The following is a 219,172-nucleotide window of genomic DNA, read 5'->3' on the forward strand; positions in this document are numbered from 1 at the left end:
CACAAGTCCATTCAGCTCTGCCACCTGAATTGTTTCCCTAGAATACATTTACTTACATTAACAACAGCATCCAAGTTTTTAAAAATTCTTCAGTTACTAGCCTACAAAGCTTTATAAGCTGGATGTGAACCTGATTTTTTAGCCTCATCTCCAACCAGCCGAATCTTACTTTTACTTGAATGAATGCACCATGATGTTTTTGTGATGCGACTTCTTGTATCTAGAATATTCTGTCTCCAAAGCCTCCTCACCCCTGTATCCTCCTCTCCTGTCAAGCTTTTATGTAGTCTCCAGGATCCAAATTAAACACCCCTCCTATATTTAGCTTTCTCTTACTCCTTTTTCCATAGTGGAGTTGATTGAATCCTCTGTGAGGCATTAATAAACATGTGTGTGTGATATATCATACTAGACACTGAGGGTACAAACGTTTATAACAAGACAAGTTCTTCCCCTCAGTGAGCAGACTAGTAAAGACTAGAATCCTGTAAAGAAATAAATGCAACTTTTGTGAGTTCTATGACAGAAACCAGGACCCAGTGCAGTGGAGCACAAATAACAGAATGATCAATTCTAGCAGAGAGGAGAGGAAATGGATCAACAAAGGCACCAGAGGGGAAATCGTCTTTGAGCTGAATCTTGAAAGAACACTAGATCCACAACAGAGAATAAATAATGATTGAAGAAGTAGGAAGAGTCTATTCACTCATTCAGGTATTCATTCGACCAACATTTATTGAGTGACCACATGTCAGGCACTGGACTAGGTACTAAAAAACGTGAAGATAAAATACATTCTTTACCTAATAAAAGATAAACAGGTAAATAAGCAATTATATTACAAAGGGTATAGTAGACTGCCTCTAAAATAGCCCCCTGGGTTAAGGAGAATAACTCCAACTTCATTTTTGATATTCAACCCCTGACAGGTTTCATGCCCCAACTTCCCCTTTCCCTTTTGCTCTATATCAAGGTAAGAATATAAGAAGCCTTGGCTCTACCAGTTAATGCTCATGGAAAAGTTCAAACCTCCCTAAATCCATTCCTGTGGGAACCCTCACTAAAGTCCCACTTTCCACCACAATATAAAAACCAAAGCCACTGCCTTCTCTCTTCTCTCAAGACTTTCCAGACTGGTTTTTGTACCTGCCCTACTTTCTTCAGAAAGACCCATTATGTGAGTAATAAATATTTATAAACCATCTTGATGCATGTGTGGTGTCATCTGTCTTAACATGTGAACCGATTATGAGCGGGGGTTTATTGCCCTCCACAGGGCAACCGTAGAACACCCTCAATGATCCCAGCACCCTGGTGTTTATGTTCTTGTATAATCCCCTCCATTGAGAGTGGGCCGAGCATAACAAATAGAATATACCAAAAGTGATGCAACCTATCACTTTTAAGTAATAGGAGTAAAGTAATCCTGTGCATTTAGATTGCAAAGACTTTGGTTTCTCTCTTGCTCGTGCTGTACTGCTGTCTTCCTCACTCTGATGGTAACCAGCTAGCATGTTGTGAGGTACACTACGAAGTGAGTACTGAGGGAGGCCTATGGTCAATGGTCAATGAGGAATGGAGACCCTCAGGATATCAGCCTACATGAAACTGAACCTACCAACAGCAATGTCAGTGAGGTCTGAAGTGGACTGTCTCACAGTTGAACCTTCATATGAGGCCACTGCTTTGATTCGCATCTGAAGTGTAACCTTGTAAAAGACACTGAAATAAAGGACCCTGTTAAGCCATGCCTGGATTTCTTCTGACCCTCAGAAAGTGTGATTCAATAAATGTTTATCATCTTAAGGCACTGGTTTTCAGGGTAATTTGTTAAACATCAATAGATATCTCATATAAAGGAGTATGGCAGTGATAAAAATATCCCAAGATAGGATGATACTTCGGGGTGGTGGTGAGGCATGGGTGGCTAACTTAATGTGAACATCACGGTAAAGCATGGAGACATGAGAAGTCTGACAAATCCATGAAATGTGGGTGCTTAAAATAACTTAGTATGGCTGAACTAGAAAGTCGGAGCATGTTCTGTCTCTGGCTGAGCCTGGAAAGATGCACTGAAGCAGGATATGCAAATACCTTGTAAGGCCATATTAAGAGGCAAAAAGAAGTCATTAAAAAATTCTAAATAACACAACAACAGGATCATATTTATGTAACCTGAACCTGTGCTGTTTTCACCCTCTGATTCAGACATGTCTGGGCAGGTTTTAAGGGCTAGTGGCCTGGGCCCTCAGTAATCTGATTGCATGAGTAGTCTAGAAATATCCTGGAAAATAAGTCAATAAGAAGCAAGGGTTCCTAGGACTCTTCGAGTCAGTAAGAGAAGAGGAGTTCTAATTGTAGCAGTGCAGTATCTGCCACTCAGATTATCCTTCATTCCAGCCTCTATGGATTGATGCCTGAGCCCCAAAAAGAAAAAACTGCAGTCACAAGCAGAAAATCTAAAAGGACTATTTCACAAGTTTCCCATGAGACTCAGATCCCAAAACAATACCATCAAATCAACAGCAGTGTAGTCAGTAGATTTGGCAGGAAGAAAGGTACTGGCTGCTTTGCAAGGACATTGGCATCTTAAATATTAGACACCAGCACTGGTGTCAGTGCCCTGGTAAGGACTCCAGATCTTCCAGAAGGCATTATTCTCTTCTTTTAGGAGCTAGAACAAGAGAGAAGAAAAATAGTGGACAACAAAAAAACAACCCCAAAAACAAAACAAAACAAAACAAAAAACTAGAGCATACATGAAACATCACTGGTCCCCTGGTTCCCATATCTGGAGAAGAATTTGAGGAAACTAGAGTTTCTTTGATAGGGACATTGGGGGGGGGGGTAAAAAAAAGAAGAGGAATGCTACTTTTTATTAAATTTTATTCTTTATTTTTTATTTTTTTTTAAATTTTATTCTTTAAGACAGTTTAGATTTACAGAAAAATTGAGCAGATAGTACAGTTTCCAGATCCTTACCCCTTGCAGTTTCCTTGATTACTGACATTTTACATTAGTATGGTACATCTGCTTACAATTAATGAAACAATATTGATATGTGATTATTAACTAACAACTATAGTTTATTCAGATATCCTTAGTATTTATCTAGTGTCCTTTTTCTACTGCAGAATTCCACTTAGGAGACCACATCACATTTAGGTTGTTATGGGTCCTTAGGCTTCTCTTGGCTGTGACAGTTCTTTAAATTTCCCTTATTTTCAATGACCTTGACAGTTTTAAGGAGGATTGGCCAAGTATATTGTAGGATTCCCCTCCACTGGAATACTATGGGTTTTTTCTTATGATGGGACTGCATTACAAGTTTGGGGGAGGAGAAATTTATTTTGATATTGAAGTTATGGCCATTTTTATCTCCATACTGCTTTGGCCTGGGAAATGTATAATGTGTTATATTTGTATTTTGGAAAGATCACTAACGTAGAAGAAAGAGGGAGTGTGGGCAATAAACTAAGTGGTGGCATGACCTACTTGGAGGCTATTGCAATGATTCAGATAAGATATAATAAAGATCTGAGCTAAGGCAACTGTGGTCTGAAAAATGGAAGGGAAAGATACAAGATATGCTAAGACCTTAGAAAACGCAGAATTCTAAAACCAATTCTATATGGATGTGAGGAATCTGCAAAAGTGACTGAGAAGAAATGGCTCAAAATGTGGAAGAAGAGCCGAAAAAGCAGATTACCAAAGCCAAAGGGAAAAACATCTCAGGAATGCTTGTAGTCCAATAAATGAGGGCCAACATGATCTTTGGACTTGGAAACTAATAGGGTTATTAGTCAGGGACAGCAGCATGAGCAGAAAGTCTGGAAAGTGAATTGAATGAAAGGAAATAAAAAATAGTGAATGCCAATATTTCTGATTCTAATTATAAAGAAAAGAAGAATCATCTGGGTAGATGTTCAAGAGATATTGAGAATTAGGATGTTTAATGATATGTAAGACATGAGCATATATTTGTAGGCCACATGATATGGAAGAAACCAGTAAAAAAAAAAAGATTGAAAATATGGCAAAATGAAAAACTGGTCTGAGAGCAGATAAAAAGATGAGATCATTAATTATAATAAGCTACACACAGTATTTACCTATCCATTTTGGGGGGTGGGATCGGGCTTTGATGCACTCTTTGCAATAACCTTAAAAACACTCCTAGGTGGTTAAGTGTTGCGATTATCCTCATTTTATAGATGAAGAAACTAAAGCATAGAACAGTGTGAGTCAAGATTTGAACCCAGGTAGATTGACTCCACTTGTTTAATTACTACTATATATTGCTTCTGCAAAGCGTGGGTGGTAGCCTGAAACAGCAGAAGAGGTAATCTGCAATATGGAGGGAAAGCAACAAATGTGGGTGGCTTGGGTTGGTTGCATAATAAATATTTGTAGGATGAATGAAAGAATAACAGAGTGCAGATATAGATATGTAGCTATAGGGGCAGGAAGTTGATGGAGGGCACACTTTACAATACTGTTTACATCACCATCTATGAATGTGTAACACTTCATACATGCATGGTATAGCACTTGTTTCATTACATTACAATTCTGCATTTCACCTCTGTTTCCTCGCTTACCTAAATCCCACTTCCTCAGCCAGGAGAGAGGCTGGGACTGACTTGTCCCTTGGATTCCTTAGGCCAGAACTGGAAAAGGCTTCAGAAGGTGTCACAGGCAAGGAAGGAGCAAAGCTCAATGAAAAGCTGAAATTCAAAAAGCTGAAAATCAAAGTTCCCCATAAAGATGGAGGCAGCAGAAGCAGGGTTGGAATCCAAGAGAATAGAGGCAAGGATTTGAAATCCTGGCAGTCGAGAACCAGAGAGAGGCCTGGGAAAATGAGCTCAATGGGTTGTCACATTCTGAGTCTGACTTTCAGCTGCCAGGCATAGTGATCGATGGCCAAGCTGGCAAGTTTAAACGGTCTTGAGGAGTCAGTACCTCTAGGTAGTGAACATCTTAGGGGCAGAAGATTTGTCTTTTTTACCGACAGTTAAATTCTTAGCATCTGACACAGTGCCTCTCTATACTAGATAGAGAATGTGTTAAAAACACTGAATAGGCCAGAACACTAATCATCTATAGGTCTAAAATGTTTAGAGTGATTACTGTCTAAATTATAACATCTGAATTTGAACTTGAGAATTATACTATAATGTCATTTGAATTTGCAATATGTCCCTGGTTTATTATTGGACGTTACTTACCCATATAATATATAGTCCTATTTAAGATGATAAATGATTACCCTTCAAAGGGAACAATAATAGAAACACGATTCATAAATTTATTAATCATTCTTTCTAATTACAGAGAGTCATAGAATCCCCAAACATTTTTACCGGATACATGTGCAACCCAGCTGCCTCTCTCTAGTCTTCACATTTCCCCAAGTTTGTCAGTTAAATTTGATCAGGGAAATAGAAACACTATTAATAATTGTAATCAGTAATTTATCATGGAGATTAGACCTTATGAAATTTGGGGAGCTAATGAAAAAGCTATAGAAGACCATTATTTCTGCCTCTGGTGGTGGGCCCGGAGTCACTGTAGGTCAAGATTCTAGTGGTCTGAACATGAAGAGATGTCTGAGGACAAACTGGTACCTGAAAGGACAAAATGAAAGCCATGTATACAAACTAGACCCCACATCTGTCTCTTACCATCTTAAAATTCGAGACGCAAATGACCCGAAGAAGGGATGGATCCCCTTCTCCACAGAGCTGTACACCTGCCTGGCCCAGGACTCTAAAGAAGCTGAAGGAATACATGGGGGAGCGGTTAATCTGCTGGCCCTATTTGGGAGTCAAATGATTTATTATTTGTATTAATTTGCTAAATTAGAAAAACAATAAATCGTTTGACTCCCAGATAGGGCCAGCAGGTTGGCCACAACAGACGTTAAGGTTCACCAGTGCCTGGAACTCTTCACCAACCTTCAGATCGTAGTTGCTGCTGCTTTTCTTATGTCTCCCAAATCTCACATAGATTTGTACTTTGTCGATTGTAACCGAGAACCGTATAGAAAAAGGAATTCTGGGAAATGTCGTTTTAGATTAGCTGGGTGGGTACAATATAAAATAACCATAAGTAACACTTACGTGGGCTGCAAATTTGTGTTTGCCCCTCCTTCAGCATCTCCCCTGCTGCAAAGCCTTGCAGAATGTTTCCAGGTTGTTGGCAAAGTCCTCACATTATCTTGTTTCCACTTGAGGGTAGGCACAGCTGAGTCTCTGATGAAACTGTAGATTCCTGAGAGCAGGGGAAGTATGACACAGAACTAGAAGTGACCCAGCCAGTGCACTTCCTTTTACTTCCATCTACCAATAGGAAACACTAGATGTCAATGTCACCTTCAGTTCCTAGAACAGCCACCCACAGTACTAGAGAAAGGAGGAAGATTTCAAATGCCTATGTCTAGATAGCTCCACTTCCAGCTTCCATATCTGCCTACACCTGCTCCTCCCTCAAAGTCAACAAAAAATAAATGACATTTAATATAATATTCTCTTTACATACTTAGCATATAATAACTACTCAGTAAATAGAAGCTATTATATATTATTCATAGCAATCCACATGCGTGTGCACAAACATATATGTGTGTGTATGAATACACATCCTTATATATTATCTGTTACTTATATCAGAAGAAAATAATTGCTCTTTCCATATTGAGCACATATGCGAAAGAAAGAAAGAAATTCATCTACATAGAAATGGGAAATGGAGTGCAAGAGGCAAAGAGGTATTGAGTGAGGAAAAGTGCAGTGAGGTAAAACAGACACTCTCATTAAATTAACTGTTGCAAAATCTCGTCCATATTCCAATTTTGAATCTACCAACAGATATGCTTGAAAAGTCTCTATGATGTCAAGTAAACTGAAATCAACCACCCTTGACCTTAGTTTTTAGTATAAAAATAATACTAGAGCATCTGAGGACAGTGAGTTCTAACAAGATTCCAGGGTTTCTCATAAGAACAGATGGTTGTGTACTAATTTTTCACCTTGTTTTAAGCTGCTAAATCATAACATGTGTTTATTATGCTTAAATCCACAAAGTCGAAACAATGTTAATTTCTTCCTGGCATTTCATATGCTTCAAATGTTTTTTATTGTTTTCCTAAATAAGGCTATTTCAGTCGTATGGCAGGGAAATCTCTGTATTTACCATGTTTTTCTAATTTAGCAAATTAATACAAATAATGAATCATTTGACTCACATTGCTAATGAATTCCCTAATGTGTGCATTACTCACCAAATAATTATTGAGATCCCACTGTGTGCCAAGTATTGTTCTAGACTCTGGCAAAAAGAGAAATAAGTGTCAGTTTCTAACAGATTTATTAAATCTACTACCAGGGTAGACATACATTTTTTCAATCACTACACAATGTGATCAGAAGTAAATACAAAATACTGTATGGTAAGAAAGGAAGTAATAAATATTCTGTAGGAACAGAAAGAAAGAAATAATGGTATTGCGGAGGTGATATTTTAATTGGGTATTAAAAAGAGCGGCTCAGACAGAAATAGTCAAAGAGAATTTTAAGCAGAGAAAAAATGGTGAGCAGTGTCAGGGAGAGCTGAAAGATCCTGAGACATGCCGGTTTAAGGCAAATGATGCCCCAGGGTGGAAGCATTAGCAACAGAAGCAAACAAACACAGCAGGTATATTTGGAAAGGCATTTGGAAGAATTTGGAGTTTGTCCTGTCAGAACAGAACCCTTTAAGGATTTATTTTCAAAATATTGACTTGGCTCAGGTATTCAAAAATGAAAATCAAATAAAATGGTATAGAAGTAATATTTTCCTGAGTATCTCTTCTTCAGTTTTAGCCTGGGCACCACAATATTATACTAGGTTTCCAAACAATTTGGAATCTATTTAAAAAGTCTGCTAATGAACTATGTAACAATGGTACAAAGTAAAGACATTGTGGCTGATACAAGTCTGGGAGTAAGCTCAGAATAGAATGCTGCTTCCAGGTGAAGTTCCTCTCTCTGCCAATTTACTGTGGAAAGATTTATACCTTAAGGATTCAGGAATCTTTTCCTTCCAGGTTACCCATCATTAGTAATCGTATGCTATCTGTAAAACAATGTTTTTAATGATTCAGCCCTATAAAAATGTAAATAAATACTTAAAGATGTATAAGAGCAACATATTTCTTTGGCATGAGATGGGGGCGGGGGGCATCTGCATAGAAAAGATGGAAGAAATAAGGAGTCATGATTTCAAAGAGGCCAGGGACTGATTTATTAGAACACAGCGGAAGAAAGTTTGTATGTGGAAGTTTATGTTGGGATGCAACATCTTTGAATAAATAACAAATAATCCCAAATAATATTTGAAACAACCCTAGAAGCTCACATTCTCAAAAAAGAAGCAAGAGAATTGATAGAAGGAAGTCTAAAACAGATTGATATTCAGAATGCTACCAGGTCAGAGAGGAAAGGAGCAAAAGAGAGATTACTATAATGTATTCTAATTAGGATCTCCAGTCAGACCAATGATGTGAAAAGGAATTTCTACCATCTCCAAACCAAAAACCACTGCCATCCATAATCTAATTGAATTACATCTAAAAGGACACTAACCCAGGAATTAGGAGACCATATTTTAGTCCCAGTTATACCGTTAATTTCCCAAGTAGCTTGCTGGGAACTATTTTACCTCCTTCAGACCTTCAGACTTCGTTTTCCCAACTATAAAATGAAATGGTTTTAAGGAAGATCCAAATATCTAGATATCTGGATACCATTCATTCCTTGATTCATTTATTTACTTGTTTATTTATCCATTCAACTGACATTTACTATTATTTATATTTATTTTTATGATATTTATATTTATTTATCCTATCTGTGTCAGATGGTAGAGATACAGCCCCCTGGGATACAGTAGTGGACAAGATCATCAGAAGCCCCTACTCTCTTGCCATTTACATACATATTTGTCATAGGAGACAAATAATAAACCAAAAAGTAATGAAATAATTTCAGATAGTTATAAATGCCGGTAATATAATTAAGAATACCTAATGAGAAACAAAGATTTGGTTTTGGTACATGTGTACAAATGGATGCAGAATGTGCTTTGACCCACCGTGCTTCATATTTGAGGGATGTTTCTTGCAATTAAATTACCCACTGGTATAAATAGCAAAAATATGATGCTACAGACATTTCACATCTAGTTCTTTATAGATTAGCTGCTCAATTTCGGCAAAAACCCTTTTAAAATACAATTGTAATCTGAAACATATAACATAGAAGTAAAAAGATATTAAAGTGAAATGGAAATGAGAAAGGGGTCATTTAGTTGTCCCCTCTTGGGACACCATGACAGATCAGAAGGTGAGTAATATTTGCCATGTCTGGAAGGGCAACACAAAGGTAGAATCAAGAAGACTGTGTATCTCAGTTTTCCTTATATAATTGCCCTGGGTTATGGACAACTACATTTCCATTGTTTTCTCTCATTAAATAACAAAGGCTTGGCTACACATCTCAGAGCTGAAGAAGGCTCCACCTCACACCTGGTCCTGTATAGATGCTGGAGACCTCTGAATCAAACTGATGAGGAAGAGAGGAAATAGCCAACAAAGAATAAAGACAATAAACTGCTTCCTTTCAAGACCACAAATCAAGACTTCATACTTTAACTAAACATGAAATGCTTTCTCCTTCATTTCTTTTATTCTGAAACTGGCCTGGAAAGATAACACTCTCATCCACATTTCTTGGACCATTGCTAGAGTGGATTGGGGGAAGCCTCTGGAAATTAGCCTTTTATTTCAGGCTAAGAGAAAATCTAACTGTGCCTCTAAGTTTTCATAAGCCAACTAAAAGATCTCATTGGTTGATTCCCTTGAATTTACACTGTCAAGTTTGAATAAACCTACTGAAGGAGGTTTTCATGATTCAGGATGCATGCCTTTGGGCAGGTCCCTGCCATCCTAGTTAGGGATAAATGTAAGCGAGGCTCAGCTCAGGAACTTTCTAAGTCCAGAAATTGTAGAATCCACTGCTAAAGGACTAGCTGCACCATAAAAATCCTTAGACTCTGGCCAAAGTTCTTGATAATAGAATAGCCTTTGATTATCTTTTAGTGGAAAAGCAGGAGGAAGTCAGTTATGGCTAACACCATCTACTGTATCTGGATTAACACTTCTGGAGAAGCTGAAACTCAGTTGCATAAAATCACTAAGAAGGCTTGAAAGGGAAACTCCTTCAATGGGATCTTTCTTTGACTGGTTTGGGTCTTGGAGACTATGGCTCTAACGTGCATTAAAAACTTTGGGAATGGGATGCCTGGGTGGCTCAGTGGTTGAGAATCTGCCTTTGGCTCAGGGCATGATCCTGGGGTTCCAGGATCGAGTCCCACATCAGGCTCCTTGCATGAAGCCTACTTTTCCTCCCTCTGCCTCTGTCTCTGTCTCTCATGAATTTAAAAACAACAACAACTTTGGGAATTATCTTGCTTATAGTTATCATAATAATGTTCCCCGTGTGTTGTATCCTCTCAAAAGTTTTAAATGCAGATTCGAAGCCACTAACTACCAAGCTGATGATCTCCCTAAGACTGGAACAGAGGATAAGTAAGAAGAACGGCTGACAGGATTGTGGCCTTGAGTTGTGGCCTGTGGGTATCACAGGGACTCAACACAAAAATATTCCTGGCCTGTGACTACCCAATAAAAGCTATGAGAACTAGAGAGCGAGAGCTGATAGTGGCCCTAATGCCTTACATTTTTATTACTCCTTTCAGTGAAGCTGAGAATCTGATCTAAAGGGGGGAATTGTCAAAAACAAAACAAAACAAAATCACAGGCCTCAAATGGCATTGCTTAGCCCAAGCCACCAAACCATGACTTAACACCTAACCTAATTGCAGTTTCAGCTTCCCCCAGAAATATGTCTTAGTTGGTCAGCCAGAAATATTCTGATCAGCACCAATGAGGTATCTGTCATACGGGCCCCTTCCATCCCTCAAAGGAACATGAGGTAATCCACCTGATAAAACTCTCTGCCCTTCCACCTAAGAGAAGATGACCTTGACTGGGACAATTCTGTATTTTCTTTTGCTAATAACTTTCTTATTCCACCCTGTTGCCTATAAAAAACCTTCCCTTTTATACAACTCTGCTGAGCTCCCTTCTACTTGCTAGAGAGGATGCTCCCCTATTTATGAATCACTTAAAAAGGCAACTTAGATCTTAAAAGAAGAAGGTGAAGGAGGAGGGGGAGGGAAGGGAGAACAGAAAAAGATGACGGCTCGGAATGATTTCTCCTGGAGTATGGACATCTATATTTCCACTTTTTCCATTAAATGTAGAACTATTTGTCCCTTTTTATTTCATATAAAGGACATAAAAACAAATTTATAATTTCCTCAAATTTGACACACTATTTGCTGCGATGTGCATATAGAGTTTAGAGAAGGTGTATTATCACTAAAATGATCTGCATATGCAAGAGCAGTCAAGCAGAGCTTTGTTAGAATGAATTTTGCAAGCATATGTAAAGTCACTATAGAGTGATTGTCATTTTTTAAGTGAACATCTAGTGTATATTTTAAATCATAAAGTCAGGATATCCTTAAAGTCATGTTTTTATCTCAGCTGATTTGCTGAACAAGTACTATATCTTCCAAACACCTCACCTATAAGGTACTTCAAAAAATAATACACCAAATGGAGTGGAATTTAAAATAGCTCAAATTATAGGTGATGGAGGATGTCTACTTCATTTGTTCACATAAGAGTAAACAATGTTAAATATGCCTCATACTCCCAGAATTCCAGAGAGGATTGGAGGAGGATCTTCCCTTTACAAAGACATCACATCAAATATAAAAAGTTTTTTTTTTCTTTATAGGCCAAATTGTATCTCCTTTAAAACATGGATCACTTGGCCCCAGAATGCTCATCACACCAGCTTACAGCAGAACAGCTGCCACCTCATCAAGGGGCTCTGGGCAGTGTAGTAAAATGGATGGAATAAGTTGGCCTTCGCCAGACTCTAACAATGCAACTGCAGAGAAAAATTCACCCAAAGTAAAAAAGTAACAAAATACTCTGAGAAAGTGCTTCAAGTTCAAAGCTAAAGATGCTACCGGAATTTATTTAGATCTACAAATTCTCTCTTATAAAATACAGAATTAAAGTATGCATATTTAAACCGTTTTAGATAAAACTGGTTTATTTATGCAGAACACTTTTTATTTCACGACAATATCTATTTTCCAATCTTTCAAAGTAGTAAACATTTTTCAATGTTTCAAAGTAGTAAAGTGAGCCACTTAACACTCAAGGAACAACTAAGTAATTTTTATTTTTATTTATTTATTTATTTATTTATTTATTTATTTGTCAACTAAGTAATTTTTAAAACAATTATTTGATCATTGTAAATCCTCTGAAAAGAAAATTTCTTTTAAGATAAAAGTTTCTGAAAAAAAAAAAAAAAGATAAAAGTTTCTGGTCATACTACGTATCCTGTGATATAGAAGGAAAACTTATTCCAACTTTAAGAAAAAATACGACAGCAGAAGTGGCTCTCTGGCTGTTATAAGGAACACAGAGCATTGTTGCGTGTGCCATTGTCCACATGCAACATGACATGACAGGTTTGGTGTAACTGTTTATAATCCCCAAGCTTTATAAAACAGTATATTTGTTAGCAAGTCGGTTCTCTCTCTTTTCTTTCAGTCTTTTGCTCTTTGCTTGAGGTACACAGGCATAGCTGTCATGGCACGAACAGGAGGAAATGGCCAGGATAACTTTTAAACTGGCTGTGCTATTGCCAAAAATTGCAAAGGGCTGTCCAGCCACAGAAATTTTATGAATCAACTATGATTTGTTTACCCCCTGGATCCAGAGTAAATTTGTACCTTAGCTTTTAGATTAAATATGAGGCATGGATTTATTCAGTGGACACTATTCAGTTTTGCTTTCCATTTGAAAGAATGCATCTTGTTCTAGTTGTTGTAAGACCTGCCAAATTGATGTGAATGGTTATAATTCTGTGTATGGCAATTATCCTCAATATGTGGGAGTAAGAGGCTACACTGTATTCTTCCCAATTTGGAAGTAAAATAAATTAATAAGATGTCCTCCTAATCTTAAAATAACATCCTGTTTTGTTGGCATGGTTCCAGGATAATAGCAGAGACCCGCCCTTTACCACTGCACTAAATCTGCAGAGCAAACATACACTTAAAGTATTTCTAAAGTACAAGAAAAAAAATTTATTTTAACTCTCAGGGTATAACCACATATTAGTTGATGGTTGACATAGTGCATCTTTACTTACTCCTATCTCTTTTGATCTACTTTTACAATCATTTCCCCACTTCTCCATTATCAGCTTCTTCTTCTTCTTCTTCTTTTTTTTTTTTTTATCAGCTTCTGAATTATTCTAAACTGCCCACAAGGATCTAATACTAGCTCAGTTTATCCCAGGCATGAAAGCTTCCTAAACACAGCATTGTTGCTTTTAACTCATAGGCATCCTCATTACTTTTAACTTTGATTGTTGCTGTTGGTCGATAAATATGAGCTGGTAACAGCTTACAAATGTTTATGTCCTTAAAATATTTTTGTTTTTTAAAACACAAAATCACCAGTGGAAAACGAAAGAGTGAGTAAGCCCATGTACTTCAGTGAAGAATGTCAGCTTGCCTGATGGCTGCTTCGACACCTGTTACAGAAATGATGTGAAGGCTAATGGAATAGCAGCCCACACATGTCACCAATCTGGGGTGGGAGACAAATTGGGGTCGCCCTATCTAGCTCTTACTACTTTGATTCTGTTGTTTGTGATGCTGCTGCTGTATGTACTTACAGAAAAGGAGTCATTTGGTGCTAGTTAGTTTTAAAAGAATCAAAGTACGGGGGAGCAAGGAGTGTGTATATAGTATATATATACTATATATGTACAATATATAATTATAATATTTTGTGATTCAACATATAAAGTGTAAAAAAATCTCTATAGGAATAAAATGTGCATTTTTTCTCTAAATATCCCATTAATGTAGGTATTCTGGATTTCAGCCTTCAGTCCTCATTAATTCTCAACCTCATACTCTTCATGGGAAGTAGCTTCTCTTTTCATGATTCCAGTTGTATCAACAGATGTATGATCTCCCAATCTATATTATCAACCCAGTCTTCTCACTTAAGCTCCAGACCCATATGTGTACTAAATCTCCCACATATGTCCTACTTAACACCTCCATATCAGAATGAATCCTGCTTCCCATATGCTTTTCCTTCAGTGTACTCTGTCTAGCGAATGTCACCACCATCCACCCAGTTACCAAGAGCAAAACTGGAGATCCTAGCTTCCTCCTCATCCTTCACCATCTCTGATATCATCAATTCTGGACCTCTCATTCTTTTCCTATCTCGATCTCAAGAGTGACTATCTCACTAGATACCTCCTTGAATACATGTACTATAGTAGCCTTAGATCCCAGGATAGTAAAAGGTAGCGACACAGAGTACACTTTCAAAAATATTTCTTCACTGCTTGATCACCTGATTCATCAATGTACTTAATAGAGCTAACGTGTTTTTAACATTTCATATGTCATTTATATAGCAAACTTTCTTTCATACCCATGAGTCCATATTTTTTATAAGACACTTGCCGTGTTATAGAACGACATTGATCTAATCTACAGTAAATACTTTTGCTCTGTTTACTTTAAGTCAGAGATGTATTTTATCAGATGGTTCCTTTGGCCATGGATTTCAGCTTCTTCTGGTTTCTCTAGCTGAGCAAAAAATAACTACAGAGTGCAAGAAATAAAAGGTGATGGACAGAAGAGGGTGTCTGGGTATGTTTACTTCAGTTTTCCAGCTTCCTAAAGTCAGATTTATCTACTACATTCAGTAGAATTTTAGATCTGCCAGTTGGCACACAATCTTGAGAAAACAGAAAAAAGCTGTTAATGCCAACAAACTTGGTTCTATATCTACTAAACTTTATCTTGTTAGAATGGGCTCTTCATGTGCTATCTACTTCTTCAACATTCAGAATGTAGGTAATATGCATCTCATGTTAGCATTGATATAATTCTAGAGTTGTTACTTCTACATTTTTATCAAACTTTCATTGTCCATAATAGATATGTCCAAAGCTAACCCAAGATATTGAGCCTATCTGCAGTCATAGCCAACGGCCTTTTTCTTTGGACTGTCCTTTACCTTTAACTTTGCTAGTGGTGGGGGAGCACCAGGGGAGAATTACATGGGTGGGAATAGATCACCCCCACATTCTTCAGAGTTAGTCCCAAAAGAAAGTGATACTTATACATACTTCAAACAGATAAACTGGCTTCTAAGGCCTACAAGAGGTAAGGGTAACTTGATTAAAAGTACTAAATTTATTGTAACTCAGAGTGGTCTGTGAACCCCCTGTACTGACCTAACTGGGAGCTTGTTAGAAATGTGGAATCTAGAAGTGCCTGGGTGGCTTAGTGGTTAAATATCTGCTTTCAGCTCAGGGCGTGATCTTGGAGTCCCGGGATTAAGTTCCACATTGGGCTCCCCACAGAGTTCCTGCTTTTCCCTCTGCCTATGTCTCTGTCTCTGTCTCTGTGTCTCTCATGAATAAATAAATAAAATCTTCTTAAAAATGCAGAATCTAGAGCTCTAACATAGGCATACTGCATTGCACTTTGTATTATAACAATATCCCTCAGTGATCCTGCCACCTTTTGAAGTTTGAGAAGCACTATATTAAATTATACTAAGCAAAAAAGAAAAAAAAAAGAATCTATCAAACTGAAGGAAGACTGTCAATCATGAAGTATTTTAAAAATGAAAGTCTCAGAAGAAAGTGAGCAGAGTCTATCTCAATATAGTTTAAGGGAAAGGAAGTCAGGCTTAAAATATTTGCATTGACAAAACATCCTTACTGGACTCCATCCTATAGGAATCTATGCTTGTCATCCAACCTGTCCTAAAGAGGTACAATAATGAGAAATCATAAACTCATTTATGACCAAAAGACACTTATGGACCAGATAAATGTACCCTCTAACAATTATTAGGACTCATAAATTCTCTACTCACTCTATATGATTATTCTTATTTTAGAAGAACTCCTATTTCAGTCCTTTTATCCTTATGGATTCAGGAGAGTCTTGTTTGATAATCTAATGAAACTTCATTTCAATTCTGAGCTCCTTTATTAGTTTGGATAAATCTTATATGGCTCTATCTGCCTGTTGAACTTGTCATCTTGGCTATATAACAGGCTGGGAAAAATTCAAGCCTTGTAGTATTCAGACTTTCAGTGGCTTGGTCTCTCACTCTCTTCTTCTTTCTTAGGTCATTGTCCTTCATTCTTCCTTCCTTTTTCGTCTTTCCTTCCTTCCTTTTTCATCTTTCCTTCCTTCCTTCCTTCCTTCCTTCCTTCCTTCCTTCCTTCCTTCCTTCCTTCCTTCCTTTTCTTCCTTCCTTCTTTCCTTCTAATTACTTCTAAACCATTAATATAGTATCCCATAAATATCTCTTTGTTGAAACCATTGTGCAATCTACGTACTTAGGAAGTATAATATAAGAAATTCCCTTGTGCATTCTTCAAAATTGGCAACTTATATCCTCAGAAAGCGTGACTGCAATTCTCCTTGTAGCTGATGGGATGAGCTGGGATTAAGGAATGCCAAAGGGTTAGTACCAAGGGGTAAAATACCCATTGGCCGAAATCACTGTAGGAGTTTCAAATAGAGCAAATCTTTGTGTTGGACCCAGTGTCCATTCATAAGTAACAGTAGACCTTCTCTTTGATGATCTAATGGTGGAAATTCCCTGCATCCTAGCCAGCAGTGAAGAAATGTTGCTTCAAGCAAGATTACTGATGCCTTTCAATTATATTAAAGAACTAGCTCAAACAACACTAAGTAAATAAATAAATGAATAAATGAATGAATGAATTAAATAAATAAATAAATAAATAAATAAGTAAATAAACGAATATGTGTCTTGAGAGCAAGTAGTGTGTGACAGAAAGAGCATTAAGTTGGGAAATCTGAGAGCTAGTCCTGGGCTCTGCCACTATGTAGCAATAATAGGTGAGTTACTTCATGTCTTAGACCCTCATTTCTTCAACTATGAAATGAGAATATTGGATTAGATGATCTTTAATATCCCATCCAACTCAAACATCCTTTGTTCTATAATTCATCATGGAAAGGACTTCAAAGAAAAAAATAAAAGTGGGGTTTAAACAAAATAAATGAAGAGAAAAAGGAGATACATAAAGGAGAAAGAGGTGAGGAGTGGGATGAAACATTTTCAAACTGCTTGTCTGAATAAATATAGCTGCTTCTTTAGGAACAAATGAGATCGATTTAAGGGACGAATTTCTGTTGGGCTTGTAGTCTATGAGGATTCTAAGTGAGGCAGTATTTTCTCACCGGCAGAAGAGAAACTCGTCTAGTAACCAGACTGAATTTCAGTGATGAGCTTGGGACTCCATAGAATAGAAAGTGTGTATTTTCAGGGGATAATGTGGACACCCAGGAGACCTCACTAGAGAGGCAAGAGTTCTCTGCTCTGTTTCACAGAAGCTGCTTGGCAGCAAATCCCACAAGCATGCTACTTGTCTTTTCTCATACTTTCTACATGAATGAGAGGAGCCAAGAAAATAGAAAGTATCAGCAAGGGCTCTGTTAATAACTCCAAACTAGATGCTTACAGTTTGATAGAAAAATTAAGGTTTTAATTTTATAATCACATTCTTTGAGTCTCAAGAGAATGAGAATTGAATGGGAGGGATGTCCCTCCTCCCTTTTTTCTCTTTCAGTGTAATTATTTTAGAAAAATTATTTCACAGTGCTGATTTTAAAACTTTCCCATTTAACTGCTCTTTCATTTCTGGAGAGCCTGAGCAACTCCCAAAGTTCAAAGATCACAGTTCTTTACAAGGCACTCAGTATAACATGATTCTGTTCACACAGAGCAATGAACTACAGTATTTCATGTTCTTTCAGATGGTAACTGTTGGCAGGGAAAACTATTGGTAATCCTTTCCACAGCTGCAAAAAAAGCCTCTGTGTATCATATCACTAGATCTAATGGCAACCAAAATGCAGAGTACCTTAACAAATCTCCAAATCTACTCAAAAATTCAAGATGACGAAAGCTTCACATGCTAACATTAAATGATCTTATTTACAGAATGTGCATATTAAAGTTGTTTGCAACCTTGCATGAAATATGCACTAAATTTAACCAATTTCATCTGACAATAGTTTATTTGGCTAGGACGCACAGTATTATGTATTGCCAGGAAGATTGCTGTTTAATAAGCGGAAAAAAATGGAGCTCATAAATGTTTGTGGAGGACTGGAATGTTCTACACTGACTAAATTTCAGTAATGTATTATTTAAAAATTATAACAACACTTTGGAATTTGAAGTGTCTGATGTACAGTGTACCAATAAAACTGTATACAAATACCCTCTGTTTTGAGACAAATCCAGTAGCTTCAGTCTGTCCATTGCCACGCAGAGGAGTTAAAAAACAACAAACAGGGAAAATTTCTCCAGAGTCAGCATTAAAAGGAAATTATTCTGCTACAGAGTTTCTTCAGGATTAGATGTATTTCCAAATACAAACTATCAGCCAAAAAATAACAACAAAAAATTTGTCAGGGAAAATTTCAAGTGACTCAGAGATTCTCAACTGGAAATCAAAGTCAGTAAATATGCTGAGGGTGGGAGGTAGGGTTTCAGGTAGCAGCAGTAACCGGGTTTTTCTTGGTGTAGGGCAGGAAACAGAGCATCTTTAAGCGTGTCCCATTACTTAAATACAGAAAAGTACTGACTGAAACAGCTGAGTTTTTTCAAAGCTTTTACCCTTCAGTTAGTCTGGATAAAGTAACTTGTTCTAAAGTTAATTGTAGGCTTCTTTTAAATACAGTGTGAGGGGCTCCAATTTATGATTCTCTTTTTCGTTTATTGCAAAGATAAAAGTGGTGTGTGTGTCTATGTGTGTGTCTGTGTGTTTCAGTTGAAAGGCTTTTTTTTTAAGTTCATGTTCTGAGCCTATACTCTTGGTCTTCTTAGCAGAGATATATTTTTGTTTTATTGATATGTTTCTGAGTAATTCTTCATTAAATGCTTAAAACCACATTATCTCAGTATGTGTTTTAAGCATTTTCACTCTTTGAAGCAATCTTCCACAGAACTTAAACAGAAAGCATGGGTAATCTGCCCAACACTTTTATAGTCTAATAAAAATGTTTTTATATAAAAAAAGGCATTAGAGTCACTGCAAGGCCAGTGGAAGATAGAGATGCAAATGTTATGGTTCTTACCTCCCAGGAGGCTTACAATTTAATGCACAGGATAAACAATTAGTATAACTATTGGGGAGTAATATATATATATATATATTTTTTTTTTAGAAGAGGAAAGTCAAATTAAATATTTGTAGCATCAAGTTCTATTTCATTTTCCAAGGAAAATACATTTTATTTTCACTTAGTGTAGAACAATAGGGAATGTCCATCCATATTGGCTTTTTTAAATAACTATATTAAGATATAAATGAAGTAGATAAACTTCATATGTTTAAAGTTTATAATTTGATCAGTTTTGACATAAGTGTACACCTGTGAACCCTCACCACAATCAAGAAAAAGAATATTTCCATCACCTCCAAAAGTATCCACTTGCCTCTTTGGGATCCATCCCTCCCTCCATTCTGTCTTGAGGCAATCATCGAGTTCTCTGTCCCTACAGAAAGGTTTGCATTATTGAGGACTGTATACAAATAGACTCATGGACTATGTATCCTTAATATCCAGCTTGTTTTACTCAGCCTGATGATTCTGTAATTCACTGGTGTGGTTGTGTGGATTCATATGTTCTTCTTACTGCTGAGTAGCATCCATTGTTTAGTATACAACAATTTGTTGATCCATTCTTTTGATGAGTATTTAGGTTGTTTCCAGTTTGGGACATTTACAGATAAAGCTGCTACGAATCATCATGGAAAAGTTTTTATGTGAACATATACTTCCTTTTTTTATTGAGTGTCATCTTAGGCATGAAAAGATCAGTTCATATGGCATGTTTATGTTCATTTAAGGAAAGTGCCAAGTCGTTCCAGTGGTTTTACCATTTTCCATCCTCTGCAGCAGTAGATGAGAATCTCCTTTGATACACATCCTCACCAACACTTAATATGGTTGGTTTTTAAAATATTAGACATTCGAATATGTGGGTTGTGGTATGTCATTATGGTTTTATTTTTTTTGTCATTATGCTTTTAATTTGCATTTCTGTAATGACTAATAACTTCAAGTACTCTTTCAGCTTTAATTAGGCTGTTCCTCTCATTATTTACTTGTGAAAGTTCTTTGTATATGCTGATAACAATTCTTGTCTGATATGTGTTGCAATCATTTCTACCAGTTTGTAGCTTGCCTTTTGATTTTCTTCATTGTGTGTTTTGAAGAACAAAGTTTTGAATTTTGATTAAATTCAATTTATCAAATTTTTTTCTTTTATGGCTCATGTTCTTGTGTTCTTTTTTTAAAAATATTTTATTTATTTATTATTGAGAGACAGAGAGAGAGAGGCAGAGACACAGGCAGAGGGAGAAACAGGCTCCATGCAGGGAGCCTGACATGGGACTCGATCCCGGGTCTCCAGGATCACACCCTGGGCCTACGGCAGGCGCTAAACCGCTGAGCCACCCAGGCTGCCCTTGTGTTCTTGTGTTCTAATTAAGAAGAAATGCCTCACCCACATTTCCTCCTATTTTCTTCTAGAAATTTTATCATTTTAGATTTTGTATTTAGATTATTTTTGAACTAATGTTTATGTATACTGCATAGTAAAGTTGATTATACTTTCCCCTTCAGACAATCCAGCACCATTACTTGAAAAGGCTTTCCCCATTGAATTGCCTTGGCACCGTTTTCATAAATCCACTGGTTGTGTACGTATATCTGTGTTTCTAGATACCTTGTTTAGTTTTACTGATCTGTTCATTTTATCTCCAATGGCAAACAATAGTAACTCTTAAAATTTAGTAGGATAAATTTTCCAACTTTGTTCTTTTATTTATTATTATTATTGCTTTGTTTACACCAGATCTTTGTGCTTCCATGGAAGCTTAAAGAAAAGTCTGTCAGTTTCTACTAAACAGCATATTGGAATGTGGATTGCATTGATTGTACCAGTCAATATCCTAAAAGAATATTGGCCATCTGAAGAGTGCTGAATCTTCATTATATCTACATTTGTGTAGTATTTCTTTATTTCTCTCAGAAATGTTTGTAGTTTTCAATGTAGATGCCTTGGACATTTTCTCTTACATTTATTCCCAGTTTTTTTTAAATTAATTTTTATTGGTGTTCAATTTACCAACATACAGAAAAACACCCAGTGCTCATCCTGTCAAGTGTCCACCTCAGTGCCCGTCACCCATTCCCCTCCAACACCCGCCCTCCTCCCCTTCCACCACCCCTAGTTCGTTTCCCAGGGTTAGGAGTCTTTATGTTCTGTCTCCCTTCCTGATATTTCCCAACATTTCTTTTCCCTTCCTTTATATTCCCTTTCACTATTATTTATATTCCCCAAATGAATGAGAACATACACTGTTTGACCTTCTCCGATTGACTTATTTCACTCAGCATAATACCCTCCAGTTCCATCCACGTCGTTTCTAATTGCCGAGTAATATTCCATTGTATACATAAATATTCCCAGATTTTTAAGTTTTAGAGAGGTGGACTTGGGTGTTACTCAGAATAGATTTTTTAAAATTTTGTTTTTCTTTTTCTTTTTTAAAAGATTTTATTTATTTATTCATGAGAGACACAGAGAGAGAGAGGGAGGCAGAGACACAGGCAGAAGGAGAAGCAGGCTCCACACAGGGAGCCCGACGTGGGACTCCATCCCGGGTCTCCAGGATCTGGCCCTGGGCTGAAGGCGGCGCTAAACTACTGAGCCACCCGGGCTGCCCTAAATTTTGTTTTTCAATTGTTTGCCGCAAGTTTGCAAAATTCCACAGACTTTTGCTGTATTCTGTGACGTTGCTAAAAAATTCATTTGTTACCTCTAGTAAACATTCTGTACATTTTCTTGGACTTTATACATAAATAATCAAAGAAAGCATCAATAAATAGGGACAATTTTACATTTTCTTTTCTGCTTTTTATGCCTTTCAATTTTTTATTCTGACTTTTATCAATGACTAGCACCTTAGTTCAATATTGAATAGATTGGTAAAGGCAAGCAATTTGCTCCTAGTGCCAGGAAAAACAATCCAACTTTTCACCATTAAATAGTAGCTGTAGGGTTTTTTTGTTGATACTCTTTATCCATTTGAGAAAGCTCTCTACCATTCCTACTTTGCTGATACTATCATGAATATATGTTGAATATTGTCAAAGGCCTCTCTTTTTTTTGTCAAAGGTCTCTTGTGCATGTATTGAAAGGATCATATTTTTTTCCTCTTTTTCCATTAATATGGTGAATTTTATTGATTTATTTTTCAATGTTAGTTGACCTTGCATTCATAGGAAAAGTTCTATTTGATCATGATGTCTTATCCTTTTTGTATTGTCGGACTTAATTTACTAACATTTTGTTAAGGATTTTTGTGTGTCTATTCATGAAAGACTTAATGTCTCCGCAGTTTTATCTTTTCCAGAATGTCATATAGCTAGAATCATAAGGTATATAATCTTTTCAGATTGGGTTCTTTCACTTAGTAGTATGCATTTATGCTTCCTCCATGTTTTTCATGATGTAATAAATCATTTCTTTTTGCATTTAATAAAATTCCATTGTTTTGATGTAGCACAGTTTATCTATTCTCCTACTGAAGAACATCTCAATTGCTTCCAAGTTCTGGAAATTATGAGTAAAGCTGCCATAAACATCCACATGCATATTTTGCTGCATAAGTTTTAACTCCTTTAGGTAAATACCAAAAAGCACAATTGCTGGATTGCATGGTAAGGATGTTTAGGATTATAAGAAACTGCCAAACTATCTTCAAAAGTAGGATTGTTTTATATCCCCACTAGAAGTGAATGAGTGTTCCTGTTGTTCTACATTCTTGTCAGCAATTGGTGATGTCAGTGTGTTGGATGTTGACCATTCTAATAGATGTATAGTGGTATCTCATTCTTGTTTTAATTATAATTCCCAAATGACATATGATGTTGAAGATCCTTTCAAATGCTTACTTTCCATTTACATATCTTCTTTGGTAATATCTATTCAGGTCTCTTGTCTGTTTTTAAATTGGGTTGTTTTTTTATTGTTGAGTTTTAGGAGTTCTTTGTATATTTTGAATAACAGTCCTTTCTTTATGAGATGTGTCTTTTGCAAATATATTCTCCTAGTCTGTGGCCTATCTTATAATTCTCTTGATATTGTCTTTTCAAGAGCTGAAGTTTTTAATTTTAACAAAATACAGCTTATCAGTTTTTTCTTTCATGAATCTTTGGTGTTGTATCTAAAAAGGCATTACCATATCCAAGGTCATCTAGATTTTCTCCTATTTTATATTCTACGAGATTTATAGTTTTGTATTTTACATTTAGATTTATGATCTATTTGAGCTAGTTTTTGTGAAGGGTACAAGGTCTGTGTCTACATTCATTTTTTCCATGTGGATGTCCCGTTATTCCAGGAGCATTTGTTGAAAAGACTATCCTTGCCCCAGGGAGTCCCACGTGGACTCAATCCCGGGTCTCCAGGATCACACCCCGGGTTGCCAGTGGTGCTAAACCCCTGCGCCACCAGGGCTGCCCTATTTATTTATTTATTTACTTATTTATTTATAGAGACAGTGTGAGCAGGAGAATAGGGGCAGATTGAGAGGGAGAGAGAGAAAATCTTAAATGGACTCTATGCTGAGCATGGAGCCTGACGTGGGGCTTGATCTCATGACCCTGAGGTCATAACCTGAGCCTAAATCAAGAGTCAGATTTAACTGACTGAGCCACCCAGGTATCCCAGCTGTAGATTTCTTATAGATATTCCTTTTCAGGTAGAGGAAGTTCCCTTCTATATCTATTTTGCTAACAATGTTTATCATGAGCCATTGTTCCATTTTGCTAAATTCTTTTTCTACATCTACTCATATAATCATGTGATTTTACCTTTTTAATTTGTTGGTATGACAGATTCAATTAATCTATTTTCAAATGTTGAACAATCCTATCATACCTGGGATAAATTCCACTTGCCTGTGGTATATAATCCTTTTTACATATAATTGGGTTCAATCTGCAAATATGTTGTTGAGGATTTTTGCACCTATGTTTGTGAGAGATATTGGTCTGTAGTTTTCTTCTCTTATAATGTCCTTGTCTATTTTGGTATTAGGGTAATCCAGGCCTCATAGAATGAGTTAGGAAGTACTCCTTCCACTTCTATCCTCTGAATATAGAGACCTAGCATAATTTCTTCCTTAAATGTTTGGTAGAAATTCACTAGTGAACCTATTGGCCTGGTGCTTTCTCTTTTGGAAGGCCATCAATTATTGATTTGATTTCTTTAATAGATACAGGCCCTATTCATATTGTCTATTTTTTCTTGTGTGAATTTTGGCAGATTTCATCTTTCAAAAAATTGGTCTGTTTTGAGTAGGTTATTGATTTTGTGGGCATAGAACTATTCTTATCCTTTTAATGCCCATAAGCATTATAGTGATGTCCCTTCTTCGACTTCTGATATTAGTAACTGTGTCCCCTCTTTTTTTTTTTCTTAGTCTAGCAAGAGGCTTATCAATATTATCAATCTATTTTAAAGAACCAGCTTTTGGTTTCATTGATTTCTCTGTTGATTTCATGTTTTCAGTTTCATTGATTTCTTCTCTAATTCTTTATTTCTTCTCTTCTGCTTACTTTGGGTTTACTTTGCTCTTCTTTTTCTAGTCTCCTAAGGTAGAAACTAGATTATTGATTTTAGATCATTTTTTTCCTAATGTACGCATTTGAAGCTATAAATTTCCCTCTGAGCACAGCTTTCACAAATTTTGACAGGTTGTGTTTTCATTTTCATTTAGTTCAAAATGTTATTTTTAAATTTCTCTTCAGATTTTTCTCTTTGGCCCATGTGTGTTTTAGAAGTGTGTCATTTAATCGCCAAGTATTTGAGGTTTTTCCTATATTTCTGTTTTTGACTTCTTTGTCAACTTCATTGAAGTCTAAGAGCAGAAATTGCATGGTTTTTATTCTTTTAAATTTGTTAAGTGTTTTTAATGGCCCAGAATACGGTTTCTCTTGGTGAATGTTTCATGTGGGCTTGTAAAGAATGTATATTCTGCTATTATTGAATTAAGTAGTCTATAGATGTTGGTAATATTCAGTTGATTGTACTGTCGAGTTCACTATGTCTTTGCTGATTTTCTGTCTGGGGCAGGGGCATGTCCATGTCTGAGAGAGAAGTGTTAAAGTCTCCAACTATAGTAGTGGATTCATCTATTTCTCCTTGCAGTTCTATCAATTTTTGCCTAATGTATTTTGATGCTCTGTTGTTAAGTACATGCATTTCAAGGACTGTTGTGTATTCGTGAAGACTTGGTCTCTTAATTATTATGTAATTCTCCTCTTTATCCCTGATAACTTTTCTTGCTTTGAAGTTCGCTGTCTGAAATTAATATAATGACTCTCACTTTCCTTGACTGATGGCATATCTTTCTCCATTCTTTACTTTTTTTCCATTATTTACTTTTAATCTATATGTGTCTTTATTTAAAGAGGGTTTCTTGCAGACACATATAGCTGGGTTATGTTTTTTAATCCACTCTGATAATCTCTGTCAGAGATCTCTTAATTGGTACCTTTAGACAATTGGTGTATAAAGTGATTACTGGCAAATTCTAAATTTTTATTCAGCTCAAGTATGCCTTTCTTTCCTTATAAAACAGTTATAATAGCTGCTTAAGATCTTTGTCTAATAATTCCAATATCTTACCATCTGCTAATTTTTTCCCTTGATAATTGTCCACATTTTTTGTTAAATACTGAATAGTTTTCCATTGTATACTGGACATTGTAAATGTTGTTAGACTCTAGTTCCTGTTATAATCCTCTGGTACATGCTGATTTTTATTTAGCAGGCAATCAACCTGGTTAGGTTTAGACTATAAATTCTGTCTTGCTTTTTGTAGATGGTGGTTCAAATCTCAATTCAATTCTAAAAACACTTTCTCTGCTTGTTTCAGATTATTCCCAGGAGGAAAAAAAAAGAAGAAAAAAGGGATTCTGAGACATCTGTAGGCTTATACACTAAATTAAGGGATCCTCTTTCCTGGCTCTCTTTGCTCTGAGAATCTCTCTTCACTATTCAGCCAAGAGGCTCCTTTGCTGGTTTCTCTGCTAGAAGAGATGAGCTTCCTATTGATGTTTCAGTCCTTCCTGTATCCCCTGCTGACATGTTGCTCTGTGACTTGGGCCTATGCTTGGGCAAAGTGCAGAGGAAATAATGGAAAATATACACTGTATTCACTTTTAACTCTCTTCCTCCAACTTTTGTTTACTTTTCAGAGTCTTCAGGTCATTTTTATATGTATACATATACATAATTTGTAATTAGTAAGAAATATGGGCTATAGTCAGCCTGCACCACCATGCTAGACCCGTACTATTTAAATCAATGTTTCCCAAACTGTGGGCTTGACCACTTGTGGGTCATAGCATTAAATCAGTGGAAACAATCAACAAAACTAAAAGGCAGCCTACTGAATGGGAGAAGATATTTGCAAATGACGTATATGATAAAGGGTTAGTATCTAAAATCTATAAAGAACTTATCAAACTCAACACCCCCCACCAAAAAAAACAAATAATGCAGTTAAGAAATGGGCAGAAGACATGAATAGATATTTTTCCAAAGAAGATATCCAGATGGCTAACAGACATATGAAAAGATGCTAAACATCACTCATCATCAGGAAATAAAAATCAAAATGATGATAAGATACCACCTTACAGTTGTCAGAATGGTTAATATTAACAACACAGGAAACAACAGACATTGGTGAGAATGTGGAGAAAGGGGAACACTCTTATACTGTTGGTGGAAGTGCAAACTGGTGCAGCCACTGTGGAAAACAGGATGAAGTTTCCTCAAAATTTAAAAATAGAACTACCCTACCATCCAGGAATTGCACTTTTAGGTATTTACCCAAAGGATACAAAAATGCAGCCTCAGAGTGGTGCATGTACCCCGATATTTATAGCAGCATTATTAACTATAATCAAACTATGGAAAGAGCCCAAGTACCCATTGACTGATATACAGATAAAAAAGATGTAGTATACATATACAGTGGAATATTACTCAGCCATCAAAAAGAATGAAATCTTGCCATTTGCAAGAATGTGGCTGAGCTAAAGTTTATTATGCTAAGCAAAATAAGTCAGTCAGATAAAGATAAATACTATATGATTTCACTCATTTGTGGAATTTAGGAAACAAAATAAATGAACATGTGGGGAGGTGGAAAAAAAGAAGAGAGGGAAGCAAACCATAAAAGACTCTTAACAGAGAACAAACTGAGGGTTGATGGAGGGAGGTGGGTGTGGTATGGGTTAAATGGCTGGTGGGTATTAAAGAGGGCACTTGTTATGATGAGGACTGGTTGTTGTATAAGTGATATACCACTAAATTCTACTCCTGAAACCAATATTGCACTATATGTCATGTTAACTAACTAGAATTTAAATAAAAATTTGTTTTTAAAAGGTGGATTGGGTGCAGCCCTGGTGGCTCAGTGGTCTAGCACCGCCTTCAGCCCAGGGCGTGATCCTAGAGACCTGGGATCAAGTCCCACGTCAGGCTCCCTGCATGGAGCCTGCTTCTCCCTCTGCCTGTGTCTCTGCCTCTCTCTGTCTCTGTGTCTCTCATGAATAAATAAATAGAATCTTAAAAAAAATAATAAAGGAGTTACCTTTAAAAAAAAGGTACATTGGAGGAAAGATTTTTAATTTAGTAGTGTATATTATACTAAAATATACAATTTAGTACTATATCGTATGTCAGACAAATAATAGGGAAAAAAAAGATTCTCATACCTGTCTAGTCCTGTGTGGATGGATTCTGTGGGGACTATGGGAAAGTGTGACCTCCTCAAATTTACCAGTACACTGACATCCATGTGATAATAACTGTACCATATCAGAAGAAACAGAAATCTAAATTTCCTAGGCAATGATCAGTAGCAACATGAATGGGAGACCATATCAGAACTAAGAGCAAGCAAGGAAGTGACTACAGTGTGGGTTTCTCCCAGAACTTGCATAAATAAATGCAAATACACCACATCATTGAGTGGAAAGCTAGAATAACTGTTGTTAAAAATTCTTCTACCACTCCACAATGAAGAATTGTCTGCTGACCACATTTATCTTTAAGCTGCAGGCCCCCCTGATATGGTACCCAGGTCTCTCTTCCCACGATCCCATATTCTCTTTTCTGGTACCCCCATCATCACATTCCTATTTATTTCTTTTACAGGACGGTGTCAATTTTCCTGTCTTCAACTTCTCATTTTCAACTTCTTACCCCAGAGCTGACAGTACATAAATGTCAAAATCCATTCCATACCATCTATCACTCTACTTCCCTTAGCTAGAAAGGCTACTTTTCCTTTGCATTTAGGGTCAGGTCAAATTTGGGGTCTTGAAAGGCTATTGAGAACCTTATTTTGACCCCTGCACTTGGCAAAGGAATAGAGCAAGGCCCTGTTTTCTTCATGTCCAGTATCCTCCAGGAGTGGAGGCAGGAGATATGAGGGTGTGTTTCTCACTTCAAATGCCTCTGGCAACTTAGCCAGTTGGATAGCCAGTGTCTATGTGGATCAGAGAATTAAATATAATCATATATGCTTTTTTCCTCTTCTAAATTTTGTTGCAAATATGCTTATTTCTAGTAGAAATGTTACTCACCTATTTCTGATATGGTGCTAATATTTGAGATGGAAGTACACAGTACAGCTTCCCATTCTAAATACATAGCAGAAATCATTAACTGAATCGCTCCCTGTAACCCACTTCCTCCACTCAAAATGTTTCTCAACACAGCCCTAAGGCAGCCACTGTCAATCAATCTATATTGAAACAGGAGATGAATTATATTTGCACTCTCTATTTTTGGTCATGGCAAATACTTTCTCAGAAAGTTGTGTTTTTCACAGTTTTCACAAATAAATTTGCATTCCTATAAGATAACTGCGGACTGAAAAAGCAATGCCCAATCTAATTCTTTCAAGTTTCTGTAGGCATCATTTTCAGCCAGAGAAAGAATTAACTAAACATATGTAGCTAGAGAAACTGTACATTTAGACAAACACAAAGATTCTTTTTAAAGAACAAATATTTCTTTCTAGTCTGCTTCTTTAAAAAAAGGTACAGATCTGGAAGCAATTTAGTAAATTTACTGCATGTAAATTATAATTAACTTTAGACAGAAATCATTTGTTTTCTTAAAATGAGGTAGATAAACTCAAGGGCAGGGAGATCAGGTTCAAATCTTAATCCCAGAATTAAGTGAGGCAGAAAGAGACCCATTTTGCAACGCCAACTATAAATATATGCTTGGCTGCTTGAATTGTTGTCACTGTCCTCAATGCTACAGCACTATTTTGCAGTAATAAAATCTTACGTGTATATGGCTTTGACTACACAGAGACTTTATGAATGTGATTATTTTAATTCAATCTGTTCAGCATATTTTTATAAGAGGAATTAGAATTTATATACCACAAGTTCCAAGTCTGAAAATGTAATATCAAATTCAGTTAAAGTTTATTAATATGAGTATTAATGAAATTCCTTTATCAAAAATAACACCAATAACTGAAGCAGGAATTAAAATTCTGCTTTTAAAAGAATCAAAACCGTGCTTTCGAGAGTCCATTCCATTTAGATTCCCTTCTGAGAGGATCTTCTGCTCACAGCTTTTGCTGAGTGAACAGAAGACCCTATGCTTCTCCTCCCTACCCCATAGATTGCCAAACAGGGGGCGGCAATTAATTCTAAGGTAACACATAATTAAGTCCACTGGAAATCTGTATCATGACTTGGTATAAAGACTCTGAACAGAAAGAGGATAGCCAAGCCAATCAAGCTCATCTTGGAAAGCTAAAAATAATAAGTATGGAAGAAAATCCAGTTGGTGGTGAGCTGTGCAGCTGGAAGGTCAGGTGGACCCAAAGGTTAGAACAGCCATTTTGGACCATGAGTAAGATAAGTAACCAAAAGAAAATTTGGAAGAGATAGAGAACACAGAGAAAAGTAGGTAACTGAGCAGTACCTAAAATTTAAAGAGTAGTTGCATCTCTCTGCCTATTGAGGAGTCTGAGATTATTGACTTTTCTGGGGACATCTCTTAAGGATGAGGTTTTGAAAATTATGTCTCTGCAAAAACAGACCTGTGCTGGGCAGTAGATCAGGCTCAAGGCATTTGTTACCATGGAAAACTACAATGGCCACACCAGTCAGGGTGCTCAATGTCCAGTACTCCAAGGAGATGGCCACAGCCATCCATGGAAACATCATTCTGGCCAAGCTTTTCATTGTCTCCTTTTCTATCATGCTTTTAGAATTATCCATCTCATAAATATAGAACTTGTCCAGAAGAAGTCAAAAGTAAAATTCCTTTCTCCTATTCTGGGCCCCAGTCTCCTCATGTCCCCTTAGACATTGCCTTATCAGATAACATATCTCCCCACTCACTTTTTCACTCAGCCCAAATACATGGTTAAATCTCTCCCATCTAGGGTCATCTGGGCGGCTTGAACATCTGTCTGCCTTTGGCGCAGGGTGTGATCTGGAAGTTCTGGGATGGAGTTCCACATTGGGCTCCCTGCGAGGAGCCTGCTTCTCCCTCTGCCTATGTCTCTGCCTTCTCTCTGTGTCTCTCATGAACAAATAAATAAAATGTTTAAAAAGAAAAATAAATAAATAAATAAATAAATAAATAAATAAATAAATAAATAAAAAATACAGCTCTCCCATCTTAAGTCTTACAGCACTGCATCTTGCTGTAGGTAAGATATTTTTCCTTCCCTTCTCAGCTAAAGCATTTGGAAAGCCTGTAGATGTATCTATACTTCACATCTCTCAGATAAGTGAATGAATATGTAAGCTGATGACTATCAAATCCTAAACTCTACTCCTCATCTCTCCCTGACCTACTTAACATATATTTCTTACTCTCTACTAAACATTTCTATTTGGAGGTCTCACAAGCATCTCAACTCTACAAGTGCAAAACTAGATTACTTCTCTTTATCTCCAAATCTTTGTTTTCATATCCCCTATCTTATCTTATTTAAGACCAAGCAATACAGTTTGGAAATCTAGGACTCATACTAAACAACCACCTAATTCCACACTCTGCTTGCTAAATCTCGTCAATGCCACCATGTTAATCAAATTCCACCAACTCTTCCCACACCTCGTTTTCTACCTGCTACAGTCTTCATTAATGCCCTCTGGCCTCTCACCTGACTAGCACATTGTTTTCTAACCTGGATCTCTCTGGTTCCTGCTTTACTCCTTTCCAATCTATCCTTGAAACAGCCTTCAGGGTGTCCTTGTTTGTCACTTTTCTACCAAAAATGATTCAGTGCTTCTCATTTGCATGACCCTCTGGATAGGCTTCCTTTCTAACTCTCAAGATTTTCATCTTTTGTTTCCAATATGCAGTTCACACTAAACAGCTTAACATTACTCAAAATAACTCTTATTTTTCCCTCTGCTAGAATTTGCTTTCCGATTTTATATTCTATATCTTAACCAAGATTTAACCTAAAACTTATCTCCTCACTAATGTTTTTCCTCATTCTTTTTACCTCCGTCTCATTTCTTGTCTTAGCTAACACTTAATAAATTACAATTATCCTTGAGCATATTGTGTTGTAATTAGTCACTATTCAAATTACATACTATTTAAATTAGTTAACTATTTAAATTAGTTGTTATTTGAATTACAATTAGGACAATAACCCTGAACACTGTGTTCTAATAGTTACTATTTATCTAATAGTTACTATTTATCTGTCTCATGCAAAAGACTGTAAGAACCTTCAAGATATATCTTTACTTAGTTAAGTGAATTGATTTTTCAATTTGTACTATTCTTATCCGAGGTTGACATTGATATTGTGTTGTGGATTGAATTGTGTCCCCTAAAATTCATACGTTGAAGTTCTAATTCCCAGTACTTCAGAATGCGACCTCATTGGAGACTTTGTCTTTACAAATGTAATCAAATTAAAATGAGGTCATGTGGGTGGGTCCTAATCCAGAAACCCAGTGTCCTCATAAAAAGAGGAAATTTGGCCATAGAGACACAGATAAAGGAAAGATAATTTAAAGGGATTAGGGGGAAAAAATTTAAAAAAATAAAGGGATTAGGGAGAAGATAGCCATCTATAACCAAGGAGAGAGGCCTAGAACAGCTCCTTCCCTCACAGCCCTCAGAAGGAACCAATCCTGCCAATGCCTAGATTTTAGATTTCTAGCCTCTAGAACTGTGACATAATAAATTTCTGTTGTTTAAGCCACTTAGTTGTGGTACTTGGTCTTGACAACCCTAGCAAATTAATACATATTACAGTTCAGCAATTACTTTTTATACATTTGTTTGCTTGTTTTTAATTTGCCATTTTCATTAAATCTTTACTTAAATCCCTCACCTGCACTCTGGGCAGCTTCCACTGGGCCTGGTGCTGCAATATTTTCATTATTAAATATCTTCCTCTGAATATCTTTCCAATTCAGTAAAATACAAATACTTGTGTACTCTTGTTATAGTTCTCCTACAAAACTTCCATTGGATCTTGGAAATACTTCATTAAATTTAAATTTATAACTATGTTATTTGAGGCTTACTTTGCATTTTTTCTGGTTCTACTACTTTTTTTCACCATAATTACTTTCCTCTTAGATATTTCCTCTCTAATTAAGTTAATCAATCAGTATACCCTACATAACTTCTTCTCTCTGGACTTATAAACTTTATAATTAATTCATTTTTCAAACACTGAAAACCTATAGGATTCAACAAATTTGTCCAGGTGCTGAGGGCAGTAAAATTAGAGAGCCATCAAATAAATTTAGTCCTTGACCACAAGAAGCATGAAATCAAGCATAAGGGACAAAATGAGTATAGTAGTTCTTGAAATTATGACACATATGTCCAAACATGTTTATAATCCTCAAATACCAGTATATCATTTCGTCAGCGATCTCACTGCTAAAATGGATAATATAATAATACAAGCATTGCAGGGTTGTTTTGACAATTAAATGAAATAAGGTATCACAAAAAGCAGCACTGTTGCATGAGGTTATGTATTTGTCTAGACTTTCTTACCTGTCTATGACTCACATCCACACACTAGCCTTAAAGCACTCACAACTCAAAATGATATCTCAGCAAATACCATATGCCATGGAGTTTTAAGGCTTCTTGAAAATCCTCAGAAGCTGAGAGTTTACCCTCCACAAATGGTTTCCATTTAAGTAGGAAGGAGGGGTTCAGAGGAAGTAGAAGTCACATTTACTTGAGTTAGAAAACATCTGATTAAACACATTAAATAGCTTGTTTATACTGGAATTTCAGAACTTTTAATATGTGAATGTAAATTGTGAATATTTAAGAAGGGTTATAATATTACAGAATTTTCCCAATTTATATGATCACAAAGACCTTTTTTCATGGATTGATGGGAACAATATATTGTTCATATAACTAAGCCTGGGAATTCCGTTTTGCAAAACAAATTCTGAACTACTGAGGACAAAAACCTTCACATCTTCCTTTTTTTTTTTTTTTTTTTTTTTTAAGTAAGCTATATGCCCAGCATGGAGCTCAAAGCAGGGCTGGAACATACAACCCTGAGATCAAGACCTGAGCTGAGATCAGGAAACAAATGAGGAAACAAATGGTTAAACAACTGAGCCACCGAGGTACCCCTTAATTATCATCACCCTAGGTTACAAGCTGCCCTGCATTTCCATAGCTTCACACTTTTTGTCCACGATGTTCAACTTATTTGGTGTATCCTTTCCTCCCTCCCCACCTTTTCAACCATTCGCAGCTCAAAACAAACTGCATCTCATCACTTCATCATTCAATATACTGGAAACACACCATTCTTTTTTCTCTGAAGACTTCGTCTAATCTCCAGATTTATCTCTTATTTCTTCCTCTATACTTTAATTGAACTTTGAACCCGTCTACATTCTAGTACATTCCATGGGTAGAAAATTATTGGTTTGTGGCTATATTCCTTACTAGTTTGTCACCTTCTCAGAGGCAAGAACTGAATCTAATTCCCCTTTTAATAACTACCACTCAGTCCAGTTGCTGGCCCACATCTTATCTTCTCAATCCACACCAACTAAATAATGAATAGTATAATTAAAGTTAAACAGTACAAATATATAGATTTAGGCTTTGACTATGAATAACTGACATCTGATCCAATGGGCAAGGGATATTAGAAAAGTTGTGACTGTCTCACCGAATAGCTGGCCAAAGGAAGCAGGCTGCAAAGAGAAAGAAGCAACGAAAGAGATGATGAAATTAAGGGAAGTCCAGATTTACGGATCAATCAAAGCAGGTGCAGTAGGTCTCAATATTAGAAAGATAAGGCACTTAGAGGTCAGAAACATTATTTTTAAGAGCTTAAGATTTAGAAGTGAAGGTAGGAATGTAAAAGACTTGTATAAAGATTTGGAGAAGCTTCAGAAACTAATCAGTGAGAATTACAGAGAGGCAAATTCCAGCTTAATCCAAACTAGAATTATTCAGGCTATATGTAGCTGGATAGGAAAAATGGACATGTGAATCACTGGAGTTGGTGAGATCACAATGTAAGAGAAGACTATACATACTCTGTGAACATGAGTAGATTGGAAAAGAATAGTACATTGTGATCTAAATGCTTAAATCACTATTTAAGGAAAGACATGGCCCTAGAAATCAATAGTGTTGCTGATTAAGAGCAAGACTATAATATAAGGAAACAGTATAAACCTCAAAAAAGGAGAAGTATCTTATGACTTTAGTGAATTCATTTATCAGTTCTATTAGTTTTTTGGTGGAGTCCTTAGGATTTTCTATAGATAGTACCATGTCATTTGTAACTAGTGGAAGTTTTACTTCTTTCTTTCCAATTTGGATGCCTTTTATTTATTTTCGTTGTCTGATTGCTGTTATTATGTTGAATAAAACTGGTGTACTTATTGATGGTAACAAGGAGAATGCTGATTTCTTTTTCAGATCTGGTGAATTAGATGGAAAGAGAAAATAATTCATTTTGAAAACCGTCTCACTCAAGAGGACAAGAAGTTTAATTAGTGAAGTTTCTTTGATGAGGTGAGAAGAGAGGCAGTGGAAAGAGTATGTGCAAGGACACACAGTAAAATATTAGCAGGTTTGTGTGAGGGACAATGGCAGATTTACTTAGAAGAAGTTGAAAATAATTCATTATTCTGTATCAGAACAAAAGACTCACAGGTTAATATTTTTTGCCTATAAAAGTATGGTGCAGAATATCAGAGAAAGTATTCACTGGTTAATAATATTTATAAGTCACTTAAATTTTATAAGGTTTTTAAAGCTGAGATACTTGGATCCCTTCAAATACCTGACCTTAAAAAGATCAGTTATAAAAAGCATTTACCACTAAAAGTAGAAATATCATATGATCCAATATACACTACTGGATATTTATCCAAAGAAACAAAAAACACTTATTCAAAAAAGATATATATGAACACATATGTTTATTGTAGCATTATTTATAATAGCCAAGATACAGAGGCAGCCCATGTTCATCCATTAAAGAATGGAAAAGGAAGATGTGGTATACACACATATGTGCCACACACACACACACAACCACACAGGAATATTACACAGCTATAAAAAGGATGATTTGAGGCCATTTGAGACAACCTGGACTGACCTGGAGGGTATTTTGCTAAGTGAAAATAAGTCAGACTGAGAAAGACAAATACTATATGATTTCACTCATATGCGGCATCTAAAAAACAAAGCAAATGAATGAGGAAATAAAAAGTAGAATCAAACTTATTAATACATAGAACAAACCGATGGTTGCCAGAGGGAAGAGAGTGGGAGGTTGTGCAAAGTGGATGAAGGGGAGAAAGAGATAAAGGCTTCAAGATATGGAAGGAATACATCATGCAAAGAGACTCACAGCATAAGTAATATAGTCAATGATACTGTAATAGTGCTGCATGGTGACAGGTGGCAACTACACTTGTGGTGAGATAGCATAATGGGATAGAGGGGTTAAATCACTATGTCGTACACCTGAAATTAATGTAACATTGTGTGTCAACTCTACTCAAAAAAATTTTTTTAAATGCACTTACCATAAATTTAGGAGGGACACTGACAAACTGGGAAATGTTCCTGGCAAATGTGACTAGAGTTGAAGAGAACCAGGGAATCCATGTAATAAATATGAAAAATGGTTTTAAAGTATGTATGCTTAATGTAGAAAAGTCTTAAGAGAGGCATAAAAATTCTATATATTTAATTTTTCAGGGAGAGAAATTAGAATTCTGCAGACTTCCAGAAGGTAGAACAAGAATTGATCTGTGGTAGCCTCACTCCTACGGGCAAATCATGACTTGATATAAAGAAAATCTTTTCACAAGTAGCACTGACTAACAAGTTGGCTGCCTTTTGAGGTAGCTGGCTCCCCAAAAAGAAAATTTTCTAACAAAAGTGCCAAAATATGAGTATTACATTATTATTTATGATTCCTACATTGGGAGATGTTTGAATTAGATGACTGCTAAGGTCCTTTCAAACTCAAGTTCTAGGCTCAATAGTAGTGCATGTTCAGAAATCTGCTTCACATTTTAAATAAAATTAAGTCAAGCGCTTTAAGGAGGAAAGTCGGTATTTCATAAACTCCATTTTATTTCAGCGAAATCTTTAAGAGGGTTGATATATCAGTAAGTTTTTTTAAAAAACATATCTGGTTTTTAAAACAATGGGTTTTTATATTATTATTATTCCTGGTTCCTAAAAGAATGAAAAATATTAGTGACTGAGGTTTGGTAAGTGGATTTGGAGGAATCAACTTATGATTCATTTAAATTAATTCAGAGGAGGTTGACTAATATTTTCATACTTTATGTCTAGACTAGAAGCTTAAAAAGCACACCTGTGACTCCCTAAGCCTCTGAGAAATCATGTCTGGTAAGACGGTTCTGTATGAAGAATTAAAAAAAAACAAAAAAACAAAAAAAAACCCCTCATCACTCACAATACCCACAACTATGCATCTGGAGACTGGGGATGCTGAAAGCCATCATTGTGTTGGCAACCCAAGTGCTATTTACATATGAGTCCAGCAGATCTCCCAAAGAGCTTCAGCCTGTGTGCCAGTTCAGAATGTATATTCCAGAAGTAGCTCAGGGAGGGCTGATTGTGGGAAGGGGGGGAAAAAAAAAAACTGTGAACCATCTGTTAGTTTCCACTCCATAAAATCTCACCACCCTTCTTCATAAATCAATTCCAGGGCCCCAATTCTCTTCTCCCCAGCCACTCCTCAGCGTTCGAGGTCCTGTCACTCTCCCAGCTTAACATTTGAGAAGGACAGATATTCCAGAAGTAATGCTGAGTGTATTTGTTGTGTTTTAAGCTAAAATGAAATCGAATTCTTTTCATTTATCTCACTGGGTACATACAGATTTATTAATTGACTGGAAAATTGTTCATCCCAAGCTTGCTACAATATAGAAATTAATACAATAATTCCTTCAACAATTAAAATGTTGGTAGTAATCTTTGAACCCTGGTTTTTTTTTTTAGCAGTTTAACAGCTTCTTAATATAAAATAAATTGTTTAGTTCTCCTCAATATATAACACAAAAGCTGAGCACTCTGGTTAAAATAGCAGTAAGGGGTCTGAACTCCACCTACTTCACCTCCCCAGAGCCCTGTCTTTGAATGGCCCATTCGTTCCAGAGGCAGCTCTGTGACTTAATAAATGAGAAAGACATGGAAATAACTAAATTGGCACAAGGCAGAAATTGGGAATATAGACAGATGAAAGATTAAAACCTATTAGGAAAAAAATTAAAAAAAAATAAAACCCACTATGAGTATTTGGACAGACACTGCAGAAGAATGTACCATTTGTACTGTACATTGAAAAGCAAGCAGAAAAAAAAGAGAGAAGCAAGCAGGGTTTTGACAGAAAATATGAAAAGAAAAAGAGAGGAAGAATGTAAGTGAAGGAAGAATTGGATCTTAGAAGCAGAAGTGTGTTTTAAGAACAAATCACAAAAGGCAGACTATTGGTTTTGGTGTCTGTCCCAACAGGTCTCCCTCGCTCTAGAATGATTGTTTGGCTGGGAATGTTGTGGCATTGCACAGAGTAGGTTTACGGGCCTTACCTCTGCGCTAAATAAGCTTGCTATTGAGAGAGGAAGATGAGACAAGTGTGTTAAATACAGGCAATGTTAATACAAGTCCACAAGCATTTATTACTGAATTGCAAGAGTCATTCAGAGGTAATTATCTTAGGCTCCCCAGTTTGCTTTGCTCATTCTTCTTCTACCATTTCTACTCTCATAGTGGCTGAAATTTCCCCAAAATTGATGAATCCAAGAGAATTAAAGATGTTACTAGATCACAAACCACTCTGGAGCTTGTTGCCTTTCTTGTAAAACGAAGAGGTTGGATTAGAAGGTCACAAATGTCCTCTCAAGTAATAACACTGATCTATATGTACAAATAGAGTCAGCATATATTCTCTCTCTCTTTCCCTCTCCCTCTCATCCTCTCGCCTTTCCCCCATCCCTTTTGTTCTCTCTCCCTCCTACATTCACAATAAAAATGACATATGCATTTTTAACAATAATTTTAAAACAATAATAATTTTAATGGTGCCTGGGTGGCTCAGTCGGTTAAGTGTCTGGGTTAGGCTTGGGTTATGATCCTAAAGTCCCAGGACTGAGTCCCACTGGGCTCTGCACTCTGCGGGGAGCTTACTTCTCCCTCTCCCGGTGCTCCTCCCCCTCCTTCTCTCTCAAGCACTCTGTCTCAAATAAATAAATCTCTAAAAAATAATTTTAAAAACTGCTTAATTCTTAGGCTAATCTAACATTTTTATCCAGACAGAGGCATTTTATTTCTTTTTTTTTTTTTAAATCTTTATTTATTTATGATAGTCACAGAGAGAGAGAGAGAGAGGCAGAGACATAGGCAGAGGGAGAAGCAGGCTCCATGCACCAGGAGCCCGATGTGGGATTCGATCCCGGGTCTCCAGGATCGCGCCCTGGGCCAAAGGCAGGCGCCAAACCGCTGCGCCACCCAGGGATCCCGAGGCATTTTATTTCTAAGTGAATATTCTTACACTATGTGTTCATAGTCTACTAACATAAAAATATGTCATGTATGTATTATTATACACATATGATGTGGCTATAAAGAGTGTATATATAAAATGATTGATGTCAAATATGAGCCAACATAACTATTAAACCTGGGATGAATATCAGAGATTGCTCTGATAAAGTAAGGTCCAATAGGTTAGTTATTTCACAGTGGCCTTTCTAAGGCTCATCAGAACTCTCATTGCCTCCAGGGTTCAGGTTCAGAGCAATGGTTAGGTCAAGTCTAAGAATTTTGTTCGACTGGACACTGGCCACACTTCCTCAGTCCTCACCAAAAAAAAAAAAAAAAGAGGTAAATTCTCACCTCCCTTGAAGAAGTTCATCTGTGGTAATCGTGAAAGTGCATGAGGGACTTGGAACCCTTCAGGACTAGTATTAACCCAGGTCCTAATAGACCAGTTCCACTCAGAACTATACCAGTCCAAGTACTCACTCTCCTGGTAGACTAGACGCCATGCACGCACAAAAGTTTCTGTTACATGCTGCTTCCTAATTGTGAACATTTGGAAGGAAGGTGAAAGCTGAACTCTGCAGAAATGTGTGGACATGCTGATCTAGATGATCCATTTAATTCAGCTGAATTAGAAAAGTCCTGAAAGGTTGGCGAAGCATAGGGAATAATCAGGTAAACCATCCATACAAACTGAATTCCAAACAATCTTGTATTTCATACATGTAAGGACACTTATGTTGTCTCAAACATGTTAAGTGTTATAACTCATTAAAATTATTTGGATAATATCACAATGGAAATAATAAATAAATAAATTTATATAATTAATAACAGTTGACCAGACTGTTATATGAGGACAAGAAAACACAAGATAATCTGCTTATAGAAGATTTCAAAAACTTCAGAAAAGCCTTATTGAGTAATGTCTGTACCAGTGTAGAAGAGAAGAGATCACATGAAAATCTGCATTCAGCAAATCTGAGTAGTCAAAATACTTGTGGATATCTTAAGTTTTCTGACTCTGGGGATTTTAACAAACTTTGCCATACATTCTGACATTTGTACATTGGTAATAATATATATTCCTGGGAGAGATAGTTAAAGTGCACTAGGGCAAAACAAAGAGAGCCTTTCTAATCAAACAAACCACACTATAAACACACTCTTGAAATTAAGCTAAGTAAATTTTATAGAATTGTTGGATTAAACTAGCCTCTAATTATACCAGAACCAATAGTTATGCAATGATTATATCATGGGTTTGTCAGCATTTCCTTTTACCTCCTTACATTTAGTAATTAATAACGTGATCAAGAAATTTTACTTTCAGCTAAGGCTTGATATGGCATGGCCATAATTTATTATGAAAGCAGTAACAACCACCTCAACTAAAACACAGAAAGCAAAATAGATTTTGTAGGAATTCAGTTATTAAACCTTTTTTAATAGTATCCATTTCAGCTTTGTATTGGATAATTGTAGGTTGTTAGCACCTGATACAGTTGGTGCTCATGTGTTATTCCTACAACATCAAGTTTCTAAATTTCTAAATAACATAAGATTTTTCTAAGTTGCCTTTACCATTTTGTGTACAGAAATGGTAAGTTAGTCACAGAGTGAAAATGTATCACATAGACAGCGATTTTAAAGAAAAACAGATGATCAATTTCTTATTTCAAAGTCACAACCAATGTGATGTCTATGTGATGAAGAAATTGGCTTTGAAGCTTTTGTTGAGAAAACAACAACAACACAATCATTTGAAGAAGTCAACACGATATTTGAAACAGATTACTCATGTTGAAAACAGAACCAATCTTAGACTGTAAATAACAGAACTCTTTCAAACTGTTGTGGCTTTCCAGGAAATCGATTTTTTAATTGCTTGTGAATATATGAATAAATTACATATTCTCTCAGGGAACAATTAGAGTGAAGTAGTAACTACATGTTTTAAACTGGCTTTAATAAGAATAAGATTAAATATTGAATAATAAAAGAATGGAACTCTGTCCTAAGGCAAGGGAAATTATTTTCAGCTTCTCTCCTTTATTGCCACCATGACAGAGGATGTCTTACAGTATGCTGCTACACACTGCCTTACAGAAATATGAACCGTCTTGCAATCATATTTATACTGTCCTACAGTGACATTTAGATAGTGACTTAAATATCTCGATCTTATCAAGTTTTTTGGTTAAATTTTAAACATGGCTGCCCTACGGTCTGAAAACCATAGAGTTAATTCAGACAATTGAGTGAACTTCCCCCAAATCATTCACTGACTGTCCCTGGCATGTGGAAATGAGATACAGTTTGTGCTCTCTTCCCAAGGTTTGTCCAGTGTTTCTTGATCATGGAGTTCAATTACTTCCCAATTTGGGGGATTAATTAAAGACGGTAAAGCGAAAGCCCCAGGAAGATATTGTAAAATATCCCATGCTAAAAAGATTATGTGGTTTAGGCTTGACAAATGTGAAGTGACATCTGCTGGGCCCTTTTGTAGAAACAGATAAAGGAACTGGCTCATCAAGAAAAAAAAGAATCCTTACCAGGAACCAGTGAGAGGAACATCGTCTACAAAGAAGCAGGGCTAAGCAAAGGATTCACACATATTGCTCTCGGGAGATGAAAGGGAGTGGTTTTTAATTCATTTTATGTAGACCATAGATAAGAAATCTTCTAGATCAAAGCCTAGCAACATAATGGAAACTAGTTGAATACAACTAGGTCTAAAAACATCTGTCAAGGGTTTAATGTGCAAAAATGAAATACTGTGGTTGTACTAGATGATCTTTAAAGATCCTTTCAGCTCTATTGTATAATACTATATTATAAAATAAGAACTTAAAAGATCCTTGATGTGTCCTTTGGTGTTGGTACTTTATAATGGTAGAAAAAAAAGTGTGCCTTACCTCACCATGAAAAACTGGGTCATGGCAAGTGGTTGAAATACAAATTTTTAAAATTATATGAGAATTTCAAATGCTGTCTCATTTTCAGGAAAGATTTCCTAGACTTTAATGTTTAAATGTTCTAACTATTGGAGAAATATTGGCTATTTTAATAGTAATTGAGTCATTGAGTATTTTCAAGTTTATTAACTAAATTTTGGCTCCTAGGCTCTTATGTTTGTAATATGCTCCTTACCGCATTGCAATTGCCCTTTTACACATGTTGCAAGGAACCCCCCTAGGGGCATTACCCATCAGAGGATAAGCTGGTAACTTCATTTTGTAAAGACTCACTTGAGTGGTCTCCCATAGTAATGAAAGTGTCAAGTCCATGGGCCCCATTATTCTAGTCAAAAGACAAATAACCTTAAAGAGATAGATCTTCCTGATCCTGTGGAGAATCATGTACAATATCTCCCTTAGGTATATAAATGTTCACCTGGCAGTGTCCTGGTCCTGTCTGGAGCATATACTTAAAAGCCATTTGGTTTTAAAGGATTTTTTTTAAAAAACTGTCCTGCTCAAGTGTGGAACAGCTAGTTACCTGCAAGGAAGCCCCCCAGGATAGTTTTACAACTAGAGGACCCTAGAACTCTACTAGGGAGGAACTGGATGGAGCCTTGATCAGCAGATGAATTAAAACTTTGGACTTGCTACTTAAAAGGGCTTAAATGCTGCAATATGGGAACAGTCTGGAGAATAGCATTTATAGCACGTGAAGGGCAGAGTAAGTGTTACAAACCCAGAAGCTTTTGGATACTAGACGAGTATATTACTTTACTAATGGACACTGAGGACTTTCTCATATAACCAGGGCAGCTGCTTATTTTTGCCACAGGGAAGTGCTTCCACCTAGAATTGCCAGGCTTTCTGATTTTTTTTCCAGGAACACCTAGAAATTTTAATGTGAAAACTCTATTTTTAAAGAAGCCAATGAATTTAAGATTTTTAAAAACACTATGAAGGCCATACAAAGCAAATCTATAGGGGTAGATTCAGCTCAGAGGGTTTTGTACACAGCCTCTAGTGTAAAGCACATTTTGGTCACACATGGACTGTCTCCATAACTAGATTGTGAGCTCCTAGAGAAAAGGACCTTGTCTTCAATATCCTGCCCCCCCCCAATGCCCAGTACCATAGCAAGTGCTTAACATGGAGTTTCAATCCACACAAAAGTATGTTCGTATACATTGACACCACTAAGCAGTTCACTTGTAGGGAGTTACAGAAGAGTGTTTGGCTGAAAGAACCCTCTGGTTTCCTGATTTTCAAAGCCCTTGGGGGCCAGTGTTTTGCTTCCTTATTTGGAGTCTTAGACCTAGACTCAAGTCTGCTCCCACAGCCAAACTTTCTCACCCCATCTCTATTCTAACCTTATCATCATTCACACTCTCCCTACAGTTGTGGGAGGTGATGGGTTGTGGAGTAGACAGACAACAAATTAGGAGTCTGCGGGGGAGGAGGGGAATGCCGCCTGCATTGGGTGAGCCCTTCCTTAGCTTCAGTTGGATTAGAAATTGAAATAAAAATTCTTTTCCACAAGCTACTCCAGCAATCTATACAGTTCATGCTTATAAGTCTGATATCAACTGTTAAGATCACCTGGCCTAGGGTCAGCCAGAGAAAGGATGGAAAATGCCTAGAGATCTTGTCTGGCTCCAAAGGAGGTAAAGCCCAAACGACCATTATTGGAAATCTTTTGTTTTCTAGATCCTTGAAATGGACTCCACCCTTTAATATGTAAATCTGTTGATCAAATTTTCACACATATTTCCATATTAAGTCAGTCAGAATGTCTGTAAAGGCTACTGTGCATTAAAAGTTTTGGCTGCACTGAGAGTTTCCTGTTAGAAGAGGCTACATTAAAATAAAAAGAAGAAATCCATTAGCTTGAGGTACATTGATATTTCTTATCATCTTGGAAATCTGTCTTTGGTGTTTTGGTTTTGTTTTTTGTTTTTTTTTTTACCTCTCATACCATGCAACTCTCCCTAAGTAATATTATTTACTCCTGTGGCTTTGGTTACATCTATATGCTCATGCCAAGTATTTGAACCTCTGTCCTATAGACCAAACCACCTACTAGATCACTCTTGACCCACACATACTTACATGGCTTGCTTTTGTTCATTGGTCAGAATGCAGTTTAGTAGCACTTTCTCTGATGAACCTTCTCTGACTTTCTTAGACTAGTTTTGATATCTTCCCTATATATATATCATTTATTCATTCCTATTGCAGAATTTCTCCCATTAATGTGTTCATCAATCAATAATTATTAAATGCTAGGTTCTTAGAAATATAAAGATAAGTAAATACAAATACATGCTGTACAAAGAAATAGTCTGGTGTAGAAGAAAGATAGATAAGCACCACAAAAAGGAAAAATTACAGTTAGAATAGCCACTACAAAAGAGAGGCATATTGTGCTATGAGAGAATAAAATATGGGTATTTGAACTAGTCAGGGAAGTCAGGGATTAGAATTCGACACATACAAGCTAACTGAGCAACAAGGGAAGAAATAGTATTCTTAGTGGGTGGACAAATGTGTTGTGTTCTTAATAAGTGCCATTTTATCTGCTAGTCTCTCCCATTACACTGGAAACTACTAGGGAGAAGGGACAGTATCTTATTCATAATTATATTGCCAATGTTTATAAAAGCGTCTGGCATATAGTAGATATTCAATAAATATTTGTTACTTCTAGGCCAACACCAATATCCAAGTGAGTGCTGGCTGATGAGTGAGTCCCCCAACAGAATTCTACAATAGTACTCTGGGCAAGAATTTACAGAAGTGTATCCACAAATGACCTTCTGAGCTCTACCCCAGATCTACTGAAACAGAATTTCAGTGGGTAAAGCATGAAGATATGTATTTTTATTTTTATTTTTTGAAAATATGTATTTTTAGAAGCACTTCCTCAAGTGGTGTTAATACTTATCAACTTGCTTTTTTGATATTTACTGATACTTATTAGTCTAGGCCAAGAAAATGATCATACCAGGAATCAAATTTAAATAAGGACCTTCTCCAATAGCTGAGAATCCAGACAAAAGGCTGAATTTCCTTGCAAAGGTTGAGCAGGATATCAACAGAGTCCCAACCATGTGGGCTGCAGACTCACAACAGAATTCAATATCAAACAATGAAATGACAAGCCATGACCCTATTCATTAATAACATGCATTTATGGAGGACATGCAATTTAATACTCAAGATCTATGCTGAATGATTTGTATGAACTATGTGCTCTTAAACCTCACAGCAACCCTCTAACGTAGCATTTTATTATCCCCAAATAACAGATAAGGAAATGGGCACAGAAATTTTCACTAACTTGCCCAAGATCACACAATTAGAGTGCTACAAAGTCAGGCAATTGTCTGCAATCCAGTAGCTGCAAACATAGAGAATCCTCCAACTATAGATTCAGCTTTGCTTGGCAAAGCAGGAACTCACAAGAGAGGAGACCACCCTGAATCAGTAGAATCTCCTAATTATACTTGCATTACCAGAGGGGAGCCTACGCTAGCTCAGCTTGCAGAATAGAGGAAGGTAGAACAGTGTCTAAAGGGCCTGGTTTCTCCAACCCTTACATGACAGCCCAACAGCCCTTACTATTGAACAGTTCTCTGAAGCAGGAAATCAGCTCCATTTGTCCCTCTTCCTTCATTCCCCATCCCCTACCAAAGGAAGCCTGTCTGTAGCTTCTTGCAGCTGAAACTCTTGATCCAGGGGAGAGATCCACAATACAAGCCAACACTAGATCTTTTCTGTGAGCAACTTGTATACACTTGCCAGACCAATAACTGAGAGTGAGGATCTCATGCCCCTGCAAGCCTTAGGTCTCTTCAAGTCTCCCTTTCCCTGCTCAGGTATTTTATTTTTTTTATTTTTTATTTATTTATTTATTTATTTATTTATTTATTTATTTATTTATTGCTCAGGTATTTTAGATGCAAATCAGCAGAACTGCTGATAAGCCAATTTACAACTGAGGGGAAAGGTTCCAGTCTCCCCTTCTTGCTGCATCCATAACCTTTTGTAAGCAATTAAGTCCCAACATTCCTTGATACTGAGGGCTGGAAATAGCTCCTTCCTCTCAGTTTCCCTTCATAGATATCACTCTCCCCAAAAGACTAATGACCCCTGTTCTCTCTTTGGCATATTTGTGTTTGATCTCCTAGAAGAGGAAGTGAAAGTGGTTATTGGTGCTAGGGTCAGCTGTCTAATTTAGTAAGTAAGACCTGCAGGAAAGTGGCTAAACTCAACTTCTGGAAGCTCCCTGAATATAGGACATAGGGATTTTAGGATTCTTTCTTCTTAGCTTTTGACCTTAGCAAAAATTTAAGAAAAGCAGGAAAAAATCTCATTTGACATCCTGTTATAAGAGCCTCTCCATCTTATTATATTCCATTCTTTGTCACTTCAAGGGAGTCTAGAACTTTATGGTGATAAGGTAAAATGTATAAATTGATACTTTATATTCCCATAATTATTTTTCCTCCATTTCCTAAATGCCAACCCAACTAAGATAATAGATATGTATTATTGGAGAAAAGTGGTACCAAATCTATAATTGCCAGTAAAGAGCTCCAATTCACACCTGCCATAAGTTTAAATAATAGGCCACTTGCTTGGATTATTTTCACTCTCAATAAACGGGGGGGAAAGCTCAAATGAAATCAAGTCAAAGTAAGTAAGAACAAAGCCACTGGGAGTACGGCCTAAAACAGCCCTCTGTAGGTAGAATGCCTTGGCTTGATAAAATTGCCTCCTCTGCACTTACTTCTCCTTCAAAAGTCAGTCCACATTTGGTGATTAATTGATATGGAGTACAAACTCCTTGCTCGAACTCAGGACCACCCTAGATCCAAACCTCACCAAAGGTTGCCTGAGGCCTTCATTTGGATCACGTCACAGCTCAACTTTTTTCTCTGTTCAAATCCTATTCTTGTCACATCCTTTCTTCAGTGCTGATCCCAAGAATACTCTCTAATAAATATCCTACATATTAATCTCTTCTGAGTTTCTGGCAAATCCAACCTGAGATATGGGTAAAGGTCAGAATTATAAAATTTTGTAAGTTTCATAGGTACTTTTGTTTAAATTCTTCAGAAAATATTATTTAAGGAAATATTTTAGAACATAAATTAAGATGACAATTTTAGACTTTAGGGTCTAAAGAGTATTTGGCTTAGATTTAAATAATCTCAAAAGAAATTATGGGAAATGGAACAATTAGATTATTTTTAATGATAGTGTTCTCTATGATTTATATAATGTTTCATTTTTTATATAATTTGTATGATTTAAAAAAAAGACATTGTATGGGTGGATTCCATCAAATAAATTAGAGGATTATTTATCGATGGAAAAATTGGAAGAACAGTTAATGCTGACTTAGAAGTAAGAGCAGACCTGGTAAACAGTAGCAACTTTATGCTGAGACCAAAATCCATTACAAAAAAAAAAACCATAGAAATATCACTATCTTTCTCTCTGATTTGAAAAAACACAGTTAGGAAAACATGCAAGTACATTGGAATGACTTCTTTTTCTAGCAACATTTTGCAGGAGATATATAGGAAATAAAATATGCTGTATTTAAAGATGTTTCTTCTTACCCATTACAAGCTTTTATTAACTCTGGCCAAATAGATCCAATAAAGCTATTTCAACGGCACAATGAAAAAAAATATTTCTATATAGAGGCATTAGTACAACAACTTATATAGGTTGAATTTTCAGAAGATATGTTTTAAATTTGCCATTATACCATATTTGTCCAATATCCCAAGAAAAGGGAAAAGTTTACCTACCCTACTTGTGTACTTCTAATCTTTTGTAATTTTACAAATACACATAATTGTATAAGCTTATAATTGTACATAGTTCTTGGATTTATGTTTAATTAGAATTATAAGAAAAGTTGATAATTAAAGAACTTAAATATAGTCTCCTGAAATAGTTTAAGTTTATTCTTACATCCTGGCAGTTGAATGGCTTTTGGGGTCAGATGGCATTTTCTTTAGGCACTGCCTAAAATTCCTTTCTTTGTAAGGAATTGAATCTATCTATTAATTGTGTCATTTAAATTTATTTCTCTATTTTTGAAAACAACTTCCAAATGTTTTAAATGATTGTCACCTTCATCTCCTAGAAATACATAGCTTCTTATAAATGTGAAACTCTGACTGCAATACACATTCTAAAATGCAAAAAAACTAAAATTATGACTGCATTATCAATTTCGTATTAATTTTAGTGCCCAATTGTACATTCATTCTCCTAATTAAAATAATTTTATTAAAATACATTCTAAAAATATACTCTTATACTTTGGTTTAGAGCAGTAAAGCCTTGGCTTTATTAAAATACGATGAGCAGATTGAACTCTACTTGCACTATTTACACATTTGTAATAATTACAAATGTTTAATTTCATTTCTAAAAGATTTTATTTATTCATGAGAGAGAGAGAACAATCAGAGAGAGGAGCAAACGGAAAGGGAGAAGCAGTCTCCCTGTGAGCAGGGAGCCCAGGCTCAGGGCTCAATCCCAGGACCCTGGGATTATGACCTGAGCCAAAGACAGGTGCTTTACCTACTGAGCCACCCAGGTGCCCCAGTAAGTATTTAATTTCAAGTAGGATTGAAGGATTGGCTCTTTAACTTAAAAGATAGATAATACCAAAACAATAACAAAAAAGAATCCAAACTGGAGTTTATTATAACATCTGATACACCATCCCTTAAAAGAGAAGAGAACCAGTATGTCATGGAAAAAAATTGGGGTTTCACTACTTAACAGCTCTCTGAACATGGACGATTTTCTAAGTTGTAAACCTCAAATCCGCTAAACAGGGGAGTAGCACACAATGTTATGGTGAGATTAGTCGAGGTAATGTAAGTAAAACATTTAGCACATATAAAATCCCTGGTACATAATTAAGATTTTTAAAAATTTAACTATGATCAATATCTGCATTAAAAACACCTCAATTCCTGTTTCTATTATTAGCTGCAAGTCCTAGGGAAGTCTTCAAAGTCTTCTGGTTTGTATTTTCTTCATAAGTGATATGGGGCATTTATAACACCTGAATAGTCTTCTCTTCAGGTTTATTTCAGAGATTAAATGAGATCATACATGTGAAAGTGCAATGTTAGTCATAATGACCCTATGTGTTCACATGTGGAAACTGAAAGCTAAAGGCTGGACACAAACTGTCCAAGGTCACGTTGCTAGCAGGTAGTAGGGCCAGGATTTGAAACCAAACCTTCAGCTCCTGAACCCAGGATTTGGTTCATTTTATCACATAGCTGCCTCTCATAAAGTTTTTAAGAATTTACTTAGCATAGGCCAAGGTTAGTCCCAGAGCCTGGGATAGGATTAAACCAAAAACAGAAGTGAAGGATCCTCAGCTGCTAGGGTGAAAGGGCACAGGAGTGCAGGTTTAGGACAGTTAATATGCCAACCATTCCTTTTCTAATAATAGTCCTCCCAGTCTACTGAATTCAATGCTCTGAAATCAATCTTTGGCTTTCCCTTCATCACTCGCAGTTGTGTTTCCAAATCCCCCCATTGCTTTCTTTAAAATGATTCCATCATCCTCACTCCTTCCCATTCCCACTGCTACCACTCCTGCATACTCCCTCTCTGGATCCCAGAAACAACTTTGGCTATTTAATTACTGTGAGCTGAATCTTACAGAAACATCACTTTTAAAATTCAAGAGAGCTGGGATCATCCTGTGGTGTGCAGGAGCTAGCTCGCACCAGCTAGCAAGAGCAGATTGTGAGCCTATCTCTTCTCAACTCTGAATCCCCCCATGCCACATTAATAACTTGAAATTGGCTCTGGCAGGTGTCTTTATATTACAGATCCCAGTGAATGCTATGAATCAGGACTTATTTTTCCCCCAGTGAGCCAGTTGTTCAGGATTTAGCAGCATTGATTATATCTGACATATTCATTCCTTATAATACCTAAAAAGGTACTACAGATGGTGTCTGGCATATAGTTGTGCCCAATATAAATCTCCTAAAGAAACTAAGTAAAGTCACTCTCCTCCTCAAAAATCTATACATGTTGTCCACCACAATTAATAGTCTAACTCTGCTGTCTAATTTTCTAGACCTCCCTAATTTGGTCCCTCTCTACAAAGTCGAAATTGTTTTCACTTTTCCATCCCATAGGACCCTTTCCACTTAAGCTAGTAAATCTGCCACTGGCATTGGCATGCTCTATGATTAATCTGTGCCTCAGCTCTTTTCTTCCTCCCACCTAGAAAGTCTCTCTCTCTTTCTTTCTACTACTAGTCCTTTATGGCCCAAGGTCAAATATCACATCTTCCCTCAGACTTCAGACCATTCTAAAATCTTCTGATCTCTATATAGTTAGTCCATTCATTGGGCATTTAATTCCTTTGTATTCTTTAATTACGGTTAGTTTTATTTCTGAAGATATATCACAAACCTCTTTAAAATCCACGTCTTTTTTTTTTTTTATTTGTATTCCCCCAAATCAGGTAATATGCAGTAGAACTCAAAAAGCTTATCTAGCCCAGTGGTTTCCAAATACTTTCCTGTGGTCTAGTATTGTTCTGATCCAAAACATTTTCTCAGATAAATTTTGGACTTCTCCTTTCGAAGCAGGTGCTGCCCACCCCCCACCTCCACCAAGCTCACAGTTCCCAGTGCGAGAACCCTTGAGCACCCTTCATGCAGCCCTCATTGACCAGTCATCCCAACTGTAGCCAAAACTATGGGGGAAATCATTGCTCAGACTTCCTCAGTTTTCCCAGACATTTCAAATAATTTTTTTTTCTATTTTGCTTGACATTTCTATGTGAAATAGTATTTTTTATATTCATCTGTGAGGAAATAATATAGTATTGGAAAAAGTTATGGATGAGTAAGATCTACTTAGTGGTATATAACAGAATATAGATTCCCAAACTGGCAATTGTTTATGGAAATAATTATGCTATAAGGTTTTATGCTATAAATGTACATTTTAATAATATTTCCACTCCCTGCATGTGCATGTGTGTGTGTATAAATCTCTTTTCATGGTAAAAACATTCTCATTCTGCAATTAAATCCTTCCTCCCACTTTTTTCACTGTTAAAATGGTTGTTTTTTTTATGAAATGATGAAGATAGTAGAATATAGTTGTTAATGGCTTAGCTTGCAAAATGTGAAAGTTGATAATTTAATAATTTTTCTCCTATACTCACCCTACCAAAACTTTAAATATGTGTGTGTGTATATATATATATTTATGTATTTGCATATGTATATGTGTATATCTATGTGCAGTAAAGGTTAACTCAGGCCTGATTTGTCCAAATGCTACACATTCCAAGAGTCCTCCTTTGGCTCCTGGGAAATAACCTGTAAGCCCTGGGAATATCCTGCCTAACCAAGTGATTTTGCCTACCTGGGCCTTGGGCCATGTCAGATACTTTCTGCTAAAAATGCGACTAATGATAAATGCCTATTTTCATTTGCCTAGGACCCTCAGCCACGCTGTGTGAGTTTGACTTCTGGAGTGGACTAGAGACTGAGTACCTAAGGTCAGTCCGTGGAAAACTCCATGACTATTTGACTAACCCCCAATATCAACCATGGACACAAAGATCCGGTGTGCTTCCTGGTTGGCGACATGTATTGTCACATGTCACTGCTGGGAGCACTAAGCGCTGCCGGGTGTGTGGAACTCCAGTGGGAGAACACAATGGAAAGCTTGAATTTTGTTTCTCCCAGTCTCTGCCTTCTGCAACTTTTTCTGCTGCTGATTTTAATCTGAGTTGTGAGTCCCAGCAAATCAATCCCCGATACAATATATGTGTGCCTGAATGTATGTATATACACACATTTCACCAGTTGTGAAATTCCAATGCTTGATAAACACCGATCTCAGTTCATCCTCCTTCATCCCCACCTTCACACCCCCTTGACTCTACCCTAGCTCATGTACCTCATCTTCTGGTTCCCTGTCTCCATTTATAAATGAGGAAACATAGGACCAGGGAGATTAAATAATTGTCAATATATTTAACTATGTAATATAATTATTATATTTATAATAATTTTAAATATAGTTAACATTTATTGTATCCATACTAAGAGTTAGGCACTATTCTAAACACTTTTCTTACTTTAACTCATTTAGTCTCCACAAAAATCCTAGGAGCTAGGAACCAAAATTTCCATTTATAAGTGAAGAACTCTGAAGCATTGAATGACAGATTTGCCAGAGGTACATATATTCTGGTTATTCTGAATCTAGACCTCAGTCCTTAACCAGTATGTTACAGTGTCTCAGAAAATTACTCACTGCAATTGCCTCTATCACACGTTCTGTTCACTTCTTTGGGGTTACTAGCACGTATTGTCTACACCAACGCAGTCAGGAAGTCGTTCATAATTAATGACCCAGACCAAAGAATGTTGGCTTGTACAGCAGGGCCAATGTATTTGGCCACATGAGCTGTGCAATCTGCCACATGTCCTATGTGAGTGGCACCTTCTGGAGATGTTCAATATAGTGGTCTTACACTGAATCTGATTGGTGGGTAACTAGGCAATCTGAGAAGTTAAAGGCCTAATGCAGGGCAATACAAGGTTTGTGACAAGGGACCATTAATTTATCTGCAAATAACATTGCATTTAGAGTATAATGGTTAAATGCTCATGGTGTGTTTGGCTAAGAAACTCAGAGGATGCAAAGAATGTGTCTGCCCTTAATACCATCTAATAAGAAAAATACACCAGTGAGTTATACACGAATTGTAAAACAAAGAACTCACTATAAATACAGATTCCCCAGGCCATCATTTTTTACTTACAAAAAATACAATAAACTCATCATCATTTACTGGGATGCCACACAACTAAGCAGTGAATAACACAGATTGGAATTTTTGAATCCCAGCTCCATTCTAGAGGCTTTGTGACCTTGGCCATGTTTCTCAACCTCTCAGTTTCCTCCTATGTAAAATGTGAATAATAGTAACAACAGTATCTATCTCGTATGAGTGTTAGAAGGCACAAAATGAGTAAACATTTGGAAATGTTCGGCACAAGTTCTGATATGTGGTAAGTGCAAGATAAGGGTCTATTAAGTAAGTATCGTGGTGCTTAGAGATTGTTTTTCATTCTGAATGGTATACCTGTCTTAACATATTTCATATGTCAGGAGACTTTAGTCAGTTTATGTTAGGGCTCACTTGGGGATAGGATGAAGGAGTAATAGAGAAGGAGAGATCATCTATATTTATCTCATTTCTGTTCCTCACCATCAGTAAAATAAAATCTCCTCAGGATGGGGAATTTCTGGTTCCAAGGAAACTAAACACACTGAACATGCCTCACTTCACAGAAGCAGCCACATGCAAAACATTTTATAAACTCTTAAAGGTAAGGTGGGAAAATTCTCCAATTACAATCTAAATTCAAATTGCCTCAACTGAATTAGATGACTTAAGACAAAAACTAGAAACTTCAGGGACTCACAAACATCAATTCAGTTTCAGTTTACTTCATAATTATCTTCTGCAGTCCAAGCAATCTGACAGTAATCAAAATTCTAATATGCAGTGACATTTAGAATCCTGGCTTAGATAGGTACAAATAGCTTTAGAAATTTTCCTAGAGTCTAGTAGGAAAATGCACTGGAACAAAAGAAAGACTTCTACATTTGTGGCATTGCCCTTAAACCAACTATTTAACAGAAAAAATAAGAACTGAGATACACAAAAACTGAGATATACTACCTATTCACCTCTAAAGTATTTAAAGGAGCAGTTGACCTTTACATTGTTGAGGTAGTTATATGCTTGTTATTCCATAATTATTTACTTTGAAAATAATATAGTAGCTATTTTAACTTATTTTTTAAATCTTTTACCTTATTCATTTACCTTTTTCCTATAAAAGGAACTCAGATTTTTAAAAAATTTTATTTATTTATTCATGACAGACAGAGAGAGAGAGAGAGAGAGAGAGAGAGACAGGCAGAGGGAGAAGCAGGCTCTGTGCTGGGAGCCGGACATGGGACTCAATCCCGAGTCTCCAGGATCACACCCCAGGCTAAAGGCGGCGCTAAAGCACTGGGCCACCAGGGCTGCCCAGGAACTCAGATCTTAATGATTCATTGACAATACCAAATTTAATCATAATCTCCTCTCAGCTTTAATATAAATCAAAGTTGAAATATGCATATTTTACTGTTGTCAGGACTCTCTACTTGTTTTGAAGTGATCTTTCTGAAATGTGATCCAAATGACAACCTTCACTGATTTCACCGGAAAGCAACAGAAAATTCTGTGATAAATTATCCAAATAATTTTTCAGACACTCTGAGCATAATAGCTTTATTTTTACAATATCTGTTTAAAAATATAAGGTCAAGAAAAAGTGGTTGCAAGAGACTACACAAATTATTAAATGAATAAAATGCCTCATTCTTCTTCTTCCTATACACTTGGACTTTAAAAAAATGGAATGATAGAAATAACTTGATTAACCCCAAAGAAAAAAGGAAAGGAGAGGAAAAGGGAAAACACGAGGAAATTTTTGAAAGATTTAAGCTAAATAGATCAATAATTATCTTAATGTAGAAAAACTAAGTACTTGAATTAAAACTCAGAGATTATTAGGATAGATTATATTTAACAACTATATGTTTACAAGACACACATTAAGATATAAAGGCCCCAAAAGTTTTTTTTTCTTTTAAGTAGAAGAGATATACCAGCCAAACAATAACTATAAGAAGACAATATATTTATATATTTATATTTCTAAGTCTATATCATACAGAATAAACTTTAAGGCAGAAGCATTACCAAATACAAGGAGAGACATTTCATTATATATCAGTGTCAGTCCACCCAAAAGAGGTAAAATTCTAATCTGTATGCACATAGTAATATAGCCTCAAATGTATAAAGCAAAATTTGAAAAAAACTAAAATTTGATAAACATACAAATAGGTAATTAGGATGGAAGATTTTAACACTCTTCTCTCAGCAACTGACAGAACAAGAAAACACACACACACACACACATACACACACACACACAGTGAGGAGACAGACAATTTGAATAACACAATTATCAACACTGACCTAACTGACATATGTAAAACTTTGCACCCTAAACTTCAGGATACACATTGTTTTTAAGTATACATAATATATTTACCAAAATTAACAAGTAACAAAGCAAAGTAATAAAGTAATAAAGCAAATCTCAACAAATATAAAAATATTGAGTTCATAAAAGTTTTATAAAAAACCTCAAATATTTTGAAACTGGTTTTAAAAACTTTAAGTATTTTGAAACTTAGGAAAATACTTTTTAAATAGCTCATGGGTTAAAGAAAAATATATAAATTCTAAAATATTTTAAGCCAACTAATAATGAAAACATAGTATTTCAAAACCTGTGGGATGTAAAATGGAACTGTGCTTAAAGCAAAATTTATGTCTTTAAAAAGAATGCTTGTTATATCAGAAAAAATAAAGACTGAAAATAGGTCATCTCGGTATTAATTTTAGAAAATTAGAAAAAAAATAACAAATTAAATCCAAAGAAAACAGAAGAACAAAAATACTAAGGAGCAGAAATCAGTGAAATATAAACAAATCATAATAGAAAAAAATCAACAAAGCCAAAAGTTTGTTCTTTGAAAAGACTAATAAAATTTATAAATGTCTGAAAATACTGACCAAGAAAAAAGTAAAAAATATACAAATTACCAATATCAGGAATGATTTCTATTTCCTACCAATATTTGAAGATAATAAAAATTACTGAAAAAGTTATGCCAATTAATTTCAAATTGACACATTTCTAGAAAAACACAACTTATCAACACAGAAAAAATAGAAGCTTTGAATAGTCCTATGTTTGTAAAATACATATTTCTGTATCTATTAAATGAATTGAATAATAATAAAAATCCTGCCACAAAGAAAAATCTAGTCACTGGTGGCTATTGATGAATTTTAGCAAACATTTAAGAATCAATATTAGTCTTACTCAAACTCTTCCCCAGAATAAGAAATAGAAAATAGTTCCCAACTGAATGAAATTTTTTTTTTGAATGAAATTTTATAAGGAAAAATAATAATGGAAGTAGATTTTTAAAATGGTTTGTTTCCATCATCAATAAACTTTAGACACAAATACAATTTTGTACCTCTTAGAAATTCTTTTTATCTTGTCCTGATTTTGAACTTTAAACAGAATTCAAAGAAGGAGCTGCTTCTTTGTGTAACTACATTTGTACTAAAAAGATAAAGGAATTCATGTATTTAATAAGTCTTTATTGATCACCTCTGTTCTCCCTTCTTTTTACCTTCTCTCCTGACATTGGGCTTTTCCCTACTACATACAAACATGCTCAATTGCCTCTTTTCCTCAAAACTTCCCCCCTTAGCCATGCAATTTCCTCTGTTACCATACTGCCTTTCTTAACCATCCAGACTTGAAAAAATTTAACCCTGATCTAATTTTCACTTCCCCTTTTGTCTATCAGTCTCAACAATCTGATTTTCAAGCATTTCACTCAAACTACTTTTAGAAAGGTTACCCATGAACTCCAAATTGCCAAATGCAATGTAAACTTTCCAGCCTTTATTTTACTGGAGCTTCTCCTGCATTGACACTGTTAACATGTACTGATTCTCAAAACTACTCCCTTGACAACCTTGACAATAATCTCTTCTGGCTTTCTAATCATTATGTTTCTGCCTCTTTGGATCCTTCCTCTTCTGATCGCCTCACATCTTTCCTTCCTGGACCCAAGGCGTGTCCAGACTGTTTGAAGTACAGTTTCAAAACAGCCTTTCAGAAAAAGTTAAAGGAATGCAAATTCAGTGCTTATGTATATGAGGTAGAACTGCTTCAATATATTTCTAAACAGACACTAGACAATTTTTTAACATAGGCAGTATTTTTATTTAGCAAAATTTTTGCATATCCATAATTGCCATGCTAAACCTTTAAAGAAACATTTTACTTTTGCTTATTACCAAAAGCTTAAAGTCTAAAATATAAAATGTAATATATGTTAGCATGTTATCAGAAATTCTGATTTATTAATTTGCTTTAATCTGGATTAAAATTGCTTCCAACTCCACCTTCCATTGAAACATGTTAAATGACTTGAAATGCATAAGGAGTTGTATTACTATACTTAAAATAAATAGCAATATTCAATAGAAGAAATACCTACAAGTTTAATTTCTGTCTTACTTATCTTTTGAAAATTTGGGATCACTTTTTTGCTTCCAAGATAAATCAGAATTTTCAGAGTTTAAAATATAAGTGAAAAGGTTGATAAGACATATATTATTCTCTCTCAAACCCTTCAGAGTTAAACCAGCTAATCACCAGGGTTTCAATTTCATATACAGCACAGAACCTGCGATATGTTCTTCCTGAAGCACTTCACAATTAGCCCTTTCAACAAGTCAAATAAGAATTTGATTATCATCTTCATCTAATAGCCCAAGGCCTTTTCCTGGTAGTCACTTTGCTCTAAATTAAACTACCCATGAATATGCAAGTCAATAATTATAGAGGAAGTATATAATATTAACCACGAGAGTTCTACTGAAATGTTAGAAAATTATGACTTTTCTGAGTACCAGGAAAATATTTAAATTAGCTTGCCTTTTGAGAAAAAAAAAAGTTGTGGAACAGTTTTTGCATTTGTCAAACACTTGTTTTGGATCAGCAGAACAGGTGCTCTTCACCTCACTGTACACTGCTACTACATTTTAAAGTCCAAATATGTCCTCAGATTAAGAAGCAAATGTTATATGGAAATAACCACCTGTAAACTCAATATATAGATTCTGGTCAATTTCCTGAAAGCAGTATTTATAATCAAGCTGGGAAATTTTATAAAATGGTAAAATGTATGTTAAATTCATACAGGCAAATCATTTCAGCTATTTGTCTACAGATTACAGTCTCACATGGGCAGTTGGTGGCTCATCTCATAATTTATAGCCTACTGATTAATAATCTAGTCCATCACAAAAGTGGAGAAAACCAACCATGAAAATTTAGGATATTTATTTTAAATTTCCAAGTCTTTCTAAAAATATTTTAAAAACATTGTCTGACAAAGACTATATTCTTTAGTTTATCTCTAGTGCTTATGTAATCCTCTCATCTAATAAATATGAGTCATTAAGGATTGAAAATTTTCTAAGTAGGAAAAACTTGGTGAATGAGGAAGAGCTTGCGTGGAAAGGCTATTCTACTTGGAAAGGGATAGCTCAGGCTTTTAAATAAATGTTCATGTTTAAAGGATATGAAGTTATTAAATGGAAATAGACCCTGTAAGTCCTTCATTGTATTTCAATTCATTCACCAAACATGTGGTCATTCTTATAAATTCTCTCTTCCTATATAAAATGCCCGGCTGCCCTTTGGGTCACTCCGAAGGGGTCTGTGAAAGGTAAATATGTGCCCTGGCATGTAACTCGATCTTAAGAAGGAGCTCACTAATTTCTATTTAGATAACTCTTCGTAGAATGAAACATGTTGTAAAAATGCTGGTGACTTCTTTGAAAGGGCCTGCATACTCATAGTATAAAGACAGAATAAAGGAGGTCATAATAGTGTGTATGATGTCTGATGTCTGATTGAGGTAAATTTGAGCATTTACAAGAGGTGTTTGGACTGTCTGTTTCCCATTAATGATAGAACAAAGCACAAGTGGCAGCTACTGCCTCTGCCTCCCCACCCACCTCAGTTCACCCCTGTCAATCTTAACCGCAACAGATTGTTCTCTTAACTGACACGAACAGAAGTGCTCCACCATGAAACCCTATCTTTTGACAACGACTCTCCTAGCAGAACCAGAGTAAGATGAATGAGGCAGAAAAGAACACTGAATCAGAGTATCGTCTTACTAAGCCTCATCTTGCCTTACTTCCAACCCAGGTTTCTTCTCTGCTCCTCAGCACAGAAGATAATGGGCTAAATTTGTCCAGGGTTCCTTTTCATACCCTTTCAACTCCCACACCCTTCTCCCTCCCATCTTCCCAGTCACAGCTCCATAACCCTCTTCAAGGGAAATCTCTGTTTCCTATTAAAGTGGACTTTCTCAGTTCTTAACCGCCAACAAACTCCAGTTCTTCCAAAATGGCTACACTGAAATAACAACTGTAATAAATTAACCCATTCTAATGGGGATGGATAGAAAAGCCTGAAACCACCCTCCACCCCACCCCTCCAAATGAATACATTCTGGCAATATTTTAGAATAGTAAAAGATATTTTCGGGCCAAATAAAAAAGGGGGGCAACTGGGGGTTGGGTGAAACCTAATCTTCTCCTCTCTTTTTCTCCTCTTATAAAACAGTTTCTATCTTATCGGGTAACTCCTAAATTAGACATGCTGTCATTGAAAAAGTCAAGTACCAGAGTTTGAGACCCTCTCTGCAAGTTGCTAGCTGTATTTCCTAGAGCAAGTCATTAAACTCTAAGCCTTAGGCCCATCAATTGTAAATGAAGTTTGTAAAAATATCAAAGACTTGTATGGATCAGAATGGCTTTTATATAAACCTGTAAAGCATTATAAAAATGAAAACTTTGCTTTTGCTATGTAATAGTCCTGTCACAAACCCTACCGATTGCATTGTGTGACTCTTAACTTACCAGTCATTACGATATTTTTTCTAGTTTTAATCAATAAACAATCAGATTCTTCACTGCTGCATTTTAAAAGTTATTACTGCTTTAGCTCATTATAATTGATAACATTTTTCTAATGAATTATATGTGGTACATTCTTTGTGAAAAATAACCAGGCAAAAATAACTAAAGGTAAGACCTTGGTGTATGGCCAAGCTGTCATCACTGAAGATGGGCTTGGCTTGTGTGAAGATGGTTGAATTACCAGATAGTCCAGGACAGAAATATACTGTCTGTGTGCCAGGTAGGTAAGCAAAGAAATTAAAGCTCAGTGATATAACTAAGCATAGCTGTGGGAAACAAGGAAGAGGTAGACCAGATCCACCAGTTTCCAGGAAAGCTATTACAAAAGAGGAGATTAACATTAAAGAAAGGGTTAGAGGGGCCTCCTGGGCGGATCAGTGTATGAGCGGCTGCCTTTGGCTCAGTTCATGATCCCGGGGTCCTGGAATTGAGTCCCTTATCAGCCTCCCCATAGGGAGCCTGCTTCTCCCTCTGCGTATGTCTCTGCCTCTCTCTGTGTGTCTCTCATGAATAAATAAATAAAATCTTAAAAAAAAAAAGAAAGAAAGAAAAGAAAGGGTTAGAGAGTCATGAGTGAGAAGGTAAAAATCACAATGTGGCCACATCGCTAAGTAGTGAAAATAGTGATCAATGGTTAAAATCTTGACCTATAGCTGTTATGAAAAGACAGATGGTCACAAGTTGACCTATACTTCCAACACTTACCAACAAAGTATACATTTTATTCTAAAGCTTCCCAGAATCTTTTTCTCACTGAAATTAATCTGAATTTCTTTGGCAGTAAGAAAATACAATGACTGGCTAGTTCAAGGTCACGCAGTCCTAGGAAAACCTAAGTAACAGATTTTTTATAATCATTTTTGATGTTTCTAAAAGAGATGAAGATAACTTTATCTCTTTCAAACATCTCTCTTCTTTTGAACACATTCTTCACATTAATTTAAACATCTGTAATCATGCTATATGTTGGCTTCTATCTTTTAAAAAAATCTATTATCAGAAAAATGTTCCATTTAAATGTCAAAGTAGATGAAAATGTATTTTTGAAATAGGATCTCCTGTACTATTTTCCTTATTTCCATGATAAAATCACTTATCTTGAAGGGTCATGAACTCTTTTTATAAGAAAATAGTTCATGAGGACTCATGTCATCATCTGTGACCCATTATCTTTCTGAAAACATGCTATAAATGGAATAATACACTGACAACATTGCTTTGACTATAATGGATCATTTCAACTATTTTAAAAGGACATAAGGTATAGTATTATATTAATGAAAAGTGTGCATGTGAATGAACTTCTTATAGATTTTTAAAATAAAAATTAGCTCATTGTTTAAACAAAATAAATTTATTTTTATATCTTCTATCCAACAATTTCAATGTTAAAAATTATTGGTTTGATTTTCTCTTTATTGCAGATTTCAGGTTGATCCTTCTTTTAACTGAGATCCAAGGGTCTCCTCTGTGTTTACTTTTGCTCTTTGAGCTGTATATACTATCGTTTTTACCATGGAAAATGGTCATGTTCTTTAATTGCAGAAGTTTTTTTTTTAAGATTTTATTTATTCATTCATGAGAGAGAGAGAGAGAGGCAGAGACACAGGCACAGGGAGAAGCAGGCTCCATGCAGGGAGCCCGATGTGGGACTCAGTCCCGGGACTCCAGGATCACATCCTGGGCTAAAGGCAGGTGCTAAACCACTGAGCCACCCAGGTGTCCGGAAGTTTAGACTAATGGTTCAAAATTACATTAACAAACTAATGATTTACCAAAAATAGTGATTTTCTCCCATAAGTAAAAAATGCATCTCCTTAGATCTTGAAAATACATAATAAATTTATAGATGTTCAGGGAGAGAATGGAGCTGATCCAGGGAATGAAAATGTAGAACACCTGTGAGATATGAATATGATGAATATGACAGAGTTTTTTTTTTTTTTAAATGGAATTAAGAATGAAGAAAATCAGTCATGATACCAAATAGAGTAAATATGTATTATTCAAGAATTCCCAGGATATTAGAAGAGTGGAAATGTGGCCAGATGAAAAGGATGTTAGGATGTAGAAAATTTCTTGTCCTCTTATGAGGTACAGATTTTAAAATACATCTAAGGCCAAAGAGAAAAGAAAAATCACAAATTACAATTACACTATACATTGTTAAAATCCAGCATATTTGAGATATGTCCTTTCCTTTGTGATGCTGATATAGAAAATTGTCAATAAAATGTGGCAGAGCAGATCAGATGCAGAAATGTCTAAAGATATTTTAATAGTAGTTATTTCACAATAATGATATTATACTATCTTTTTATTTTTCTAAGTTTTTCCTAAAATTCCTATATGATTTTCCATAACATATACCCTTTTAAGTATAAGAATGGAGAGTTGTCCTGGGCAAAAGGTTGGTAGTACATAACTTACTTTTTTACAAATCAGTTCCTTTTCTAAACTTGTTTTGATATCTGAGAGCTAATATAACATTTTTCTCTATTAGATATAGCACTGAAAATGACTGTATAGACAGCCAATTTAAACATTTATTCAGTTTATTCAGTAAATATTTGCTGAACATCTACTATGTGCCAAGTATTATTCTATGTGCTAGGATGCAAAAATGAACAAATCAATAGAGATTATATAATGGTGACAGGAAAGAGCTTCTGAACAAATGAGCAAGTCAAGTGCAGACAAGTGCTATGGAGAAAAGTAAATAGAATGACATTGTAAAAAATATTTCACAGTAAAGAATAAGATACAATGAACAAATATATGCATATAAACTACCCTGCTACATGACACAGATGAAGCAAATGGGGAAAGTATGCAAAAGACAGTAACATTTGAAAATTGGCCAACAAAATAGAAAAAAATGCTTTTCCTCACATAAAACACACAAGTAGTCTCTAATAGAGTCAAGATATATTAATAATCTGAAATAGTATATAGAGTTGTGGGAAAAGATCTTCTTTCATGCACTTTTCAATAGCACACATCTGTACAGAAGGATATCTGTACCAGGGTGTAGTTTATAATAATAAAAAATTAGAAATAATTTAAACATGGCATAGGTAAGGGGATAGATAAAATGTGGTACATATTTAAGATGAATGATATAATAAATATACATATATATACATACTATATATAACTACATTAATATATTTTATTCCAAAAACATTTTGAATAAAAAGGAGACAAGTTGCAAAATGACCAGAATAGCTTGTTAACATTTTGTGATTTACATGCACACACCAAGCAAACAAACAAAACAATGCCATATGTGCCATACATTTTCTATAGATATATCTAGACAGAGGTAAAAGTTTCGTGCAAGTACTAGAATAACAAACTAAACATGGTAGTGACCTTTGGGGAATGTAAGGTGGACCAGAATTGGGAAACAGAGGTCAAATGGAATTTTAACTTTATCTGTAACATCCTACATTCCAATTTAAATAGACTATATATTCACATATGTGGTAAGCTGAAAATGTCTCCAAAGATATCAGAACCTATAAACACCACCTTATAGGACAAAGACTGTGCAGATGTATTTGAATTAAGGATTCTGAGATGAGAAGATTATCCTGGATTATCTGGATGAATCCCAAAATAATCACAAATTTTCTTACGAGAGAGGTTGAGGGAGATATCACAGAGGACAGAGCAATGTGAAGGTGGAGCAGAGAGATTTGAAAATGCTGCCCTTGAAGACTGGAGTGATGCAGCCATATGCCAAGGAATGCCAGAAGCCACCAGAAACTAGAAGCCAAGGATGCCTGGGTGACTCAGTTGGGTAAGTGTCTGCCTTCGAGTCAGGTCATGATCCCAGGGTCCTGGGATCAAGCCCTGAATCAGGCACTCTGCTCTGCAGGGAGCCTGCTTCTCCCTCTCCTGCTCCCCCTGCTTGTGCTTGCTCTCTCTCTCCCTCTCTCAAATAAATAAATAAAATCTTGAAAGAAAGAAAGAAACTGGAAGCCAAGAAATGGATCCTTCCAAGGAGTGTCCCTGCCAATGTCATGGCCCAATGAAATTGATTTCTAACTTAGACCCTCTAGAACTAGGAGAGGATAAATTTCTGTTGTTTTAAGTCACCCAGTTTGTGGCAATTTGTTACAGCATCTACAGAAAACTAATACTATCTGCACTTATATAATCTTTTTCAAGAGTACACATGGGGAAAAGGTTGCTAATAACTATTATTTCTGGGTCATGGGTTGTAGGCAATTACTACTTTCTTCCTTTTCTGAATTTTTCAAATTTAAAATAAAGGAAAAGGACAACAATAAATATCAGGAGAAGGAGAATGAAAAAGAGAGACATTCTGAGAAACCAAGAATTGGAGCACTTACGCAGTTTTACTTTTAGAGCTAAAATTTCTCGATTAGGGTGTTAATTACAGCATATTAGTTTAAAGATTATATACTTCTCTAAAATGAACTAATGTCACTAAAGCAAATGGCCATTCCCTTTAATTTGGTTCATACACAATTTCAAAGCCTTTGGTGTATCTTGGAGAAAATCTAGGTTGTCTGGAATACTCTTAGATCTCTTGATTGTTTTTAACACCTTGGAATTAGCATTACACCATTAACCCAGCTTGGCCTAGGGGCTTCCAAATCACAGCAAGTCCTTAGCTTCTATCTAATACAGAACCTAGAACCTTGTGTGAATAACCACAAAGAAATGACCAGTGACTATCCACATTTAATCCATATTAGTAGTCTTAAGGCTGGCTTATGCTTATCTGCAAGTATACAGTACCTACACCGGTGCCTGCTGCCACCCCTTAGTTTGCAGCTGCATCACTCTACTATTCATTGATAGTTTGAAATTAATTAATTTTCATAATGATTCAAAAATGTCCCAAGACTGCCTGATAAAGAGGCAAGCTTTCCTTTCCCACATCTCCTTTCATAATAGCCATTTGCCCTCTAACAAGGAAAGCCATAATCTCTTCCCTCCTGAATCCTACTATGATATTTCCTCAGGAAATACCATAGCATTAAAAAAAAAAAAAGAAATACTATAGCATAAATAATCACCCAAGGACATGTAAACTAATTAGGGGAAATAGCCCTATATGCATCTCATTAAGAAATATATTACCAGTTAGGTTTATTTTTCTATTTACTATTCATTTATCATTTGTATATTCATAATAATCATGATGGTAATTTAATTCAGAAATGTTTTAGACTTACAGTTATATGGTCATAGGACATAAAAAGCTGAATCCCAATTTATATACATATTCTTATGACAAATAGGTGTGAGAGAATGCTTGTCTTAGTCTAGGTCTACAGTAAGCAAGGCGCCTGGAGTGAAATCTCAGACTTTAATGAGGAGTATAAACCCTGGTCATCTGAACTAGGGAAAATAACATAAAGGTAGAGAAGGGAGGAAACAAACATAAAGGAGGGACAGATTTGTTATACCCAGTACCAAGGAGACACAAGACTTGGAAGGAAAGTTATTTAACCCAACAACCTTGGCCATATCAAAGCAAAGGTTTATGTGTACTGGCAAGTACATACATTGAATCTTTCCGGAGCCAAGAGGTCTTAGACCTGAGACTTTAGCCATTTACCTCAATTTTATGTTATTTAAAACCACAAATCTCTGCTTTTTTTTTATTTTATGTGTTTTGCTATTCTAAAAAGAAACTATAGGAAAGAAAACTCTAGTTTTACTCTTGCAAAACAATTCAGCTTCTTTACTTTACATTTTGATACCACAACCAAACTTCTCTGCCTTTAAAAGAACAAACAAACAAAATGTATAGCCTTTTAGGTGTTTAATTTAAAGATTTTGGAATACCAACTGTTTCATTAATCCTAAATTTTCCATTCAAGCATCCAAACATCTTGAATTATGAAGGGCATTTTCAACAGGAAGACAAATAATTACATTACCTTTAGCTTGGGCATCTGATCAAGGAGTTTCCTGTCCCATTTGGGCAAGAATTTCTATTTAGATTACCAGTCAGATAGATGACCCATTATCTTTTTAATCAAGCTAACAACTCTTCAATCATGGTTACAATGAAATCAAAAGAAATACAGAAACATACATTTTATAGGTGAGAAAGATGCAGGTCACAACACAGTAGAATTCACTGCTCTTTGTGAAAAGCTTCTCATTGCTTCTTTAACAACATAAAGTAAGTTAAAAACCACACTAAAATTTGCTTCAAATAACTTTCAGACCTACAGCAGTACAGTGCCAGTCTATAATTTAATTCACAACCTACATTAGATATAAGGATCCTTAAATACCCTCAAATGTATATTAAAGGATACCTCCCCACCTTTCTTTGGTTGCACTGATTCTTTTTTTTTTTCTGAGACACTACATCTAGGACATTTTATATTTGTTATGAGATTATATAAATTGTGTCTCTCTAGCAGTCCTAGTTAGAATATAAGTACTCTTTTAGTTCATACATTGCTAGACCAAGAAAATAACTATAAGAAAGTTCTTCCCCTTTTGAAGATTGTCCCCCTAGCCCTACAGAAGCTGAACTGGGAATTTGATAAGGAGTAGCCTGCAGATCAATAAGATGGTAGAATGAAACTGTTTGGGTGATTCTCTAAATGTTTCAACACTCTAGTGTCAAGAGATAAGCCAAGAGGCTATTTCTCTACCTCTTAGCCCTTAACTAATTCTTTATGCCAAGGATCCTGTGTCCTGGTTTTCATTGAAAGGTTGTTTAAAAATCCAGAGATGACTGTTTTCTTTTCTAGATGAAATGCTTTAAATTGTTATTTAAATAAATATTGTTATTATCCAAGTAAAATAGTCATTCAGGTAATTCTTATCTTTGAAAAAGGATTTATCAAGGACAAAAGTTCCCTCTTTTTTGTTGAAAAGCTGAACAATTTTCTACTGTGTTTCCTTTTAAGTGGAGGCCTCTCAGTAATGTCCAACCCTCAATAATAAAACTCTGGGGTGGACCCATCAGCTCTGGGTACATCATTATTTTTCAGGATGATTGGTGATTAACAAATGCATTATATCATCAACTTGCATTTAGTAAGTGCCCAAATGAACATAACATTATGCTGCATTCTGTATGAGGCAAGTTAAACCGACACAATCCCTACCCTTTAGGAGGAAATTATTCATATTTATCAGATAGCAGCATGATGTAATCCATGGAGCATTGAATAAGAGCACATTTTATTCATGAGAATCACTAACTGATACATATCTTTAGGTATCCCCTAGAAAAGCAAAATCAAGAACTGGAGGAGTTACTTGTTACTTTTGCCTATGTATTCAGATAATGACTCTAAATCTCTGCTTCATGTCACTAAGGAGTAATCTAGCCACCATAAAATAAATTTTAGGGAAATTTCTATTTCATCCAGTTAATCATTAAGCTGGTTATTGCAGAGATTCTCAAAGAGTAGCAAACTTATAATTGCCTAAAAATAAGTTTAGGTGGTACATGAAAGAAAATTTTAATAGTAACATATTTATAGGAATGTATATTAGAAGTAATTTATATATCACTCCATAAATTTTTATTTAAAATTTTGATATAAAATATCCTTTTAGATATTTTAGTTTTATATTAAAATATATTAAAAGTGTACAGAAATGGAAATAGTCATTAAGTTAGAAAGGAAGAAAATGAGCTTTGGGAAACATTAAGTTAGAGTATGAGCTTAGTATGCAAATAGAAGGATTTCTTTCTATTTTTATAAATGTAAAATACCAAAATGGTCTGGTTGGCTTTTCACATAAAATTCTAGTTTTCAGTTGTGATGTCCTAGTTTTTTTGTAGAATCAGAATAGAATTAAAATACTATGTAAGAGACTATAAACACATCAACAAAACCTATCAAAACTATTCATCAATTAATTTAAAACTTACATGCTAATAAAACAGAAATCATTCTAGTTACAGTAAATAAAATATAATAAATAATTAGGAATAAATTTGGCAAAAGAAGTGGGCTGTGTGCTGAAAACTAAAACTAGAAAACATCACTGAGACAAATTAAAAACCTAAACCATAAAAAGATAGTTCATGGGTTGGAACCCTTAATATTGTTAAGATGTAGTACTCTCCAAACTGACCTACAGAATCAATGCAATTCTTAGGAAAATCTCAACTGATCCTATTGAATAAGTGGATGAGCTGATTTTAAAATTCATATGGAAATGTAAGAAACCCAGGATAATCAAAATAATCTTGGAAAAGAACTTAGAGAACGCACACTTCCTGATTTTAAAACACATACAAATCTATAATAATCAAGGTGCCTGACTACTGGCCCTCCCCACTAACAAAAGCCTCTCAGGGGACAAGACACAGAGCACTCTGCTGGTCAGTACCACTGCAGCCCCAGCGAATGCACTGTAGGTTGGCATCTGGTCTGACGGTTGATACTGCTCAGCTACAAGCTCATGACAGCCCCAGAATGGCCTCTTAACAGCACAGGAACCAAAATCAGCCCACAACAAGCAAAGTGGGCCACTGCAGCCAAATGGACTGAAGGCAAATGAGGTTCAGCCACAACAGTAGGGGGTATGCATACACATAAGAGGCACCCTTGAATTGCCTGGTTCTGGTGAACAGATGACATTGTGCTACTTGATACACAGGATCTCTTCTTCATTAGGTCACTACTTTCAAGAGAAGAAGCTGTAGCCAATTTTCCTAACACATAAAAACAAACAAAAAGAGTTAGAGAAAATGAGGAGACAAACGCATATGTTCCAAATGAAAGAATAAAAGCCATAGTGAAAGAGCTAAATGACACAGAGATAAGCATCATAAAGAATTTCATAGTAATGGTCATAAAGATACTTACTGGACTTAAGAAAAAAGAGTGGAGGATCTCAGTGAGAGTTTCAACAAAGAAAAATATAAAAAAGAATCAATCAAAGATGAACTCAATAACTGAAATTAAAAATGCAGTAAAAAGAATCAACAGTAGATTAGAGGAAGCAAAAGAACAGAGCAGTGAGCTGGAAGATAGAGTACTGGAATACGACCAAGCTGAACAATAGAAAGAAAAAAGAATTTAAAAATATTAGAATAGGTTAACAAAACTCAATGACAACATCAAGCATAACATTCACACTATAGGGACCCCAGCTGGAGAAGAAAGATAAGAGGGGGAGGAAATTTTATTTGAAGAAATAATAGCTGAAAACTTCCCTAATCTGGGGAAAGAAACAGAAATCCAGATCAAGAAAGCAGAGAGCCCACAACAAAATTAACCTGAGGTCCACACCAAGACACATACTAATTAAAATGCCAAAAAGTAGAGATAGTGTTTAAAAGTAGCAAGAGAAAAAAAATTGCATACAAGAGAAACTCGATATGGCTACAAGATGATTTTTCAGCAGAAAATTTGCAGGCCAGAAGAGAATGGTATGATATATTCAAAGTACTGAAAGGAAAAAACTTGCAACCAAGAATACAATTCTCAGGAAGGCTATCACACAAATAGAGAGATAAAGAGTTTCCCAGACAAACAAGTTAAAGGAGTTCATCACTGCTAAACCAGCCTTGTAAGAAATGTTAAAGGGAATTCTTTAAGTGGGAAGAAAAGGCCATTATCAGGAGCAAGAAAATTACAAAAGGAAAAATTTTCAGATACATATATGAAAATAATTCACCTTCTGCTAGAATGGATAAACTTTAGACAAATAATATAAATACTGTTTTGCTGACAATGCTCTAAAATAATTAGCATCCATCATTGGCAAGGGGCACTGTGAGCAATAATGCATAGTGGCTAAGATATTGGATTGGGAGCCTGATTGCCTAGATCGAAATCCACCTCTCACTCACCACCTGTATGATCTTTGGCAAGTTACTTAATCTCTCTAAGTCTTAGTTTCTACATTTATAAAACAGGACTAATACAACCTCATAAGATTATTGTAAGGTGAGGATTAAATAATAATGTCAAGTGATTTGAGCAGCATCTGATGCATAGTGAGTATCCAGTAAATGCTATTATTATTTCCTGACCCTACCCAATGATTTATATGCCACTGTATTGATCTACTAACTCACAATAAATACTTGGGCTTATTTCCCATGCCTTATATACACCAGTATAACACATACTTAATTGCATAATGCACATTAATATAATGGACGTTACTGAAGTCTTATATTAACATAAAAAAATAAGGTAAATTCTCTGGTCATTAGTCTTCTTTTGAAAATTTTCCTGGCTATTTTAGCATGATTTTTTTCCTAAATGCAGTTTAAAAATCCCTTTTTTATCTTCAAATTCCAAAGCACAATGCTCTGAAAATAAAGCTTAAAATTGTACTTAACTATAGATGAATATGGACAGAAATGACATCCTGAAAGTACTGAGTCTTCCTATCTATGCATATGCTATTTCCTTTTATTTATTTTACCTTTTTATCCTCTCACATAAATAAATATAACCACAATAATCGAATTTTGTACTTTTATTCACACAGATCATGGAAGAGATAAAACTTTATCTGTGTGCACACATGTACATGTGTATTTGTGTATGTATGCATATATTCACATGTATGTATTCACGTATATGCACAAACACAATGAATTTACAAAAGAAATTCCATAGGAAATTCTTAAAATACATATTACAATAATGTATTAATAAACACATCACTTCCAAAAATGACTCCATTAAAGGGGGGAAAGATTATTTAAAACATATTTATGAGGGGATCCCTGGGTGGCTCAGTGGTTTGGCACCTGCCTTCGGCCCAGGGCATAATCCTGGAGTCCTGGGATCGAGTCCCACATCAGGCTCCTGCATGGAGCCTGCTTCTCCCTCTGCCTGGGTCCCTGCCTCTCTGTGTGCGTGTGTCTCTCATGAATAAATAAATAAAATCTTTAAAATAAAATAAAATAAAATATACTTATGAGTGTGTTCAACTAAAAATTAATCTCAATACTTTATAATTAAACTATGTATATTAATAACTTACAATGTGTGAAGAAATTACAAAAAAGACTTGCCTGCTAAACTGACAAATTATCATATACGTGTATCATATACACACACAAACACATCCAACTTTGTACTTTCTAATTGAGCTTATGAGGAGTTCACAAAAGTTATATGTGCCTTAGAGTTGTTAGATTTCACGGCATTGGGATTTCTACTTGAAATACTTTGTTCACATTGGATAATCAATATGTACAGGGTGAATGGACACTATTTAACATGTTTCTTTACAAGATGAATGTTCATCATTAATCATTTCCCTTCCAGAAAGTCACTTTCTGATCTCTTGTTAGAGAGAAAACAAAAGGACAGCTTCTATGTTCCAGCACGTGGACTGAAACCAGCTCCACAGAAATAGTCTGAAGCCAGAGTCATACTGCCCAACTTCTATTCCATGATATAACAAATACAATGCTTAGCCCTAGAAAGTCCAGTAAGTCAAAATGGGGGATCAGGTGAAGTATAACACAAATCAATGGCAAAAACCCAAAAAGTACATCTGAAACAATACTGTAGACCAACCAGAGGCACACTAACAAGGAAGCTAAAGAAGATGTGGATCCTCTTATGCGCACAGGCCAACTCTAAAAGGCCAAAATGGGCCATATCAACATGATCACATGGTCATTTGTTTTATGGTTGTAAAGATATTTTGTACTCTGATTCTTTAAGAAGCACCCTTCCCATATTACATAAAGCACAGGCTCCAAAAAACCTCAGTCAGCTCCAGCTCTTCACTCTTCTAAATATACTTTTTATGGTTCTTTTTGGAGGTGAGGGAAGCTATATTTTCTACTAAATGTAAAGGAAATGCTATCTCTTAGCTTTGTCAGCACATTGCTCTTGGATATCTCCATCCTGTCCTGTCACCCTGATAAAGCAAAGGAAAGATGAAGAAACGGATGAATAAATTCTAACTAGTTTAAACTTCTAATTGAAAAGAGAAAAGAATAGTTTGTGAAGAAGGCTAATTTTATTTCACAGGATGCTACTGGCCAACAAATAATATTTGTGCACTCCAAAACACATACTGACATTATAAACTCCTGGCTATGGAGAAAAAGATCAAGAAAGTCCTCATCGTATCATCATCCCCCTTTGTACTAAAACAGCTTCTTCCAGAAGCAAAGAAAGGAAAGGAGTGGGCAGTAGATGCCTCAGACTGTCCCCAAAGTTTTATTTTGGTTATGATTTCACATAGCAGGACTGATGAGAAAAATTCTAAGATTAGTGAGGAAGCATAACTATTTAATAAAATGACATCTGGGGATCCCTGGGTGGCGCAGCGGTTTGGTGCCGGCCTTTGGCCCAGGGCGCGATCCTGGAGACCCCGGATGGAGTCCCACATCGGGCTCCCGGTGCATGGAGCCTGCCTTCTCCCTCTGCCTGTGTCTCTGCCTCTCTCTATCTCTCTCTGTGACTATCATAAATAAATAAAAATAAAAAAAAAATAAAAAATAAAATAAAATGACATCTGCTTGAAAGTCACCTTCAAGAATTCAACCTTTTCAAGTGTAAAAGCACTAAAAAACCTCAAAGCTTTCCTTCATAAGGTATAAACTGAGCAGAGTGTTTCTGGGGCGGGGGAAGAGCATAGCACATTTCTCATATCTTGCAAATGCAGGTGCAAAACGGGGTGAAAATTGTGGGAAACAAATGATACAAATAATGAAGCAAAAGATCACCAAACCTGAATCATTCTTGAATTGATACTCCTTAAACTTACATAGAACATAAGTTTCTGAACATTGCTTCTTCATTTTAAATTTATTTACGCACAACATGAACATATTAAAGAAATGAAATATCTAACATTGTTACATTCAGTAATTATTATAGAGGTTTATACGGCCACATGTTTATGCATTTCTATTCTCTTTTGTGCTAGCACAACTAGCTAGTCCCAAATGTCTGTTATATGATGCTCATCAGGATTTCTAGGTCATCTACTTTGTCTCAATCAAGTGCAATGTTCTCTTCTTTATTTTAGCCACATTTAAAGCAATAATGTAGGAGTAGTGAAATGCCACTTCACTAAGGAGCTTTATTTTAATCTCAGATACTTTAGAGCAATTCATGTTCTTTATACTTGACCTGGTTTAATAGACAATTAGAAGTTATTACTAATGTTATACCCTTACTATTTACTTATTGTTTCTATGCCTTATTTCAAGTATATCTCAATTGTAAAGCTGACTAGATGCATAGTAGGTTATAATATGTAAACACATTGTGATTTTTATATTAAAAATTTATATGACTAGTATTCTTCAATGACTAATCAAAGTAATTAAATACTTCAATCTGTTTTCAGAGCTTCCTTAACCCAAAAGAACTCACATATGGTGGTGGAGAATCCTTACTACCCTTCAACCATCCTCTCCCTCTTCCATAATTAAGGAACTTCTGACATTTTAGTCAGACTTAAGGATGCACGGAAAATGAACTACATTTCTAGTCTCCCTTGTACCTTAAAGTGGCATATGACTAAATTCTAGCTAATAACATGTAAGCAAAACCATTCTTTAAAAATAGCTGCTTCTTCTCTCTCCAAAAAGAGCTGGCTCACACCATTTAGTCCTTTTTACACCCATTTTTTCCTTCCTGCTTTTCAGAATGTGGATGGAGCAGCCAATTTGGACCATGAGTAGACTTTGGGAATAGAAATCTATGTATTATAGAAAAAGATAGAAGGAATATGGTTCCTGAGGGATTTGTGGAACAGATTCTCCCTGTAGCATTGCACTGCCCATTTTGGAATTTTATTGATATGTAAATAAATTGTTCTCTTTTTGGAAACACTGTTATTTTGGGTTTCTATTACTGGCAACTGAATATTATCATGTCTAATACATGATATTGCACCAGCTAATTTCCCTGGTCTTCAGTGCTAAATACTAAGATACTTCTCTATCATGTACATCCTCTTTAAGAGTCTCAGTATAGGAAAACATTTTTGTACACCACTTACAAGCTTTACAATGGCAATGAATTGCTATTTATGTCTGATATAAAATAATGCATATCTAAATTTACTGCAGCTAGCTACAGAAAAAGTGGAAAACAAAGCTAATTAAAAAGTCCCTTGGACCTTTTATGGGAAGCTAAACTCTGCATGTGACACTCTAATCAAGTATAAGTTCTTAAGATCTCTTTGTTATCAACTGGCCAATAATTTATCTACATCATAACTTTTGAGGAAAGGAATCAGACAGGAGCCTGTTATGGAACTTCAGATACCCTTGGCTGAATGACACCTTCAGAAAATAAAGAATAATAAGGCAAGTTTTCATATATAGATCCAAACTCCAGATATGTTGGACTTCCTTGAGCTAATTTATGACCATGATAGAGTTTTATCAGTATAAATAAATGAAATAATTAGGCCCAAATTATGTCATGAAAAAAATAGTATGATTAGTTGAACCATTCATTCATTTATTCAATGAACATTTATTAAACTTCTTCTTTGTATAATTTCCCATGTTGATTTCTTCCTACATACAAATAAAATAACCCTCTGCCAGAACATCGTATATTTATATGTAAAGAGAAGCACTTGCTTCATCATTGTACTGAAAATTGTTATAACTTGCATTTTTTAATTGATAACTAAAAATAAATCAGTTTTAACAAGAGCTGTTAAGCCTAAGGTAATAGTATAGTGAGACTATTTAAACCATTCTGATTCATTTATCAAATAAAAATTGCAATAGCTGTACTACTGTTTCATAATTGTAGATAATTTAATGTATTAACTCATTTAGCAAGTATGGGGTTTTTTTTTTTTTGGTTTTTTGTTGTTGTTGTTTTTTTAGCAAGTATGTTGACATGTGTACACACACTTCTGATTGACTACTCGGTGTTACATTTTATTAAGTTACAAGGAACATGTATTGAGTAAGACAATATTACTTCCCTCATACATAATGTGCAAATTGGAGAATGACTGACCAGGGTATTTCTCTAGAATTAGATTGAAATAAAAAAGGACAGAGGCTGCAGGAGCAGAATGAAGAATTCAACTATAAAAGGGTAAATGTTAAGGCTGGACTAAAGGAGATCGAAGTAGGTAAAGATCCAAGTTAATAAAATCAACAAAGGCAGGCTGGAGTTGGCAAGTACCTTGGACCCTAATTAAAAACCAGGTAGATAGGCATCAGGGAGGACTTGAAACTATACTAGAAGACTGAGACGACCAATGAAAGATTCTGAGTAACACAACAGCAGAAACTCCAGCCAAAGAGCTTAGCAGCAAGGGCTCAGGTTCTTACTAGGAGACTAAGAGCAATAGGCATAAGCAATCAACAGTAAAAATGGGGTTTATTGTTGAGTTGAGGAATCTGTGAGCCTAGAGCCCCCTGTATGTTCAGATCAGGGCTAGAATTTGTCTCATTGCAAGAGTATGGTGTGAAACTTCAGAAACACTTGGTTGAATGATACCTTGAGAGAATAAAAAATAATAAGGCAATTCTTTATATAGAGATCCAAACTCTAGATATGTTAGGCTTCCTTGAGCTAATTTATAAGCGTGATAGAGTTTTATCAGTACAAACTGATACTGATATCATTAAAGTTGCCAAATTGTGATCCCTTAAAATCAAGAGGTAGGATAACCTGGTGGAGACCCTGATACAATATTCTTACTTTGGTAGAATTAAGTATTACTGATTAGTCTTGCATCTTCCCAAGGAAAATGCATAATTTACATTATTTTTTTTTAATTTTTATTTATTTACGATAGTCGCACAGAGAGAGAGAGAGAGAGAGAGAGAGAGAGAGAGGCAGAGACATAGGCAGAGGGAGAAGCAGGAGCTTCTCCCATGCACCAGGAGCCCAACGTGGGATTCGATCCCAGGTCTCCAGGATCGCACTCTGAGCCAAAGGCAGGCACTAAGCCGCTGCGCCACCCAGGGATCCCATAATTTACATTATTATTTGGAATCTGAAATAAGACATTTGGTTTCAAATGTGAGAATATGAAGTTTGCCCTTTAGGCCCTACATCTGATAGCCAAACCCTGAGAGGGAAAACCCAAGAGGTTGAGTCACCTTAAATCAAAACAGCCACTGTCGATGCTGCTATGAGAAAAAAGCAATCAGAACACAGAGATAGGCAGTATCTTAAGCTCCCTACATCAACATAGAGAGGGGCTCAGGTCTTTTATGGACACCAAAAATTTGTGCCAAAATCTGTTTATTTAGCTTGATATAGGACTGTAGCCTACTGAGTTTTCATAGAAATTTCTATCTTACCCAAATTTTACCTTCTCCTGAAATTCTACCATCTTTCAAACAAAATAGAATCCTGGTTTTTTTATTTAGATTGATAAAAAAAAAAAAAAGAAGCAGAGGTAGGGGTGTTTTTCAATCCACATATAGTTTAATATGTGAACTTTCATTAATGATATATGTGTGATTATCAACAGGTAAATCGTTCTGCTATCATGAGCATAAAAAATAGTAAACTTTGAACAAACAATAGATAAAGAGATAATGCCATGTGAAAATCAAAGAGCAAGATTTCTAAAAGAAAGAAAGGAAGAAATCTAAAATAAAGGGGTAAAATTACAAATGGGCTTTCAGACAAGCTGTAAGTACTCCAGGCCATGAAGGATGATTGAAGACTTGAATTAAAAACAGATTCAACCAACAAGAAACATATTTTGTAAGGAAGGACAGATGTAATGGCTTGAGGGGAAGAAAAGAAGTAAGCGATGGAGCAGGGAACATGAAAGAGTGACTCAGCTATGCAGTCACAGAAAGGTGATCAAGAGAAGATGAGGTTGAAAAGTACAAAACGAATAGAGACTGACTTTGCAAGTCAAGCAGGAAATTTCAAATTAATTTCAGGGTTCACTTAGACATTGTGAAATGGTAGCTGATACATAATTAACCCTCTCCTCTTCTTAAAATTCTTGAGATAGGAAGAGGGAAAGTTTGCAGGGAAATGAACAGGGAGAAACTCAAAGAAATTAACAGCTGTCTACACATAAGAAAGCACTAGTAGGAAAAAAATTCAAGATGAGACAATTCATCAGTCACCAAATTTAGTACCATCAGTATGCAAAGTACTGTGCTATGGAAGAATGACCTTAGTTCCACCTCTTAAAATATCATCTCATGCAAGCTCTCGGCTTCTTTGAGCAAAAGGATCTTTATCCAAAAAGTGAGGATAACAACATATATTTAACAGAATATTATCAGGACTAAATCCAATAAATTGTGGTAAATTGCTATGTAAATGATATGCATCATTGTTGAAAAAAATAGTAGCAGACATTTGTTTCAGAGTATTTTTAATCAGAAGAGAAAAAATAAATAATCTGAAGAGGAAACTACTTAGACCAGTGGTCTTGTGTCCCAAGGGAAACAGTGAGGGAGCAGGAAGTCACTCAAAGCAATCCAGCTAGAGTTCATGATTCTAAAATACTTGGGTATACTGCGTTAGCCCCTGATTTCAGGGAATTTGTAATCTAGTTTAGGGGAAAAGGAAAACATGTGGAATATTGAATAATAAGATAACAAAAAGGCATTATCATAAAGGAACCCATGATCCCATATTAGATGAATTTTAGAGACAGGGAGATTTGTGCTGGAATGTTCCTAGAACACCTCCTAGAAAAGACTTGGGTTATGCCTATAAGGATGACTGGAATTGGATAATCAGGATGAGGAATAAGAATAGAAGAAAACAGAAAAATAATGAGGCTAAAAATTTAAAGCACAGATATTCAGAGTACTGAGTCTGTTTATATTAAATAAAGAGCTAAAAATGTAATATAAATTTTAAATGCTACTTACATTGCATTGAAATGGAAGAAACTGGCCACAAATGATGAAACTGTTCCACCACAGAGGATGTAACTCTGAAAACAATTCATTACATTATTATTTGAGGGATGGCTAAAGTAAATGACTATGTGATACACTTATCAGAGACCAAAAATCAATGGAAGAAAATAAAAGCCAAAATAAACACAATAATAATTTTGTTAAAGGAATTATTTTCTATTTAGACAAAACAATACTATCAGGAAATAACCTAGTTTAAACATATTACTCCCTATTTTTATACTTACTTCAGATTTAAGCAAAAGTATGTTGTTTAAAAACTGCTTGTTTTCATTGGCCTTGAAATAAGTTAGGAAAAGAAAAATTTAATATTAAGAATTTTTAATGCTTTTTGAGAAACTCCTAGACCTTATCACAACCTGGTCTTACGAAGTATAAAAACTGCAATTGTACCATCTCTACTTATTTTGTGGGAGCTTTGAAAACACTAAATTGAAACTCAGAGTGGAATCACAAATATAAACATGCAAGAGAAAAGGAATCTGTGTTTAAATTAAAATTAAGCTGACAAAAGTTGCTTTCAGGGAACACAGATCTAGAACAAATTCTCACTCTCTTCATCTCTCTCATTCCTCTTCTTTAGTCTTCCAGCTCCTGCCAGAAGTGCCAAATGTGAATGCTATGTCTGTTGAGTTAGAAGCATGAGAATATTGTTCAGGTAACTTTTGGTAAGACCCTACCACATCATTACCAAAACTTTTCTTCCATTGAAGCATTTCTTATGAAAATACAAATAGTATCTGGCAGGAGTAATGCATTCCACTATTAAAACCATGATTAACATTTCATTACCAGCTTAGCTACCTATTTTCCTAGTAGGACTTATCTCCCTGGATGACTTACTTGAGAGAATGGGAAATTAGGGAAGACTTTTTGGCATGGCTTATATATTATTTAGGATTCTTTAGTAACAAGCAACAGAAACCAAACCTGGCTAGCATAAGTCAAAAGAAAACATAAAGATATGAGCAGCTTACATGCCATAAAGGAGAGCTGAAGAACAGGCTGGAAGAAGTGGAGCTAGGCGACTCCAGAAGATCTTTCCAACTCCATGTGTCCACAAGTGCTCAGATATAAACAACAGTCACTACTTCACACAAGAGTCAATTCCCACAAGAGTAATTGATTTGCCTTATTTGAGTAGCTTACCTTACTCTTGACAACACTGGGGAAGGTCAGAGGAAGCATTTGGCAGGAAGAATTTCTTTGGTTTCTGTAGGAGAAAATCAAAGATTTGGATTTCCATCATGTCAGTACTGCACACAACTAAAAAGTTTATTTGAAAAGAACAAATCAGAGTACTACTAGGAAAGGGAATAGAATCTGGGCAGCCAAAGAAATCAAATATCAAGTAGCTACAATACAAAGTCTTTATGAATGGTTCCCAAGTGAAGCAGCTCTGGACACCAAAAGTCAGTGTCCTAGAAAGAAATAACAGCTTTATTTTTTTTTTAAGATTTATTTATTTATTTATGATAGACATAGAGAGAAAGAGAGGCAGAGACACAGGAGGAGGGAGAAGCAGGCTCCATGCCGGGAGCCTGACGTGGGATTCAATCCCGGGACTCCAGGATCGTGCCCTGGGCCAAAGGCAGGCGCCAAACTGCTAAGCCACCCAGGGATCCCCAAAATAACAGCTTTAAATGCATATTTATTCAACACATAAAACATAAATTATTGAAACAATTCATTAGTTATTGTTTGAGCAATAGCAAAAATGACTGAATATAGAACGTATTAACTAGACACCAAAAACCAGTAAAAATGTTATACCAAATAAAAATAACAGCATTAAAAAGAAATTTAATGGATACACTAAAAATATACAACTAGGTAAGAGCACAGGCCCTGGAGTGACCCTGAATAAGCTACTCAATCTCAAATAATTCATGTAACTATGTGTGTCACAAACACTGCTTTCATCCCAGAGACAAGCCAAAATTCTTAACAGTGGCATATGTAACACTTACAAGTCCCTGCATAAACCTGAGGTACACATGAGGTCACTTCTCTTTTAGGTTTCTAATTAATTGTTTAATATCATACTGTCTTTTTAGTAGGAAGCTTAGGATTTCCCTTTGGGCTCTTTGTTTCCCCGTTCCAAAATCCTTCTCTACGCAGTGGAAAAGAGGCTCATTCTGTCTTCTCCACTGAAGCAGAGAGGAAACTGATTCTGCCATTGTTTCTTTTTGTTATACAGTATTACTGTTGAAAGCTAGTTCAAGAGACTGTCAGACTGTGCATGTCCACTGGTGACATGCATCCCTGCTCAGGCAACCTCAGGTCATGAAGAGAGGATGAGCTCACTCATCCAGGGATAAACTCCACGGAGGTTGCCCCACACTTGGTTCCCAAGCTTACACAGAGCTGTTTCCATTCTTTACCACATTAAAGACTAAAGACCTAGAATTACTGACCTTTTTTCCTCAGGATCTGAGAGTGTTTTGCTTTTATATTCTACGAACTCAAAAACTCAGATTACATCATCTTCCCCCTGACAAGGAGCATTCTCAAAAATTGTCCTAAGAAATGAAATCCTCAGTCTCTCCTAGGCATGACCACCCCTTTTCCCCCCCACACACTTCTGAAGGAGTCTACATTCAGTGTCTCTCCAATATGGTTCACTGGGCTATGGGAAACTCTCCAGCTGATTGTCAAATAATCACTTTTGACTTCTCTGTTCTTTGAAATCAAGTTTAAGCACAATTTTCTTATTCTATGTATAATGCCAAGTAATCCTCTTTTGTGAGCACATGTTAAATCAGTTATATGAATTCTCTATTTGCTTCGCAATGCATGCAGAAAAAAGTCCATGGCCTGTAAGGCTGGCCGTACATGATCTGGCTCACACTGTTCTGAAGCTTATCTCATACCATACATCCATTGCCCCAGTGACACTAGCCTTCACTTTCTTCCTTGAAGATGCTACATTCATGTCCTGCTCATTGCCTTGGACTTGGCACTCCCTTTTGAAGGCTTTCCCATAACTCTTCAAATGGCTGGTCTAACTTCACGTCTTGGCTTCAGTGTCACCACCTCAGAGTCCTTCCCTGAATTCCTTCATCATAGTCACTCCCTAATTGCATCACTCAATTTTATTTCATCTGTAATCTTATGATTTATCTTTTTTATTGTTCAGTTTGCCATCTCCTACTAGAAGTGTCCTTCTTCTTGTTCATTGCTGTTTGCAACTCCTAGAAGTTGCTGAAACTAGTAGGTAATCAATAAATATTTCTTAAATAAAATGAACTAATCTATATGAAGCATTGCTTTTTGTTGTTGTTGTTGTTGTTGTTGTTAGTATCTGTTTCTCTGTCTGTAAAGATGAAGATAACATCTGTGCTCTGGGAGGATCAAATAAGAAAAGAGGTTATGAGAGCCCTCTGATACGATACTATCACAAACGTGTAATTATAGCTGTTCATAAGATATTAGAAATAGAGAATTGATAAGCACTTACCTACAGGCTCTGAGCTCCAGGGCAGGAAGTGTATCTATTCCCCTTATCACCATGTATTCCATGCTTAGCATAGGGTTGTCTGCCGTGTAAATGAATATTTGTTGAATGAATGGATGAATCAATAAATAAGCACAAATAATAACTCTTTGCCTCCAGAAAGACTTCCATCTAAAAAGAATAAATTTAATTGTAGTCCTTAATGAAGAATTACATCAGTATTTTTGTGTTCTTTTTTTAAGATTTTTATTTATTCATGAGAGACACAGAGAGAGGCGGAGACATAGGCAGAGGAAGCAGGCTCCCTGTAGGGACCCCCAATGTGGGACTCAATCCTAGGACCTCGGGATCACAACCTGAGCCAAAGGCAGATGCTGAACCACTGAGCCACCCAGGTGCCCCAATATTTTTGTGTTCTATTCTTCATTTATTCATTCATAAGAATTATTGGGTGCCTACTATGTGCCAGACACTGTGCCAAATGCCAAGGATACAATGATAAAAACTAGCAAATCAACCAACCAACCAATAATGTCCCTGTCCTCATGGATCTCAAAGTATGGTGAGAGATATTAGTCAATTACTTACAAAATTATTATGCATAACTATTTAAGCTAGATGTTCTCAGACAGAACATATATTTTGGGTATTAAAGAAAATAACTTTTGTTAAGAGAGAACTGGATCCAGGAATATACAAAATAAATTGATATTTTTGGCTCATCCACATAGAGGTATTAAATTAACTACAGAATAATTCACATCTATAATTTGTTTTCAGGGGAAATTTCCTCTAACTCTCTTTATGCTTCATACTTCATCCATTTCTCTCCACTTCACCACCCCCTGTCCCTGGCAACCACCAATCTGTTTTCTATATCTATGAACTTGATTTTTTTCTTTTTGATTTCACATATAAAAGACATGCTGTGATTTTTTTGTCTTTCTCTGACTTAAATTCACTTAGCATAATGCCCTTAAGATCCATCTATGTTGTTGAAAATGGCAAGATTTCATTACTTTTATTGAATAATATTCCATTGTATATTTATATACCACAATGTCTTTATTCCTCTATTAGTGGACACTTAGATTGTTTCCATTTTTTGGTTATTGTAAATAATGTTGCAATAAACATGAGGGTGCATCTATCTTTTCAAATTAATGTCCTCATTTTCCCCAGAAAAATACCCAGAATTTAGATTGCATGATCATATGATAGTTCTACTTTAATTTTTTGAGGAAACTCTATACTGTTATCCATAGTGGCTACACTCATGTACTTTCCCATAAAGAGTGGGCAAGGGTTTCCTTTTCTCCATATCTTAGGCAACATTGTTATTTCTTGTCTTTTTCATAATAACCATTCTAACAAATGAAAAGTGATATTTCATTGTGGTTTTGCTCTGCATTTCCCTGAATGAATGTTGACTATGTTCTCATGTACCTCTTGGCAATCTGTATGTCTTCTTTGGAAAAAATGTCTATTCAGATCTTCTGTTCATTTTTAAAAGCAGATTTTGTTTTACTATTGAGTCTATGAGTTCTTCATATCTTTTAGATATTAGTTTCTTATCAGATACATTATTTGCAAATATTTTCTCCCATTTAGTAGGCTGCCTTTTCATTTTGTTGATGGTTTCCATTGCTGTGCAGAAGGTTTTGAGTATGATGTAGTTCCACTTATTTTTGCTTTTGGCATCAGATTCAAAATATAATCACCAAGACCTTTGTCAAGGAGCTTACCACCCATGTTTTTTTTAGTTTTATGGTTTCAGGTTTTTAATCCACTTTAACTTTTGTGTATCATGTAGGATAGTGGTTGAGCTTCATTCTTTCATGTGGCATTTAAGGTTTCCAAATATCATTTACTGAAGACGCTTTGTTTTCCTCTTTGTATATTCTTGGTTCCATTGTCATAAGTTAATTATGTATGCATGGGTTTATTTCTGGGCTATTTCATTCCATCAATCTGTAGGTCTGTTTTTATGCCAATACCATACTGTCTTAATTACTATAGCTTTGCAATATAGTTTGAAATCAGGGACTATGATGCTTCCAGCTTTGTTTTCTCAAGATCACTTTGTTGTTTTTGTGGTTTCATACAAATATTAGGATTATTTGTTTTATTTCTTTGAAAACTGGCATTTGAAATTTGATAGTGATAGCTTGAATCTGTAGATTGCTTTGGATAGTGTAGACATAACAAAGTTGATCCTTCCATCAGCACGATACATCTTTCCATTTATCTGTGTCTTCTTCCATTTCTTTCATTAACATTGTGTAATCTCAATATACAGGTCCTTCTCATCTTTAGTTAAATTTATTCCTAGGTATTTCACTCTTTTTAATGCAATTGTAAATGAGATTCTTTATTTCTTCTTGTGATAGTTCATTAGTGTATAGAAACAGATTTTTGCATATTAATTTTGTATCCTACAATAACTTTACTGAACTCATTGATTAGTTCAAAACGTTTTTTGAGTCTTTAGGGTTTTCCATGTATATTGTTTGCAAATAGTGAAAGTTTTACTTCTTCCTCACCAATTTGGATGGCTTTTATTTCTTTTTGCTGTCTGCTATGGCTAGGATTTTCAGTACTATATTGAGTAACAGTGGTGGGAGTAGACATTCTTGTTTCTGATCTTACGGAAGCTTTCTGCTTTTCACTATTGAGTATGGTTGGCTGTGGGTTTGTAGCAAATGGCCCTTATTATTTTGAGGCACGTTACCTCTATACCCATCTCGCTGAGTGTGGTATATGTGTTATATACCATTAATGTGGTACACCACATTAACTGACTTGTGGATGTTGAACTATCCTTATCACTGGAATAAATCCCACTTGATCATGGTACATAATCCTTTTAATGTATCATTGAATTTGGTTTGCTAATACTTTGTTGAGGATTTTTGCATCTAAGTTCATCAGGGAAATTTTTTTTTTCTTGTAGCAATCCTCACCTGGTTTTCATATTAAGAATACAAACTTTCTTTTTTTTAAAGATTTTATTTATTCACGAGAGACACACAGAGAGAGATAGAGGCAGAGACACAGGCAGAGGGAGAAGCAGGCTCCATGCAGGGAGCCTGATGTGGGACTCGATCCCGAGTCTCCAGGGTCACATCCTGGGCCAAAGGTGGCGCTAAACCGCTGAGCCACCAGGGCTACCCAAATTTTCCTTTCTTTAATGTGTTTTGCCTTGAATTCTTCCTAATCTGATCATGCCTTCTGCTTTCTGTTTACATTTGCCTTTGTTCACAACCCTATATCCAAACATTAAATACTTGTGTTTTAGGTGAGCCTGTTGAATCCAACATAAAGACATAAATCCAATAAACTTTCTGGAAAAAAAAAACTTTTCTGGAATTATGTCAATATAACTGTATTAATGTGACATATATTTAGTATCATTTCTATCACAGATTTTTTTTTGAGTTTTTGCCAAAGCCAACATGGAGTTAGACATGGAATAGATTTACTGAAGGTAATGCCTGTGAAAGAAAAAGGCGAGAGGGAGCAGAAAAAAAAAAACAAAACAAACTTCAAACCAGAAGACAAATCTGAACCTTGAGAAACAGGGCAAAATAAGGACAGTTGGGTAGGAAGAACCTCAGACTATAGTGCTCCGAAAACACTGTGGCTTGTCCTAAAGGGAGAGCTCTAGACAAAATCTCCCATTAAGAGAGTATCTCATTGGGCAGCAGTGGCCAGCTCTAATACTCAGGCCTTGTTAAGTCACTGGCTGGAGCTGCAGAAGAGAACATGTCCTTAGCCCAGGTGCTGTAGCACATCCCCAAAGTGTTACAGCTTGAGGCTATCGGTTAGCTGCGTACCTCAAGGCAGGGTCACTCCTGAATGAGTATCTGAGTAAAAGAGCTCCATGGCTGCCACACAGATCTTATATTTTATTCAAGTAAAATCTACATGCAGTGAAATGTATAAATCTTCAGTGTACACAGTTTAACAAGTTTTGACAAATTGCAAATTCATTTACCCAATCCCAAAGAAGACAGAGTATTTCCTTCACATAGAAAAATTTCCTCAAGCCCTTGGATCCAACCCTCCTTACTTCTAATCTCTGCTACCCACCTCCCTGACACATACACTATTGTAACCACTGTCCTGATGTATATTACTATAGTTTATTTTGCCTGCTTTGAACTTCATATAAATGGAATCACAGTACATTCTTTTGTTTTTTGCTTCTCTCACACAGTACGTTTTTAATATGTACACATGTTGTTGCATGTACCTTAAATTTTTATTCCATTTTATGAATATACCATTTCGTCACCCACTTTTCTTTTATAGACATTTGGGTTGTTTGCAATTGACTATAATAAACAAAGTTACTGTGAATGTTTTTGTATAACATTTTGTAATTTTTTGTGGACATGTTTGCATCAATATTTAATATATACTTAGGAGTGGAATTGCTGAGGCGTATAGTAGGGTACATTTAAATTTATGAGAAACTGCCAATTTTCCAAAGTATTTATACCATTTTTCTGTGTTTTGATTGGCACTTAATATAATCTACATACCAATTTGGGATGAGCTGACATCTTAACAATATTGTCTTCCAGTCAAATGAACATCATGTCTCTCTCCATCTTCTTAGGTTTTTTTTTCTTTCAGAACTGTTTCATTGTTAATGACATAGAAGACGCATAAGACTTTGTTAAATGTTTGAAAATATTTCATGTTTTTATGCTACTGTAAATAGTATTGTTTAGAACTTTTCGTTGTTCAATTATTCATTGTTATTACATAGAAACAAATTTGACTTTTGTACATTGACCTTGTATTCTGTGAATGGATAAAACCATTTTTTAGTTCTACTGTTTGTTTTACTTACCTGGTAGATAACTTTGTATTTTCTATGTACACTATCACAATTTTATTCTCCTTTTCTGTATCAATTTTATTCTTATTGTACTTTTCTGTCTACTGTTTTTGGCGCCTCAGTTTCATCTTCATTTCTCTGATGGTTTTGCTTTTGTCTTCTGCCTCTTTCTTGAAATCTGCTATTTCAGATTTCCTCTCCTCCTTTTGTCTAGTATTTGTTTCCTTTCTTCTTCCATTTCTTTTTTTATAGCCTTCCTTCAAAGAAATGATTGCTTTACGAAAGAAAAAATCGTGTGTCACTTTTTTTTTTTTTTTTAGGTAGGCTCCATGCCCAGCACGGAACTCAATGTAGGGCTTGAATTCATGACCCTCAGATCAAGATCTGGTGCAAAATCAAGAGTGGGTGGGACTCAACCAACTGAGCCATCCAGGTACCCTATAATTTTTATCTTCTTTATAGCCACCTTTTGGTGATCTGTTGACAAATTTTGCATTTCTCTTCCACATGTTTATCTTACAGTATTTTTGTATTGAGGTTATGCCCAATGTCCTTTATTACTCATTATTGAATGAATTGAATATTCCTGGCTGGACCAGTTATTTGATGAAGATGCTAGGTCAGGGCAGAAAAACCAAGATAATCTTTCATGATTTATAACTCACAGATTTTCTCTTCTGCTTTCTACAAATACAACACATTATTGTTTACAATGCTGTTTAGCCGCAAACCAGATATAGCAGGGTTTTTGCCACCACAATTGACAAGGGCCAATTTCTCAGACCCTTCTTAAAAAAGAGATATAATGTTTTCTCTTTTAGGGCAGGCCCTATATGTTCAGGAAAAAAAAAAAATATATATATATATATATTTTTTTTTTAATGTGTGTTATTTTGAGATGCTATTATTGTATCCATTTTCTACTTTTTTTTCCCTTCTTACCATACAACATTTGTCCAGGTCTCAGCTGCCCTTGTTAACTCTTACATATTAAGTTCATTTATTATATTGTTTGCACATTTAAAAAAATGTCAATTTCCCTATTGCTTTTACATGATTTCGAGGAGGAGGAAAAAGCCCATGTGTACAACCATATTCATATTATAAGTGACCTGAAGGTATTTTGGCAGAGACCTAAGTTTAGCTCTCATCTTGTAGACATGCTTTGTCTACTTTTAGATGACATTAAACTCAATTGTAAATCCAGTAACCAACGACTTAAAATGTTAAGTTCTCTAACTTATCTAATTAAATGCATGTAGAATATTTCCCAACAGCTCCTGTAAAGAGAAATCTTAATCAACTGCAATTACTAGAGCAATTCAGCTGATTATAAAAATACCTTGATTTCTCATGTAGAAAGTGAATGCATGATAAAATAAGTATTCTAACACTCCAAAAACAAGGAAAATTATAGGAGAGCCCCCAGCTTTTCTGAGAGCATTAAAACATGAAGAAGAATACCTAGTACAGTTGGATGACCTGGGAGGGAGTTATAAGAACAAAGATATATTTCACTGTGAAATTAGAGTAGGCACTGAAGTTGAAGGCTGGCTCCTAGTGAGTTTTCTTTTGGGAACGCTAAGCAACCATCAGTACAAAGGTCACAGAAGTATCTTATGAAACCAACAACTTATGACTTTTTGTGGCTATGGAACTCATCAAGTCAGTTTTGTCAAATGCAGACTGAGAGCATAGGGGCATGAACCAAAAAGAGAGAAAAGTAAAAGTAAAGAAGAAGGATATAAGTGAGATTATTCATGTTTACAAATATTAACACTTTCTAATTTTTTTTAATGTAGCCTTAAAATGATTAAAGATAATGAAGAATTTTCTCCTCGTCCTCCTCCCCAACTCCATCTGGCTCTATATAAAGTAGTGTTCCCCAAACGTTTCCCCTCCATATGTAGAAAATGGTATCTGCATCACACTAAAGTAGACTGAAGAGATTTTAGGAGTATGAGTTAGTGAAAAAAACATTGCCGGGCAGCCCGGGTGGCTCAGCAATTTAGAGCTGCCTTCAGTCCAGGGCGTGATCCCGGAGACCTGGGATCGAGTCCCACATCGGGCTCTCTGCATGGAGCCTGCTTCTCTCTCTGTCTGTGTCTCTGCCTCTCTCTTTGTGTCTCTCATGAGTAAATGAATAAAATCTTTTTAAAAAATTGCCTTTCTTTATATAAACATGATCAGAAAATGAAATACATACAACTAGAGAAGATACTGATTTAAGGTTTCAAAATGAAGTATTTTGAAAAAAAATTTTTTTAAAGATTTTATCTATTCATGAGTGACACAGAGAGAGAAGCAGAGAGAGACATAGGCAGAGGGAGAAGTAGGATCCCTGTGGGGAGCCTGATGCAAGACTCGATCCCAGGACCCCAGGACCTGAGGCAGATGCGCAACCACTAAATCACCCAGGCGTCCCAGTATTTTCAAAATTTTAATGAGAAATTTGAGCTTATTTCTCTAACCACAGTGTTTCAGCAATGGATTTTTGTGTGTGAAATGGCTATGGTCAAAACGTATCATTAAAAAATTAGTGTGGCAGTGTCTAAAACATAGTAAATTTTGAATCTTTTTTTTTTATAATTATTCAAAGTTTACAACATTTCAAATTATGTTTGAAGAAGCTAACAGCTCTTCCTAGTCTTTAAAAAGTCAATGTTAAAACATTTCACGATAATGTAAATAATTCTTGTATTTTCATCAAATTTCTCTTATCAAGTAAATCAAACTAATCAGGAAGCTCTGATTTGTAGAACACAGACTAGAGCAATCATCCTGCATTTAATTTGGATGTTATAGCTGTTTTTATTATTTTAAGGGCTATTATAGATACTATACCACACAATTCTAACTTATAGAAGACTAACATTAGTCAATATATTTACCTTTTGTACAGATAACACAACAACCTTAGATCACTAACTCCGTTTAGCTCCCCCTCAGGCTCTACGTTTTATTATTCTTTTGTAACCCAGAAGATATTATAGACATTACCATTTTACAAAGTTAGTATTTGTTTATGTTTAACCACAAACTTGCCACTTTTCTTGTTCATCGTTCATTCCTCTATTTTAGGCTTCTGATTTAGGATCCTTTACCCGTTGTCTGAAGTCTTTTGTTCTTTTTGTTTGTTTTGGAATTTCTTCTGAGTCAGTGCTTAGTTGCAAACTTTCTCAGTTTTTAAAATATATTCTATCATTGCTCTGGAGAGCCAGCTATCACTCTTAATCATTCCTTGAGAAAAATCTTTCCCCGGCTGCTTTTAAGATTCTTTTTTTTTTTTTTTAACTGATGCTCTGCATATTCAGTATGATGTATCTCAATGTGGCTTTCTTTTTACTTACACTGTTTGGGATTCACTGGACTTCTTAAATCCATATTTTAGCATCTTGCTATTTTCGGAAAATTCTCAGCCATTATTACCTATTCAAATGTTGCCCCTACCTCATTCTCTTTCCTTTCCTTCAGACTCCAATTAAATGTATTTTAAAGTTTCTCTTTGTCCTCCATGTATCATCTCTGCATCTTTTTAAATCCCATTTTTGTTCCATTCTGGGTTTCTTCTGAATACTTTTTAGTTTACCAGTTTTTCAATTTTGTGTAATGTTAATTAACAAGTTAATTAATTAACAAGTTTTACGTTTTGATTATTAAAATTTTCACTTCTAGAAAGTCTATGTTCTTTTTCAAATATGCTAAATTGTGTTTTAGCTTCTAGTTCCCTACACACTTTCAAGCTTCTTAGTATCTCACTTCTTTAAAAAGAATAAACATGAGATCCATATCTAGAATTCTGAAGTCCTGCATGTCTATTTATACTGTCTTTTGTTTCCGTGGGCTGTCATTCATGATGCCTTGCTTTCTTCTGTGATGTTCACTGTCTGAACATTTACTCAAAACCTGGATAAGGTGACTTCATTCAAAAAGAACACTTGTGTTGGCTTCTATGATGTGACCGGAGTCACTGTCATTTAATTTCAAACCAAGTTCATAGCTTAAGGGTCTCTGGATTCTGTAAGAAAAAAAGATCTGGTTTCTAGTTTGGTTCCATGTTCTACCTTTCTCAAGTTTCTTAATTGGACTCAATCTCTATGTCCTCATCCATAAAACAAAAATAATAACAGTACTTATTCTATAGGCATATACTAATAAGTTGTAAAATGCTTAGCACATAGTGCTCAATTATTGACAGCTATTATCATTACATCATTTAAAGTGAATCTTCCCCCAATTTGCCTTAATGTCATAAAGAATTAGAAATATACAGGTCAGCTCAGAGATAGGCAGGAATTAAATATCCACTAGTTAAGCAAAGTAAACAACTGAGACATTTTGAATTAGGCTTCAGCAGCACAAGGAAGTTATCACCATGGGCCTTGAAACTAAAGAGCTAGGTTAAATTCTCTGCAATGTAGAGTAGCTACTTAACCTCTTTCGGCGCTAGAGATTTCTTTTGTAAAATGAGAATAGTTATACTCCTTGAGCTTATTCTGAGCAGTAAATGAAATTCTACAATGCATTTAATATTTAAATAAAAGGTAAACATCCTCTGGGTAGTATAACAAAGAAAAAATTATTTTGACAATTCTGTAAAAGTGGAAAAGCAATCTAACAAGACCCAATTCTCCTAAACTTTCTGTGAGGTAAAGAACTATTTTAGAACTTTCCTGAGATTATATATATTATAATATATATTTACCAAATAAATTTACTAAGTTATGTTTGTGGTATTCATTCAGCATTTTAAACCTATTATATGTTAGACACTGATGAGTCCCTAAGGTATAAGGATGAATGCCTTTGAATAGTTAGTAGATGAGCCAGATATTTAGTCAAATAAGTATAATGCAATGTGACTAATGAGACAGTACAGACATAGACAGTGTTATGAGAACATGGGTTTCACAGACAAGATATTTAACCTAAGCAGAAAAGACATTCTACCAACAAGAATGGGAAGTTGAAACGTAGAACATAGGAAAACATACTATATTTGGGAAAAAGCAAAAAGAGCTAAAACAAAAGGTATGTTTTCTAGAGTAAGTGGAAGATGACACTTGAAAGAATTTGAAGTCATACTGTGCAGATATATATCTGCTATGTTTAGGGGTTTGGACTTATATTCCATAGATACTGGGAAGCCACTGAAATGCTAAATAGCCAAAACACAATGACGGGACCAGATTTCTACTTTTACAAGTTTAACTGACATTAGCACACAGGATGGACTGGTTAGAATGAAGAACAGAGGCAGTCAGCTAGAAAATTATCACAATAATCAAAACTAGAGAGAATATGTACATAAAAAAAAACACAACCATCAAACGCTTCACTATGAAATTAAAATTTTCTTTCAATGCCTTGGGAAATGCTCTTTAAATTAGGAATAACTGCTTCTCAAATTTTCTAAAATGATTTCTAAATAGGAAAAGTGCATTGTTATTATCCACATACCATAAAAATTTATTAGATTTACCTTAAGATTAATTTACTGAAAAAATGCAACCTAAATTAGTTTCCTTTTGAAAATCAGATGCAAAAAAAAAAAAAAAGAATTGTACTATAACTGAAGAAAGCTTATAAAGATTTGTTGGAGTGTTTTTTTTTTTTTTTAATAGAAATAGTCTTCATCTTCTCTTTTTAGAAAAGAACACTAGTCCTTTATGACTAGGGGTGGGGGTGGAAACAATAATCAGCTAAGATTAAAACCCTATTGTAGTGAAAAGTTCAGAATCCTGACCTAACTAGTCTATGAGAATGCCAGTAGGGCTCATCAGAAAAGGAATAAAAGCATAAAGAATTGAATCCTAACCCTCTCTACTCCCCACCCCCCATCCTGCTGCTTGAACACCCTCAGTTAAGGAGTGACCAGTTCTTTGATCTCTTCCCTTTAAAAACAACTAAATAGATCTTGTTTTGACTCCATAATTAAATTTCTTCCTTGTAACAGGGATTTCATTTCTATATGGGTAATCGAGTTGGGTATTAAGGAAACTGATAATGAAAAAGACAATTTAGTATCTCATATTTTATAATATTTTCTAAGAGATATCTTAGAAAATATCTCTAAACTTAAATAATATCATGGATGCCCTGACTTCTTTCTATGAGTAAAATTTCTCTTTAGTAAGACAGGGTCTATGTACACAGGCAGAGTAAATTAGCTCCCGCCTCACAGCAGCTGAGAAAATGAATTGCTTAAGAAGATTAGAGTCATTTTCTTTACTTAAAGATATTCCTGACAACCCACACTGAAATTACACAAGATTAACTCCATTAACACCATTTCCCATTCTTTAGAGTAGTAGCTTTCGAGAAAGCAGCATTTAGACTGAATAGTTCAAAGCATATTTTAAGAAGAGATCTCAAAATGCTTAGAAATGCTAATATAAAGTATCATTGAAGGATTCAGGATGAAGTGCTGAGAGGTCAAGTAACATATTATCGACCATACAGTGAGCTATACATGAAATGGAAAAGACATTGCTTGTTCTTATCCTTGTCATTTAGCCTGCATATCCTTTTTTGCAGATAACATTTCAAATTAAATGATATCTGAAAGGATAGGACACTGTTAATCCCTCAAAGGCAGAGATATTACCTGATTTATTTTTGTCTTCCCCACAGTATCATATAGAGTGCTTTTAATTTAGGGGTACTCAAATATTTGTTGATCATTATGTCAGACATTTGGCATTGTTTAGTGGCCTATCAAAACTAGGCAAAGCAGAAGGGCTCAGGAAAAATAGACTAAAACAATACCATAAGACTTCAAGCTAGAGGTGCCTGGGTGGCTCAGTGGTTGAGCATCGGCCTTTGGCTCAGGCCATGATCCCCGTCCCACACTGGCCTCCCTGCAGGCAGCCTGCTTCTCCCTCTGCTAATTTCTCTGCCTTTCAATGTGTCTCTCATGCATAAATACAATCTGAAAAAAAAAAAAAAAAGACTTCAAGCTATTTCTTAGACAGAACCTTTCCAAATCTGAAAGCAAAGTCCATAGCACAGGTAATAAACTTTAAACTTGTATTTACTGCCATTCAGACGTATAATCATAAACTTCTTTCTGACAATATGCTGAAAATAATGTCATCATAACCCACCAATTGCCTTACCTTACCTTCTCTGAGCCTTAAGTATTCTTCAAGGTTTTTAACTGCAAAATTAATATACAAATAAATTCTTACTTAAAAATGCAAACAGAGGTAAATAGAGAAAAAAAGAGAGAATCCTATTTTCCTAACTCCCTTATCTTCCTCCAACCTCTTTTCCTATCTTTACATTAATGCAAGAAAACTTCACTGTTAACCTGGGGCTTCATTTTCTTTTTGGTCTCCTAAAGGTAGTTCCCACGTGGAATATATTGAAAACATTGACCTAGATAGTTCTTTAAGATCTTAATTTGAATGAATTGCTCAACTCCCAGATTTAGAAATAGTTATTTCCACTTAACAAAAAAATAAATCTAAAAGTGTGAATTGTAATTATGCTAAGACAGAGTCAGAACAGATCTCAAGGGGAAGTCATTAACCATTCCACTGTAAAACTTTCATCATTTAGCACAGTAGATAACATTGAGAATTTAGGTGTTGGACACTGCTGTTAGTGTTTCATAAGATTTTCTAAAAAAGAAGCAAATCTTTCGCTATACTTATTGAATATTAATATTGTGCCAGGTACCATCTACATTAACCTCCTATGACCTATAATATTTTTGCCTATCATTATGATACAAGTCCCAAAATGTTCTGGAAAATATTCCAAAATGATTTGGGAATTTCCTAAAGGTTCTCCTTTACTTTTATTTTGGTCTTAGAATCTCAAAAGGAATCTTGTTTCTCTCAAGACGTGCTCCAATATGCCTACTAATCAGTGGCAAGGAATACTGAGTTAGTGGAAATGAAAGTCATTAACAAAAAAACTTGTTTTCAGATGGCAAATATTAGGTATATGAAAACAATACTGTTCTACAAAGCATAACCAAGTTTAGTCACATACTATCCTGTTTGACCTTGAATAGGTCAGTAAACCACTCAGGTATCTTCCCATCTGCAAAATCAGGGAAAATATTACCTACCTATAGGTTGGGTATATGGATTCAAATGAGAGAAGCAGAGTACTGGCACAACAAACAATAAAAGTTACTTGAATCAAATCTTACACGATTCAGTTTGGCGTAAGTCACAAACATCAAAGTGTTTTTTTTAGCTTAATAAAAAGACCTCAACTTGTTTCACCTTGGTAATCCTGAAACACTATTGCTCAGTTTCAAAAGTAACCTTGAAAATTAAAGATTATCCTTCTAAAGGCCTGAAATACCCAGGAAAACTGCAAAAACCTACAAGACTGGTCATCATCTGGTCCAAAAAGTATATCAAGGCCTCAACTCACACTGAAAGAAAATTAACATGTCAAATATCATTTGTATGTAAAATAATTTTCCACAGCAACAGTATCTGAGCACATTTTAGGGTGACTTCCAATAAGTTTAGTGATGCTTTCTTTACATGTGGCTAAAGTATTTACATAAATAAATAAGATCTCTAAAATTATAGTGCCATCTACAGGCAAAGAAAATATCAATGATAGCACATTTTAATACTTTCATATTTACTAATTACTACTCAACATTTAAAAGACACCTAGAGTTTAAGAATTTACATAATTCACTTTCTGATTATATTTGCAGGATATAATTTACCATATGAAATGGCATATTTTTTCTAAATATTTTACCACTTAATATAGCATTCTATTTTCAGTAAGTAGTAAGATGACAAAGGTTAAGTTTAAAAATCCAATGGTTCTACAAAGTCTAATTTTGTGTTCTGAGATTCATTTATTATTAAAATATATAATGACAAAAAAAGAAACTGATTTTCATATTTTTTCCCTTTCTGTCCAACCTTGCATCTATGGATACTTATTTAACAATAACTAAGTAGAAGGTACTTTTGCAAGCTGCTTTGGTAAATACATGAACTTGGTGAATCCTCACAATAATCCTGAGGAGGTATAATACCATTCTCATTTCATAGATGTTGAAACAAAGGCACAGAAAGCTTCAATAACTAGTCCAAGGCCACATGCTATGTGGCAGAGCCACAGTTCAAACTTGGGGAGTTTTTCTGTAGTAACTGTGCTTTTAGTCACAATGCTAAAATGCCTCTTTGCAAAAGCTGCATTCGGTGTGCATTGTGTGCATATTGCATCTATAATATCTCTGTTCTGGTTTTGAGAGGCAACATTTTCTTGCATACCTAAACTTCTATCATCACTTTTAATAACTACATGTTTTGCCATGAAGGTGATACACCTCATTCTACTTACTTTTGTTGTCTGATGCTGGATTTTCAAACTATTTATCATTTCTTTCATCTTATATAAAAATGTTGCAATGAGCAAATTTTACATTGCATATAACTTTTTTCCTTCTTTTGAATTTTATTTCCTGATGTTACTATACCCAAAATAGTTTGACTTGGGTATATAAAAGCACCACATTACTGACATATAATGCTCTATACTGCTTTTTAAATTTCATCATGTTATACTTCCAGCGATGAAAGAACGTTAGACTTTCCTGATCAATAATATATGCCATCCCTCCCCGATCTAAACCCCAACTCTAAAATCTAGGTTTTAGATAGCAGACAAAAATATCACACAAATAAGGAAGCCTGGGTGGCTCAGCGGTTTAATGCTATCTTCGGCCCAGGGCGTGATCCTGGAGACCTGGCATCAAGTCCCACATCGGGCTCCCTGCATGGAGCCTGCTTCTCCCTCTGCCTGTGTCTCTGCCCCTCTCTCTGTGTCTCTCATGAATAAATAATCTTTAAAAAAATAATAATCAAAATAATAATAATAATAATAATCACAAAAAAGTCAAGAGGGTCAATGTATGTTGAGATAAAGAAATTGTACAAAAAGTTTTATTTCAATCTTCACTGAAGATAATTTATCTCATAAAGGAGGTAAACTACCCTCAGGTAGCTATCATAAATAGAGGGATTACATTTCCCTAATGAAAGTATTCTGATCAATAATTTCAAAAACAGAAAAGAATGACAATAATTAATAAAATGCTTCATTTCGCTTTCTCTCCAAACATGTGCTTTCACCAGTCTAGTTTCCTCTACATTCTAAGCAAGGAGCTAGAAGATATAAACATTACTCCAAATATGCTTTTTTTTCTTACATGTTATCTTGCAGGATTATTTGTCCTGAATAGTAAAAGAAGATTACAAATTTTGTAGCACAGAATAAAGATGACTGAAACATTAGATAATAGAAAGAACAAAGGCTTTGGGGTCTTAAATTCAGATGCTTACTAGCTATATGTCTTCTAGAACATCGGCAAATTCCTACTTCATCAGGATGTTTTGTAATTACAGGAGCTAACAATTGTAAGGCTTCTAGCATGTGGCAAGTGCTCGAGAAATTTTAGCTCCCTTTCTTTTAAATAGTGACACATATATATATATGATTATAGCAAGGGTAGTGATTCTAAAAGTCATGCTTCATTATCTCCCTCAGACACACTGTCGCGTAACAGGAAGCATCAAGATTGAAAGAGATCTGAAGAGATAAAGTTGCTTCATCAATGTGGGAACCTTCAGTTTTGACATCAGTATCATGTTCTTCCATTAGTTGGTATGAGACATTATGGGGATGTTTCAATATCTGTCTATAGCATCCTGGAACATTGAGTTTTAGAGTCGGTACTTTAAACCTACACGTCTGTAGTCCATCTCTGCTAAGTGTGTCCTGGTACCACTGCCCAACTTTGTTCTTTGGGTACTGAATGTTGTATCCAAGCACTGGAAGAACCACCTGCGCAGAAAAAGGGTAAAAAATACATGAAATACAATGAAAGAAATGTTAGACCTTCCTGATCAACATATACCATTCCTCCCAAATTAAACTGATATAAAGTGGCTAAGGATGATTTATGATGTGGGATACTTAAACAAGTATTTCAATTTTCAAATGGGCAAAATGTTTTCTTCCTCTAGCAACATAAAAGGTAGAGACAATCCTATTACTTGTTGGTTATGAGGTTGGTGCTGTCTTGATTCTTTAAGTCTCAGAAAGAATCAATAACATGCCCAAAGTCACTAGTAAGTGCCTTCAGAAAAATATATGGTCATCACTGAATCTGGTATATATGAAAATCACTGAGATATCATTATGTCTCATGATATAAACATTACAATCAGCCTAAAATACGCTAGTGAACACTATACTACCTTGATTATTTTAAATGCTGCCAGGCAAAGAAAAGCACTAAATAAAATCAAGAAGGATGCATAATAACCAAGGTAACCAACTCAAGTCAGATATTATCAAACTATTGTTAATATAGAAGACAGGAAACAAGAAGCTTTGATACATTTAATTAACTGACAAAAACTTAATCCTAATGCAGTCATACAATCCTAAAAGCATATTATTTCTGGATCACAAAGAATAACCCTACTACTCAATGATATAATTGGTATTTTGGTTGATACCTTTACATTCTTCTTACCTATTTAAAAACATTAAAGCAAACCAATAGCAGCAACTACAGTGTTTTGCTCAGCTAATTATAAAAAGACACTACAGTTTGCAGGGCTTTCCTCCTTTGATGATTTCTAGACATTTTTCTTGATCCAAAAGGTAGTCAGAAAAAAGAACAAGGTAAAAAATTCAAATGCAAATGACATGAATGGATTTCAAATTCATTATGCGAATTGAAAGAAGCCAGACATAAAAGACCACACATACTGTATGATTCCATTTATTTGACATTCTTTCAAAGGCAAAACTATAGGGGTAGTAAATGGATGAGCCACTCAGGGGCTGGCGCTTGCTAAGAAGGGACACAGGGAAAGATGAAAATGTTCTTCATCTTGATTTTTGTGTTGGTCACAAGACTGCATATGTTTATCAAAACTCTTACAACTTTAAACTGAGAAGAGTGGTTTTTATTGTATATAAATTGTACCTGAATTAAAAAGTGGTTAAAAGGAAAAGGTGGGGGATGCCTGGGTAGCTCAGTGGTTGACCTTCTGCCTTTGGCTCATGTCGTGATCCTAGGGTTCAAGGATCGAGTCCCACATTGGGCTCCAGGTGAGGAGCCTGCTTCTCCCTCTGCCTAGGTCTCTGCCTCTCTCTGTGTCTCTCATGAATAAATAAATAAAATCTTAAAAAAAAAAAAAAAGGCAAAGAAAAAGAAAAAGGTGGGGAAAAGGACTTTTGGATATATCTACATTTTGTCTTTCGGATATAGTATCTACACTTAGATTTAAGTGATATACCAATTTTTTAACAAATTTACCTGATGTATTGCATATGTGCTAGCTGACTCCTCTTCTTCAGTTACTAGATGAACCTATATTTTAAAAACATGACAAAAATATGAATGATTCATTTTCTCAATTTTCCCTGTTATGTATAATTTGACTCCTATGCTGAATATACATATCCCCCAACAAGATTATTTTCAGAATTTGTTTCTAGACTACATAAAAAATTAGAATGATACCTCCTGCTTTAACCGCTAATAACTGAAGTTGAAACACAAAGAGAATGGTGGTAGCTTAACATTCCGAGGCAATACTTTTACCTCATCACCAACAGCTTTTCCTAGCTTACAAAATTGTTATGCTGAATTAAAAATCTGCCTCTGGGGGAAGCCCGGGTGGCTCAGTGATTGAGCATCTACCTTTGGCTCATGGTGTGATACCAGAGTCTCAGGATCGAGTCCAGCATCCGGCTCCCCAAGGAGCTCTACTTATGTCTGTGCCTCTCTCTCTGTCTCTCATGAATAAATAAATAAAATCTTTAAAAAATAAAAATCTGCCTCTGGGAAACCACTCCACCTCTGTCCCCAACAAGTATCATAATACTTTCTGAGAAGTAGTGTTTCTCAAAATGTGTTTTATAGAACAGTAATAAGAGCAGGGGGAAAAAAGAGGTGTATGTTAAGTCTGAGAAATGTTGCTATAGGACACTATAGAATAAGTCATTCTGATTTCTCAAGCACATCAAAGTTCAGGTATAAAGGCTGCTGTCATCATTAAACAAAGATGAATAGCATCCCCCCCTTCCTAAAGCATTCATCATATAACGTAGGGTCCAGATCCCCTCTAACTCTCCTGGCTTTGCCTTCAAGTCTGCACTTGAGGGCAATAATCTCTAGTTCTCTAATAAATAATTATTGCCCCTCCCCTTTCGTTTTTCTTTTGGGGTTTGTATGTTTTTTTATTGCTATGTACACTTTTAGTTGTGGACTCAGAAATGGATATAAAACTTTAGCTGTGATCTGACCAAAATTCATGGGATGAGGATCTCTTTGCATCATCATTTCTAGCTCTCTTTCACAAACTCTAAGCCTATGTACAATAATGTAACTTATATAAATTATGAAAATACTGAAAAACATGGTCAAGTACAGAAGATCATGTTTCATGTTTAGAGAACTCCCACTAGGTTGATATCAATCGACTTCTTCATTAAATGCTTTTGGCATTTGGCACCTTCCCAACTATGAATTCACCTAACTTTTTAATTGTCTAACACATTTCCCCATCTTGTTCACAAAGAAATTATTTGAAAATCTACCAAGTGACTTGAAATAAAGGTGTATCTGTTAGTCTAGCAATCCTGTCAAGAATCATATTAGTTGCCTACAACTTTTAACTGCAGATGCACAATATTACATGTCTCAATATACTATATAAATAGTATGAGATTTCTGATAGATTTGAGATTTCTGATAACAGAAACTTTACGGTCTTTTTCATTTTGGGCCTGTAAGTCCTGCTTTTTTTATTCTTAGTGCTAACTAATAAAGTATAAATGATTGGTCTTAAATATATATAAAGACTTTTTTTTTTTTTTTTTTGCTAATAGATGGAAACGTAGCAAGATATGAAGGAGAAATGTTTTCCTTTCTTCTATAGTTCCAAAGAAACAGATACAGTTTTTATCACAAAACTGTCCTTGCAAATGTTACTTTGAACAAAGAAGTCTTGTAAGACATGAATTTCATAGACTATTACCATGTCTTGTCAAAGTAACATTTAACTTCTGAAAATCTGAATTAGGAATGACTAACTTACTAAATAATGTGTAGCCCAGATAATATTTAAATGAATGTTTTCTGGAATGTGTGAAAAAAACTGATTTTTCACTATTAAAAGGGAATCACTGACAAAAGGGAATCACTGACATCTCTTCCTCCACTCATGAGATAAAATAAAACCTATAATGCTCCTAGATTTCTTTTTATAGTTTCAGATTTTGTCTCAGTTAAATGACCATTCTCAGTGATCACTTTCTTATCTAAATACTCATGAGCTACCCATTCAATGAAACAGTGAAGCAGACATCTGCTGTTCTGGCTTGCTCAGCCTTTACTCTCTTTTCTAATAGTAGCACCCTCATTTTCAGGAAGCTCCCCTTCCAGTTTTCAAACATGATTTAGGGGAGATGATTCCAGGAATGATCTTTTGGAACATACTCCAGGCCACAATAATTGGTTTGGGCTTCGACATGGGACCCAAGCCAGGCCATTCCTAGCCCAAGACACTTAATTCCATGGCTTTTATTCCATGGGGAAAAAAATTATCTTCTCTACAAGTTGTAAGAAATAAGCTTAGAGATACTCATAACCATCTTGCCACTGAAAGAACAAGTCAAACTGAGAATGGTTCTAACACAGGAAAACAGAGTTGAAAGATGAAGAAAATAAAGAGATAGGTTATTTAGGAGACTGCTTAACCCCTGGATATAGCTGTGTCTGAATCAATCAGTTTCAGTTATGAGAGCCAATGAATTACTGTCTGCTTTTCCTTAAGTTAGTCCAAGATAGATCTCTATTACTTAACCAAAACCAAATCCCAAACCAAAATCAACCAACCAAATGAACAAAAAGCTTAATTCATACATCCAGACTTCTACCATTAATTTAGATAAAGCTTCTTTTATATATAGAGTTGAGTCTATTTTTCTTCATTTTTTAAAAACTGGGCCATGTTCTCCCTCTAGACGCTGACACCTTTTCCATACTCCATGATTTCTCTGGTGGAGACCAACTCAGGCTAAGGCCTTTTTAATTCTACTACATGCATCACTTAATCTGTTCTTGATGTTTGTTTCTTTAAGATGAGAGTTAAAAAAAGAGGATCTCTAAGATACTTCTCTCATTTAAAATTCAAAGATTTTATCATGTTATATATGAAAGCACTACTCAAATCCCTTCATTTTTATATTTGTAACACTAACTTGAGATAATGTTCTTTTTATATTATAATTGGTTCTTTTTGTATTATATTATAAAATAAATTTCTTTACTTGACTTATGGAATTCAGTTTCATTATTTAAATTGTTCAAACTCACAAAGATAAAAGTACTAGTTGGACAGAGAGGAAATGAAGAATCAACTTTTATAATATAAATTATAAATTCACTAATATAAATGTCTCTAAGACATTGTTAAGAGGAAAAAAACAAATTGTGAAATTGCAATTATACAAAATCACATTTATATAAAATACACACACCATTACATACTCCATATACCATTATTACAAAAATTGTATTCTTTCTTTTTCATATTTTAAGTTCTGAGTTTCTAAGCTCTTTTTTTTTTCTTTTCTCAGTGTTAGCTAATAGAATAAAAATATACTCTTCTATGGATATTTATGGGAAAGCATAGACAAAGGTCTAGAAGGACACAGGACAAAAACAGAGATTGATTTCTTGAACACAGAAGAGGAAAAGACAATAAGAGTGGTGACAAGATGACAGCTTCATATGTAGTTTTGATTTTTCACATTTAATGGCACTATTTTGTGTATTACTTCTGTAATTTTTTAAAACATGTTCTTTAAAGATTTTATAATGTTCTTTAAAGGACATTTCTTTAAAGGAAGGTTTACTATCTTTGTACCTTTTGCTTAGTGTCTATTTTTATTTTACAATTTATAGACATGTGTTAAGCCTTAGCTAAAAGCACAGAAACAGAAGATAAGCAAATACAAATAAAAAAATAAAATGTACATTTAGCTCTAAATCGTTTCTGAAATAAAGTCTTCTGAAAATTAATATTCCTAGTGTGGTAACCATTCTTTGACAACTTTGAGTAAATGATACTTACTTTACTACTTGGGAAGTGTTCATCATCAATATCTTCATCCAAACAGACCAAATCACCCTCTACTACTCTTGATCCATAGGTTGAAAGTCTGTAAGATACTGCCTCATTCCAAATTTTGCTGCTATATGCATGAATGTAGAATATGCGCATAGAATGGGGAAAAGAAAACCATGCCTGGATACAACCCTCCTCAGTCATGCCAAAGCGATGCAATGACTCCAACAGTGCTCTCTCTCGAACTTTGAATTCAGGCATCAATGAAAGTGTGCCTTTGGCATCCTCTGAAATAAAGAGAAAGTCAGTGAGTCAACTACCTTCATTTAAAGGCCAGTTATAAAGACCTTTAGTATGCCCTCTAATGAGAGGCAATGAACTGTGCTATCCTATAAAATTGAATGTGAAGAGGATGTTTAGTACCAAGTATAAACCTAGTTACACCTGAAGAGCTTGTCTGTTTAATAAAGATCATTAATCATATGGTCCATTCTCCATTCACTTTCCCTGCTTTAAAAAAAAGTAGCAAAAAGCACATTAGTAATACCTACTTCAGAATGGATATTAACTTGCAATTATTCAGAGAATGTCTCAAAAAAATCATTAAATAAACCTCTGAGACTACATATTTTTAAAGAGCTATTACGAACATTTACACAATCTTTTGAGTAAGAAAGGGTTGGATCCTTAGATCCTTCAAGTGTGCTAACAGGCCTTGCTAATGGGATACTTTTTAAACTTAAATTAACAAACTCTACTGCAAAGATACTTCTTTAGGTAGGAATCCTCATTTTAGTAATGTACTAGGTGTTTCTTATACACACTAAAGTTTAGGAATCACTGCCATAGGAAATGATATTCTCAGAACTATAGATATAAACATGTAAGTCATTTTGAAAGTCAAACCCATGAGGATTGACTAGAACCCACACCCATAACGCTTTCCTTAAGTGTTTCCCAGGAAGCATTCTGCATTTAAATGATCATATTGAGCTAAAGTGCCCAAACTGACATGGCTGAATGGCAACTTCACCAAAAACAATGCAAAAATTTTAGATATAACAATTAAACTTTTATGTAGTTTTTAAGTCTCCCATAGTTGTAGTATATGCTTCCATTGGTACCAGTTTAGAATTTGAAAGTCTTATCTTGAGGATTTAGACGAAGAAAAACTAAGATACTATTGCTCTCCTCACTCCTACTCCCAAGCAAGAGTCTTGGATATTTCGCCAAAACTGAGTGTCTTGGGTATGTAATAAAATTATTAAATATATAATATATTATAATCTATTTCCTATCACATTTATGCAGTGATGAATGCCCTCCTGCTGATATAACATCTGTATTATGTATTTCATGACCATGTATGGAATAAATAAATTTTTAAATACCAGTTTGAAGAAAATATTTCTTTGCTCTATTTACAGGATCATCCAAATCTTCTGGTGTAAGAAATAATTTTACAGCCTTCACCTTTAAAAACCAAGCAAGCAAACATACGTTAAACAAAAATGACAAATTACTTACTTTTTAAAAAAAGATACAAATTATCTGGCATCATAAAATAGGCACTTAACAAATGATATCTGACACTGCAATTATATCTCCAAGTTTTCAAAAATTAAATAGTGCTATATTTGGAAATAGATTTGTACAAAGCAACTTTATACATTGGTTTAAAATACTATGGGCTGGAAAAAACACCCCCTATCATCCATAGTTCTACTTCTGTCATTCTTTACCTCTATCATGGAGCTAGGAATGCAAGTGTAAAGTAATGAATGACATAAAACTCAGACTTGACCAACATATATAACAAAAACAGGGGAGAAAGCAAGCATAGGGGGATGGCAAACCATTAATTTTTTGGGGGGGAGGGAATTTTATTTATTTATTTATTTTTTTAGAGATTTTATTTATTTATTCATGAGAGACACACAGAGAGAGAAAGACAGACACAGGCAGAGGGAGAAGCAGGCTCCATGCAGGGAGCCTGACGTGGGACTTGAACCCAGGACTCCAGGATCACACCCTGGACTGAAGGCAGGCGCTAAACCGCTGAGGCACCCAGGCTGCCCTGGAGGGGGGGTATTTATTTATAAATAAAATAATAGAGAGAGAGAGGCAGAGACACAAGCAGAGGGAGAAGCAGGCTCCATGCAGGGAGCCCGACATGGGACTCGATTCTGGGACTCCAGGATCATGCCCTGGGCCGAAGGCAGGCACCAAACCACTGAGCCACCCAGGGATCCCCCCAAACCACTAATTTCATTCCTGTTCTCAAGTCTTGGAATTGTTTGGTCTTTCAAATAATTGCCAAAATCTTTTTTTTTTAAATTACTAACTTTAATATTTTCTTTTAAAAACTCTAAGATGTTCCTTTTATTAATGGTATCTATGAGGTCCTGTATTTATTATTATTATTATTATTATTATTATTATTATTATTATTATACTGTCTCTAGCACTGTGATTTCTAAGTATATGTTTCAGAGTAGGAAAGGGTCTTAAGATAGATCATTCAACCTAAAATCACACTAAACCTTATTTTACAGTATTCGTTCATTCATTCAAATATATGTTAAGAAGCTAATTCATCCAAATAAATATTACTAAGCATCTGCTATGTGCTAGGCACTGTGCAGAGTACTAAGGACGGAGTACTGAGCAAGAGAGACAAGATGCTTGTTTAGTGGGAAAGATTAAACAAACAATAACAATAAAATATAATAAAACCCAAGATGGGAAGCCCAAGAGGTTTGAGGTCACAAGATAAGCAGAATTCAATTTTTCTTGGCAGTGGGATGAGAATTTAAATTGAGATGTAGAGAATGTAAAGGTTGGGGAGGGGATGATACTTCAAAGGAAAGAAAATACAGGTGTGGGCGAGCCTCTAAGTTGGCTCCCAATGACCTCCACTGGCTGGTACTTGCACCTATTGCAGTCCCCACCTCTGCCACCCCGATACTTCTCAGGGTAGGTCTGTGTGCCCAGTAAGTAGAACAGAGCAGAAGTAAAGATGCCACTTCCAAGATTCCATTACAAAGGACACTGCGATTTTTGTTGTGGTCTCTGTCTCATTCTTCTGTGCTCTTGGATTCCTCTCTCGTGGGGGAAATCATGCCATGAGTAGCCCTATGGTAAAAACTAAACCTTCCTGCCAACAACTATGGCAGGAAGATCCTCTGCAATCATGCAAGCAGATCCTCTGTTCCCAGTCAAATCTCCAAAGATAACAGCCCTGGGTGATAGTGTGACTGCACACCATGAGAGACCCTGACACACCAACACTCAGCTAGGCTGCTTCCAGATGTGTGACCCCCAGGAACAGTGAGAAAAGAAATGCTTGTCATTCTAGGCCACTCAGTTTTGGAGTAATCTCTTACACAGCAACAAATGATAATTCTCTAGCAAAGTTAAAAAAAAAAAGAGAGAGAAGCATAGAATATGAGGTTTAAAAGGTTTAAAAAAGGGGGAGAGATTTTGTTTGAATGCAATGAGAAACAGGAATTTTATATAATTTGATGTCATATTTCTGGAATTGTAGGATGTTAGGTTTCCTCTAAATCCTCTATTCAGTCATTAAGAATTTGGTGAGGGCTCTTCAAATTCTCTGTAAAGTCTCAAACAAGTATTAAACACAGGGACATCACATACAGTTTGTTTTGTTATAATGTGATACTTAAAATATAGTAACTGCTCAATAAATGTTCATTACTATAGTATATGTTATATGTGTGTGTGTCTATATGCATTCATATGCTGGGTTAAGAAAGCAAAGGGTTGGGTTATATAATAAGTATAACTGACAAAACAAATCAGATCATAGTTTTTTAAAACTCATACCATTTCACTCTTCAGCAAAGCCAATCCAATCTGGTCGGTGTGAACTTTCCTTCCCATTCCAAATCTCTGTGGTCCATAATAATTTACAAACCCCTTATTCTACAAATACAAGAAAGCCAATTAATTAAAAGTATATTGTGGGGCAACTGAGTGGCTCAGTCGGTTAAGTGTCTGCATTTGGCTCAGGTCATGATCCCAGGGTCCTGGGATCCAGGCCTGCATGAGGCTCCCTGCTCAGTGGGGAGTTTGCTTCTCCCTCTCTCTCTGCCCACTCAGCTCATGCTCTCTCTCTCTCTCTCTTTTGATCTCCAATAAATAAATAAATCTTTTTTAAAAAGTATATTGTTATGGACTGCATGCCTCTGTTCCTCCGCAAATTCATACATTGAAATCTTAACCTCCAATGTGATGGTATTTGGAGATAAGGACATTGGGAAGTAATTAGGTCATGAGGGTAAAGTTCTCATGAATGGAATTAGTGCCTTTATAAGAAAAGATCATGGAGCTAGCTCACTCTTTTCACCATGTGAGAATACAACAAGAAGATAAGACTAGCACCATGATCTCAGGCTTCCAGCCCCCAGTACTCTAAGAAATTTCCAACATTTAAAAGTCACCCAGTCTATGGTTCTTTGTCATGGGCCCAAAATGAGTAAACAAATAAATATAATTACTGTGTCAGAATATGTAATCAAGTCTTTCTCTTCATATTGACTTTAATAAAAGAATACTATATTCAGCAATATACACATAAGGGCCAAATGGTCCAAGAAATGCTATACAGTTAAAGAATAGAAAGGAGAAAACCAAACAATTAAAAATTAGAAAATAAGACCACCAAAATAGCTTTAAAAACATATCAGCTTTCCATTCACATTACTGAAGAGTACTGTGGGATGCAAGACTTTCAGTGCTAAACTACCAGAGTTGTGGGATAAGGTGTTTACCTAGGACTAGATCTGATCTTTGCCCTGAAGCTCTTTCTGATTTTGAGAAGCTCCTGCTGTCTGAAGATGCCAAGAATAACAAATAAATTTGCTAAAGTAAATTTGCTTCAAACTCAGCAAGTCTTGGTTCCTTTATATATAACAATTCAGTTTTTAATTATCTCAGATTCTGAAGGCCTGGGCCAAGACAATGGCATGGCATCACTTCCCCAGGAGTAAAGAATTGTAATTTATTCTGCAACCTTAAAGACATTGGTCTGTGGATAAACACGCTCTCACAAAGAAAACACTAGGTCCAGATGGTTTCTTGAAAGATAAGCCTCTTCCACACTCACTTTATGAGTATTTCTCATAACAATTATTACTTCAAATTTGGGTAAATAATATCAAATAATACCCTAGAATAACCAGGAGAACTTTAAGTACCCCTTCAAATTACTTAGGGCTGGATATAACAAAAGGTTTCTAGAAGTCAAAGTTATAACCCTCTAAAAACAAAACTTCAAAGACATCTTATTTTCAGAATTAAAGGAAAGTCAGCTAAAGCTAAAATCATTCCTAATGGGGGCCTTATAATGGGTAGTTGTATACCCCTAAGTTTCAAATGAAAGACAGGCAATAAATGCTATCACAGTTCAAAGAAACTCTCTCCCTTTTTTAAGGGATATCATTTTAATAACAGTTTTTTTTTGGGGGGGGGGGAGAACATTAGATAGGTCTAGAAACAAAAAGAAAAACTACCATATAAAGAATATACAATCAAAGAGTGTATATACACAGGTAAATGTGAATTTAGAAAATCTTTAGTTGGAAAGTCATTTTCCTAACTAGAAAGAAGAATAGTGATTAAAAAACAGTTTTGTTTGTTTCTTTTCCTTTGGAGAGGAATAAAATTGTGTAAAAAGGTCTTCATGATCAGAATCTTACTTAGATCAGTGCTTCTCAGTGTTAGCTGTAGAGTAAAATCACCTAGGGAATATGTATGTATGTATGTATTTATTTATTTATTTTAGGTTTTTATTTATTTATTCATGAGAGATACAGAGAGAGAGGCAGAGACATAAGCAGAGGATGAGGCTCCCCAGATGGAGCCTGATGTGGGACGCGATCCCAGGACCCCAGGACCCCAACCTGAGGCAAAGGCAGATGTTGAACCACTGAGCCACCCAGGTGCCCCACCTAGGGAGTTTTTTAAAAAAAATACTAATAACCAAAGCTGTATTCCCAAATGTTCTTATTTAATTGGTTCGGGACTAGGGACTGACTATTGAGATTGCCTAAAAGCATCCCAGGATTATGGGTCTAGATCAGGGATTGACAAACTACTAACAGCCCACAAGTCAAATGTGGCCAACACTTATTTTTATAAATAAAGTTTTACTGGAACACAACCCTGCTCATTCATTTATGTATGATCTATGGGTGCATCCACACAAGGGCAGCAGAGTGGCTGCAACAGAGACCATATGCCCACAAAGCCAAAAAAAATTAATATCTGGCCCTTTACAGAGAAAGCTTGCTAACCCCTAGTCTAGATGATCAGACTGAAGGCTAGGGCATATTTAGATGCCTGGCAAATGTCACATATATTTATGCTAAATAATTTTTATTGTAAGACACAATAAAATACATATGATTTACCATTTGTACAGTTGAAAAAATTCAATTAGATTGAAAAGAAAAAAAGACTGTGCATAATTCTAATAAGTTATATAACTATTTACCAAAGGTTTCTGGAAAAAACTGCAGAACAAAATTTCCAAAAAAATTAATACCTTTGCCTAAAATACTACTCTATACAGCATGTGCTAAAAAAACCAAACATACAAAACAACAAAAAACACCTCTCTTCTTATACAGATAGCTCCCCTCCCCACACTCCAGGTAACTCTATACATTATATTTTTTTAATTACATTAAAGCTTTGTTTTTTTTAATACAAAAAAATGTACTAAGAAGAAAATTAAAAATAAGCCAAACTGTTCCAATTATCATTTTTTAAAAAATAATAACATGCACATAAAAAGGAAAGGTGCAAAAGCAAAAGAAATTTCCCTTCTTGCCTTAGTGTAAAGAGAACTACGAGATTTTCCTGTAACACTATTTTAAAATTGAGTTTTATTACCTTAACATTTTCTATTGCCTCCAAAATTCTCTCTCTCAGGTTTGTAGAATCATTTATTTGGTTTCTTACATTTCTGATAATAATATCAAAGTGATTTCCTTTGAGCTGACCAAGTCTAAGGGAATCATCTACAGATCGAATATTAAACACATTCATTCGTTTCTTTTCAATTTCTTTTTCAATATTCTTCAACCTATAAATGATAAATCATATAGACTGTTAAATCTTACATTTAAAAATTAATAAAAGGTTTAAACGACAGTTGCTAGATAACCACTTATATCAGAAAACTAAAAAGTTTTTTGGAATTCAAAAGTTAATGCTATTTCAACAAATGTACACTAAGAAACCAATTATTATAGGATTATATTAAGAGCTATTTTATGACCTGAAGCAACTTAATCATCTAAAATCTGCCACGTCTCAAAGTTTCTGTCTTAAAACTACCTATATTTTCAATGAAAATTTAAGACATAATGCTATTTTTTTTTTAAAGATTTTATTTATTTATTCATGAGAGACACACAGAGAGAGAGAGGCAGAGATACAGGCAGAGGGAGAAGCAGGCTCCATGCAGGGAGCCCATCGTGGGACTAGATCCCAGGTCTCCAGGATCAGGCCCCAGGCCAAAGACGGCACTAAACTGCTGAGCTACCTGGGCTGCCCCAATAATTTACTATTGATAGTGAGGTTAATATGCTCCTACTGTTCTGAGTTTTCAATCTCACATTTATTTCTTTGATGCAATAAGAAAGTAAAGTTCTAACTTATAAAGTAATGTTATATTACCTCTCTGGAGACACTTTTCTAACAACCATTGCTTGATAAGTGATGGCTTTCTTGTCTTTAAGGCCTGCATAACTGAAATCTGAAGGAATCACACCAAGTTTGATAGCTAAAAATCCAAGTGCTTCAAACATTTCCAGATTTTCTTTTCGTAGGGTAAAGGCTGAAAAAAAAAAACCCAGATTACACACATACACACAACTACATCAACTACATTCTTAATAGACTAGATTAATATGAATCAAATTATTAATGTAAATTATTAATGTATTTTTTAACCAAGATATAAAATCCATGTCTTAGATTTCAGCTGTCAATTGAAAAATGCTAATTGGCTCTGAAAAGGCTTACAGAAAGAACATATAAATTCCTTAATTTGGCATTTTATCTGACCCTAATCTCACTTTTCAGTCTCCATTCCTATATCCTGTATGACCCAAAGGACATCTCACAATCCCTGGATGGACTAGAGCCTTCCCCGGCTTTGTCCCTTCCCAGCTTTGTCATTTGAATCCCTCTGTTTAAAATGTGTTCCTTCCATTTTACTTGCCCTACTTGTATTCATTCTTGCCGATCCAATAGCAGCAGCAGTTCTCCCTCAAATTCTTCCCAGGTTCCCAAGACTGAATGTTCCTAACGCAGGGATCATGTTTGTTTTCTCAACTGTTACACCCACAGCCTAACACACAGTAAGTAGTCAATTAATTACTGAATGAATAAATAAATGAACTCTACAAGGTGCTCAGTGGGGAGTCTGCTTTTTCCTCTCCCTGCTGCTCCCCTGCTTGTGCTCTCTCCCTCTGTCAAATAAATAAATAAATATTAAAAACATAAAAATAAAGTTCATGTGTTTGATAAGTAGGGTTTGAGATGTCAAGTTTGCCCCTGACAACAGCACTTACTAGTTGTTAAGCAAGCTCAGCCACATAGGAAAGAACCTCCAAATTGTCTGAAATTATATCGTTTGTTAGCTGATTAGCCTTAGTGCATAAGCACTTTTTTTTTCATTTGTAATGATTTAGAACTTAGAATATTTCGGAGGACCAAATCCATAATATTTGTGTTAATGAATCTGTGTCTTATATATACTTGGAATAATTAAGAGAATGAGACTCACCTAACTCTAATTATAAATGTCTAACTGATTTAAATTTGTCTTTTTCTATTGAAATCTCACTAAATTAGTAAATAATATGGGAACACACAGGAAAACTTAAAGACCACCAAATTTATACTTTTAATTTATAAGATTTGTAACATATTGATTACTTGGAAAAAGTGAAGTACTTAAAAAAGTAAACCAACTATGCTAAATTTCAAAATTCAATTTCCACTTCTAGCCATGTGGGAACAATTGGTACTAGATTTGATCTCCTACTGTGAACAGATAGAAAGCTAGACAAAATATAGAAAATATCTGTTTTTAGACACTAGAGAAAAGGTAGCAAAGAACTGCGATTCAAAAAGAAAAGGAAACAAAGGAATTGAGCCCTAAAATATTGTGGGTTTTTTTGCCTATGCATACTTTCTATACCACAGCACAGGGAGGAAGAATCCAGGTAGAACACAGTGGCTATGCTGAATTAAAAGGGTAGAGGTTAGAGTTCAGGAAGGGTGAGTGGGCTGGAACTCACAGGACAGAGTCCTAGATAAGAGGAAGCTATCTACGTATCACAGAGAGTTCCAGAAACCTATGCAGGTGATCCCTAGAGGTTTTCACTTGTTAGTAATCTGCACATGCCCAGGATTAATTACTATATACTAATTATCTAATATTGCGCAACAAGTCACCCTAAACTTTAGGGGCTTAAAATGTTTGCATATTATCTCTCACAGTGTGTGGGTCAGGAATCCAAGAGCACCTTGATGTGGTGGTTTGAGCTTAGGCTCTCTCATGAGGTCGCAATTAGATGGGGCTGACAGGAGCTGGAGGATCCATTTCCAAGCAGACTCACTCACAAGGCTGACAAGTGGGAGTTGGCTGCTGGCTGGGCCTCAGTTCTCCAATGGGCTGCCTGAATAGCCTCACAGTACAGTAGCCGGATTGCCCCACATTGAGTAAACCAAGAAATACGGGCAAAAAGTAGAACACTTCTTATGACCTCACCTTAGAAGTCATACACCATCTGCCATCTGCCATATTCTACTGGCCACGAAAAGTCACTTTGTGGGACTGCCAGGAGAAGAGCATTGAGAACCTTCTTGGGGTTGAGAACAATGATCCATCTTCTGGCTCTAATACTTTTAGTCCCACCACACACACATCCGAAATTCAAAATATACTCATTCCTTCCTGAAGCTCCTAAAACTAACACTATAAAAAACAGCTCGAATTCTAGCATTTTTCATCCAAATCAGGTCCAGATATAGATAAGACTTCTTAAGTACATATTGGATTAAAATCCTCAAATACGATTTCCCTTAACATGAAGGCTATGAAGGACTGCAACACAGACAAATTTGCTTTTTACACACCTTGCAATGTTTCAAACACACACAAGTATTATACACTCCTTATTTAAACTGGGAGGAAAAGTGAAAATACCTAGAAGTTACTTTACACAGCAATTCTGAATCCAGCCAGGTATATGTTGGTTGTTCCTTTATTAAAATTCAGTCCTACCAGTATCTTGGAATAACTGTTATGGCTCTAGTGTCCACCTTTGGATCTCAGTTCTGCCTTCTGAGTGAAATTTCTTCTTCTGTAAAAGATACCTGTTTATGGTAGAGTAGTTTCCTCAGCCCAATTACTGCCTTTAAAAGCTTGGCAGTAGGGCAGCCCAGGTGGCTCAGCGGTTGAGCGTCTGGCTTCGGCCCAGCGCATAATCCTAGAGTCCTGGGATCGAGTCCCACATCGGGCTCCCTGCATGGAGCTTACTTCTCCCTCTGCCTGTGTCTCTGCCTCTCTCTCTTTCTGTGCCTCTCGTGAATAAATAAGTAAAATCTTAAAAAAAAAAAAAAAAAAAAAGTAAAATAAAAGCGTGCCAGTACAAAGGCCTCTTTTTATTTTTTACTGTCTTTGACACTTTCAAAAACTGTGTGAGTTCACTTTGTTAGACAAAGATACACTCAAATTTTGTCAAGATGAGCTCTTTTTTACTTAGAGCTTCTACTGAAAGTGCTGAGGGGACACCCCTAAATCCCTAGGGGAATTCCTGTTTAACCTAGGGAAGTCATGCCCTTCAAGTCCCCAGAGGGCCTTCTGCATGTCTGAACCATTTTCTGAGACACTGCTAAATATCCTACAAAAATTTTAAGAAAGGATTTTACAGTCACACCCTAAATTTTCTTGTTAGAAAACGTCCTCACCTTGCTATGATTTTCTCTTTGCCCAGAAGTCATTTCTTAATTTAAATATCATGTGCCATCTGAAGAGGTAGGGACTTTTTTTTTTTTTTTTTAGGAAAAAAAAATTATTTCTGAGCCTTGTGAGTTCGGGCTCATTTATATCTAGTAGTTTTTCCTTTGAATTTTTACTATAAGCAGGGGCATCTAGGTGGCTCAGTGATTGAGCTTCTGCCTTTGGCTCAGGGCATGATCCTGGGGCCCTGGGATCACGTCCCACATTGGGTCCCTGCAGGGAGAGCCTGCTTCTCCCTCTGCCTATGTCTCAGGCATAAATAAATAAAATAAAATAAATAAAATAAAATCTTTAAAAAAAATTTTTTTAATGAAATTTTACTATAAGCAGTAGAAAAGAAGCCTTCAAAACTTTGCCTGCAAATTTTTTTAGTTATAGTACCCCTTCTTTATAAAAAATAAGCACTTACTATTGCTATAAACTGAATATCTGTACTCCCCCACTCCCTGGAATTCATATGTCAAGGAACTAGTCCCAGTGTGGCTAACTTTTAGGAGCAACCTCTAAGGAAGCAATTAAGATTAAAGTAGGCCATGAGGGTGGGGACCTGATTCAATAGGATTAGTGTCCTTATAAGAGAGCTGCCTCCCTCTTTCTTAATTTCTCTGTGCACAAAAAAGAGGTCATGTGAGCACACAATGAGAAGATGGCTGTCTACAAACCAAGGGGACAACCCTTACCAAACATCAACTCTACTGGCACCTTGATCTTGGACTTCTGGTCTCCAGAACTATGAGAAAATAAACTTCTATTGTTTAAGTAATCCAGTGTATGATATCTCATTACAGCAACCTGAGAAAACTAACATATTATCCCACACTGTTCCCTTAGGTCAGAAATTCAGAAGTTGGATAGTTCTGACTTGAGGTCTACTATGAAGTTGCAGTCAAACACCAGCTGAAGCTAGAGGATATGTCCAGAGTGGCTGACTCACATCAGTAGCTATTGGTGAAAAGCTTTAGTTTCTCTCTACAGGGCTTTCTTGGGTGTTTTCAGGTTATGTTGGCTTGGTTCTATCAGAGCGAAATGCTTTTTATGATCTAACCTCAGAAATCACTCATTGTCACTGCCATATTCTATTACTTAGACAGGATGGCCCTGATTCAATGTGGGTGGGAACTACAAAAGGCCATGAATATCAGTAGTTAAGGATCACCAGGGGTCACGTGGATGCTGGCTACCACATTCCACCAGGTTGAACAATGAAATATGAGGCATTTGTAACCTGAGATTACACAAAACTGGAGACCAGCTAGAGAGAAGAGATCTAATAGTAAGGGCTTGCAGTAGAAACCACAGAAGGATCATGCTATAATAGTAGAACTATATGATAGCTCTAGAGTAAAGCCTACTCTGGCCCTCCCTTAATAAAATTCAAAATGAAGCCTGAAATAGATCTGCAAATTACTACTTGTTAAAGCAAAGTTCAACACTCTTTAAAAGACAACACAATCCAGACACTCCGCAAAGTAACACTCACAAAGTTTTACCTCCAAAATATATTACTAACCATACAAAGAAGCAGGAAAATATGACTCATAACCCAAAAGAAGTCATTCACTAAAAACACATCCAAAAATGAGACAGAATTAGCAGAAAAACATTTCTTAAAGACCCATTAAGGGGGATCCCTGGGTGGCTCAGCAGTTTAGTGCCTGCCTTCGGCCCAGGGCGTGACTCTGGGGTCCCGGGATCGGGTCCCACGTCGGGCTTCCTGCATGGAGCCTGGTTCTCCCCCTGCCTGTGTCTCTGCCTCTCTCTCTCTTATGAATAAATAAATATAATCTTTAAAAAAAAAAGACCCATTAAAAATAGGCTCAAAGATTATAGGAAAACATGAATATAGTAAGTTGAAGACCTAAGAAAGAACTAAATGAAATTTTTAGAACTGAAAAATCCAATTCTTAAAAACGTCATTAGATGTTTAAATCTTTCACATAATTTCTTCTGCAAAAAAGTATTCTAGGAAAATAGTCATAGTGCTGTCTCAAAAATTAAATATATGATTACCATATGACCCAGCAATTTCACTTCTGGATATACCCACAAGAACTGAAAATAGGGAATTGAACAGATATTTTTTACAGCCATGTTCATAGCAGCACTATTAACAATAGCCAAAAGATAGAAACAACTCATGTCACTGGCAGATGAATGGATAAATAAAAGAAGCACAATATTACTCAGTCTTTAAAGGACCCAGGAGGGCAGCTCGGGTGGCTCAGTGGTTTAGCGCCGCCTTCAGCCCAGGGCGTGATCCTGGAGACTCGGGATGGAGTCCCACATCAGGCTCCCTGCATGGAGCCTGCTTCTCCCTCTGCCTGTGTCTCTGCCTCCCTCTCTCTCTCTCTCTCTCTCTCTCTCTCTCTGTGGCGCATGAATAAATAAATAAAATATTAAAAAAAATAAAATAAAATAAAGGACCCAGGAAATTCTAACACACTTATAACATAGGTCAATCTTTAAGATCTTCAGTTAAGTGATATGTGTCAATCACAAATTGGCAAATATTTTATGATTCTACTTATATGAGATACCTAGAATACTCAAATTTATAGAGACAGAAAGTTGGATGGTGGTCACAGTGGCTGGGAGAAGGAGAATATAGTTTCAATTTGGGAAGATAAAAAAGTTCTGGTGATGGATGATGGTAATGGATGTATAAAAATGTGCATGTACTTAACACCATTGAACTGTACACTTAAGAGTGGTTAATATGGTAACTTCTGTTATATATACTTTATAACTAAACTAAAAATAAAATAAATACTAACTAAAAATAAAAAGTTTTTTTAAAGTGTTCTATTTTTTAAGACAGGCTGATTTATTAAGAGTTTTTTTTATAGGAGTTATTTTTGTTCTTACAAAAGGCTGGCCTTTGCAAAATCTGGGATAGGCACACTTTACCTTTTTCTTTGTTCTTGGACTTATAGATAACCCCATCTTTTCATACTATTCTCTTGTGAACCATCAATTCCTCCCCTTAATATATTCCACCAATTATTCAGAGTTTTTGTAAAACTAATTTAAACTAATACATAAGAAGTTTCCACAATTGTTCATTAATTCAAATTACTACTGTTAGAATTTCAAGTAGTATAAAAATCTATAACTGCAAATCACTTATCAGCAATTCTCCCTTCCACATGTAAAGCTACTTTTGTTTTTCCTTCAAAACAGATTTATCTGGGGGCACCTAGGTGGCTCAATGGTTGAGTGTCTGCCTTTGACTCAGGTCGTGATCCTGGGGTCCTGGGATTCAGTCCAGCATCAGGCTCCCTGCAGGAGCCTACTTTTTTCCTAGATAGGTCCCCTGAGGTAAGGGAAACAAAAGCAAAAATAAACTACTGGCACTACATCATAATAAAAAGCTTCTGCACAGCAAAGGAAAAAATCAACAAAACTAAAAGATGGCCTATGGAATGGGAGAAGATATTTGCAAATGATGTACCTAATAGGGGGTTAGTATCCAAGTCCCTAAAGAACTGATATAACTCAACACCCAAAAACCAAATAATCTAATTTAATAGCATGCATAAGACATGAACAGATGTTTCTCCAAAGGAGACATACAGATGGGCACTTGGGTTGCTCAATTAAGCATCCAACTCTTAATCTCAGCTCAGGCCTTAATCTCAGTTATGAGTTTAAGCCCTGCCCTGGGCTCCATGCTGGATATGGAGTCTATGGGAGGAAAAAAAAAGAAGATATACAGCTGGCCAACAGACACATGAAAGGATGAAAGATACTCACCATCACTTGTTATAAGGGAAATAAAAATCAAAACTACAATATCACCTCAAACCTGTCAAAATAGCTACAATCAACAACACAAGAAACAACAAGTATTGGCAAAGATGTGGAGAAAAAGGAATGTCTTGTACTGTTGGTGCTGCCACTGTGGAAAACAGTATGGAGATTCCTCAAAGCATTAAAAATAAAACTACCTATGATCCAGCAATCTCACTACTGGGTATTTACCCAAAGAATACAAAAATACTAATTCAAAGGGATAATGCACCTCTATGGTTATAGCTGCATTATTTACAATAGCCAAATTATGAAAGCAACCCAAGTATCCATTGATGGATTGATGAATGGATGAAGAAGAGGTTGTATATACATACAATGGAATATTACTCAGCAGTAATAAAGAACAAAATCTTGCCATTTGCAATGACCTGCATGGTGCTTGACTAATGCTAAGTGTAATAAGTCACTCAGAGAAAGACACATAGCATATGATTTCACTCATATGCGGAATTTAAGAAACAAATGAGGAAAGGGGGGAGAAAGGAGAGACAAACGAAGAAAGAGGTTCGACTATAGAGAACAAATCGCTGATTACCAGGGAGGAAGAAAGTGGGGGGATGGTGAAAAAGGCAATGGGGATTAAGGAGTACACTTGAAATGATGAGCACTGGTGATTAAAAACTTAAAAAATAAATAAAATAATGTGTTTAACTAGGGGGGGAAAAAAAGCTTTGCTGTATCTATAAAGCAAGGCTAAAACCCATCCTTCATGTAGGATATAGGCCAATTAAACCTGGTCAGTCAAACCTGTAGAATAAGATTTCATCAGTTCCATCCAGTCCTAGGAATTGAATGTATCTGCTAAAGCAGTGACTTTCAAAATGTAACCTGCAAAATACCCAGACCGAATAGAAAAAGCATCACTTGGGAATTTTTGAAAGCCCTGCTCCAAACTTTCTCAGAAACTCTGAGAACAGGGCTTAGAAATCTGTTTAACAAGACCTTTTGGTGATTTTAACGCATGTTAACACTTATGAACCTACTCTCTACAAGACTGATTGAACAAGCAAGGAGCTCCTTGGAAGGAGCTCCCTACCTTGGACAGTGAAGTTCAACTGTTTAGATAACGATTCTCCCCAAACACAGCAGACATATTGTACTTACCTGAGTACTTAATTTTTAATTAAAATTAAAATAACTTCCAAAATATGGAAGATAAGTCAAGATTTATCTCCAGTAAAACTTAGTAAGCACAAAATAACTCCTTCAACTGTGTATATTTGTGACTATGTTAACTATAAGCATCTGTTAACCTACTTTCATCAATAAGGTTAATTCTCAAAGGCTTGATCGTTAATTAATCAAAGAGCCTCTCTTTGAAAGGCTTTATCTTCCACTAAAAACTAAACCCAAATATTTTTTCCAATATCCCTCTGGTTAAGTCTATTTAATTCATCTGAAATTATTCACCTTCCACACAATTTTAACTCTTTATCAAAGAAAATGGTAATGATCTAATACATTACCTGTGTATATAACTTTTTGATCTCGGCATTCAAAAAGAGACCTCTTCCTGTGTTTGTGTTTTTTTTCCCGGAATCTTACTGTTATTGCTATGTTTGGAGTAGCAGCATTGTAATTGAGTTCAGGGAAAGATTTGGTCTCCACAAGGTTTCCAAATTTTTTGTTGACAAAATGATGGACAGCTTTTCTGTGGTCTTTGTTCATGTCGGGTTTAAAGGTAAATTTGGAATTTTCTTTCTTTGCATCCAAATACTTAAAAAAGTCAAGTGCTTCTTCCTCAGATACCAAGTGACAGAGTTCCTTATACTCAAGATTTGGTTTTACAACAATCTCACTGTTTTTACCTACAGTTATTAAAAAGGGGAATTTTTGCCTGACGGCACTATGCAAAATAGCTCTCTGGTTCTTGTCAAGGATCCTGCCTAATGAGAATTCAGGAGATGATCCAATGAGCTCAGTTTTAGAATTCCACTTCTCTTTTATGTCAAAGGCAAAGTGAGTCAGTAAGTCATTAGTTTTTTCATCTAACAAGTTGCCTAAAACATGAACTTGTTCTTCTTCGCCTGTGGAAGTTCCATCGTTGATAGTATCTTCCTTTTCTGAAGCAGACTGATGATTTTGGTCATCATCAGAGCACTTGGTGAAAGTATTGACTTCTTGGTTGCTGCCCTCTTGACTGGATATATTTTGAAAATCAAGTTTTGTTTTTTTGGCAAAATTATTTGGCTCAGGTAGTACTTTACTAATCAGGCCACTGGTGCTCTTATTAACTAGCTGTCCCTGCTCATCAATCTCTATAACAACGAAGTCACTTGGTGAGCTTTTTATAGTGCCACGAAATCCAATGTGATCAGTAATGAAACCCAAAGAACTAAACCTGATTCTAAAATCTGTATCCTCTTCCATCCTTAAATAACAATGCCTACAAAAGAAACAGGAGGCAGTCAGTTACCAGAAAGAAAAGTCATGAAAAACAAAGAAGAAATAGATTTGCAGGGTTTATTATTCTTTCTCCCTTTCAATCCTGGGTCCCCTTAAAAGGCATTAACAATTTATTTCTAGATACCATGTGTATTTTGACTCTTTTATACCAAGGTGAATTAACAGGCAATCTTTTCTGGTGTAACCGATGATTTGCAACTTCACTCTTCACCCATTCCAAGCTTCCATCTATTATCCAGAATTCAAAGGGGTCAGTTTCAAGTTTACTTTAAAAATACCACTTTGCAGGCCCACAAAGAAGAGACCACAACACAGGATTTAATGATTTGTCTAAACCCCATCCCTGAAAATTCCCAGCTAATTCGGGGCATTTGTGGCTCGAGTTTTATATATTAGGGGTTAGAGATGAGAGAAGAAACTAGAAGACAGGAAGAAATAGCCCAAATTGATAGATAAATGAAATTCTAAATAACAACTTGCAATTTGATTCCGCTTCAAAATAGTCTCAAATTAATCCTGAACCTTAAACCTTCTTGAAAACCCAGTTACAAGCTTTTTACAGATATAAACTTTTGAGGTTGATGCACAGGAAAATTCCAACCATGCCACTGGCATCAGAGAGGAAAAAAACTCTGCAGATCCTCTTGAAGCAGATGAGAGAATAATCCTCAAAAAAGTCTTTATTCACTCTTCGCACAGCCTATGGCTACCATACCAGATAGAGCTATATGAAAGACAAAATGCCCAGGCACCGCATACTACTCACATACTAACCACACTCTCTAGTAATTCGTCATCATCTGGACCTTCATCCTATTTCTACCACGTATTCTACTACTCTGAGCCAAGTTAGCGAACCTCCCCCTGCGTCATGCCACATAGAAATCACAGCAAAACTCCCATATATGATTTCCTAGACTACATAAGGATAGATTTATTTTCCATCATTCCTTTATTTCCTGCACACTCTCCTCAGTTTCTTCCCATAACTGGAACCTATTTCCCCCACGCTGCCGCTTCTGTAGTTCTCTCAAGTGAAAGCTATTTTTCCTTTCATGCCCACCTAATTTAGGACCTAGAAGATGTAAATAATTTCTAGTTGCCACTGCTCCAAACCATTTCTCCTTCCTCTACCTCCCCCACATCCCAGATTCTTTGAAGTTCATTCCATCAGGCTTTACCATCTGCTGCCATCCTCTCTGGTCCCTAGAGGACTCCTCTTCATTCACTGATGAAGATTTCAACACCTCCCTCAATGTTTTCCTATCCAGCATGACTTCCATGTCCATCCCTATGCACCATCTATTTAAAGCCACAGTCCCTCAGGTCCCTAACTCAACCTCAACCCAATTCCACTTCATCTTAGTCACAACCCTTATTTTCTCATCACCAAAAATTACATCCACTTTAAACATCTGGCTCTCTGATTAATCTTGCTGTCCTTCCATCGTTTTGAACTTCCATTTCAGAAATTCTTATACATTGTGAAGGCCTCTAGCCTGCTTCTACTACTAGTCCACTACTGTCCATTCTCCATATGGCCAGAATGATTATTTGTAAGGTAAATCAAACCATATCACAATCCTCTTTAAAACCTCTAATCACACTGATAATGATACCCAAATTACTGACCCTGGCTTCCAAAGACTTGTAAGATTCTGGACTCTTATCTATTCTCCAAATATATCTTGTACCCTTTCCCCATTACCCACTATACTTCAACTACACTGGCCTTCTTCAATTCCTTTAGGTTCGCTGTTCCTGCTGATTAAATTAGTCATTCCCCAATCACATCCTCAGAGAGGTCTTCCCTGAGTAATAATGTAAAGGAACCGGCAAAGCACTCTTTCCCCAAACCTCAATTTCCTGCACAGTACTTCTATCTAATAATTTTATTATTTATAATGTATCTCTCCCAATTAGAATGTTAGCTCTGTGGGAGCAAGTACCTTGTCTGCCTAATTCACTGATTATCTCACATTTAGAACAGTGTGGAGTGGGCAGCCCGGGTGGCTCAGCGGTTTAGCGCTGCCTTCAGCCCAAGGCATGATCCTGGAGACCCGGGATCGAATCCCACGTTGCGCTCCCTGCATGGAGCCTGCTTCTCCCTCTGCCTGTGTCTCTGACTCTCTCTGTGTCTCTTATGAATAAATAAAATCTTTAGAAAATAAAATCTTTAAAAAAATAGAAGTGTCAAGCACATATTAAGCATACAATCAATGCTGATTGTTGAATAAATGAAACAACTAGGACAAAATATCAGCCGTGAGAGTAAAAAGAGGGGAAAAAAAGGGATCGCTTTTGCCTACGACAATCAGAGAAGGTATAATACAAAAAAGTGGCCATCTAAGTCCGCAAAAACGATTCATGACATAGAAATAAGGTAGAGGACATATCATGAGTAACATACAAACAAAATACGCAATGTCTTAGGGAAAAACTGAACAGCCCAGATACGAGAACAATCGGAAAAAAAAATTTTTTTTTAGTACAGTTCCGGAAAATACAGCTATGATTAGCGCCAAACTGCCAGGCAGTCAAAGCCTTACCAGGATCTTAGAAACCACTGAGGGTAGGCAGCCCAGGTGGCTCAGCGGTTTAGCGCCACCTTCGGCCCAGGGCATGACCCTGGAGACCCAGGATCGAGCCCCACCTCGGGCTCCCTGCATGGAGCCTGCTTCTCCCTCTGCCTGTGTCTCTGCCTCTCTCTCTATCTCTCATGAATAAATAAATAAAAGCTTTGAATAAAAAAGAAAGAAACCACTGGGTGATCAATATACAGCTACTGGAGGTGTGTGAGCAGGAAAATGGCACACACACTCCAAAAAGACGTCTTGGTAAGATGAACGACGGCCCTGAGCAGGTGAACGCGATGAAGACCTTCCAAGAGTTGCAAAGCCATGTGGTCAAGGGCAGGGATGCGCCCGGTGAAGAACACGACCCAGGCCTTCTCCAGGCAAAGGAAGAAGACAGGAAGGCGTCCTGAGCTGCGGGTGACGTAGAACCCCCTTGGCCAGAACGCGAGGCTCAGCGGCTTACGACGAGCACCTTGTGAGAGCGGCCCAAGGAGCCCACGTGGAGTCCGGCACAAAGACGCAGTGACGCCGAGCAGCCGGCTGCTTGCCGGGACGGCGGGGCGGAGGGCAGGAGGCAGGTGCGCTGGCCCCGGGCTGGGGGATAACGCAGGCCGACGGCAAATTCTGGGGAGACGCTGGAAATGCAGCAGGCAGTGCTTTTCCCCTCGTGCTCGTCCTTCAAACAGCAGCGCTCGGCGGAACTCACTCCTATTCGCTTTGGGTCACCGATTCGCACAACTCCGGGCTCCCGGCGGCGGCGGTGTGGCCTCCCGGCGCATCAGGAGCCCCCGGCCCGCCCGCCCGGCCCGCCGCTCCTCCAGCTTCTCCCTCCTCTCCCCCCACCTGCCCCAAAGCCCATACTAGCCCAAGTCGCCTCCCTCTCGCAGGCCCAAAGTCAGGGTCCCGACGCTACGACTCTCATCCTTGCCCCCCGCCCACAGAAGCCCGCATCCTGCGAGAAGCGCGACCCGGTCTACCTCAGGTGCAGGCTAAGGAATCCCGGGCACAGCGCTGTGCGCATGTCCGGAAGTCCTAGCCTACTTCAGCCGCCGCGCGGCGTACTTAAAGGGGCAGGCTCCCATTTATTTTTTTTTATTTATTTATGATAGTCACAGAGAGAGAGAGAGAGAGAGAGAGGCAGAGACACAGGCAGAGGGAGAAGCAGGCTCCATGCACCGGGACAGGCTCCCATTTTAAAAAGAGACGCGGGACCTGGAATTTCTCACGCGGCGGAGGCGCTTGGAGGCGCAAACGGGCCTGGGGCGGGAGCTTTGTTATGTGGGCGGGGCCCGTGATGGGATGGCGTTGTGTGGGCGGGGCGCCGCGGTGTGGGCGGGGCCAGGTGACTGGGTGGTGCTATGTGGGCGGGGCCTGGGGCGGGAGTTCTGTGATGTGGGCGTGGCCCGGTGACGGGGCGGTGTTGTGTGGGCGGGGCGTCGTGATGTGGGTGGGGCCAGGTGACTGGGTGTGTGTGTGCTGTGTGGGCGGGGCCTGGGGCGGGAGTTCTGTGATGTGGGCGTGGCCCGGTGACGGGGTGGTGCCGTGTGGGCGGGGCCATGTGACTGGGTGGCGCTGTGTGGGCGGGGCCTGGGGCGGGAGTTTTGTTGTGTGGGCGGGGCGTGGGCGGGGCCTAACCGGTTGGCCCCACCCCACCCTGGTGCCTTTCCGAGCCCCGGGTTCCTCCGCCAGCCGGCTCAGCGGGGCTGTGCCTCGGTGCCCCGGCGCCCCGGCGTCCCGCTCCTGGCCAGGTAAGGAATTCCCGCCGCCGTCCGAGGTCTGCGCTGCGGACTCCAAGCCTGGGCCCCAGGGTTGTGGAAGGACGGATTCGGAAGGACGGATTCGGAAGGAGCATCGCCTTCAGTCTTCAAAGTGAGAAAAGTCAGAGAGAGGAAGGAAGTAGGTGGCGCGGGCACAGCCTGCTCCAGGGTGCAGACTTGGGTGGGTTCCCGAGGATCGGACAGTTGATCGGGCCCGAGGAGGACGCTGGGGCGCGAAAAGGCGTCCGCAGGCCCTTGCGTGGCTCGGTCCGACCTCGCCTCGGGTTTCTGGATTCCCAGGCCCTGCGTGGCGGGAACCGGTTTGCGAAACGCAGCTGTTTTCCTGAGAACCAGGAAGTGGAGGGCAGCTCCGGGCAAAGATGCTCGTCGGGTGGAGAGCGCCCCCCCCCCCCCCCCCACCCGAGCCTCCGCGAGATTCTGGCTTCCAGGCTCCCGGGACATTAGGCAGTGGAGAGCGGTGTGAGTGAGGATCGGAGAAGTACATCGTCACATGGGAAGAGTAGACCTGAGCCAGGAGGGAGAGAAAACAGGGGGGTGAAGAAGCAGACCCCGAGAAAGCGAGGAAACCTTCTAGCTCTTTAGAATGGGAACCTGGAGCTCCAGTACTGCCCCAGGAGCCCTAAGAGAAGAGTAGAGAACATTAAAGTCTGCCTTTTCCCTTTCTAGGGGTAATCCCTGAAGGAATTCGTCAGAAAGATCCTATTTCTTTAATTCTCTCACGCTGCACACCCACTTGAAGCTTGCTTTCCACCTCTCCGATCCAAGCGCCTGATCTTGCAGCCCAAACTTGCTCCCCCCCGCAGTCTTCTCCATCTAAGTAAAGGTCAAGAAATGTTCAGGCTGAAAACCTTGGTGCAGCCTCCTCACCCTTCATATCAGCGCACAGGATTCTGTTTGCTCGACTTGGGAAAATATCCAGCCTCCTGGGACTCTGCACCGTCTCTGCTACCTCTCTGGCCCAAGCCTCCAGCATCTCCCACCTGGATTGTTGGTGTAGGCCGCTAACCGGTCTCTTCCTGCCTCTCTGCTCTTGCTCTAGCATAGCACCCTTTCCTCTCAGCAGCAGCCCCAGGGTCCTCTCAAGACCTCAATACAGAGCATATCTCTCCTACTCTCAACGCCTCCACTGTCTTCTCGCTCAGAGGATGAAACCAAATCAATACAAAAGCTGTAAAGCTTTTGAGACCTGGTGCCTGACCACTCGTTCAATCTGCTGCTTTCCTGCTCCTTCCTCTCCATACTTACTGTCTCCCTGCTGTTCTCAGTGGGCCCACTTGAGACCTTTATATTTGTAGTATTCCTTTTGCCCCATAACTTTTCCCACTGATATCCCAGTGTGTGACATTCCCATTTCTCCAGACCTTTAATCACAGGGCACTTTCTTATTTTTTTAAAAGATTTTATTTATTCATTAGAGGCAGAGAGAGAGAGAGAGGCAGAGACCTAGGCAGAGGGAGAAGCAGGCTTCATGCAGGGAGCCGGACGTGGGACTCGATCCCAGGTCTCCACAATCAGGCCCTGGGCCACCAGGACTGCCCCTGGCACTTTCTTACTGAGAACTGCTCTGACTACCCTGTTTAACACTGAAATCCCTTCTCTATTTTTGTCCACTCCATTTGGCACCATCTAGCCTAGTATAGAGTTTATTTGCTTATTGCCTGTCTTCCTCTATTAGAATATAAGTCCCATGAATTCAGTTATTTTTCTTTAAGGATTTTATTTATTCATGAAACACACACAGAGAGAGGCAGAGACACAGGCAGAGGGAGAAGCAGGCTCCCTGCGGGGAGCCCGATGTGGGACTTGATCCCAGGAGTCGGGGATCGTGATCTGAATCAAAGTCAGATGCTCAACCCCTGAGCCACCCAGGCTTCCCAAGTTCAGTTATTTTTTTCTTATTTTCCTAATGCTTCATCTCCAGGAACTTGGATCAATATCCAGCACAAAGTAGACACTCAGTAAATAATTTGATTTATTTCAATATTCAATATTTCAGAAGATTGAAAAACAATGTATGTTTTTAATACATCCAAACATTATATATATATATATATATTTAATATATCCAAAGCATTTTAAATTATTTAACCATTGAATTAAATCCATGCTTGATGGGGATCCCTGGGTGGCGCAGTGGTTTGGCGCTTGCCTTTGGCCCAGGGCGCGATCCTGGAGACCCGGGATCGAATCCCACATCGGGCTCCCGGTGCATGGAGCCTGCTTCTCCCTCTGCCTATGTCTCTGCCCCTCTCTCTCTCTCTCTGTGACTATCATAAAAAAAAAAAAAAATTAAATCCATGCTTGAGAATTATGTGTTATGTGTATTGCATGGCGTACCAGCACATACCCCGCTTTCGAAGGCCAGCCCTGTAAAATTTAATAGGTCCAGAAGGTGTCACCAGCTTTTGCTCATAATGCTAGTGTTGAGTTGTCCAATAATAAAGACTAATGGTTATCCAGCATATTTTGCCTAAGAAAGCATGGGAGTGAATAATGTATTTTAGGATGGTTATAAATATATTTAAAATACTATGCTTAATAAAATAGGACTATCATTACCTGAAAAGCTTAGTTATATTCTCCAACCTCTAATTTCTACTCTGTCAGTAGCCCCCCTCACCACTATTCTAAAAACTGAGCTTATATAAAAGTCTGCAGATTCCTTTTCTTTAAAAAAAAAAAAATGTGATACAAGAATACCTTCAGCCATAAAATAATTATTGCAACACTTTTTAAAAAATCACCTAATTATTGATAGGCCCTTTGCATGTTTTAGTTTAAAATCTTACAGCAAGCCTTAGCTATTACCATCTCTGCTTTTCAGATAAAGAAACCAAGATCCAAAGAAATTGAATTATTAAGTCTGATCACAATTGATTTGTGGGAGAGCTACGTTAGAACTCAAGCCCATGCAGCTTCCATCTTCTTCCTCACCTCTATACTCTCTCCCTCTGATCAGACTGCTTATGAGGCACAGTCTTAAAACTTCATTCATTCACGTGACAGAAATTTTTGTTTTCCTATCTGGGGCATAGCACTTTATCTATTGGAGAACCTCCATATAAATGAGAAGTATTGGTTTCCACAAGTAAACATTGGTTTTAGTATATTTCTCGATTATTATCTCACCTTCTGTTCTTGTCCAAGTTGCCTTGTTTAAAAATATGAATGGGGGGCAGCCTGGGTGGCTCAGCGGTTTAGCGCCACCTTCAGCCCAGGGCATGATCCTGGAGACCAAGGATCGAGTCCCGCATCAGGCTCCCTGCATGGGGCCTGCTTCTCCCTCCTCCTGTGTCTCTGCCTCTCTCTCTCTGTGTCTCTCATGAATGAATAAATAAAATCTTTAAAAAAAATAAAATAAAAATTAAAAAATTAAAATAAAATAAAAACATGAATAGTTTTTCTGTGCCATGAGAATTAATGGCATGAGAAAAGTCATGAAGATATTTATTTATTTATTTGTAAGCACTATATCTTTTTCTACTTCTATTAATCCTGGGCACACTAAACTCTTGAACACTTTGAAATAATTGATACTTTTTAATTTCTTCTGCACAGTAACTTTTTATTGTTGAAAATGCAGAAAAGCAAGTAGAACTAAAACCACCATAAAAATCACCATCAAAAAAAAAAAAAATCACCATCAAGGGGGATCCCTGGGTGGCTCAGCGGTTTGGTGCCTGCCTCTGGCCCAGGGCGTGATCCTGGAGACCTGGGATCGAGTCCCACGTCGGGCTCCCAGCATGGAACCTGCTTCTCCCAGTGACTATGTCTCTGCCCCTCTCTCTCTCTCTCTCTCTCTGTCTCTCATGAATAAATAAATAAAATCTTAAAAAAAATCACCATCAAGAGATAATCACCTTTAATTTTTTAGTATACGTTCTTCCAAATGTGTGCTTAAAATAAAATTTTCAATTCTGAGCTTATAGGCATATATATATATATATATAGAGAGAGAGAGAGAGGAGTTATCAGAAGGCTTTCTTTTTTTGGTATCCCTACACATCAACTTTGTTAGAAATCTAGGTGTAAGAGAGCTACAGAATTTATCCCTGGTCCCAAGATAGACTTTTTATTCGCAAATTCCTGTATTTTAGCTCAAGACTGTAGGATTGCCAAGTGGTCTTAACCTTTACTAGTTTTGACAATCACATTGTACTTCTTACAATGGAGGGAAATCTGAGTAAAGGAAAATAATGTGAATGGAGCAACTGCAAAATCTATAGGCAGAAATAATTTCTTAATTTAAAAAAATCAGTCTTTCTCTCACTCAACACAAATATGTGAGTAGCTTCTAAAGCCCGATTGGGTTGGATCTCTGGTTAGGAGACCACACCATCTAGAGGAGAAGGCAGACACATAAACAATAAAATATGATAATTGTTATATTACAATAATGACTGGTGACAGTTTGGAGCAAAAGATATGACTGTCAGGGAACACCAATAGTGCCTTTTGCATTGAGCTTAAAGAAATCACAGGCATTTGCCAAGTGGCCCTCAAGGTAATTAGGCAATTCTTTTACCTCGCCCTAGATGACCTCACCTCCTGTTTCACCAAGAAAATAACATTGTGTGGCAATTCTCCCTCTCATTTAAAATATGTCTCTATCCAAACCCCTCTTTCTAGATTTGGAGGAAAAAATTTCCTTCTGTTCAAGGCTGACATCTTCACCTATCCTCCCTTCACTATCCCTTTTGTATCTTCAATCAAGTTTAACCCTTAAAACAAATCTTAAGCCAGGAGTTTTCAGGGTGTGGTTGAGGTCCCCAAGTCTCGTTCAAGAAGTTCATAGCATCAAAATCACTGATGGGTAAAAGATTCATTCAGAATACAATGGAATGTAATGAAACAGTTCATTGATAAGATTTCAGATTCCACATTGCAGCTGTTAGGAAATTATCTTTTATCAAGTTTCACTATGGTGTGAAAGAGAAATATCTACTACTTTGTGACAAGGCTATTAAAATTCTGTTTTCAACTCTATGTGTGAAGCTGGATTTTCTTCATATATATCAACCAAATCAATATGTTGCAGGAGAGTAAATGCAAAAGCAGATATGAGAATCCAGCTACCTTCTATTAAGTTGAATATTACAGAGATTAATAAAACTGTGAAATAATGTCATTCTTCATTTATTTTGGAAAAAGTAGTTATTTTATCAAAATATGTATACTAACATGTAGTACATTTGTTATTATTAATGAGTTAATGAATAGTTTTTAAATTTTTCAGTGTCAATTTCAGATAAGGTAAATATTGGTAAATATAATCAAAATAAACAAAAGCTCTTTGGATTCCACAGAAATTTTTAACAGTGTAAAGGGTACCGAGACCAAATTTGAGAACTGATGCTTTCCTTCTCTCTCCCTCCCTTTATCTCTCTCTTTCTCTCTCCTTCTCTCCAAAGCCAGATTCCTTGGAAAATGCGTTGTTCCCATTTACTCACTGCTCCTTAAAACTCTTCTTAAGCCACCCAGTTTCCAAATCTAACACATCCATCAGTATTTATTAGATCTCTGGGTCTTTTATACTAACCTATCCCCCATTCTAGAATTCTCTGATATGCTAATTTTCCTAGTTGTCTTCTTACCTCCATGGCATATCAATACTTTTTAAAGATTCTTCTTTCTCTCCATTTCTTCACAATCCATATGTTCCTAATAGGCAACCTCATGATTCACTTACGAATATGTGAGAATGCTCATATAGTGAGTATTCTTTACCTAAACCTTTCTCCTAAGCTTCAGACCATATATCTAACTACTTAGTACCGACTCCCCTACATGGTACCAGAGTAGATATTTAACATTTAATGTGATTATGAACACTTCATTTCCTCTAATATCTAACTGCCCAAGCCACAAAGCCAGGAATCAATTTCCTCATTTTCCTCACTCTCCTTTAATATCTGATTTTTCATTAAACAATATTGATTTGGCCTCCTAAATCTTTGAATCTTTTTTTTCTAAATTCCTCAACTTTTTTCAGGCTTTCATTTCTTCTCGCTTAGATTATCCCTAAGTTTTCAAGCTGGTCTCTTTGTCTCAATATACATCTCAAGTTTTTTATCCAGAGGAATCCACTTAACCAAATAATATCATATAGCACCTTTCTGTAAAATCCTGTAATGGGAATGCTTAGGTGGCTCAGTCTATTAAGCATCTGACTCTCGATTTCAGCTCAGGTTATGATCTCACAATTGTGAGACTGAGCCCACATCAGGTTCCAAGCTCAGTGTGGAGTTGGCTTGAAGTCTGTCCCTCACCCCTTCCCCTTGCTCAAGGGCTCATGCTCTCCCTGTCTCTCAAATAAATAAGTAAAACTTTAAAATCTTGAAATAGCTTCCCTGTAACTTTTCTATAAAACTCAAACTTCTTGTCTCAGTATATGAGGCACATGATGATTTGTCCCTGCCTACTTTTCCATTTCATCCCTTACTACTTAAGAACGTGCTTCCCATGCTCCAGCCATAGCAAACTCCTTGCCTGAGTCTAATTCATGTTCTCCCTGTTATTCCTGTTGCCTGGAATTTCCTTTTAGGTTTCTCCTCATTCCTTTTCACTCATCCTTCCAATATTCCTCCCCACCCAACTCTGTCTTGATATATTTCCTTCAGACCGCCTTGGCTCCATGCTCCTCTGGGCCTCCACACTCTGCACACACCTCTTGTAACATTTATCACTCACTATAATTGTATCCCCTGCTGGACTGAAAAGCTTGAAAATAAAGATTTTTTTTCTCCTTTCTGCAGCTCCCATAACTTAGTACAAAGCCTGACATACAAGGTTTTTGAATATTTGAATAAATGAGAGGAAATGTCTTATCTTTATAGAAAAGAGAGTGACTTGAACAATGCATTGAATTACACAAGCCTGCTTGTGGACATATGGTATGAATTTTGGAGTCAGATAGGAACTCAAGTCCAACTCTCATTTACTACCTTTGTGAAGTAAAGAGGTTGAAATTGCCTTCATTACTATAAGGAGTAAGTGAAATACATGAATTACCTAGCATGGTACTCAACAGCAAATTCATCCATTCATAAATCTTATCAGCAGTACATACAACTTGCTAGTGAGTAGTTATCTATTAGTAGTGAAATGAACTCATGGAGCTCATAGTCTAATGGAGGAGGCAGATAGTAAACAAGCAAATAAATACATGATTACAATTACATTGTGCAGTGATGAAAGATAATTAGGTTGAGGGTAGATAGATAGACCTACTTAGATGTGGTGGTTGAAGAAGGCCAAAGAGAAGAGAATACAAATATGGAGGCCTAAGAATACAAATATAGGGAGACATTTTTTTTTTTTTGCTCTTTTATAGCTTCTGAATTTTGTGTCACATGAATCTATTCTTTACTCAAAAAATTAATTATATCACATTTTAAAGATAAAAATATAGAGGGAAGGAGAATAAGTGACAGAAGACTATCTGAATCTCTTTGTCTTGATTAACTAGGAGGAAAGGTTGCCACTTGCTGAGAAGGAAAGGCATGGAGGTCAAATAAAACCACATGGAGAGAGATAAAGGCATGAAATAGCCACTAAGGATAATGAGCAAAGACAAGCAACAATTCACAGCAGTGTTGATGGCCCCGTGGAAAGAGGCCTCATAAATTTGTGTTCAGACCAGTCTACTTACTCAGTTATCTAATTTTCTATAGCTATATTCAGCAGTGCTGGTATACAAGTAAAATTATGAAATGTATTCATAACCATTGCTCTCCAGGGTGGTAGGCAAAAGAAAGAAGGGACTGAGGAAATAAAGGTTTTCTCTAGAGTGTAGTTAAAGTGGGGGACCATAGGGTTTGGCTTAGTAGGGAATGAATTATGAGCAGACTGGTCTATTAGACTCAAATGACGAGCATATTATAGGAAAAGTTGGTTATTTACCATATATTTTAATACCACTCAAATTATTTTAGGACTTTTTTTTTTTTTTTTTTTTTTTACTTCTACCAAAGAGTGTTGGTAAGTGTTCAATAGTAAATAAATACTGGTTGGGAAAAATATTTTAAATTGAAAAATAAACTTTTTATGAATAGAGTTGATTCTTGAGTTTTCAGGAATTTTTCTGCAAAAGTAAGTTTTTCACTTCTTTGTGTAAATTACATTTAAGAAATATCAGGGAAAAAATTCCTCAATTTGTTAATTGATAATTACAGGTAGAGAAAGAAACTAAGACCAGAGGACAATTAGACAAATGAACCACAATTTTAATTTCTCCTTAGAATATCAGTTAGTTGACTTTGGAGTGTTCCTTCATTATGGTGTAATCAGTTGTCAACATTTCATATATTGTAATAAAATGTGATTTATAAGCTTACAGATGTCATTGCTAAAACTACTGTAAAATTTTAATGAGAATTTTCCGTATTTTAGGAATAGAAGATGAATAAACCCATAACATCTTCAACATATGTGCGCTGCCTCAATCTTGGACTAATTAGGAAGTTGTCAGATTTTATTGATCCTCAAGAAGGATGGAAGAAGTTAGCGGTAGCTATTAAAAAACCATCTGGTGATGATAGATACAATCAGTTTCACATAAGGTAACATATAAAATTCTTTTCCTTTTTAAATTCTTACATCCTACTCTAGAATGATTAATAGATATAAATACAACCTAATGTTGCAATTCAGAAAGTAAAACTCTTTCCAGGGGAGATAATCTTAATAAGTAACCTCTTTTTTTTTTTTTCCTGTTTTTGCAGTTTTTGCTTCATTCTCCATTATGTCAGTGAGGGTAGTATTATGATCTTGCAAATAAATTTTTAGGTGAGAAGATTCCCACTTTTACTCTAGTTTTCTATTTAGCAAGCTGAGAAAGTTCCCTCTGCCTCACATTTGTCATGTCCAGATTGAATACACGGGCATTTTAAGAATCTCTAATAAAATTCTAAGTGTGTGAATCTCTACTTACCATAACAGTGTACTTTGGAAATTCTTCAAACTGATATTTTAAAGTTGCTTGTAAATGTATACATCTATGAACAGAATTCTTAGTTCTTAGCCAGAATTTTCCAACACTATCTTCAGATAATTTCATTCTTTGTCTCTATTTATGTCTGCTTGATTTAGTACAAAATATGAGTGCAGATTTTTGTCTTGTCAGTTATTTTGGCCCAAAGTTCAGCCCAAAATCTATCTCCAAAGACAGATTTGTAAGCAAGAGTAAAAGACATTAATTTGTGATTTTCAGCCTTAACCTGATAAAGATCCCAAAGCCTTAACCCCACCTTAGTTCTTCCAGGAAACGTTTCTTCATTTGAGGGATAAACATCTTAAATTACTTGAAAGAAGTTTAAGTTTAAGCATTGAAAAGCAACTTTCAAAAATAGTTTATTGATATTAGCATTAAAAACTTTTGGGGCAGCCTGGGTGGCTCAACGGTTTAGCGCCACCTTCAGCCCAGGGCCGGATCCTTGAGACCCGGGATTGAGTCCCACCTCAGGCTCCCTGCATGTAGCCTACTTCTCTCTCTGCCTCTCTCTCTCTCTTTCTCTCTCTGTGTCTCTCATGAATAAATAAATAAAATATTTAAAAAAATAAAAATAAAAAACTTTTGGAGGATGGTTGAGGCAGTGGTGGTAGGGAGAAAAAACTCTTTTCTACAGAATAATGGCAGCTAATAATTATTGAAAGAGTGATAGTTACCAGTTTATAACCACTGATGAGTAACTGATGCATGCAAGACTCAATCAGTGAAACAAACCACAAGACAAAAAGTTGTCGATGAACAAGTTATACTCAACATTTCAAAATATTATCCACAGGTTACTCATGAATTATGAAGGATAAAGGTACTTTTATAAAGGAAAAATCTGAAGTTCACCTCCTTAACCAAGTAATAAACTTTAGGTCACCAGTAATGGTACAAGCTGCTTTATGTGGCTCTTAATGTCACCTATATAGCATTCTTACCAAACATTTTTATTTATAAAGAGAGAGGGAGAAAGAGACATACACATGGCACCAGAGGGCAGAGGGCCAGAGGGAGAAGCACACTCCCTGCTGAGCAGGGAGCCCAATGCAGGACTCAATCCCCGACCCTGGGATCATGACCTGAGCCAAAGACAGATGCTTAATGGACTGAGCGATGCAGATTCCCTTACCAAATATTTTTAACCTGAATTTTATCATAAGAAAGTAGCCAGACAAATCTAGACTGTGAGACATTCTACATGGCATTTGGCTTACATTCTAAAGTGTGTGCAGACATGCACACATATACACAAGGGGAGAGAGAGGATAAAAACACAAGCGTGGCAAAGTGTTATCAACTGGTCAGTTGGTGTATCTAGATGAAGAGTAAACAGTTGTTCATGGTATTATTCTTACAACTTTTCTGTAAATTTGAAAATTTTCAACATAATTTGGAGGCAAACCAGAAAAAAATGTTAAATTTTTAAATGTTACTTTTCAAACTAATTTTTTAAAGAAATGAGAATGAAAAGTGTACGTTTTTCCTTTAATTGAAATATAAGATCAAAGGAATAATTCTCCAGTTTCATGTACAATATTCTATTTCATTAAGCAGAATGATTTATTAAAAATCATATGGCTAGCAGAGTTATTAAGTCAGGTAGGAAAGTAATATAACTTAGTAGGTTGAGAGCACATCCTTATGTCAAGTAAGATCTGAATTTGGATCTCAATTTAGATAGAATGTTTTGGCTGTATGGCTATGGGCTGGTTACTTTACCTCTCCACACCTGGTTTTCTCATTAGTAAATTAGCGTTATATTCACAGTATCTTTGAGAATTAAATGAGTTCATGTGGGTGCATTCTGTGGCCCAGTGAGCAGATACTCAGTAAGTACTTGATATATGTTAACTTAGAGTATCATCACCCTCAGCATCTTTTTCCCTTCTGTCTTCCCAGTTCTCTGTAATTCTTGCTGGGTCTCCGGCCGCCCCTTCCCTTTCATACTCTAGGAGGTGCTGTGAGCAAGACGGGGAATAATTCCTATTTTCATGTAAAGTCTATTACATACTAATTTTGGTTTCTTGTTATTTGCTTTTAAGGAGATTTGAAGCATTACTTCAAACTGGAAAAAGTCCCACCTGTGAATTACTGTTTGACTGGGGCACCACAAATTGCACAGTTGGTGACCTTGTGGATCTTTTGATTCAAAATGAGTTTTTTGCCCCAGCGAGTCTTTTGCTACCAGGTAAAGTGAGTGTGAGTAGGGCATCGACAATTAGGATGGAAAGGCAAATGGCAGAAATAGGAACATGTCTCCTTACTCTTACTTTTTTCTTCTGGTAGATGAGCCTTATATTTAGAGATTGCTTTTCTTTCTTTTCACCCTCCCTAACTCGTATAAGCACATTAGCCATAAGGCACTGCAGACTTTTGCTGCTAAGGAAATAGAAGCTTTGTGATCAAATCTGAGCCCACCATTCAAGTCAGGTAGTTTTGTGCCAATAGGAAGTTTAGAAGGACAGCAATTAGATTTTGGGGTTAGGTTTTTTTGTTTGCTTGTTTTGTTTGTTTTGGTTCTTTGAGCTCTTGCTTTTTTTTCACCCTCAACTTCCACCCTGTTGGATCTGTGATCATGATTTCCTTACATTATGTGCCGGCAGGTCACTGTCTAGATACCTTCCTCATAACCTTATTTTTTCCCTTTGATGCCACTTACACCAGTGGTTCTCACTATTGAGTGTGCTTCAGAATTGCCTGGGGTTCTTCTTACACAGGTAGATTCTTGGCTCTGTTTCAGACCTCATTACCTGAATTCTTGACTTGGATTATGGCCCCTGTTTTTAAACAAACACTTCAGTGCTTCTGATGTAGGTGGCTCATGGACTTTTTGAAAACACTACCTTACCCTGTCTACTCATCTTTATCCAAAACTTAAAACAAATTCTTCCTAGGTAGCTTCTTGTGTGTGCTATGAGAAAATGGGGTTCACATGTGGAAACTGGAATGCTGTCAACTGAACGGAGTCCTAGTTTAACTTTTTCACAAGCATTTTTTTCTTATGGAAGGACAACTTGTATCTTACTTTGTTTGGCAGATGCTATTCCTAAAACTCCTAATACAGTACCTTCTAAGGAAGCTGTAACAGTTCAGCAGCAACAGATGCCTCTCAATGGCAACGACAGGACATTTGTGTTACCTGTGCAGAACTTTGAACAAAACTATATGCCACCTGACTCCTCAAGTCCAGAAAATACAAGTTTAGAAGGTAGTGATACACGTAAGTAACATTGCAGTGCTTTCCGCTAGTGGGTTATCATTAAGACCAGCACTGCTTTGAAATAAATCTTTCCTTCTGTTCATGCACATGGGCCATAGCTCTTTTACGGGTTTTCTTTTTTCTCTCCTGACTTATTAAACACCATCTGCAATGTATTAGTCAGCATGTTATCAGTGAGTACAGGCAATAAGACATATAAACAACCACAGAAGTATGAAAAAATGTGTAAATATTTACATAACTTGAAAAGGTCATTTTATCAAAAAATTAAGTGACTAGAGTTTTGGGTGGAGGCTCACCAAACAAAATTATCAAGATAAAGCCTAATTTTTTTAATTTAAAAGATAGCTTCACTCTTTCCTATCATGCCTAATCAAAAAATGTGAATATTTGCATATTTATGAAATAATCAGGTTGAGAAAACAATAGAGTTATTAAAACCAGTATCTTTTTTATCAAAATACTTTTTTCCTTATTTTATCGATGTTATAGGTTTTCACAGTTTTTCATTTTATGAATTGAAGAATGTCACAAATAACTTTGATGAGAGACCCATTTCTCTCGGTGGCAACAAGATGGGAGAGGGAGGATTTGGAGTTGTATATAAAGGCCACGTGAACAACAAAACTGTAGCAGTGAAGAAGCTTGCAGCCGTAAGTTATATGTTTAGGAACAAAAAGAATTAAAAGAAAAGTTGCTTCCTGTTGTACTATATAATAAGCTTTAAATTAATCTTTAGGAAATAGGGCAGCCCAGGTGGCTCAGCGGTTTAGCATAGCCTTCAGTCCAGGACATGATCCCAGAGACCTGGGATGAGTCCCACATAGGCCTCCCTGCATGGAGCCTACTTCTCCCTCTGCCTGTGTCTCTGCCTCTCTCTCTCTCTCTCTCTCTCTCTCTCTCTCTGTCTCTCATGAATAAATAAATAAAATATTTTTTAAAAATAAAAATAAAACAAATCTTTAGGAAATATATTATTTCAGTGCATACTTACTTTAAACATCAATCTAAGCTGGTAGTTCTTAACACTTAAAAAAATTTGTTGAAAGCTATGAATCCTATCCCTACAAAAAGCTATAGACATACATGAATGATTATACATATAATTTTAGAAGAATCACAAAATAAGGTTGAGGAGCCCTGTTCTATCTAGTGCTTCATGCATAATCAAGATGAAAATGGGAAGATATTAAGAAAATTTTGTAAAAATAACTTTCTTATGTTACTTTTCTCATTAAAAAAAAAAAAGGCGTCAGGGCTCCTGGGTGGCTCAGTTGGTTAGGCGTCTGCCTTCAGCTCAGGTCATAATCCTGGAATTGAGCCTTACATCAAACTCCCTGCTCACCGGGGAGTCTGCTTCTCCCTCTCCCTTTGCCCCTACCCCTCCTTGTGCTCTCTCTCTCTCTCAAATAAATAAATTAAATCTTTTAAAAAATAAAAGTAAACCATAAAAATAAAGTTTAAAAAAATACAATAAGAAAAAAGATTGAAAAAAGTCTTATCTAAATCCTTCATTCCCATTTCTACTAGAGTATTCACCAAGTACTCATTTTGTTATGTTTTGGAGCTGTTATTGTATTCTAGGAATATTCTAGGAATATCCATATAATACATATTTATATGATAAAGATGGTCACCCATTGTCACATATGTTACAAATACTTTTTCAGGCTTTTTCTTTTTGCCTTCAAATTTGCTTTTTTGTTTTTTGTTACAGCAAATGTTTTCTTCAGAATATTTATGCAGTGAAGTCTCATATTATTTCATTTTGTTCCTGCAATAACTCAGTAAGGTTTATATGGTTATATGGTTTATGAGCTTTTTTGCACTAGCTAGCTTTGGACCTTGGACAAATCATTAAATTTCTAGTTCTCAGTTATTCTATAAAATAGGGAGAATTGGGCAGCCCAGGTGGCTCAGCGGTTTGGTGCCACCTTCAGCCCAGGGCTGATCCTGGAGACCCGGGATTGGGTCCCACGTCAGGCTCCCTGCATGGAGCCTGCTTCCCCCTCTGCCTGTGTCTCTGCCTCTCTCTCTCTCTCTCTCTCTCTCTCTCATGAATAAATAAATAAAATCTTAAAAAAATAATAATAAAACATAATTTTAAAATAAAATAAAATAAAATAAAAAAGTAGGGAGAATTACACCTTATTATTTTAAAAAAAGTTACGTCAGCCAGGCAATCTCTTACACCTTGTTCTAGCTTTTGGAGCCTTGACGTTATTGTATTGGATTCTATTATATATTACTTTGTTTTTTCAGATGGTTGACATTAGTACTGAAGAACTGAAACAGCAGTTTGATCAAGAAATAAAAGTTATGGCAAAGTAAGTTAATTTGGCAATATGGTATAGTAGAAAAGAGCAGGTCAAGGAGTAGAGGACCTGGTTTCTCATCCATAGTGTGCTATGAACTAGTGATATTTTCAAATATGTAAAATTAAAATAAAGAGTTTAGATTAGAGGAATTCAAAGAATTTTGACTCTTATAATTCTGTGACTACATATATTCACATTCCTGGAGCTGAAACAGGAATTATTTTACATCCTAGCCAAGTTACAAAGGATTTCAGCTATCTTTCATTATTATGTTTGCTGCTTCCAAAATTCATGAGAGATAAATTATAGAGATACAAAACAAACAAACAAACAATAGAATACTAGGCCCTTGGATATCTTAGCAACACTAACCCAGGAAAGAAGTTATATGCTAGAATCCCTAGAAATGACACAGTACATTTGACAATTGCTGGGCATCATCAAAAGAGTAAGAAAGAAAAAAAAGAGAGAGAGAGAGAAAAAAAAAGAGTAAGAGAAACAAATCAGGATTTTATTCTGATACTTATAGTGTGTGTATTTTATGTGTCTGGTCTCACTTAATCCTCATAACAGTTATTATAAGCTCCCTTACCTTTTTATTCAATGATATTTAGAGACATTATGTAACTTGCCTGAGGCCACATAGTAAAAATCATATCTGATTTTCATACTGAGATCTGTCTGATTCCAGAGCTTGAGCTTTTTCCTTTCTCTTTTTATTAAATTTATTTTTTCACTCCTGAAATGTAATTGATATACAATGTTATATTAGTTTCAGGTGTACAACACGAATTCGACAATTTTATCCATTACTCTGCGCTCACCACAATATGTGTACTCCCCATCTGTCACCGTACATTATTGATGTGAATCCTAATGAGATTTACCAATTTATACTCAATTACACCCATTGCTATAAATTACCAATTGTAAGTGCTTAACCTCAAGAAAGAAATAATCGACTGGAATTAATTCAGTCCTACTAAAAATAATGCACGCTGATAAAAAAAAAAAAAAAACTTCTTTCTTTGGAGATTTTGTTCCCCCCACTTTTATATCCACTCTGCAATCCTAAAAGTAATTTGTTCAAAGTAGATATTCTAGGAAATACAAGAATATATATTTAAAATAATAAAAACCATCTCTTAAATATATCACCAGAGACAGCCATGCCTAATATTTTGATGTATCACTTCATGATGTATGTGTAGCATTTTCCCCATGTCATTAAAAATAATTTTAAAACATTTTGTTATTGTACATTAATTTTAGTATTGTATATTAATTATTTAGCATATATGATGATTATATTTTATTTAACCAGTGCCCTACTTGTTTCTAATTTTCAACATTACAAATTACAGTTCCTTTAAGCCTCATTGTACATAAATCTTTAAATGCAACCCTCCTTATTCTATTAGGTAGAGTCCTAGAAGAATTACTGGTTCAGGATGCACAAACTTCTTAAAACTTTCCAAATACATGTCCAAATGGCTTTATAAATAAATTATGGTTATTTATGCTCCTACCAGCAATGTATTACAATTTCAAATTTCACTGCTACCTCACCACCACTGAATATTATTCCTGTTTTTTTAATAAGTACCAATTTCTGGACCTTACTAGATAGAAGAATGACCCGGGCCAATTTGAACTCTCTATTCATCAGTGTTCTTATCTATAAAATAGGGTAATAATAGTAATAATATTATGAGGATTAAGTGAAACAAAGCAGATAAATCACTTACTGAAGTGCCTTCTATATAGTACAAACTCAGCAAACGTCACCTACTCGTTTTTTAAGATGTGCCAGTTTGATGGAAAATAGAGTACTTACTGTTTTAATTTGCGCTTCTTAAAATATTTATGAGGTAGACTGATTTCAAATTAAAGTCTGATTTGAAATAATGAAATGTCAGAATTTTAGATGATTTGAATCAATAGAACCAGTAAGCGCTGGGACAGAATGTGTATCATGTTCTAAATATATTTCTTGACTCTCCTGTATTTGCTCATTTAATTCTCACAGCATCCATGTTATACAGTAGGAGTTATGATCCACATTTGGTGAAGTTGCTGAGGCTCAGTCAGGTTATCTTGTTAACTGTTAATTTTGCCTGTAAGTCAAATATCCAGGGGGTGGCAGAGCTGGACTCTAAACTTAGGACTTTGCCCAGTTCTCTTTCTGCTGTACCACAGATACCTAAGGTTTTGTTATAGTTCAGCTTTCTTTAGTTTTACTCCTTTTGGTAGATAAAGAAACTCAAGTTAGGTTATAAATAATAAGATATTTTTAAAGATCAGGTATGTATAAATTAGGTGTGATTAGAGATCAGATGTCTATAAATCAGTGCTTTGGATATGTTAGAAAATTCTTGAAAGGGTTGTCACACCAATTTCAACAAACTTCTTGGAATCTTTTCATAAAACTATCATTGAAAATTATGTTACACAAAGGTAAATATCAGCCCAGTCCTTAACCAAACTATCACAAGTTCCAAAGTTCTAAATTATTGAGCTTTTTTTTTTTTAAATAGTAAAAGGAGGCGCCTAGCTAGTTCAGTTAGAAGAATATTTGATTCTTGATCTCAGGGTTGTGAGTTCAAGCCTCCCATTGGGTGGAGAGATTACTTAAATAGGAAAAGGATTTGCTTCTAATGTTGATCAGTATTGGCTAAAAGAACTGTTTGCAGAAAATTGTAAATGATTACAATAAACATATATAAACATGTTATAAATATATGTATCGTGATATAATGATATGTAGCATATCATTATTGTCTTGCTCTTTTTTTTCTGTTAAAGCTCTAAATTGAATAACCTCCAACCTACAGCTGAATAAATGTATGTATCATAATAATTTTGAATGGAAAATTATTTGTCGTAGGTGTCAGCATGAGAACCTAGTAGAACTGCTTGGTTTCTCAAGTGATGGAGATGACCTCTGCTTAGTGTATGTTTATATGCCCAACGGCTCATTGCTAGACAGGCTGTCTTGCTTGGTAAGATATTTGTTCATCAGATTGTTTGGCTCTCTATTAATGTGTTGGAATACTAACATTCACTTTGTGATAAGATTATTTAAACCACATTAATCTTAATATTTTTCCTACTCTTCAAAAATTAAACAGTTCCTAGGTAAACAACTGGGATTGCCATTCTAGTAGATGATAATCTGAAACACAAAATTGTCAGTCAAGACTAGTCTTTGAAGATGCTCTTATATATATTTTTTCAGATAAGAAATGCTAACTCTGGATCTTACTTAGAGATTATTTTTGAATAATTTTTAAGAATTGCAATCCTAAATTCTTCATGAAATAATATCATTTTCAGTAGTTGCTTAGAAAAATGTCCTGTTACATATTTTCTATAGGTTTTTTTAATCCTCTTTTTTTTTTTTTTAATATGTTGGTTTCTTTCTTCATAAGGATGGTACTCCACCACTTTCTTGGCACATGAGATGCAAGATTGCCCAAGGTGCAGCTAATGGCATCAGTTTCTTACATGAAAACCATCATATTCATAGAGACATTAAAAGGTAAATGCTAGGGCAGCCCGGTGGCTCAGGGGTTTAGCACTGCCTTTGGCCCAGGGTGTGATCCTGGAGACCCGGGATCGAGTCCCACGTCGGGCTCCCTGCATGGAGCCTGCTTCTCCCTCTGCCTGTGTCTCTGCCTCTCTCTCTCTCTCTTTGTGTCTCTCATTGATAAATAAATAAAATCTTTAAAAAAAATAGGTAAATGCTACTCTTAAAAAAGCTTTTGGAAAACCATTTTTAGAGAATAACTTATTCTCACTCTTTCTATTCAATATTCATATGCATATCTTAATTTACAGCACTTCATGAAAGCTCTTCTCATTGATATCTATAATCTCCCTTATTCCAAACCCAGTGACCTATTTTTATTTTATTTTATTATTTTTTTAAGATTTTATTTATTTATTTATTTGACAGAGAGCGAGAGAGCACAAGCAGGGGGAGCAGCAGAGGGAGAGGGAGAAGCAGGCTCCCCACTGAGCAAATGTGGGGCTCCATGTGGGCCTCAATCCCAGGATCCTGGTATCATGAATTGAGTGGAAGGCAGATGTTTAACTGACTAAGCCATCCAGCCACTCCCACAGTGACCTATTTTAGTACTCATCCTACTTGATTTTTGTTTTGTTTTGTTTTTGTTTTTCTTGACCACTATTGCCTTGCCAAAATTATTTTCTGAATCTCTTTCATTGCTCCATGGGTACATTTCAATTCTTTTTCTTCTTACATAGTTAACAAATATTAGTTGAGCACCTACTATATGGTAGGCACTGTAGATAATATAGTCAAAAGTAGTACTTGTAGTCTTTGACATCAATCATAGATCACTAATAATAGAACTTCAGTAAGTAGTACGTAGTCTTTATATACAGTATTAATGTAAAGAAGAGTTCTCTGAGGAAGTGATATTTTAGCAAAGATCCAAAGAATGAGTAGGAAATAAGTAGGCACAATTTGAGGGTAGCTAAAGAAGGTAGAGAAAAGAGCATTCTAGACAGAAGGAACTACATTTATAAGACCAATGTTGAGAGGGAATGTGGGAGCATAACGAACTACAGAAGGTAAAATGAATGTAGTTTAACTGAATGCAGAAATTGAAGGAATGATTGACATAGATAAAATTATAGCAGTTGGCCTGGAGCTAAACCATACCTTAGTCTATTACAATCTAATAGACTTTAGTTTTGGACTTTAGTTTTTTTGTTGTTGTTGTTTTGTTTTTTTTTAAAGATTTTATTTATTCACTCACGGGAGACGCAGAGACATAGGCAGAGGGAGAAGCAGGCTCCCCACTGAGACCCTGATGCAGGATTCGATCCCAGACCCCCGGGATCAAGCCCTGAGCCAAAGGCAGATGCTCAACCACTGAACCACCCAGGTGTCCCCCTGGACTTTAGTTTTATCATAAATATAATCAAGTGCCATTGAAAAATTGTAAGTAAGGATGTGGCATCTTGCTTAAGTTTGGAGAAGATCACTTTGGCTCAAGTGTAGAGAACAGTTTGTCAGAAGGTAGTTAGGAGGCTACTACAGAAATCTGGGTGGTAGTATTTCTTATCAAAAGAAGTGAGAAGATTCCAGAGATTAAGAGGACTTGCTGATACTTTGGTTGCAGAGGGGTCAGGGAGAGGGACATGTCAGGAATGACTCCTGGATTTCTTGCTTCCTGGGTTGCTTTCTGGGATGATTATGGCATAATTCACTTACATAGAAAGCAGTGGAAGAGGACCAGGTTGAAGGCTGAAAATATGAATTCTCTTTTATACATGTTGTGTTTAAGATTCTTTTAAGATATAGAAGTGCAGATGTTAGTGTGATATACAGATATGGAGCTGAAAGAAGTCTGAGCTGAAGACAAAGTTGTGTATTACTTACATATAAGTGATCATTGAAGATATATTATATGATTGTATTCACTTAAGAAGAGAGAGAGATTAGGAAAAGATCCCAAGGGGTTAGTCCTGAGGAACTTTTAGACTTAATGGCCAAGTAGAAGAGAATGATCTCAAAAAGGAATCTAAGGAAGTAGGCACAGAAAGGTCAGATGAGAACCTAGAGAGTGTGGTACCTGTGAAAACGAGGAAAAAGAGTATTTCCCAAGAAAGACTAGTCAAAAATGTTAGTTGCTTTTTAGAGGGCAAGATGAGGATTGAAAAATAACCCTGTGGTCAGTGCCCTGAAGGTTATCAGTATCTTTACCGAGCCCTACTTCCCCATAGTAATTGGGCAGAAGTCAGCATGTAGTTGAGGTTGCGGGAGCTGGAGAAGTGAGATGTGAGTGTAGACAAGTCTTTTACGACATTTAGAGAATGAAGGGTGATGGCTGGAAATAATGTGTTATTCAGGAAACGTTTTTAAGATGATGAAGACTAAAAGACGTTTTTATGCCTAGGGGAAGAGGAAGGTGATAAAAATAGAAGAGAGAAGTGAGATAATTTATGGAGTAGGGTTCCTGAGAACATAGGAAGGAGTCCAAGTAAAGGGGTCAGCCTTAGATAAGCAACAGGCATCCCTTACGTATCAGTGTATTTCCTCATGTTCTCACCTCCTGTCTCTTCCCACAACGTGTTCTTGCTGACATTATATTGACTACGTGCTATCTATGTATGGGTTCCTCTCAAATCTGTATCATCAGTCTCTGATCCTATATTTTCAGTATCTCCAGACCAAAAACACCTCACCTGTTGTCCCACAGCTGCCTCTAAGTTAACATGTCAGAAATCAAATTCACTTTCTCTTCCAAACCAAAGTCTTCCTCCTATATTCCCTTCCTGATCAAATGAAGTCACCATTCATCCTGTCTCCCAAGCTAAAGACTTTCTCATTCCTCATATCATATTCATTACAAAATTCACTGAATATGCCTCAAAATTCTCAGCTCCTTTCCCCAGTATCATTTCTTTGTCCAGACTCTCACTCTCATTTGCTTTATTACAAGCTTTCCTGGTCAGCCTTTAACCAGTCTGTTCCAGTTCTCATCTATTCACTACTACACTGCCAGGTTATGTTCTTAAAAATCAAGTCTAACAGCACCAATTCCTTACTATTAAATATTTTTCCTACTGTCCTGCTCTCATGGGATCAAGTTCATATTCTCTCCATGTTTCATTGGCACCAGTTTCTCGAAATTGATAGGTTTTTATGCCTTCATCACTATGTACATGTTGCTGCATTTGCCTGAAATGCATTTTTCCCCTTCATTTAACCCTCATCTTCTCATAATCCTTCAAGACTAAGCACATTGTTCACCTTTCTCCAGTTCTTCCACGCATGTAGTTTTTCTCTCAGCATTTTGTACCTAATATCACCATTATGGAGTATTTATTGGATTTTTAAAAATTATTTGTGTACTTTTGTCACAGACAGCATTTGAAAATCCCCCTCAAATGCAAGACTGAGCTTAAATGCCATTATACGTAGTGAGCCCTTGATAAAGTTTTATTGAATGCAACTATGTGTGCATGAGTTGAATGTGTGTAATGAATGGATGAAGACCTTTTAACCATATTCTTTTCTCTTTGAAAGATTTCAATAGTACAAAAAAAAAGAATAACACTTGAAACTAATATAACACTGCATGTTAACTATGCTGGAATTAAAATATACTGGAATTAAAATAAAAACTTAAAAAATAATAAATAAATGAATAATTGAGAGAATTTGGTTGGAAATTTATATTTAAATGAGTTGAGATATGTTAGGAAAGGAATAGGAAAGGTGCTTTAGGAGACTGAGGGAAATTTCCCGTGTGATAAATTCACTGTGAAATAATGAAAACATCTCTCACTAATGCAGACAGTTTTATTTCATTTTTATTCTCCTAAAATTTTTCCTCAAGAAACAAAAAGAAAACAATCTTTCCTCTTTCGCTTTAATCTGAAATCTAGATTTACTTATACAATATCAGGCTTTTATGATGTGGGTTATGAAATGGTATACTCTAAATATGTACGTATGTTCTGTATTACGTAAACATGAACTGTTTGACTTACTTGAAAAGGAAAATATTTTTTTCTTCAAACTCTACATTTTTTTCTCAGTGCAAATATCCTACTAGATGAAGACTTTACAGCCAAAGTATCTGACTTTGGGCTTGCCCGGGCTTCTGAGAAATTTGCCCAGACAGTCATGACTAGCAGAATTGTGGGCACAACAGCTTATATGGCACCTGAGGCTTTACGAGGAGAAATAACACCCAAATCTGACATCTACAGCTTTGGTGTGGTGAGTTTCACATATATAATCAGCAAAAATAATCATCCTGGCTATAACTGTGAAATGGAAGTAGAATATTTTGAACACACCTGTCTTGCTTAGCTCTCTCATGTAAATGTGCATATTGTTTACTTTAACCTTAGTTAAATGAGAAAGCTTATAAAAGCTTCTCCAAAGTTGTAGAACGTTTTTAAATTGATTTCTAAAGTTACTGCAAGAAATGACATTTTTACCACACTATCCTCATGAATTAGTAGGAAGCTTAAATTAAATCAGTGCATAAAACAAATCATGTCATACAGCACACATTTAGTGTCATATTTTTTAAATGAAATTTTTCTTTTAAAGATTTATTTATTTATTCATGAGAGACACACACAGAGAGAGAGAGAGGCAGAGACATAGGCAGAGGGAGAAGTAGGCTTCTCGCAGGGAACCTAATGCGGGACTCGAGCCCAGATCCCGGGATCACAACCTGAGCCGAAGGCAGGTGCCTAACCACTGAGCCACCTCGGCATCCCTAAATGAAATATTTTTTAAAAGACATACACTTTGGCATTTTCTAATCTACTGATCTTTGCCAAATAACTTTTAAGATGGAATGAGCAGAAACAGTTGGAGAAATCAGGTTCTACTTCATCTTATTTTTGCATATATGTTTCCTATATGGAAATTTAACTTCCCAGTACTGGGAAGTTAAGGCATACAGTTATAGGATATGCCTAAAATTTAGAAAATATTATTCTAAAAGGCAGAGAAAATTATTTTGGGAAGAATGCCCTGCAAGACAGGAGAAGGAATGTCCCGAACATAGACTGATGAGTGGATCTTATTGTTTAATAAGATGCCAGTAGAAAAGTACTGCTCATGGGGATTGGTGGAACCCAAGATTCCTGTGAAAGAATGATGGCGAGAAATGACCCCAATCATAACCTTCCTACTTTAATGCCTAAAAGGCATAATGCAATGTGTGGAAATGAGAAATCAGATTTCTTTTTTTTTTTTAGATTTTTTTTTTTTTTATTCATGAGAGAGAGAGAGGCAGAGACATAGGCAGAGGAAGAAGTAGGCTCCCTGTAGGGGCCTGATGTGGGACTCAATCCCAGGACCCCAGGATCATGATCTGAGCAGAAGGCAGACACTCAACCACTGACCCATCCAGGTGTCCCAATAATCAGATTTCATTATCAAGATCTATATTCTTTCCATGTGTTGTCTTGAGTGTTACAGTAATAGTTTCTTTTTTGTCTTCATAGGTTTTATTAGAAATAATAACTGGACTTCCAGCTGTAGATGAACACCGTGAGCCTCAGTTATTGGTAATTGATTTATTTTTTTCCAGTCCTTTTTTATTTGCATTTACAATCGAAATTTACTTGGGTAAATTTGGCATCTAGCAATGTCTTTTCCTATTGGCAATCTTTTCCTTGGCAATTACATAGTGGCATATGGAAAGGGCATCATATTTCTAATCTCAGCTCTGCCACAAAATATTTCTGAAGCTTGAAAAAGTCACTTATATGTTCTATATTCTGGGTAAAACCAAAATAGAACTATATAATTTTCTAGTCCTTCTGCAGTATATTTTCATTTTGTTATTTTCAGGGTGATTTACTAACAGCTTTTTTAGCTCAGAGAGGAGAAACAATATGGCTTCTATTCAGATTTGTATCAGAATGGAGTTGCTAGTAAAATTTTCTATCCGTTTCCAGTATGGAGTATTTTGTTTATAAAAGTTATGACTGAGCACATTACCTATGTGTCGTATTAGGCATTCATTGGCACTTACATAGACGAACACCTGAATGCTAAAAGTATAAGAAAATTATGTCTTGCCTTTTTTTTTCCTGGATAGTAAATTTTAAGAACTTAGAGGGTCTTTTTATAAAAGTAAAGATTTACAGAAATCTTTTGTAATCAAAAGATTACAGAAATACTATCATGTGTAAGTCTTTCTTGAAACCAGTTAAATAACTACACTGACTTGATTCTAATTTATGTATTTTAATGAGGCAAACCAGTGACAAATTCAGATAATATATGTATAACAGATTATTTCCCTAGAATGGAAATTAGAAAGTCAAAAGGGATGATATATTTGCTCAAGGGCTTGGGGCCATACTCTTAAGAAAAGCCATAAGTAATATGATATCTATATACTATAATACTGATACTGATGTCCCTTACTAAAAAATACATTACAAATCTTTCCATGGTTCCCTAGATGTGTAGTAATGCAGTATAACTTATTATATAACATTTCACATTGAAGTATATTTATAGAACATGTTATTGTGAAAAGTTATTATTTGCATAATATCTGGATTTTTTAATAGTAGTACATAGTGATATTTTGTCCTCATCACAGAAATAAAATTATATGTCCCATTGGATGTTGAGCATCAGGATGGAAGCCTGAGCTGCAGATAGAGTTTTGGGGCCATTAGTGCCCAGGCATAGATAAAGTTTTGGGTGTGAATTAGATTATACAGAGAAAGTGTGTAAATTAAAATACAGAAGGAGAGTAAATAAATAAACTCTTTTTTTCTACCTTGTAATTTTTTATATTTTTAAGGAAAGCCTACCTGTCTACAGGCCTAAATCTTTTTCCATGAGACTTTTTCCGCCTTCAAAATGCTATTAAAGCCTCAAACCTGTAGTTTGAGTAAGGATGAAATACAGAAAAACACAGAATCCATCTCAGTCATAATTTTACACATGATCACATACTAGTGAAAAATCATAAAACTTTAAGGATGTTTATACTCTTTGCCTTATTCTTAAATTTTGAATGCATTATAACTATAAAGTAATAAGATTTTATTACAAGTATAACCAAAAGGGAGTGATCTTTGAAAGAACTCACTAGACTCTGCCATCATTATTATTTTCAGGGCTACTGCTCAACCCACTACATCATCCTTGTCCTACGCCTCTCTCACTATACAGTACATTTTTTTATCATAGCCCTGTTCCCTTTTTCCTTTTCCCTTTTTCATTTCACTTTGATTCAATAATTTGAGTACCCATAGAGAAGTTTGCCTGTACAAGAAGCAGGAGTCTAGGTCTAGAAATTGGAATCTCATCAGGAGCACACCAAGAGGCAAATCACTCTAAAAATAAAATAAATAAAAATAAAGAAGCAGCAGCAGCAGCAAATCACCCTGTGATAGCAGCCTAGTAAATGCTGCCAGTGGGAATAGGAAAGCAATTAGCTCAGCAACATAAATACAAAACCAAAGGCAAATGGCCGAAGGTATCTAAAAAGTGTGTGTATATATATATCTGTCTGAATAAATGCATTAATAAATAAATCGGGTTTCTCCTGTATGTCTTTAACTCTTAGTAAGTTTATGAAAATAGTAAAATAAGAGTATGTGCTATTATGAAGTAGATTAAATCATTCCATTTACATTCTGATATCTTTCTCTTTTATTTGAAACTCCGACTAAAGTTTTAACATTTGTTTTAAAGCTAGATATTAAAGAAGAAATTGAGGATGAAGAAAAGACAATTGAAGACTATATTGATCCGAAGATGAATGACACTGATCCCACTTCCATTGAAACTATGTACTCTGTTGCTAGTCAATGCTTGCATGAAAAGAAAAATAAGAGACCAGACATTAAGAAGGTACTAATTTTTTATATTTATTTTAAAAGTGAAGGAGGTGCGGTTCATCTTTTTTTTTTTCCTGAGTGTACATTTCAAACTATTTAATGCAGTTTTTTTTTTCTGTCTTTCTTTATGAAAGGTTCAACAGCTGCTGCAAGACTTGACAGCTTCTTAAAACTTTACTGGAATAGACTCTTGGTTTTTGTGTAGACCTATCTATACCATTTTTTAAACTAAAATTTTTTTTGGAAACATTCTTTTTTTACATTTAACAAGGCAGCATGGAGCAGTGCAGTGGTTATTAAAGCTTATATAAAACCCCCAACATGTATAGAATAAACAAAAGTCAAGCCACAATACCAACCCTAAGCCCTACCTCATTAGTGTCACCCTCAGTTCTCCAGTAATCCCTGATACCTCTCCTCGGAACTCCACCAAACATGGGTTGAAAACTATAGAATTAGCAACAAACAGGACTGGGCCACAGGGTGAAAAGACCCCAGACCAAAGCCCAACTCCACTACTAATTTGCTGTAGAGCTTGGACAATCCCTTAACACCTTTGAGCTTTGTTTCCCCCCCACCCCCCTCACTGGTAGCATTAGGCTAATACCTGCTGTGCTTCTCTGACAGGTAGTCATAAAAATCAAATAATGCAGAATATGTACAAGCACTTTGTAACATGATATGCCAGTTTGTAAAGTGACATAAAATTAAAAGTTTATATAGATGTTTATACAATCCAATTAGTCATTTGTGTATAGGATCATGTTTGCAGTGTGCTATTTTAAGCAATCATTCACCACTAACCAAATATGCCCTGATGCTATTTATTCCCATGATGATATGGTCAATATTAGATTATGTTACCTGGCAAAATTGAAGGAATTTAGCAGATGTTACAGACCCTAATCTGCTGACTTTGAGTATCAACAGAGAGACTGATGAGTGGGCCTGACCTAATAAAGTGAGATTCTTTTGTGGGCCTTGAAGAAGTAAGCTACCGTGTTGTGAGAAAGCCACATTGGCTAAAACCCAAGGGTCGCCTACTAAGCTAAGACTACCTTCCTGAGGTTAGCCAGCAATAAAAAACTGAGAACCTGGATCATATAACCACAAGAAAGTGAATTCTTCTAAAAAGAACAACTTTTTCTTCCCATATTTCTGACCCACTGGTTTGCTAGCGAGCCAACTAAAAATTTTTAACTTTAAATTTCCCTCACTATGCTCTATGAGAACCAAGGAGGTAATAGGAACAATTAGTAAATGTTTTGCCTTACCTTTCTGAAATATAATTAAGAGAAATTTAAGACATTCTAAAGCATTTATTGCTCTATGTACTTTCTGGTTCTGTAACCATACAAAATGGCCATAGATCTCAGCTATCTGTAGTCCTTTTTTTTTCACTTTCAAAACACAAGCATACCTCAGAGATATTGTGAATTCAGCTCCAGACCACCACAATAAAGTGAGTATCATGATAAAATGTGTCAAATAAATTTTTTGATTTGCCAATGCATATAAAAGTTATGTTTACACTATACTGTAGTCTATTAACTGTGCAATAGCATTATGTCTGAAAAATAATGTACAGGGGATCCCTGGATGGCTCAGCAGTTTAGCGCCTCCCTTCAGCCCAGGGTGTGATCCTGGAGACCTGGGATCGAGTCCCGCATTGTGCTCCCTGCATGGAGCCTGCTTCTCCCTCTGCCTGTGTCTCTGCCTCTGTGTGGGTGTGTGTGTGTCTGTGTCTCTCATGAATAAATAAATAAATAAAATCTTAAAAAAATTAATGTACATACCTTAACTTAAAAAATACTTTATTACTAGAAAATGCTAGGTATCATCTGAGCTTGAAGGGAATTCTAATCTTTTTGTTGGTGAAGGGTCTCGCCTCCATGTTGATGGCTGCTGATTGATCAGGGTGGTGGTTGCTGAATGCTGGAGTGGCTGTGGCAATTCCTTAAATGAAGCTTACCCTATCAATTGACTCTTCCTTTTACGAACAATTTCCTTATAGCATGCCATGCTGCTTGATAGCATTTTTACCTACATTAGAACTTTTCTTAAAATTGGAGTCAATCTTCTCATACCCTGCCACTGCTTTATCAACTAGGTTGATTTAATACTCTAAGTGTTTTGTTATCATTTCAACAATCTTCACAGCATCTTTACCAGGAGTTAGATTTCCTCTCAAGAAACTACTTCCCTAAGAAGAAACTCCTCATTTGTTACAGTTTTATCATGTGTTGCAGAAATTTAGTCACAACCTAAGACTCTACTTATAATTCTAGCTCTCTTGCTTTTTCCATCACATCTGCAGTTACTTACTCCACAGAAGTTTTAAACCCCCTCAAAGTCATCCATGAGGGTGAGAATCAACTTTCTTCATGTCAGCTATAAGACTATTTCACTTTCTTATCATTCATGTGTTCACTATAGTAGAACTTTCAATTTCCTTCAAGAACTTACTCTGTGCATTCACAACTTAGCTAAATGATGCAAGAGTCCTAGCTTTTGGTCTGTATCAGCTTTTGACATGTCTTTCCTGCTAACCTTAATCATTTCTAGCTTTTGATTTAAAGTAAGAGCTGTGTGACACTTCCTTTCACCTGAACACTTATAGGCCATATACTAATTTGCCTAATTGCAATATTGTTGTATCTCAGGGAATAAGAAGGCCTGAGAAGAGGGAGAGAGATGGGGGAACAGTAGATTAGTAGAACAGTCAGAGTATACACAACCTTTATCATTAATTTTGCTGTCTTATTTGGGCACTATAATTGGTGCCTCAAAACAATGACAATCATAACATCAAAGGTCACTGACCACAGATCACCATAACAAATATACTAATAATTAAAAGTTTGGAATATTTAAGAATTACCAAAATGTGGCACACAGAAACACAAAGTGAGCAAATGCTGTTGGAAAAATGGTGCTGATAGACTTACTTGACCTGGGGTTGCCATAAATCTTCATTTTATAAAAGCTGCAATATCTGCAAAATGAAATAAAATTATTTATGCCTATATATATATGTATTTTATTTTTTTCTAGCCTTATTATGGTATAATTGCCAAAATTATATAACTTCAGGTATTCAATGTGATGTTTTGGTATCTGTGTATATTGTGAAATAATTACCGCAATCAAGCTAATTAACACAACCATCACTTCACATGGTTACCTTTTTTTATTTTTTGGTGTGGTAAGCATATTTAAGATCTACTCTCATAGCAAATATTAGTATACAATACAGTATTATTAACTATAATCATCAACCTGTACATTAGATCCCCAGAACTGAGTCATTTTATAACTAAAAGTTTTTATTCTGTGACCAACCTCTCCCGATACACCTTTAAAGTTTGTACTATTCTACTGTAAGAGTGGACACAGAAAGGAATGTCTTTTTAATCATTCAAATTCTTTTTTTTTTAAATCATTCAAATTCTAATCTCAAAAATGAAGATCAACATGGAGACAAAGGCAATGAATCTCCAAAATTAATGCTAAGATTTCATTCCCCTGATGAAATTAGGAACAAAATCACCTCATGAAATACTCTGACCTAAAATAATAATTAACAAATAAAATTAAATCAACAATATTCATTGTCGTTTTCAATAGTCCAGACACTTACAAAAGCAATAAACATATAATAATGAACAATACAAAGTCCTTGTTTCCTAGGAGCTTTCTCCCAGGAGAAAGTCACCAAGACATTTGTCTTTCGTTTGATGGAGATGAGACACAAGTTGATAATATACAAGTAAATAAAACAAGATCAGGTCATGAGAAGTAGAAAGGACACATTAAAACTAGGTATTGTGATAGATTCCCTTGGCTAAAAAGCTTTAACAACACCCAAGCACAAACAAACAAAACCTACCGGCGTATAGTCTCAGAAATGATAGGCATGTATTGTAACTTAGAAAAAAGAAGATAAAAAATCTAAACTGAATCAAGTTTTCTGTGTTTGACTGTATTATCAGAGGCCTTTAGGTTAGCAATGATCCAAGAATAAGACTTCATCACAAAATTTCTACTACTATCCTGGGGCAAGGAGTTTTGTCTTTCAGATTATGTCAGGTATTGTCCTCTACTAGGCTATTTATGCATCAGGGTAGTTTGTTGAATATAGTTAAGGTTATCTAACTATCTGTTTGCTAGCATTAACTCCATACTTACCTAGCAGCCTTTCTTTTTTTCTTTTCTTTTTTTTTTTTAGCAGCCTTTTCTTTCCATTTTGATTTCTTGCCTGGATTTGCCTTTTGAAAGATAATGCACAAAGACTATTACAACCTGCATATCAGTTTCTGTTGCAGAGTATCTTTTTATGATTAGTAAAATCATGTTCTTGTTTACACCTAAGTCCTTTGAAAGTTTAGGTAGCATGAATTAACTCTTCATGATTGATCAGCTCAGGCTGACCTGCAATTCTAAAATTTAAACTTTAGACTTTGAGTGACCCTTTCTTCTACTATAGCCATTCTAATAGCAAGATGGTGTTTCAGCCTCTTTTTAGAATTAAAAAGTAGCAACAATCCAGCAATTACACTACTAGGTATTTACCCAAAGAATACAAAAATATTAATTCAAATGGATACATGCACCCCAATGTTTATAGCAGCATTACCTACAATAGCCATATTATGGAACCAGTCCAAATGTTCATCGACTGATGAATGGATAAAGAAGAGATGTATATATACATATATATATACACATAATGGAATTTTAGCCATCAAGAATGAAATCTTGCCATTTGCAACAATGTGAATGGAACTAGAGTGTATTCTGCTAAGCAAAATAAGTCAGAGAAAGACAAATACTATATGATTTCACTCACATATGGAATTTAAGAAACAAATATGGGGATCGGGAGAGGAGAGAAAAGACAAACCAAGACTCTTAACTATAGAGAACAAACTCATAGTTACCAGAGGGGAGGTGGGTGGGAGGATGGGTTAAATAGGTAATACAGATTAAGGAGTGCACTTGTAATGAGCACCAAGTGTTGTATGTAGGTGATGAATCACTCTTGTACACCTAAAACTAGTATTACCTTGTGTTAATTAACTGGAATTTAAATACAAACTTTTTTAAAACTATAGCTAACATTATGTAGTAACGATTTTGCAATATACAAGTATATTAAATCACTGTACACCTTAAGGTTATACAACATTTTATGTTGATTCTATCTCAATAAAGCTGGAAAAGAAAAAGTTTAAAAGTTAAGCAAGGAACTGCTTACTTAGCTCCTCCTCCCCTTTGTAAAATGTCTAAATAATGACAATTTTTATTATACAGTGAGGTATATTCCCATCACATATTTTAGAAGAAGACTAACACTCTTCTTTATAGTGAAAACACAGTTTGACTATTATAAGTTAGTGAGTGGCATTTAAAAATATGCTGAAATACTGACCAATAGCTTTTTCCAAAAAAGAAAAAGTCAATATCACTTCCATTAATGGCATTCTTTGGAAAAATATTTTTAAATAAATTCATAAGTTAGTAGAGAAAACATGCAATAGCTTACTCTGGTAAACATATTAGGAAAACTTGTAGCAAGTTGTTTTTGTTTTGTTTTGTTTTTTGCCAAGAAATGTCAAAAATAACATCTACTGTTAAATATTTATGGCTAGAAAATGACAAAGGAGCTCCAAAAATTTGCCTATCCATAAAAACAATGAAAAAAGATGGGAAAAAAAAAAGTAAGAATTGACTTTTTTTCAGATCTAGAAAACAGCAACCCAAGGAGAATTTACTCAAGAAAAAAAGGGTTGAATATCAATAGGAATGACAAGTTTTATGGCATTTTAACTTGTCCTATTTTATCCCTTTGTCCCCAGCTCAGTGAGAGTTTTGAAAAAAAGCAGGCCACATTCTTGGTACCATAGGGAGCAGAACGGAGCTGGAGCTCTTTCAAAGCATCATCCTGAAAGAATTTTAATTGTTTAACCTCTCTGGTGGTTCCTTGGAACATGACATCCTTAGCCTTATCTTTATTTGACCTGACTAAAGTTCACCTGGTGCTTAAGGCCTCTCTGTGGTCATTTGTCAAAAATATTTGCTGGCAAAAGTTTTCATCACAGCTGCCTGAAGTGATAAATAACAGGATAAATAATAGGCTAACTAAAAAGCTTAAAAGGAAAAACTGATGAATAAGATGTCCATTATGGCTTTAAAAATCTTTAATATATTCCTGGGAACCTAGAAAATCATGTACATGTGCAAGGCCATGCACCTGCTGAAAACAAAAAGACCTGAGAAATCCCCAAGCTCTCACTGCTGGCTGACCTTGTGGCTCTGTGCAAGCAACAAGTGATGATTAAGGCAGAGTCTAAACTGCCTGGTTTAGCATGGAAGGTGTGTCTCCACATGCACTCAGAGCCCTGGCCAAGACTCTTATTGAGAGATTTATTGGCTTCATCTGTTTAAGGAAATCTCTGCCTATTCAACAGTGATAACTAAGCTGAGTAGAGACTCCAGTGACCACACATCACAAAGAATAGAGGCTTTACAGAATTCATTAAAGTCATTAAACAACTAAAACAATTAGCAACAATAAGTCTTGGAAGGGGACAGATTGATTTCCAGAATTGCAACATTATGTGATTTAAAATGCCCAGTTTTCAACAAAAACATAACAGACATGCAAAGAAAAAACGAAGTATAGCCTATACTCAGGGGGAAAAAGTCAGTAGAAACTACCTGAGGGAGCCCAGATGTTGGATCTACTAGAGAAAGACTTTATCAGCTAATTTAAATATGTCCAAAGAGCTAAAGGAAATCATGTCTAAAGAACTAAAGAAAAGTATATCTTATCAAACAGAATATCAATTAACATTAAAATTATAAAAAGGAACTAAATAAAAATCCCAATGTTGAAAAGTACAATAACTAAAATGAAAATTCACTACAGGGGCTCAACAGCATATTTGAGCCACCCTCTCCCCACACACACACACACAAAAATCAATAAACATGAAGACATTAGTCTTCATTGAGAGACAATTGAGAGACAGAAAAAAAGAATGAAGAAAAATGAGATCTTTAGAGACCTATGGGATACCATTAAGTTTATCAACATACATGTAATGGGAGTCCTACAAGGAGAGGTGAGAAAATGCCAGAAAGAATATTTGAAGAAATATGAAATAATGAACAACAATTTTCCAAACTTAATGAAAAATATTAATCTAGGCATTCAAGAAATTAACAACTGCAAGTAGGATAAACTCAAGATCCATATCTTGACACTTCATAATCAAGGTCAGGGAATTTTGAAAGCAGCAAAAAAGAAGTGATCCAACAGGCATAAAGGATCCTCAATAAGATTAATAGATATATATTTATTATGAGTTATGAAACCAACTAATAAAACTTGTTAGAAACAAATAGAAAATGGGAAGCCTGGGTGGCTTGGTGGTTGAGAATCTGCTTTCAGCTCAGCGCATGGTCCCAGTCCGAGGATTGAGTCCTGCATTTGGTGCCCTGCAAGGAGCCTGCTTAGACTCTGCCTATGTCTCTACCTCTCTCTTGTCTAATGAATAAATAAATAAAAATATTTTTAAAATAAATAGAAAATAAAATTAAGGACTTTTTGTGCATGGATTTGATGTTATCGGTTTTGGTTAATTGGGGTTCTTTTTTTTTTAAGATTTTATTTATTGGGATCCCTGGGTGGCGCAGCGGTTTAGCGCCTGCCTTTGGCCCAGGGCGCGATCCTGGAGACCTGGGATCGAATCCCACATTGGGCTCCCTGCACATGGAGCCTGCTTCTCCCTCTGCCTATGTCTCTGCCTCTCTCTCTCTCTCTCTCTCTCTCTCTCTCTCGGTGCCACTATCATAAATAAATAAAAATTTTTAAAAAATAAGATTTTATTTATTCATGGGAGAAACAGAGGGAGAGAGGCAGAGACATAGGCAGAGGGAGAAGCAGGCTCCATGCAGGGAACCCAGTGTGGGACTTGACCCCGGACTCCAGGATCATGCCGTGAGCCAAAGGCCGATACTTAACCACTGAGCCACCCAGGTGTTCCAATTGGGTTCTTTTTAATTGATACTGTTTTTAATTTTATTTTTTCTTTCTACTTTTGGATCCCCTTTATCTATTTATTCCACCACCTGTCTCATTTCTGGAAACCACAGATCTGTTCTCTATATCTATGAGCTTGTTGAAGTATTTTTGTTTCTTTTTTTAGAATCCACATATAAAAGATTATATAGTATTTAACTTTCTTTACCTGATTTATTTCACTTAGTATAAGGCCCTCAAGGTCCATCTATGTTATTTCAAATAGCAAGATTTCATTTTTTATGGCCAAATAATATTCCATTGTCTGTATATAGCACAGCTTACTTATCTATTCATTCATTGATGGTCACTTGAATTGTTTCCATATTTTAACTATTTTAAATAATCCCACAGTGATCATGGAGATGTATTTTTTTGTTGTTGTTCTTTTTTTTTTTTTTTTAGTTACTATTTTTGTTTTCTTACATAAATACTCAGAAATGGAATTGCTGCTTATATGGTGCCAGGCCATGTGTTCTAATGAAAGATGAAATGACTACTCAGAGCCCAATATCTTGGAACAAAAAGGCCTGAAGGGGCTACTATGCCAGACACCACCAGGAAGTCTTTCTCTAACTGATTCATTTGGTTTAGCATCCTACTTCTTAGATCCATGTTGTTGCAAATGGCAAGATTTCAATCTCTTTTATGGCTGAATAATATTCTTGTTTGTGTGTGTGTGTGTGTGACATCATCTTTTTCCATTTTTGTCTATTCATATCCTCTGCCCATTTTTTAATTCGATTTTTAAAAAAGATTTTATTTATTCATGAGAGACACAGAAAGAGAAAGAGACACAGGCAAAGGGAGAAGCAGGCTCCCCACAGGGAACCCGATGCAGGACTCCATCCCAGGACTCCAGGATCACAACCTGAGCCAAAAGAGATGCTCAACCACTGAGCCACTCAGGCGTCCCCAACCCCACGCCCACTTTTTTTTTTTTTTTTTGCTATTGAGTTGTATAAGTTCATTATACATTTTGGATATTAGCCCTTATCAGAAACATGATTTGTGACTATTTTCTCCCAATCAGTAGGTTGCCTTTTGATTTTGTTGATGATTTCCTTTGCTGTACAAAAGCCTTTTAGTATGATGTAGTTTTAATAGTTTGTTTTTGCTTTTGTTGCCTTCTTTTTTCATGTCAGATTCAAAATATCATCACCAATACTTATGTCAGGAAATTTACCACCTATGTTTTCTTCTAGGATTTTCATATTTTTAGGTCTTACTTTCAAGTCTTTATTTTGAGTTAATTTTTGTATATGGTGTAAGGTAGTAGTTCAATTTTATTCAGTTAATTTTTTGCATGTGGCTGGCCAATTTTCTCAACACGATTTATTGAAGAGACTTTCTTTCTGCCATTGTGCATTCATGGCTCCTATGTCATAAGTTAACTGACCATATATGCATGTATGAGCTCTCTATTCTGTTCCAGTGATCTATATGTCTGTTTTTATGTCAATACCATACTGTTTTATTGTAGCTTTGTAATGTAGTTTGAAATCAGGAGCATGATGCCTCCAGCTTTGTTCTATTCTCAAGATTGCTTTGGCTATGTGTATTTTTGTGGTTCCATATAAGTTTCGGGATTATTTGCTCTATTTCTTGAAAAATGCCATCATAATTTTAATAGTGATTGCAATAAATCTGTAGATTGCTTTGAGTAGTTTGGACATTATAACAATATTAATTTTTCCCATCCATGAGCATGATATATCTTTCCAATTCTTCGTGTCTGCTTCAATTTCTTTATCATCTTGTAGTTTTCAATATACAGGTTTTCCCATCCTTGGTTAAATTTATTTCTGGATATAATATTCTTTTGGTTATAATTGTGAAGTTTCTTTATTCTCTTTCTGAGAGTTCATATCAGTGTACAGAAACACAAGAGATTTTTTATGTATTGATTTTGTATTTTCCTGCAACTTACCTATTTCACTTATTGGTTCTCTAAGTTTTTTTGCTGTTTCCATTCCAGTTTGAATGCCTTTTATTTTTTCCTGTCTAATTGCTCTAGCCAGGACTCCCAATACTGTGTTGAGTAAAAGTGGTAAGAGTGGCCATCTTTCTCTTTTCCCTGACTTTTTAAAAAAGATTTTATTTATTTATTCATGAGAGACACACACACAGAGAGAGAGAGAGAGAGAGAGACAGAGACAGAGCAGAGGAAGAAGCAAACTCCATGCAAGGAGCCTGATGTGGGACTCAATCCCAGGACCGCAGGATCATGCCCTGAGCCAAAGGTAGATGCTCAACCGCTGAGCCACTCAGGTGTTCCTCTTTTCCCTGATCTTAGAAGAAAGGCTTTAAGCTTTTCACCGTGGTGTATGATGCTAGCTGTGGACCTGTCATATATGGCCTTTATACCCACTTTTTGAGAGGTTTTCTAAGTAGATGTTGAGAGTTTCCATCATAAATGCATGTTGAACTTTGTCAAATGCATTTTTTGCATCTATCAAGATGACCATATAATTTTTATTATTGTTTTTGTTAATATGGTATATTCACTGATTTGCAGATGTTAAACCATCTTTGCATGACTGGAATAAATCCCACTTGATCAGCGTATGATCATTTTGATGCATTATTGAATTCAGTTTACTTATATTTGTTGAGGATTTTTGTATATTGTTCATCAGGGTTATTGACCTGTAATATTCTTTTCCTGGGGCTTCCTTGTCTGGTTTTGGTATCAAGGTAAGACTGATATTATAAAAAGAGTTTGGTAGAGTTCCCTCCATCTATTTATGGAAAAGTATGAAAAGGATTGGGATTAATTATTTTTTCAATGTTTGATAGACTTCATTAATGAAACCATCTGGTCCTAGACTTTTGTTTGTTGGGAGGTTTTCGATTACTGATTCAATCTCCTTATTAGTAATTGATCTGTCCAAATTTTCTATTTCACCGTGATTGGTCTTGGTAGGTTGTATGTTTCCAGAAATGTATCCATTTCTTCTATATTGTCCAATTTGTATGTGTATAAATGTTCATAGTAGTCTATTTCTTTTCAAGATTTTATTTATTTATTTATGAGAGACACAGAGAGAGAGAGGCAGAGACACAGGCGGAGGGAGAAGCAGGCTCCATGCAGTAAGCCCGATGCAGGACTTGATCTCCAGACCTGGGTTCACACCCTGAGCCAAAGGCAGACACTCAACAACTGAGCCACCCAGGCATCCCTCTGAATAGTCTCTTATGCTTCTTTGTATTTCTCTGGTATTGGTTGAAACCTCTCCTCTCTTATATCTGATGTTATTTATTTGAGTTATCTCTCCTGGTGTATCTGGCTAAAGGATTGCCAATTTTATTTACCTTTTCAGAGAACCAACTCTTAGTTTCATTGGTCTTCTTTTCATCTTTATTTCATTTATTTCTGCTCTTATCTTTGTTATTTCCTTTCCTGTACTAATTTTGGGCTTCCATTGTTCTTCTTTTTCTATTTCCATAAGATGGAAAGTTTAGTTGTTTATTTCAGACTTTTCTTATTTCTTGAGGTAGGCATTTACCACTATGAACTTCTCTCTTAGAACTGCTTTTGCCGCATCTCACAAACTTCTGTGTGTTATGTTTCCATTTTCCTTTGTCTCAAAGCATTTTTTAAATGTTTTGATTTCTTCTTTGAACTCTCATTTTACAGTGGCATGTTTCTTAATCTCTGCATATTTGTGAATTTTTCAGTTTTCTTCACGTAATTAATTTCTAGTTTCATGCTGTTGTGGTTGGAAAAGATACTTTATATGATTTCAATCCTCTTAAGTTTATTAAGACTTATTTTTGGCCTAACATATGTTCTATCCTGGAGAGTTTTCTATATCTACTTCGGAAGAATTTGTATTATGTTGCTCTTGGATAGAATGTTCTATATGTATCTGTTACTTTCATCTGGTGTAAGGTATCATTTAAGGCAGATTTTTAAAAAAAGATTTTATTTATTTATTTGACAGAGAGAGAGAGCATGCGTGCATGCATGAGCACAAGCAGGGGGAGTGGCAGGAGGAGAGAGAGGGAGCAGCAGGCAGAAGGAGAGGGAGAAGCAGGCTTCTGGCTAGCAGAGAGTCTGATGCCGGGGCTTGATCTCAATATCCTGGGATCATGACCTGAGCTGAAGGCAGATGCCTAATTGACTGAGCCACCCAAGCACCCCATGGTTGTTTTCTTATTGATTTTCTATCTAGATAATCTACCCATTGATGCAAGTGAGGCATTAAAAGTTCTTACTATTATTGTACTGCTGTCTATTTCTTCCTTTAGGTCTGCTAATTTTTGCTTTATATATTTAGGTGCTTCTATGTTGGATGAATAAATATTTACAAATGTTATATCCTTTTGTTGGCTTATTGCCTTTGTCATTAAATAATATCCATCTTTATCTCTTAGTACAGTCTTTGTTTTAAAATGTATTTTATCTCATATAAATAGATCTACCCCAGCTTTCTTTTGGCTTTCACTGGCATGCAATAACTTTTTCCATCCCTTCACTTTCACTCTATATGTATCCTTACATCTAAAGTCAGTCTTGTTGGATCCCTGGGTGGCGCAGCAGTTTGGTGCCTGCCTTTGGCCCAGGGCCCCGATCCTGGAGACCGGGGATCGAATCCCACATCGGGGTCTCGGTGCATGGAGCTTGCTTCTCCCTCTGCCTGTGTCTCTGCCTCTCTCTCTCTCTCTCTCTCTCTCTCTGTGACTATCATAAATAAATAAAAATTAAAAAAAAATAAAGTGAGTCTCGTGTAGGCAGCATATAGATGGGTCTTGTTGTTTTGTTTTTGTTTTGTTTTTTATCTATTCAGCCATTCTGTGTCTCATGATTGGAAGAATTTAGTTCATGTACATTTAAATTAACTACTGATAAGTATGTACTTATTGCCATTTTGTTATTGTCTGTTTTTGTAGTTTCTCTATGTTCCTTTCTTCTTCCTTTGCTCTCCTTTGCTTCTCCTGCTCTCCTTTCTTGAGTGGTATACTTATTTTCCTTTCTCTTTATCTTTTGTGTATTTACCATAGATTTTTGCTTAGTGGTGACAATGAGGCTTCCATATAACAACTTATAACAGTCTATTTTAAATTGATAAAAACTTAAGTTGCATCCTATTCTAAAGCTCAGTATTTGTGGTCTCCCTAGCCTCAAATGTTTTCTGGGTTTTTTTTTTTTTTTTTGGTGTTGTTTTCTGTTTTTGATGTCACATTTTACATTTTCTTATCTTGCATACCTCTGAAATCATTATTGCAATCATAGTTATTTGTACGACTTTTGTCTTTTAAACTTCATACTAGGTTTGTAAGTGAGTAATCTCCTACCTTTACTATATCTATCTATCTACATCTATCTAGATATCTTTCCAGTGAGATTTATTTTTTTATGTGTTTTCTTGTTATTAATTAGTGCCCTTTCTTTTCAGCTTAAAGTTACTTTAACATTTTTTATAATTCCAGTTTAGTGGTAATGAACTCCTTTAGCTTTTGCTCATCTGAAAACCTCTATTTCACCTTCCGTTCTGAATGATAACTTTGCCAGGTAGAGCAGTCTTGGTTGGAAGTTTGTTTGTTTTATTTTTTTCTTCCAGTGATTTGAATATATTATGTCACTCTCTTCTGGCCTGCAAATTTTCTGCTGTAAAGCCTGCCTATATTCCCATAGGTGTTCCCTTATATGTAACAAGTTGTTTTTCTCTTGTTGCTTTTAACATTCTTTGTCTTTAAATTTTGACATTTGATTATGTGTCTTGGTGTGAGTCTCTTTGAGCTCCTCTTATTTAGAACTTTTTGGGCTTCCTGGATCTGGATATTTGTTTCCTTTCCCAGTCATTATATTTCCCAGCCTTTCAGCCATTATTTCTTCAAACAATATTTCCACCCCTTTCTCTATTTCTTCTCCTTCAAAGACCCTTACATTACAAATTATATTCTGCTTGATGTTCTATAAGCCCCTTAAGTTATCTTCACTTTTTTTTCATTCATTTTTCTTTTTTGCTGCTCTAATTGAGTTCTACTGCCTTCTCTTTTAGTTGACTGATCCTTTCTTCTGCTTCATCTTTTCTACTGTTGAACCCTTCTAGTGTATTTTTCAGTTTAGCAATTGTATTATTCAGCTCTGTAATTTCTGTTTGGTACTTTTTTATATTTTCCATCTCTTTGTTGAAATTCTCACTGTGGTCATCCATTCTTCTCCCCAGTTTGGTAATCATCTTTATGGCCATTCCTTTGAACTCTTTAAGAGGCAAATTACTTATTTCTTTTTCTTTAAGGTTTTTTTTTTTTTTCAGATTTTATATTGTTCTTTTATTTGGAACATGTTCACCTGTTTCTTCATTTTGCTCAACTCTCTGTTGATTTCTTACAGTACATGAAACAACCATCTCTCCCAGCCTTGAAGGAGTGGCCTTGTGTAGAAGCCAAACCTTGTCATTCAACCCTGACTCAACTCTTTGTCATCTCTCAAAAGTTTGTGCTTATCCAAGCAGACTATTATATTTTTTAAAACTCCCAGTAGTTGAGGATGTGCCAACACTTGTCAGTTTCCCTAAGAGGAACATCTCAGCATGTAGATTCAGGCTATTTGGAAGCAGCTTTTTGAAGTATACAAATATATATAGTAGAGTGGGACTACAAGTCCCACTTACAAGTGTAAGTTCCACTGCTTATGCAATTTGGCAGTATCCCCTGGGCAAGAGACACAAAAATTGGAGTTCCAGATGAGGGAACTAGACACAAAAATTGGAGTTCCAGATGAGGGAATAAGTTCTTTTCTGGGATACAGTAGTGAGCTGGAGGAAGGCAAAAGGAGAGTACCAAGATGGTGTTCACAGCCTATGTTCCTTAAGAGCAACTTCATAGTCCACTAGGTGTGTGATAAACCTGAATCCTGACCCCTAGGTTAAATTTTAAATTTCTTTTTTTTTTATTATAAGAAACCCACAAGGGGAAGTTTCTTTTTTTTTTAATTTTTTAATTTATTTATGATAGTCACAGAGAGAGAGAGAGGCAGAGACATAGGCAGAGGGAGAAGCAGGCTCCATGTGCCGGGAGCCCGATGTGGGATTCGATCCCCGGTCTCCAGGATTGCGCCCTGGGCCAAAGGCAGGCGCCAAACCGCTGCGCCACCCAGGGATCTCCCCCCTAGGTTAAATTTCAAGCACAAGCAGAGGCCTCCTTCACAGAAAGACTGGGGCAGGGGTATGCCTCAGTTTGCTTTCTGTGCAGTGTGCTGGGAATGGCAACCTGCTAAAAACTATCTCTCCAATTGCCACAGTTCCATGGAACCCTGGAATGCAAGACCCCTGTGGCCAATCAGAGCTAGGCAATCAAGAAGCATCCCCTAGGTGCCAACTGCAAAAAAAGGGTACCAAACATGAAAACCAGATTCAAGATAGCAACATAAGACACTCCCACAGATACACTGAGTCTATAGCTATGTATGGAACAATCTCCTCTTTAAAAAAACTAAAAGCTGGGGATGCCTGGGTGGCTCAGTGGTTGAGCATCTGCCTTTGGCTCAGGTCCTGATTGTGGGGTCCTGGGATTGAGTCCCACATCAGGCTCCCCACAAGAAGCCTGCTTCTCCCCCTGCCTGTGTCTCTGCCTCTTTCTGTGTCTCCAATGAATAAATAAATAAAATCTTTTTTTAAAAAAACCCAAAACCTAAAGGCTGTCTGAATGATGACTGCACATCAGGCAAATGAGAAGAATGCCACATCAAAACAGGTGGGAGAGGTGGGGACACATCTCACCATAAATGCCACCCCCCAGCACAGAGACCCACAACTAGGAGAAAGCTCAAAACCCACAGCTTCTCCCCAAAAAGGAAGGGTTTTGAACCCTATCATGCACCTTTATGGCTTGCATCTTAGAGATGAGCCCCCAAAACATCTAGCTCTGAAAACAAAAAGGGCTCATGTCCTGAGATTCATAGATTGTAACAATCGGGGAGATAGCTCTTATAGCCCTGTGCACTTGGACTCAACCTACCCCAGGACCCAGCTCAGAGGGAGCCAACTGTACCCACCTAGACTTAAAGTGAAGGAAGCTTACATGCTTATATTAAAGCTGTGGCCTGAAGGGCAAGATGTATTAAATACTTCTAATTTAATACATCTGGGAGACAGCTGGAACATTCTTCAAAGACAGAGAATGGCAGGCACCATCTTCATGCTGTCCATCTCTGTGCTCCAGAGCACCAGTATCCCCAGAAGGGAGCTTTTACACATGTGTGGTGCCCTGACCTTTGTGGCTGCTGCCCAGGATATACCTCTTGACTGCCTGGCTCTGGAGGCAGGGGAACTTGTGTTCCTGGTCCCATGGTATTATAATAATTCGTGTCATCCAGAAAAGAACTCAAATCCTGTCTAGTGCCCTAATCTTTGTGGTTGCTACCAGGGACACCTCTATATCACCTAGCTTTGGTGGCCTAAAGAGCTTATGCTGTGGGTCCCACAAGACTAACCAACAGAGAAAGAGTTCTTAAACAGCTACCACCCCTAAGGTACAACAGGAAGCAACAAACCCAGCAACTAGATCTGTTTCTGTTAAAGATCTATTAGAAAAACAAAATAAAATAAATAAAGAGGTCTATTAGCTAATCATTATAGCTGCAGCCTGAGGGACAGACTTCTAATCAAACACTAGGAGTTAAAACAACAACAACAACAACAACAACAACAAAAAAACACTAGGAGTTGGCTGTGATCCTTTCCAGAGACCTTGGAGGATGGGCACTATCTTTACACTCCTACTCTGCCCACTCCAAAGTACCAGTCTATCCTGGAGAAGTGCTTTACATGCAGCTGGTGCCCTGGTTAACAGCTGATTTTTTTTTTTTTTTTCATCAGAAACCATAGAGGTGGGGCAGCGGGGGTGGCTCAGCAGTTTAGCGCCACCTTTGGCCCAGGGCATGATCCTGGAGACCTGGGATCAAGTCCCACATTGGGCTCCCTGCATGGAGCCTGCTTCTCCCTCTGCCTGTGTTTCTGCCTCTCTCTCTCTGTGTCTCTCATGAATAAATAAATAACATTTTAAAAAAGGAAAGAAACCATAGAAGCTAGAAGGCAGTGGGATGATATATTTAAACTGCTGAAAGAAAAAGAATGTCAATCAATGAATCCAAAAAACAAAACAAAACTGTTCTTCCAAAAGGAAGGAGAAAATAGGACAGTCCCACAGAAAAACAAAAGTTGAGAGAATTTGTCACTAGAAAACCTGCCCTAAAGGACAGAGTTCTTCAGGCTGAAATGAAAGAACACTAAAGATGAATTCCAATCCATAGGAAGAAATAAAAAACAAGTCACAGTAAAGGCAACTACATAGGTAAATATAAAAGACACTATAAATGTACTTTTTGTTTGTGGCTTTCTTTCTCCTATCTTATTTAAAAGATAAGTGCCTAAAGCAATAATTATAAATCTGTGTTGGTGGGCAGGGCACACTCCAAACAAGATTTTTATAAGTTAAGATGTCAATTATAATTCCAAGAGCACCACTAAGAAAATCACTTTAAAAATATGGTAAAAGAGGGATCCCTGGGTGGCGCAGCGGTTTGGCGCCTGCCTTTGGCCCAGGGCGCGATCCTGGAGACCCGGGATCGAATCCCACGTCGGGCTCCCGGTGCATGGAGCCTGCTTCTTCCTCCGCCTGTGTCTCTGCCTCTCTCACTCTCTCTGTGACTATCATAAATAAATAAAAATTTAAAAAAAAATATGGTAAAAGAAATGATAAGGAAATTAAAATAGTACATGAAAAGATGTCTATTGGAGTAATAGAGGAAATGAGTAACAAAAATGACATAAGACATATAGAAAAATAAATAGCAAAGTAACAGATGTAATTCCTACCATCTCAGTAATTACATTAAATGTAAATGGATTAAACACTCCAACTAAATGACATTGGAAATAGGATAAAAATAAATGATCCAACTGTATTGTCTAAAAAAATACTTACTTTATATATATATATAAATGTGAATAGGTTCAAAGTAAATGGATTGAGAAAGATATACCATGCAAATAGTAACCAGAAGAGAGTTGGAGTAGCTATACTAATACCAGACAAAACAAATTTTGAGTCTAAAGTTCTTATAGACAAAGAACCTCTTTTTGTAATGCTAAGAGTCAACCTATCAAGAAAATATAACAATTATAAACAGATATGCACCTAACAACAGAGTCTTAAAATACATGAAGCAAAAACAGACAAAAATGAGAAAGAAAATAGACAATTCAACAATAATTGTTGGAGACTTTATGCCAAACTTAATGGATAGGACAGCTTGGTGGAAGATGACAAGGAAATAGGAAACTTAACAGCACTATAAATCAAATAGACCTCCCAGAATCTATAGAACACCCAGCAGAAGCAGAATACACATTCTCCTAAGCTGCACATGAATAATTCTCTTGGATAGACTATATGTTAGTTCATAAAAGAAGGGTATTAGTTTCCTGTGACTGGTGCAACCAATTGACACAATCTTGATGACTTAAAACAACAGAAATTAATGTCCTCAAAATTTTAGAGGTTAGAAGTGCAAAATAAGTAGTGTTGACCAAAATCAAGGTGTGAGCTTGGCTGTAACCCCTCCAAAGGCTCTAGAGGAGAATCCATTTTTTGCTCCAGCATCAACTGGTTGCCAGCATTTTTAGTGGTGGCCACATCACTTCAATCTCTGCCTCCATCTTAACATCAGCTTCTGTTCTTGATGGTGTAGTCAAATTTTTTCTGCCTCTCCTTATAAGGATACATGTTATTGTACTTAGGGCCCACCCAAATAATCCAGAATAATTTCCTAATCTCAAAATCCTTAGTTTAGTCACATTTGCAAAGATCTGTGTACCAAATAAAGGAACATTTACCAGGGCAGCCTAGGTGGCTCAGCAGTTGAGCGCCTGCCTTCAGTCCAGGGCATGATCCTGGAGAGCCGGGATCGAGTCCCACGTCTGGCTCACTGCATGGAGCCTGCTTCTCCCTCTGCCTGTGTCTCTGCCTCTCTCTGTGTCTCTCATGAATAAATAAATAAAATCTTTAAAAAAAAGTAACATTTACCAGTTCCAGCAAATAGGATACGTTTCAATAAATTTCAAAGGATTGAAATCATACAAAGCTTCTTTCCAGCCACAGAAGAATTAAATTAGAAATTAATAACAGAAGGAAATTTGGGAAATTCACAAATATGTATAAATCAAATAAAATATTCCTAAACATATGATGAGTCAAGAAGAAATCACAAGGAAAATTATAAAATGCTTTGAGATGAATGAAAAACACAACAGGGGTGCATGGGTGGCTCAGTTGGTTGGGCATCCAACTCTTTGATTTTGACTCTGGTCATGATCTCAGGGTTGTGAGGTCAAGCCCTGCGCTGGGCTCTACACTGCGCAGAGAGCTTGCTTAAGATTCTCTCTCTCTTTCTCTCTGCCCCTTCCACCTACCTCTCCATGTCTTAAAAAGACAACAACCACACACACACATACACACACACCCCAAAACCTATGGGATGCAGCAAAAGCAGTGGCCGATGTAAACGCAAAAATCCATTTAAAAAGGATAACACACCAAAACCACCTAGAATTTATCTTGGGAATGCAAGATTGGTTCAACATACAAAAATCAGTAACTGTCGGGATCCCTGGATGGCTCAGCAGCTTAGTGCCTGCCTTTGGCCCAGGGTGTGATCTTGGAGTCCCAGGATCGAGTCCCACGTCGGGCTCCCTGCATGGAGCCTGCTTCTCCCTCTGCCTGTGTCTCTGCCTCTCTCTCTGTGTCTCTCATGAATAAATAAATAAGTTTTTTTTAAAAAAATCAGTAACTGTAATACACCATTCAAATAGAATAAAAGACAAAAACCACACGACTGAACACATCAATAGATGCAGAGAAAACATTTCACAACATTCAATATTCTTTCATGGTTAATTCACTCACAAAAAATAGAAGGCAACATCCTCAACCTGATAAAGCACATCTACAAAAAACAAACAGAAACAGCACATTATATTTAATGGTGAAAGACTGAAAGCTTTTTCCTTTAAGATCAGGAACACAAGGATGTCCACTCTTGCCACTGCTGTTCAATGTTGTACTGGAGATTTTAACTGGGCTTTCACACAAAACAAAAGAAGTGGGGGAAGGTAAAGGAAGAAGAGAGAAAGGGAGAGAAAAAAGAAGGGGGTAGCAAATGGGGATGGGGCTGAGGGGGATGGGAGTGCGTAAGAGAAGGGAAGGAAGGAAAGGAATCCAGGCTGGAAAGAAAGCAAAACTATCTATTTGTTGATGACATGTCTCATTAACAGAAAACTCTAAACAATCCACATGTACAGAGGGGGTAAAATCTATTAGAGCTAAAAAACAAATTTAGCACAGTTGCAGTATACAAGATCAACACATGAAAATGAGGTGTATTTCTATACATCAGCAACGAGCAATCTGAAAAGGAAACTAAAACAACTTACAACAGCATCAAAAAGAATAAAATATCTAGGAATAAATTAATACAATAAATGCTACAAGTTAAAAAAAAACTCTACAAATTGTTGAAAAAATTAAAGACAAATGGAAAGTCTGTTTATGGATTGTAGTGCTTGCTTCGGCAGCACATACACTAAAATTGTTTATGGATTGTAAGCCTTAATGTTAAGATGGCAATATTTTCTAAATGATCTAGATTCAGTAAAAGGTTAAGTAACTTCTTCCTAATGCTCATTGTATTAAATTGCAGTTGTCCACTCTTCCCTACAAATGTGCCCTTTGTGTTATGGTTTTGTAGTTTTTCTCATCAAGAAAAGTTAGACCTAGGATACCCTTGTAACTTGCTCTACTCGGAGATCCCTGGGTGGCTCAGTGGTTTAGCACCTGCCTTCAGCCCAGGGCGTGATCCTGGAGTCCAGGGATCGAGTCCCACATCGGGCTCCCTGCATGGAGCCTGCTTCTCCCCTGCCTGTATCTCTGCCCCTCTCTCTATGTCTCTCATGAGTAAATAATAAAATCTTAAAAAAAAAAAGTAACTTGCCCTACTCAGTAGAATGCACCAAAAGTGATGTTAGAGTTCTTAGCCTGGGCGTCAAGAGTCCTTGGGTACTCTCTCTCTCTCTCTCTCTCTCAACGCTGCCACTGCCATAAGAACAAGCTTGGGCTAACATACTACAGACGAGAGACCATGCGAAGCAGAGACAAGTCATCTCAGATAATAGCATCACCCTAGCCCAGCCTCCCTGTCAGGTGACCACGATACACAAGAATGCGAGGTCAACCAACTGCAGACTTGTGGGAAATGTTCTAAACCACTCAATCTTGGGGATAGTTTATGGTAGGATAACCAGTTCAGTCACTTAGCCAGTAAGTGGCAGCATCACACACACATTGACACAAAGAGACGACTTGTGTTGTTTCATCCATACAGCTTGGTGATTGGAAACTAAGAAATATAATTTCACTCAAACTCACAGCTTGTCTCTTCCCATTAAGCGTCCAGGGTTCAATAAGGAACTACAGTCTGGCAAATGCTGATGGTGGTAGAATAGCACTGGCTAATAAATAGAGGCTGGTCTTGGCCCTTTCCAGAGCAGTCTGCTGAATGAAGATCCCCTTTGGAAGACACCTGCCACTGGATCAGTGGACACTAGTCTTCTGTAGTAGGAACCATGGTCCAGAGGACAAGAGGCTCTGTTCGTGCTAGTGACATTTGCTCTGACCAAAGTGCAGTGTTGAAGGCCAGAGCCGCTGTGCTACCTACCACTGCTGGAGTGCACTTCTTTCCCCACTGTTCTTCAAGGAAAGGTAAAATCTGTCATTTTCTTCATTTGATAAAATATCCACTATGTCTTAGACACTGTTTTAGGTGCTAAGGATGTCACAGTGAATAAAAACAAGGCCCTTCCCCACTTGAGCTTGTATTTCAGTGGAGGAGCCAAACAATATGCATAAATATGTAACTCCTGAATGATGTGAATTAAAAGGAAGGATTAAGGTGAGAGGGATAGGGCATATAATCAAATTTGGATGTCTGGGAAGACTTCTCTAAGATGACACTTGAGCAAAGATCTGAGTTAAGTGGAGGAAGACATGTAGACACTGGATTAGTAATCCAGTGTGGGAACAGTACATTCAGTGCTCCTGAGGCAGGAACATGCTTGGTCTAATTTCATTAGCAAGCGGCTAATGAACTGGAGCCAAATGACTAAGGTGGAGAAAGCCATGGGCCAAGTCATGCAGAAGCTAATGGGCAACGAACAGCAAGAACCAGATTTTATTCTGTAGGAGACGTTACCTTTATTGGTAACTACTCTATAGCAGCACACAGTGTGAAAGAAGTTTGATGACTGGATAGAAAAAGAAAAAAAAATTTATATCATAAGGCAAACTGTAACCAGTCATGGCATGACTCATTTATGAAACTATGGAATTACTGCATCCACCTATTTTATCAAAATCTCTGTATATAAAGCCCCAGAATCAGTACTTTGTAAAACAAAACCTCTTATCCTTATAATGTATGGCTGTGTATGCAAAGGATATGTACCCAACTACAGTATGTGTCTCAGGCTCATTAAAGTTCTAAGTAGAAAGGTCTTAAAGTTATCTTTGAACTCTATTTACAAGTTTCTAAAATCAGCCCTTTTAGGGACAACTTTCCATCTTTTGTAATTTAACTCTAATAAAAAGATCAGTGTGGTAGTGAATTGTACACAGAGCGCATTAAATAGCTGTTGGATGGGTGGCAAGTATCTTAAGAGTTCAGCAACAAGTATGTTGGTCACTATTGTTCAGGGGTGCTTTTATCACAGTAGTAACTGTGTAACTCATGGCATTTTCATTATTGCTGCAGCAGTAGGAAAGTTCTAACTTAAATTAAGCACTCTGTTGACACAACATGTGTAGGATGCAAAATATTTGAAATCCGTGATTTAGATAGGTGAATTAACAAATGCATAGATCAATGGGATTTCTAACCTACTACCAGACATTGCATTATGCAGAATTATCCAAACATTAAAAAAAAAAAACCTTATGCTAGAAAACTTAGTACACAATTTAAAGAGAAAAAAATTTATTGCAATATAAAATGCACTTTTATAAAATGTCCACAGAAGGCATGTAATTCTTCACTGCTTTATAAATTTACTGGGAATACTTTAATCACCTTCTATTGTTATGATGATGTCACCTAAACATCCTGTAAACAATGAGTTATACTCTATAACAAATGCATCACTGATTTTCAGCAATCTTGGTTTAATAATAATTAGTTTAAGACTATATAATCACATCTATATTCTGGAATGTCCATTTTCTTTCATGTAGTGTAGTAGAATTTAGACTATAATTGCACATGAATGGTACAGAAAAACATTCACTACCAAATTAATTTTATACCTTCATGACAGGTTTTACATTCTTTCTGATTGAAAATACAGCTTCAGCTATGGTCTGCAATGCAGCTCTAGGATTCTCAATGCAGTAGTGTGTGTGTGTGTGTGTGTGTGTGTGTGTGACTGCGCGCGCACGTTTGTGTGTCTATGTGGGCACCCATGAAACAACCTAAAGTGTATCTTTAGTAAACAAGTGCAACATTACTGCCAATCACTTTGCATGTTTAAATAGTACAGTCTGATTATTTGTAAACAAACAAACCCCACACAAATACCCTTAACTCTAGAAAAAAAATCCTGTCAACCCATAATTATTCTAATAGGCTTTACTTGAACACACATTGAATTTTTGAAAGGTGCATATAGTACCTTAGATAATAAGGTATAAAATGTGTTTCATATTTTATACTATGAAATGTGCATTTCTAATGTTTTATGCAGCATAAAGTTTAGATCAAGAAATTCTAAATCCTGGATCCCCACAGTTCATTTAGAAAACTCCTCAAAGTTATGGCTCTTGCAGCAGGTTTATCAGATTTAACATGACGAAGTGTCCTAACTCCTTCCCTATTTCAAGTATCCAAAAAAAAAAAAAGGCTCAAAATTTCTATGGGTTGTACTGAAAATGCAAACCTTTAAAACAGTTAAATGTGCTCTGAAATAAGATATAAATTGAAACAAGATTCCTAAGTGTTTAATTTGTGTTAGGCTGATTAAGTACTAGGACTTTCAAACAATTTTATGAAATCTGCGTATTTGCTCAAAAGTAATAAAGAACATAATAATCTGCCTATTAATATATGGTTCTGGAGAAAAATCAATCTTGATGTTTAAGACTTTTTCAACATTATTGACTTTAGTTTTTTTTTAACATTAATTTAATATTCAATCTGAACATAAATATTTGGCCTCAAACTACTTATAATGGAATGACTTACTTTTGAAAATGAAACTTTTTAAAGCACTAGAAAGAGAAAACTAAAGCTGTTTAAATGTCTTTCAACGTCATCAGAAATCCTGCAGTATAGAAAATATATGGTACCTTTAAGGTTTCAGAATGAACTGATCTTCTGAAATTTTAATGCCATTTAAAAAACCAAAAAAGTCAAATAGAAAAGACTGCTGCAATAAAGCACGGTTTCTAAAAGTTGCAGACATGATCCCACATCTGAGAGCACTGCTTCTCAGAGTCAGCAACGTTTTACCTTTACCTAGGCACACTAGGTTCTCAGCTGAGAAAATAATCTAATCTGGTCCTTAACATATTCATTTAGTGGTATGAATACTTTAAGGTCTTTCTCCCTTCAAGAAAAAACTTGATGTCCCACTAAAAAGTAGTAAGGAGTGTATCTTATTTTGAGACATTAGACTTTCTGGAACTGGCCCAACTGTATAAAATTTTAAGAAGTGTGTGAAAGTATGGAATCACTATTACTCTGTGAAAAGAGTGTGACAAAATTAAACATCACTATGTTGAACGCTTTTCTAGCTGTAACTCAAAAATAGAAATCATGAGTCTTCTATAACCTTAATTTTAAAAACACACAGAAGTGAAAAGTGCTATTTTTCAAAAAGTACAATTTTCCCCCTACTATGTATCAACATGGAATGATTTCAGTTCTCCTGTACTAAAAGCTGGACTTTTAAAAAACTAGTATTGTAATGCTTAATATAATGACTTTAATCAGCAGCGGCTTCACTTTCAGCTGGACCCCTTATAAGTCTTCGAATTCCTCTTTTTCCTGCAGGACCTTTTGGTTTTGCAAAACTTTGCTTATGTGCATGCTGCTTTGGGTGTACTTCTTCATAAAGGAAGTCTGCTGTCAACTCATCCCCATTGTCTATCTCAATCTGTAAGAGATGGAATTGGTAAAGTGTGATACTATACGAAAAAGACAACATTCAAAACCTAGTGCAAGCATGGTGCCAGTTTTCAGGTGTAATAAATACGTAACACCTATTCTAGCAGGAGAGTATCAAGGACCGTATGTAAATAGTTTCACTTTCACATTTTTTGGGGAGGGAAACCCCTCCCTGGGGTTGTGAGTTGCCTGAACACATAATCAGCAATAATCATTTTCTATTTGGTTCCTCTTTCTTCTTCTACCTAATATATAAGAAGCCACCACTATATTCTCAAGATGCTCTGCTTTGGTACACTATACATATCCAAGAAACATTACTCATTAGTGCCTTTGTTACTTGAGTCACTTGAAATTACTCTAGAACAGGGCCAAATTTAACCCAAATTAAGAGGTGCTTTACATTTTTACAGGGCTATAAACATAAAATAATAAAGCAAACAAGAGTATGTAACAAAGACCATATGCAGCCTGGTGAAACACAGTATTTACTATCTGGTCTTATAGTAGAAAAAGTCAGCCATAAAGGGTTAGTACCCAATACACTGGCAGTTTGTAGGGATGTGTGTTTTAATGGGTTGAAGGGTTCAAGAATAAACCACATCTTTACCCATGCCTCATTTGCATTTAAGAAAATAAATTTAATTAAATTGGTAGCTTAGCTCCCCAAATGCAAATGTTTATGCCCATTCCCTCCTTACTCAACAACTAGATTCTCAACCATCCCATGGTTCAGTTACAAATGGAGATTCTAGTTCCTTATTAATAGCAAGTGTTGAGACAAGCACAGGTATGTAGATCTAGCAGCACTGTCCAGAATTTTCTGCAATATGGAAATGTTCTCTAAATTCTGCACTTTCCAATACAGTAGCCACTAGCCACTTGTAGCTACAAACACTTGAAATATGGCTAGTGTGATTAAGAAACTGAATTTAAATTTTATTTAATTTTAATTTATATTTAAATTTAAATAGCCACATGTAGCTTAATGGCTGCATATTAGCACAGATCTATAAGGAGCCTGGAGCAATGATAGATCTTCCCCAGGCACTTAAGAGTAAAGGAGACCCTGAAGATTTATGATGAGAACAAGAAAAAAATACTTTCATTAATAAATCATGATACATCATGAACTACATGAAAAAGACAATAAAGATCTAACAAATACTGAAATTTAAAAATAAATAGGTAATTTTACCTTTCTAATGACATCCATTTGTAGTTGTCTTTCTACAATTTCTAGCAGAGGGCTCTTGCAGCTAGAATATAACATCCGTTCTCTTATACTGCATGTGTATCCAGGCATTGAATAAATAAAAACTGTAAGTCAAAATAATAAATACAATTAGCATTACAACAATTAAAGCAAATACTAAACTTCACAGAATTATAGCTAAGTCTTCCGGGCAAGAGTGAGAATACAGTATTAAAATACCAAAAAGCCAACTGAAAGTAACATGTTAAAGCAATATATTATATACCTATGGACTCCAAATAGTCTCCTTCATGGGAATGTTTATACAGGAAGAAATGGTAACGTGCTGAATCCTTGGGAATCCTCTTTGGCAAATCTTTTAGTTCTGTATTTGTTGTGTTGGCCAAAATTATAATTTCATTTTTTATATCTATTTCCTGTCAATAAGAAATAGCTTCATTAAAACAGATACACAGCAATTTAAAAATTGTAATAAAAAAAACTAGCAGAGGGACGCCTGAGTGGCTCAGCGGTTTAGCGCCCGCCTTCAGCCCAGGGCGTGATCCCGGGGTCCTGGGATCAGGTCCCATGTCGGGCTCCCTGCATGGAGCCTGCTTCTCCCTCTGCCTGTGTCTCTGCCTCTCTCTGTCTCTCTCATGAATGAGTAAATAAAATCTTTAAAAACAAAACAAAACAAAACAGAACAAAAAAACCTAGCAGACAAGGGGAAACTTATACAGGTTTGACTTTTCACAGTGAACATATATTGTCTTGAACAAAACAATTTTAAATCCATTAAAAATAAACCTTACATGAACCATGAGACACCAGAAAGAACTGCCATTTCATAATTATGTCTCTTACCAATTGCACATAGTTGAGCTGTCTGTTACTTAATTTTTCCAAAGCCTGAAAAGCTTCTCGAGAAATAGGAAATGCTACTCCTTGTAGTGTTTGATGCTTAGTGTCCACACCCACGTCAGTTTGTACCTAAGAATGACAAATTTAATTTATTGAAGTTTTAGCACTTAGCAGTGTCATACACCAAAGATAAGAAACCCAATCTCTATCAAGTGTCATTCCACCCTTGCCCATTCTAATATGACTAACACTTAAAATACTATAAACTTAAAATGTAAGTGATTTCTCACATTTGTTCACGTTCTGCTAGCATTCTGTCAACATGCAGAGTGCATGACACATCTTTATGAAATGCTGGGAGTGAACATTTGAGTGAGTATGCAGTGTTAGTGGGGCTTTGGGGGAGGTTGTTTATATGTTTGGTTTGGCACATTTGCAATGAACTATATAAGTTCAAGTTTCAAGTGTCCTCAGATTACAAGTTTTAATTACAAAATTTTATTTGATAGAATTTATGAACATGTGGTATATTATGTGATGTGTATCAAACTTTACTTTGTTCTGTTAGACATAAAATGCAACACAAACACCATGCATTGAATTGAAAGGAGTACGAACAGTATACAAAGACACAACACAGCTCAACAAATTATATACTACTGCAGAAGTTCCAGACTCAGAGCTTACATTACTAAGAACATGGGTGGGCAAATACTAGAAAAGAGAACTTCAAGAAAGCTTTCAATGCACATGTTTTAAGACTTTTACAGGGTCTCATTTGCAGTGTTGCAACAGAAAGTCAAATAGAAATTTTACTTTTAGAAAAACGAATGGAGATTCTACAGCATAAATGATACTGGATAATGAAAACATCATAGAACATATGCAAATGCATACCCCAATACGATCCTCTGGGCTCTGATTGCAAGGAATAAAACAAACTATCAAACTTGTAAAAAAAAAAAAAAATCACATAAAAATCTTCACTCAAATAACTTGAGTTAAAATAATATAAAGATAGATCCTTGCTATCAGGTTAATATGAAATAATATTCAATCACTTTCCAGACTGAATCCTATTAGTCACTCAGACTAATGAATAGTGTTTCCTGCTACCTGTTCTTTCCTATAAGATCCCAGTAGAAACACAGTAGTTATTTTAACTTGTAATTAGAACAGCTGCAGTGAACACATTAGAAATATAAGCTATAATATGGATGAAAGTTATTGACTCTAATATAACTGAGTTAAACAAATACTCAAAAAAAAACATCTCCCATATATACATATGCATCCAAGTAGTGTTCATAGAAGTTAATTTATAGAGCTTCTAGAGTTACTAAATACAGCATTTACCTTTTATCCTCTTTAGTCACCAAACAAAATAATGTAATAAAATAGAACGTAACAAAACAAACCTACTTTGGCAACCTCATTAGACATGATTCTTTGCACTAAATGGGTAACACACATGTTCCCGTTTATTTAGTATTCAATGTACAAAGTTAAAAAAAAGGTGTGCTGTCAACAGGAAGATATACTATTCTGTAACATAGATTACAAATACAGGAGGAAACTACTTATGAAATTGGTATGAATTTTAATATTTATTTTAAATTTTTTTCCTGAACAGTCTTGTCTCTAAACTATGCAGAATAAATGTAAGCTACCTAACTTACCTCTACATCTAATTAATTAAAAATATTTTTTCACTTAAAACCTTGCAAGAGTATCAAAACTGTAATTTACCTCATTAATTTTAATCTGTCGTAATTCTTCCTCAGCTGCAGTCAGTGGGGCAGGAGAAGATTGTGATAGCAAGTATTTTTTATATCCATTTAATGATACATCTTCCTGTAAACACAGAAATGGACTGTCATTAGTTATCCTCTGGAAGTAAAACCTCCATTAAGTTACTTTAAGAAAAACATTATTATTTTGATTGAAAAATATTACTATTTATTTTTCAAAAGTCCTGTATTGTACAGGTTTCAAAAAACTTTAAGGGGGAATATTTACATTTCATCTCCTAAGTTTTCCAATTACTAAATCTTTTGTATGAGTGTGATGGTGGTGATGCCAGTCACATTATGAACTTGGTCATGTTCAAGTTTACAGGACAATTATAATTAGCCTGGGGAAGTCTGCCCCATAACTATTCAATAATCAACACATTCAGATTCTGAATTCTCTATTATAATGATTTATATAATTTCTCTAAGCTATTCATAGAAAATGACTGTAGTTCTTATTTAAAGGAATAATATATTCTGAAGAGGTAGACTTTTTCATCAGAATTTTGTGATTTAGAAGACTGAGAATACAAAGAGTTGAGAAACCAGGCCATCTCACAATTACTGGTGAGTAAGCAAAATATCCCCATCCAATCTTGTGGTCTATCCACTAGGTAATTTTACTGTTGAAGAAACATTTCAGTTTTCTTAATTTTGTGTATATATGTATAAATATGTCTTTACCACATTCATTTTATAACAAAGTAAGTTCTTAATCACAATTTAACTAATTAAATGTATTAATTAATCAACTATCCCAATAAATTACACGCCTCAATGTTCCTGGCTTAAATAATATGCATAGTTACTGCTTCTACAACATGGGTATAAATGTCCAAAATATTTTAAAATTACTCTCTCTTTCAAGTGGTCTCTCATTTTACTGAGCCTGTTTCCCTTCCCTTAAAGTGAAACGGTTGACCTAATAAATAAGGCGTAGAATTAGACGATCTCTAAGGTATAGGATAGTTTCTGAAGACTAACAAAGGAGATTCCAACATATTTTAAAAAGGTAAATACACAGGACGCCTGGGTGGCTCAGTGGTTGAGCGTCTGCCTTCGGCTTAGGGCATGATCCTGGGGTCCCTGAATTGAGTTCCACATCAGGCCTCCCACGGGGAGCCTGCTTTTCCTCTGCCTATGTCTCTGCCTCTCTCATGAATAAATAAAAATTTTAAAATCTTAAAAAAAAAAAGGTAAATACATGTTTTAGTTATCTTATGAAATATAATAACATTTTCTCTTATGCTTACAGATTCATTAGTCTGATTTCATATCAATTACTGATTACCTAGGAGTTCTTATATTGGTTTAATTGCAACATGTGGAATCCACATAAAAATATAAATTTTGTACCTTTACTGTTCCAAAGACTTCATCTTTAATGTGGCCACCTCCAAATTCCTTTTTCAGAGTTGCTCTTGTTGCTGCATACAACATTTTTTGACGAACCTAGTTAAGTTGTAATAAAGTTTACTTAGCAGTTTATAGATGAAAACTATCACTGCAAAAAAAGTACTTTCGGGGATCCCTGGGTGGCGCAGTGGTTTGGCGCCTGCCTTTGGCCCAGGGCGCGATCCTGGAGACCCGGGATCGAATCCCACATCAGGCTCCCGGTGCATGGAGCCTGCTTCTCCCTCTGCCTGTGTCTCTGCCTCTCTCTCTCTCTCTCTGTGACTATCATAAATAAAAAAACAAAAAAAACAAAAAAAACAAAAAAAGTACTTTCTGAATATATTAAAATCTTCAAGCACATTAAACATAAACTGTGATAAAGCTGAAGTGTATGGGCTGTAATATGCTGAAGTACAGGTGCACAAATAGCCATCATAACACTTCATATATTAAGGTAGATTTCACTTTATAATATGTCATGTTTCACAAAAAGCGAGAAACTAAATTTTAAAAAATTACTCACTTTTCAAAGTATTCAATGAATTCAATGTTTAAAAAAAAAACTACTTAAAATACTACTTTAAAATACGAAGAAGAAAACATCACTTGAAATGAAGTAACCTGGATACTGACATTTTACTCCAAGCAAATCTAGATCAGATGTTACTCAGCTGTTTCAGACTCAAATGTTCATGGCATACCTATGGCATATACGATTCTATGAGGAATACAAAGATGAAAACAACTACAATATCAACTATTATTAAAGAGTCTAATAGAACTATTGAAAACTACTAAAGGTAACTGCCAACCAACAGGAATAGCTTTATGATACTGCACCGTCAAATCCAGTAGTCTGAATCAGTCTACTAACCAACTTTCCTAAAAGAAATATTGTGTGTTTGCCTACCATTTGAATGGTAGCTATTAATATTTAATGTAATTTTTTATTAGCTCTCAGAATTATTCAAAGTATTACTCTGAGCACAGTCATTTATATATAATTGCCAAAGATTTTTCAATTTAAAATAAGATAATTCTGTTGATTTCAAGGTCAACACTTCTGAATCTAAGTACATTACTCCCAATTACCAATATAAGGATTTTCTTCATGATCATTCCCTTTCATGGGAAATAACTATTGCTTCTCAACTTTCTCTTGGCCTAGGAATATTTCAGAAAAAAAGATCTCTAGCATTTAACATTAAGCAAAACAAATTACAAAAAAATTACTTACATGAGAATGATCTGGAGACCAGGCAATAAATATCCATTCATATCCCTGGGCATTCTGAGAATCTAACCTGAATAATATATAGCACGGTTGTTTGTCCTCCAGTAGGGGTAAAACAAAGGAATCATAATCCTTATCCCAGGAATCTGAAGGCTGACTATATGATCCAATCACAAGTTTCTCTATGAAGAACAATTTTTAAGACACATGAATTTTTTAAATACCAAATGGTAATGAAGAAGAAAAGAATTAATAACACAGTCATCTCCTATTATCATTCATATCAAGATGTTAAAAAAGAAAAGACTGCAACACAAAAAATAATTATGGTATAAAGCATTAAAAACAGATACGGGAGCACCTGGGTGGCTAGTTGGTAAGCATCTGCCTTCCACTCAGGTCATGATCCCAGGTTCCTGGGATTGAGGCCCATGTTGGGCTCCCTGCTCAGCAAGGAGTTTGCTTCTCCCTCTCCCTTTGCCCTGCTTTCTCTCTCTCAAATAAAATCTTTAAGAAAACAGATATGAAGATTTTATGAGTAACATAGTAAAATGTTATATTTAAAAATGACAAGAAAGGAACATATGATACAATTTTATTCATATTTAAAAGTAAATAGTAGAGCTGGATGGTTGAAGAATGGCTGATTATAGTCTATTTTCCAAAATGTTTATGCTCTAAGTTATCAACAAAATATGTACTAAATAGGGCAGCCCCAGTGGCGCAGCGGTTTGGTGCCCTGTGGCCCAGGGTGTGATCCTGGAGACCCAGGATCGAGTCCCATGTCGGGCTCCCTGCATGGAGCCTGCTTCTCCCTCTGCCTGTGTCTCTGCCCCTCTCTCTGTCGCTCATAAATAAATAAAATCTTAAAAAAAAATGTACTAAATAAGTATTATTGTTCAAAGACAGAATTTCTGAAACACTGAACTGTACAATAAGAAATATTAAATAAAACTAGGTTTAGTTTTATTTGGTCATATGTTGTTATTTTTTTTAAAGATTTTATTTATTTATTCATGAGAGACAGAGACAGACAGAGGGAGGGAGGGAGGAGGGGCAGAGGGAGAAGCAGGCTCCACACAGGGAGCCTGATGTAGGACTTGATCCTGGGTCTCCAGGATCAGGTCCTGGGCTGAAGGCGGTGCTAAACTGCTGAGCCACCCGGGCTGCCCTTATTTGGCTATAAGGCTACAAATGAAAAATTTTGTCCAGAAGCGTATGTTGGTGCAGTCATTTGGCAGAATCAAGTTAAATTGTGAATGTTCTCTGCATAGAGAATCTTGCACATATATACAGAAGTGTTCACCACACCACTATAGGAGAAGAGTGGCAGCTGCAAGTAGCCTAAGTGTTCATCAATAAGAGAATGATCACATAATTTGTAGCAAAGTTATATGATGAATTCATATTTAAAAATAATTGGTGGGGCAGCCCCAGTGGCTCAGCGGTTTAGCACCACCTTCAGCCCAGGGCCTGATCCTGGAGACCCGGGTTCGAGTCCCATGTCAGGCTCCTTGTATGGAGCCTGCTTCTCCCTCTGCCTGTGTCTTGCCTCTCTCTCTCTCTCTGCTGTGTCTCTGCCTCTCTCTCTCTCTCTCTCTCTCTCATGAATAAATAAAATCTTAAAAAAAAAAGTCAAAAAAAATTTTTTTAAATCTTAAAAAAAAAAAATAATTGGTGAAAAAAAATAATTGGTGAGCTCTCTGTCAAAAAATAAAATAATGTTTACAGAAAAAAGGATGCAGATGTCAGTTTACATGAACTTAAAAACTCAGAACAGCACTATAAGTTACATGAACTTAACTCAAAACAGCACTATATTATCTATGGATACATATAAAAACACACTGCAGAAATATAAAAACTCCTAATATAGTTGCCAGAGGAAGAGGAGTCAGGAAGTGAAACTGTTTAAAGGGGATGCCCGGGGACGCCTGGGTGGCTCAGCGGTGTCTGCCTTCCGCCCAGGGCGTGATCCTGGTCCGGGATCGAGTCCCGAGATCGAGTCCCGATCAGGCTCCCTGCATGGAGCCTGCTTCCCATTCTGCCTGTGTCTCTGCCTCTCTCATGAATAAATGAAATAAAATCCTTAAAAAAATAAAAAAAAAATTAAAGGGGATACCCTTATATCACAAAAATGTGAAGTTTAAAAAGAGCAAAGCAAAAAAAAAATTAAATAAAAAATAAAAATAAAAAGAGCTAAAGCAAATATGATAAAACATTAGCAGTTAATTAAAGAGGAGATGGAAGTATTTATTTATTATTTGTAATTTCCTTACATAAAAAATTTTTCTCAGAACAAAAAGTTCAGAAAATAATGAATTAGGAGAGTGTCATTTTCCTCTATACTGATCTAGTTAGACAAACTTCCATTTTATTCACTTAACTAGTCAGAAGTTAAAATTTAGCATTTAAAATTTAGCTCAATATTCCTAAAATATGCTGCTTTACAGTATGTTTATTCCTATCAAGAGTGGTTTTATATATATATATATATATATACACATACACACACACACACACACACACACACACAACTGCATATTTTTCAACCTGCACTAGTATTTTTAATATATAAGTGGAAAATGGAAAGTAAATGAAATTTACTTCCAGTTTGTAAAAGAACAAGTTATTTTTCCAAAACGAAATATTTCCAGGTATTTAAGAAATTAGGTCAATGGAGTATTTTAAGATTTTCATTTGTGAGAATATTAATTTTCCAAATTCAAATATAGCCAAATTAAAAGATTCTCCCACCCAATCAATTTCCCCACTAATAGAATTATTTTGAACAGATCAATTTGTAGTTTGTTACACTCTTAGGACTTTGTCCCAAAACAAGAAAGGGGGAATCATTTCTCCAGTACAGACTGCAATCCAGTGGAGAAAATGGGAGTTTGAAATCTTTGTTTCTACTTCAAAACTAACTTTACTAAGTAACAATTCTCAAGTAATTGTGGGGCTGGGAATCACCTGTCTACTGATTTCCATTCCAGAGATGGAAGCACTGACATTAGAAATGGGTTCTGATACAGAAAATGAAACACAAAGAAGTACAAAATGTCACACCAAAAAGACATCTTTCCGTTTCACTGAGAGTCAACTGCAGAATTCAGAGAGCAGGCAGCGGCCAAAGGGACATGAACAAATGTACAAGATCCAAGTTGCCTACAGGCAAGCTTTGAACTTGCTTTGCATTAATTAATAGTTCCAATCACTGACAATGGATTAGAAACATAAAAATATAATACTCAATAATCTAAGGACAAATATTTAAAAATGTGTAACTAACCATTTTCAATAGATATTTTTAGAAGTCTGTATTTTCCATTTCTTGCTCTGGCAAAGATATCCTTAACATCTTCACTTGCTGTGGAAAAAGGTAAAGACAAGTAAACCCATTTTTTATACTTATGTGTTACTACTTTCAAATGCTATGAGAGGAAATGAATTATAATACAAAGAAAAAAATCTTGATCATGTAGCATCCCCATATCAGTAATTTAAACTATAAAACTATAAAAAACCACGGATACTGTATACAGCTAAGAAATATTAATATAGCTTAAAAGTATATTAACTCTAATCTGTTTTAGCTAAAGAATTCCAAGCAGAAATAACACTGGGAGTGAAAATATTAAAGTTATTCAAATGCGATAGGGGTGAAAAAAACACCTGTACTGCTTTTGACTGAAAACCTTTCATTCTCTTCTAGTCCAATTTCAGGGTCATAAAAAAGATTCAATAATTCATTTTTATATTTTCACATTAAAAACAGTAAATATCTGATATCCCATCCTGATTACGCAAAAAGTCAATAAAGTGCCTTCCAGCTTGCACTTCTGGTAGTATTTCTCTAACTCGTATCTCTCAAAAACCTAGAGTTAAGTTTACTAAAGCAAATATATATTTAATAATCCTCGTGTTCCTAATAGAGCTTCAATTTCATTTTGGTTTCATTCTTGAGTTGTAGGAGAGCAAAAACAACCATGTAGGTAGTGATTGCTACCAGGCTCAAACACAAAAGTCAGCAACTACATATTTAAATGTCAAGCCAACTCAAAACAAAACAGGTGCTTTTAGGTCTGAGAGTATTTTGCTTCTGTTTGTGTGTGCAGGGAGAGGTGTGGGGTGGCCAGAGGCTCCCATGAACAAAACACAAGTAAACGTTCATCTGGGAAAAAAAATTAGTTGCTTGTGTGTTTTTTGTGCTTTTTTTTTTTTTTTTTTGCTTGTGTTTGTGTGTGCAGGGACGGGTGTGGGGCGGCCAGAGACTCCTACGAACAAAACACAAGTAAATGTTCATCTGGGGGAAAAAAATTAGTTGCTTGTGTGTTTTTTATGCCCCCCCCCTTTTTGCTTGTTTTTGTGTGTGTGTGTGCAGTAAAACACATTTTGCTTGTGTTTGTGTGTGCAGGGACAGGTGTGGGGCGGCCAGAGACTCCTACGAACAAAAGACAAGTAAATGTTCATCTGGGGGAAAAAAAAATGAGTTGCTTGTGTGTTTTCTGTGCTCTTTTTTTTTTTTTTTTTTTGCCTTGTGTGTGTGTGTGTGCAGCAAACACATTTTGCTTGTGTTTGTGTGTGCAGGGACAGGTGTGGGGCGGCCGGAGACTCCTACGAACAAAAAACACAAGTAAATGTTCATCTGGGGAAGAAAAGAAAAAAAAAAAATTAGTTGCCTATTAACAGGAAGAGCGTGGGTTCGTATTACTAGCACTTGTTAAGTCCTGGCGAGTAACCCCGGGATATAGGATTTGGTTGTGATGAGGGTGAGCGCCTCTAGACTGCCCACTGTCAGCCCAGGAAAATAACGGAGGTGCCGATGTACAGCTGCACGCCCCAGGTGCCCTCACGGGGTGGCTGAGGACAGCCCCGCGGATCAGCCTCTTCAGGTCCCGGGGGAGCGAGCGCCCAAGAAAGAGAGACCAACAGCCCATCCCGCACTCGGGACTTCCCCTCGGAGCACAAACTCAGGTTTCCATTTTGGAAGAAAACGCGGAAGAGTCTGGGCAGCGCCTTGAACGCGGGACGAGAAAGATTCCGGTGTGTCTCGCTTTACAATCAGAATCCTGCAACCGGGCAGCCCGGGAGGCTCGGCGGGTCGGCGCCGCCCTCAGCCCGGGCCCGGGGCCTGACGACCCTGGAGACCCGGGATCGAGTCCCGCGTCGGGCTCCCCGCGTGGAGCCTGCTCTCCCTCCGCCTGTGTCTCTGCCGCTCTCTCTGCTCTGTGTGTCTCATGAATAAGTAAATAAAATCTTAAAAAAAAAAATCTCCTGCAACGACCTCCCCTGCGCAGTGGAAGGAGGGCCGGCCCGTCGGTCCAGAGGAGCCCGGCCGCCCCCGCTGCCTCAGGTCTCCGCCGCCGGCCCGGCCCGAGGAAAGTTGGGCTGCGGGCAGGGGCGCTGGCGGGCACGCCCCCTCCGCCCGGGCCTCCTCGGAAACCCGCTGCCTCCGCTTCTGCCGATTTCCCGTCGGCCGGGAACGTGGCGGCGGCCGGGCCGGGAGCGCCGCAGGCAGGCCCCGAGCGCCGCGGGACCGGGCCGCCCCCGAGACCGGCTCCCTCCCCCCCGCCCGCCCCCCGGGGCTCTACTCCAGCCCGGCTCGTCTCGCAGCCCGCCCGGGGCCCTCCCGGGAGCCCCTGCCCCCGCGGGCCGCTCGGGGCGCCGTTACCTTGGATGCCGGTCTGATGGGACATGGCGGCGACCGCGGGCTCCCGGCTCCGGCGCTAAGTGCTGAGAGCGGCCCCGGCCGGCGCCTCCAGGAAGTGGTGGCTCCGCCGCCGGCCGCCGCGCGTCATCGGGCTGCGACCCGCGCGGCCGCCCCGCCCCGCCCAGCAAGGCCGACCGCGTCGTCGCGCGCCCGTGGCGTCAGCAAGCCGCGCCCCGCCTCCCCGCCGGTCGCGCTCGGCAGCCCGCAGGTCTGTAAGCGCGCTCTCCCGCGCCCGGGGTCGCGGCCGGGACACCTGCTCCTCGCGCCGCTCCGCCGCCGAGCCCGCGGGATGGCTTTGCCCTGCGCGGTCTGCCCTCCCCCGCCGACCCCGTCGCCACCGCCTTTCGCTAAGATGCTCAAAAGTGCAGATGACCTTTGTACCGAACGTGCATTTTCAATTTTAAAAAGAAGTGCACTCAGTAGCTTCCTCAGTTCACTCTTCCCGTAACCGATACGATCTGAAAGGTCACTCCCTGCCCCATTTTTTTAAAAGAATTTTATTTATTTATTCATGACAGAGAGAGAGAGAGAGAAAAGCAGAAACACAAGCAGAGGGAGCAGCAGGCTCCGTGCAGGGAGCCCGACGTGGGTCTCTATCCCGGGGCCCCAGGGTCAGGCCCTGGGCCGAAGGCAGGTGCTCCACCGCTGAGCCACCCAGGTGCCCCCCCTCCCCATTTTTTTTTAAATGACGATTAATGTATAGGTGGTCTCCCAGCAAAATTTGCCACACTTTTAAATTAACCTCAGGCTGTTCATTTTTCTTTCTTTCTTTTTTCCCCAGTTGGGTACATTTAGAGACCCAAGTTTTCCTTTCTCTCCGTTCCGCAAAGACACAGCCATTAGAAGTGAGATTAGCTGACTTGAATAAACTCCTTTGTGGTCAGTTTTATCATCGCAAACGAGGATTGTTGCTCTGCTTTAGGACGGGGCGTTTAATCATCCCGATTATTCAGGATTCGTTTGGATAAATTTGTAAGACAGCAGCAGACAGTATTAAACATTCTTTCCAATTCTCTGCTGTCCAAAACACGTGCTTTCCTTCTCGAAGGTAATTTTATTTTATTTTATTTTATTTTATTTTATTTTATTTTATTTTATTTTATTTTATTTTATTAAGATTTATTTATTTATTCATGATAGAGGCAGAGACACAGGCAGAGGGAGAAGTCGAAGGTAATTTTAATACTTTTGTACTGCTTTTTAAGGGCTCCGAGGTTATAGCTCCCTTAGAAAACTGGGTCTTTTGTTTTTATGGCCTTGAACTGACGAATATACAAAATTACAATCGGCTTATCAACAAATATTCTCTCCAGCCAATAAGTGCAAGTTAGCAGAGTCACTCTTCAAATACAATGTATTTTTAGTCATTAACTATCAGGCTTGCAATTTTTTTTTTTCATTAACTATCAGGCTTGCATTTTTTTTTTCATTAACTATCAGGCTTGCAATTTTTTTTTCCATTAACTATCAGGCTTGCATTTTTTTTTTTTCATTAACTATCAGGCTTGCAATTTTTTTTTTTTCTCTGCCAGGACCACAGCAAACGAGGTTGCTAAGTTCTGTTTCTTGTTATCTGGACTCTGTTTCTCAAACAGACCTTCATATTGTAGAATAAGCGAAATTTTGTCTGAGTTTTGTAACTTGTTTGGATTTAAGAAATGTGGGGAGAGTTTCATTCTAACCAAATTCTTCCTGACTCAACAGTTCTTTCTGATTTTCCAGTTTTGATTGCTTTGTTGAGCAGAGAGAAAATTGCAGAGTTCATCTTCAACTTTTTGACCGATTCATATCCTGGTGACTAGGGAAAATTGCCTAAGGAAGTTGGCGTCGCTCAAAAGTACTGATAAGGGGAAATAATTATCCCATGTTTATGCTTAGAAAAAACCATGGTATGATCAGCTCCAAAGAATAGGAAAGTCCAGTTAAGTGGGGTAGGACCACTCTGGAATGCACCAGAAAAATGCTTATCTTCTGGCAGTAGAGGAGTCTCACTTGAAAGCTGCAAGGGCCTTGGGTGCCTTGTTTTCAAAACACCAAAGTTCTTCTGAGCAAAACACGGAATTTGAGAAGGGAAAATATTTGCTAAGCTATAAAAATCATGGCCAAAATGATCATTTTTACTGCCCATCAGTGTTTCTACATGGAGTTAAATAATTTCCTCTATTTTACTATTTTTATGTATATGCAAAGAAAATGGATTTTCTTTAATGCTTTTATAGGATGTTTTATGAAAATATTTCTGGTCCATATTGACTATACACTTAAATTTCACTAATTTATTATGTATGATGTTTATTTCAGATTGGGTTAAAGTTTGGCATTGTACTAGCTTTGGAGAAATACATACAGTGCTACTGCTGTATATATTTTACCTGCGTAAGCAAACAGATTGTAGTAGAATCCTGTTCCTTTGGTTAATCCCTCTTGCTTACATCTTTGATTTGAGCCCAGTCATGACTTCCTGCCTTAACTTAAAAAAAAAATTCTGATCAAATACATAGAACATAAAACTTATTTTCTTCACTATTTTAAAATGTGAAGTTCAGTGGCGGTAAATACATTCACCCTATTTCACAACCAACCTCCAGAACTCTTCTTATTTTACAAAATTGAAACCCTGTGTCCATTAAACAACTCCCCTTCCAACACAGCCCCCAGGCTCTGGCAAAGAACATCCCACTTTCTGTCTTTATGATTTTGACTACTCTAGTACCACATGTAAGGAAAATCAGCGTTTTTTTTTTTCTTTTTGTGACTGGCTTATTTCGCTTAGCATGATGTTCTCAAGATCTATCCATGTTGTAGCATGTACAATTTCCTTCCTTTTGACAGCTGGATAATATTTCATTGTATGTATACATCCCATATTTTGTTCATCCATTCATCTGTCAGTGGGCATCTGCGTTGCTTCTACCTTTTTGGCTATAGTGAATGATACTGCTTTGAACATAGGTGTGCAGATATCTATTTGAGTCCCTGCTTTCACTTCTTTTGGGCATAAAAGAGAAGTAGAAGTACTAGATTATGTGGTCATTCTATTTTAGTATTTTTGAGGAAACTCAATACTATTTTCCCTAACAGTTGCACCATTTCACATTCCCCCCAATAGTACACAAGGGTTCCAGTTTCTCCACCTCCTTGCCAACAATTGTTACTTTCTGTTTTGGCTGGTTTGTTACAGAGGTCATCTTAATGGATGTGAGGTAGTATCTCACTGTGGATTTGACTTACATTTCCATGATTAGTGATATTGAGCATCTTTTCATATGTTTGTTGGCCATTTGTCTTTGGAGAGATGTCTATCTAGCCAAGCTCTTTGCCCATTTTTTTTTAATTTTTTTTTATTATTTATTTATGAGAGTCATACAGAGAGAGAGAGAGAGAGAGAGAGAGAGAGAGAGAGGCAGAGACACAGGTAGAGGGAGAAGCAGGCTCCATGCACCGGGAGCCTGACGTGGGATTCGATCCCGGGTCTCCAGGACCGCGCCCTGGGCCAAAGGCAGGCGCTAAACCGCTGCGCCACCCAGGGATCCCGCTCTTTGCCCATTTTAAAATTAGGTTGCTTTTGAGTTGTAGGAGGACTTTATATGTTCTAGATATTGACCCCTTATCAGATATATGATTTTCAGACATTTTCTCCCATTCTGTAGGCCTCTTTTTCATTCTATTGATTGTGTCCTTTCATGCGCAGTTTAAATTTTTTAAAAAAATTTTTAAAAAAGAATAAATAAATAATAAAAAAATAAAAAAATTTATTTATTTATTCATGAGAGACACAGAGAGGCAGAGACATAGACGGAGGGAAAATTAGGCTCCTCGCAGGGAGCCTGATGAGAGACTCGAACCCAGACCCTAGGATCATGCCCTGAGCCACCCAGGCATCCCCAGAAGTTTTAAATTTTGATGTAGTCTAATATGTCTTTTAAATTTTTTCTTGTTTTTTTCCATTTAACTTTAGGATATCTTTGCTAATCTTCTGAACATCTTCTAGCTTTTTTCCCTAAACTTTTACTAAATGTCTTATAAATACCATCTACGCTTTCTATATACACTTTCTTACGTCTCACTCCTTAAATCCATCATTTCCAAAGCGTGCTGAGATGCCCCAGCCACAGTGACAGTGTGGCTATCACTATAAATTTTTTAGGGAAACACAATAGTCCTTGATGTCAAAATATTAGCCTGAATAGTTTGGATTTTCAGTAGTTGCTGTGATAAAAGGCAACTACAGGTTGAAAATCAATGAGGAACAGGAAATGACAGTGGCTACTGTCAATCTAATTCCAAAGGGTAGGAAGTTGTGTAATGTGTAATAGATGTATACATCCCATTAGTAAGTAATTGTGATTATTTAAAACTAAAATCAGGGGTGTCTGGGTGGCTTAGCTGGTTAAGCGTCTACCTTTGGCTCAGGTCATGACCCTAGGGTCTTGATATTGAGCCCCACGTAGGGCTCCCTGCTCAGGGGGGACTCTCTGCCTTTTCCTGTGCCCTTCCCCTTTACTCATGCTCTCTCTCTCTAATAAATAAATAAATAAAATCTTAAAAAAGCAAACCTAAAAACAAATATTCTTCTTTTAATTTTTGTATATTACTTTTTCAAACAGCTACTAAGTTGGTAGTACATAAATATTAAGTTGTTTGGAATTGACTCCTTAATAAACTGCTCAGTATTTCTTTTGACCTAGGAACACTGCAAAAAATTTAGTAAGATACAGACGTCCCCGTGAACTGGTAAAGTTTGGGAACCTCTGTCTTGTAACCTTTGCATGTGGCTTTACTCACATTGTTTTATTGAAACCATTTTCTTGAATATGACCAGAGTCGTCCTTCCTAATAGCAAAGTCAATTCTATTTATTCTCAGATGTTTTACTAGTTTCCTATGGCTGCCGTAACAAATTAGCACAAACTGGATAGCTTTCAAACAACAGAAATGTATTCTTTCACGGTTCTGGAGCCCAGAATCCAAAACCAGGGTATCCGTGCAGCTGCCATTCCTCTTGAGGCTTTAGAGGAGTATCTCTCCGTATCTCTTCTAGCTTCTGGTAGCTGTTGGAACTCCTTGATTTATGACCATATCACTTCAATCTCTGCCTCTTCAGTCGTATTGCTTGATCTCTTCATTTCCAAATTAGGTAACATCCACAGGTTCCAGAATTAAGATGCGGGCACATCTCTTTGAGGGAGTGTTACCATTAAACTCACCACAGATGTCTGAAGCTTCTGATCCTCTTGATCATTGCTTCTCTTTCTTTGATGCTGCACTACACTGATTTTCCTCTTAACTGGGCTGGGCCGCGGTGCCTAGTGTTTTATTGTCAAACACTGTGGATGTTATTGTGAGAGTGTTTGGGGGATGAGATTAACATTTAAATTGGTAGGGATCCCTGGGTGGCGCAGCGGTTTGGCGCCTGCCTTTGGCCCAGGGCGCGATCCTGGAGACCTGGGATCGAATCCCACATCGGGCTCCCGGTGCATGGAGCCTGCTTCTCCCTCTGCCTGTGTCTCTGCCTCTCTCTCTCTCTCTGTGACTATCATAAATAAATAAAAATTAAAAAAAACATTTAAATTGGTAGACTTTGAGTAAAGCGGATGGGCCTCATCCAATTAGCTGAAGGTCTTTTTAGAACAAAGACTGATTTCCTCGGAACCAGAAATTCTCCAAACAGACTGCCTGTGGACCCGAACTACTTCCCTGAGTCACCAGTCTGCCAGTTTACCCCATCAGATTATGGACTCACCACGTTTCCACAATTGCCCAAACTAATTCCTTAAAATCAGCCTCTCTCTCTCTCTCTCTCTCTCTCTCTCTCCTTCTCTCTCTTTCTCATTCTCTCTCCACACACATTCCATCGGTTCTGTTTCTCTGGAGAATCCTGACTAATGCCCTTTAACTCCTTCTGTGTCTTCTCTACCTCCCTTTGTTAACATATGTAAAAAAATAAATTCTTTATGTCTTTAGCAAACTAACCCTCCTCTAGACGTCAGTGTCTCTCTATATATCATTTAAAAGCTGGCCCTTCTAACAGCCTCCAGACCTGGGAGGACTTGCTTATATTAACCACATTTCTGATGTCAGATGTAGAAGTAACAAAGATGATGATTAAATGCTTTATTTTAGAACCGTGAGGCTCAACTCTCTTATAGTCGATCCATATTCGGTAAATCACTCTTTCCAATTACTTAGCAGAATTCAATGAAGCATTAAACAGAGTAGGCAACTAATGATCAATAAAATAAATTATTTCATGCACCCGGTTCCCTCACTTATGCCTATTTCAAATCTTCCTTGTCCTTTTCTTTCTTTTCTTTCTTTCTTTCTTTCTTTCTTTCTTTCTTTCTTTCTTTCTTTCTTTCTTTCTTTCTTTCCCTTTTTCTTTCTCCTTCCTTCTTTCTTTTTCTTTCTCTCTCTTTTTTTCTAATCCTTACAGATTCAACTGATTTTGCTTTTGAAATCAAAACCCTCCTTTAAATTTCCTTTTTTGTGTCTTGTTGCTCTACTCTTCTTGCCTCACCTTGTATTATTTTCTCTTTTGGCACCACTTTGACAAATCCATCCAAGTACTAACCAGGCCCGACCCTGCTTAGCTTCGGAGATCAGACGAGATCGGGCGCATTCAGGGTGGTATGGCCATAGACCACTTTGACAAATCCATACTCAGCTGTCCAGTTCATTTCTTGAAATCCTTTTCTAACTGGTCAGTCCCCTGCATCCTGACTCTCAAAGCCTCCCCACTGCCTACAGAATATGGTCCAAGTTATGTGGAGAACAAAAGCATAAGAAAAAAAAATTAAACTTCCTTACAACTTACAGCTCATTGACAAGTCCTTGAGACAGGTGGAGTCACATTCCTCAAGGAGCTTAGTTACCTCAATGTTAATGTTTTGCTAGAGGCAAAAGACAACCTTAGCTTGACATCAGCCCCACCCCTACAACCCTGTAAAAAATCCCTTTGGAAACTTCTTATATCTCTATCCTCCCAAAATTTATGTTAGCAATCATCCTCCAAGCATATGGTCCACCGCTATATATCTGAAGGGCCTCATGACTGTCTTACAAAATAGTAGTAAATGACCTTTTCCTAATAACAGCTAGCTCCAAAGTCCTGGGAACCTTGCTTTCAAATTTCTTAGAGACTTACTACCTCCTAACTTCAAAGTACGTAATCAGCCACTTCTTACAACCCCAGTGCAGCTCTTTCTGCCCACAAGTCCTATCCCCATGCCTTAATAAAACCACCCTTCTTGCACTGAAGATCTCTCAAGAATTCTTCCTTGACTCTTTGTTCCTGAACCCCCACATTACACGTCATGAACTCCTCGGCTTGGCACCCAACACTCTCTGAAATGTCTTCCCCAATTATGCCCCAGGCTTCAGTCAAACTGACGTGATCATTCCTAAAACTGACACTAATACTGTCTTTATCATTATGTTTTCCTAATCTGGAAGACAAATCCTCCCTCTCCTAGCTATATCCCCAGATCTTTTACTGCTATCTCTGGCTTTCAATATTGAAGCCATCCTTTGGAGCCACAACAACTTTCATGAAGCCTTTTCTCAATCTCAAATATACATGAAGCCTTGTTTCTTCCAGTGCCTTTACCATTTTGTATGTCTATTTTAGCGCTCCTCCTATTCTTTCTTGTGGTCATAAATGTACATAAACTTAATCTAGTCTGTGTAGTCCTTGATACCAGGGACTTTTTTCTTGCTGCTTTTTGCATCTCACATGCATTTAGTACTCATTCATTCATTTGTTCATTCATTCAGCATATTAAGTGTTCTGAAACATTTCTGGAATTTAAAAAGGCTTGATGATTTTCGTTTTGCACATAGAAATCAATGTTGCTAAGTCACTCATCCTTTGCAAAACTAGGAAATAAGAGTGCTGAACAATTTTCCAAGAATGCTTTTTTATCAAGTTGTATGATTCTTTGGTCATTAAAATGATTATATATTCACTCAGTAAAACTACTGTTGGGGAACACTTCCAATTTGTTTATGCAATTAAACTGAATTTCTTTTGGAAAATCTGCATTGTAAGATTTTTCTTAAAAAAACTTAATTTTTATGGTAATTATGTTTTTAGAAGTGACTGCTCAGTTATTAAAATTGCATCCTCCAACCCTTACCTCTTTCTTTAAAATTAGCTGATTTAACAGTGGCAACCTACTGTCGGCCCTATCAACTTAGGTATACTTATTTCCAGTTATTTATATGTGAATCCTCTGCTCCAGCCATGAATATTTTCCCACTTTCCCTCATCTATTAAGTCTCCAGTTATTAAACATTTGTCAGAGCTGTCATAATAATATAATTTGTATGATAGTTTATAGTTTTCAACAAATATATATAGACTTATTTGAGCACAAACACAATCCCATCTAAAAGGCTGAATGAAATATTATCAGGTTTTGTTTTTTACCTCCTGAAGATTTGGAAATTGAGGCATAGAGAGGGGAAATCAGTAAGTTTCAAGGCTAGGACAAGTGTTTGTAGGTGACAGAAACCATCTTAAGACAATGTACACAAATAATAGGATTTATTAGAAAGGTACAGGAGAAACTCATGGCCTGGCTTCTTCATCTGTGCTTCCCTCTTTCTTTTTTCCCTCTCCGAATCTTTCTACTTGTACAGTCAAATGGCAGAATGTGGCCGCCCTACACTTCCCAAGTTGACAGTCACATTTCTAGCCACATGCAGAGATTAGATGTTTGTAAGTTCAAATTCCAAATTCCATATGATTTACCCTACTGGTTCATGTGTCAAATCATCCTTCATGGAACTGGCTGGTTTACTCAGTACACACTGCCCCATGAATGAAAGTCAGTTACCACTGAGGGGGTGGTGGGGATGGATCTTGGGTTTGGAAAACAGGCTTAGAATTCCTACTTTTTACAATTTGATGGAACTGGTCCTTAGAACCTAAGTTGTAAATCACAAATTCTAACATATACAGAGGCAGTTGAACAACATAAATGAATGAAGCTGACAAATGGAGACTGTGGTACCCAGAAAGAGAACAGGATCCATCTAAAGGAGCTGTTGCTACTCAGCTCTAGGTTATAGATACTCCTTGGGAATTTGGGCTCAGGCTAAATCTTATGATTTTCTTTTTTTTTTTAATCTTCTGATTTTCAAATGAACTCAGAATTGGGATTTTATCTAAAATCTCTATATGTATTGATGAAAGTGAATCATTTCATTTTATTTTGTGAGATAATTATAAAGAGCTATACTATTTGCTTTAGGCTTTTTGCTTTTGCTTTAGGCAAAGAGCTATGCTATTTGCTTGAGGCTTTCCTACAGAAGAAACAAACCCTATTATAGGAGAGAAAGCCACATAGAAGCTATATGACCACGAACTAAATTTGTTAACCTTTCTGAGTCTGAATTTTCTCTTACACCAATACCTACCAGTTTCTCATGGTTGTCATGGAAATCAAGTGAGATACAATTTTATAAAGTTTTAACATGTGTTAGGTGCTCAATGTACAGTAGGATAGTTAGAATTAGCCGTAGGACACTAGCAGTGTTAGTATTAGTACACTACTGCTAGTTAGGATTAAATCCCAAACAGTACACTGTGTCCAAAATACTGTCATTAAAAACAGAACAAATAAAGTTAGATTGAATTTCCTAACATCAATAGTAATGATCTTGGCTTCTTATATAAGCTAATAAAACCACAATGTCGCTGTTAATGTCTATATCTTATTTAACATTTCTTAGAGTTATAAAGCATCAAATACGAAAAAGAACTCTTGGTCTTTAAAAAGTAAATATCGAGCATTAAGTAATTTAATATGAATGTAACTGTAATCCCCAGCAATCTGTAATAAACACCTGGCAAGGTTGCTAAAATTTTTAACACAATAGAATGTGTCACAGAAGATTCTTTCTTTCCAGTCAGGCTCTGTGGTGTTTGAATGAGTCACCGAGGAAAGAGAACAAAGAGTTTGGGTTAAAGATCAGTTCAAGCAAATAATATCTCTTTATTACTCTCTCCTGAGTGAAATCTGGGCTGCGGTAATCTTAATAAGTGATGTGCACTTTGTAATGATAGGAACCGGGAACACTTTGGTTCAAAACAGTTGTTGATAATGATAAAGATGCATACTGGAATAAAAGTGCAGGAAAGCACAAAGCAACTGGCTTTTTAATGTACTATTTATAATAGGATTTTTCACCCTGGGTTTTTTTTTTTTTAATTTTTTTTTTATTTATTTATGATAGTCACAGAGAGAGAGAGAGAGGCAGAGACACAGGCGGAGGGAGAAGCAGGCTCCGTGCACCGGGAGCCTGATATGGGATTCGATCCCGGGTCTCCAGGATCGCGCCCTGGGCCAAAGGCAGGCGCCAAACCGCTGCGCCACCCAGGGATCCCTCACCCTGGTTTTAAGAAATGTCCTAGCAACAGAATCTTAAACCTCATTGTTATGATCTCTAAGGTCTTCATGTGGGTAGGATGGTTTAAATGGCTAATGGGAATATTTGCAAACCACTTGGAAAACAGAGAATTTTCTCTCTTTTCATTGTTTATCTGTCTTTTCTAATGATGCTAATTAACACCTAAAATGCTCCTCTAACGTTTAAAAGGCATGTACAGAAAGGCCTCCCTAATAGTGCGTCTACAATGGGGTGCAACCTTCTCTGTCTTGTAAGTATTTTTGTTGACACAACAGAGGCAACTCTAGTGTTTCTACATGAGAGGAATTTAGGCCTGGAATCTACAATCTGGTTGGAAAGCAGTGTGAAGGGGACTATGAAGCTGAGCTTACACATTGCAGGGGGGTTTGTGCTTGTGTGTGTGTGTGTGTGTGTGTGTGTGTGTGTGTGTGTGAAATAAATTTGAGAAAACCATCCATATCAAATAATTTGGCCAGGGTGGGGGTGGGTGCAGCCAGAGCTAAGGGAGATTAAGGAAAAGTTAAAATCCCTTCACCCTCATCCTAAACTACTCTTTGGAGATGCCTGGAAACTGTAGCCACATGGTTGGGATCCAAAATAGATTAATCTTTTACTAAATGCTGAAAAAGACTTTATATTACAGCTTTGATGTATGTATTCTGGGTTTTTTGTTGTTGTTGTTGTTTTTATATTTGAGTTTATTCATTTAACTTTTAAAACAGTACTATAGTTGAATATTAAAACAAAAACAATAGCAAGTAGAGAGCCATGATCATAGTCCTTCCCTCATTCACTACTGCATATAAAATGCCGGCAGCAGTATTATTCACTGGCCCCATTAAGAGGTCTGACACTGAACACCACCCCTAGGATGATGTTCATCATCCTATGCTTCCCCATCTTTCCTGATTGGGATCTAAGTCCAGCAGTTCCACCTGGTCCATTTCATCAGTCTCTTCTATTTCCTTCCTCTCAGGTAGGAGTTTTTCCAGCAAAGAAAGTTTATCAGGAGGGATCCCTGGGTGGCTAAGCAGTTTGGTGCCTGCCTTTAGCCCAGGGCATGATCTTGGATCTCGGGATCGAGTCCCACATCAGGCTCCCTGCATGGAGCCTGCTTCTCCCTCTACCTGTGTCTCTGCCTCTCTCACCCTGTGTCTCTCGTGAATGAATAAATAAAATCTTAAAAAAAAAAGAAAGAAAGTTTATCAGGAGACAGAAAGCCATTCTCGGGGAAGTTTACCTTAAATTTAATGATTAGGCGACCCTTCTTGTATGGTCTACGATAAATTGGCATGCCTTTGTTTAGCACAGGCTTGATATCCCCATGCTTGACAATCTGACCTGGATGAGAGGTGATGATGATGGTTCGGCTGTCAAGAGTAGATAATGGCTTTTGAAAGCCACACAGGGCTTCAACCAGCTGTATATCCATACACATGAAAAGGTCTTCTCCTCCTTGAGTAACAGCATGGTCCTTCTGATGTAAAACAATGATAGTATCTCCTGGTTCCAGTCCTGGTTCTTGGTCTCCTTCACCATGGAATGTTATCTTCTGGCCGTCTTTCATGCCTTTGTTAATATGCACTTCTAGAATCTTCTTCTCTCGAACTGTCTTCCTTCCGTTGCAGCTTTTACATCTATCTTTAGGACCGATCCCTTCCCCATGGCCCTGGCACTCCATGCACACAGACTGAATTTGCTGAACCATTCCAGGTCCTATCTGATGAATTCTTATTTGCATTCCAGTACCTCGGCAATTAGGACAACATTCGACTGCTCCTTTCTTACCACCTCAGCCTTCACATTTATCGCAAATCACATTCTTTTGCAGAGCTAGTTTTCTTGTTGCACCATCATATAAATCTAAGGTTACTGAGAGCTGATGTACAACATTTTTACCTCTCCTTTCTCTCTGCATCCTTCCTCCTCCTCCAAAAAACATATCAAAGATGTCCATGGAGGAGCCAAAACCACCACCAGCTCCACCTTCTTTAATTGCCTGTTCTCCTCCTTTGTCATATAATTCCCTTTTCTTTGCATCAGAGAGCACTTCATAAGCTTGAGAAATCTGTTTAAACTTATCTCCTTCATTTGGATTCTTACCCGGTGGTACTTCAAGGCCAGTTTCCTGTAAGCCTTTTTCAATTCCTCCTGGGTGGCGTTGGGTTTGATCCCCAAAACATCATAGCAAGGGGTTTCCTTCATCATTTTCTACAGCTGGTGAGAGGGCCGAGGCCAGTGTGGCGGAGCGTGAAGCAGAGCATTGCTGGGTGCGGCTTGGGCAGCTGCCGCTTCTCCACATCTCACTGAGCATTCTGGAAAGTTCCCTGTATTCTGTTTTTTTAGGAGTAGGCTAGATGAGGGTGGTGACCTTTATTTAGATATACGCCAATAAGGGAGTTAACTCTTCTTACATTTTGTGCCATGGGAACAATAGTACAATGAATCCCAGAAAAGAGATTATTCAAAAGTCATTGAAATAATTATATTCGATCATATGTATTTAATAATGCTTAAATAAAGCTATTGTTGAGACGGACAGGCACTACACAAGACTCTCATTTCTTAACAAGAAAACATTTTATTTGCTGTGACAAGGTGCCCAAATAAAACTTTACATTTCTCCCTCCCTTTCAGCTAGGTGTTGCCATGTAATTAAGTTCTAGCCAATGAGATGGAAAAGTTTTTGGGTGATTCTTCTGAAAGGCTCCTTATGCCAGGCCAGAGAGCTGCTGAGGAGACTCCTGTTTTTCTATTAGAATGAAGTTACGATGGTTGGAGTTCCGGCTGCTGTCTTGGCCCTCAGCCAGCCTTGATGGTAAAAAAGAGACAGGAAGGAACCTTGGTCTGTGCTGACTTTGGCTCTCCTATCCCAGACATGGCAGGCCTACCTCCAGGCTTGCTTTCTGTTCAAGAAAAATAACTTCCATCCTATTTAAGCCACTATTATTTCCAGTCTCTGCTACTAACAGCCAAGTATATTTCATAAGAGAGACATTTCACTCACCAAAACTGTTATGTATAAATACTCCTTATTACACAGTTCTTTAGGAGAGAGAGAGAGAGAGAGAGAGAGAGAGAGCTTGGATAGCAGGTTTGTAAAATGAGAGATGTGTTCTCCAAATCCATTTGGTTCTTGAATTTTGGTTAGCAATTACTGAGAATTTGGACACATGTAGGTTTAAAGGTGAAATGACAGTAAGTTGGTATTATACGTTTCCTGTGCGTAACAAGATAAACGGTGGCACAGTCACATTTTATTTTTTTTCAAGGATTTTAAAATTTTATTTTATTTATTCATGAGACACACACACACACACACACACACACACAGAGAGAGAGAGAGAGAGAGAGAGAGGCAGAGACACAGGCAGAGGGAGAAGCAGGCTCCATGCAGGGAGCCTGATGTGGGACTCGATCCCAGGTCTCCAGGATCACGCCCTGGGCTGAAGCTGGCGCCAAACCATCGAGCCACCCAGGCTGCCCGCAAAGTCACATTTTAATACCAGTGATGCACACCCTTTATTTATTATAGTAAGTGGAAAGTGAAGATATACCAATGAGAGAAGGAGCAAATTCTTACTTTTGGGCTATTCAATTATTAGATTGGCAGAGGTGTCACAGGTTACTCAATTCATTTCTATCTCCCAGCCCATCACTTGCCCTTGCACTTGGCACTTCTGATCAATCTTATTAAACCAGTTGACTTTGATCCTATGACTACACTGGATTCTCTCCTTAAGAAAAAGTCGATCGAGTCTGTCACTATGGGTCCCAGATCCAATTCCATTTGGCTTCACTATAGAATTCCTCTGCTTGGAAGGCGCTGACTCAAGTGTCCATCCCACTTGCCCTCATAGTATACCCTTACCAGCCTTCCGATGATGGCGGGGGCTCTTTCATTCAGGTTTTCTGAACTGGTTTTCCTTCTTAACATTCACATCCTGATCCGTCTCTCTCACTTTTTTTCTTTTCTCTGAAATAACCTCACAGTTTAGGTCTTCACACTTTAGCCATATGGTATGGCCAGCCCGCTTGGGTCTCATCATCCCATTTCTCTTGTCAGGGTTCATTTCACTTTGACCAAAGAAGTTCATTCCAAGGCCCTCACTCATTGGCTATTGTTTCCTCCTGAATCATTCTTCAGGATAACATAGGCCCGGTTAGATCACAGCTCACTTTCCCTGGCTGTAGATTTGGTAAACTCCCATCCACTCTAACCATGATTCTGTTTGTTTTGAAAGATTGTTTTTCCTCCTTCCCTGCCTCTGTCCCTTCCTACTTTTCTCCTCTCCTTTCCTTCCTTCCTTCCTTCCTTCCTTCCTTCCTTCCTTCCTTCCACCACCATGGTCAGTGCCCTGATACTTTCCTTGTAACTGTAGTTTATCAACGGTAAAGTGGAGCAGAGGGGAGAGATCCCCAGTGGATTCTCAGGTATATTCTTTTTGTTGCAACACATCTCAGATGTTTATAATGGGGCTAGAGTAAGTGTTCAAAAGCATACAGATCTTTCTGTTCTGTAGCTCAAGTCTGGAGTTGAAGTACATTTGAGATAATGGGTAATGTTAATGAGAAAAATACAGCTCAAGGTGAGGCAAATTACATTCTTAAGAATTTAAAGTCTGCCTGTGTGTGTGGGAGGCTGTATTTCCCAGAGGGAAAAGCTCCATGTTTTAATCTCCCTCCCATGACTGCCTCCCTATGTGATGCTGAATGCAAGATGGTAAAAGGGTAAAAAGAAAGGATGGTAGCAGGAGGGGCATCCTGAAGCAACCCTATTAGCCCAGACCTACTGTGCGTACTTTTGTATCTCCACTGGGTTGTCTCAGTTCCTCTCACTGCCATCCTTCTAACGTTATAGTTGTTCTGTGATTTTTCTCTGGCATCTCTGGATGGTGTCTCACCCCATCCTGCTGGTGCTGGGCCCTCCTTTCTGGAAGGCACCTTTTCTTCCTCCTACCACAGCTCACTGGTCCAGGCTCTCACTCGTTCAGACCGCTTGCAGGTAACTGGAAACCAATCTGGTAAACTAATTCACAGCAAGGTGTTCATTCATGGACTTGTCAAATATTTATCGAGTCCTTCAGCTCCTGGGTTAGGTGTGAATGACTGACCAAGGCCACCTGGCTGCATTATCAACACGAGGTGTGTGCAACCTTGGTTTTTAGGGTCAAAACAGTTCTGGGTTTGAATCTTACCCTGTCACTTGCCCTTTGAATATCATCCTGGAAATATTTCTTACTCCTTCTGGAAGTATCAGTTTCCTCAGTCTGTCAAATGAGGGCAATAATACTGCAGTGTTTTGGGTCTTTAACAATAATTATATACAGTGGCTAGCTCCTAGAATATGTTAAATTAATAGTGACTATTATATTGTTGGGATTTTAACACTTTAATTGGCAATTTGTAAATTGCCAATGCCTGAATGATTAATAATTTTAAGTCTGATGACTGGTGGTGTGGGACATTGAGGGAGTGCAGGGAGGTCTATCATTTCTGATACCAGAATACCCAAGCTTCCACTGTCTGAGGAACCGAAGCAGAGCAAAACTGCTGAAGACACGGGAAGAGATGTTATGAGGATGCACGAAAGCATGTTTTCAAATCAGGCAGCCCGGCTATAAAATGCCAGGAAACGGCTCCAGCAGATCATTAGTGTAAAAGTAGGTCACTTGTTTGGAGACGAGGTGTCAGGTAGCAGATGAGGTGAAGAGCCCAGAGCCATAAACAGTAAAAGGCTGTGAAAATCGCTGCAGCCGTGGTAAAGCAAAGGGCCTTCCCGCCCGCGCTGGTGGTGCAGGTGTCTGCCAGCCACACTTGCACCCGGGCAGCAGCACGGCACCGTCAGTCCCTGGCCTCAGTGTCTCAAGCACACAGGACAGTGATAAATCAAGAGCCCCATAACTGCTTATGTCTGAAGGCAAGAGGGCAGCGGGAGAGAAAGTGAGGATAAAGCTGTCTATGGATTTTGTTTGGCACCTGAATGTGTGTTGTGCTTTCCCAAGTTTATGGCTTCGGATTCTAATGTGTCACATTTCAGCAAGCCTACATGAAACATCTCTTTGCTACGCCTTTTCTTGGGCATCGAAGAGACATTCTACAACTACAGGATGTTTTTGTGTCATAAGGATGTTTTAGGGGCACCTGGGTGGCTCAATGGTTGAGCATCTGCCTTTGGGTCAGGTTGTGATCCCGGGGTCCTGGGATCGAGTCCCCCCATCAGGCTCTGCACAGGGAGCCTGCTTCTCCCTCTGCCTGTGTCTCTGCATCTCTCTGCGTGTCTCTCATTAAACAAAAAGAAAAAAAAAACAATTAAAAAAATAACTGATTTTGTGTGCAAGCCATCAGGGACTGTTTGCTCAAAGGCTGGGGCTATCATTTCAGGTACATTTGAGCAGTTATCTGTGGTGGTCAGCTTGGAGGGAAGGAGGGGTAGACAAAATGCTGTTGGACTGGGAAGGCTGGGAAGGACAGAGGCCCATGGTGTCTGTTCTGCTCCATCGTGCTCCATGTCACCCCGCTCCTCCCCACTCCACACTCCTTTGCCTTTATTTATACTCATCTCCTGTCCACTACTTTTACCAGCCTAAAACTCTAGAGAGATGGTTGAGATAAAAGAGCAGTTGAGAGAGCAGGGGTTTTGGTAAACCCTGGATTTGGAAACTACTTGCAAGGAAAGAAAAAAACTTTGCCTTCAGATGCCAGTGTTTCCCTTCAGTGATCTGATTTAAGCAGAATCTGCCAAATTTCTTAGGCCTCTGAAATTAACTGCGCTTTGATTATTACCTTTTAAAAAAGTGACTTCTCCGTCACGGACTAAATATTCTTTAGAGCGCTACATTAATGTTGTCAAAGTTACTGCAAATAAACTACCTGAGATTCAAATTATGGTGTGATGCTAGCATTATTTCCTCTGACATCTGATATAGATTAGTTTTATGCAAAATGGTATAATTAAAATTTCAGGCCACCCAAAGTCCATGATGAGCTTAGAATAAATTGAAGTTATTTGGAGAGTAGGAGCTATGAAAGAACATGGAAATGTCCTGCCCTAGCTCTTTCAGCCGTTGAGGAACATTGGATTCTGGATTCTGCAGCATCTGAGCAGATAAAGGATATTTCAAAAGCCCACATTTAAAGGAATATAAGTACTGGTTCTCATGTGCTCCTTTTTAATAAGAATAAATGATGGGCTTGAAGAAAGATTCTTATAATTTTCAATTGTTAGGAAAAACACTTTGGGCAGAAAATGTGCCTTTTCATCTACTCTTGGAAAAGTAATCTTCCTGGATCTCAATCAAAGGCATTGACCTCATCTGAAAAGATAACAAGCCAGTTAGGGAATATATTACTGCTTGTAAGAGTTATGTTTAAAGGTATAATGGCTGAATACAAAGATTCTCTTTGGGAGAAGAATGAGAATGAGTTAGGAGATTCTCCTTGTGTATGATTTCGAAGAAAGCATACATTTATGTATTTTCATTTGGTGTCTTGACAAAAGAAAAATTTGAATTTATGGCTTTAAATGGCTGGAATACTGGAATGAGCTTAGGATTTTTATAAATTTAGATAGCAACTAAGAAAGTCTTCCACTACTTCTGAAAGCAGTGAAAACTATTTAAATATTTTAGAGTCGACTTACAAGGAACTATATCATTCTTTTGGTTTTTTTTTTTTTTTAAACCACTTTGGGATGCCTGGGTGCCTCAGTGGTTGAGTGTCTACTTTCAGCCCAGGTTGTGATCCTGCGGTCCTGCAATCGAGTCCCACATCGGGCTCCCTCCATGGAGCCTGCTTCTCCCTCTGCCTATGTCTCTGCCTCTCTCTGTCTCTCATGAATAAATAAATAAAATTAAAAAAAATAATAAAAATTAAAAAGCCACTTTTTATTTTTCAGAGTATAGATTATGTTAACATATGAGCACAATTGTCATAAAGTATTTCTGAAGGGTCACTCTTCTTTGAAGGGACTCAGTTGTTCACATTGGTCTATTCCACTCGGTAGCAATGCAGAATAAATAAAAATACAATTTTTTTTTCTAAGCTCAGGCTGAAACTGTGAATTAGTTTTTTATTCCCCACTAGCATAAAGTTTACTTCTCTCAGCTGCATTAATGCAAGCATAAGAACTTTATCTTCAGAAAGATTAGTTTCATGAACTAAATTTAGAGCCACTTAGTTTATCTCGTGAGTGATGGTGCTATTTTGAAAAACAGGATTGCAAGAAGACTCTACATCCGCTTTGGACTTATCTTGCTTGAAAATGTGTACTTAGCTATAGAACAGGTATATGCTTGCACTTACTTAGTGGCCTGAAAATATAGGGACAAAGGTTTCTCTTTTCAAGGATGCCTCTCTGATGAATTTGTAGAATCTTAAGTGCACCCTCACTATGTTACTGGAAAAAAAAAAAAAGGATGTGGTGATTTTTTTTTCTAATGCACTCTCAAACTTGAAGATAAAGCTATACAAATAGATTCTCACTTTTATCCATGTATGTATGATTGGTTCTTTTTTCTTTTTTTTTTTAAGATTGTACTTATCTATTTATGAGAGACACAGAGAGAGAGGCAGAGACACAGGCAGAGGGAGAAGCAGTCTCCCTGCAGAAAGCCTGATGTGGGACTCCATCCCAGGACCGTGGGATCACACCCTGAGCCAAAGGCAGATGGCCAACCTCTGAGCCACTCAGGCATCCCTGTATGATTGGTTCTAAGTGTTTAAGTGAATCAAATTTCCTATGGGGAATAGAAAGTACATAAAAGGGGATGCCTGTGTGGCTCAGATGGTTAAGTGTCTGCCTTGGGCTCAGATCAAGATATCAGGGTCCTGGGATTAAGCCCCATGTCAGGCTCCCTGCTTAGCAGGGAAGTCTGCTCTTCCCTCTGTGCCCAAACCCCTGCTCATGTGGTCTCACCTCTCTCTCAAATAAATCACTAAAATCTTTTTTTACATTTTTATATAGTATTTTTAAAATTTTATTATTATTTTTAATACATTTATTTAAAATCTTTTTTAAGTACATAAAAGTAAGTGCTAACAATTTTTTTCATTTGATTTGTTGGAAAATAAACTTTTAAATAAACGTTTGTTTTCTAATTTACAAGTGATCTGCACTTCTACTTCCTTACCTACCCACTGTAGCTTTCTTCTCTTACTTTTTAATTTTGTACCTGTTTTCTTAAATCTTAACGTTTTAATATCCTTCTTAGGGTCTCAGTTCAGATTTTGATATCTCCTTTAATGGAGTGAGAAATAGAGATTACAGGAGTTTGTATGTCCATAATGTTTTAAAGAAGCTGCATATCTTCATAACACCTCTCCACCTATTATTTATTTCCATCATTTTCTTTTTCCTTCCTTGTCATTTGTGCTCTCAACTGGAAATAACTCTCAGCATCACATCACTCTAGCAAAGCTGACAGGGTTTCCATAACTCTCTGTGATGTGCTGCATAAATTGAGAACACAGGGTTAACACGAAGCCAGACATGGAATTGTTTGGAGAGAGGCAACATGAGGTCACATGTACGGATTGAGTCACTAACTACGTGGGAGGAGAAGAGCTTGTTGAACACGTAGTTTGATTGTTGACCTAATAAATCGCTTTCTATGGAATGGTGTAGACACAGTCTGTGCCAAGCTTTTACTTGCTTTCTTGTTCCTTAGTTTTGCTAAAGAAAAAAGAAAAGAGAGAGTAGAGGGGGGCTCTGGCTGTTGCTGAGTCAATTTATTGCAGGTTTTTCTGATTTTTCGTTTCTAAAGCTTGATTGGTGGTAGGCTCTGTAAGATGAACTTCCCTATCTTGTTTCTCAGAATAGTATTGCATTCCCCTTATTATATTTCAGAAGGGGAGTCTGACCCAACAGCATTGATTTTCTTAATTGCCATAGTCATGACTGGGTGGTTAAACTGAAATATGCATCATTACAGCACGGAACTTTATAGGCTGATGCCGAATTCTAGAAAGAGTTGTAATGCCATCCTAATCATTTTGTGGTCTTTTCCTATATGGAAAAGATCTAAGCTTATATTTCCCAGATAAAGGCTGTGGAATAAATATGGTAAAATAAAATTAGAAGAAGAAAAAAATAGAAAAAGAAAACCTATGATTATCCACTGTGTAATTTTCAGATGTTCTAGCTCTCTAGTTCTCACCAGCATGTAATTAAAGGTGTATTTTCCAAATGGAATCAAGACATTGCTGTAGAAAAATATGAAGCAAGCATTCTTTATTCTGCAGAGATGCAATTTCATACATCTCGCCCACTATATTGTCTTCATAATCATAAGAGAGCAGGAGAAAGAGCCCTGCTCACTCAAAAATATAAGACAAATTTGTCTCGAACGCACAGATACAAATGAGTTAAGTCTTCACCAAACTTGTCTCTCTATAAAAAGTACAAAGGCACAAAATGAATAAAATTTGCATTCATTACTACTTGATATAAACTATTTAGAACCATAAAATTTTAGAGATTAAATAGACTTATTTTTGTGTGTGTTCAATAGTGTTATTTTTCACATGAAGAAATGTTGTGCCTTAGTTAAAATACACAGAGGTACATTCAATGAGACTTAGGTGCCCAAAGGGAAGTCATGAAATCTTGAATATAGTTTTATAACCACAAATGCCTGGATCTCTTGAAGTTTACAGTATAGCATTAGAGCCCTGAAGGTACAGGGATTAGTGAATGCATCAAAGATGATACAGATTGGCAGTGGCAGGGCTGACAAAAACCCACCTTTCTTGATTCCCATTTTAATTCTTTTTAAAAAAGATTTTATTTATTCATGAGAGACACAGAGAGAGACAGAGACATAGGCAGAGGGAGAGGCAGATGCCCTGTGGGGAGCCCGATATGGGACTCAATCCCAGGACCCTGGGATCACGACCTGAGCCAAAGGCAAATGCTCAACCACTGAGACACCTAGGTGCCCCCTTTTCTTTATACTTCAAATGAGATAATTTTTAAGGTTCCTGAATTATTAGATCATTGTGTTTCTTAAGTGGGGAAGTGGAGAGATTTGGACCCCTTCTAGAAAGACAAATTTTTATGGTATTTTATTTTATTTTGCACATTCCTAGAGTGTCAGCCATAAGAGCATAGAGCACCACATAGGGTGAGCTAGATGTGGGTGTGGCCATATGGATGTAGGCCTATGCTTCTGATTATCTTTTTCATGGGCACAACTATAAAGAAGTCAAGGCTGATGGACTTCAATGCATTTTTATAAACTTGAGGAGATGTAGCCTCTTCTGGGTATGAAATTGATATTCAGTATTTTGAACTTCTCTATGGGCACCCAAAATTCAGTCCCTGTTGCTTATGTGTATATTTGCTAAAGCACAAATGTGGGTTGGCTTCTATGAAACACCAGCTTCAGGAAAATACTTAGCTTTGTGTGAGCCCAGATAACCACCCAACACCCATATCTAAATAAGTTTTTTTCTCTCTCTCTCTCTCTCTCTTTCTTTCTTTCTTTCATTTATTTATTCATGAGATACACACAGAGAGAGGCAGAGACATAGGCAGCAGGAGAAGCAGGCTCCCTGTGGGGAGCCTGATGCAGGATTAGATCCTGGGATGGGGGATCATGCCCTGGCCCAAGGCAGTTCCCCCATCACTGAGCAACCCAGGTGTCCCTTTTTTTTTTTTTAAAAAAAAAAAGATTTTTCACTTCAGTAATCTTTGCCCCCAAAGTGGGGCTCAAACTCACAACCCTAAGATCAAGAGTCTCAGGCTCTAATGACTAAGCCAGCCAGGTCCCCTGAGATTTTCCTTTTCTTGCTGTTAAATCTTTTTTTTTTTTTTTGTATATTTTTCTATTGGAGTTCAATTTGCCAATATATAGCATAACATCTAGTGCTCATCCCATCAAGTGCCCCACTCAGTGCCCATCACCCAGTCACCCCGTCCCCCTGCCCACCTCCCTTTCCACCACCCCTTGTTCCTTTCCCAGAGTTAGGTATCTCTCATGTTCCGTCACCCTCACTGATATTTCCTACTCATTTTCTCTCCTTTCCCCTTTATTCCCTTTCACTATTTTTTATATTCCCCAAAAGAGCGAGACCATGTAATGTTTGTCCTTCTCCGTTGACTTATTTCACTCAGCATAATACCCTCCAGTTCTATCCGCATCGAAGCAAATGGTGGGTATTTGTCGTTTCTAATGGCTGAGGAATATTCCATTGTATACATTCTTGCTGTTAAATCTTGCAGAGAAACTCTCAAGGATTAATAAAACTTCTGTTTTGCAGACTTAAATAAATTCATGATTAGTGCTTTTTCTGTAATGATGTAACATGGGTCAATGATGGGACAAAATTAATGTTAATAGTTTTATAAGTAGCTATAGCCCAGTATTTATGACTGTGTTGTACACCTAAGAAACCCTTTAACTTTTCCCATTATGTTTCACAAATATTTTAGGAAAAAATTATAGGTTATCATGATAGTTTAGAATTAAGGAAATTTTTTTAAGTTCTCTGCATGTATCTCACTTAAAGGTAGTACACTGATTTTGGAACAAGGGTTTCATACACAAAGAAACCTGTGGGTTCAACAGAGCAGATCACAAATTAATATAAAGTGATAGACAAGTAAAATGCCACTAAAACAAGTGGTAAAATTATTTTCATAGTAATCTTGTTATATTACCTGTTACTCTTGTGAATCCTTCCATATCTCTAGACAAAACTTGTGGTTCAGTACTCTGTGTCCTCATAAAAATACTTATTCTTTAGTTTCTATACTGTAGTATGATGATGGTATGTTTAACTGTCTTTTTCTCTATAGGATAATCAAGGTTGATGTTCTCCTAGCTATTCCTTTGACAGAGGGCAAATGATTGTTGAAAGGATGAATGAAATATTGCTTGAAGTGCCAATTCATGGAAATTCAAAAATATTTTTTCTCTACAAAGAATTCTACTTAATAGCAGTAATTCTGATAATGTTAGACCTATTGTTAGACCTATTCTACAAACTGATTCTATCACTATGTGATTCTACATCACATAGTATTTTTAAGAGATCCTGAGTAAAAGTCATGGAACCAGAGGGTGTGATGATATTTTTCTATTAAAAGACTGAAAAAGTATAGGGATTTTATTGTAAAAATGTGGGGCCTTTCACTAGCCCTGGTATTCACTGGAATGAAAGTTAAAGATATATTAAGAAGGAAATAGATGTGTCAGGATATATCAGATATAATACTTATACTATTTCATTTAATCCTCATGGTGCTCCAGAAGGTATATATCATCAACCAAGTATTTCAGATGAGGTTATCTGTCTCAGAGTGTGTAGCAAAGCAGGATTTGTACCCAGACTCTTAACGACTACCTTCTTTCCATTACACTACGCATCTACTCAAGGTAAAAGATAAGATGATCAGAAAAGGGGCAGCCCGGGTGGCTCAGCGGTTTAGCACTGCCTTTGGCCCAGGGCCTGCTCCTGGAGACCCTGGATTGAGTCGGGCTCGCTTCTCCCTGCATGGAGCCTGCTTCTCCCTCTGCCTGTGTCTCTGCCTCTCTTTGTGTGTCTTTCAGGAATAGATAAATAAAATCTTTAAAAATAATTTGAAAATAATTAAAAAAAAAAGATGATCAGAAAAGGATACCCGCATTCTTTTAGGTAAGGCTGAAAACTATATCAAAAAAATTATGTGAGTCAAAAAACATTTTTTTGTATGCCCATAGTGAGTTAATTGGAGTACCTTCCAAATCAATTGAAATGCTATTTTCAGTTGTTTTCCTGTTATTGCAGGTAAGAAACATTCTGCGCCAGCTTTGTTGTTTTAAGTAACAAATTACTTACATTAATATACACATTCTCAGAGCACTAAAACGCTAAGAAATAGATGCAAAAGTCTAGCATTGATTTTTCAGAAATAGTGATCAGCCCATTAGCTAAGGTTAGTGGATATAGGGGAAACAGAACAGATGTGAGGGAGTTCGTTCTTACAGGGAGGAACAAGCTTTTCAAATTCCTCTCATCAAATAAAGTCCATCAAATTCACATTTAGAATCCAGCCCTCCACAGACCTAGGGAAGCATTCTGGCTAAACAAGCCTGTGCTGCTCCCTCCCAGAAAAAGGGCGATTTCACTGAGGTGTGAGGAGCTTGCTGGAGATCATTCTGGGGAACCCTGGTGTCGGGCTGAGATGTGGTTGAAGAATGTAGATAGAATACAGAAGTGTCCGTGCCAGTCTGTCACGTTGACAGAGCTGAGTGCTGCTCCAGGCAGCTGCACCAGTTCTCTCCATATGCCCTGAGATACTGGTCACCACGGCTCTAAGAATCACAGGATAAAACCAGCAGACAAACTGGGGTCTGTTTCACATGGTTTCCCCAAACTATGTGCCATGCTGAGGGGGACTTTGGGATTGTTAAGAAAAAAAAACTACAGGCCCACGATGGAGCCAGCCACTTTTACCAGGCTGTGCCACCAAATTGGGGCTTAATACTTAATCTGATTGTAGTTTTCAGCCTCTCCCTGAAATATGGTCTTCGGTGGTTGGTTAGGAATTTTCTGGTCAGCACCAATGGGGTAATGTGTCACATAGGCCCTCTCCATCCTCCTCCTCCAAAGGAAGAGGAGCTAATCCACCCAGGAAAACCCCCTGTCCTTACTACCAAGGGAAGGTGACCTTGCCTGGAACAATGCTTTTCTTTTGCTAATAACTTGCCCTGCCCTCCTTCCTATAAAAACCTTCCATTTTGTATAACTCCTGGGAACTCCCTTGTACCTGCAGATGGAATGCTATCTAATTCTTGAATTGCTTGATAAAGCCAATTAGATCTTCAGATTTACTCCAGTTGGATTTTTGTTCTTTAACAGGATCCGTGACAAGAGAGGCTGGTGTGGAGACTGGGATGCAGGGTGGGTGTGAGGGAAGCCGAGACAATAAAGCCCCATGATAGCGTGCATTAGAGGCCTCAGGTGTTTCTGAGGCTGTGGCCTGGTGGGTAACCTAGAGATCTGCAAAAGGCCTTGCTGGAGGAGCCATTTGCCATTCAAGAATGTAGGCCTACCAAGGCCAGTTCTTCAAATTTTCATAAGTGGCAAATTGAATTTTTTAAAAATGTGAAATGTACTGGTTTCAAAATATTTACAACTAAATTAAAGTATTAAAGTAGTGAGAGAGTCAGAGAAAATAATCCACAGGCCAAAACTGCCTCCCTGGCTCCCCACTCTGTTTGGAAGCTTTGGTGTGGGGCAGCTATTTGGGATTCTGGAGGGAAAGGGCCTACCTCATTCCTTCTTTGAGATACCAATTTCCTTGGCCTGGAATGGGCCCCAAGCATCAGATTATCCTAATGCGAAGTCTAGGTTGAACCCTACCGAGTAAGTGGTATGAAGTGACTGGATACCAGGTACCCCAGGGCCATATCAACAGGGCTTCCCCAGCCTTTTCTCCTACGTGCGTCTCACACAACGTTATCTGTAGAGTCATAACATCAAAAGTTCCCTCTACCCGTGTTTCTCTGACTTACATGTGTGTAGTTATCACTTAGGAGCTTATTAAAATGGAGGCTACTAATTTCCACTGCAGGAGATTCTGATTCAGTGAGTGGATTCTGAAATTTGCTCTTGACACCCACCTTAGTTTACTGTAACACAGATGGTCTGGAGACCACACTTCAGAAACACTGACTCATCATGGATGCTGTGACTGGCACATCTGTTATTTCAGCTCTAACTTCTTGCCTAAGTTCTAGATCTATAGTTACAGCTATGTACCATTAAGGAAATTTCTACCATCTTTACCTGGATCTCTCAAACTTATTGTCTGCATCCAAAGTGTTACTGTCCTTCAAAGCCTGCACACAGACTTATATTTCTTATCTCATCGAAATTTATCAACATCCACTTAATTGCCCAAGCTAGTGCTAGTGCCTTCTCTGTGCCAGGCCCTCTTCTAAGTTTTTCACATGTATTAATCCAATTTTTCACGAAGCCATTGAATCCCCTGTTGTGCTCTGGCAGCTCAGTATCTCCTGAAGCTGGATCTCTCCTCCATATTTCCAATCGTCTCTGGGACATCTGCTTCAGAATCAATAGTGTCATCTTCCAGGATTGATACCACCCATCTAACTGTAAACTCCAGGGTCTAGGATCCCTGCTATTGTTTTCTGCTCATGATTCCAGGGATATTGAGGTTGTCCAACTTGGAATCACATTGAACCTATTTCCTTAGCTATGGTAAGTCGGGTTGTTGCCTACCCTAAAACAATAGAACGCTTCTGTCAGAAGGGCATTTGGAGATTGTCTGGTTCTATTTCCCTACTTTATAGATTTGGAAATTGAGGCCTAGAACCATAAAGTGATTGGCTAAAGGTAAGGGAGGAGTGTGGGTTAGAACTGGGGATCAAACCTAAGTTTTCTGTTTGCAAGTCCAATGCTGGAATGCAAGCCCCGTCTTAGCAGATCTACATGACCCTGGAATTTTTGTCTGTTTATTTCCTGTCTGTGCTTCCTAGAGTAGTGCCTAGGGTGCAGTACCTGCGAATGACTACACCAGGGATGCATCAATCTGTGGCTGGCTGGCAATGCAATGACCAGAATACCCTTTGACATCAAGAACTAGGGTTATAATTGTGGGATGAAAATGTTGAATGCAGTACATGTACTATTTAGCACCCCTCGCAAAGATACAATGGAGGCAATGGGTAGAAAGTTGTGACAGCAAGAGCTAGCCTAATTATTCTGTCCAAATGTCCCATGAAAGAAGCTCACCTTGGCCACTCTTTCTAAAATTTTGACCCATATATTTTTTTGATTCTGTAATTCTACCTACTTTCTTCATAAAACATCTCATCGTCTAAAATTCTATCATGATGAATTTTGTGTTTACCATCTAAATACTCACTAGATTAATCTCCATGAGAGCAGGGGCTTTGTGTTTTTTCATCGCCGTAAGGCCAGCACTTGGAAGTGTCTGACACAGAAAAGCTTCCTGAAAATGATGGTTTTACACTTTGGAATGGAAGCTTCAATAACAGGCAACACCTTGGCATTCGGAGGCCTGATAAATACTTCCACAAAGAGAAGCAAAATAAAGACCCAGTGCTGTGCAAGGCTGGAGTCAGGATGTGAGAGATTTGGAAAACACCAGTGGAAGGGATATTTATAAAAAATAATCTTTATCTTAAGTAAATGACTTCTCCTGGGTTCTTTGATCCTATATTGATGGAATAACCCACTATTGTAGGTAAAATTATTACATTTAGACAGAGGATACTTGCTTATTTACGAAGGTAAATGGAGTAGATTGAACAGTGTCCCCACAAAATTCATGTCCACCCAGAACTTCAGACTTTTTTTTAAAGATTTATTTATGAGAGACACACAGAGAGAGGCAGAGACATAGGCAGAGGGAGAAGCAGGCTCCTTGCAGGAAACCCGAAGTGGAACTCCATCCCTGGGCCCTGGGATCACGAACTGAGCCGAAGGCAGATGCTCAGAGCCTCTCAGGTGCCCCCAACTTCAGAATTTGATTTGATTTGGGAAATAGGGTCTTTGTAGATACAACGAATTAAGGATCTTGAGACAAAATCACCCTGGGTGTGGGGTGAGTCCTAACTCCGATGACTGGTGTCTATAAGAAAAGGGAGATGGAAATTTGAACACACAGAGACACAGAAGAGAAGGTGATGTGAAGGTGGGGGCAAAGATTGGAGTGAGGCATCTTTACGCTGAGGAACACCAGGAGCCACCAGCAGCTGGGAGAGGAAAGGAAGTCTTCTCTTCCAGAGCCCTCAGAGCATGGCCCTGCTGACACTGGGATTTCAGACTTCTGGCCCCCAGAACTGTGAGAAAATATATTTCTGTTGTCATAAAGCTACTGTTTGTGGCAATTTGTTATGGAAGCAAGAAACAAATACGGTGAGTACAGGTGATAGTTGCTTACTCGTGGAAGGGAGGATGTGTGGATCCTACCATAGATAAATTACCTCACAATACTGCAAAGTTAAGGATTGTGACACCTAACACCTACGAGGGCTAACTTGGAGCAGATGATGGATGCTGTCTGTGAAACTCAGTTTTCTAAATGACACCCTAAAACTCAGAGGAATGGGCGAAGCAGGCCTCCAAGCTGAGTGGCCACCATGGAGGAGGTGACCCCAACAGTGAAAGAAAGCCTTCCAAGTCCCTTCTTTATTTCTTCCTACAAACTAGGGAGGTGGAAGGTGGGGAGATTTGCTCCCTCTAGCCCATGAGAGAGGCAGGGAGATCAGCCCTTCCAGTCTGGGGGAGTGGGGAGGGTGAGGCTTACTGTTTCTCATTTCATGGCTACCTGAAAATATGACCGATATCTTCAAATACAACAGTAAATCATTTTCATTTCTTATAATTTAAAATTCCTGAAAAAAAAAATAAATAAATTCCTGGCGCCAAGTATTTCTTTTCCCTTCCCTTTACTGTCCCTCATTCTGTCTCCCTGCCCCCACCCCCTTACTGCTAAAAGGGCTGGAACTGAGGAGTCCCTTCTCAACAACCTACTTTGCTTTCTCTACTTCCCCAAATGCCACATTTCATGGTCCCGTGACTACCTGCCCCTGCGAAGGGACCAGAGAATTCCTGCCTCTCCCCCTTTCCCAGGCTGCTTTTCTTTAGCCCCTCTCCCTACTTTCTCTGCTCCCATCTTCCCTGTCTTCCTCTCCCGCTTCAGTATTTAGTTTTGCCAACCTCTAGGGAAGGAGCACTGTTCTGGGTTGTCCCATTTGCCTGTTTCCCTTTTCTGCTTGTCTAAATTCTCCTTATCCTTCAGTGTTTGTCTCAGGCTTCTTCTTCCATCTGGTCTTCTAGAGCAACTCCTAAGGACAGTTTTAGCTCTCCTTTACAAATTTTTATAGCCCTTACGGTCAGTTATATGCATTTGGCCCCAATCATACATCCCTTGTATTATTGATGGTGATTAGAAGACATTTCTTGTCTGCTCATTTAGATCATGAGTTTCCTGAGGAAGCAGACACGCTGTATTTATCTTTGAAACCTCAGCATCTTGCAGTGCTTTGATGGTCTAGGTGCTCTGGATATGCTTATTGATTAGGTGGCGTATTTGGTACTTCTAGATGAAATCAGGAGCTCTGGAAGGCCAATAAATTTTTGTGTTCCCTGGGATCAAGCCTCCTCCCTTTGGGCGAGGTCTGTCAAACTGGCTAAGTGGGTCTGTTGGAAACTTGAAGAAGGAAAAAGACCATTTGTTTTAGGAGAAACCAAGCAGGAAGAAAAGAAAGGTCAGCTCAAAACTGCCCAAAGGCAAATATGCCATTTGAAACCAGTAGTCACATTCCTGCGGATGAAGTCATCACTAGTCACAATCAATCACTACTGCCTGGAAGGGGGCATTGGTCAGTTTTTAGGGCCTCTGTGTACATAGGAGTGGGCTGTGGGGCAGCGGAGAAAGTAAGGAGGAACTGAAGGGAGTGGTCAAGTAAACAATTGCCCCTCTCCATCCTCATAAGAGGAAGGGTTCTTTGAAGGAACAACTATTGCATTTATGAAGATTCTTAGGACCGTGTATGAATCAGGGGTGATGCTGACCACCAAACAGGTGACGGCTCTACTTCTGCTATGACTGCTAGCTCGCCCTCTCTTTGCATGACTCCCTTGCTTTAAAAACTGTGCAGAAAAATCTCTTTGTCCAGCCACTTGCAGGATAAAGGAAAGGCTAGGTGAATTGGGCCTTTGGTGAAAGAAACTATGGGACACGTAGAATATTAGTAGGGCAGAGAGGAAATGAATGACAATGATAATACAAAGAACATTTATGGAGAACTTAACATGGACAGACCGTGTTAAAAAATGTTAAAAAAAATCTAACAAATATTAAAAGTGTAATGCACATTAGTTAATCCCTCTAACAACCTTTGAGGCATGTGCCATTACTGTAGAGAGAGGTTAAGTAATTTGCTCACTATCGCATTGCCACTATGTACATGGCTGAACCAGGATTCCAGAGCTCGGGCTCTAATATTTCAAGTAGTAGACATGCGATGAGCATCTTTTCCCAAGAAAAATTCAGGACATGGGACTAAAATATATTAGTGCATATTGAGTACAACAGAACTGGACATTTGCAATTAGGATTCTTGAGGAACATGCTGGCGGTAAAGTCACTGGTCTTTAAATACCAAAAAGAAATTATGTTCAAATTTCTGTTCTTGCATCCTTGGCAATAAGGAAATTATGCTGTTTATATTTGGAGTGTGCAATTAGCATTGTCCTGATTGACCTATTGGAAGTTAAAAATAGTTTTGCTTAGAGTCCACCAAATCACTAATGAAAGTGTTTCCTGATAGACTTGCTAGAGATTACTGATGCTTCTTGGCTATAGCTTCCCTTTGCCATTTAGAGAGGATGTAGTTTGGCCATAATCAACATTTTTACCAATTTTTGAAATGCATATTGAGCTTGTCTTTTTTTTTTTTTCTTTAAAAACACAGTGTAACTGTATTACTAACCTACTGGGATATGTGTGGTGAACTGAGACATATTGTCTCATGTGGTTACTTCTGATTTCTGCACTTTGGGGTCAGATTTTACAAAGGAATTATATGTAAACAAGACACTTTTTAAAGCCCGTCTGCAAGGTTGACTTTGTGTGTGGAGGTGGAGTAGACAGATGGTAGATAGTGTGATCTGAGAGTTTCCTATCACTGTCCTGACACTGAAGCTATGGCAAATTTGCTGATCTCATCTGTGGAAAAGAAATGGGGAGAAAAATGGTTTGGGTTACAGTATGGATGGGTTGAGTGGGAGATCTGAAGCTTTGCCATCTTGGTTTCTTCCTGAGGCTTCTATCTATACCATTTCTAACAGTACTGGCCAACACTAGAGAAAAGGTTAATGTCTATGAGTAAGCAATCACCCTCTGTGTACCAGACCAACAGATTTTGGCCATGAGAAAAGTTTTCTTGGAACATTAATGGGAAGGAAGAATGATCTTTTTTTTTTTAAGATCTTATTTATTTATTCATGAGAGACACAGAGAGAGAGAGGCAGAGACACAGGCAGAGGGAGAAGCAGGCTCCATGCAGGGAGCCCCATGTGGGACTCGATCCGGAGTCTCCAGGATCAGGCCCTGGGCTGAAGGCAGTGCTAAACCGCTGAGCCACCTGGGCTGCCCCAGGAAGAATGATCTTTATGGACCACCTATCATGTACTTGACACTGTATAGGTATCTTACACACATTAGGGCATTTTATATCTCCCAGCAGGTCTGTGTGGTCACGCCTGCAATGGAAAGTAACTGGAGAAT

The 219,172-nt window shown here is 37.0% G+C and overlaps 3 protein-coding genes, 1 long non-coding RNA gene and 1 pseudogene across 14 annotated transcripts; 1 reads left to right on the forward strand and 4 right to left on the reverse strand.

Moving 5' to 3' along the window:
* Positions 1-5,499: 5,499 nt before the first annotated feature.
* LOC121479630 lies at positions 5,500-79,073 on the reverse strand. Of its 2 annotated transcripts, none has more exons than XR_005984783.1 (6): positions 78,974-79,073; positions 78,224-78,274; positions 77,946-78,010; positions 7,283-7,329; positions 6,123-6,273; positions 5,500-5,627 (listed from the first exon to the last, which is right to left on the reverse strand). It is a non-coding gene; the product is annotated as an uncharacterized LOC121479630 (long non-coding RNA). The 2 variants fall into 2 exon arrangements; XR_005984782.1 differs by having other exon boundaries at positions 6,123-6,341.
* A 17,136-nt stretch (positions 79,074-96,209) lies between these two features.
* PUS7L (pseudouridine synthase 7 like) lies at positions 96,210-123,310 on the reverse strand. 5 transcript variants are annotated; one of them, XM_041736541.1, is made up of 9 exons: positions 123,285-123,310; positions 118,792-119,711; positions 110,155-110,314; positions 109,366-109,558; positions 106,294-106,392; positions 103,839-103,920; positions 102,454-102,734; positions 98,628-98,681; positions 96,210-97,138 (listed from the first exon to the last, which is right to left on the reverse strand). In XM_041736541.1, exons 2-9 carry the CDS (start codon positions 119,693-119,695, stop codon positions 96,812-96,814), a joined length of 2,100 nt encoding a protein of 699 aa, XP_041592475.1. In that variant the 5' UTR covers positions 119,696-119,711; positions 123,285-123,310; the 3' UTR covers positions 96,210-96,811. The 5 variants fall into 5 exon arrangements, with proteins under 5 accessions (XP_041592475.1, XP_041592473.1, XP_041592474.1 ...); XM_041736539.1 differs by having other exon boundaries at positions 122,780-123,306; XM_041736540.1 differs by having other exon boundaries at positions 122,550-123,306.
* Positions 123,311-123,943: 633 nt separating this feature from the next.
* Positions 123,944-151,491, forward strand: IRAK4 (interleukin 1 receptor associated kinase 4). 6 transcript variants are annotated; one of them, XM_041735318.1, is made up of 12 exons: positions 123,944-124,203; positions 132,477-132,646; positions 135,123-135,268; positions 136,118-136,300; positions 136,793-136,953; positions 138,563-138,627; positions 141,506-141,620; positions 142,050-142,159; positions 146,197-146,380; positions 147,628-147,690; positions 149,846-150,004; positions 150,126-151,491. In XM_041735318.1, the coding sequence occupies exons 2-12, from the start codon at positions 132,486-132,488 to the stop codon at positions 150,159-150,161; spliced, it is 1,383 nt and encodes a 460-aa protein (XP_041591252.1). In that variant the 5' UTR covers positions 123,944-124,203; positions 132,477-132,485; the 3' UTR covers positions 150,162-151,491. The 6 variants fall into 6 exon arrangements, with proteins under 6 accessions (XP_041591252.1, XP_041591249.1, XP_041591250.1 ...); XM_041735315.1 differs by having other exon boundaries at positions 123,944-124,176; XM_041735316.1 differs by having other exon boundaries at positions 123,955-124,055.
* Positions 151,492-173,097: 21,606 nt separating this feature from the next.
* On the reverse strand, positions 173,098-187,589 carry TWF1 (twinfilin actin binding protein 1). Its single transcript, XM_041736682.1, has 9 exons — positions 187,451-187,589; positions 185,069-185,146; positions 181,780-181,958; positions 180,504-180,599; positions 179,104-179,208; positions 177,358-177,483; positions 176,780-176,930; positions 176,497-176,618; positions 173,098-175,287 (listed from the first exon to the last, which is right to left on the reverse strand). The coding sequence occupies exons 1-9, from the start codon at positions 187,473-187,475 to the stop codon at positions 175,117-175,119; spliced, it is 1,053 nt and encodes a 350-aa protein (XP_041592616.1). The 5' UTR covers positions 187,476-187,589; the 3' UTR covers positions 173,098-175,116.
* Positions 187,590-198,782: 11,193 nt separating this feature from the next.
* Positions 198,783-200,109, reverse strand: LOC121479712 (annotated as a pseudogene).
* Positions 200,110-219,172: the final 19,063 nt, after the last annotated feature.

Source organism: Vulpes lagopus, chromosome 21, assembly GCF_018345385.1.
Source record: "Vulpes lagopus strain Blue_001 chromosome 21, ASM1834538v1, whole genome shotgun sequence".
Classification (NCBI taxonomy): domain Eukaryota; kingdom Metazoa; phylum Chordata; class Mammalia; order Carnivora; family Canidae; genus Vulpes; species Vulpes lagopus.

Coding starts and splice junctions, on each gene's coding strand:
- PUS7L (XM_041736541.1), bottom strand. CDS start 119,695: ATGGAAGAGGATACAGATTTTAGAATCAGGTTTAGTTCTTTGGGTTTC. Junction 106,393..109,365: donor AGGCAATAGAAAATGTTAAG/GTAATAAAACTC, acceptor TTGTATTTGTAG/AATAAGGGGTTTGTAAATTA. Junction 102,735..103,838: donor GAAATATTTTCTTCAAACTG/GTATTTAAAAAT, acceptor TCTTTATTTCAG/AGGATGCCAAAGGCACACTT.
- IRAK4 (XM_041735318.1), top strand. CDS start 132,486: ATGAATAAACCCATAACATCTTCAACATATGTGCGCTGCCTCAATCTT. Junction 136,954..138,562: donor CAGTGAAGAAGCTTGCAGCC/GTAAGTTATATG, acceptor TTGTTTTTTCAG/ATGGTTGACATTAGTACTGA. Junction 150,005..150,125: donor AGAGACCAGACATTAAGAAG/GTACTAATTTTT, acceptor TCTTTATGAAAG/GTTCAACAGCTGCTGCAAGA.
- TWF1 (XM_041736682.1), bottom strand. CDS start 187,475: ATGTCCCATCAGACCGGCATCCAAG. Junction 185,147..187,450: donor CCATCAGACCGGCATCCAAG/GTAACGGCGCCC, acceptor CTTTTTCCACAG/CAAGTGAAGATGTTAAGGAT. Junction 176,931..177,357: donor AGCTCAACTATGTGCAATTG/GTAAGAGACATA, acceptor TCTTATTGACAG/GAAATAGATATAAAAAATGA.